Source organism: Ahaetulla prasina, chromosome 4 (genome assembly GCF_028640845.1).
Source record: "Ahaetulla prasina isolate Xishuangbanna chromosome 4, ASM2864084v1, whole genome shotgun sequence".
NCBI classification, from domain to species: Eukaryota; Metazoa; Chordata; class Lepidosauria; order Squamata; family Colubridae; genus Ahaetulla; species Ahaetulla prasina.
In genome coordinates, this window is record NC_080542.1 from 59,255,881 (window position 1) to 59,544,238 (window position 288,358).

The 288,358-nt window shown below is 41.4% G+C and overlaps 3 protein-coding genes and 2 long non-coding RNA genes across 11 annotated transcripts; 3 read left to right on the forward strand and 2 right to left on the reverse strand.

The window, feature by feature from the left end:
• Positions 1-3,109: 3,109 nt before the first annotated feature.
• Positions 3,110-20,067, forward strand: LOC131196848 (uncharacterized). Of its 2 annotated transcripts, XR_009154839.1 has the most exons (4): positions 11,308-11,437; positions 11,546-11,631; positions 12,370-12,460; positions 17,563-20,067. It is a non-coding gene; the product is annotated as an uncharacterized LOC131196848 (long non-coding RNA). The 2 variants fall into 2 exon arrangements; XR_009154840.1 differs by lacking the exons at positions 11,308-11,437; positions 11,546-11,631; positions 12,370-12,460 and adding exons at positions 3,110-3,133; positions 3,889-3,982.
• Positions 20,068-42,993: 22,926 nt separating this feature from the next.
• On the forward strand, positions 42,994-153,264 carry GLIPR2 (GLI pathogenesis related 2). 4 transcript variants are annotated; one of them, XM_058180250.1, is made up of 5 exons: positions 42,994-43,293; positions 57,138-57,246; positions 63,273-63,376; positions 64,959-65,036; positions 88,728-92,290. In XM_058180250.1, the coding sequence occupies exons 1-5, from the start codon at positions 43,281-43,283 to the stop codon at positions 88,886-88,888; spliced, it is 465 nt and encodes a 154-aa protein (XP_058036233.1). In that variant the 5' UTR covers positions 42,994-43,280; the 3' UTR covers positions 88,889-92,290. The 4 variants fall into 4 exon arrangements, with proteins under 4 accessions (XP_058036233.1, XP_058036232.1, XP_058036234.1 ...); XM_058180249.1 differs by lacking the exons at positions 42,994-43,293; positions 88,728-92,290 and adding exons at positions 45,063-45,554; positions 107,147-107,348; XM_058180251.1 differs by lacking the exons at positions 42,994-43,293; positions 88,728-92,290 and adding exons at positions 45,071-45,554; positions 153,221-153,264.
• Positions 120,494-124,812, reverse strand: LOC131196847 (uncharacterized). 3 transcript variants are annotated; one of them, XR_009154837.1, is made up of 5 exons: positions 124,775-124,789; positions 124,275-124,389; positions 123,574-123,740; positions 122,707-122,800; positions 120,494-121,983 (listed from the first exon to the last, which is right to left on the reverse strand). It is a non-coding gene; the product is annotated as an uncharacterized LOC131196847 (long non-coding RNA). The 3 variants fall into 3 exon arrangements; XR_009154838.1 differs by lacking the exon at positions 124,275-124,389 and having other exon boundaries at positions 120,500-121,983; positions 124,425-124,812; XR_009154836.1 differs by lacking the exons at positions 124,275-124,389; positions 124,775-124,789 and having other exon boundaries at positions 120,505-121,983; positions 123,574-123,765.
• An 11,604-nt stretch (positions 153,265-164,868) lies between the features above and the next one.
• On the reverse strand, positions 164,869-167,403 carry ALG2 (ALG2 alpha-1,3/1,6-mannosyltransferase). The gene is made up of 2 exons (XM_058183203.1): positions 167,020-167,403; positions 164,869-165,797 (listed from the first exon to the last, which is right to left on the reverse strand). Exons 1-2 carry the CDS (start codon positions 167,365-167,367, stop codon positions 164,892-164,894), a joined length of 1,254 nt encoding a protein of 417 aa, XP_058039186.1. The 5' UTR covers positions 167,368-167,403; the 3' UTR covers positions 164,869-164,891.
• Positions 167,404-167,617: 214 nt separating this feature from the next.
• Positions 167,618-172,992, forward strand: SEC61B (SEC61 translocon subunit beta). The gene is made up of 4 exons (XM_058183204.1): positions 167,618-167,770; positions 167,852-167,949; positions 168,885-168,986; positions 172,649-172,992. The coding sequence occupies exons 1-4, from the start codon at positions 167,768-167,770 to the stop codon at positions 172,734-172,736; spliced, it is 291 nt and encodes a 96-aa protein (XP_058039187.1). The 5' UTR covers positions 167,618-167,767; the 3' UTR covers positions 172,737-172,992.
• The last annotated feature ends 115,366 nt before the right edge of the window (positions 172,993-288,358 follow it).

The window sequence follows — 288,358 nt, forward strand, 5'->3', positions numbered from 1 at the left end:
TATACATTAATGATCTTGACCATATCTCAAGTAATTGTGTTCTCTTTGCTGACGATGTCAAACTATTTAACACCACAGACAACATATCCAAAAGACCTTGACCATCTAACATTGGTCTAAAAATTGGCAGCTCCAAATTTCAACCAGCAAATGCTCAGTCTTACATATGGAAAGAAAAACTAAGTACATACTGATGGACATTAATTACAGATACATCTTAAAGACCTTGAGTTTTCATGTCAAATGATCTAAGTGCCAAAGCCCACTGCAACTACATAGCAAAGCTCTAAGAGTTGTAAACCTAATTTTCATGTAGCTTCTTTCCAAAACACCACACTACTAACCAGAGCATATAAAACATTTGCTAGACCAATTCTAGAATACAGCTCACCTGTTGGAACCTCACCATCTCTGACATCAATACAATTGAACGTGTCCAGAAATATTTTACAAGAAGAGTTCTCCATTCCTCTGACAAAATACCTTATCCCAGTAGGCTTAGAAAACTTGAACTAGTGACAAGACCTAAGTTTAACTCACAGAATCATCTATTGGTCCTTCCTGTCAAAGACTACTTCAGCTTTAATTGCAATAATACAAGCAACCAATAGATTTAAACTTAATGTTAAAATCTAGATTGCAGAAAATATGACTTCTGCAACAGAATCATCAGTGCTTGGAATACTTTACCTGACTCTGTGGTCTCTTCCCATAATCCTAAAGCTTTAACAAAAACTCTACTATTGACCTCACCCATTCCTAAGAGGACCATAAGGCGTGCATAGCACAAACCTACCGTTCCTGTCCTATTGTTTTCTTCCTCCTATATATGTTTATATGTGTATATTTTTAATCTTTTTATGATGTTGTGACAAATAAATAAATAAATAAATTTAGTATCCATCTTCTTTTCCTTCTTTCTTTCTTTCACCTCTGGCGCACAATGCTCCTCATGCCCCATTTTGGGCCTGGAAGGCTCCCTGCACCAACCTGGATGCCAAAATGGGCCACGGTTCACCACGTGACACCCTTGTGCTCCATTTTGGGCTTGGAAGGCCTGTACCACCCTGGAAGCCAAAACAGATTGGAGCTGAAGAGGCGGGCGGTTAGCCAGAGGTGGGATAGCTGTTCTCCAAACTGGGCAAAAGTTAACAACCAGTTTTCTGGTATGTTCCTTCTTTTAACTCACATAAACTATAAATTCTGCATAATGTTTCTCTCAGATACATAGAACAGAAATAACAGAGTTGGAAGGGATAGGGTCTTTGTCCAACCTCCACTTGAAAAGATCCTAATGCAGAGGTGTTGCACATGAAGCTAATGCTACACTCATTTGTTACCAGTAGTGAAGGTAAAAGTCACCTAAACTGAATGCCTTCTGATCATTGAATATTAAGTCACATATATAGATTAGACAGATAGTAAAGACAACAAGTCATCCAGAAAGAATGCAGTAGTATTTATTCATAAGACAGTGCCGGAAAGATGAATGAACAGGATTCAGAAGAAGAAGAAGAAAATGATTGATCTCCTTTCTTTAATATCACAAATATTCATTTCTAGACACCTGGTCCTAATTCTTCTCCTCTTGTCAAGTGAATCAAAATGTATGGGAAGTTAAAATAAAGGGATGATCAATAATTGAGTTTTCTACCTGTGTTAATATATGCCACCTCAAGATAGATAAAAGCTCCTTTGAATATTATGGAAGTTTTGTGACTAAGGCACCATGGATGACTTCTCCCTTTTACCTGTGTGACTGCCTCCCACTTGCAAGCATTTCAGAAAAGGTGAAAGAAATGAGAGAACATAGCATGAATGCTGACATTCCTGACTTGGAATGTAAACTGAGAAAAGTAGGGCTTGGAATAGAGGGAGGAAAGAAGATTGTTAGTTTTAAAATAAAACTGTTGCTGCTGAAATGTGGAAGGAAGGAAGGAAGAGGCAGAAAAGAAGAATCAAGAAATTAGAGTAACAATGTAGGAAAATGTTAATATTATGATAAAAGTCAGCAACAACATAATATTAATGGATGACTTTGAGGAAGTGTCACTTCTCTCCCACACACAAACCGTGTGTTAGATTTTAGTTATTCTTACTTTAAATGCAAATCTAAAATATATTTCTGTAAATGTACATTAATTCAGTTAATTTCTGGATGACTGCAAAAAAATCTACCCCGGTTTCTGCTGCACCATTTGCTGCCTATGTTGTGCTGTAGCCACTTTTCTTTAAGGGAGCTTTTTCTTCAGTGCAAAAAAGCTGCAGAAAGCTTTTCTTTTCTTTTTTCTACCACTCAGCCTGGCAGGCACTTAGCAAAGTAAGTAACCTACAGATTCTGTCCCTTTTTTCTAGGCATGCAGTAAATTTAGGAAATGCAGGGGTTAAAAGGGATGGAGATTGGCGGTCAGAGGTTAAGAGAGTTTTAACTCCAGCAACTAATTGGGGGCTGGAGCTCAAGATGGCGATGGGTGAGTAGCTCTGAGTTTATGCTCTCCAATTTTAACTTTTTCTTTGGTATGTTTATTCTCCATTTCTAATTTTTAAACTATCTCCCCCAGCTATACTTTCAAATCAATCACCTTTATTATAATCATTAACTAGCAAAAAGAAACAAAGAGGAGAAAATAGGGTTTGAATATCCCGAACTTTCAATAACTAATAAAGAGGAGTGATACATAAAAGAGAAATGCTAAAACACATCGTTCTTATTAGTTAAAACTAACCTAGAATTACAGAGCCCTTCTCAAATTTGAAGAAGATACCATACAATAGCTGACATAAAAAAAAAAAGCAACCAGACATAATGTAATAATCCTAACTCTGGGATTTAAGAATAAGGAAAAGGAAGAAGACACAGCATATCCACTCTGCAATACAGATTTCAATCAAGTCTCTGAAGCCACAGAAAATGGATGAATACACAATAAATAAGTGGACAACTTTAGTAAGTAACTTAGAATCTACTCTCTCATTAGGAGATATAATTCCGTGAGTGGCGTCTCCAGGTGGAAATAAGAAGCCAAGAGTTTACAGAATTTTCTTCTTCCTGATGAAGCCTGCCTCCACTGTCTGTGCAGCAGCTGTTATGATTAAGCAGCATTGGCTTCTCCTTTTGGTGCAGTAGAATAAGGTATCGAGATAAAACTTCAACTTTTTACTTTTATATCATATATGCTGGCCGTTTCAATAACCACAAACTTATCTGTTCAGCAAAACCCCAAATCTATCTCCAGCGCAAAGTTCAAAAGCGGTTTCCCAGCAGAAACAAATCACTGAGATCTCCAGAGTGAATTGAGGGTGATGGGCCTTTAAAATACAGTTGTTGACTTTGAGCCAGCTGCTTCACTGCAAACGCTCTGGTAGAGATTACTACTTGCGGAATGGCTGCCAAATAGAAGGAAGCATGTGAGTTTTGCTAACCTTTAGGCAATCTAATGTCCTAGCGTCCTTCTTAAAATGAAGCCTTTTTTTGAGCTTCTTCTCAATATTCCCAGTACATGTCTTCTGTTTGGAAAACTAGCCTACTTTTGAATCAATTTTCCGAAGAGGGTATTACCATTTTAAAACCTAAATATGGTGTTGTAAGACGGAAAACCCTGGGGTTGCTTTAGAAAACACATTGCTGATAAAGCACAATTGCATCACACGGGAAAATGAATGAAGGAAAGATAAGATTTGGAGAGATGAGAGAACTTGGATATCAAACATTTATTTGGATGTAAAGTTTATTCTGGTGAGTTCTGCTTTGTAGTGTGGGCTGTCTGCAGCTTCCTTTGTTAACTTTTGTTATGATGGAGAGACGGGCATGGCACAGCACCTCAGCATTTTTCTCTTTTTCCCTCTTCATATTTATAACTTTTGTAAACTGTTCTTTTGTCTTCACAGCTATCCTATTGCTTCCTTGCTGTGCTGCCCCAAGAGGGATTTGTACATCATCTGCCTGACACAGAAGCATTCCAGGATTGTTAGCATAATGCTGGTCAGTGAAACCTATATGTTTTACTACTAAAATCTTAGTGTGGGTTGTGATAACAAGTTTACTGGGTGTCATCTCTGTCCCTTAAAATGGCATCTAATAGGGTGAAATAGGGGAGGAAGAGTAAACTTTGCAATATTTGATAGAGCGTCCATGGACAAGTATAGTCTATCTGTCACAGGGGGGAAAAAATCAACCTTTCTTCTGGAACCAATCCAGGAAATAATAAATACATATATTCTCGGATAGCATCCCAGCTTTCCAAGATCTGTGAATTATTAGGAAAATGGAAAGTATTTACATTTCAAGCAATGGCCAAGTCTTACCTTAGATTATAGGTGGATGCAAATAGTCCTATGAGAATGTGAGGGCCTGCTTTGCAGTTATACTGTCATGCTAATCTCTCTTGATTTATCTTCCCTAGAGGAGGAAAGTGGGGGAAAAACTGCCTAAGCGCTTTATCTTACATTGCCTGATTACGTAATTAAGCCTAACAAGATTTGAAGGCCAACAATGGCCAATTAGGTTCAACTAAACTTGGAATCTTTTCCATACTTTGCTTGGTAAATTCACCTGTTTTTTATAGAATGTGTTTGGACTTTGGAATTGAATCATTTACAGGTATTTTACCAACACGGAAAAATATGTGGAATTATGGCAAAAAGAAAGTGTGCAGTTTGGGTTCTGGTGAACTGTGGCACATACTTTCTTCACTTTCTGTGATTTTTTTTTTTAGGGACCTATAAGAGGTTGATATCCAGGTGACTTACCAGATTCGGAAACTGGGAACAACCCAACTCAACAGCCATTTTGCTCCTTTTAAAAGCTGGTTTATCTCCTTTCTGGCTATGGAAGCAGCTCATCTCATCTAATCTATGCAATGGAAATGCCTAGAGAGGAGGTTCCTTACATACCCCATGTGTGGAAAGAAAACCAGCTTTCCTGCTGATAGGCACAACTAAGTTTATAGCAACAGACCTGGAAAATGCCCAAAGAAGCCTGAATGGGCACTCCATAACAATAGATATAGGTTAGCCCCACAATGATTATCTTTTAATGCAGTAGACTTCAATAGGAACCTAGAAGGAGAAACTTCCACTTTGGGAATTGTTGGCCATAAAACTAGATGGAAATGGACTTGGGTAGCCTTCATCAACCATGATGCCTGCTTTTTTTTTCTCATGCCTTCGTGGACTACTGCAGATGCTGACAAGACCAATCAGCATTTCAACTACAAGCGCACCATATATTGTATTCCACCTCCAGTGAATACAGTCAACTTATCTATGCAGTGGACTGGGCGTAGCACTTGTGAGGTTTGGATAATGGGGATGAATGTAATCCTTATTTACATTTACATTTTTTCTGAAAAGTTTCGCTCCATAGAACAGAGGACCAGACATAGAACATGGTAACCGTGACATAGACCATGTTAAACTAAATAGTCGGTGTTACACCACGATCACCTATTGAGTTAGAAGGATACACAACCAATGGAGTGAATCCCTTTGTTGAGAGTTCCTGAATATATCACGACCCTGTCTTGCTTGATGCATCTTATTGCTCACTCACAAGAATGATTCATGAAGATGTAAATGTCTGGATGTTTACTCTTTTTTTTTTCCTGATATGGTGACACTTATTATGTGTCAAGTCTCCCACATCACAAGCAATTGGGTTGATTTTAAAGTCTGCTCTGATACAAGGCAGACAAACTCTGAAGGATAGTTCATCTTAGATGTGTGGGCCTGCAGTTTATAAAGTGTTACTTCATACATGGTATGGTGTGTGTACTCTGGGGACTTTTATTTCCAGGAACGGATATGCATATACATATGCATATGCTCAGCTTTAGGATGACATCCCAACTTCCATTATTGCATTAAGGGAAACCTCTTCCATTCTGTGTTGTGTTGGTAGCCTAGTTTAGGGTTGCTGAATTAGCACTTGTCCTTCTCCATATTTCTGCATCATTTCAAATCTATCACCATGTTATAGCCAGTGCCACTAGATTCAATTGCATTCAATGCATTAGGATTTAATGCACTAGGATTTAATGCATTTAATTGCATTAAATGGAAATACCCTTCATTCTGTGTTGTGTTGGTATTTGCCTAGTTTAGGGTTGCTGAATTAGCACTTGTCCTTCTTATATTTCTGCATCATTTCAAATCTATCCCATGTTATAGCCAGTGCCACTAGAGACTACAAACTGGTTGGTTCCATGCATGTGTGGAAAGAAAACCCAGTTGTGTGGATACACAACTAAGTGTTATAAAACAGACCTGGAAAATGTCCAAAGAATGGGACTCCATAACAATAGATATATGGTTAGCCCCACAATGATTATCTTTTAATCCAGTAAACTTCAATGGGAACCTATATGGAGAAATTTCCCCTTTGGGAATAGTTGGCCATAACACTGAAAAGTATATGGAAATGGACTAGTAGCCTTCATCAACGCCTACTTTTTTTTTCTCATGCCTTTCTTGTGGATCACCACGGATGCTGAAAAGACCGATCAGCATTTTAACTACATGTTTACCATCGCCGCACTGCCATGTATGTATTCAACCTCCAGTGAATACTTGCAGAAAACTGAGGGTGAGTTGCATGGCCAGAAAAATGGCTGTGTGCCACAGAACACATGCCATAGGTTCGCATCACGGACCTATTGAGTTAGAAGGATACACATCCTATGGAGTGCCTCCCTTTTTTGAGAGTTCCTTAATATTTAACGACCCTGCCTTTCTTCATGCATCTTATTGCTCACTCACTGGAATGACTTACGAAGATGTAAATGTCTGGATGTTTACTCTTTTTTTCTTGATATGGGTGACACTTACTATGTGTACTGCAAGTCTCCCCAGATCACAAGCAATTGGGTTGATTTTTAAAGTCTGCTACGCTGCAAGGCAGACAAACTCTGAAGGATAGTTCATCTTAGATGTGTGGGCCTGCTATTTATAAAGTGTTACTTCATACATGGTATGGTATCTGTACTCTCGAGTTTTTCCCCTTGTATTTTCATTGATGTGTTAACTGTAAGAGGGACTGAAAGTCGATGATCTGGGTTCCGACTTTGAATAAGAGAAATTCTTTTTAGTCAGGATATTCTAAATAAATCATAATTAAATGATGTTACTGTCTCAGTCTGTTTCATTGCAAAGATTGAGGTATAAGTCTAGGAATCCATCTTTGGCAATTACTCTCTTATCTGTTTTTCTTTTCTTTAATTTTTAAAGTTTACTTAACTTTATTGTATCCATCTTCTTTTCCTTCTCTTTTTCTTTCACCTCTGGCGCACATGCCCCTCATGCCCCATTTTGGGCCTGGAAGGCTCCTGCACCAACCTGGATGCCAAATGGGCCACGGTTACCATTGACCTTGTGCTCCATTTTGGGCTTGAAGGCCTCCTGTACCACCCTGGAAGCCAAAACAGACTGGGATTCTGGTAGGGCTATCCAGCCAGAGGTGGGATTAGCTTCTCAAACTGGGCAAAAGTTAACAACCAGTTCGCCTTCTGGTATGTTCCTTCTTTAGACCTCACATAAACTATAAATTCTGCATAATGTTTCTCTCAGATAGAGCATAGAACATAGAATAACAGAGTTGGAAGGGACCTCAGAGGTCTTCAGTCCAACCTCCCACTTGAAAAGATCCTGCACATGAGAGGTGTTGCACCACGAATGAGCGGCATGGCGTGCACTCATTTGTATACCAGTAGTGAAGGTAAGTGGAGCTCACCTAAACTGAATGCCTTACTGATCATTGAATATTAAAGTCACATATATAGATTAGACAGATAGTAAGACAACAAGTCATCCAGAAAGATTGCAGTAGTATTTATAAAGACAGTGCCAGGAAAGATCGGAATGAACAGAGATTCAGAAGAAAAGAAGAAAATGATTGATCTCCTTTCTGTAATATCACAAATATTTCTAGACACCTGGTCCTAGATTCTTCTCCTCTTGTCAAGTAAATTTTATTATTATTATTATTATTATTATTATTAGATTTTATACCGCCCTTCTCCCGAAGGACTCAGGCGTTATTACATAAATAAAACAAACAGTGCAATATACAATTAAAATCTGATTAAAAAACTTATTACATAATTGGCCTAAAACTTTGGAACATATAAAACTAAAACCATTAAAATTCATTATAAAATTAAAAATAAAATTTAACCCAGGGCGAATAAATAAAGTGTGTTTTCAATTCAGGAAGGTCCAGGTCAGGTATTTGGTAAACCGGGAAGTTGTTCCAGATAGAGCAGAAGGATCTTTGGCAGCCGACATTGCAGCACCCTGAAGTCCTCTCTGGCGTATGGGTGTGGGAGACATGAGGTAAGCAGGCGGTCCCGTGTACCCAGGCCCTAAGCCATGGAGCGCTTTAAAGGTAACCAACACCTTAAGTGCAAGACCACAGGTAGCCAGTGCAGTCTGCGTGGGAGTGTTCGTGGGGCAGAGCTCCTCTCTTCACCAGCAGCTGCTCTGACTAACTGAGCCTCTGCACCTCAAGGGAGCCCCATGTGAGAGTACAATAATCCAGCGAGGTAACGCATGGAGTGCACAAGGCATCCCAATCAAGGAAAGGCGCAACTGGCAATCAGGCGAACCTGGTGGAAGGTCCTGGAGCCATCAAATGATCTTCAAACGACAGCCGTTCATCCAGGAGAACAAGTGCGCACCCTATCCTTTGGGGCCAATAACTGCCTCAACAGTCAGCTGCAGCTGACTGTATGCCGCATCCAACCATCCGTCTTGAGGATTGAGCTTGAGCCTGTTCCTCCACATCCAGACCCTGCGGCTTCCAAACACCGGACAGCAAACAGCTTTTGGGGTGGCATGGGGTGAAAAGCAGCTGAGTATCATCAGCGTGAGCTGGTATCACCCAAAGCCACTGATGATCTCTCAGATGTTGAACAGAAGGCGAAGAATCCCTATGGCACCCCACAGTGAGGCACCTGTCGACCTCTGCCCTGTCAACACCGTCTGCAGTTGGAGAATGAGAACCAGATACGGTGCCTCCACTCCCAATAAGGCGGTATACCATGGTGATGGTATCAAAAGCGCTGAGAGGTCTAATAGGACCAGGGCAGAGGAATAATGTCCCTGGCCTCAGAGATCATCCTGCTGCGACCAAAGCTGTCTCGTTCTGTATCCGGTCAGCGGACTGGAATGGGTCTAGATGACAGCATCCAGGTATTAGCTGCTGTTAGCATCTCTACAACGCAACAAAGCGAAGGTTGGAGACTGACGATAATTACCCAAAATAGCTGGGTCCAGGAGGCTTCTTGAGTCTCACCACCGCCTCTTTCAGGTGTAAAACTTCAACAAGTGTTGATAATCCCTGGAGCCAGCCTCGTGTCTCCTGGTGGCCAGCACCAGCCAGGAAGGACGGGTCCAGTAAACATGTATGGCGTAGCCTCCCCAACAACCTGTCACGTGAAGGATGTCACCCAAACAGGCGGTTTCTCCGCAATGATCGAAGAACCTGCCTCCCTCATTCTGGTTCCTATGACCTAACTAATGTGATCAGCTTGAGCGACTGGACCTCAATACTCTCTAATCTTCTCTTTCATCACCCTCAGCCCCACAGAGAAAAAAGATCTGTCAAGCAAAGGCACGACAGTCCAGGCCCCAGCCATCTGTTAGGCCACAACTGGTTCTCAGCTCAGATCCTCAGAAATGGCCCAAGCTGTCAGAACTCTCAGTCCATCAGGCGCTGGGAAAATATATTCCGTCTCCCTGCGATGGTGGGTGGCAGTTCAGAAACTAAGAAAATGATCTGACCAAGACATGGTTCTGTTACTAAATCATCTAATTCAGATCATTTAGCCACTACAAGATATAAATTAGATCCAGCCTCTCCCATAATGAGCCATCATTTACTAATCAGGTCCAGTCATGGAAGCCTGGAACTAGCTGGATTACAGTCGATGGCAGGTTGAAATCCCCATGACTAGTCTGGGGTTCCCGCCATGCAAACCTCCACAGCTCCAGGGCTGTGGTCAAAGCAAGGAGCCAGGCGATCAACAAACCCAAGATTCCTACACCTCACATAGAATTCACAGCCCAATCTGAGCAGTGGCCTTCTCTAGATGATAATGACAAGATCAATCAAAATGTATGAAGTTAAAATAAAGGATGATCGAATAATTGAGTTTTCTACCTGTGTTAATATATACCTCATGATAGATAAAAGCTCCTTTAAATATTATGGAAGTTTTGTGACTAAGGCACCATGGTGACGACTTCTCCCTTTTACCTGTGTGCCTCCCACTTGCAAGCATTTCAGAAAAGGTGAAAGAAATGAGAGAAACATAGGCATGAATGCTGACATTCTGACTTGGAATGTAAACTGAGAAAAGTAGTGGGCTTGGAATAGAGGAGGAAAGAAGTTGTTAGTTTTAAAATAAAACTGTTGCTGCTGAAATGTGAAGGAAGGAAGGAAGAGGCAGAAAAGAAGAATCAAGAAATTAGAGTAACCCAATGTAGGAAAATGTTAATATTACGATAAAAGTTAGCAACAACATAATATTAATGGATGACTTTGAGTGTCTTCTCTCTCCCACACAAAAACCGTGTGTTAGATTTTAGTTATTCTTACTTTAAATGCAAATCTAAAATATATTTCTGTAAATGTACATTAATTCAGTTAATTTCTGGATGACTGCAAAAAATCTACCGGTTTCTGCTGCACCATTTGCTGCCTATGTTGTGCTGTAGCCACTTTTCTTTAAGGAGCTTTTCTTCAGTGCAAAAAGCTGCAGAAAGCTTTTCTTTCTTTTTCTACCACTCAGCCTGGCAGGCACTTAGCAAAATAAGTAACCTACAGATTCTGTCCCTTTTTCTAGGCATGCAGTAAATTTAGGAAATGCAGGGGTTAAAAGGGATGGAGATTATCAGAGGTTGAGAGTTTAACTCCAGCAACTAATTGGGGCTGGAGCTCAAGATCGATTGAGTAGCTCTGAGTTTATGCTCCATTTTAACTTTTTCTTTGGTATGTTTATTCTCCATTTCTAATTTTTAAACTATTTAAATTGTATCACCTAGAGGCCCCTATCTCCCCAGCTATACTTTCAAATCAATCACCTTTATTATAATCATTAACTAGCAAAAGAAACAAAGAGGAGAAAATAGGGTTTGAATATCCGAACTTTCAATAACTAATAAAGAGGTGATACATAAAAGAGAAATGCTAAAACACATCGTTCTTATTAGTTAAAACTAACCTAAATTACAGAGCCCTTCTCAAATTTGAAGAAGATACCATACAATAGCTGACATAAAAAAAAAAGCAACCAGACATAATGTAATAATCTAACTCTGGGATTTAAGAATAAGGAAAAGGAAGAAGACACAGCATATCCACTCTGCAATACAGATTTCAATCAAGCCTCTGAAGCCACAGAAAATGGATGAATACACAATAATTAAGTGGACAACTTTAGTAAGTAACTTAGAATCTACTCTCTCATTAGAGATATAATTCCGTGGGTGGCGTCTCCAGGTGGAAATAAGAAGCCAAGAGTTTACAGAATTTTCTTCTTCCTGATAGAGAACGCCTGCCTCCCACTGTCTGTGCAGCAGCTGTTATGATTAAGCAGCATTGGCTTCCGACTCCTTTTGGTGCAGTAGAATAAGGTATCGAGATAAAACTTCAACTTTTACTTTTATCATATATGCTGGCCGTTTCAATAACCACAAACTTATCTGTTCAGCAAAACCCCAAATCTATCTCCAGCGCAAAGTTCAAAAGCAGTTTCCCAGCAGAAACAAATCACTGAGATCTCAGAGTGAATTGAGGGTGATGGGCCTTTAAATAGTTGTGCTGACTTTGAACCCTTCTTCACTGCAAACGCTCTGGTGAGATTACTACTTGAATGGCTGCCAAATAGAAGGAACATGTGAGTTTTGCTAACCTTTAGGCAATCTAATGTCCCTAGTGTCCTTCTTAAAATGAAGCCTTTTTTTTGAGCTTCTTCTCAATATTCCCAGTACATGTCTTCTGTTTGGAGAAAGCTAGCCTACTTTTGAATCAATTTTTAAGAGGGTATTACCATTTTAAAACCTAAATATGGTGTTGGTAAGACGGAAAACCCTGGGGTTGCTTTAGAAAACACACATTGCTGATAAAGCAGGAATTGCATCCACGAAAAAAATGAATGGAGGAAAGATAATTTGGAGAGATGAGAGAACTTGGATATCAAACATTTATTTGGATGTAAAGTTTATTCTGGTGAGTTCTGCTTTGTATGTGGGCTGTCTGCAGCTTCCTGTTAACTTTTGTTATGATGGAGAGACGGCATGGCACAGCATCTCAGCATTTTCTCTTTTCCTCTTCATATTTATAACTTTTGTAAACTTCTTTTGTCTTCACAGCTATCCTATTGCTTCCTTGCTGTGCTGCCCCAAGAGGTTGTACATCATCTGCCTGACACAGAAGCATTCCAGGATTGTTAGCATAATGCTGGTCAGTGAAACCTATATGTTTTACTACTAAAATCTTAGTGTGGGTTGTGATAACAAGTTTACTGGGTGTCATCTCTGTCCCTTAAAATGGCATCTAATAGGGTGAAAGAGGGGAGGAAGAGTAAACTTTGCAATATTTGATAGGCGTCCATGGACAAGTATAGTCTATCTGACACAGGGGAAAAATCAACCTTTCTTCTGGAACCAATCCAGGAAATAAAAAATACATATATTCTCGGATAGCATCCCAGCTTTCCAAGATCTTATTCTGTGAATTATTAGGAAAATGGAAAGTATTTACATTTCAAGCAATGGCCAAGTCTTGCGTTAGATTATAGGTGGATGCAAATAGTCCTATGAGGATGTGAGGGCCTGCTTTGCAGTTATACTGTCATGCTAATCTCTCTTGATTTATCTTCCCTAGAGGAGGAAAGTGGTTGAAAAACTGCCTAAGCGCTTTATCTTACATTGCCTGATTATGTAATTAAGCCTAATAAGATTTGAGGGCCACTTCCGCTTTGGCTCCGCTTCGTGAAGAAGCAGCCTTTACTGCTAACTCCTGTCTGTAACTGCCAGACATGTCTTTCTGATTTCCTTGGGTAAGGAAGTTACAGTGGGTTTGGTACCAGATGAATAAGCTTTTAAAGCTTGTGGGAAGTTCTCCTTCTATAACCTGATAAGCTCCTGGCTAGGAGAGGCATTGCCTTTATGGCGAACAAACGAAGTGTCCAATTTCCACGACAGGAATTGTTTTAATGCTGGATTGGAACGTGGATGGAGCAAAAACTGGCGTTCTAGCATTTGTGTGCCCCTGAGGATTTATTTGCTGCGAAGATAGGAGAGAAGAAAGCAAATGGCGGTTTTGTGGAATGTGTGTTCTGAAAACGAAAGTAGGAATGCTTACTAACGTCTAGTGTTGAAATAGAAGAAAGAAGATACACAGAAACATACTGACTAAACAGAAGATATGAGAATTTTATGATTTATATTTTTTCTTTTTCTTTGGGATTATACTGATTTAGAAGAAAGATTTTTTGAAATTTTTTCTTTTCTAAATATTTTTTCTTTTCTATTGACCTGTTATTAAGTTATATTTAAAAAAAAAAAGGCTTTTAAGCAAATAGTGCTAAAAGTGTGTTGAAAAAGAAGATATATAGGAAGATACTGACTAATTGGAAGAAATGAGAATCTTATGATTTATATTTTTTCTTCTTCCTTGGGATTATAGTGATTTAGAAGATAAGTTTTTTGAAACCTTCTTTTATAATTTTTTTTTTTGCTTTCTTTTTCTTGGTCTATTATAAAGTTATCCTTTTTTTTTTAAATGGCTTTTAAGCAAATAGTGCCAAAAGTTATTAAAAACTTTGAAATTTCTTCAGCTCAGATTCAAAAATTAAAAGAAATCAAAAGGAAGTAAGAAATTTTTACAGGAGTTTTGGAGAGTCACTTTTTAGAAATAGATCAAAATTTGTGAAATAGAGAAGGAGATGTTGGATTTCAAGGAAGTGGTGGAAGAGCAGAAGAGGGAAATGAAAATGGTAAAGGATGCAATTGCGCAAATATTAAGTTGTTGTATTCAGATGCAGGATGATCTTGCAGAATTTAATAAAGCTAATTTAGAGCTGCAAAGGAAAATAGAAGAAATTCGAAAATATCAAAATAATTGGAACTTAGATAATAAGATGGAAGATATAAAGGCAAAGGTAGATAGGGCAGATGAAGAAAGAGTAATATTACAATATAGATTAATGGAATATGCTATAAGGGTGAGGGGGTTGTAACAAAATAGGAAGGAAAATTTAAAGGAGATTTTACATGCAAGCCTTTGCACAGATAAGGGGTGTGGAGCCAGAAGATTTTGAGATTAATATTGAAAGAATTTATCGTGTTAATTCTTGGTGGGCAAGACAAAATAGAGTACCTAGGGATGTGGTTATTTATTTTACAACTAAAAAGGTTAGGTATGAAATTTTGCAAGCCTTTTTTTTTTTTTTTTTTATTCAAAAAGTTTTTATTAGTCAAAAAAGGTTTATACAAATACATATCAGGTATGGTAAATTTTCAGTTTTCTTATCTAAAATAAGAATTTTACTCAAATTTTTTAACACATACAACAGTCATATGGCAAAGGTGAAAGTAGCTAAATTTACAAATTTTAAAAAACGTAATAAAGAAGAGTCAAGAATAAACAGAATATCGTACAAAGAGAATAAGGAAACCAACACAATCCCAAATATCTTTATCACTTCCTAGTTTTGGATCTCAGAACTCTGGGTTCAGCCTGACCCAACTCCAGGGCCACAACAGCGGCAGCCGCTTCCCCATGATCTATAACCTCCTTCTTCAATTCCTGGATCATCTGATTCCAGGAGGCTGTGTTCCTCCACATAGGCCGTAGCCTCCAATTGTACTGATTTTTCGTAATGCCTCCCGAAAATCATCAATCCTCTGGCATCAGCCATCTGAAGCCCACTCCCTTCTGGTACAATTTGCTTGACAAAAGTAATATTTTCTTTCTTTTTCACGTACCTGTCTGGGAATCTGCCTCAGAATGGCTATCTCCCTGCCCCTGTAAATCAGTGCACTCCTATGTTTTCTAAGAATTTCATCTCTCGTCTCTCTTCTCACAAATTTGACATGAACCTCTCTGGGAACTGCATGCGTGCGTGCATATTGAATTAACTCTATAAACTCGATCCACATCCCAATTCATGAAATCAACACCTCTCCCAAGAAATTCTCCCAACAATTTAGTCACAACATCTCTCAAGTCTTCTTGGTCCACTTCTTCCAAATTTTGAAACCTAAGGAAATAAGACATTTTATCCATCTGTAGTCCAAGCACAGCATTGCCTGTCGTCTCCTCTCTTTCTGCACTGCCGCATCTCACCCTCCAAACCATCCACTTTCTGCTTGTTTTCTGCTGAAACTTGCTGAGTATCCTTTAAATCCTTTTGGATAGTCACAATTTCTGCTCTTATTTCATCAATTTCTTGTCCATATTAGATATCTTTTCCAAAATTCTCTCCATCTCTCCAGCAGTTGGTCTCTGACCTTTTGCCATTAAGGAAAAAAAAATACAAAATCCTCAGGCAGGCACAGTATCCTTGTAATTTCCTCCGGATCCACCAGGGGGCACTCACAGGAGCAACGAGTCCAGAGTACAGTTAGTCAACCAGGAAGCCGAAGGGAAGGGATGTCATCAAAATTCTCATAGTGAAGGCGGGCTGGCGCCACCACTGTTCCCCAGAAGGAGGGGGCCTCAAACCTTCCTCCTAAATTTCTCCATCACCTCTTCTCTCCAGAGCTCCACAAAACCGGTAATCTTCTTATTTTAAGTTCTCCTCTCCAGAATAACTCGTGCTCCTTCCAACCGCAGGGGAGAAACCCCCACTCGGGCACTCCACTCACGTTTACGATATTCCTTCCCTTCTCCTCCTCAATTCTTCTCCGTTCCTGCTCACCACCAGGCTGCTGCAGTTATAAATCCAATGCCCGGTGTCACGGGCACAGCGCGACCAAAATAATGGCGCGGCCTGTGGCCTCGAACCCCGCCAAGCCTACCAGCATCGGTCCCCACAGTCCTGTATATGGCTGGGAGACCCCTGGCACGTCCGTCGGCAGGTGTCCTTGAACACCTGGCCCCTGAGGCCTCGCGGCGGCGGATTCGGGCGCTGGAGGCAGGAGAAGCCTTCCAGGCGTCGTTGCCGCTGGACACGGAAGTCGCTCCATTTTGCAAGCCTTTATAACAATAAATTTCAGATATTGGGACAAGATATAAAATGATGAAGGAAATTCCTAAAATGTTAGAAACAGAAATGAAGCTTTTTTGAGCTTAAGAAATATCAGATACATTTTAGATGGAAGTCCCAATGGGTTTGTCAGTGAATTTTAGAGGTAAAAAGTATTTTCTTAATTCTGTTATGAAAGCGAGGCATTTTTATATTAATGTTTTAAAGAGTGGGAATCCTTTGTTGTTAGATGCTAAGTTAACTGGTTTGGAAATAGAATGGGAGAGGGGAGGAATGTTTAAGATGTGAATAGGTTGATTATGGTTAATTTTTGGAATTGATCTGTTTAGGATATAAATTATAGGATTTGTGTTATTTGCTATTTGTATGGTATAAATCTATAGGATGATATTACTCAATTGTGAAGGTTGAAAAGTGAAATTTATGAATTTAGATAATATGATTTTAATTGTTTACTGTTATATTGTGGATGTAGTCTAAATGATTATTTGTTTGATATTTGATTGATGGAGTAGTATTGGAAGATTGAATAATAAATCTTATGACAATTGAAGAAATATATAAGTGATAAAAACTTGAATTTGAGAAGCTGGATTGTAATTTAAGAAATGGATTTATGAAATCTGAAGGAATATACAAGTGGGCGGGGAAAAAAAATTGAACTTTAGAAGATGGACTAATTTTTAAAATGGACTATAAGACTATAAGAAGAATGGATATTAAATGTTATGGCAATTGAAGAAATATATAAGTATTTGAGTTCGAGAAGATGGACTGTAATTTGAGAAATGGACTTATGAAATTTGAAGGAATATATAAGTGGGAAAAGAAAAAAATTGAATCTGAGAAGATGGATTAATTTTAAAAAATGGACTGTAAGAAGAATATGCTTGGTATTGTTTCTTTATTATTCTTTCCTATCTTTTATTTTATTGTGAGGATTTATAGTTTTAACATTTTAAGGTGGGAGGTTATGTATTGTATACTTTGCTTGTGATTAGGTTATAATACCTATTTGCTCCAAGTCACAGATAAAAAAAAATGAATCAACAACTGATACATGGACTGATTATTAATGTACAGTAATTTTTGAAGACATGTTCTATAAAAGATTTGAGGGCCAACAATAGCCAATTAGGTTCAACTAAACTTGGAATCTTTTCCATACTTTGCTTGGTAAATTCACCTGTTTTTTATAGAATGTGTTAGGACTTCGGAAATGAATCATTTACAGGTTTTTTACCAACACGGAAAAATATGTGGAATTATGGCAAAAAGAAAGTGTGCAGTTTGGGTTCTGGTGAACTGTGGCACATACTTTCATCACTTTCTGTGATTTTTTTTTTTTTAGGGACCTATCGCAAGAGGTTGATATCCAGGTGACTTACCAGATTCGGAAACTGGGAACAACCCAAGTCAACAGCCATTTTTAACTCTCCTTTTAAAAGCTGGTTTATCTCCTTTCTGGCTATGGGAAGCAGCTCATCTCATCTAATCTATGCAATGGAAATGCATAGGAGAGGAGGTTCCATACATACCCCATGTGTGGAAAGAAAAACCAGCTTTCCTGCTGATAGGCACAACTAAGTGTTATAGCAACAGACCTGGAAAATGCCCAAAGAAGCCTGAATGGGCACTCCATAACAATAGATATATGGTTAGCCCCACAATGATTATCTTTTAATGCAGTAGACTTCAATAGGAACCTAGAAGGAGAAACTTCCACTTTGGGAATTGTTGGCCATAAAACTAGATGGAAATGGACTTGGGTAGCCTTCATCAACCAGGATGCCTGCTTTTTTTTTCCTCGTGCCTTTCGTGTAGACCACTGCAGATGGTGATAAGACCAATCGGCGTTTCAACTACAAGCGCACCATCACTGCCCTGCCATGTATTGTATTCCACCTCCAGTGAATACAGTCAACTTATCTATGCAGTGGACTGGGCATAGCACTTGTGAGGTTTGGATAATGGGGATAAATGTAATCCTTATTTACATTTACATTTTTTTCTGAAAGAGTTTCCCGCTCCATAGAACAGAGGGACTAGACATAGAACATGTTAAACATGACATAGAACATGTTAAACTAAATAGTCGATGTTACACCACGATCACCTATTGAGTTAGAAGGATACACAACCAATGGAGTGCATCCCTTTGTTGAGAGTTCCTCAATATATCACGACCCTGTCTTGCTTGATGCATCTTATTGCTCACTCACAAGAATGATTCATGAAGATGTAAATGTCTGGATGTTTACTCTTTTTTTTCCTGATATGGGTGACACTTATTATGTGTATCGCAAGTCTCCCCACATCACAAGCAATTGGGTTGATTTTTAAAGTCTGCTCTGATTCAAGGCAGACAAACTCTGAAGGATAGTTCATCTTAGATGTGTGGGCCTGCAGTTTATAAAGTGTTACTTCATACCTGGTATGGTGTGTGTACTCTGGGGACTTTTATTTCCAGGAGTACGGGTATATGCATATACATATGCATATTCTCAGCTTTTAGGATGACATCCCAACTTCCATTATTGCATTAAGGGAAATACCTCTTCCATTCTAGTATTTGCCTAGTTTAGGGTTGGTATTTGGTATTTGCCTAGTTTAGGGTTGCTGAATTAGCACTTGTCCTTCTCCATATTTCTGCATCATTTCAAATCTATCCCCATGTTGTAGCCAGTGCCACTAGGATTTAATTGCATTCAATGCATTAGGATTTAATGCACTAGGATTTAAATGCATTCAATTGCATTAAATGGAAATACCCCTTCCATTCTGTGTTGTGTTGGTATTTGCCTAGTTTAGGGTTGCTGAATTAGCACTTGTCCTTCTCCATATTTCTGCATCATTTCAAATCTATCCCCATGTTATAGCCAGTGCCACTAGAAGACTACAAACTGAAGTTTAGTTCCATACCCCATGTGTGGAAAGAAAACCCAGTTGGGCGGATAGGCACAACTAAGTGTTATAGGAACAGACCTGGAAAATGTCCAAAGAATGGGCACTCCATACGAATAGATATATGGTTAGCCCCACAATGATTATCTTTTAATCCAGTAAACTTCAATGGGAACCTATATGGAGAAACTTCCACTTTGGGAATAGTTGGCCATAACACTGAAAACTATATGGAAATGGACTTGGGTAGCCTTCATCAACCACAACGCCTACTTTTTTTTTCTCATGCCTTTCTTGTGGATCACCACGGATGCTGAAAAGACCGATCAGCATTTTAACTACATGTTTACCATCACTGCACTGCCATATATGTATTCAACCTCCAGTGAATACTTGCAGAAAACTGAGGGTGAATTGCATGGCCAGAAAAATGGCTGTGGGTGCCACTTCTGGAACACATGCCATAGCTTCGCATCGCGGACCTATTGAGTTAGAAGGATACACATCCTATGGAGTGCCTCCCTTTTTTGCGAGTTCCTTAATATTTAACGACCCTGCCTTTCTTCATGTATCTTATTGCTCACTCACTGGAATGACTCATGAAGATGTAAATGTCTGGATGTTTACTCTTTTTTTCTTGATATGGGTAACACTTACTGTCTGTACTGCAAGTCTCCCCAGATCACAAGCAATTGGGTTGATTTTTAAAGTCTGCTACGCTGCAAGGCAGACAAACTCTGAAGGATAGTTCATCTTAGATGTGTGGGCCTGCTGTTTATAAAGTGTTACTTCATACATGGTATGGTATCTGTACTCTCGAGTTTTTCCCCTTGTATTTTCATTGATGTGTTAACTGTAAGAGGGACTGAAAGTCGATGATCTGGGTTCCGACTTTGAATAAGAGAAATTCTTTTTAGCCAGGATATTCTAAATAAATCATAATTAAATGATGTTACTGTCTCAGTCTGTTTCATTGCAAAGATTGAGGTACAAGTCTAGGAAGCCATCTTTGGCAATTACTCTCTTATCTGTTTTTCTTTTCTTTAATTTTTAAAGTTTACTTAACTTTATTGTATCCATCTTCTTTTTCCTTCTGCTCTTTTCCTTCACCTCTGGCGCACAATGCCCCTCATGCTCTATTTTGGGCCTGGAAGGCTCCCTACACCAACCTGGATGCCAAAATGGGCCACGGTTCACCACGTGACACCCTTGTTCTCTATTTTGGGCTTGGAAGGCCTCCTGTACCACCCTGGAAGCCAAAACAGACTGCGGGGGGGGGGGGAATTCCTGGTAGGGGCGGGGCGGGTGGGGCCAGCCACAGGTGGGATTAGCTGGTTCTCCAAACTGGGCAAAAAGTTAACAACCAGTTCGCCTTCTGGTATGTTCCTTCTTTTAGACCTCACATAAACTATAAATTCTGCATAATGTTTCTCTCAGATAGAGCATAGAACATAGAATGACAGAGTTGGAAGGGACCTCAGCGGTCTTCTAGTCCAACCTCCCACTTGAAAAGGTCCTGCACATGCGCAGAGGTGTTGCACACGAATGAAGCGAGCACCCAAGCGTGCACGCTCCCATTTGTGAATCAGTAGCGAAGGTAAGTGGATCTCATCCCTAAACTGAATGCCTTACTGATCATTGAATATTAAAGTCACATATATAGATTAGACAGATAGTAAAGACAACAAGTCATCCAGAAAGAATGCACAGTAGTGTTTATTTATAAAGACAGTGCCATGAAAGATTGGAATGAACAGAGATTCAGAAGAAGAAGAAAATGATTGGATCTCCTTTCTGTAATATCACAAAGTATTCATTTCTAGACACCTGGTCCTAGATTCTTCTCTTGTCAAGTGAATTATTATTATTATTATTATTTATTCGATTTTTATACCGCCCTTCTCCCGAAGGACTCAGGGCGGTGTACAGCCAAGGTAAAACAAACAGTGCAATATACAATTAAAATACGAATTAAAAAACTTATTACATAATTGGCCTAAAACTTTGGAACATATAAAACTAAAACCCATTAAAAATTCATTATAAAATTTAAAACCAATAAAATTTAACCCAGCGCGAATAAATAAATGTGTTTTCAATTCTCGGCGGAAGGTCCGAAGGTCAGGTATTTGGCGTAAACCTGGGGGAAGTTCGTTCCAGAGGGTAGGAGCCCCCACAGAGAAGGTCCGACATTGCTTGGCGGACGGCACCCTGAGAAGTCCCTCTCTGTGTGAGCGTATGGGTCGGTGGGAGACATGAGGTAAAAGCAGGCGGTCCCGTAAGTACCCAGGCCCTAAGCCATGGAGCGCTTTAAAGGTAGTAACCAACACCTTAAAATGCACCTGAAAGACCACAGGTAGCCAGTGCAGTCTGCGCAGGAGTGGTGTTACGTAGGAGCTACGTGAAGCTCCCTCTATCATTCTGGACTAACTGAAGCCTCCGGGTGCACCTCAAGGGGAGCCCCATGTAGAGAGCATTACAATAATCCAAGCGGGAGGTAACGAGCGCATGAGTGACTGTGCACAAGGCATCCCAATCAAGGAAGGGGCGCAACTGACGAACCAGGCGAACCTGGTGGAAGGCCCTCCTGGAGACAGCCGTCAAATGATCTTCAAATGACAGCCGTTCATCCAGGACAACACCCAAGTTGCGCACCCTATCCTTTGGGGCCAATAACTCGCCTCCAACAGTCAGCTGCAGTTGACTGAATCGGGGTGCCGGCATCCACAGCCATCCGTCTTGGAGGGATTGAGCTTGAGCCTGTTCCTCCCCATCCCGTACGGCTTCCAAACACTGGGACAGCACTTCAACAGCTTCGTTGGGGTGGCATGGGGTGGAAAAGTACAGCTGAGTATCATCAGCGTACAGTTGGTATCTCACCCCAAAGTCACTGATGATCTCACCTAGCAGCTTCATATAGATGTTGAACAGAAGGGGCGAGAGAATCGACCCCTGTGGCACCCCACAAGTGAGGCACCTTGCGGCCGACCTCTGCCCCCCTGTCAACACCGTCTGCAACCCGTCGGAGAGATAGGAAGAGAACCACCGATAAATGGTGCCTCCCACTCCCAATCCCCCCAACCGGCGCAGCAAGATACCATGGTCGATGGTATCAAAAACCGCTGAGAGGTCTAATAGGACCAGGGCAGAGGAATAACCCCTGTCCCTGGCCCTCCAGAGATCATCCACCAACGCGACCAAAGCTGTATCTGGGTCGGAAGCCGGACTGGAACGGGTCTAGATAGACAGCTTAATCCAGGTATTGGGGTAGCTGCCGCTCCACAGCACTCTCTACAACCTTCGCAACAAAGCGAAGGTTGGAGACCGGACGATAATTACCCAAAATAGGTGGGTCCAGGGAGGGCTTCTTGAGGAGGGGTCTCACCACCGCCTCTTTCAAGGTAGCAGGGAAAACCCCTTTCAACAAAGAAGCGTTGATAATCCCCTGGAGCCAGCCTCGTGTCACCTCCTGAGTGGCCAGCACCAGTCAGGAAGGACACGGGTCCAGTAAACGTGTGGTAGCGTGGAGCCTCCCCAACAACCTGTCCACGTCCTCGGGAGTCACAAGATCAAACTCATCCCAAACAGACTCAACAAGACGTGACTCCTCCCTCTCGCTTGGATCATCCCAATTTTGGTCCAGACCATCCCGGAGCTGAGCGATTTTATCGTATAGATAACCACTAAACTCCTCGGCACGTCCCTGCAAAGGGTCATCCCGCACCTCCTGATGAAGGAGAGAGCGGGTCACCTGAAACAGGGCGGCCGGGTGGTTATCTGCCGACGCAATGAGGGTGGAAGCGTAGGAACGCCTCGCCTCCCTCATTGCCACTAGGTAGGTCCTAGAATAGGACCTAACTAGTGTCCGATCAGCTTCGGAACGACTGGACCTTCAAGTACTCTCTAGGCGTCTTCTCTGGCGTTTCATCTCCCTCAGCCCCTCGGAGAACCAAGGGGCCGGAGGAGATCTGCGCCGGGTCAGAGGCCGCAAAGGCACGACACGGTCCAAGGCCCCAGCCGCGGCCTGTTCCCAGGCCACAACTAGTTCCTCAGCTGAGCCGTGGGCCAGATCCTCAGGAAATGGCCCAAGCTCCGTCAGGAACCTCTCAGGGTCCATCAGGCGACTGGGACGGAACCAACATATAGGTTCCGTCTCCCTGCGATGGTGGGTGGTGGTTCGGAAGTCTAGGCGAAGGAGAAAATGATCTGACCATGACATCGGTTCTGTTACTAAATCATCTAATTCCAGATCATTTAGCCACTGTCCAGAGATATAAATTAGATCCAGCGTGCCTCCTCCCATGTGCGTAGGGCCATCATTTACTCAAATCAGGTCCAAGGCCGTCATGGAAGCCTGGAACTCCCGAGCTGCAGTCGATGACAAGCCAGTCGATGGCAGGTTGAAATCCCCCATGACTATAAGTCTGGGGGTCTCAACCGCCACCCCTGCAAGTACCTCCAACAGCTCGGGCAGGGCTGTGGTCACGCAGCAAGGAGCCAGGTACGCGATCAACAAACCCAACTGATTCCTATGGCCCCACCTCACATAGAGGGATTCACAGCCGGCAATCTGAGCAACAGTGGCCTCCCTCGGCTCTAGATCGTCCTTAATGACAACCGCCACCCCCCCACCCCTCAATCAAAATGTATAGGAAGTTAAAATAAAGAGGATGATCGAATAATTGAGTTTTCTACCTGTGTTAATATATGCCACCTCATGATAGATAAAAGCTCCATTTAAATATTATGGAGAAGTTTTGTGACTAAGGCACCATGGGCGACGACTTCTCCCTTTTACCTGTGTGATTGCCTCCCACTTGCAAGCATTTCAGAAAAGGTGAAAGAAATGAGAGAAGCATAGGCATGAATGCTGACATTCCTGACTTGGAATATAAAAAGAGAAAAGTAGGCGGGGCTTGGAATAGAGGGAGGGAAAGAAGGGGATTGTTAGTTTTTAAAATAAAACTGTTGCTGCTGAAATGTGGAAGGAAGGAAGGAAGAGGCAGAAAAAGAAGAATCAAGAAATTAGAGTAACCCAATGTAGGAAAATGTTAATATTACGATAAAAGTTAGCAACAACATAATATTAATGGATGACTTTGAGAGAAGTGTCACTTCTCTCTCCCACACACACAAAAACCGTGTGTTAGATTTTAGTTATTCTTACTTTAAATGCAAATCTAAAATATATTTCTGTAAATGTACATTAATTCAGTTAATTTATTAATGATAAGAGCTCTGCGCATGCGCAAGATGGCGGCGTAACAGGGGATCAGAGCCGACGACGGGCGATTGAGGAGGGGATGGCGGCGCCCAGGTGGCCTGCCGAGCGGTCTGCGCCCCCCGGTCAGGCGTATCATTTCTCGGGCAGCCGTGGGAGAGGTCTGTGGACCTCCTTGGACTCACGGCTGCCGAGAACGAGACCGGGGAGGGCGAGCTGTGGATGGCGGTCATCTTACCATCTTCCCGGGCGCAAGGCGTGGCCGCAGCTGGTATTTGGCTGCTAGAAGGCCGCGGTTTGTTTCTTCTCCCCGTTTGGACATCTGGCGTTTTTGAATTATTTGTGGACTGTTCCGGCTCTTCCTGGTCTTCCTGGTCTTTCCAGGTCTTCTCCCAGGTTTGGCTTGGGGTGAAGGGCTATGAAGGGTCCTCCTTGTGGCCCCTGCCTGAGACTTTCTGAGACTTTCTATGGAAAGACGTGGGGAGGGGGCTGAGGTATCCTGGCCTAGTTCGGCCTGGTTTGGCCTAGCTGGGCCTGCTTCTTCCCGGGACTATAATGTTACACTGTCAACAGTAACATTTGTCATCTGCATTTTGTCATCATGCACTTTACATGGCCGGTTGAGACTCTTGGGTCATGATTATTCCTGGAATTTTTGGGGAAGATGATTGGAGCCTGATTGGTGATCTACTGGGGGCCCTATTTTTGAAACATCTATTTTTGAAACATCTATTCTGAAAGATCTATTGGGAAACGTCTGTGATACCACTGACGGGGAGAGAAGTACCATGTCTTTCAGGTTATGGATTTTAGGACTGTGCGTTGGGCAGAGTAGTAATAATTTTATCATCAGACTATATCTGCCTACTATTCCATCTTTTACCAGCTCTAAGCCAGCCACCATTTGAAGATTTATCGGAGGATGGGTATCCATTTGGACTTGGCATTACACTCTGCCATCCTAGACATTATTACCTCTCGTCGGCCTCTATCTTCTATTTATGCCTTTAGTTATTATTTATGCGATATTCTGCATTGGAACTCTTGCGCCTGCGAGGTGCCCCCGCCTCGCAGGAATGGCCCGCTTCATTATCAAGGGCCGGCCTCAATGACGGGTCTTGGGATCCACAGAGGTGGCATGCGAAGAAAAAGAGCCTTTGGGTTTTTTTAGATAGGGCGTTTTTAAGGGGTGAGAGGGCTAGGGCGGGTGTTGGGGGTAGCCCGTCGGGTGGGGAGCCAGTTCCTGCGTGTGCTCGCAGCGGCCATTTATTAGGTTCGGAGGTTATGGGGGGGGAGTGTGTTCCTTCTAGTGAGGGTGGTCCTATTTGTACGGTAAGTGGGAGGGGCAGATATGGCGGAAGTGGGGGATCATATCATTTTGTGGGGGCGCGCGCTCGATGTTTACAGGCGATTGCACGCCCCGATCCCTCTGACTTGTCCCGTTCCCCGGATGGTCAAGACCCTCAGAGCCTGGGCCTTCGGCTTATGTTATGCAACGCATAGTCCGTGGTCAATAAGGCCCCCCTAATACATGATCTTATTCAGGGGGGCGCCGCGAATCTTATAGGCATTACGGAAACCTGGTTGGGCACTGAAGGGGACGTGCCCCTTGTTGAAATGTGCCCACCGGGCTTCCGCGCATTCCATCAGCCGAGGGCTCAGGGTAGGGGTGGGGGGGTGGCGGTTGTGATTAGAGAGAGCCTGGAGCCGAGGGAGACCACTGTACCTCAGATTGCCAGGTGTGAATCCCTCTTTGTGAGATGGGGTCATAGGTGTCAGATGAGCTTGCTGATCGCGTACCTGGCTCCTTGCTGCGTGACAGCTGCCCTGCCCGAGCTCCTGGAGGTGCTTGCTGGGGTGGCAGTAGAGACCCCCAGACTTTTAGTCATGGGGGACTTTAACTTGCCATCTTCCGGCTCGTCATCGACAGCAGCTCGGGAGTTCACGGCTTCCATGACGGCCTTGGACCTGACTCAAGTAGTTGATGGCCCTACTCACATTGGGGGTGGCACACTGGACTTGATTTTTATCTCTGGTCAATGGTTGAAGGATCTGGACTTGAAGGAAATAGTCACTGAAACTTTGTCATGGTCAGATCACTCTCTCCTTCGCCTGGACTTTCTGACCACCATTCAACACCGCAGGGAGACGGAGCCAATACGTTGGTTCCGTCCCAGGCGCCTGATGGACCCGGAGAGGTTCCGGACGGAGCTTGGGCCATTTCCTGAGGGTCTGGCTCACAGCACGGCTGCGGAACTTGTCGCGGCTTGGGAACGGGCCGCGGCGTGGGCCTTAGACCGTGTCGTGCCTTTGCGGCCTCTGACCCGGCGCAGGTCCCAACCGGCTCCTTGGTTCTCCGAGGAGCTGAGGGGGATGAAACGCCGGAGAAGACGCCTAGAGAGTTCCTGGAGGTCTAGCCGTTCAGAGGCTGATCGGACACTAGTGAGGTCCTATAATAGGACCTACCTAGTGGCACTGAAGGAAGCGAGGCGTTGCTACGCCTCCTCCCTCATTGCATCGGCAGATAACCGCCCAGCCCCCCTGTTTCGGGTGACTCGTTCCCTCCTTCACCAGGGGGAGCGGGATGACCCGTTACAGGGACGTGCTGAGGAGTTTAACGGTTATCTATACGATAAAATCGTTCAGCTTCGGGACGGTCTGGACCAAAATTGCGGTGATTCAGGTGGGATGTCTGAGGGTGGTCTTGGTGACATTGTTTGGGATGAGTTTGACCCTGTGGCTCCCGAGGACATGGACAGGTTGTTGGGTAGGTTGAATGCCACCACGTGTTTACTGGACCCGTGCCCCTCCTGGTTGGTGCTGGCCACTCAGGAGGTGACACGAGGCTGGCTCCAGGCGATTACGAGCGCTTCTTTGTTGGAGGGAGTCTTTCCGGCCGCCTTGAAAGAGGCGGTGGTGAGGCCCCTCCTCAAGAAGCCTTCCCTGGACCCGGCTGTTTTAGGTAATTATCATCCGGTCTCCAACCTTCGCTTCGCAGCGAAGGTTGTAGAGAGTATGGTGGCATATCAGTTTCCCCTACACCTGGATGAAATTGTCTATCTAGACCCGTTCCAGTCCGGCTTCCGGCCCGGTTACAGCACTGAGACGGCTTTGGTCACGTTGGTGGATGATCTCTGGAGGGCCAGGGATAGGGGTTATTCCTCTGCCCTGGTTCTATTAGACCTCTCAGCGGCTTTTGATACCATCGACCATGGTATCCTGCTGCGCCGGTTGGAGGGATTGGGAGTGGGAGGCACCGTTTATCGGTGGTTCTCCTCCTATCTCTCCGATCGGTCACAGACGGTGTTGACAGGGGGGCAGAGGTCGGCCCCGAGGAGCCTCACTTGTGGGGTGCCGCAGGGGTCGATTCTCTCGACCCTTCTGTTCAACATCTATATGAAGCCGTTGGGTGAGATCATCAGTGGCTTCGGTGTGAGGTACCAGCTGTACGCTGATGACACCCAGCTGTACATTTCCACATCGGGCCACCCCAACGAAGCTATCGAAGTGCTGTCCCGGTGTTTGGAAGCCGTACGGGTCTGGAGGGGAGAAACAGGCTCAAGCTCAATCCCTCCAAGACAGAGTGGCTGTGGATGCCGGCATTCCGGTACAGTCAGCTGAGTCCACGGCTGACTGTTGGGGGCGAGTCATTGGCCCCGATGGAGAGGGTGCGCAACTTGGGCGTCCTCCTGGATGAATGGCTGTCTTTTGAAGATCATTTGACGGCCGTCTCCAGGAGAGCTTTCTACCAGGTTCGCCTGGTGCGCCAGTTGCGCCCCTTTCTAGACCGGGATGCCTTATCCACGGTCACTCACGCCCTCGTGACGTCTCGTCTGGATTACTGCAATGCTCTCTACATGGGGCTCCCCTTGAGGGGCATCCGGAGGCTTCAGTTAGTTCAGAATGCGGCTGCGCGGGTGATAGAGGGAGCCCCTCGTGGCTCCCGTGTGACACCTATCCTGCGCAGACTGCACTGGCTACCTGTGGCCTTCCGGTGCGCTTCAAGGTTTTGTAACCATCTTTAAAGCGCTCCATGGCATAGGGCGGGTTACTTACGGGACCGCCTACTGCTACGAATACCTCTCACCGACCCGTGCGCTCTCAGAGAGGGACTCCTCAGGGTGCCGTCGGCTGGGCAGTGCCATCTGGCGACACCCAGGAAGGGCCTTCTCTGTGGGGCTCCCACCTCTGGAACGAACTCCCCAGGACTTCGTCAACTTCCGGACCCCCGAACCTTCCGTCGCGAGCTTAAAACACATTTATTCATCTGCGCAGGACTGGATTAGATTTTAAATTTATACTGGTTTTAAATGGGTTTTATTATTTATATTGCTTTTAATAATTCGGCCATGTAGAATAAGTTTTTTAACTGTTATTTTAGTCTGTATTTATATGTGCTTTTTACTTGCCTGTGAACCGCCCTGAGTCTCCTGGGAGATAGGGCGGTATATAAATGTGATAAAATAAATAAATAAATAAATAAATTTCTGGATGACTGCAAAAAAATCTACCCCAGTTTCTGCTGCACCATTTGCTGCCTATGTTGTGCTGTAGCCACTTTTTCTTTAAGGGAGCTTTTTCTTCAGTGCAAAAAAGCTGCAGAAAGCTTTTCTTTTCTTTTTTCTACCACTCAGCCTGGCAGGCACTTAGCAAAGTAAGTAACCTACAGATTCTGTCCCTTTTTTCTAAGCATGCAGTAAATTTAGGAAATGCAGGGGTTAAAAGGGATGGAGATTGGCGGTCAGAGGTTAAGAGAGTTTAACTCCAGCAACTAATTGGGGGCTGGAGCTCAAGATGGCGATGGGTGAGTAGCTCTGAGTTTATGTTCTCCATTTTTAACTTTTTATTTGGTATGTTTATTTTCCATTTCTAATTTTTAAACTATTTAAATTGTATCACCTAAGAGGCCCTCTATCTCCCCCAGCTATACTTTCAAATCAATCACCTTTATTATAGTCATTAACTAGCCAAAAGAAAAAAGAGGAGAAAATAGGGTTTGGGCCTGGAAGACCTCCTTCACCAACCTGGATGCCAAAACAGACTGCGGGGGGGGGGATTCCTGGTAGGGGAGGGGTGGGTGGGGCCAGCCAGTGGTGGGATTAGCTGGTTCTCCAAACCGGACAAAAAGTTAACAACCGGTTCGCCCTCTGGTATGTTCCTTCTTTTAGACCTCACATAAACTATAAATAATTCATACTGTTTCTCTCAGATAGAACATAGAACATAGAACATAGAATAACAGAGTTGGAAGGGACCTTGGTGGTCTTCTAGTCCAACTTGCTTGAGTAGGAGATCCTATACCAGGATCTCCTACTCAAAGGTTAATGGCTAACCTTTTCAGCACCTAGTGCTGAAAGTGGAGCGTGCCATTCCTTGGTTAATTGTTCTCACTGTTAGGAAATTTCTCTTAGTTTTGGTTTCCTCTCTCCTTGTTTAGTTTCCATCCATTGTTTCTCATTTTGCCTTCTGATGCTTTGAAAAATAGGTCTTCTTTGTGGCAACCCATGAAATATTGAAACACTGCTATTATGTCTTCCCTAGCCCTTCTTTTCACTAGATTAGACATAACTAATTCCTGAAAAATCTTCCAAATCTTCCAAAACAACAATTTGGAAGGAAGAATAATCAGGAAGTCTAGCCAGGAACAAGAAAATAGAAAACTCAAAGAAAATGTAAATGCTGATAGAAAAGGAATAGAAAACAGGAATGAAAAAAAAGATCGAAGTTCAATATTTAATCAATAGGAAAAATTTAATAAGTAAATGGAAATAGTTTGAAATAGCAGTCTTCAAATTAATAAATTAAAATCAATACAAAACATATATTGTGGACATCAGTTCTTAATAAACTCAGAGAAATAGAGTTTTTTGAATTTTAAAGTTTACTTACCCTTATTGCATCCATCTTCTTTTTCCTTCTGCTCTTTTCCTTTCTCTCTTCACCATTGGTCATTTGCACCTACCCGTGTTTCTCTGAAAATACAACCTACCCCCCAAAATAAGCCCTAGCCTGATTTTCACCCTATGCATAATATAAGTCCTACCCCCAAAATAAGCCCTAGCCAACCCTCGCACACCATCTGGTTATAAGAGGTGGGGCGAGGTGCAGGTATAAAAATCAAGCTGCCCCGCACGCTCCATACCAGCTTAGGATCACCACAGCTAGGCTTCACACACCCTAACCTGTCACACTGCTGACTTTTTCTGCAGCCGCTGGCAGCCACTTGCGGCCGGACACGTAGCGCATCGTGCCAGTACTGCCGGTTGTGGCAGAATGCTGCAAGGTTGATCATGCTGGTGCTGCTGTTCGTGGCAAAATGCCACAAGGCTTGTCACACTGATGCCATGACATGCGGCATCTGTCTGTGAGTGGCCGCGAGCAGCCACAGAATAAGTTGGGCAGAGGCGCAACAGGTGTTGGGACACGGGAGATATGACTGTGATGGTCCTAAAGTAAGCATGTAAGACAACCCCCGAAAATAAGACCTGTTCCTTATTTTGGGTCCAAAAAGAAAATAAGACCAGATCTTATTTTTGTGAAAACACGGGTAGTTGCTGGCTACACTACATGGTCGCATGGTACAACCACTCTCTCTTGCTCAGCTATATCTTAGATAACCAAAATGTAGATTTTAATAAACTCAAAGCAATTATACATAGCAGTGATAGCTAACCTTTTCCGGACCGAGTGCCCAAAGCATGCACAAACCCCCCCAAATGCAATGTATGTTCGACCCCACATGTGCCCTGCCTCCTGCACATATGTGCCCCCCATGCATGTGCAGCCCCCTGCATATGCACATGGCTCCCCCTGCACTCCGCCCCATGCATGTATGCTCCCACGCATTCACGTGCGCACCGTACATGTGCCACACCCATATACATGCACAACAGAAACCCGAAGATCAGTTGGCTGGTGGGAGGAGCAAGCGGATTTGCGCCAGAGCTGAGCTGGGGCAACGGTTCACATGTTCATAGAGAGGGTACCATAGGTTCGCCATCACTGATATATATGAAAAGTATATTGAAAAACAGTAGAAGATATATGAATAAATGATGGAGAAGAGAATGTGACAAATGTAATGTGACAAATATTGTAAATGAATAAAACTAGATATAAAGGGTTTGTTGATCACGTACCTGGCTCCTTGCTGCATGACTACAGCCCTACCTGAGCTGCTGGAGGTGCTTGCTGGAGTGGCGGTTGAGATTCCCAGACTTTTGGTCATGGGGGATTTCAACTTGCCATCGGCTGGCTTGTCATTAACGGCGGTCCAGGAGTTCCAGGCTTCCATGATGGCCTTGGACCTGATTCAAGTAACTGATGGCCCTACACACATTGGGGGAGGCACACTGGACTTGATTTATATCTCTGGACAGTGGTTTAATGATCTGGAATTAGGAGATTTAGTGACGGAACCTGTGTCATGGTCAGATCATTTTCTCCTTCGCCTGGACTTTCGGACCGCCGCTCACCACCATAGGGAGACGGAACCAATGCATTGGTTCTGTCCCAGGCGCCTGATGGACCCTGAGAGGTTCCTGACGGAGCTTGGGCCGTTCCCTGAGGATCTTGCCCGCGGCACGGCTGAAGAACTAGTTGCGGCCTGGGAACAGGCCGCGGTTGGGGCCTTGGACCATGTCGTGCCTTTGCGGCCTCTGACCCAGCATAGATCTCAATTGGCTCCTTGGTTCTCTGAGGAGCTGAGAGAGATGAAACGCCGGAGAAGACGCCTAGAGAGTACCTGGAGGTCTAGCCATTCCGAGGTTGATCAGACACTAGTTAGGTCTTTTTCTAAGACCTACCTAGTGGCACTGAGGGAGGCGAAACATTCTTAGGTTTCCACCCTCATTGCATCGGCAGATAACCGCCCGGCCGCCCTGTTTCGGGTGACCCGCTCCCTCCTTCATCAGGAGGGGCGGGATGACCCCTTGCAGGGACGTGCTGAGGAGTTTAACGGTTATCTATACGATAAAATCGTTCAGCTTCGGGATAGTTTAGACCAAAATTGCAATGATCCAAGTGAGATGACGGAGGTTGTTGAGGTTGTTTGGGATGAGTTTGATTCTGTGGCTCTCGAGGACGTGGACAGGTTACTGGGGAGGTTACATGCAACTACATGTTTACTGGACCCGTGTCCCTCCTGGTTGGTGCTGGCCACACAGGAGGTGACACGAGACTGGCTCCAGGGAATTATAAATGTTTCATTGTTGGAAGGGGTTTTCCCCGCCGCCTTGAAAGAGGCGGTGGTGAGACCCCTCCTCAAGAAGCCTTCCCTGGACCCAGCTATTTTAGGAAATTATCGTCCGGTCTTCAACCTTCGCTTTGTGGCGAAGGTTGTGAGAGTGTGGTGGCATGGCAGCTTCCCCGGTACCTGGATGAAGCTGTCTATCTAGACCCATTGCAGTCCGGCTTCCGGTCCGGGCATAGTACGGAGACAGCTTTGGTCGCGTTGGTGGATGACCTCTAGAGGGCCAGGGATAGGGGTTGTTCCTCTGCCCTGGTCCTATTAGATCTCTCAGCGGCTTTTGATACCATCGACCATGGTATCTTGCTGCACTGGTTGGAGAGTTTGGGAGTGGGAGACACCGTTTATCGGTGGTTCTCCTCCTATCTCTCTGACCGATTGCAGACAGTGTTGACAGGGGGGCAGAGATGACCGCGAGGCGCCTTACTTGTGGGGTGCCTCAGGGGTCGATTCTCTCACCTCTCCTGTTCAACATCTATATTAAGCCGCTGGGCGAGGTCATCAGTGGCTTTGGGGTGAGTTACCATCTGTACGCTGATGACACGCAGCTGTACTTTTCCACCCCGGGCCACCCCAACGAAGCTGTCGAAGTGCTGTCCCGGTGCCTGGAAGCCATATGGGTCTGGATGGGGAGAAACAGGCTCAAGCTCAATCCCTCCAAGACGGAGTGTCTGTGGATGCCGGCACCCCGGTACAGTCAGCTGCAACCGCTGTTGGGGGCGAGTCATTGGCCCCAATGGAAAGGGTGCGCAACTTGGGGGTTCTCCTGGATGGACAGCTGTCGTTTGAAGATCATTTGGCAGCCGTCTCCAGGAGAGCTTTTTACCAGGTGCGCTTGGTCCGCCAGTTGCGCCCCTTCCTTGACCGGGATGCCTTATGCACGGTCACTCACGCTCTTGTCACTTCTCGTTTGGATTATTGCAACGCTCTCTACATGGGGCTCCCCTTGAAGTGCACCTGGAGGCTTCAGCTAGTTCAGAATGCAGCTGCGCGGGTAATTGAGAGAGCCACACGTTGCTCCCACGTAACACCGCTCCTGCACAGTCTGCACTGGCTTCCTGTGGTCTTTCGGGTGCGCTTTAAGGTTTTGGTTACCACCTTTAAAGCGCTCCATGGCTTAGGGCCCGGGTACTTATGGGACCGCCTGCTGTTACCTCACGCCTCCCACCGACCCGTACGCTCACACAGAGAGGGTCTTCTCAGGGTGCCGTCCGCCAAGCAATGTCGGCTGGCGGCCCCCAGGGGAAGGGCCTTCTCTGTCGGAGCTCCTACTCTTTGGAACGAACTTCCCTCTGGTTTGCGCCAATTACCTGACCTTCGGACCTTTCGCCGTGAGCTGAAAACGCATTTCTTTATTCAAGCGGGACTGGCTTAAATTTTTAATCTTAAATAATTTTAACTGCGGTTACTATTTATGAATTTTAAGGGTTTTAAATTTTATTGTTTTAAATTTCGGCCATTTATGGAATATGCTTGTTTTAAGTCTTTGTTTTAATTGTATATTGTATTGTTTTATAATTTGGCTGTACACCGCCCTGAGTCTTTCGGGAGAAGGGTGGTATAAAAATCTAAATAAATAAATAAATAAATAAATAAATAAATAAATAAATAAATATAATAAAAGAGGGGAAAAATGGGGAATATATAAAGTAGAAAGTGTTGAGTTCAGCTGGCAACCCTGATGACACGGACTGCGGTTTCCTGATTGGCTGGCTCAAGGAGCAGGAGTTTCCAGGGTTCCCATTGGTTGGACTGTTCTGACAGCTGGTCAGCTGTGTTATGTTGCTGATTATTGTTCTGAGTTGTTATAGTTAGCACACAGGTTCCTTAATATGCAACTTGGGCGTTCTCCTGGATGGACGGATGGATGGATGGAGGGACGTAACTTGGGCGTTCTCCTGGATGGACGGCTGTTGTTTGAAGACCACTTGGCGGCCGTCTCCAGGAGAGCCTTTTACCAGGTTCGCCTGGTTCGCCAGTTGCGCCCCTTTCTGGACCGGGATGCCTTATGCACGGTCACTCATGCTCTCGTCACTTCTCGTCTGGATTATTGCAATGCTCTCTACATGGGGCTACCCCTGAAGTGCACTCGGAGACTCCAGTTAGTCCAGAATGCAGCTGCGCGGGTGATTGAGGGAGCCTCACGTTGCTCCCGGGTAACACCACTCCTGCGCAGTCTGCACTGGCTACCTGTGGTCTTTCGGTGCGCTTCAAGGTTCTGGTTACCACCTTTAAAGCGCTCCATGGCTTAGGGCCCGGGTACTTACGGGACCGCCTGCTGTTACCTTATGCCTCCCACCGACCCGTACACTCTCACAGAGAGGGTCTTCTCAGGGTGCCGTCCGCCAAGCAAAGTTGGCTGGCGGCCCCCAGGGGAAGGGCCTTCTCTGTTGGAGCACCTACCCTCTGGAACGAACTTCTCCCCGGTTTGCGCCAACTACCTGACCTTCGGACCTTTCGCCGTGAATTGAAAACTTATTTGCTTATCCAAGTGGGAATGGCTTGATTTTTTAAATTTTCAAATTTTTAATTTTTAATAATTTTATATGGGGTATTTTAGTTTGGGTCAATTTGACGGTTTTAATTTGGCCATTATTGAATATGTATTTTAACTGATATTTTAATTTTGTATATTTAATTGTTTTAATCCTGGCTGTACACCGCCCTGAGTCCTTCGGGAGAAGGGCGTTATAAAAATTTAAATAAATAAATAAATAAATAATAAATTGTCAGTGTTCTGAAGCCTCTGGTCACCTCAGTCATTACCCCCCTTCTTTCATGGACAGAGCACTGTCGATGAGAGGTGGGTAACTGAGGCGATCATCGAGCTGAATCCAGAGCGGCTGCGTTGAGAAAGTGCTGCCTGAAGCAAACGAGGCAGTTTCAGAAGCACTATACCAGCTGTCATTAATGGCACCGCCAACATTCACACCTTTTGATGCTGCTGAAGAGACTTGGGAGGCTTACATGGAGCGATTCGAATGCTACTTAGAGGCAAACTGAGCTCTCTAGCAGCTGGAAGCGGGCGCATTTTTAAAATCCTTCTGGCCCTAATGTTTTTGCGACTGCAAGGGCGTTACTTTCCCCGCAGCAAGTCCACACAGCACCCTGGGAGACATTCAGAGAGAAGCTGAGGGGGCATTATTCGCCAGGCCCATCCCGGATTGCCCGCTGTTTTAAGTTCCGGCAGACACTCCAAGAGGAGGAGGACTCAGTAAATCACTACCTGGCTACCCTCAGAACTGTAACACTTGATTGTGAGTTTCCAGATCTGGAAGACTCCTTGTTAGAACAGCTGGTTTGTGGGGTCCATGATATGAGGCTGCAAAGCCAAGAAAGAATTGACACTCCAAGCAGCCCTAGAAGAAGCTCAGGCATCAGAGATTTCCAGCAAGTCAACTACTGACATTCTTCGGTTCCACACCTCCACTGGCCAAACTGCAGCTGTTCATTACGAGGAGGCTCTCTCGGCTGAGGGGGACACAGATGAGGAGGCAGAGATTAGCCATCTGCAGGTTTCAGGCGCCAGGAGAAGAGGTGGCAAGAAAGCACCAATTGCTTCCTGCCTCAGCTGTGGTGATCCACATCCCCGCTCGATGTGCAGTTTCCGGTCTGCTACTTGCTGTCGATGTGGAAAATCAGGCCACATTGCTAGAGTTTGCCGCTCAAACAAGCAAACTCCCCCAGAAGCACATACAAGGCGTTTTTCGGCCAAGCCTCCAACTGTGGGTGAGAATTGTTTTGCCATCTTCAGAGGCCATAGGGTCGCTGAGGTGACAGCCCGACCATTTGGTCATGATACTGAAAGCAAATTGACTTTAACTGTCAAGATTGATGGAGGTTGACACAGGCTCCACTAAAACAATAGTTTCCTGGGCCACCATAAAAAAACTGGTGCCATCCTTGCAGAAAAGTCAGTTGCAACCCTGTCCAGTGAGGCTGCATCATTATCAGGGGAATTCTATTCCAATCAGTGACCATGGCCGTTTTCTAGTTGAAAAAGATGGGTTCGTTGGCCGGCTTCCTTTAATTGTGGTAGGCGGCTCCCTTCCTAGTCTCCTGGGGTTGGATTGGTTCAGATGTCTGGGTCCTGGCATTTCTGGAATTCATTCCACTGAGGCTACAAACATGGAATATCTGTATCAGGAATTTGCTGATGTATTCAGCGACTCCCTGGGCAAATATGTTGGTTCCCCTATATCTCTAAATCTGGACCCTCAGGTTGCACCTATTAGGCTGAAGCCCTGCAGGGTTCCTTTTGCCCTCTGCCCCAAGTGGATCTGAGTTGGACAAACTTATTAGCCAGGGGGTTCTGTAGCCCACTGACCACTCACGCTGGGAGACCCCAATTGTTATTCCCATCAAACCGAACGGCTCTATTCGCATCTGTGTGGATTTTAAATGCACCCTCAACAAAACCTTGCAAGCCAATCCATATCCTGTTCCAGTTGTTCAACATTTACTTCATTCTCTTGGTCCAGGATCCATTTTTGCAAAACTGGATTTGGCTCAGGCATACCAACAGCTCCCGGTGGATGATGCTTCAGCTAAAGCTCAGACCATTGTCACCCACCGGGGAGCTTTCCGGTGTCGCCGCCTCCAGTTTGGAATTAGTATTGCCCCGGGTTTGTTTCAGAACCTGATGGAATGCCTCCTACATGGGTTACCCGGTGTCATGCCATACTTCGATGATGTTCTCATCTCGGCTTCTTGTTGTAGTGAGCTCATTGAACGTGTGAAGGCCGTCCTTACCCATTTCCGGGAGGCGGGGCTTAGGTTAAAGAAGTCCAAGTATGGACTTGGAGTGCCCAATGTGGAATTTTTAGGGTACCTAATTGATGCTTCTGGCAATCACCCTACCCCTTCTAAAGTGGCTGCCATTCAGCATGCCCCAGTTCCATCTTGCAAAGCTGAGCTTCAGGCTTTCTTGGGGCTTTTAAACTTTTACAGTATATTCCTGCCCCATAAGGCCTTGGTCACTGAGCCTCTTCATAGGCTCCTTGACAAAAATACCCCCTGGTCATGGGGATCCTTGCAATCCAAAGCGTTTCAAGCGGTTAAGGGATTGCTGGTATCCTCTTCAGTACTAGTGCAATACAGTCCCCATCTTCCACTGGTTTTGACCACGGATGCCTCCCTGTATGGGATTGGGGCTGTTTTGAGCCATAAGCTTCCAAATGGCTCAGAGGCCCCTATTGTGTTTTACTTGAGCACTCTGTCCTCAACTGAACGCAATTACAGTCAAATTGATAGAGAGGCCCTGGCTGCCATGGCTGCTGTCAAGTGGTTCCACAATTATGTTTATGGCCGCAGTTTTCAGTTAGTAACTGATCATCAGCTCTGTTGGGTTTGTTGGCTGGAGATTGACAAACCCCTCTTATTCTTTCCCCCAGGATGTCCCAGCTGGACAGTTTTTTTAACTGCCTGTAACTATATCCTGGTTTACTGCCCGGGTAAGCTGATTGCACATGCTGATGTGCTTAGTCACTGTCCCTTACCTGTGTCCATTATTGACCCTGCCCCGGCCCTTTCTGTTCTCCTGATTGAAGAACTGTGTGCCCCCATCTCTGCAGCCGATATTGCGACATACACAGCCAAGGATCCCATCATGTCTCAAGTTCTAGATTGGGTGGGCAGAGCTGGCCATTGGGTCCGGTGTCTGACCTGTTGTTGCCTTTTCAGGCCCGGCAGCATGAACTGTCTGCATTGCGCAGATGCCTCCTATGGGGAAATAGGGTGGTGGTTCCCCCCAAGCTACAGCTCCCTGTGTTGGAATGTTTACATGACAGCCATCCAGGTATTGTAAGGATGAAGGGTCTGGCTAGAACTTATGTCTGGTGGCCCAATATAGATAAGGATGTCACAGAGTGGGTCTCTAAATGTCAGAAATGCCAGCAGTCCAGACCAGCTGCCCCTGCCACCCCACCCAGGGAGTGGGAAAGTCCTTAGGCCCCATGGTCGCAAATTAATTTAGACTTCGTGGGCCCCTTTTTAAGTCGCACCTTCCTCATTGTGGTTGATGCATATTCTAAGTGGGTAGAACTAGCACTCATGACTTCCACCACTTTGGAGGCCGTGATACAGATGCTTACTCATCTTTTTGCCATGCATGGCATTCCTGAGATTGTAGTGTTGGACAATGGGCCGCAACTGACTTTTTTATTTATTTATTTATTTATCAAACTTCTATACCGCCCTTCTCCCGAAGGACTCAGGGCGGTGTACAGCCTTCATTTAAAACAATTAATATATATATTAAAATAACAATTAAAAAACTTATTCAATAAAAGGCCAAATTAAAACCGTCGATTAACCATAAAAATACCTAATAAAATTACCATTAAAAGTTTAAAATTTAAATTTAAAATTTAAAAATCAGGCCAGTCCCGCTTGTATAAATAAATAAGTTTTCAGTTCCCGGCGGAAGGTCCGAAGGTCAGGCAATTGGCGTAAACCGGGGGGAAGTTTGTTCCAGAGAGTAGGTGCTCCCACAGAGAAGGACCTTCCCCTGGGGGCCGCCAGCCGACACTGCTTGGCGGACGGCACCCTGAGAAGACCCTCTCTGTGAGAGCGTACGGGTCGGTGGGAGGCATGTGGAAACAGCAGGCGGTCCCGTAAGTACCCGGGCCCTAAGCCATGGAGCGCTTTGAAGGTGGTAACCAAAACCTTGAAGCGCACCCAGAAGACCACAGGTAGCCAGTGCAGACTGCGCAGGAATGGTGTTACCCGGGAGCAACGCAGTGCTCCCTCAATCACCCGTGCAGCTGCATTCTGGACTAACTGCAATCTCTGGGTACACTTCAGGGGTAGCCCCATGTAGAGAGCATTGCAATAATCCAGTCGAGAAGTGACGAGAGCGTGAGTGACCGTGCATAAGGCAGCCCGGTCAAGAAACTTCTGCTGCATTCCAGATGTTCCTGGCTGCCCAGGGGATCCGTCAGGCCCTGGGGCTCCTTTTCATCCGGCCAGAAATGGATTGGCCAAGAGGGCAGTACGGTCTGCCAAAGAGGCTCTATCCAGGCTAGGGCCAAGGGGGTGGCAGGAATGAGTCTCCACTTACCTATTGGCCCAATGCACAACACCCTACCCATCTACCAACCAAAGCCCTGCAGAAATGCTCATGGGCCGCCGACTTCATACCACCCTTGATCGTCTTCACCCCAATTATGTGGCAGAAACTCCTCCGGATGTTATTCACACCCCCAGGACATTTAATGAAGGGGACCTAGTATATGCACGTAACTTTGGGGGTGAGCCACGGTGGGTGCCAGGTACCATTATTCATGTTACAGGCCCCTTCTTACAGGATCAACTAGAGGATGGCCGAATCTGGCGACGTCATCGGGACCAAATAAGGGGTTGTTTTTTAACACGCCTCCCAGCTGCACGACTGAACCTCCGTTGACCACACCTGATACTACTACATACAGCCCGGAAGCCGAAACACAAACAACGCACGCCCCTGGAGCAAAACCCCCGACACCAGGGTTAGCAGAAGAAGCTGATCCTTTGGAAGCCGCCGTGTTGTTGAATGAACTCCCTGCAGAGTTGGCCGCAGATCCACAAACTCGGCACGCTCCTCCCCATCCGACTGTCATACCTGAGGTTCGTCGTTTGGGGCGGGTCCGCCGGCGCCCGGTGTACTTGAAGGACTATGTATACTCCATCCATGGAGGAAGGGGTGTTGAGTTCGGCTGGCAACTGACCACATGGACTGTGGCGCTCCTGATTGGCTGGCTCACGGAGTGGAAGTTTCCAGGGTTCCCATTGGTTGGACTGTTTTGACAGCTGGTATAAAGAGCTGTCAGCTGTTTTATGTTGCCAATTATTGTTCTGTGAGTTGTAATAGTTAGCACACAAGTTCCTTAATAAATTGTCAGTGTTTTGAAGCCTCTGGTCGCCTCAGTCATTACCCCCTTCTGTCACGGACAGAGCAGAAAGTATGTGGAACGAAACTGACATGTAAAAAGAAAACACATATTATGTGTTTGTGTTATGTATGTTTGTGTTGTGTTGTGTTGTAAAATCAATAAAAAACTTTAAAAAAAAAAAAAGAAAAACAGAAGAAAACGAGAAGGGAAGAAGTAGCTAATACTGCTGTACAAAAAGTGACTATGCTCTGTAAAAAAGGACAAATGTACTTCTCCACCCCAGGCCACCCCAACGAAGCGATTGAAGTACTGTCCCGGTGCCTGGAAGCTGTACGGGTCTGGATGGGGAGAAACAGGCTCAGGCTCAATCCCTCCAAGACGGAGTGGCTGTGGATGCCGGCACCCCGGTACAGTCAGCTGCAGCCACGGCTGATTGTTGGAGGCGAGTCATTGGCCCCGATGGAAAGGGTGCGCAACTTGGGCGTCCTCCTGGATGGGCGGTTGTCTTTTGAAGATCACTTGACGACCGTCTCCAGGAGAGCATTTTATCAGGTTCACCTGATTCGCCAGTTGCGCCCCTTCCTGGACCGGGATGCATTATGCACGGTCACTCACGCTCTGGTTACCTCTCGCTTGGATTACTGCAATGCTCTCTACATGGTGCTCCCCTTGAAGAGCACCCGGAGGCTCCAGTTGGTCCAGAATGCAGCTGCGTGGGTGATAGAGGAAGCTGTTCGTGGCTCCCATGTAACACCGCTCCTGCGCAGACTGCACTGGCTACCTGTGGTCTTTCAGGTGCACTTCAAGGTTTTGGTTACTACCTTCAAAGCGCTCCATGGCTTAGGACCGGGTTACTTACGGGACCGCCTACTGCTACCGATTACCTCCCACCGACCCGTCTGCTCTCACAGAGAGGGACTCCTCAAGGTGCCGTCCGCCAAACAATGTCAGCTGGCGGCCCCCAGGGGAAGGGCCTTCTCTGTGGGGGCTCCCACCCTCTGGAATGAACTTCCCCCAGGACTACGACAACTACCTGACCTTCGGACCTTTCGCCGCGAGTTGAAGACCTACCTATTTATTTGCGCAGGACTGGCATAGAAATTTTTAAATAAATTTTTAGCAGTTTTAATATTTTGATTTAATTTGGGGTTTTTATGTTCTTAATAGTTTTAATCTGGCCTGATGTTTAATAAGATTTTTATAATTGTTTTTACTATGTACATTGTATTATTTTTTATTATGGCTGTGAACCGCCCTGAGTCCTTCGGGAGAAGGGCGGTATAAAAATCTAAATAAACTAAACTAAATTAAACTAAATTATTAAGAAAGATCCAGTATCAACAGTTTTGAACTGCAGGGATGGTGCTCAGAACTGTAAAGCTCTCAAGAGATCTCAGATTTGGCTAATCCTCTGCAAATGAGAGAAAACTGTATTTTGTTTAGCAATTTGTTTAGCAATTTACAAGCACTTTAACAGTTAAAAGAGTTGCAGTTAGGTTGAGTTTCAAACAAGCTAGAAGTGTTCTTGGAGTGTTACTTTGTACCTGACTATGGGCACTTCCTCATGGCTATTTTAATATTTGTAATACTTTCCTTGAGTTGGCAGAAAATTATGTTCATATGATTTGAGCTGCTGTCTTAGTTAAGCAAGCCCTCTACATTTATTTTGGCTTGACTTGCAAGAGAGACAGCAAATAAGGTGCTGTGTTTGGTAAAATGTGAAGAGTAGCTTTAAATCCAGGGGTGAAATGCTACCGGTTCACTCCGGTTCAGGCAAATTAGTAGAAGCAGCGGCACATGATTCAGCTAACAGGTAGCAGCAGCAGCATGAGGCTCTGCCAAGCCAACTAGACATTTTAACCAGGAAGTAACCTGCTTTTGACCCTCTGCACATGCACAGAAGGCTTTGCGCATGTGCAGAGGGTCTACAATCGGACCTGACGATGGCACGCTCACTTCCGAACCGGTAGGGAAGGTAAGTAGATTTCACCCCTACTTAAATCTATTTACTTTGTTACATTATCAGGCAGCAACAATGATCACCTATATAAGCATGACAAAACCCTTTGAGTTCTTTGGTTATGTTTTGCTCTATTAATTCTTGAATGCATATGCACAAAAATGCATATAATAAAAGTTTATATTGTTAAAAATGCAACATGCAACAACTTCCTAGATCAGTAGTGCACCCACAGTAACATTTCAGGATTATAGCATGGAGGAGACTCAGCTCATTTGGAGAATCCTGTTCTTGCTAAAATGTGCATCACTGAATGCCCTTAGCCTATTTTGCTTAAATATTCTTTCTTTCCAGTTTCCTCTTGCTTTCACTAATACAAGAAATCATTCAGTATTTTCTTGCGTTGCTATGTTACTTGCAGGATGAAGAATCTTTGATTACAAGGGAGCTTCAAGTTTAGAAGAAGAAAAAAAATCTTTATGCCTTATATGGCATCATTAGACTATTGAGCACTGTGAATGGGTGATTGCACTTTATTATGCATGGTTGTTTCATGCAGTCAAGGAGCCTGGAACACTACCAGGAAATTACAGCCAGTTTCTAGCAAAAGGGAGCATTTAAAGGAGAAGCAGATTCTTTAAATCCACTATCTGGAAATTGCAGCCAGTTTCTAGCAAAAGGGAGCATTTAAAGGAGAAGCACATTCTTTAAATCCACTACCAGGAAATTGCAGCCAGTTTCTAGAAAAGGGGAGCATTTAAAGGAGAGGCAGATTCTTTAAATCCACTACCAGGAAATTGCAGCCAGTTTCTAGAAAAAGGGAGCATTTAAAGGAGAAGCAGCTTTTTAAATCAAGAGCATAAATATGGGGAAATCAGGTAGGTAAATGATTATATTTTAAATTGTTCATAAATTTATTTATTTTGCCCCATATCTTCATATGTACTTTACATTGTTAAAGATTATGCATTCAAATTTATCTATACCCTTAGACTGGAAGGAATTTCTAGCAAAAATCATAGTTACATGTAAAATATTTCAAGAGTGGGTGGTAGTTAAAAGCTGATTTGCAGAACCCTACCAACCAACCAATCCCCATTTTTCTTAGAGACACATGATTAGTTTTGTATTAATTATTGTTGTGGAAAGATTTTATTAATGCTGTAAGAGAAATAGAGAGTAGTAAGAATATCCCTCAGTTCAGATGCTTGTATTGTTTGTAGAAGTAGCAGCTGTTCTGGATGGTGTAAGATGAAGCAAAACATTCTTATCTCTGATTATGTTGTTTAAACAAATGGTAGCCTATTTCATTTTTTTTGTATTTTATGACCTATTTTGCAGTTTTCATAGCCCTACTCAGATAACTTTAAAAATTCTGAGCAAGTTTCACTGTGAATAAAATAAACACTATAAAAGTAATAGAAAAAAAATTATGAAACTCAATAGTAATAATAAATTAACCCCTACCTTCATCAAGATGAATTACCAAAAATTTTAATTATTTATTTTATTTATTTATTTATTTTGTCACAACAATATATATATAAGTATTATACAAAAAGATTATATAGTATATAAACATAAATATAATTAGGGTTGAAGTTCTAATGAAATAAAATTGTATTTTAAGGATCCTCTAAAATCAGGAAAGAAGGAACTTTACAGAACTTTCAGAATCTGGAAACAATGTTATTATGATCTAAATTTAATATATTTTGTTTTTGTGATTAATGTTATCTTGGATTAGACATGCAATGCAAAAGATATTTAATTCCCTGAAAATAGTTAGTATTCTTGACTGCTAATTTTGGGCTGTGTCTGATTATCATATTAAATTTCTGACAGGGCTTTTAAATATTTTTAGTGGCAATATATTGCAGCTGGCTTCTTCGTAAGAAATTTAATAATAACGCATTTAATTAGATTAGATTTGGTATGCTGGCCATTCCAGAAACATTGGTTGATAACCCCCGCAAAACAATTAAAAAAGTTAAAACTGACATAGACAGCCTTCTTGACCAAAGACCAAAATCTGGTTGCCTGTAGAGACCAAAACTGCTAGAACAATAAACAGTTCAATAATGCCTCCACAAAACCAAACAAATGCATTAACTCCATTAATTATGATGCTTTCACAATCTTTCAGTAATAAAGATTATGGTCCCTAATGATCCATGGCCAAATAAGGTCATTTCAGTTCAACATCATCTAATGTTATTTGGCCGTACAGAAGTTTTTTGTAAGAATTACAGTTACTGAAGTTTGATAGGCATAAGAGGAGGATGTATGTATCAATGCCATCTTGAAGCCTACATTGGTGGAAAATACAGTTTTTTTCTGATAAAGTGCTAAATGGGTAGTACATGTAGTTCCCTTTTTTGGTGAAGGAAAATATGTATTATGAGTTCAGCAGCGAAATCCAGTCCATACTGCCTGATAATTTTCCTTCAGTTTCTTTTATTACTCATTCCCATAACCAATTATTTCATGCAACGTAATACAGTAATAGCAGTATATGTTTAACTATATTCTATGCATCTGATACATCTTTTCAGTTGTAATATTTTTCAATTGAGGATAGTAACTTAGAAATCAAAATGGTTTACAAGTAGTCCTTGATTTACAACAGTTCATTTAGTGACCATTTAAAGTTATAATATTGTCGTGTCCCACTCCTCCGCTGACGGCCGGGTCAGGGAAATCCGAATCAGGCTTGCCTCTGCAGCTCTGCCCAAAGTCCTAGCAAAGTCCTCAGAGCAGGCAGGAGACCAGTAAGTGACTTCAGCAAGATAAGTTCGACTTTTGCCTGACTCAGAGACTGCCAGAAAGTAGATCCTTTATATAGGCCATGGGGTGTGGCTCCATGACTCAGCACTCATTAAGGCCTGCCCCTCCCTTCCTTCTGTTGCCTCCGCCTATCCAGTCTTCTGATGCGAGGGTCACTCCAATCAGCTGTTGTTGGGAGTAAACCCTCCTCAGGCTCACCTGCTGTGGAGGAGGGGGAGGGGTCTAGCTGCTCCGTTTGCCTGGGCATGGAGTCAGGGCTGGGGCAGGGAGATGCTCCTTCTTCTGCAGTTTGTGTGGGCATGGAGCCAGGACTTGGGCCGGGAAGCATACATTCCTCAGTGTTCGGGAGCAGGTAAGAAGGCCCCGGCTGCTCTGAGGGCGGGCAAGACACAACACATATCACTAAAAAAATGACTGATGATCATTTTTCACACAACCATTACAGCATCTCCATGATCATGTAATCAAAATTCAGATGCTTGGCAACTGACTCATATTTATGACGGTGGCAGTATCTTGGGATCATGTGATCACCTTTTGCAAACCTCTGACAAGCAAAGTCAATAAGGAATTCAGATTCACTTAACCATGTTACTATTTTAACAACTGCAATAATTCACTTAACAACTATAGCAAGAAAGGTCGTGAAACTCACTTAACAAATGTCTCACTTAGTAATAGAAATTTTGGGCAAAAGTTGAGGAGTACCTGATTTTGCCTATCCTAGAAATATGGGGCTGGGTGTCCCTGAATTGATGGACTTACATGTTGAACCGCCAAATATCTTTATTCTTTTAGTTTGGATAATGTCTCCTACTGTTTTGTATTCTAGGAGTGTTCTTAGTTTAGCAAAAGCAAAATGCCACAATTTACCTTCAAAAGAACAGAAGTACAACTCTTTTTTTAAAATTAAAAGCCATTAAAAATAAATGAAATAAAGTATTACATTTATATTTTAAGTGCTACTTCCTTAAATAAAATACAGATTTAGAGTACAAATTTAGAGTATCCTTTAAGAATATTATATATACTTTCTGGAAACCTCAAACCTATGCAGAAGTGCAAAGTTTAGGAGAAAATGTATACAACAATTTTATGTCATTTTTTTGCTTAACAAATAAAAACAGGATAGAACATATAATTAAACTCATGAAAACTAAATAGCTAATCTTGTAAAAATTAATATTCTTAACTAGAAATGGGAACAGGAACCTCATTCTCATGTTTTTGGCTGTTGGTTTTGATGTTGCAATCTTAAACCATTCTTTCTTCAGATAAAAAAAAGTAACCCTTTTTCTTTCCCAGCTGTACTGGGTTGTTTTTCCAGAACCCACAGGAAGCATTGAAAAATAAGTTAATTTAATTTGCAAGTGGGTAGCTAATAAATAAGCTAGCAAAATGAAAGTGGCACCAGGACTACTACTAAAGAAACACATCTGCCTTTCTGACCTGATAGTGGCTGAGAGGAGAAAGCGAGCAGCCTCTGAGTCAGCAGAGAGGAAAATGTATCTTATGACTGCAGTGCAGGGTGGGGCAACTTGTGCCTCCATGTCCAACAAATACACTTTGTTTGTTTAGCAATATAATGTTTGGCTGAATGAAAAGAAACAAATCCTGTATTTTGTTATCAAGCTTGTTATTTCAAGCACAATTGAAATATTGGGAATGAAAACTGGATTCTGCTTTCTATAACTGAAGAAATGTGTTTCAGAGAGGGAGAATAAGAGGATCCCTTTAGGAGCAAAAGGTCTCCAGCTAGAGCAGAAAATTGAAAAAAGAAATTTAAAAAGTGGGTCTCTAGCAGGGGTGAAATGCTCCCTGTTCGGACCGGATCACCCGATCTGGTAGCGATGGGGCGGATGGTTCGGAGAACCAGTAGCAAAAATCCTTGCCCCCCCCCATGCCCAGCTGAGCCACGTGATCATCAGAGGTTTTTTTTATTTATTTTTAAAAGCATTTTTTCTTCGGCTGAAAAAAGGTTTTTAAAAGTAAAAAAAAATAGTCTCTGATGATCGTATGGCTCAGCTGGGATCATCAGAGCCTTTTAAAAGCATTTTTTTCTACAACTTCTTTGGCCGAAGAGGTTGTAGAAAAAATGCTTTTAAAAGGCTTCTCTGATGATTCCCGCTGAGTTGCCTGATCGTCAGAGGCTTTTCTTTTATTTTAAAGGCAAAAAAATGCTTTTAAAAGAAAAGAAAAGCTTCTGATAATCAGGTAACTCAGCTGGGATCATCAGAGGAGCCTTTTAAAAGCATTTTTTCTACAACCTCCTCGGCCGAAGAGGTTGTAGAAAAAATGCTTTTAAAAGTTAAAAAAAAAAGTTGGCCACCCCCCCCACCACACAAGCCACATACACCTCCCCCCCACAAGCCACGTCCACAGAACCAGTAGTAACACATTTTACATTTCACCACTGGTCTGTAGTGAAATTGGAATGGAAGTGGAAAAATTTCCATTGGGAAATTTTGGGGAAACCATTGTGAGAAGCTGTTGTTTAATTTTACTTACGTTGTCCCCCATTATTTTCTGACAGGATTCAGCATGTTATTAATTAATGAACAGATTTTTGCAGGGGATAATATGCTTCAGTTAGGTCTATGAACATTGCCATGGTTTTGAGGCTTCATTAGAATCCTGCATTAATAATACCTGTTAAGCTTAACACCTGGTCTACAGAGCTCATGTCTTATTGGAAGCTGACTTTTTACATGGGCAGATATTCAAATCACTAGGACCTGATAGATTACATCCTAAAGTACTGAAGGAGCTAGCAGAAGAGATATTGGAACCACTGAACCATATCTTTCAAAGATTTTGGAGAACTGGATAATTATCAGAAGACTAAAAAAGATCTGATATGGTTCCCATCTTCAAGAAAGGGGGGAAAAAACCAGACACTAATCAGCCTGACATCAATACTTGGGAAGATCCTAGAAAAGATAATCAAGCACCAAATCTGCAAGCAACAACAAGCAAGCAAAATTATAACCAGTAGCCAACATGGCCAAACAAATCTTATTTCATTCTTTGACAAAGTGACTGAATTAGTGGGCCAACAAAATGCAGTGGACATAGTATACTTGGACATAGTACACTTAGAGATAATATACTTGGATCTGACAAAGTTGATCACAACTTATTTCTTTTTAAGCTAGAAAAAGGTGAGATAGCATCATCAGCAGATAGGTTTGTAACTGGCTGACAAATGCACTCAACGTATAGTCCTTAATGGAATTACATCCACATGGAGGGAAGTAAGTAATGGGGCACCCCAGGATTCCGTGTTACGGCGATTACTTTTCAATATCTTCATAAATGACTTAGATGAGGGAATAAAAGGGGAACTCATCAAACTTGCAGAGACACAGAGCTGGCAGGAATAACCAACACCCCAGAAGATAGATTCAAGATCCAGATGGATCTTGATAGACCTGTTTACTTCGCCCTATCCAACAAAATGAAATTTAACATAGAGAAAAGCAAGGTCTTGCACGTAGGCAAGAAAAACCAAAAGACTAAAGGTAGACTAGGTGAAACATGACTCAATCATTATAATTGCAAGAATGATCTTGGAGTCCTAGTAGACAACCATCTAAACATGAGCCAACAGCATGTGGCAGTAGCCAAAAAAGCTAATACAATACTAGGTTGAATTAACAAAGGGATAGACTCAATATCATGCAAAGCAATAGTATCACTTTATAAAGTAAGACAACACTTAGAATACTGCATCCAGTTTTGGTCACCCCAATACAAAAACAGCTTCTATCCCAGGGCAATAACCATATTGAATTCTACGGTATTGTGCAATATCAGATTTTCAATTTCAGTTATATAGAATGTAAAGGATATATGTTTATGTTTTTATTTTTATAGTTATAATGTACACTGATGATGGCATTTAATTTCATCGTACCATGTACAATGACAATAAAGTAAACTAAATAAGATGTTGAGATTTTGGAAAGAGTTCAAAGAAGACCAGAAAGATGATTAGAAGCCTAGAACCTATAATATATGAAGAACAGGATTTCTTTATTTATTTTTAATCCTGCAACATCACCATAGTCTTCTATTTTCTTTATTGATTTGAGTCCCATTTCTTGCGGTTCCTCTATAATGAATACCAAATCATCTGCAAAAACTTGTAATTTGTATTTTTCCTTTTTTATCTCCATGTCTTTTATTTCTATATCTTGGCGGATACTTCTATTTAACACTTCCAGCGTCAGAATAAATAGTAAGGGGGACAATTCAAATCCTTGTCTTGTGCCTCTTTTAATATTAATATTCTCTGTTGTGTCCCCATTTACAAAAACTTTTGCAGTCTGCTTAGTGTATATTGCCTTGATCGTATTAATAATCCCCCCCCCCAATTCCATATCTTTTAGCTACAGTATCATGACTCTCCAGTTTACATTATCAAATGCTTTCTGTGTGTCCAGAAATATCAGAGCCATTTGTTTTTCCAGGTGTGCCTCATAATATTCCAATGTGTTCAAAATTATTCTCATGTTGTTTTTAATTTGTCTATTCAGCAAGAAACCATCCTGGTATAAATGTATACATTCATTCAGTAATCTCTTCAATCTTTCAGCTATTATTGATGTGTAAATTTTGCAGTCCACATTTAAAAGCGAGATAGGTCTATAGTTTTTAATCTACGATAAGTCTGCATCTTTTTTTGGTATGAGGGTGGTATTTGCTTCCATCCAGGATTTTTCTTCTAACAAGACTTCATTGTAAATTTCCAACAATAATAGTCCCAGGGAATCCTGTAGTTGTTTATGCTGGTAGGCCATCTAGTCCTGGTATTTTATTATTCTTCTGTTTCTCAGTTGCTTCTGTTAATTCAAACATTGTTATCTTTTCATTTAATGTAGATCTTATTTCTTCAGGGATTTTAGGCAACTTGGCCTCTTCTAGGTATTGTTTTATTTTATCCTCTGATAGTTCCTCTTGGTCGTACAGATTTTCATAGTAGTTCTGAATTATTATTTTTTTTCTATCATTTTGATGCTGTCATCAAACTTTGTATCTGTTTTTTTTCTTTTTCCTTTTTGTATGTCAACCATCTTCCCAGTTTATTGGTGTTTTTGAAGAAATTTTGTTTTATACTCTTAATTTTTCATGCCAGTTCTTTTTTGAGTAAGCTCAGTTTGTGTTTTATTATTTCCATTTGATTTTTGAGCTTCTTTTCTTGTGGATTTTTCTGTAGTTCCATTCTAGTCTGTTGTACTCTCCCTCCAGTGTTTTTTAACTTTGCTTCTTTTCCCTATTTTTCCTTCCTATAATCCTCAAAAGTATGCCTTCTCTGTGTCCCATACGTTTTGCAATGAAGTCTTTTCCTTTTTATTTTCTTTAAAGAATGACATTTCTTTTTCTGTTATTTGTATGAATTCTTTATCTTTTAATATAGATTGATTCAAAATCCATTTCACTTTTTTCTTATATCCTTTCCACTTAATCCTAACTGAGTTGTAGTCTGTCCATATATTTGGTTCTGTTTCTAATTCTTGTACATTAGTACTTAGTTCTGATGACATCCATGCCATATCTATCCTTGACCAGGATTGATGACTATTTGAGTAGTATGAATATTGGTTTTTCTTCAGATTAACTTTATAATTAGTTTATAAAATGATACACCATTGGTATTTAACATCTGATAAATTGTCAACGATGTATAAAGTATTTCAAATGTATGTTGGAAATGTAAATGTAAAGAAGGAACTTTTTAGGATCTTTGGTGAACATATGATAAAGCAAATAAAATAAAAAATTACCAGGTTTATAATTCACATTTTAATATAGAAGATTCTCAAAATGAAGATAAAAATCAAACCCGAAACTTTCCTTTTCGACTTAATGACAAAGAACTGGGAAAAAAGCTCCTGTTGTTGTTATACAAGTTGACAGCAACAAAAATACTTTATGCAGAAAAATGGAAAGATATTCTAACTCACACAATGGAAGAATGACTGGAAAAACTGATAGAGCTAGCAGAAATGGCAAATTAACTGCTTTAATCAAAGAAAAGAGTATATCTAACTTTGTTTCTATTTGGGAACTGCTTCTGGATGTTGTATTTGAAATAGGAAAAAATGAGTTTCCTCCTCCTCATGGCTTGTTGAACAGACAAGAGATTTTATTTTATTTATTTATTTATTTATTTATTTATTTGTCACAACAGTATATATAAGCATAAGCATGAAAATAACTATATTATATATAAGCATATATATAAGCATAAGTATGGAATAATTATATTAATTGGATATAATGAAAGGAAACAATAGGACAGGAATGGTAGGCACATTTGTGCTCTTATGCACGCCCCTTACAGACCTCTTAGGAATGGGGTGAGGTCAATACTAGACAGTTTTTGGTTAAAGCTTTGGGGATTTTGGGAAGAGACCACAGAGTCAGGTAGTGTGTTCGAAACATTAACAACTCTGTTACAGAAGTCATATTTTCTGCAATCAAGATTGAGGCGGTTAACATTAAGTTTAAATCTATTGTTAGCCCTTGTATTGTTGTGATTGAAGCTGAAGTAGTCTTCAACAGGAAGGACATTGTAATAGATGATTCTATGAGTTAAACTCAGGTCATGTCGAAGGTGGCGGAGTTCTAAGTTTTCTAAATCCAGGATTTCAAGTCTGGTGGCATAAGGTATTTTGTTGTATTCAGAGGAGTAGAGAACCCTTCTTGTAAAATATTTCTGGACACGCTCAATTGTATTGACGTCTGAAATGTGGTATGGGTTCCAGACAGGCGAACTGTATTCAAGAATTGGTCTAGCAAATGCTTTATAAGCTCTGGTTATTTTTCTCTTGCCAATAAACAACTGATTTTGCCACAAAAGCTGGTTATTTGGTGGCTTTCCTCCCCTTTTCTGAAGAGGAAGACAACGTTCAGACAAACATGGACAGATGGAGAAGGAGGGGTATGTGTGGAGGTTTGCAATTCTCACTAAAGAGCAATAGAAAGATCTGATTTCTTGCTACCTTATCCCTTCAGGTGCTTGTCTTTCTTAAAACAGCTGGGTTTTAATTGCATTTTTTGAAGTTTTACATTTTTAAATTTATGACTAGTTGACTTCTGACCTATTTTATAATCCCTTGCTGAACTTTTACACTTTCCCCCCTGCTCTTTCATTGTTTATAGTTAAATTCAAAATTATTTAAGGAGGAAGGAAGTAAAGAAGTTGTGGTGGATTTTATATATACACAAGATTATGCTATAACTCTTGTTCTTTCTTTTTTCTAAAAAAAGTCCCTTGATATTCATCTCTTAATTTTTGATGGGAAAATTCCTCTTTTTTTAAAAAAAGAGAGCTTTTTCCCATATGGAAGCTGTTACTTGTCTATTTCTCTTATTCCTGAAGAGAAAACCAAAATTGTTTATCATGCGTTTGAAAGGAGATAAATCATTTTGGGAAACAATTGAAAAAAACCCCTATAATTTATGGAATTTGAAAATATGAACAAAAATTTGATGGGTCACTAATGATTCTACAAATTCAAAGGCAGGAAATTACAGTTGATTTGCAATTTGAGCAATTGGAATTTGATTTGTTGCTGTCAGATGTGAAAAAGAAAGTGTTTGGTTTGCCAGAAAAGATTGGAAAGAAAACAAGTATAAGAAATTCTGAGATAATGGATGTAACGGAGGATGGACTGAAAAGACGAATGCTCTGTTGTCAAGGAAAATTATTCAACAGTGGTTGTTGTTGCATACATATTTACAACAGAGACTAATGAATTTGGAAATGAGATGCAATTGTTGGTAAAGTTTCCAACGAAAAACCTAAAGAAAGGTTTCACTACTATGAACCAAACAAGAGTATTTGACCTTGGTCTCAGAATGATCTGGGTGACAAATAAGAAACCATGTAGATTTTCTACAGTAAATTACAACAGCAGACTGTTAACAGAGTGCTTGAAACTTTAAATTTCCCTTATTTAGCTTTTTAATTTCTTTTCATTTCACATATGTAATGTATGACAGGTTAATTGAGTTGCAATTAGATGTAGAAGTTTATAAATTTTGGACCTACTTTGCAAGTGGGGAACCTTTGGGTTTTTTAATTCATATTTTTTCAGTGTTTTTTATTTAGTTTTGTTCCGTCTGTGTTCAGTTTTTGGGCGGAGTATTTGAAGTTTTAATCTTTTGAATAAAATAAAATGATTACAAAATAAAGAAAAAAAAGATATAGGAAAAAAAGAAATTTCAACTTTGGGCTTTGCTGATTACATATATTTATTAGTATAGAAATGGCTAATATATATTACATATGTAAAAATAAAAAGTTGAGACTGTAATATTTTATTCTGCTGTGCTGAAAAATCTCAGTCAATGCTTTTCTTTCTTTTTTCCCTTTTATCCTATACTTTTCTCTCCCCTTTTCCCTTCCCCCTTTCCCCATTCTTTTTATTTTCATTTGTATTTTATATTCTAATAAGTTTGATAAAAACTCCCTTGCTGTACAAATTTCAATGGAAATGATTCTAAATGTATTAGTCATATTTAATCTAGTAATTTCCCTTACTTGTAACATACCTCTTCAATTTGAAATCAGTTGGTAGTTTTCATAAAACTTTCTAAGTCAGTATAGCTTTTTTTTCCAGGTAGCCCTTTTCTCTTTCAGTTTGTCTGAGAGCTGTTTGTGCAACCATGCTGGGTTTTTTCCTTGGTTTTATTAGTTTTTAATGAATTTTTCTAAGAATCCATTAACTATCTGTGCTTCTTTTATTTGGTTTATTGCTTTCTATATCGCTTTTTTATTGAATTCATTGTACTGTACTAATAAGTATGTGAAACTCCAGCAGAGTGCACTTTTTTTATGATCGGGCAGCCTAAGACTTAACTCAGCATGCAGAAAAGTATTTATCCAAGAAGACCACAACCCCATCCAAAATGACTTGTATTCTGCATGTATATATTTGATATATTTTTCTCAAAAGAAAAGTTTTGTTTTTTATTACATTTCCTGCATTATTTCTGATTTGTTTCAGTTAATTTCATCTTAAATTTTGTCCCTTTTCCGGAATATTAGCTATCTTTCCTAGTTTTCTAAAATCTGCTCAGTTCATGAGTATTTCTTTCATCTCTTTCTCCATTAATGAAATTGACAAGTAACAGTAACAGTCCCAGAGCTTTAATTGATTTAATTCATTCCAGTTTAAGGAGGAATGTCTAATAAACAATTGTTAAGTACAATTTTCAAGTCACTTGTAGACATGCCTCATAGTATGATTAGCATATTGTTCAGCTCATACCTAACTAGCATGCCAATCAGAGTATAATGAATAATTTTTCAACTGCTTTATGAAATTAATTTCTGTTATGATAGCACAGTGATGGCTAACTTTTTCGGACTGAGTGTCCAAAGTGTGTGCATGTGTGTGTGAATGCGCACATGTGGCCAAACCCCCAAAATGCAATGCGCGCACGGCCCTGTGAATGCATGTGCATTGCCCCACCAGAGGTGTGCATGCATGCATGCCCCCGATGCACCCTGCCCCTACACATGCTCAGCAGAGACCCGAAAACCAGCTGGCTGGCAGGTGGCGGGAGGAGCTGAACTGGGTGACGGCTCATGTGCCCACAGAGAGGGCACTGGATGCCACCTCTGGCATGCGTGCCATAGGTTTGCCATCACGGTGCTAGCAGCATTTCCATCATTTAGAAACATAATACATTCCATTATACATATGGAAAAAATAACAAATTCTTCCAAAATCTCCAATCTGGAGATTAGAAATCATTCAAAACCAGTGGTTATTTTTTGTAAGCTCAGATAGAATCCTGTTGAAAAAAAAATGTTTTTTTCAAAGAAGACCGACCCAAACTTGGAGATGAGTAGTTTTTTCTTTTTGATATGACTTTTACCGAGAAGCTTGCAAAATGTTTAATTTTTTTGTCTCTTATCATCAGCACATATGGTACAATATTATTATTATTTGCATCATTGCCAACTTCAGTTTATTCTGAAATGTCTTTCTCTTAGTTTATTTTTTATAATGTTCATCTTTTTAATATCGTATTTTTCGGAGTATAAGACGCTCCCTGTTGCTGGTTGTCAGTTCCACAATTGATAGGGCATTTGGTGAGGACAGGTAGAGGAAAAAAGATGCCGTGCTACGGGGAGACTCTATGGTGGGGGAACTGGACTTCCAGTCAGCAGAGGAAAGAGGATGCTGCGCTAGGAGGAGACTGATGGGGTACCTGGACTTCTGGTCAGCTCCAGAATTGAACAGGGGCTTCTGGGTCTGGAACAAAGGTCTGGTTAGGACCTTTGCGGCTCTTTGAGTGTTTAAGGTTGCTGACCCATGGGATAGCCATTTCACAGAATGTTATAGGACAGTGTTGGCAAACCTTTAGCATTCTCGCGTGCCGGAAGTGGCATGCAAAACTCTCCTGTGCTGAATGCGTGGCCTCACTGGCTCCTGTCACATTCCTGCACGCAAACACACGCCGGTCAGCTGGTCATCGCACGCGCAATGCCATCGATCCTGGAAGTGCGGTGGTCCATCACACGTGCGTGACGCCAACCCAGAAGGCTGGGGGCCAGCTTGTGCATGCACAATGGACTGCCACACTTCTGGGGTCCGCCGACACCACGCACGTGACAGCCTGAGTGCAGGAACACGGTGAGCTGGCAAGGCCGCGCATTCAGCACGGGATGGTATTGCGTGCCACTTCCGGCATGCGTGCCATAGGTTCACCAACACTGTTATAGGATCTCCTGCCATGGGTAGGAGGTTGAACTACAAGACCTTGAAGGTCTCTGCCAACCCCATTCTACATTCTATATTCTTTTTTTAAAATCTAAATTTTAAAAATGTATACATTTGGTCTAGGTTATATTTCAGCAAAATTGAAAATCTGTTTATTCATATTATATATGTTAGCCATGGAATTTTAACAGAATAACACACAGGTGTCAAACTCGTGGCATCATGTTGCTGTCATGTGATGTATGACGGTGTTTTTTCCCTTCGCAGAACTAGGGTGGGCATGGCCTGCACATGATGCATCCAGCCCACAGGCCACCAGTTTGACACCCCTGGAATAACAGATTTGGAATGGATCTTGAAACATCCTCCTCCTCCTCCACCTCCTCCTCCCCCCCCCCCACTTTCCTACTTCCTCCCCTCTCATGCTCCCCTCTCTTCCTCTTCCTCCTCCTTGTCCCATCTAGGGGCTTCTTGGTGCTTTGTGGCTGCTTTTGTCTTTTTTTTTTTTCACAGTTCAAATCCCAGCCAACTATGCACAGGAGCAACAGGAGCAACAGGAGCAAGTAAACAGTAAAAGTTAGAAGGGCAGCAGAATGCAGGGGAATGAAAATCATAGGTGAAGGGTAGATAGGCAGATGGGTGGGAGTTAAATTGCCCCTACAGTTATAAGTGCAGATGGGCTGCCAACAATCCAAATTTTGGTCATGTGACCACAGGTGCAGTGCAATGGTCATGGATCACATGTCCTTTGTTCAGTGCTGTTGTAACTTTGAATGGTTGTTGAACAAATGGTAATAAGTCAAGGACTACCTGTACATATTTTGAGACAGAGATTGGGGATGAATAAAGGAGAGTGCAGCCACCCTCAAACTATCAGCAGAATTCCCATAGGAATATTAGAAGATATTATCTTGGGGTTAATCAGTTTAATCTGTGTCTAAATTTATTAACTATTTAATTGTTGAACAGAATAATGAATGGATGGATGGATCAGGTGGATTTGAAATTTTAATTCCAAAATGTATCTCTGTAGTGTTCCTATATCCAAGATGCAAATATTGTAGAATAAGTTTTCTATAAATTGGTAAAACTGATTTTGTTCTTTAAAGCTTAAAATATAAGTTATTATAGAATTTTTACCTTTTGATGTGCTGTTATTTAGTAATATTTCTATTATTTTTTTATTCCATTAGCTTCCAAGCAATTTTCAGAAGAAGTTTTAAGAGCCCACAATGACTACAGGAAGAAGCATGGCGTTCCTTCACTAAAACTCTGTAAAAAATTAAACAGAGAAGCACAGCAGTAAGTACAATTAGATCTTCTTGATTGAATGACAGTATTATACTTGAGTTTCAGACTATCTTTTTGAGACATGTAGCCCTTGACTGTAATGGAGCCTGCTGTCCATTATGGCTGAAAGTGGTGACAAATATTGAGATAATATCACTTAATGACCCCCACTCCCTGCTATGCCTTATGCCACTGCTAAATGAATGGGCAAGTTGTTGAGCAAGCACGGGGTACCTGATGGGTGATGGAGGAGGCCCTAGGAGACCCACTACCGAGCTGAGGACAGAAAAGCACCAAAAAGCTTTGCAAAGCCAAAAGCAGCCCAGAAGAGTGGAAGAGCTCTGGTAGATTAAGGCACAGCACTACATTCTAATGCCAGAGAGACTCCATGCTTGGTGGATGAAGCCACATTGGTGGGATGGGCCTCTATTGTGATCAGCTGCCTATCGGCAGAATGAGACAATTCATCAGGGCCGCAGGGCCGCAGGAAAAACCCCAGCTTTTCCAGCATGGCTGACCCACCAAGGCACTTGGTCCAGGGCTGGTCCTCAACCACTGATATACTGCCGCCACAACTTCTCCATTGCTTCTCCGAGACTGGCTAATTATAGCCAATGCATTGCAACCCAAATCTTCACAGCCAATTCGCCCGATGGACAATTAAATGCACATCTAGTGCTTCTCCCTTCTGGTGTGCTTTTGGCATTCGCCGACTTGCCTTACACACTGTAAGCCGCCCTGAGTCTTCGGAGAAGGGCGGGATATAAATTTTAAAAAAAAATGGCAAGAAACTCAGGGGGCTTTGGCAGCAGCAGTGTTGGAAAGCAGCGGTGGTATGGGGGTGCAGTGGCGCCTGCGATATCACATTCATCAGCAGTGTTTGGATGGTGAGGGGTGGGGATGACAAGAGAGACTTTGCCAGCAAAGTCTTTGCATAGCGCAGGGTGGGAGATGAGAGTGGCTGAAATTGGCTATCCATATTTCCCGGATCTGTTACATACTTTTCCAACGAGAGACATGCACCAACAACCACACCCTTTCCTTGGGTTTAAATTAAATCTTAATGTTTAATCATGTTTTATTCATTCGTTCAGCTGTGATGAACTTTGTGCTTGTCCATGGAAGAGTGTATGTGTGTGTTTCGTTGGAAAGATAGGTTTCAGGTTGCTCCTGGCTAACTATAAAATGATTTCCAACTTCCCTTTTTTTTTCTTTCTAACTTCCTTTTTGTCAAAGTTCAGCAGCTGTGACAATGTCAATCTATCTGATTCTGGTAGCCAAGCAACTGGGATAAACGCTGTGGAAATGTTCAGCACTTCTTCCCAAGTTCTGTGGATCTCTTGTCATTTGGCATTTTTGCTTTGTTTTTACATAATGAAGTTTAGTTTTGTATGCTTGATTGTCTTGGGAAGTTTTACTGGGTTAGGGCAACCCTTTGGCTGGGGGGCAAGGAGGAAAAAATTTGCTGGGATAATCCAACATCTCAACCTTCATCTCCTCTTTTCAAGGCAGCTGTCAAGATCTTCCCCCAGTACAAAGAACTTCACAGTGCAAGGAAAAACAAGTGCAAGAGATTGTGGTTGTGGAAAATAAAAAGAGGAGCAGTTTCTGTATGGGGAGATGTATTGGGTCAGGGAGAAGAGGCATATGGCTCAAGACGACCAAGCATGCAAAACTAAATGTACTTTTAGGTAAAAATACAGCAAAGGTGCCATATGATAGAGATCCACAAAACTCGGGAAGCGTTTCCATGATCCTTTGATAGTGCCTGTGTGGAAAATAAGAAAGGAAAAATGCTTTTGAGACGTGGCAGGGGAGGGGAGAAGAAAAAAAAGGGGGGGGCGCCCTTGTGCTAAATCAAGAACAGTTTAAAAACAGGTGATGAAGGAAATAACCATCTAGTTCAGTTCCAAGGCAGGAGAAAGGCACTGGAGACAAAATGGAGGCTGAAAGCTGATTGGAAAGATGGTTTAATGATGAAGCAGAACCACATGGATTTGTGATTCTGGGCAGTTGACCACATGGAATTGAGTGAGGGGTTTTTATACCTTCTCTTGGGCTTTGCACTTAAGCTTCCTGTTCCTGTGCAAGAGCATTATTGTACGGGTTATGTAGGGGTCATAGCTGGCTCTATAGATTGTTTGAGCTAAGTTTGGTTGAAGTTTGGAGGGTGATGCAATGTCATTAAGAGATTGTGCAATGTAGTCAGCTGCTAAATGGCAGTGGGTTAATCCTATTATATCCTGAAGGTTCATGTCTTAATCCCACCATTCTGAAGCTGAGTTTCTTTTGTTTTGTAGATAGGCTGGCCCAATCTTTCTTAATGGGGACAAAATATCTGCTGGGGGAGGGAGCTGGGACTCTTAAGTTTCTGTCTCCCTTAAGATTTTTTATTTCTCTTTCAGACGGAAATATTTTATCCTGACTTTTTAAATATTTCTCAAAATATTTCATTCTTCTAGGAGGGGGGGTGGCTTCCCACTTGGGTGGGGAAAATCGGCCGGAAAACAGCCACAGCTCCAAAACGGGGTATGTTTGTATGTGTGTGTACATGCTTTCTTAGCTGCCAGAATCCAATAGATTCATATTGTCACAGCTGCTAAAGTTTGATAAAAAGGAAGCCAGAAAGGAAAAAAGAAAAAAAAGGAAGTTGGGAATCATATTAAAGTCAGCCTGAAACATACCTTTCTAGTGAGAGACACACACCAACACAAACACACACCCATGGCCAACTGCAAAGTTAATCACAGCTGAACCAACAAATGAAATGCGATTAAACATTAATATTTAATTTAAACCCATGGGGTGTGCATGTTTGTGTATCTCTCACTGGAAAAGTAGGTAATAGATCCGGAAATAAGAATAGTACACTCCCTGTACCACCCCTGCTTTCCAGCACTGCTGCTGTCAATGCAAAAGTGCACCAGAAGCTATAAGTGTCAGGGGTCTGTTTAATCATCCGCGGGGGAATTGGCTGTGAGATTTGGATAATGTTGCGTCAGCTACGATTAGGCAGCCTCAGAGAAGCAGCAGAGAAGTTGTGCTGGCAGTATATCAGTAGTGGAAGACCAGCCATGGACAAAGGATGTGGTGGGTCAGCCATGCTGGAAAATCCAGGGTGAAATGGGCAGGGTCATGTGACTGTGAAGAATTGCCTCAGACCCACCTGTCCAGATAGTGCAGCAGAAAATTTCCAAAAGTTTCCAAGCGTTTTTCTGTCTGATTCTCTTTAGGACCCAGGTTTTGTTGCAGCCATTTCCTGCATATTTGTGCCCTAGCTGCATTTTTTTTCAGCTGAATTTTTTCTTCAGCTCTTTAACACAAACAAGCTGCAAAAAGATTTTCTTTTCTTTCTTCTGCGCCTAGCAATAAAGTAAGCAATTTACAGAATAACTTTGCAGGCATGCAGTAAATCTAGCATTGAATTGGTTAAAAGGGATTGAGGTTGGAGGGCAGCGTGTTCAGTTTTAGTATAGTTTAAATACTAAAACTATACTAAATTGAGGGGAAGGAAGAAAGATCAATAAGTCTGTATCCCCTTCCAGCTTTTTTATTCTATTGTTTTCTTTATTGAAGAAATGTGAGTTTCTACAGCAGGGATAGGATTAAGCAAAGGAAAGATTTTGGGAAGCTCTTCCTGAAGCTGCCATCTTTGCATACTGCTGGCTTCCCCAAATCCTAGCAAGGGCCAAGAGAAGTTTGCAGTCTCTCAATGACCAGCTGATTGGGGCAGAAAGCTCCAAAAGCAGTTGCCATTTCGATAATAAATTGTTAAGAGTATTGAAAATGGTGCTGCTTCCAGGAGCCTTGGAAAGCAGGCCCAAGCCTGGCAAGGTCTTTGTCGTGTCCCGCCCCCCACTCCGATGAACGAGTCCAGGAAGTCCGTGGCAAACTTGGCAACGAAGCCTCTGCAGCTTGCCAAGTCCCTTCGAGGTTTATCAGGGCAGGCAGGCAGTCCAAGTTGTGACTTCAGCGATAGGGTCCGGTATCAGGAAACTCGATAAGACTTTGCTTGACTCAAGGATGGAATGCCAAAAGCAGGTTCTTTATATTGGCTGTGGGCTGTGGCTCCATGACTCAGCATTTATCCAGGCCTGCCCCACCCCTCCTTCTGCTGGCGTCGCCTCTCAGATCTCCAGAAGTGAGGGTCCTCCCACTTGGCAACGAAGCCTCTGCTGTCACTAATTCCAGCACCTGGCTGGCTTCCTCTGACGGCTGAGCCAAAGGAACACACGCTGTATGAGTGAGGTTTATCGGGCTTGTTTGTTCACTCTTGGCATCCTCTCTGGGCATGGGGCCAGGGCCGGGGGCTGGAGGCATGACAGCCGTTCATCTTCATTATCAGACTCGGAGTCTGATAACAGGCCCGGTTGGAGACGGGAGGGGCCCGACTGAGGAGAGGAGGGAGGACGAGTCACAACAGTTGTCCTGTCCCACTCCTCCTCTGACGGCCGGGTCGGGGAAGTCCGTATCAAGAGTGTCTCTGCAGCTCTGCCAAAGTCCTATCAGAGTCCTCAGGGCAGGCAGGAATCCAAGGTGTGACTTCAGCAATCCAGATTAGACTTTGCCTGACTCAGAGAATGCCAGAAAGCAGATCCTTTATATAGGCCATGGGGTGTGGCTCCATGACTCAGCACTTATCCAGGCCTGCCCCTCCCTTCCTTTTGCTGACGTCGCCTCTCCATTCTCCGGAAGCGAGGATCTGTCCACTGCATCATTTCGTCCCCAGCTGCTGGTAATCCCAGCTTGTGGCTGGCTTCAGGCGCACATGCTATCGGAGGGAGGTTTGTTTGCTCAGTTTCTCCGGGCATGGTGCCAGGACTGGGGGCTGGAGGCATGCCAGGACATTCTCCTGTACTATCAGTGTCTGGCAGGAGATGAGAAGGGCCCGGCTGCGGCGAGGGGGGCGAGCGAGGCACAACAACATTCTTGTCTGGGTGGGATAGAGGGAAAGAGATAGCAGAGTTCTAATTTAGAATGTTCCTGTGGTCAGTTATACGGACCAATGATCATAGGCAGGCATCCTAAATTTGAAACAGTGTTGTATCAGTGGTGGATTGCTCCCGGTTCGGTCTGGTTCTGTAGAGCCGGTAGTAAAATGCTGGCATTCGGAGAACCGGTAGTAATGGCTGGTTGGCCACGCCCCCGAACCGGTTCCATGATCATCAGAGGTTTTTTTTTGTTTTTTGTTTACTTTTAAAAGCATCTTTTCTTCAGCCAAAAAAAGGCTTTTAAAAGTAAAAAACAAACAAACCTCTGATGATCGCATGACTGAGCAGGGATCATCAGAACCCTTTAAAAGTTTTTTTTTTTTAACAACCTCTTCAGCCAAATTGTTGGGGGCAATTTGCTGACATTCTAATCTACCCAGAGACTTAAGTGCAATTGCCAAAATATACTTGTGTGAACCTGTTCCAAGCAACTTCTGTCACCAGAAAAACAAATAAATTTGTTGGCTCAGATAAAACTAAACCTAATTTACATTAACAGTTATTGGCTTCTTCAGGGTGGAGAATTAAATAGCAGTTACAACTATTGCAAATCCAGGAGCAGAAGCATTGAAATAAATAGAGACATATCTATTTCAAAGGGAATAATGTTTGTACCAACAGAAGACAGTATTCATTGTCCAAATCAAATTGTGACAAGAATTAGATACAGCAAGAAATACAAACTAGAACATGGTTGAAAAGTAGAAGACATTCTAGATAGAGGCTGTCACAGAAATTCAATACTGAAGAGGGAAAATGTTAAATGCAAGAAATTCAATCTTATTAAATACAAGAAGCACCATATTAGGGCTGGGACTCTGTAGGCCCAGTCAGACAGTCATATTAAAAAGCAATCCACTTGTCCGTAAACCAGGATAGCAAAGGCTGTGCAATAAAACAGGAAAGGTTAGGAAAAGTGGAGATAGATGGCTTTTTCCCACCAGTGTAAAATTTCTTCTCAAATTAAATCATGTATACTTCTGACTAAATCCTTTAGGCTATGTGCTCTCTATATTTAGCAAATACTTGCTTATTGTATTAAACAAGGTATTCAGAAGCACTTGCTAGCACAAGAATCCTCAAACACAGTCCTGAATCTAGCAGTGGAAAATGTGGAGAAAATCTAGCATGGGCTTCATACGATCAATCAGGTAAAATAAATCTTTGTTCCTATATACGAAAAGCATGTATTAAACCTTTTAGTGTAAAAATATATATCTTGCTATATAGTGTAATGTGTAGCACATAGAAACAGAACCCCAATTAATAAATGCATTTAAAATATCTGCTCAATAGCCTGTTAAATCTTTCATAGATATTGCACCCTATCTAGGGTTCTAAAAAAGGCCAATGTTTGGTGCAAGTTGGCGTGGGCCACGACAGGGCAGCACCCGGAACAGTCCTCGTCCTGTCCAGTGCATCTTATGTGACCATGGTGATACCAGTGCACCTTATCCTCCCCAAGCAGCTGGTGCCCCTCTACTGCCTCCCCTGGCTGCCCCCACCATCCTCGGTCTTTTCTGTCTGGAGCCCAGTGCAGAATTTAATTCCTGGGATTAAATTCAGGCAACTCAGCCAGCCATTGGACCTTTTTTTAAAAAGATAATATGCACATATCCCCCCACCCAAAAATAACACTGAGCTTCCTATGCCTCAGATTCATTTTCAGTTATCCCAGCCTGCACCAAGCTCCAATTGGGTGACGGGTGGCTGCTTCTGCATGGTGGGACATGCTCTGCACTTTCAGCTCTGGCTGCTACTGCTGCTACTGCCGCTGGTGGTGTGGGCCAACCTCTCACTGCACCCCGCATGCTCTATCCACCCACTTTCTTGACAACAAGCAACAAGCAATGTTTTTGGCTTATATGTTCTGCCCACCACTTGCTCACCCACCTGGCTCTCCCTCTGGTTGCTGGGGCAATCCATCTTCTTACCGCACCCTAGACACTGGCCACTCACTCACTCGCCAGTTGCTACCAATGCATTCTAGCCACCATCTCACTCTCCCACTGCACTGCTTACCACTCGGTCGCCCATTCGGCTCTTCCTCCAGCTGCCTGGGCAATCCATCCTCTTGCCACACCCCGCCCACTTTGCCCTCCCACTTGTTTGACCACTGTACCCCATGCATTCTGTCTACCCACTTGTTGCCTACCTGCCCACCTGGCTCTTCCTCTAACTGATCCCAACGAGTTATCCCCGTGGTGAATTGGCCATATGGAATTGTCCTGCAGCAATTTGGTAATGGCAAGTTGGCAGTAGCAAGCTGGCCACAGTGAGTTGTTCCATTCTGATATGGCAATGTGCACAAAACTGTCCCCAGTCTCATGCACTTCTTAATATGATGGGGTTCCTATATGTATGTCTTTAAATAGCCCCAATATAGGTTAATACTTTAATATCAACATTCTTTTATCTTTTAGAAAATCACAGGCAAATACTTTAATAATTACGGATTATTTCTCATAAACAAAGAATATTTCATAGCTACTCAGGCCTTTAAAAATTCTTTCAATAGTATTATGTGCTTATGTTTTTCTTTAACTTATTTTAATAATTTTATAAGAAATCAAACTATCGTGGCCAATGGTTAATATCTTAATCAAACTGGAATTAATAAAAAGAATTTGATAACCTGTAACTGTCTAGAAGAGAGAGAAGGAAAGGGAAGGGAAGGGAAGGGAAGAGTTCACTTCATTCCAGTTCCATTGCACAGTTTTCTTTGTCTTGCAGGAAGTGAAGTAGCTGACAGATGGTATAGTGAAATCAAGAATTATAATTTCCAAAGCCCTGGTTTTTCCTCTGGGACCGGTAGGTATACTGGGCACTATTTTGTAACATGGCATAGAATGAAACATTTGGTTTCCTCCCAGATTGTAAAAGCTCATGCTGACAGAGATACAAGAATATAATGTCCAAATATTGACAGAAATATTTTTGACTCATAGGAATGTATGGAGGGTGAAAACATTTTAAAATATTTCTCTAATGTTTTTATTCAAAGCAGCATTGATTTCAATAGAGGTATAGTTTAAGTTCTCAGAAAAAAAAGGGATTACTTAGAAATTTTATTAATATATGTTTGTGTACTGCACTTGCATTTTAATGAATTTGCCTTATTTGCAAAATATATAGCAATAGGAATAGCACTTAGACTTATATAGCACTTCACAGTGTTTTATAGCTCTATCTAAGCAGAGTCAGGATATTGCCCCCAACAATCTGGGTCCTCATTTTACCCACCTCGGAAGGATGGAAGGCTGAGTCAACCTTGAACGGTGAGAATCAAACTGCCGAACTGCTGGCAGTCAGTAGTCAGCAGAATTAGCTCCCAGTACTGCATGCTACCATGGCTCTTAATATAATATGCACATTTTATATTTACAATATGCAAAATACAATATATATATTTACGCACATACACACAAGTATATTTATATTTTTTTCTTCCGTTCAGTTATGTCTGCCTGGAGAACTCCCTGCAGTTTTCTTACATACATACATATATATGTTTTCATAGATTTTCACGGGTATAGGTATGTAGGTCTTGGTGTATTCGAGTCTTTTCCCGTGTAAGGTTGAGAGTATCCTGGTGATGTTTCGACAAGGTCTCACTCGTAAACTTCAGGCTGGTGCTTACGGCTTCGTGCTTGTGCGAGCAAAGCGTGGTCGGAGTTGCTGTCCCTCTATAAATACTGGTGGGGAGGTGTATATACACATATCTGCCGGGACTTGTCCAGGCAGACATAACTGAGCAGAATTATTATTATTATTATTATTATTATTATTATTATTATTATTATTATTATTATTATTATTATTATTATTGTTATTATTGTTATTATTATTATTATTATTTATTGGATTTCTAGACCACCCTTCTCCCGAAGGACTCAGGGCGGTGTACAGCCAGGATAAAACATAAACAATGTACAATTAAAAACTAAATTAAGAAACTTATTATACAATTGGCCGAAAAATTAAAATATTTAAAATCTAAAAACCCCAATTTAAAACATAAATAGAATTTAGAATTCAAAAAATGTAAACAGTTTAAGAAAAACTTAAGCCAACCCCGTGCGAATAAACAAATGTGTTTTCAATTCGCGGCGAAAGGTCCGAAGGTCAGGTATTTGGCGTAAACCAGGGGGAAGTTTATTCCAGAGAGTAGGAGCCCCCACAGAGAAGGATCTTCCCCTGGGGGCCGCCAGCCAACATTGTTTGGCGGACGGCACCCTGAGAAGTCCCTCTCTGTGTGAGCGTATGGGTCGGTGGGAGGCATGAGGTAACAGCAGGCGGTCCCGTAAGTACCCAGGCCCCAAGCCATGGAGCGCTTTAAAGGTAGTAACCAACACCTTAAAGTGCACCCGAAAGACCACAGGTAGCCAGTGCAGTCTGCGCAGGAGTGTTGTTACGTGGGAGCTACGTGAAGCTCCCTCTATCACCCGCGCAGCTGCGTTCTGGACTAACTGAAGCCTCCGGGTGCACCTCAAGGGGAGCCCCATGTAGAGAGCATTGCAATAATCCAGGCGAGAGGTAACGAGAGCATGAGTGACTGTGCATAAGGCATCCTGATCGAGGAAGGGGCGCAACTGGCGAACCAGGCGAACCTGGTGAAAGGCTCTCCTGGAGACGGCCGTCAAATGATCTTCAAATGACAGCCGTGCATCCAGGAGAACACCCAAGTTGCGCACCCTTTCCCTTGGGGCCAATAACTCGCCCCCGACAGTCAGCTGCGGCTGCAGCTGACTGTATCGGGGTGCCGGCATCCACAGCCACTCTGTCTTGGAAGGATTGAGCTTGAGCCTGTTCCTCCCCATCCAGACCCGTACGGCTTCCAAACACCGGGACAGCACTTCGACAGCTTCGTTGGGGTGGCCCGGGGTGGAAAAGTACAGCTGAGTGTCGTCAGCGTACAGCTGATATCTCACCCCGAAGCCACTGATGATCTCACCCAACGGCTTCATATAGATGTTGAACAGGAGGGGCGAGAGAATTGACCCCTGCGGCACCCCACAAGTAAGGTGCCTCGCGGTCGACCTCTGCCCCCCTGTCAACACCATCTGCGACCGGTCAGAGAGATAGGAGGAGAACCACCGATAAACGGTGCCTCCCACTCCCAAACCCCCCAACTGGCGCAGCAGGATACCATGGTCGATGGTATCAAAAGCCGCTGAGAGATCTAACAGGACCAGAGCAGAGGAATAACCCCTGTCTCTGGCCCTCCAGAGATCATCCACCAACGTGACCAAAGCTGTCTCTGTGCTATATCCGGGTCGGAAGCCAGACTGGAACGGGTCTAGATAGACAGCTTCATCCTGGTATTGGGGTAGCTGCCGTGCCACAGCACTCTCTACAACCTTCGCGATAAAGCGAAGGTTGGAGACCGGACGGTAATTACCTAAAATAGCTGGGTCCAGGGAAGGCTTCTTGAGGAGGGGTCTCACCACCGCCTCCTTCAAGGCGGCAGGGAAAACCCCCTCCAACAAAGAAGCATTGATAATCCCCTGGACCCAGCCTCGTGTCACTTCCTGTGAGGCTAGCACCAACCAGGAAGGGCACGGGTCCAGTAAACATGTAGTGGCGTGCAGCCTCCCCAACAACCTGTCCACGTCCTCGAGAGCCACAGGGTCAAACTCATCCCAAACAATCTCAACAAGACGTGACTTCGCCCTCTCACCTGGATCATCCCAATTTCGGTCCAAGCCATCCCAGAGCTGAACGATTTTATCGTATAGATAACCACTAGAAGAAAAAAATATAAATATACTTGTGTGTGTAAATATATATATTGTATTTTGCATATTATATATATATATATATATGTATGTATGTATATGTTTGGGGGAGAAAACTACCCCCCTCCGCCTTCCCAAAATTAAAACAGTTCAGTTTTTTGGCACATTGTTAAATATCTATTACATGGAATACTGATCAGCTTTTTCCTTTATGCTGGTGAAGAGAGACAGGTCATATATAGAAAATTAATAACATCTATACTTGCCTATCACACAGAAGTCAACACACATTTTTTTTATTTTGTCGAATACATACTAAATAATATATATAAGTATAAGCATGGATTGAATACATAAAATGAATACAATTAAAGGGACGGTAGACATGCTGGTGCTCTTATGCACAACCCTTATTTATAACCAGATTACTATGGAAAATGTTCCAGCTGACTCTAGAAATGGCCATATGTTTTAATTTCCACAATTGGCTTATCCATGGATAAATTACCCATTTGTCCTGGTATTTTGGTTAAAAGTTTGAGAGCTATCTTTTTCAAAAATGGGATTATATACAAGAATATATGTGATACATGAGTACTTTAAAAGTGTTATCGTATATATTTGCAGATAAATCTATACATATAAAAAGCCAATTTTAGGTATAGCTTTAGCTTTCTCATCTTAGCCATAAATGTATATGTCATCCCCAAGATTATAATCGTGGCTACTACTGTTATTCCAATATGAAAGAGTAATAGAAAAAAGTATACAATCATCCCACAAGTTTTTTTCACTGATTCTAGACTAAGGCATAGGGAAAGAGGTAAGTTTTAAGGGATCACTGAAATAGGTCATTGTGGGAGTGATAACAATTTTTTAGTATTTAGGCACTGAGATAGGGAACATATGCTTCTTGAGTCCCATCAGTTAACACAATTTAATTATATAGGGTAAGCAAGTAAGTAGGTAGATAAACTTTATTGTGGTCTTTGACCAACAATTGTACATAAATATACTGTATACACATATATTTAGATAAACACACACAGATATATAGACACATACACATTATAGATATATAAATGTGTGTATATGTATGTACCGTGTTTCCCTAAAAATAAGACCTGGTCTTATTTTCTTGTGGGCCCCAAAATAAGCACCAGCTCTTATTCTCGGGGGATGTCTTACCTGCTTACCTTAGGACCACTGCAAACAGGCCTCCCATGCCCTGATACCTGATGCACTGCTGCCTGACTTCTGCAACTGCTTGCAGCTGCTCGCGGCCAGATGATGGCTTGTTGGGCCGGTGCCACGTCTCACAGCAGGAAATTGCATGGTGTGTTGTGTTGTGTGTGTTAGCGGCAGCATCGGTGTGATGTGCTATGTGGTATCCTGCCATGAGTGGTGGCACTGACGCAGTGAGACACATAGCGTCTGGCCGTAAGCGGCAGCACCAGCACAACAAGACACCTGGCATCAATCCGCAAGGAGCCACAAAGAAGGCAGGTAGCAGCCAACAAGTGTCCAGGCAGGAGTAAAATGCTCCCAGTTCGGACCAGATCGGCTGATCCAGTAGTAATGGGGGCAGGTAGTTCGAAGAACTGGTAGTAAAAATCCCTGCCCCCCCTTGCCCACCAGAGGTGGGTTTCAGCAGGTTCTGACTAGTTCTGCAAAACCGGTAGCGGAAATTTTGAGTAGTTCAGAGAACCGGTAGTAAAAATTCTGACTGGCCCCACCCACTCTATTCTCTGCCTCCCAAGTCCCAGCTGATTGGGAGGAAATGGGGATTTTGCAGTTACATTTCCCTGGAGTGGGGTGGGAATGGAAATTTTACAGTATCCTTCCTTCCACACCCACCAAGCCACGCCCACCAAGCAATGCCACACGTATCAAACCACACCCACAGAACCGGTAGTAAAAAAATTTGAAACCCACCACTGATGCCCACCCAATTGCCCGGTCCCCACTTGCCTACTTGCTGCTCCTTTCGGGCTCGCTAAGCCTTACTTTGGCTCCTGCAAACAATTGCATCAGCTAGCAACTGAATCTGCCTGCCAGAAATCCATCTCATTGGTGAGCAACTCAATCTGCTTGCCTTCAATTGGGTAAGTAACTGGGGGGAGAGGCTTTAAAAAAATAGTTAATTGAGGTTTTTTTTAAGGAGTTGGGTTTTTTTTAGACAGCAATTTAAAGTTAAGGAAGTTTTAAATTTAGCTGCTTTTAACTAAAAATATAAATAAAATAAAATAATAAAAATTTTATTTGTACACCTTTCTGAGATTTGGTGTGTTTCAGTAGCGTTTCACTCTAACTACACAAACCTACAAAATCTCACAAATGTGGCATTTTGTGTGTGTATGTGTCTGTTGTGTTGTGTTGTGTGTTTGTAAAGTGTGAAAGTTGGCTTTTGAACTTTTTGTGGCTGTGTGAGGTTCCTGCTTGTTTCAGAGGCCATTTTGGGTGAAGTGTAGCCACTTTACATTGTGGGTGAGTCAGTTGTGTTGTGTGTGTGTGTGTAAAGTGTGAGTTGTTTTTTGGTACCTCTTTTTGTTTTGTGTACTTTGTTTATTATTTGTATTATTTATTGTTATTGGCCACGCCCACCTGATCACCTGACCACCAAGCCACATCCACCAATTAAGCCACGCCCACAGAACCAGTAAGGAAAATTTTTAGATTTCACCCCTGTGTCCAGGTGTGGGAGGCCTGCCTGTGGCTATCCTAAGGTAAGCAGTTTTGGGATGTGTTGGGCAGCTCTACCCTCCCACCCCTGCCCTAGCTTGACTTTTACACATCTGCCTCGCCCTACCTCATACAACCAGATGGGGCTTAACTAGGGCTTATTTTTGGGGTAGGGCTTAATTATACATTAGGCATATGTGTGAAAATTGGGCTAGGAATTGTTTTCGGGATAGGTTATATTTTGGGGGAAACACAGTATATGTACAGTATATGTATATACTGTATATATATATATATATATATATATATATATATATATATATATATATATATATATATATATATATATATATATATATATATATATATATATATATATATAGGTCTTTGGTTATTCGGGTTTTCTCCCGTGTAAAATTGGAAGTGTCTTGGCGACGTTTCGACGAAGTCTCATTCGTCATCTTCAGGCTTCAGCTTCGTGCTTCTGGGAGCAATGTGTGATTGCAGCTGTTTCTTCCTTTTAACTGCTAGTGGGGGTTTGAACTGATTGGGTGGGAGCTTGGCTGTGCTCTGATTGGATGTGGGTTTTTTTGTGCTCTGATTGGCTGGGGGTGTGTCCTGTTTGGGTGGGGGCTTGGTTGTGCTCAAATTAGTCTGAGTTGCAGGGGGATCTGAGCTAGTGAGCTGCACTGCTGCTGTTTGGCTTCGTGTTCGTGGTCGTGCTACATCTTCGTAGTGGGTGTCAGTCTGCTGCATGTATGGATTGGAGGGTTTGAAATGGCTAATGTTGCAGCTGCGGTCTGGCTTCTGGTCCTTGGTCGTGCTTCCTGATCAGTGTGGGTTTGGGTGTGCTTTCTGGGTGGATGTGTGGTGGTGACATCCTGTGTGGACCTCGTGAGTGTGGGTCTGGTGTCATTCCTCGTGTTAGGGACACGTTTGTCAATAAGGGCAGGTTTCCAAATGGCTGGTAGGCGGAGGTATCATCTCGTTTGTTCATGCTGTGTGGGCGTTTTCTATCTCGATGGCTTCTCTGATTATTCTGTTGTTAAAGTGTTCAGTTTTGGCGATAGTTCTGGTCTTTTAAAGTCAATATCGTGTCCTGTGACTTTAAAGTGTTGGACCAGGGAAGAAGTTGGTTCCTCTTTTGAATGAGTTCTTGTGTTCTTCAATGCGTGCACTTATTCTTCTGTTGGTTTGTCCAATGTATGTGGTGGGGCAGGCGGTGCATGGGATTTCATATACTCCTTGATTTTCTAACTCAATTTTGTCTTTGGGGTTTCTTAGGATGGTGGATATTTTTGGTTTGTGCAGAATGCTGTCTTGATGTTATGTTTGTGGAGGATCTTGCTGATTCTGTCTGTGGTGCCTTTTATATATGGGAGGAGGGCTGTGCCATTTTCTTGCTCTCTGTCTTGGGTTTTAGTGGGGGTTCTTTTGGATTAGTTTGGTAATCTTATTTCTCTGGAATCCATTGGATGTTAGTACGTTTGTGAGAGTGTGTAGTTCGGTTTTAGGTGTTGTTCGTCAGCTAAGCATTTTGTTCTAGAGATGAGTGTCTTGGCTACGGAGTTGATCTGTGCTGGGTGGTGGTGTGAGAGTGCATGCAGATAGCGGTTTGTGTGTGTTTTCTTCTGGTAGATGGTGTGTCCTAGGGAGCCATTGGGTTTCTTGTAGACTAAGACATCTAGGAAGGAAGTTGGTTGTTAACTTCTGTTTCCATGGTGAACTGTATTTTGGGGTGTAGGCTATTGAGGTGTGTGAGGAAGTTTTCAAGTTTTTCTTTCCCGTGTGGCCAGATTATGAAGGTGTCGTCTACGTATCTGAGCCAGAGTTTGGGTTTGTGATCAGATTTTTCTAGTGCTTGGGTTTCAAAGTGTTCCATGTAGAGGTTGGCAATGACAGGTGAGAGGGTGATCCCATGGGTGCCCCTTCTTTTTGTTTGTATTTTTTTCCGTTATAGATGAAGTATGTGTTGGATAGGCAGTGGTTGGCCAGATCTAGGATGTGCGTGGGGGGGTTATATTTGTTCTGGATAGCTGTCAAGGCTTCTTTGATTGGCTCTTGGGTGAAGAGGATATGACATCAAAGCTCACGAGTAGGTCGCTGGGCTGTAAGTTTTGTTTCTTTATGATCTCTATGAACTGGAATGAGTTTTTACGTGTGAGGCGATGGATTCTGCATAGGGCTGTAGTTGTTTGGCGAGAAATTTGGCTAGGTTTTGTAGAGGTGAGCCTATGGAGCTGACTATGGGTCTGAGTGGGGGTTCCTTCTTTGTGTATCTTGGGAGGCCGTAGAGCTTAGGGCATCTGGATGATTTCTCTCTGGGAATGATTCTTTGTTGGATTTCTTCGCTGATGGGGAGGCTTTTATTTTGGATCTAGTGGTTTTCTAGGTAGGTGGTGGGGTCTGTTTTAGGGCTTGTATGCAGGATCTTGGAGTAGGTTGGTTAATTTGGTTTGGTAGTCAGATGTGTTCATAACCACCGTGGCGTTCCCCTTGTCTGCTGGTAGGATAATTATGCTGGTGTCATTTTTCAGGTTAAGTAGTGCTGTCTGTTCCTCCTGGAGTAAGTAGCTTTTGGGTGGCTTGCTGCTGCAGAGGATGTTGGTGATTTCGAGTCTGATTTTGTTAGCGTCATCGGGGTTGATTTTGGTCAGGCTGGTTTCAACTCCGCATATAATGGTCTCAGTGGGGATGTATTTGGGAGTGACTGCAAAGTTGAATCCTTTGGAAAGGACATCGGTTTCAGCTTTGGTGAGGATCCTATCTGAGATGTTATGCACTGTTTGTTTCATGTGTGGCTGTGAGGGTGGAGGGGTTTGTTTCTGGCGTTCTTGTAGTCTTCGGAGTTTGTTGGTGTGTGTGTCCGTCTTGAGGGTGGTCTGTGTTTCGGCTCTCCAGACGGCGAGTTGTTTGGATTTGTCCCAAAGTGCAGGGTGGATCTTGTTGCTGAGTTTGAGGTGAAGTGTGAGGAGATCTTTGTTGATTTGAAACCCAAGCACTAGAAAAATCTGATCACAAACCCAAACTCTGGCTCAGATACGTAGACGACACCTTCATAATCTGGCCACACGGGAAAGAAAAACTTGAAAACTTCCTCACACACCTCAATAGCCTACACCCCAAAATACAGTTCACCATGGAAACAGAAGTTAACAACCAACTTCCCTTCCTAGATGTCTTAGTCTACAAGAAACCCAATGGCTCCCTAGGACACACCATCTACCAGAAGAAAACACACACAAACCGCTATCTGCATGCACTCTCACACCACCACCCAGCACAGATCAACTCCGTAGCCAAGACACTCATCTCTAGAACAAAATGCTTAGCTGATGAACAACACCTAAAAACCGAACTACACACTCTCACAAACGTACTAACATCCAATGGATTCCAGAGAAATAAGATTACCAAACTAATCCAAAAAGAACCCCCCACTAAAACCCAAGACAGAGAGCAAGAAAATGGCACAGCCCTCCTCCCATATATAAAAGGCACCACAGACAGAATCAGCAAGATCCTCCACAAACATAACATCAAGACAGCATTCTGCACAAACCAAAAATATCCACCATCCTAAGAAACCCCAAAGACAAAATTGAGTTAGAAAATCAAGGAGTATATGAAATCATGCACCGCCTGCCCCACCACATACATCGGACAAACCAACAGAAGAATAAGTGCACGATTGAAGAACACAAGAACTCATTCAAAAGAGGAACCAACTTCTTCCTGGTCCAACACTTTAAAGTCACAGGACACGATATTGACTTTAAAAGACCAGAACTATCGCCAAAACTGAACACTTTAACAACAGAATAATCAGAGAAGCCATCGAGATAGAAAACGCCCACACAGCATGAACAAACGAGATGATACCTCCCGCCTACCAGCCATTTGAAACCTGCCCTTATTGACAAACGTGTCCCTAACACGAGGAATGACACCAGACCCACACTCACGAGGTCCACACAGGATGTCACCACCACATCCACCCAGAAGCACACCCAAACCCACACTGATCAGGAAGCACGACCAAGGACCAGAAGCCAGACCGCAGCTGCAACATTAGCCATTTCAAACCCTCCAATCCATACATGCAGCAGACTGACACCCACTACGAAGATGTAGCACGACCACAACACGAAGCCAAACAGCAGCAGTGCAGCTCACCAGCTCAGATCCCCTGCAACTCAGACTAATTTGAGCACAACCAAGCCCCCACCCAAACAGGACACACCCCCAGCCAATCAGAGCACAAAAAAACCCACATCCAATCAGAGCACAGCCAAGCTCCCACCCAATCAGTTCAAACCCCCACTAGCAGTTTAAAAGGAAGAAACAGCTGCAATCACACATTGCTCCCAGAAGCACGGTTGAAGCCTGAAGATGACGAATGAGACTTCGTCGAAACGCCGCCAAGACACTTCCAATTTTACGGGAGAAAACCCGAACAACCAAAGACCTATATACAAACACCCGTGAAAACCTCAGAAAACAAATATTGCACCTCTACGGGGAGGAAATCCACCATCTGACCAGGACCTATGAAAAACTAGAAGTCCAAAGAGCTTCCATTTTATGTGACCTTGCATTCTCTGAAACTGCCGAGATCAAAATTTAATCCCCAAATGCTTCCAATTGAAATTCCACTCCAACTCTGCAGCCACCAAACGCATCCTAAAAAGAACAGAATTGGCCTAATCAGAAATGAACTTCACACAAAAGATTCCTCCTAGATCAAATCAACAAAGATCTCCTCACACTTCACCTCAAACTCAGCAACAAGATCCACCCTGCACTTTGGGACAAATCCAAACAACTTGCCGCCTGGAGAGTCAAACACAGACCACCCTCAAGACGGACACACACACCAACAAACTCAAGACTACAAGAACGCCAGAAACAAACCCTCCACCCTCACAGCCACACATGAAACAAACAGTGCATAACATCTCAGATAGGATCCTCACCAAAGCTGAAACCGATGTCCTTTCCAAAGGATTCAACTTTGCAGTCACTCCCAAATACATCCCCACTGAGACCATTATATGCGGAGTTGAAACCAGCCTGACCAAAATCAACCCCGATGACGCTAACAAAATCAGACTCGAAATCACCAACATCCTCTGCAGCAGCAAGCCACCCAAAAGCAACTTACCCAAAGAGGAACAGACAGCACTACTTAACCTGAAAAAAGACACCAGCATAATAATCCTACCAGCAGACAAGGGGAACGCCACGGTGGTTATGAACACATCTGACTACCAAACCAAATTAACCAACCTACTCCAAGACCCTGCATACAAGCCCCTAAAACAGACCCCACCACCTACCTAGAAAACCACTAGATCCAAAATAAAAGCCTCCCCATCAGCGAAGAAATCCAACAAAGAATCATTCCCAGAGAGAAATCATCCAGATGCCCTAAGCTCACGGCCTCCCAAGATACACAAAGAAGGAACCCCACTCAGACCCATAGTCAGCTCCATAGGCTCACCTCTACAAAACCTAGCCAAATTTCTCGCCAAACAACTACAGCCCTATGCAGAATCCATCGCCTCACACGTAAAAACTCATTCCAGTTCATAGAGATCATAAAGAAACAAAACTTACAGCCCAGCGACCTACTCGTGAGCTTTGATGTCATATCCTCTTCACCCAAGTGCCAATCAAAGAAGCCTTGACAGCTATCCAAAACAAATATAACCCCCAAGCACATCCTAGATCTGACCAACCACTGCCTATCCAACACATACTTCATCTATAACGGACAAAAATACAAACAAATAGAAGGCGCACCCATGGGATCACCCTCTCACCTGTCATTGCCAACCTCTACATGGAACACTTTGAAACCCAAGCACTAGAAAATCTGATCACAAACCCAAACTCTGGCTCAGATACGAGACGACACCTTCATAATCTGGCCACACGGAAAGAAAACTTGAAAACTTCCTCACACACCTCAATAGCCTACACCCCAAAATACAGTTCACCATGGAAACAGAAGTTAACAACCAACTTCCCTTCCTAGATGTCTTAGTCTACAAGAAACCCAATGGCTCCCTAGGACACACCATCTACCAGAAGAAAACACACACAAACCGCTATCTGCATGCACTCTCACACCACCACCCAGCACAGATCAACTCAGAGCCAAGACACTCATCTCTAGAACAAAATGCTTAGCTGACGAACAACACCTAAAAACCGAACTACACACTCTCACAAACGTACTAACATCCAATGGATTCCAGAGAAATAAGATTACCAAACTAATCCAAAAAGAACCCCCCACTAAAACCCAAGACAGAGAGCAAGAAAATGGCACAGCCCTCCTCCCATATATAAAAGGCACCACAGACAGAATCAGCAAGATCCTCCACAAACATAACATCAAGACAGCATTCTGCACAAACCAAAAAATATCCACCATCCTAAGAAACCCCAAAGACAAAATTGAGTTAGAAAATCAAGGAGTATATGAAATCCCATGCACCGCCTGCCCCACCACATACATTGGACAAACCAACAGAAGAATAAGTGCACGCATTGAAGAACACAAGAACTCATTCAAAAAGAGGAACTAACTTCTTCCTGGTCCAACACTTTAAAGTCACAGGACACGATATTGACTTTAAAAGACCAGAACTATCGCCAAAACTGAACACTTTAACAACAGAATAATCAGAGAAGCCATCGAGATAGAAAAACGCCCACCCAGCATGAACAAACGAGATGATACCTCGCGCCTACCAGCCATTTGGAAACCTGCCCTTATTGACAAACGTGTCCCTAACACGAGGAATGACACCAGACCCACACTCACGAGGTCCACACAGGATGTCACCACCACACATCCACCCAGAAGCACACCCAAACCCACACTGATCAGGAAGCACGACCAAGGACCAGAAGCCAGACCGCAGCTGCAACATTAGCCATTTCAAACCCTCCAATCCATACATGCAGCAGACTGACACCCACTACGAAGATGTAGCACCACCACGAACACGAAGCCAAACAGCAGCAGTGCAGCTCACCAGCTCAGATCCCCTGCAACTCAGACTAATTTGAGCACAACCAAGCCCCCACCCAAACAGGACACACCCCAGCCAATCAGAGCACAAAAACCCCATCCAATCAGAGCACAGCCAAGCTCCCACCCAATCAGTTCAAACCCCACTAGCAGTTAAAAGGAAGAAACAGCTGCAATCACACATTGCTCCCAGAAACTGAGCTGAAGCCTGAAGATGACGTATGAGACTTCGTCGAAACGTCGCCAAGTCACTTCCAATTTTACGCGGGAGAAAACCCGTATAACCAAAGACCTACATACAAACACCCGCGAAAACCTCAGAAAACAAATATATATATATATATATATATATATGTATATATACATATATATATATATATATGTATATTATATACATATATATATATATATATGTATATAATATATATATATTGCCTGTGCCTGAAGAGCTTTATCCTGATAGACAGTACTTTGAATTGCAGCCAAAAGTAACCAGCTGAACTCATGGATTAGAGATGTTACGTGGACATGCCATGTCATTTTTACAACTCCCCCTATTAGACCAGCATATCAGGAGAAGTGGGTAATATGGTTGGAGTGCTGTACATTCATACAATTCTATAGTGCCCTTCTTCTTCAACCATAACAATTTTGGATTACTTTGTATTACAAATTAAAAATAATTCTTTAAATTTAATATGCAAACTTTTCCTGTTGAGAGAAATATAGAATTGCTTCTGTAAAACAACTTGTTTCATACTAGTTAAAAAGAGAAATAAATTAAAATAAGTTGTAATATTTCAATCTTACCACAAGATGGTGATAGATCACTACAATGTATTCATTTATTGCTGGATCAGGCTCTTTTATTGTAAAAATGGCTTAAAATTAGTTTAATGAAGACAATGCAAAATATATAGCAACTGTGAGTATTATATATAATCCAACTCTGGCTCAGGCAGGAAACCTTATACCATTTGAGACAAATGGTTGTCCAATCTTTTCCTAAAAACTTTCAGTATTGGAGCATTCACAACTTCTAGAGACAAGTCATTGCACTGATTAATTGTTCCAACTGTCAGGGAATTTTTACTTGATTCTAGGTTGCTTCTCTCCTTGACTTCTCTCTTACTTTTTTCACCATTGAATTTCATTTTGTCAACAGGCCAGTGTTCAAATCTGTAACTATCTTTCTGTATTTTAAGTTTATCTTCTGGAATATTGGCTATTCCAGCTTAGTGTTATCTGTAAATTTGATGAATTCCCCATCCATCTCCTCATCTAAGTCATTGATGAAGACATTGAAGAATACAGGGCCTTAGACAGAGCCTTGGGGTATCCCACTGCATATGTCCATCCAGGTAGATGCAGTTCCATTAGGACTACACATCAAGTGCGGTTGTCAGCCAGACCATCTGGTGGTGATGCTGTCTAACCCACATTTTTCTATCTTATAAAATAATAGGTTGTGATCTATCAAATGTCTTACTAAAATCAAAGTAAATGATATCCACAGTTTTTCTCTGGTCCACTAATTTTGTCATTTTGTCAAAGAATGCAATAAAATTTGTCTGTCATGATTTGTTTTTGACAAATCCATGTTGGCTTTTGGTTGTAACTTTGTTTGCCTCTAGATATTTACAGATTTATTTTTTGATTATCTTTTCCAGAATCTTCCCAAGTATTGATGTCAGGCTGATACTCAAAATGGCATTTAATTTCATTATATGAGATGCAATGACACTAAACTAAACTAAACTAAACTAAACTAAACTAAACTAAACTAAACTAAACTAAACTAAACTAAACTAAACTAAACTAAACTGATAGGTTGCTACTTTCCTAAATTTATTCTCCCCCTTTTTTGAAGATGAGGCTTCACATCAGACCTTTTCCAGTCCTCTGATAGTTTCCCAGTGATCCAGGATCTTTGAAAGTTATGGTTCAGTGCAGTAGTGGGTTTCAAATCCCGGTGCTACAGGTTCGCTATTGGTAGCGCGGGGGCGCGTGTCCTTGCCTTGTGAGTGCACAGCATTTCTGTGCATGCGCAGCATGTTTTTGATGACATTTGGGCGGGTGGGCAGAGTCTCCTGCCGCCAACACTTACCGGTTCGCCTGAACCGGGGCTAACCGGCAACAACCCACCACTGGTTCAGTGGTACTGAGATCACGTCAGCCATTCCTTCAGAACCTTCAGAGGTAATCCCTCTGGTCCTGGTAATTTGAACATTTCTAGGGTTGATAGGTGCTCTCTTACCACTTCCTGGCCTTTTTAAATCTGAATTTCTAATCAGTTTTTTACTGATTAGAAATTCAGGTAATGTTTTTGATAAATTTGGAGTTTTGGACTGGTTTTTTTTCCTTTTGTGTAAAGACAGATTCAGAAAACAAGCAGTTCTGCTTTTTGTCTGTTACTCATAAAATAAATAAAAATGAATAAATAAAATATCTATAGTGATGCAGTGGTTGAAATGTAGTTTTGCAGGCTACTTCTGCCGATTGTCGGCTGCCTGCAGTTTGGCAGTTGAAACCTCACCAGGCTCAAGATTGACTTAGCCTTCCATCCTTCTGAGGTGAGTAAAATGAGGACCCAGATTGTTGGGGGCAATAGGCTGACTCTGTAAACCGCTTAGAGAGGGCTGTAAAGCACTGTAAAACAATAAATAAATCTAAGTGCTATTATTATTATCATTATTATTATGTAAATAAATAATAAAATAAAGCAAAATAAATCTATTTTTAGGGTTATGGATTTTAAAATAAATACATCTATATAAAATAAATCTATATTTAGGGTTAACCCTAAACCCTAACACTGATTCGAGGCTAAAACGTTTCTTATAGAAGAAACATTTATAGAATTAAGCAAGATTTTATTCTTGCTTAATACTAGGATTTCCTTCTTTCCTGGAATTCTAGTGAATCAATTCTGAAATTTAGTGAGTCAATTCTGACGCGATGGAAGGATATTAAATTGCATATGTTTATTGACCCAGTTAATTCTGCTTCTAGTTAATATATTTTTATTCAAGAAAAGAAGAAATTGGAACATCTAAATTATGTCTAAAGGCCAAAGATATCTCTATGTGACAGCAGACACATTTTCTTCTTGAAATGTGCTGAAACGCAGGTGCTAGTTGTTTCCAGTGAATTTGGGTTAAAGTTTACAATCTGCACATTTACTACATAGATAGTATGTGCCTTTTTATATGTCCTCTCAGGCTGGAGAGAGCAAGTTGCTATTCTATTTTAATCCCAGGTTTTCTTCAAAAACAGTTCTCTTCTCCTTTTGATAAATTTGTAATCCCCAAAGGCCAGCCAAACTCCATGGTTCAACCACAAAAGTCTCATAAAAAGGAGATCTCAAAAGGTGTTCCACTTGATCTAAAAATAAATCCCTGCTATTTCCCAGCTTCAATTTATTTTATCTGTTTAGCTTCCATGTGAGTTTAGAGAGCTACACTGTTTGAAAAAGTTACAATGTTTCACTCTCTGTTTCTGCTATCCGGTATAAACAGTTTGCAGGTGCAGGTAACTTGCTTATTACTTATAGCAGACAGGCTAATCAACACCAGACATTCAAGGACAGTGTATTTCACTCACTTTCACTTCTAAATGTCTTTTTCCGCCTGCAGATGTCGCTGTTGCTCTTTTTCTCTCCTTTTTCTCTCTTTTTAATTTATATTATATTATACAATCCAAACTTTTTAGGGGTTCCAGGATCATAATTTCATATTCCAAAAAGTTTTCAATTCATTTAATATTGTTGTTGAAATGACCAGCCCAGTTTTCCCACTTCAAACTTATTTCTCTCTCTCAGACAGTTCTCTTTCCCTTTTCTGGATCTGTAAACAGCTCTTAATCTTGCTCACCGCTACTCTTGGGATGTGTGTGGAAAACAAACAATTCCACCTCCTCCTTTTTGAGTCCTACTTTCACCCAGGCTAATTATTAAGGGGGAAAGTTCCTCAACAGAAGTTGGAAAAGTCTCACCCAGATCAACCACACTGTTCCTCAGTCTTGCTTCATCGGTTGTCTGTCATCACCTCAGTCAGGCTCGTAATGGCCGTCTTCTTCCCACCGGATTGAGAGCTTCCTCTGGATCAAACAAGGACTTTGCGATCTCCTTGTGATCAACAAGAGTGTCATCTACATCTTCATCACCCCTTCCAGGGTGACTTGGGTCCCAAAGGACCTTCTGGAAGATAGATTTCAGCGAGTTTCTACGGAGCCCCCTGAAAACACACCATGTCACCATGACATCATCTCTGCTGCTGCAAGTTGCTATTCTGTTATGCCTTCATACCATAGGTTTCATGATTCTGCCCTTCAGAGTGGTTGAGAGATTGCTGTGGGTTTACGTATTACTTGATTCCCTAATGTCAAGTAACTTAGATTCCCAGGGCAATTATAGTTCATAAGACTTGGTACATTGAACAAAGGAGAGTGTTTTGTGAGTTAGTTCCTAGTAGAGGAATTATTATGCTACTTGCAATGGCTATATGTACCTGAAGGATCTCACAATGAATGAAAGAGGTCACATATTACATCCTAGTGGTTAAATAATGTGTAAAAGCACATTCACTAGAAATGGTTATATTTATTTAATCTCAGCGTCATCCTTAAAACAGTTCCTAATGAGGTGTTTAGAGTTGGGTTTAGTCCAAAGAGAAGGAATCAATTCCTGATGTAATCTAAATAAATTAATTATAGTGGTACCTTGGTACTCAACTGCTTTGAAATTCATTGAATTTAGTATTCATCATATTCTGACGTGAAAATTTTATTCTGGCTCTCATCATTTGTTTGGTACTCAACACACAAGCTAGAATCTGTTGGTGTCGATTGCCTTGTGACTCACTACATTATTCCTTATGGGAAAAATTTGTTTGGTGCTCACTGTGTTTGGTACTCATTGCACCTTCTGGAACCAATTAATGATGAGTATTGAGATACCACTGTAGTTCCCCAAAACTAGTAATAATTTAACAGGGAATGGATAGCAAAAATGAAAGAAAGCGCAGATAAAATTCAATGCAATGAATGCAAGAATAATAAAGGGACATAAGCAGTAAATTTCCTCAGGAATCTGTATTGGAATTGCTATATTTTTAATATATTCATAATGATCTGGAAATGAGGGAGCATGAGGTAATCCTATTTGATGATTGGATTAAATAATTTAGGATGGGAATAGAACAGAACAGAGCAGAGCTGGAAGGGACCTATAGTTGGTTTTTCTATGCCTGTGTAAAACCATATTTTTCTCTACAATGAATTCATTTTGTTAGATAGGGCCCATTATTCAAGTCTGTCAAGATCTTTTTTATTTATTTATTTATTTATTGTTTATATTTATATACCGCCCTATCTCCCAAAGGACTCAGGGCGGTTTACAGGCATTTAAAAGCAAGAAATACAATAAATACAATTCTAAAAACAATTAAAAAACTTATTCAAAAGCCTTAATTAAAAATATAAAAATTAAAACCCAAGATAAAACCCATAAACTAAAATCTAACTCAGTCCTGCGCAATTAAATAGATATGTTTTAAGCTCAGCGGAAGGTCCAAGGTCCGGAAGCTGACGAAGTCCTGGGGCAGTTCATTCCAGAGGGTGGGAGCCCCACAGAGAAGGCCCTTCCTGGGCGCCGCCAGACGACATTGCCTCGCTGACGGCACCCTGAGGAGTCCCTCTCTGTGAGAGCGCACGGTCGGTGAGAGGTATTCGTAGCAGCAGGCGGTCCCAGATAACCCGGCCCTATGCCATGGAGCGCTTTAAAGGTGGTCACCAAAACCTTGAAGCGCACCCGAAGGCCACAGGCAGCCAGTGCAGTCTGCGAGGATGGTGTTATACGGAGCCACGAGGCTCCTCTATCACCCGCAGCCGCATTCTGACTAACTGCAGCCTCCGGATGCCCTTCAAGGAGCCCCATGTAGAGAGCATTGCAGTAATCCAGGCGAGACGTCACGAGTGCGTGGGTGACTGTGCACAGGGCATCCCGGTCCAGAAAGGCGAACTGGCGCACCAGGCGAACCTGGTAAACGCTCTCCTGGAGACGGCCGTCAAATGATCTTCCAAAGACAGCCGCTCATCCAGGAGGACGCTGTTGCGCACCCTCCATCGGGGCCAATGACTCGCCACCGATGGTCAGCCGCGGATTTAGCTGACTGTACCGGGATGCCGCATCCACAGCCACTCTGTCTTGGAGGGATTGAGCTTGAGCCTGTTTCTCCCCATCCAGACCCGACAGCCTCCAGACACCGGGACAGCACTTCGATAGCTTCGCTGGGGTGGTCCGCGTGGAAAGGTACAGCTGGGTGTCATCCGCATACAGCTGATACCTCACGCGAAACCACTGATGATCTCACCCAGCGGCTTCATGTAGATGTTAAACAGAAGGCGAGAGGATCGACCCCGCGGCACCCCACAAGTGAGGCGCCTGGGCCCACCTCTGCCCCCCTGTCAACACCGACTGCGACCGGTCGGAGAGATAGGAGGAGAACCACCGATAAACGGTGCCTCCCACTCCCAATCCCTCCAGCCGGCGCAGCAGGATACCATGGTCGATGGTATCAAAAGCCGCTGAGAGGTCTAATAGGACCAGGGCAGAGGAACAACCCCTATCCCTGGCCCTCCAGAGATCATCCACCAACGCGACCAAAGCCGTCTCTGTGCTGTAACCGGGCCGGAAACCGACTGGAACGGGTCTAGATAGACGGTTTCATCCAGGTGCAGGGGAAACTGATATGCCACCATACTCTCTACAACCTTCGCCGGAAGGTTGGAGACCGGACGATAATTACCTAAAACAGCCGGGTCCAGGAAGGCTTAAGGAGGGTCTCACCACCGCCTCTTTCAAGGCGGCCGGAAAGACACCTCCACCAAAGAAGCGATCGTAATCGCCTGGAGCCAGCCTCGTGTCACCTCCTGAGTGGCCAGCACCAGCCAGGAGGGCACGGGTCCAGTAAACACGTGGTGGCATTCAGTCTACTCAACAACCTGTCCATGTCCTCGGAGCCACAGGGTCAAACTCATCCCAGACAATGTCACCAAGACCACCTCGGACGCCTCACCTGAGTCACTGCAATCTTGGTCCAACCCGTCCCGAGCTGAACGATTTTATCGTATAGATAACCGTTAAACTCCTCAGCACGCCCCTGCAGCGGGTCATCCCGCCCCCTGGTGAAGAAGGGAACGAGTCACCCGGAACAGGGCGGCTGGGCGGTTATCTGCCGACGCAATGAGGGAGGAGGCGAGCAACGCCGCTTCCTCAATGCCACTAGGTAAGTCCTTGTATAGGACTTCACTAGTGTCCGATCAGCCTCTGAACGGCTAGACCTCCAGGAACTCTCTAGGCGCCTTCTCCGCGCTCATCCCCTCAGCTCCTCGGAGAACCAGGAGCCGGTTGGGACCCGCGCCGGTCAGAGGCCGCAAAGGCACGACACGATCTAAGGCCCCCGCCGCCCGCTCCCAGGCCGCAACAAGTTCCTCAGACGTGCCGTGAGCCAGACCCTCAGGAATGGCCCAAGCTCCGTCCGAACCTCTCCGGGTCCATCAGGCGCCTGGGACGGAACCAACGATCGGCTCCGCCTCCCTGCGGTGTTGGGTGGCGGTCAGAAAGTCTAGGCGAAGGAGAGTGATCTGACCATGACAAAGGTTCGTGACTATTTCCTTTAAGTCCAGATCTCGACCACTGACCAGAGACAAAATCAAATCGAGTGTACCACCCCGTGTGGGTAGGGCCATCAACTACTTGCGTCAGGTCTAAGGCCGTCATGGAAGCCATGAACTCCCGAGCTGCTGTCGATGACGAGCCGGAAGAAGGCAGTTAAAGTCCCCATGACTAAAAGTCTGGGGTTTCAACTGCCACCCCAGCAAGCACCTCCAGGAGCTCGGGCAGGGCAGCTGTCACGTAGCAAGGAGCCAGGTACGCCACCAGCAAGCCCATCTGACATCTATGGCCCCACTTCACAAGGAGGATTCACACCGACAATCTGAGGTACAGTGGTCTCCTCGGCTCCAGACTCTCTCTAATCACAACCGCCACCCCCCACCCCTACCCTGGGCTCTCGGCTGATGAATGCACGGAAACCTGGTGGGCACATCTGCACCAGGGCACGCCTTCTGCGCCCAACCAGGTTTCCGTAATGCCTATAAAGTCCGCGGCACCCCTGAATAAGGTCGAAATTAGGGGCCTTATTGGCCACGGACCGTGCATTACATAACATCAGCCAAGGCCCAGGCTCTGAGGGTCTTGGCTATCCGGGAACGGAGAAGTCTGGGGCTCGCGCGATCGCCTGCAAATATCGAGCGTGCCCCTTAACACGATCCGAGCCCCGCTTCCGCCAAATCTGCCCTCCCCAAACCGTGCAAATAACGCCACCTCCACCAATGGAACCTGAACTCCCCATAACCTTCGGACCTATTAGCTCACCGCCACGAGCATGCGAGGAACTGATACCCCACCCGCGGGTTTCCCCAACACCCGCCCTACCCTCCCACCCCTTAAAATGCCCTATCTAAAACCCCAAAGGCTCTTCCTCTTCGCATGCCACCTCTGTGGATCCCAAGATCCGTCATTGAGGCCGGCCCTTGGTAATAAAGCAGGCCATTCCTGCGAGGCCGGGGCACCTCGCAGGCGCAAGAGTTCCTGTACCGAATAACATAGGCGAATCGTGAAATAATACTACTTCGCTAGGGGAAAACAGTCGCCGGGAGATGATCATTGTCCAGGATGGCAGAATATTAGTCCATAGTGCTTCACACGGATACCCATCGTCCGATGGTGGCTAATAATGATAATAAATAGGCTAAAGATGGAAAGATGGAAAAAATAGCCCAGTCCAAAAATCCATGGGGGAAAACGAGGTGGGTGGGCAGATCTTCTACCACCCTCGGCATTGTCTACAGCTGTTCCTGGGTATATCCACTGCTAGATCTCAAATCGGTCTCCAAGTCTCTTCCACAATAATTCCAAAGAGCAATCCTGGCCAAAGGTCCCAAAAGGCCAGATAAGTGCAGATGACAGTGCACAAATAATAGTGAGAGAAACAGGTCTCAAATGGTCGAGACACCTCCCATAATCACCACGCCAATTCCCTTCATTAAGATGGTTCCCTTCGTTAAGATGGTTAAGATGGTTAAGATGGTTCAAAGATAAAAATCCTCAGGCAAGCCCCAGGCGAGCCCCACATTCCAAAGGCCTGGCCACTCCTCAGATCCAGGGCCTTTCCCAGAAACCGGGCCAGGCCCCTCTGAGGAAGGCCGGCCAGATGTAATAGGCCGTAAATCCCGGATACGGCATAAGTGGGGTAAAAACGTCCTCAGAGCCCCTCCCTGCAGGGAAGGCAGTGGGAAAGCCGGCAACGGAAAAGCCGGTAGTGGAGAAGCCGGTGAAGTCATAACCCCCTTCGTCCCGAAATAACCAGGCTGGGGGGAGAAAACGTACCCAAAGTAGCCAGCGCTCAGCAATCGCAGTCCACAGGCCATGATGGACTGACAGGCCTACGATCCGCGACTGCGGCCTCGCCCCGCACCACGGCCCAGGAAATGGCCGCCGTTCGCCGCTCCCTCACCCGGCCTCGCTCTCGGCAGCCGTGTCACCGAAAAGGCCCGCAGACCTCTCCCACGGCTGCCGAGAAGCTGGCAAAGCGGGCCGGGGGGTATAGACTGCGGCGTCGCCCCGCACCACGGCCCAGGAAATGGCCGCCGTTCGCCGCTCCCTCACCCGGCCTCGCTCTCGGCAGCCGTGTCACCGAAAAGGCCCGCAGACCTCTCCCACGGCTGCCGAGAAGCTGGCAAAGCGGGCCGGGGGGTACAGGCGGCTCGGCTAGCCGTCTGGGTAATGCCATCCCGCGTCGATCATCCCGTCGGCGGCTCCGTTCACCTAGCGAGCCGCCATCTTGCGCATGCGCAGAGCCGTGTTTTGGATTCTGAGCTTGTCTTCTAAGGTGTTGGCTATTCTTCCAGATTAGTGTCATATGCAAATCTGATGAGTTCCCCTTTTATTCTCTCATCTAAATCATTTATGAAGATATTGAAGAGTACTGGGCTTAGGTCAAAACCTTGTGGTACCCCGCTACTTACTTTCCTCCATGTAGATATAGTACCATTAAAGATTACTCATTGAGTATGTTTTGTTAGCCAGTTACTGATCCAATAGAGAATGTTGAAGTGTTCCAATGAGTCTCTCCAATTGGGAACTATGTATTAAAATATGAATGAAACTAAATGGTGGGTGGAAATGGGAACCTTTTTTTCTCAGAATGCATAACAAATTTTGGAAATGGAAACTACCTCTAATTGACGTTATATTCAATAACAGAGGAATAGGTTTCTTGAAACCAGTTTGCAGAGAAAATTGAGTGCAAGGCTAGGTACAAGAGAACAAACAATAGAATTTCAGTTCAGTATTTCAATATTATTCACACATACATACACCGGAATCCAAATAAATATAATAGTAATAACAGCATTCCCAAACACAATGATACAGTAAAACAAACAATACAGTGAAATAAATGTTTCCTTCAGTGTCAGTGTCAGTGTCAGAAAAGCAATTCAGCTTATCAACAATGATTCTGTAGTGAGATTGAATCAAGAACTCTTCATTTCAAGCCACTGTCAATAGAATATATATAGTCAAAACCATATCTCTCTCTGATCAATAATTCATTTTGCATTTGCTGTAGGAAAACAATTTATGCATGTGGAAATGTGTATTACAGTTAGCCAAGAATAGTTGGTTTGTATTCATTGTTATAATTTACTATAATTTATGACTTATGCTAAAACAGAAAAATAACCAAGCATTCTTTGCACGTATAAGTTAGTCCATAAGATTTTTATTTTTCAAAAGTTACAAAAGCTTTTTCATGAACATGTAATATCCTATAATTAGTTGAAACAATTTTTCATAACCTACAAAATTGGTATTCCTTTCTCTTTGCTTAGTATGGTCTGATACTTATGACCAAAATACTTCTTTTTTTTTAGAGTTAATGCATTACTTTTACAATACACTTGATTTTTCAGGTCATTTCACAGCAATGGTTTGGAAGAACACAAAAAAGATGGGAGTTGGAAAAGCAGCTGCAAGTGATGGCTCCACATTTGTAGTGGCTAGATATGAACCTGCTGGCAACATTGTAAACGCTGGGCAATATGAACAAAACGTTTTTCCACCAAAAAAATAATAAATTGTATGGAAAGGAGGCTGTTTTTAACAGGTTATACAAAGAAAACTGGGAATTCACCTGATTACATAGGACAAATCACTGTTGAATGGTACTTTAGTCTTTTAATGATTATTTCAAGAAATGTTTAATGGAGAAGCAGTTCTGCCTACAAAATTAATTCTTGTACAGAACCATGTCTGAAACGCAATGAAAACATTGAAAGACAATGATACAAGCCAACATAAGGAACATACATATCAAGAAATGTAAGAGCAAAATATATTGAAATAACAGTATTCAGATTGTAATATTTTGATATTAAAGTTTGCAAATATATTTTTAGAGCGTTTACATAATTTCATATTTGTACAGAATTCCTTCTCTAGAATATATTTGCAAACTTTAATATCAAAATATTATAATTTTAATACTGTTATTTCAATACATTATATTTTCAAGGATTTATAAAAAGAAGAAAGACTGGTTTTAATTGTTTACAATTAAATGCCCATAGGGATTGATTGTGTTGCAACAGTTTTAAATACATTAGACTGAATGCATATGAAAAATAGCAAATGTCCTAACATAAATTGCATGAAACTATTTATCTGGTGCATCAAGTGTTTGTAGATCAGCATGGACTGGTGTAGTAGGGTTGTAGGCATTCTGAAAATACAACTATTTCCACAGAGCACAAAACTTAGGTATCCATTAGACTCTCATCTGACTTCTTTTTGTGTAAATTGCAAGGTCAGGTTAAATTAATAGTTTTATTTCTCAGTCTGGAAGTTTGCTGAAGCTTACAGAATTATTGTTTAGTAAGCATCTCACCCTCTTTTTATATTGCAAAGACTTTGTGTCAGTGCAGTAAATGGAGAGTGAGGGGCTCCTATTAGGGACAGCTGACAAGACTGGGGAATCGGTTAGTAGTAAATGACGCAGTTGTTGGGGAAGTGCTCCATTGCCACAATAGTCATGGCTTTTGCTTAGAAGTCACACTTGAAAGAAATATTTTAAAAGTCTTTAAAAGGTCGAAAAATTTAAACTCTTCTGATTAGGATAAACAGAGACTGTTAAAATGAATATATTACCCAAGACATTTTTTAAAATTTGAAATGGTGCCAGTTTTATTCCCATGTAAAACTTGGCAAGATTGGCAAAAAACATTCAATAGATTTATATGGAATTGGAGAAAACCTGAAATAAATTTTAAGTTTTTACAGGATGAACCCAATTAGCAAAAGAAAGCTCAGGACAATATTGGTTGGAAACATGAAAAAGGACCTCATGCTAGTAGCTAGGCAATTGACTAATATTGATGATGATGATGATGATATTCCATTCAATCCTGCCTTTGGTTCTTGGAGACTACCTGAACAAGCCCTGCAATTTTCTTGGCAAGGTTTATCAGAAGTAGTTTGCCATTGCCTCCTGAAAAAGTGACTGGTCCAGAGCCCTAAATGGCATGGGTCTAGGCTATTTGAGGAGCTATCTTACTCCAATAAGAATAGCCTGCCCCACCTATTCCAGTAAAAGGAGCCTGATGTGGACCAAGAAATTCTAGCCAGCAATGTCAAAAAAGAGCCTTTTCTACTGTGGCCTCATCCCTGTGAATCATTCTACGATGATCAGAAGCAAGAACTATTCCAACTCTTCAAGCATTCCAGAAGGGTATCAAAACCTGATTTTTTCAGTTGCCTTATAAAGTGTTTACTGCTGGAAGGGTTAACAGAGTAAGAAGAACTATCATCCCAATGTTGTTTGTCTCCTTGGTTCTAGTTTTTTTTAGCGTTTAAATTTTTAAATTATTTTTATACTTTTTAAAAATTTTCTGTAAGCCACCCAAAGTCACTTTATAATTGACAGGGGAAAGGTATAAATATAGCAAACAAACAAACAGTCACCCAGCTGACTTTATGCCCAAATCTGAACTGAAACTCATTTCCTGGTTTCTAGCCTGATGCCTTAACCAACTATATATTATAGTCTAGACCAGAGGCCACCAACCTTTCGGACCTCAGGGACCACTAAATTCATAATTGTAAATCCCACGGACCACTAATATTATCTGCCTAAATGACCGGCTAGGTGGGTGTGGCAAGGTGGTCATGTGACTGGGTGGGCATGGCCAACTCAACATCACAAACGTCGAGGGGCACCTTGCCAGCTTCTACTTGCCACTCCTCACCTGCCCGCCTGGGCTCCTTAGGGCCCCAACAGGAAGTAGTTGCTGGAGCTAAGCAGCCACCATGAGAAAGAATTGGCAAAACAGCTCAGTTCAAATTGGATCTGACTGAGAAGGGAGTTCATCAGAAGCACCTCACTGAGGACTACAAGCATAGGGTTTCCAAGCAGAGGGAAGACCTGCGGGAATGCAAGGCCAGGTACTGGCACCTGGAGGCTCAGCGGACTCAGATGGTCAGCCAGTTCCAGGCCATGATGCTGTCCCACTGGAAAAAGGCCCTTCAGCTCTTTGCCACCAGTGGCACTCCCCTCCAGCCTTCGTCCAAAGCCCCACACCAGGAGGCTGAAGCAGACCCTGAGTCGGAATTTCTGCCCCTCTCCAACCCATACAAAAAGACCCTGAAGGGGGAGACTCTCTGCAGCAACACAAACGTTCATTGCACGTATCCAGCCCAGAGGCCTTAGTTTCAGGACTTTAGTGCAATATAAAAAAATGCAAATAATTTTTCTGGGGACTATCAAAATTTTCTCACGGACCACCGGTGGTCCACGGACCCCCAGTTGGTGACCACTGGTCTAAACTATAAAGATAAAGGTAAAGGTTCCCCTCGCACATACGTGCTAGTCATTGCCGACTCTAGGGGGCAGTGCTCATTCCGTTTCAAAGCCGAAGAGCCAGTGCTGTCCGAAGACGTCTCCATAGTAATGTGGCTGGCATGACTCAATGCCAAAGGTGCAATGAACGGTCTTACCTTCCCACCAAAGGTGGTCCCTATTTTTTTCTACTTGCATTTTTTACATGCTTTTGAAACTGCTAGGTTGGCAGAAGCTGGGACAAGTCATGGGACCTTACCCGTTACACGGCAGTGCTAGGGATTCGAACCGCCGAGCTGCCGACCTTTTGATCGACAAGCTCAATGTCCTAGCCCCTGAGTCACCACATCCCTATGGTCTAAACCAGCGGTTCTCAACCTGTGGTTCGTGACCCCGTTGGGAGTCGAATGACGATTTACCAGGGGTCGTCTAAGACCATCGGAAATATGGGAAGTATACTTACGAGTCGAAAAATTGCGCTCCAATGGTTGACGCCACAAGCCAGCTGCAGACTCTTCAAATCACTAGCCGAATTTGGCTTCAGGCGCGATGAATTAAAAAAGAGAGAAATCTTTGCTCTGATGTCTCCCTCTCAAACCAGCTGCAATCACTCCCAATTGCTAGCCTAATCTGGCTTCAGGCGCAATAAACTTAATAGGGGAGGAGTCTCCGCTTTAATGCCTCCGTCCTCAAGGCAATCGCAAGCAGTTCAGATCACTAGCCAATATGGCTTCAGGCGCGATAAATTCAAAAAAACAGTTTGCCGCTTTTCCCCCCCTTCTGTGGTTCGGGTCGCCACATCGTGGGGAATTGTATTAAAGAGGTTGCAGCACTATAAAGGTTGAGAACCACTGGTCTAAACTATATTACTGTATAATATAGTATGCATATTACTCATCACAGATAACAGAGAAAATGACAAAATAATAGAATGTCAGTTTCTCTCAGATCTAAGCCCAAAGACAACACAGTGAAATCCAATCAAGTTGACACCCCCACCCCACATTTCAAGGTTTAGAGATTGGAGGGTCTAGCCTCAATTTTATAACCTCAAGTGATTTCCTAAGCACCAACTCATAAGGGAGAGCTCCATATCTTTCGTAGGTCTAATCCTCAAGGGGAACAAGGCTACAGACTGGATTTGGAGCTACGGGCTGGATTTGGAGCCTTGATAAGTGCTTCTCCTGTCATAGTTTATCTTCTAGGGTTTTTAGCATCCTGTTAGCTCACTGTACTCTCCCTAATGACTGCAGGTTGTAAGGGGCGTGTAAGCTTTCGGTATCACATAAGGAATGTGTTAAATGATCTGTAAAACAAAATGTTTTCCTCAATCCATGTCCAATGTGCTAGATATCCTTTAGGACGGGACTCAAACTCCTGGCCCATGGGCTGGATGTGTCACACCCTGGCCATGCCCCTGCCCAGTTTAGCGAAGGTGAAAAAAGTCCCTATATTTCATGTGATGCCACCGTGACAATGTGAGTTTGACACCTCTGCTTTAGGAGGTAGTGAGAAGTTTCATATCAGCAAAGAAAGAGTGCTATCTAGTAACTCAGCGGTTCTCAACCTGTGGGTCAGGACCCCATTGGGGTCGAATGACAATTTGCCAGGGGTCACCTAAGACCATTGGAAATATGGGAAGTATACTTGCGAGTGGAAGAATCGCGCTCCAATGGTTGACTCCACAAACCAGCTGCAGGCTCTTCAAATCGCTAGCCGAATTTGGCTTCAGGCGCGATGAATTAAAAAAGAGAAATCTTTGCTCTGATGTCTCCCTCTCAAGCCAGCTGCAATCACTCCCAATCACTAGCCTAATCTGGCTTCAGGGGCGATAAACTTAATAGGGGTGGAGTCTCCACTTTAATGCCTCCGTCCTCAAGGCAATCGCAAGCAGTTCAGATTGCTAGCCAATATGGCTTCAGGCACGATAAATTCAAAACGAAAATAATTTTACGGTTGGGGTCGCCACGTTGTGGGGAATTGTAATAAAGGGGTCGCCACATCATGGGGAATTGTATTAAAGGGGTCGCAGCACTATAAAGGTTGAGAACCACTGTAGTAAGTTGATCTAGTAAGTTGACAGAAGCATGTGCTGGAAGCCCCAAATTTTTCCAAATCTTGAGAGAGGTGTAATATCCTCTCTCCTTACCAATGAGCAAAAAAAAGAAAAGAAAAAAGAAATATTACAAAAATCCTGAAACAGGCACAAAATTGCACCCACAGGAAAATGTATGGATGGAGAAGAAACTGTACTTGAAAAGAAGAGAAGAATTTTACTTAGATGCAAAATTTAATTCTGGTGAACTCAAGTGAATGATACGATTGTCAGCACTATCTTGGGGAGAGAGGAGCGCTTCCCTTTATTAGGTCAAAGAGAAAGGTGACAAATTACACCAACTCGGTATTTAGTCTGTCTTCTTTTGCTTTATATCAACTGCAAATTTATGTTTATAAATGTTTTTTTTAATTTTTCAATATAACTGCAAAGTTTTTTTTAATATTAAGAGCTGCATACTTTTAAAACGATACTTTATGAAATCAGTTGAATGCAATCTGTGTACAAAGGTTTTTTCCTCCAGCCACAAGTTTTTGCATATTTTTAAGGATTATAATCACTCTGAACTGAATTTATATGAATGAATTGAATATGAATTTCTATGTACTGAATAGTCTGAATAAACTGAATGATCATTTATAGACTCTGGCTGCTGCAAGGCAAAGCTTTGTTTATGTTATAGAACCTCTGTTTGTTGCAAGGCAAGGCTTTGTTTCTACTAACCACAAAGCAAAACTGCACATTTAAGTAAGCCTGCAAATGTATTAGAATAGTAAAATTGTGATTTATGAGAATTGTAGAACTGCTCTAAGCTGCCCATAAGATACCGTAGTTTCTATTTCTCTGCAATTATTACTCTAACCTAGCAATAAGACACCCAGTTTCTATTTCTTTACAGTTATGATTCTACCCTGTGGATAATAAAACTATAAAGGCTGCAACATTTTAAAAGGAAAGAATCTCTTCAGTATTATTATAAGCTACTATTTTTTTTAAAAAAAGTTTACATTACTACAAGTTTAAATTACTACAAGCTGATATTTGCTTTTTTTTTCCTTTTTAGCTGAGATTTCCCCCCCCCTTCTCATTGTTTATTCATCTGACAGTCTTTTATACATCTGTGGATTACAAACTATATCTAGAGGATTAAAATTGATGTATAGGAGATTCACTTCACAGAGGAACAGAATCGTCGTTTGTAGAATGGACAATCAATCTAGGGAGGTATTTTGTCTCCCAGGAGCAAAAATCAAAGATGTGACTGAAAGCCTCCCACAGATTTTTATCCCTTTCTTCTCTTCCATGTGGGGACAAATGATATGATAATGAACCTAAAAATAATATAAAGGGACTATACATAAAAACCAAAATGTTAGGAGCACAGGTAGTGTTTTCATCAATAATTCCAAAAAAAGGTCAACACCAATAAGGGAATGGAGATTTTTAGAAATAAAACACTGGTTTAAGAGATGGTGCCATTGAGAGAACTTCAGATTCACGTCTACATAACTTACATGAAGTGCTTCTGGCAGCTGACGGGTTGCACCTCACAAGAACCAGGGAGAATGTATTTGGAAAACTGGGTCAGCTGATTCAAAACTGAGGGGGAGGGTCATCTAATCCCAAGCATAAACCCCAAGACAACTAAACAAGGAGGCAGATAGTGGTGGGAAGGAGGGAAGGAAAAGTCAGATATAATACAAGAAATGTAGTGTTAGAAGAAATAGCCATCTGGGTTCAGTTCCAAGTGGGGATAAAGACACTGAAAACACGGAGGCTGCTTGGAAAGATGGTTTAATGATGGTCAGGATCACATGGCTTGAGATCCTGAACAGAAAAAGTGAGGTGCTGTGCGCACCTGGCTTTATGCTCTCTCTAACTTTGAACTTCCCGGGGCACAGGAAGAGTCCTGATTGGTTGTCAGACTCCCAGGGGGTGGGGGTCTTAGCTAGCCTTGCTGGCTGATATAATCTTCCCAGGTGGTGAGTTTCTCTTGCTAGATGGGTCCTATTGTGCTGCAGATGATGGCCCATTGACAAAGGTGGGGGAGAATGAGTTTCTGCCTCTGGCCTGTTGACAAAGGTGGGAGGAGGCAGGAAGTTACAGGGAGCTGCTTTGTCCTTAAAACATGTTTCTCTTTTTTTTTGGAAAAAGTTTTACAACAACAATTACATTTATTTTTCCCCTCCTTTCCCCCTCCCTCCAAAACCCCCTCTCCCTCCCTCGATTTCCCGGAGCAAACACAAGGTATAGTTCAATGAACAAACAGTCATACATTAAATTTTTAAAATCTAACACAATTATAATCCTCCTCTTTCACATAACCTGACTTCTTCCATTAAGATCAAAAACAACATCCTTCATTCAAAGGCAATCTGAAATTTCTTAATCTGATATCTATTTTGAATATAATCAATCCAATTCTTCCATTCATTTAAATATTTTTCTTGAGTACTGTCTTTCAAGAAGGCTAAGATTTTAGCCATCTCAGCCAAATTAGAAACTTTCAATATCCATTCTTGTATTGTGGGTACTTCTTTTTTCTTCCAATATTGTCCAGTTAACAGTCTTGCTGCTGTTATTAGGTTCAAAATCAATTTCGTCTCAATCACTGTACAGTCTGTTATTATTCCCAAAAGGAAAAATTGCGGCAGGAACTTTATCTTCTTCTTCTTCAAAACATTTTGTATAATCCACCAGATTCTTATCCAGAAAGACTTAATTTTCTTACAAGTCCACCATACATGAAAGTATGTAGCATCATCACAATTACATCTCCAACATTTCGCTTGCATATCTGGATACATACATGATAATTTCTTAGGATCTAAATGCCATCTATAAAACATCTTATAAAAATTTTCCCTTAAATTCTGCACTTGCGTAAATTTAACATTTCTAACCCAAATTTTCTCCCATGTGTCTAACATTATTGGTTCCTGAATATTCTGTGCCCATTTTATCATACAATCCTTTATTAAATCTCTTTAAGAGTCTATTTCTATCAAGACATTATACAATCTCTTTATATGCCCCTGGGTTTGATTTCTAATTTGTTTAACCAAATTTTCTTCATTTTGAATAATACCGATGTTCTGATCTTCTTTCCATTTAGCCTTTAACTGTCCATATTGAAACCAAGTATAATTCCTCCCTTCTTCTTTTAATGTATATAAGGATTTTAGCTGTAAATTTCCCCTCTCATTATATAAACGATCTTTATAAGTAATCAATTCTTGTTCCTGTTCTATATTTATATTCTCTACTGCATGCCGAGGATTTGCCCATATAGGAATTTTATAGTTTAACTTATAATAATATTTTTTCCAGACACGCAAAAGAAATTCTCAACACATGATTCTTAAAAGCTTTATCTATTTTCTTATCATACAATTAATATGCATGCCAACCATATAATAAATCATAACCTTCTATATTCAAAATCCTTTCCTCCGTCAAATTAAACCAATCACTTATTACCGAAAGAACAACTGCTTCATAATACAATTTTAAATTAGGCATTTTTAATCATCCTCTTTTCCGTGTATCTTGCATTATTTTCATTTTAACTCTCGCTTTTTTCCCTTCCCATATAAACTTATTAATTACAATCTGCCATTCTTCCAAATTTTTATCTTTCTTAATTATTGGTATCATCTGAAACAAGAACAAGAATTTAGGCGAAACATTCATTTTTATAGCTGCTATTCTCCCCAACAAAGATAATTGTAATTTTTTCCAAGTATTCATTTCCTTCTGAATTTTTTGTCATAACACATCATAATTATTCTTATACAATTTTACATTTGATGAAGTAAGAAAAACTCCTAAATATTTAACCTTTTTTACAATTTCAAATCCTGTTATTTCCACTAATTTTTCTCTCTGGTTCTTAGTCATATTTTTGGTTATCACTTTTGTTTTATTTTTATTCACTTTAAACCCTGAGACCTTTCCATATTGATTAATTACTTCCAACAAATATACACTTGAATTTATAGGCTGAGTCAACATAACAACCAAATTGTCTGCAAATGCTCTGACTTTGTATTCATGTCTTCTAATTCTAATACCCTCTATCTCCCTTAACTCTCTTGTCTTAAAACATGTTTCTCCATTTCTCATCCAGGGAAATATATTCTGCCTTTTAAATATTTTCTAAAATATTTCATTCTTCTAGGAGGTGGGTGGGTGCTAACTTCCTACAATAGGAAGCATTTCGGGGTCAGCCATAAAGGACTCAGATGCCTGTACACTAATGCTCAAAGTTTGAGGAACAAACAAGATGAAGTATTAATACATGAGGATAGATATGATATAATGGTAATTACCAAACTTGGTGGGATGAAACTTATAACTGGAATGTAATGCTGAAAGGATACAAACTGTTCAAAAGACACATCTAACAAATAGGTTGTGGAATGCATTACATGTAAGAAATCCCTAAACTTCTACAGAAATGCATAAAACTAAGGATGAAAGATTCCTTGAATGTATGTGGTTTAATATAAAAGGGAAAAAAACCAAACCCAGAATGACATTGCCATAGGTGTATTCTACAAGCTACCCAAGCAAGCAGGGGGGAAAAAGAGAACATTTTGCTAATCAGTTAATTAATCTTTGCAGGAAACATACCACAATAGTAATAGAGGATATCAACTACCCTGTCGTTAACAGGGAGACAAACTCTGCATCAAGTGGGAGATCAAATATGTTCCTGACAACCTAATTGACAACTCTGGAAAGAGTGCAGAGAAGAGCAACAAAAATGATTAGGGGGCTGGAGGCTAAAGCATATGAAGAACAGTTACAGGAATTGGGTATGTCAAGTCTAATGAAATTAAGGATTACAGATGACATGATAACAGTGATCCAATATTTGAAGGGTTCCTACAAAGTGGAGGCGATCAAACTATTTTTCAAAGCACCAAAAGGCAAGACAAGAAACAATGGTTAGAAACTAACCAAGGAGAGAAGCAACCTAGAACTAAGAAGAAATTTTCTAATGATAAGACCAATCAATCAATGGAATAGCTTGCCTCTAGGAGTTGTGGGTGCTCCATTACTGGAGGCTTTCAAAAAGAGACTGGATAACCATTTGTCTGAAATGGTATGGGATCTCCTGCTTGAGCAGTGGGTTGGCTAGAAGACTTTTGAAGTCCATTCCAACTCTCCTATGTTCTATACCTGTCTCCTTAGAATGTATCACTTTAGTTAAAAGGGCATATAATTTTTTTGGCAAGATTTTTTTTGGTAAAATATTCATTCTTTAGTGAGAGAGCCTCTATGCTTTAGAGCAGTTGAAAATTCTCTCGTTTGTAAATCAAAAACATTACGAATGTTTGTCATGTTGAAAGCGGTTCTTGGCATAGCTGAATCATGTACATGACATGCATTAAAGCCTTAATAAAAAGTTCTTGAAAAGACATTACGGAAGCATAGTCAAGGTCTCATGGGATTGCAAAGTGTTGTGAAAAGCTAGCAGCTGCCTCAGAAGGAAGTTTCCTTATTATCATCAGGAAGAAGAAAATAATGGCTGATAGAAAGCAGCAGGTGTAGACAATGGTGGCCGAGTGCAGGGTGATCAAAAAGAAAGAGATGGAGGGAGTTATAGGTGAGTGGTGGCAGTTGAAATGCCTACTGCAATTGTAAAAGAGAAAAGCGAATGCAATCTGCCATAAAATGGGTATTTTTTTCTTTTCTTCAAGCCTCCTGTCTTTCTTTAATGTTGTTTTTAATATTCCTAAAAACCTCAGTAATGCAAATCATAGGGGTATGGGAAATCTATTCTGCACAGTATAGTACAGTATAATAAAATTATCCTCATTAAGACTAGAATTTACAATTCTCCAATAGATGGCAGTGTTGCTCTTCAGCCGGAAAGAGATGAGCAGCAACTGTTAACACAGTTTGGTGCCCTCTTTGCTATTTTTTTTTTTTTTAAATCAAAGTTACAAAACAAATACTTTATTATATTTAGATGTCAGTGCTTTCTAGCCGTGGTATTGAAGTCGTCAGAATGCAGTATTGCAAATTAATTCTGCATTCCCACTACCAAGAATCTGATCCCGACTGGCTCAAGGTTGATTCATCTTTTCAAGATTGGTAAAATGAGGACCCAGATTGTTGGGGGCAATATGCTGACTCTGTAACTGTTTAGAGACAGCTGTAAAGCACTATGAAGTGATATATAAGTCTAAGTCTTATTGCCATTCTATTTTTATAAAGCAATATTTTTAAAATTAAGTCATTCCAGTTATAATGTAAAAGTCTGTCATTTCTTATGGACTAGGGGGTATCAAGGTTTCTAGTATATTTATTCTATGGTCACTTCTAACTGAAGATAAAACCCAAGGGTAGGGTTTGTTGAACTATTACAATAGCTTTTTATTCAAGAAGGGCTTGAGCGAAACAAATGTGCTTTTCAAAAATAAGACATATCATTATTTTACATAGTGGGATCATTTCCAAATAAACACACATAAGGTGGTGCCCTTACAAGTTATTTATAAAAACATAGAACCCTAGGAGGTATTTTATGGAGGTATTCCAATCTTTTTTGTTGTTGTTGAAAACTTCCAGCAATGGAGCACCCACAAATCTGGGAGACAAGCTATTCCATTGGTTAATTGCTCTCATTGTCAGGAAATTAATTCTTAGTTCCAGGTAGGTTCACTCATTAACCAGTTCCACCCATTGCTTCTTGTTCTGTCCTCAGGTGCTTTGGAGAATAGGTCGATCCCCCAGCTCTCTGTGGCAGCCCTGTAAATATTGGAAACCTGCTCACTCTTAATACTTCTTTTCATTAGGTTAGACATACCTAATTCCTTTATCCTTCCCCCCCCATGATACAATTTAGCCTTATTACCTGTTATCATCTTTGTTGCTCTTCTTTGCACTTTTTCTAGGGTCTCAGTATCTTTTCTGTATTGTGGTGACCAGAACTAGGCACAATATTTCAAGTGTGGGCTCACTAGTGCAGTATTGACTGGTACTATCACTTCTCGTTATCTTGATTTTATCCCTCAGTTGATCAAGCTTAGGACTACATTAACTTTTTTGGCAGCTGCAGCATATTGCTGGCTCATACTTAAGTGGTGATCCAGGAAGACACCTAGATCTCTCTCACAGTTAATACTGTTTAGCCAGATACCACCTATTCTATATCTATTCATATGTTGTTGTTTTTTTCCTTTCTAGATCATTACTGAACTGCACCTCTTTGGATAGGGCCCAATGCTTTTTGTTTGTTTTGTTTGTTGCTCTTTTTTGAGATTCTGGAAAGAGTGCAGAAAAGAGCAACAAAGTTGATCAGGAGGCCAAAGGCTAAAACTTATGAAGAACAGTTGCAGGAATTGGGTATGTCTAGTGTAGTGAAAAGAAGGACTAAGGATGACATGATAGCAGTATCCCAATATTTTTTTTATAATCTTATTTATAGTTTTTCCTTTAACATCCATAAGTGCTTAGTGAACATTGTATTGTCTGGGTCGATGTACTTTATACGCAATATTAATAATAATATGGTGTTTAGGTATGCATAATCTTTCAACGTCTAACATTTACGTATATATAGTAATTATACTGTATTCTATTATGTATCAGTATACATATTATTTTCCCAATTTCTACTTTCTACATCTATTTTCTAATCCTTAATGAAACAATTACCACATTGGGCCGTGGATAGCTCAGGCTGTTAGGAGCCTGTTATTAGAACACAATAGCCTGCAATTACTGCAGGTTCAAGCCCGGCCCAAGGTTGACTCAGCCTTCCATCCTTTATAAGATAGGTAAAATGAGGACCCAGATTGTTGGGGGGGCAATAAGTTGACTTTGTAAATATACAAATAGAATGAGACTATTGCCTTATACACTGTAAGCTGCCCTGAGACTTCGGAAAAGGGCGGGATATAAATGTAAATAAAAAAAAATAATTAAGAAGTATTCTAGAGGGGTGAAATGCTCCCAGTTCAGACCGGATCGCATACTCAGATAGCAATGGGGGCGGGTAGTTCGGAGAACCAGTAGCAAAAATCCCTGCCTACCCCCCCCCTCAATTCCCACCCAATCGCCCGGTCCCCACTTGCCTACTTGCTGCTTCTTTCGAGTCGCTCCTGCCTTGCTTTGCTTTGGCTGCTGCAATCAATTGCATCAGCTAACAACTGAATCTGCCTGTCTGCAATCCATCTCATCGGTGAGCAACTCAATCTGCCTGCCTTGTCCCTTGAATGTGTAAGTAATTGGAGAGGAGCTTTAAAAAATAGTTAATTGGGGTTTTTATAAAGGGTTTTATTTTTTTTAGACATAGCAATTAACTTTAAACTGCTAAGTCTAAATTTAAAAGGAAGTTTTAAATTTAACTGCTTTTATTTAAAAATATAAATAAAATAAAATAATAAAATATTTGTGCAGCTTTCTGAGATTTGGTGTGTTTCTATAGTGTTTCACTCTAACTACACAAACCCACAAAATATCACAAAGCTGTATGTAGCATTTTGTGTATGTGTGAGTCAGTTGTGTTGCATTGTGTGTATGTAAAGTGTGAAAGTTGATTTTTGAGCTTTTTGTGCCTGTGTGAGGTTCCTGCTTGTTGCAGGGGCCATTTTGGGTGAACTGCAGCTGCTTTTACATTGTGTGTGAGTCAATTGTGTTGTGTTGTGTTATGTGTGTGTAAAGTGTGAAAGTTGGTTTTTGGTACTTCTTATTGTTTTGTATATTTTGCTTATTATTTTTATTATTTAATGTTATTGGCCATGCCCACCCAATCATCTGACCATCAAGCCACACCCACCACTTAAGCCACACCCACAGAACTGGTAGAGAAAATTTTTAGATTTCACCCCTGGTATTCTATATCTATCCATCATCTCTTGCTCTTTTTAGTATTTCAACTCCTATTGACTTTTTGTCAAACCTCCGATTGTATCTCCTTACAGCACTCATATTTAGTCTAAGTATTTCATCTGCCTGAACACCTATCTCTTGCTGCTGAATCTCTTGCTGCTGAATCCCTAGAGCACCTGTCAGTAACTCTTCCATCACTTCTGGGAAATCTTTCTCTTTATTCTCTTCTACATTTTGACCTCTTAAAGAGTAATCTACCTGTTCTATTTTAGGAATTATTACTATCTCTTCTATGTCTTTATCTGCTTGTGTCATTTGTTGATTTATCTCCTCTATTCTTTCCTCAGCTCCTTCTGATTTCTCCTCTACTTTCTAAATTTTTTGTTCATCTTTCATTGTCATTTGCTGAGGGTTTTCTAGTCTCACATCTGTATCTTGCATCAATTTCATCATCTATGATACCTTATCATAGTTTCCTGAATACATTGAAACATCAATAGTATTTCTTTTTGAAATGTATTTTTCACCTGTTGAAACACTTTGCATTAATTTAATAGGCTGAGAGTTATTCAATAATCCACCAAGATCCCAATGTCCCAATTGCCTAGAAACACCAAAAAACCCCAATATTAGTAAAATTTGCTCAATCCTGGAACTGTTCCCCAAAGTCCACAAAATTTATAGTTATCCAAATTTATAAATCTTGTTTAATTTTACTTCTTTCTTCTTTTGCCTTATAGAATGTTCTATCAGATAGTATTAATAATCCAGAACAGCCCACCAAATTTCCCCAAATCTCATTAATCCACAGAGTCAAGTATTCAGTTTCAAGGGTAATTCTTGTTAATTATAGTCCACACTGCCTTAAAAATTTTAAAGGCTCACCAGTTACTTCCAAGAAGCCAGAAAGCAAATAGATATGGAACCAAAATAAAAAGGCCTTCCTTTCTTCTTCTCCTTGTTTTCTTTCTGTTATCAATCCTCATTTTCTGTCAAGGTCTTTACCCACCATGTAATAGTAAAGTATCTTTTCTCACCAGTAGATGGCATCCTCACTTTAAGTTCCAGCATTAAATGAAGCTAAGATAGAACAGCTGGTTGTCAAAAGATCGAGAGACAAAAACAATTTTTCTTTATATGATTTCTCCCAATAATCAGACAGTATTATCTACAAATTAAATCACTTTTCACAATACTACAAGTTCCAATCTGGTATTTCTATATAGCTTTCCATTAAAATTTGTTTCTCTTTTGGGTCTGTTATCTACCTCCATGTGTTAATGCTTTCTCAACAGATTTTTTAAAAAAATCTTATATTTGGGTTTAAGTCTCTAATATAGAAGTTGAAAATCGTCTCACCCACTTCCAATACTCTGTTCATGAACTGCTCCAGCTCATAATTTTCTTGTCCTGGTTATAACAGCTTTGGTCTGGCCATAATGGCCATCATCTCTGCTGCCAGTCAAGAGGGTTTCTTTGGATTAAGCGAGAAAATTGCTGTTTCCTCGCAGTTGACAAAGGGTTCCTCCTATCTTCGCTACCCCGCCAGGGTTGCTTTGATCCCATAGGATCTCCTGGCAACCAGGTATCAGCTGGGTTTCACGGAGCCCGCTGGCCCATGTCCCTCCTGCTGCGACGCCAACCAGTCAATCCGCAGTATCCCAATATTTGAGGGGCTACCATAAAAAGAGAGAGAGAGTCATTCTATCTTCAAAAGTAGCAGAGGGCAAGACAAGAAGCAATGGATGGAAACTAATCAAGGAGAGAAGCAACTGAGACTAAGAATGAATTTTCTAAATTGAGAACAATAAACCAGAGGGTGCTTTAGAAATTATGGGTGCTCCATCACTAGAGGCTTTTAAGAGGAGACTGGACAGCAACTTGCCTGGAATGGTATAGGGTCTCCTGCTTGAGCAGAGGGTTAGATTAGAAGACTTCCAAGATCCAACTCTGTTATTCTGTTCTGTCTGTATCATGTTTTTGTTAGCATCTTTGTCTTTGTTTATTAATTCTGAAAACTGCTAATGCCCCACATTTTTAGTTTACTTGTAAAAAGTTCAATTCCCTTTACAGGGTCTGCAAAATCAGAACTAAGTCATCTGCAAAAATTCTTAACATGTTTTTTAATCTTTATGCATGCAATCGTTTCATCTTGTCTTATGCCTTTATGTAATATTTCAAGAACTGAAAAACAACAACAAGAAGAGGGGTCAGTAGGCAATCTTGTCTTCTTCTTTTTTAAATCTCAATAATTTGGTTATGTATCTATTTACAAATATGTATAGGCAAGCTTTTCTGTGGTTGAAGGATACACAATTTAAAACACCCAAACAATTAATAATGGAGGCTTTTAAGAAGAGACTGGACAGCCACTTGTCTGGAATGGTATAGGATTTCCTGCTTGAGCAGGGGGTTGGACTAGAAAACCTCCAAGATCCCTTCCAACTCTGTTATTCTGTTTATTCTGTTTATTCTGTTCAAGTCTGTCAAGATTCTTCTGAATATGGAGTCTATTGTCCAAAGTGTTAGCAATTTTAATTAATTTTTTTTGTTATACTATGTTTTTTTTAAATTTCATTTTGTCACAACAGTATACACAAACATCGACATAAAAAAACAACACATCATAAAAGAAATATATATATATATAAACAAAAGTATGCAACGGCTATGTTAATTGGATATAATAGGACAGGAACGGTAGGCACTTTTGTGCTCTTATGCACGCCCAACTTGATGTCTTTTGCAAATCTGATGAATTCCCCTTGTATCCCCTCATCTAGATAATTTATGAAAGTGTTGAAGAACACTGGACCCAAAACAGAACCTTTAGATATGCCATTACATTCTTCTTTCCATATAGATGTAGTTCTACTGAGGACTATTAATCCATTTATCAAATCCCCTACTGATGTCCAAGTATAATGTGTCCACAGTATTTCCCTGATGTGTTAATTACTTAAATCAAAAAAGGCAATAAGGCTTATCTAGCATGATATGTTTTTAACAAACCCATGCTGGCTTCTATTAATTTCCTTATTCATTTCTACTTAATTATCTTTCCTAAGATTTTGCAAAATATTAATGTCAAGCCATTTGGTCTGAAATTTCTTGATGTTTATAGTAACAAATTTTTGTTTTCAACTTTTTATTTTCAAGTTTGTATTCATTTACTCATTTAAAATTGCTTCTTTTAAAGTATGTGATATAATCTGAGATAATTACATAGTAATCTTTTTATGTAGGAAACCAACATTTTTATTTTAGTTACGTTTCATAAACAGTTCAATTTTTTTGTAGGATGGTTGCATCCATTTCTATCTTCTTAATTTTATCATTGCAAACTGTTATATAAAGATGATTGTAGCTGTAATTTTTAATTATAATGGGGTTTTAAAATTTATGCCAGGAATCAATGCTAAAAAAAAAAGTTTAATAGGATTAAATCAGATCACATAATTCTTAATTGTATGTCTATATAATTCATAGAACAAATTATTTTTCATAAGTCACAATATAATTAGACAAATGGTTGGAAAATGTGCAGTAGTTACTGAAGAAGCTATGGATAAATTTACAGTGATATTATAATGCATCATGCAGACAATTTTATTTTCCAATTAATTTACTTCTGTAGTCTCTCTCTCTCTCTTGCTTTACATGTTTTTATTTTATTTCAAACAAAGTTAAAATACAAAAGTAAAAAAAAATCCAAAAAGGAAAAGAGAAGAAAAAAATACCACAAAACACAGGACAACCAAAGCATTAAAAAGATGCATCAAAAAAGGACATTATACAGATATTACCCCTCTAGCTGAATACTGATTAATATATTATTACATTAGCTCACACCCCTTGCAAAACTGCCCTCCAAACATTTTTAAATTAGTATGTCTATCTGCAACTTGTTCACCTGCTTTCTATGTTATATTAATGAACAAAACAAGAAAAACTATTACTGAAGCAAAACAATATTAAAATTTCAAAATTCTCTCTTAACAGACTATTATTGTAATCCACATCAGTGTTGGGGTTCAAAATTTTTTAGTACGGGTTCTGTGGGTGTGGCTTGGTGGGCATGGCATGGCTTGATGGACGTGGCTTGGTGGGTGTACCAGGGGACAGATGCTGAAAAATCTCCATTCCCTCCCCACTCCAGGGGAAGGTTACTGCAAAATTCCCATTTCCTCCCAATCAGCTGGGACTCAGGAAGCAGAGCATAGATAGGAGCGGGGCCAGTCAGAGGTGGTATATACTGGTTCTCCGAACTACTCAAAATTTCCGCTACCAGTTCTCCAGAACTGATCAGAACCTGCTGAATACCACCTCTGATCCATATGTAGAAAATTTATCATGGCATCTTATCTATCCCAAATCATCCCAAAAGTTATAAACAAATCATCCTGAGTCAAATATCCAGCCTATTTCTTAATATCATTTCTAGTCAATTGTCATTTAATTAAATATAGTAAATTCAGTCTCCAAAGTAGATCTATCTTCTGATCAAATTGCAAACAAAAGTAATAGACAATTAACTGTAATAAATCTATCCAGTCTCTCTCAGACTTTGCAGAGTCTGTCTCTTTCCCTTGCAGTCAAAGCCATAAGGTTGAAAAAATGTACAGACTTGAACTTTAGAACAGCATGTGAAACTGGAACAGCAGATGAAATCCACTCCAGCTGTGAGATTATCTGTTTGATTTGGAACTGGTTCCAAGTCCTTTTGTGTATCTTCATCCACATCCAAAAATAAAGCTTCAGATGTTAACATTGTTTTAAGAATCATTAAAGTTTGATCAAGTTTTCGAGAGAGGAATCCAGCTAGGAGTTGCACATCTCCCCACCCTCCTTCCTTAGGTTTCAGAGACTGCTAAACCATCTTAATCTGTGAAATTTAACCAGGGAACAAAGAACAAAACAATAAATTTGCCTCTATATTTTAATCCAAGATTATAAGAAAAGTTCAGTGGAAATAAACTCCAGGTTTGCAAATTAAAAAATACAGAATCCAGTAGTGAGAGCCTGAGAACTCTTCACCACCACCCTGAATATGAACTGTGCTTTTCATACAGAAGAGACTATCCAGAATAATATGCATCAAAAGAAAAAAAAAAAGAGAAAAAACAGTTGAGTCCAGCAAGGGGTTGAAATAAATCAGCATCCAACCATTAATCAACTTTTACAATAATAAGCAAAATGAAATAATGAAATCCAAAAGTAAAAGTTAAAATTTCAACTAATTGGCAGGAAGATGGATATGCCCAATGACTTTTTGATCGCTTCCAGACGGAACTGGAATCTTCAACACCCGCCTTGCCACTGGGTCCGCAATCGCTCCAAAAGTCATCTTGGGTCACTCCTAAGTGGTCCCATTCAAAACAAGGGAGCACTACTGCCATTTAGAACTAGCTTTAGCAGTGAAATCAGCAGATAGCAATAGCAATAGCACTTAGACTTACATACTGTTTTACAGGGCTTTACAGTCCTCTCTAAGTCCATCAATTGTGTTGTAAATGTACCTTGATGAACATATCTTTTCTTTTATGTACACTGAGAGCATATGCAACAAGACAAATTCCTTGTATGTCCAATCACACTTGGCCAATAAAATTCTATTCTATTCTATTCTATTCTATTCTAAGTGGTTTACAGAGTCAGCATATTGCCCTCAACAATCTGGATTCTCATTTTACCCACCTCGAGCTTTTTCATTAAAAAAATAAACAGAAGTTCACATATTATATATTTTACAAATCCAGGTGGAAATCTTTTCCCAAAAGGGACTTGTCCTTATGGAAAAATTCCATCTACTCCTCTTTTGTCTACCAAAAAAACTCTGAAAGCTATAAAAATTCCCCCTCCTCAACTAATTCATTATGCTATCAATTTTACCATTATTTTCAGTATAAAACCCAAAAAGAATCAGAAGTATATTGAGATGATGTTGGTGCCAAAACTAAATGTTTTATATGAGAATGGTAGCCCAATCCACTACTTAATCATAAATCATTCTGATTTTCACTGCTCATGAATGATGTATATACATAACAACTTTTTGAATTTCAGAAAGTTGAAGTATAACTAATATGGATTGGTGTTATGTATGGGTGGCCTGTGTGAGAAGCAATAAAATATTGCTCAGATTATTTTAAAGAAATGGCAAGCATGTGTATTATGAAGATTATAGAAACTCTTACCGTTCCTTTGCTTAGTCAATTTATGACATCTTATTTTAAATCATTAATTAAAATATTTTTAACAGTATTCTTATTCCACTTGCACTTTTCAGTATCATAAAATATTTGATAAACAGTTCATTTTTTCTGCAGGACAATGGGAAGAGCATTTTATAAATAATTTTATGGACACAATATTAGGAAAATTGCACAAGACTTGTGACAGAAAGCATCAGTGGAAAATTGTCTACCATAATTTCCTGTGATGACCTAGGTATGCACTCTGTTCTGGTATGCTAGGAAAAAGAGAAACACTTTTACGCTCTTATACAGCAGTTCTACTGAGGAGGGAACAGGAAGTTAATAGGGGCTAAGCTGATTGGCAGGAATAAGTGAAGAGAAGCTGGCTGGCTACGCATGTTGGACCTCCTGATAGTCTGCTTCTTCCAAAGTGTTGAAAGGGAAAAAAAACCCACACAAGACTGTTGAAGTCTTTAGATAATCTCCTACTAGTTTGAGAAATTGGCAGCAAAATGTGGAGAAGATTAGAGACAAAGCTGCACAGTCAGACAAAAGCTTTAGTATCTGTAAAATGAAGGGTTAACCTAAAAAGCTTGGCACAAGAAGTTTATTTTTATTTATTTATTTTATTTTGACACAACAGTATACACAAACAATTGTCATAGATAAAACAACATGTATTGAAGAAAATATATAAGTAAAAAATATGCATCAATAATATTAATTTGATATAATGAAGGGAACAATAGGACAGGAACGGTAGTCACTATTGTGCTCTTATGCACGCCCCTTATAGTCCTCTTAGGAATGGGGTGAGGTCAATACTAGACAGTTTTTGGTTGAAGATTTTGGGATTTTGAGTAGAGACTATGGAGTCAGGTAGTGAGTTCCAAGCATTAACAACTCTGTTACAGAAGTCATATTTTCTGCAATCAAGTTTGAAGCGGTTGACATTTAGAATCTATTTTTTGCCCTTGTAATATTGTGATTGAAGCTGAAGTAGTCTTTTATAGGAAGGATATTGCTATAGATGATTTTGTGTGTTAAACACAGGACATGTCGGAGTCGACCGAGTTGTAAGTTTTCTAATCCCAGGATTTCAAGTCTGTTGGTATAAGGTATTTTGTTGTTTTCGGAGGAGTGAAGAACTCTTCTAGTGAAATATTTCTGGACTCGTTCTATTGTATTTATGTCAGAGATGAGGTATGGGTTCCAGACGGATGAGCTGTATTCAAGAATAGGTCTGGCAAATGTTTTGTATGCTCTGGTTAGTAGTGTAGAGTTTTTAGAAAAGAAGCTGTGTAGAATTAGGTTTACAACTCTTAGGGCCTTTTTTGCTATGTAGTTGCAGTGGGCTTTGGCATTAAGGTCATTTGATATGAGAACTCCAAGATCTTTGACAGGGTGGAGGTCGTCAGTTAGGTAATGTCCATTAAGTTTGTACTTGATGTTAGGGTACTTTTTTCCAATATGTAAGATTGAGCATTTGCTGGTTGAGATTTGGAGTTGCCAAGTTTTAGACCAATCAGAAATTAAGTCAAGATCTTCTTGAAGGGTAGAAGTATTATTAGTGGTATTAAATAGTTTGACATCATCAGCAAAGAGAACACAATAACTTGAGATGAGGTCACAGAGATCATTTATATATAGTATGAAGAGTGTTGGTCCAAGAACACTACCTTGGGGAACGCCACTTTTGACAGGAACAGGATTTGATATAGCGTTGCCAATTTTGACCATTGTTGTCTATTTGACAGGAAGGCATTTATCCAATTGTGAAGACTGCATTCCTATTCTTTTACAACTGAAAAAGGCAAAATTCTTGTTTAACTTAATTGAGTTTAACTGTTAATTGAGTACTGTATAATTAGCTTTACTTACTTTCATCTGAAAATGAACGTAGAAACTTGCAACTACCTCTGTTATGAAGAAATAGAAAAAAAATTCTAAGAAAAAAAGGCTAATACTTTCCCAAGGAACCCTTTGTAACAAGGAACTTCTGCACTCTAAAAAAACTATGACCACAATTGAGCCTAAAATTTATGTTGTTAAATGAGAAGATTGTTCAGTGTTGCCCATTTTATGACTTTTCTCAGTTGTTAAGTGAATCTTATATTAGTAACATTTGTTAAGTGAATCTTATATTAGTAACACGATTATTAAGTGAATCTGGTTTCCCCATTGATTTTACTTATCAGAAGGTTGCAGAAGGGAATCACATGACTCCAAGACACTGCAACTGTTATAAATGGGAGTCAATTGTGAAACATCTGAATGTAAATCATGTAACTATGGGGATGCTGCAACAGTCATAAATAGAAAAATGGTTATAAGACACCTTTTTCAGTGCTGTTGTAACTTCAAACAGTCACTAAATGAATTGTTGTAAGTCAAGGTGTACCTGTACAGTGTTTTTATAGTGCAGCACAATACTTTGGATTTGAAGGCAAAAAGTGCTTCTGAGATATGAATTGCAAATTGTCACATACAACTTTAAAAAAAAAAAAACTCATCTTGTCCAGGATTGCACTGCAGCTATACAGAGCAGACACATAATATTGGGGGGAAAACAAACCCTTATTTTAAGGAATTGCAAGCAGATATCACAAAAATGTGCTATGTGTTCCAAAGCATATTTTTGCCTTTAAATTTGAAGCCCTGAAAAGCTACAATGCTAGATTTAACTTCCATTTCATTGACAAAGACTGATTGCAAGTAAAATTATTAATAAATTATCAGAAAACCAAAATTTTAACATTTGCTTGACATCATAGTAGAATCCATAAATGGCAAATCAATTAACTATTACTGGACTTAAATTTTGTGCTTGTAATGTTGGATAAGAGACAGTAGATTTATGTATTATATAAAATCATTTGGCACCTTTTTCTTAAGAAGACTTGTTGTTTTGCAACATTTGATTTAGGTGGTTATATTGTTAATATTTTGAATGCTATCAAAATAAAAGAACAAAGGAGACCAAAACTTTCACCTTCTTTCCTAGTTTCCTCTGTGCAATCAGATCAACCCGGCAAGTTTGAGTTTCTGCAGACTAAATTAAGAACAATACGTTGTTAAATCTGGAATCTCAGTACCCTACAGCTTATCTAATTTTAATATGGGGTTTCAATGCTAGACCAGTGTCTGATTACAGTACTTTATTTTCTTCTCATCTATAAACTTGAGACTTGCATCAATCATGATAGTTGTTCTAATGATCCTAAATTTAATTTCCCTGGTATTTGTTTAACCCAGAGGGTGACTCATCTTGCTCTTACTATGTTGAATGGCTAAGGGTTATGAAATTAGCATTTTCAACCAACTAGTGAGTTTAGATTGATTTCTAGTTGTAGATCTAGTACCTTTGAGGTCTCTGATATTTTCCTCTTTATTGAGAATTTTTCTGTAAATTATTGAATTAAAACTGACCATTTACTCTTATACTTGAATCCATGTATATTCCAAATATCTGACTGTATTTTTCTTTGTAATACTTTATCAGCACAATGGTTACAATGATTATAGTGCTTAAATTGTATCCCCTCAGACCTTGAAGCTTAAAAGCACAGTGATTGATGTGTGTGATATCTCAAAAGCCAGGGTAACTTATCTTCTTCATGTGTACTGTATATGATAATCTGAGTGCAAATAAATTTATGTTTTGTAAGAGGAACTCTTTCCATGCTTGGTTTAATAAGCAGTGTTTCTGAGATTTAAAAAAAATGAACAAAGATATTATATCCCATATAGGCGTGCAAAATTTCCTCACAGCATCCAGAGAATTATCTGCTCAAAATATATTACATCTGTATCAGATAAGAAAAAGCAACTTGATCTGCAAAAGCAATGGATATTTTTATTCCCAAAATCTTCTTGATTGATGATATTAAAATCCAAGAAAAATATGTCAGGCATCTTGGATATCTTGGATAAGTGGATATCTTGAACATCTTGGATAATTTGTTTTATTCAACATATTGTATTGTACATTCAGAGCAGCAGTGGTGAAGACTCTTGCCTCCCACTCAGAAGGTTGAGAGTTCATTTCTAAGTAACAGTTGTTTCTTTCCTGGGCACAAAGGAAAAAAAAATCTGTGAATTCCAAGGAGGAGCCAGCTGGTGTCATCATGAATGGGTGTGCGAGTGGGATCTCTGTGGAGCACAGTCAGTTTCTGTTTGCCCAGGGGACTCCTTGGAGCCAAAGTTGCCCTGTATGGGCAGCGGGAGAAGAATAGAATAGAATAGAATTTTTTATTTTATTGGCCAAGTGTGATTGGACACACAAGGAATTTATCTTGGTGCATATGCTCTCAGTGTATATAAAAGAAAAGATACGTTCATCAAGGTACAACATTTACAACACAAATGATGGTCAATATATCAATATAAATCATAAGGATTGCCAGCAACAAAGTTACAGTCATACAGTCATAAGTAGAAAGAGATTGGTGATGGGAATGATGAGAAGATTAATAGTAGTGCAGATTTAGTAAATAGTTTGACAGTGTTGAGGGAATTATTTGTTTAGCAGAGTGATGGCCTTCGGGAAAAAACTGTTCTTGTGTCTTGTTGTTCAGGTGTGCAGTGCTCTATAGTGTCGTTTTGAGGGTAGTGTTCTCAAAGAAGTGTTCTCCGTTGTCATAAGCAGCTGGTGGTCTGTTTTGCTGGTGAGGAGTAATCCTTCCTGAAAGAAGGTGAAGAAGAAGATGGCCATTAATGGCCGAACCAAAGTGGTGCCAGCTGTTTGGAGCAAAAGTTGAGAAAGCAGAAGAAAGCATTGGAATGGACTTGGAGAAAGTTTTTTCCAACTTCCACCAAAGGGAGTGGATTTCCCTATGCTGATTTAAGAAGAAAGGGGGACTCCAGAGAGAAGGAGGGAAGGGAACTTCTCCCTCTGCCCCACATTTGAAGCAGCAAGGAAGAAATGCAGAGTAGTTACAGATCCATAATAACAAGGAGTGACGAGAGAGTTGTTGTTTATACATACACACTCTCTCTCTCTCTCTCTCTCTCACACACACACACACATCCCTGGATGTTAAAATAGGGAAAATGAAATGCCTCCCGCCCCTTTGCATTAACTTTTAAAGTACTATGAGAAGTGAAGAAAGGAGCAAGGAGGACATCTACTGGGTATAAAACTGAAGGATTGTGGAAGTGACAAACACCTCCCCTTTTTTCCCTTTCCCTTTCTCTTTTCCAAGATATTTTATAACCTTGGCTCCTGTGGTGGATTACAAATAACGTGGACTAAAGGCTAAGTGCTGCCTGTCTTATCTCTTTGGGATACTGAGGTATTAGAGGTTGACAATTTAACAGGCTCTATGGATTATAAATACTCTTGATGGACTTATACTACTATTGCACCGATAAAGCAGAATGTTAAGGACAAGTATAGTGGTCCTTCTTGGATTACAAATTTCTTATTATTATTCTGGTACTACTACTACTACTACTACTACTTATTTATTTATTAAACATAAAACTCAGTCAACTGAACATTCAAAACTGCATCACAAATACCATTGACTGGTGCTAATGGTTTATACGGGCTGCTGCCAGCATCCTAGGTATCAACCAAGTACCTTCTTAAGATGTACAATGTTCCAAGTAGTGCAGTTTTTTTGCAGTTCTGCTGGTGTTATTGTAGGAAGCTGCAATTTGTTGATGTATCTTATAAAATTCTTGGACATGGTGCCAAGTGCCCCAATGACAATGGGTATCACTGATACATGTTTCATCCATAGCCTTTTAGTTTCAATGACCAGGTCGTGATATTTCATGATTTTTCCAGTTCTTTTTCTTCTACTCTGGCATCTCCTGGTACCGCGATGTCAATAAATTGTAAGTTTCGGTTTCCAACAACCATGATATCTGGCATGTTGTGTCCCAAATAACGATTTTTCTTTATCATTTTTATTAACTTTTATTACTCTTATTACTTTATTATTATTCTATTATTATTTTCTCTTCTAATTGCATATAAAACATTGTGGATTAAAAAAAGAATGGCCTAAAGGGAGGACTGAAGTGGGATTGGATCTGAAAGCCTTTTCCCCCCTATACCTAGGTTAAGTGAGATTTGGGGCGCTGGAGGGTTATATACATGTTAAAAGGTGATTGGAAGTGTTGGATATTTAAAAAAAAATTGAGGTAAAATTGTTGAAGTAAAAAGCACTACAAACCTAATAAAGATAGGGTTAGGAAGGAAACCTTCCTCCACACCATCATCAGCTACCTCAAGTCCATCCAGTCAGAGGTCAATAGAAGATTTGTTCCAATTGGAGAGATCAAATCCATTTAAGGAATTGCAGACTATGCTCCAATCGATGCAGGAGAAAATGACAAAAAATCATGATGAAATGAAGAGGGAAATAGGAGAAGTGAGAAACGATATGAGTAACCCTATGCACGGTCACTCATGCTCTTGTTACATCTCGCCTGGACTACTGCAATGCTCTCTACATGGGGCTCCCCTTGAAGAGCACTCGGAGGCTCCAGTTAGTCCAGAATGCGGCTGCGCGGGCTATTGAGGGAGCAGTATGTAGCTCCCATGTAACACCTATCCTGCACAGACTGCACTGGCTACCTGTGGTCTTCCGGGTGCGCTTCAAGGTTTTGGTGACGACCTTTAAAGCGCTCCATGGCTTAGGACATATTTACGGGACCGTCTTCTGCCGGCTTCAATCTCCCAGCGACCGGTGCGTTCTCACAGAGAGGGACTCCTTAGGGTGCCGTCAGCCACACAATGTCGACTGGCGGCCCCCAGAGGGAGGGCCTTCTCTGTGGGGGCTCCTACCCTGTGGAACGAGCTTTCCCCTGGACTTCGACAATTGTCTGACCTTAGGACCTTTCACCGTGAACTTAAAACCTATTTGTTCCGTCTTGCTGGACTGGCTTGATCTTTTAAAAATTTTAATCTGATTAATTGGGGTTTTAAATTTTTAATAATTTATAGGGGGTAATTGTGTTTTAGTCTTGGCCAATTGAATGAGTTTTTTAAGGGTTGTTTTAATATTGTCTGTTTTTCTGTATTTTAACTGGCTATTCACCGCCCTGAGTCCTTCGGGAGAAAGGCAGTCTATAAATTAAATAATAATAATAATAATAATAATAATAATAATAATAATAATAATAATAATAATAATAATAATAATAATTGTTATTATTATTATTATTATTGGAGAATTAAAAGAAAAGATACAAAAGACAGATGAAAAGTTTGAAAATTTCCAGCAATTAATTGCACAGAATGAACAGAAAATACAGGAAATAGAAAAGAGTATGGAGAAAGAAGAAAAAAGAGTAGATGAAATAAATAATAGACTAATCCAGGCAAATAAAGAGTTAGAAACTACAGTAATATTGTTAGGGACAGAAAAAGCAGCTCATTATCTGAGATTGCAGAATATGGAAGGGGAGAAGGGGGAAGACTTATCAGATGTTATGGCAGAGTTACTAGCAAAGGCATTAGGGACAGAGAAAGAAGAGATGCTGATAGAAATCAATGAAACATATAGAATACATACAAACTATGCAAGGAGACACAAATTACCGAAGGAGGTGTACGTAAGATTTGTGAAGAAATCAATGAGGGACGACATGCTCCACAAGACAAGAGATGACCCAATACAATTCAAAGGGAAACAATTGATAGTTCTGAAATAGGTCTCAAGAAGAGTTAGAAAGTTGCAGAAACATTACCAATTTTTAACTATGTTGTTGATTAAGTACAACGTAAATTTCAGATGGTTGACCCTGGAAGGAATATTGGTCACATGGTGTGAAAAGAGACATAGATTGGACTCACTGGATAAAGCATTGGAGTTCCACAATCAGCATTTCGGTATGGAAGAGGGTTAGGGTTAGGATTAGGGTTAGGGTTAGGGCAGGGGTGAAATCTAAAAATTTTCCCTACCGGTTCTGTGGGCATGGCTTAATTGGTGGGCATGGCTTGGTGGTCAGATGACTGGGTGGGCATGGCCAATAACAATAAATAATAAAAATAAAAAACAAAGTATAAAAAAGCAATAAGAGGTACCAAAAACCAACTTTCACACTTTACACACACGCACACAACACAACACAACACAACTGACTCACACACAATGTAAAAGCAGCTGCACTTCACACTTCACACAGCCACAAAAAGCTCAAAAACCAACTTTCACACTTTACACACTCACAACACAATACAACTGACTCACACACAATGTAAAAGCAGCTGCACTTCAAACTTCACACAGCCACAAAAAGCTCAAAAATCAACTTTCACACTTTACAGACACACAACTCACACACACACACACACACACACACACACACACACACACACACACAATACCACATACAGCTTTCTGAGATTTTGTGTGTTTGTGTAGTTAGAGTGAAACACTACAGAAACACACCAAATCTCAGAAAGCTGCACAAATATTTTATTTTATTATTCCCAGAGTTCCTCAGCCAGACAGCATTAATCACTCAGTGGTGAAATAGATTAGCTAAGTTTAGATTAGTTCAGTCTGGTGCTAAAAGCGAAACTGGGGCTTTCCGGCTGTGAGAAAAGCCATGACGTCGATCAGTAATCAGGTAAGTGTCTTAGACTCTTTTAAAAGGAGTTTTTCTACATGTTTTCTACAGAAAACATGTTTTTTAAGGTTCTGCTGATGAGGAACTCAGGTGAGATCCCCAGAGTAGCCTTTAATTTTTTTTTTTTTAAGTTTAAAGGCTGCCAATGTCAGCTGAGGGGCGGAATCCTCACAGGCTTTTTTTTTACTTTTAAAGGCAGGTTTTGGCTGAAGCAAAACCTTCTTTTAAAAGTTAAAAAAAACCCTCCGCTGATGGTGCAGCTCAGCAGAGGCAGGGGGTGCGGGGCCAGGGATTTTTGCTACCGGTCCTCTGAACCAGCAACCACCATCGCTACCGGATCGCGGGAGCCCGTCCGATCTGGGAGCATTTCACCCCTGGGTTAGGGTTAGGGTTAGGGTTGTGAAAAAGAGAAAAGGGACCGAATAGAGAGCAACGGAGCAAGACCCAAAGAATCGAGAGAAATAAGAACAACCAGGACTATAAGACCCAGATATAGATAGAATAATGCAAGAATAATGTAAGATACTATCATTAAACATCAATGGATTGAATTTACCCATGAAAATGAAGAAAACCTTCAATAAATTACAAGATTGAATCTAGCTATAATACCACTACAAGAAGTTCACATAAAAGAAAAACATAAAGAACTACTGGAGTATTCTAAATTGGGGAACTATATGTGTTGTTGGGGGGACCTGGTGGCTCAGGGGCTAAGACAGCTGAGCTGTTGATTGAAAGGTCAGCAGTTTGGCAGTTTGAATCCCTAGTGCTGCCGTGTAACAGGGTGATCTCCTGTTACTAGTCCCAGCTTCTGCCAACCTAGCAGTTTCGAAAGCATGTAAAAATGCAAGTAGAAAAAATAGGGACCACTTTTGGTGGGAAGGTAACAGCGTTCCATGCGCCTTTGGCATTGAGTCACACCTGACACATGACCACGGAGACGTCTTCGGACAGCACTGGCTCTTCAGCTTTGAAACGGAGATGAGCATCACCCCCTAGAGTCGGCAACGACTAGCACATATGTGTGAGGGGAACCTTTACCTTTACCTATATGTGTTGTTATCACAACAAAAGAAGAGAGGAGTGGTGTTATATGTTAAAGAAACAATTTAGGCTAACCAAATGTATAATGTTGAAGAGGGAAGGATCCTGATTGTGGAAGTAATGTTAAATCAAAAGTGGATACTACTAGTTGCAATCTATGCACCAAATAGTGGACAAGAACAATTTTATTTAAAAAAAACCTACATAATACTATACATGTTACAGAATATGATATTTTTTGTCTCCTAGGAGACTTTAATGCAATAATAGACAAAAAATTGGACTATAAAAATAACAGAATAAGGAAAGGAGTAAGAAGGATTCTATCTAGAACTTTTTTAAAAATGGAGAAGAGTTAAACATACAAGATATGTGGAGAGAAAGGAATTCCCCAGGAACCCTGGGGAAAACCAATACACATTCTATTCTAATAGACACCATTCCTGGTCTATAATAGATATGGCATGGATATCAATGAAATTAATTACTAATGTATATGAGGTAGAAATAGATACAAATCTATGGGCAGATCATAATCCAATGAGAATCAGTGGAAAGGATGAAAGAAAAGTATAAGATGGATTCTGAATTGATTGATATTAAAAGATAGAATTTAGGCAGACATTGGAAAAACAAATGGTATTCTTCTTCAAAGAAAATAGGAAAGAAGACATGTCATTACAAAACATACATGGCCCATTTTGGCATTCAGGTTGGTGCAGGAGGCCTTCCAGGCCCAAAATGGGGCATGGGGGGCATTGTGTGCCAGAGGTGATGAGAGAAGGGAAAAGAGCAGAAGGAAAAAGGATACAATAAAGTTAAGTAAACCTTAAAAATTAAAGGAAAGAAAAACATAAGAGAGTAATTGCCAAAGATGGCTTCCTAGACTTGTACCTCAATCTTTGCAATGAAACAGACTGAGACAGTAACATCATTTAATTATCATTTATTTAGAATATCCTAACTAAAAAGAATTTCTCTCATTCAAAGTGGGAACCCAGAGAATCGACTTTCAGTCCCTCTTACAGTTAACACATCAATGAAAATACAAGGGAAAAATTGATTGGGCAGGACAAAACCTCTCCTTTTCATAGTAAACCAGCTAAATGGAGTTAAACATATTACAGCCGATAACACATATATCCATTTAAACCAGTCTGATGAAAGCAGATCTTGGCATTAAATTTAAAATGTTAATAAAGGGTGTTTAGTGTTCATGGAGAGACAAACTAAATACTAATTAAGTACAACAATATTACAAAGTCTATGTTGTTGGTACTACAAAGTCCATTCTGCGTGGCCTTCATTTCCCGCCTTTGATGTTAAAGGGCGAAACAAAATGAACTCTTTCAGCAGCATCAAAAAAGAAAATGTTGGCAAACAAAAACTTAAGGAATTTGGATCAACAGTAGCAGAGACTGAATGCACATAGATAGATTTCTTGTGGAAAGCAGCTTTCAAACATTGCAGTATATATGAAACCCCTAATATAACAATCAAAATAAAACACCAAAAAATGATTTCAACCATGTCAAGTTGGTAATCACAAAATAATACAATTTTTAAAATGAAAGCAAAATATCAACATATACTACAATATGAAAAACAGCATAAGTTAAAATCCACCAAAACCACCACCCCCAAAACCCAAAATCTTGACTCTGGTAATAGGCAGAACTAAACTTCAGTTTGTAGTCTCCTAGTGGCACTGGCTATAACACGGGGATAGATTTGAAATGATGCAGAAATATCGAGAAGGACAAATGCTAATTCAGAAACCCTAAACTAGGCAAATACCAACACAACACAGAATGGAAAGGGTATTTCCATTTAATGCAATTAAATGCATTTAAATCCTAGTGCATTAAATTCTAATGCATTGAATGCAATTAAATCCTAGTGGCACTGGCTATAACATGGAGATAGATTTGAAATGATGCAGAAATATCGAGAAGGACAAGTGCTAATTCAGCAACCCTAAACTAGGCAAATACCAACATAACACAGAATGGAAGAGGTATTTCCATTTAATGCAACTAAATGGATTTAAATCCTAGTGCATTAAATCCTAATGCATTGAATGCAATTAAATCCTAGTGGCACTGGCTATAACATGGGGATAGATTTGAAATGATGCAGAAATATGGAGAAGGACAAGTGCTAATTCAGCAACCCTAAACTAGGCAAATACCAACACAACACAGAATGAAAGGGGTATTTCCATTTAATGCAATTAAATGCATTTAAATCCTAGTGCATTAAATCCTAATGCATTGAATGCAATTGAATCCTAGTGGCACTGGCTATAACATGGTGATAGATTTGAAATGATGCAGAAATATGGAGAAGGACAAGTGCTAATTCAGCAACCCTAAACTAGGCAAATACCAACACAACACAGAATGGAAGAGGTATTTCCCTTAATGCAATAATGGAAGTTGGGATGTCATCCTAAAAGCTGAGCATATGCATATGTATATGCATATACCCGTAATCCTGGAAATAAAAGTCCCCAGAGTACACACACCATACCATGTATGAAGTAACACTTTATAAACTGCAGGCCCACACATCTAAGATGAACTATCCTTCAGAGTTTGTCTGCCTTGTATCAGAGCAGACTTTAAAAATCAACCCAATTGCTTGTGATGTGGGGAGACTTGCGATACACATAATAAGTGTCACCCATATCAGGAAAAAAAAGAGTAAACATCCAGACATTTACATCTTCATGAATCATTCTTGTGAGTGAGCAATAAGATGCATCAAGCAAGACAGGGTCGTGATATATTCAGGAACTCTCAACAAAGGGATTCACTCCATTGGTTGTGTATCCTTCTAACTCAATAGGTGATCGTGGTGTAACATCGACTATTTAGTTTAACATGTTCTATGTCACGTTTACCATGTTCTATGTCTGGTCCCTCTGTTCTATGGAGCGGGAAACTCTTTCAGAAAAAAATGTAAATGTAAATAAGGATTACATTCATCCCCATTATCCAAACCTCACAAGTGCTACGCCCAGTCCACTGCATAGATAAGTTGACTGTATTCACTGGAGGTGGAATACAATATATGGTGCGCTTGTAGTTGAAATGCTGATTGGTCTTGTCAGCATCTGCAGTGGTCCACACGAAAGGCATGAGAAAAAAAAAGCAGGCATCATGGTTGATGAAGGCTACCCAAGTCCATTTCCATCTAGTTTTATGGCCAACAATTCCCAAAGTGGAAGTTTCTCCTTCTAGGTTCCTATTGAAGTCTACTGCATTAAAAGATAATCATTGTGGGGCTAACCATATATCTATTGTTATGGAGTGCCCATTCAGGCTTCTTTGGGCATTTTCCAGGTCTGTTGCTATAAACTTAGTTGTGCCTATCAGCAGGAAAGCTGGTTTTTCTTTCCACACATGGGGTATGTAAGGAACCTCCTCTCCTAGGCATTTCCATTGCATAGATTAGATGAGATGAGCTGCTTCCCATAGCCAGAAAGGAGATAAACCAGCTTTTAAAAGGAGAGTTAAAAATGGCTGTTCACTTGGGTTGTTCCCAGTTTCCGAATCTGGTAAGTCACCTGAATATCAACCTCTTGCGATAGGTCCCTAAAAAAAAAAATCACAGAAAGTGAAGAAAGTATGTGCCACAGTTCACCAGAACCCAAACTGCACACTTTCTTTTTGCCATAATTCCACATATTTTTCTGTGTTGCTAAAATACCTGTAAATGATTCAATTCTGAAGTCCAAACACATTCTATAAAAAACAGGTGAATTTACCAAGCAAAGTATGGAAAAGATTCCAAGTTTAGTTGAACCTAATTGGCCATTGTTGGCCTTCAAATCTTGTTAGGCTTAATTACGTAATCAGGCAATGTAAGATAAAGCGCTTAGGCAGTTTTCCCCCCACTTTTCTCCTCTAGGGAAGATAAATCAAGAGAGATTAGCATGACAGTATAACTGCAAAGCAGGCCCTCACATCCTGATAGGACTATTTGCATCCACCTGTAATCTAATTGCTAGAAATGTAAATACTTTCCTTTTTCCTAATAATTCACAGAATAAGATCTTGGAAAGCTGGGATGCTATCCGAGAATATATGTATTTATTATTTCCTGGATTGGTTCCAGAAGAAAGGTTGATTTTTTCCCCCTGTGTCAGATAGACTATACTTGTCCATGGACGCTCTATCAAATATTGCAAAGTTTACTCTTCCTCCCCTATTTCACCCTATTAGATGCCATTTTAAGGGACAGAGATGACACCCAGTAAACTTGTTATCACAACCCACACTAAGATTTTAGTAGTAAAACATATAGGTTTCACTGACCAGCATTATGCTAACAATCCTGGAATGCTTCTGTGTCAGGCAGATGATGTACAAATCCCTCTTGGGGCAGCACAGCAAGGAAGCAATAGGATAGCTGTGAAGACAAAAGAACAGTTTACAAAAGTTATAAATATGAAGAGGGAAAAAGAGAAAAATGCTGAGGTGCTGTGCCATGCCCGTCTCTCCATCATAACAAAAGTTAACAAAGGAAGCTGCAGACAGCCCACACTACAAAGCAGAACTCACCAGAATAAACTTTACATCCAAATAAATGTTTGATATCCAAGTTCTCTCATCTCTCCAAATCCTATCTTTCCCTTCATTCATTTTTTCCCCGTGTGGATGCAATTCCGTGCTTTATCAGCAATGTGTGTTTTTCTAAAGCAACCCCAGGGTTTTCCGTCTTACCAACACCATATTTAGGTTTTAAAATGGTAATACCCTCTTCGGAAAATTGATTCAAAAGTAGGCTAGCTTTCTCCAAACAGAAGACATGTACTGGGAATATTGAGAAGAAGCTCAAAAAAAAGGCTTCATTTTAAGAAGGACGCTAGGGACATTAGATTGCCTAAAGGTTAGCAAAACTCACATGCGTTCCTTCTATTTGGCAGCCATTCCGCAAGTAGTAATCTCTACCAGAGCGTTTGCAGTGAAGCAGCTGGCTCAAAGTCAGCACAACTGCATTTTAAAGGCCCATCACCCTCAATTCACTCTGGAGATCTCAGTGATTTGTTTCTGCTGGGAAACTGCTTTTGAACTTTGCGCTGGAGATAGATTTGGGGTTTTGCTGAACAGATAAGTTTGTGGTTATTGAAACGGCCAGCATATATGATATAAAAGTAAAAAGTTGAAGTTTTATCTCGATACCTTATTCTACTGCACCAAAAGGAGTCGGAAGCCAATGCTGCTTAATCATAACAGCTGCTGCACAGACAGTGGGAGGCAGGCGTTCTCTATCAGGGAAGAAGAAAATTCTGTAAACTCTTGGCTTCTTATTTCCACCTGGAGACGCCACTCCACGGAATTATATCTCCCTAATGAGAGAGTAGATTCTAAGTTACTTACTAAAGTTGTCCACTTAATTATTGTGTATTCATCCATTTTCTGTGGCTTCAGAGGCTTGATTGAAATCTGTATTGCAGAGTGGATATGCTGTGTCTTCTTCCTTTTCCTTATTCTTAAATCCCAGAGTTAGGATTATTACATTATGTCTGGTTGCTTTTTTTTTTATGTCAGCTATTGTATGGTATCTTCTTCAAATTTGAGAAGGGCTCTGTAATTCTAGGTTAGTTTTAACTAATAAGAACGATGTGTTTTAGCATTTCTCTTTTATGTATCACTCCTCTTTATTAGTTATTGAAAGTTCGGGATATTCAAACCCTATTTTCTCCTCTTTGTTTCTTTTTGCTAGTTAATGATTATAATAAAGGTGATTGATTTGAAAGTATAGCTGGGGGAGATAGGGGGCCTCTTAGGTGATACAATTTAAATAGATTAAAAATTAGAAATGGAGAATAAACATACCAAAGAAAAGTTAAAATGGAGAGCATAAACTCAGAGCTACTCACCCATCGCCATCTTGAGCTCCAGCCCCCAATTAGTTGCTGGAGTTAAACTCTCTTAACCTCTGACCGCCAATCTCCATCCCTTTTAACCCCTGCATTTCCTAAATTTACTGCATGCCTAGAAAAAAGGGACAGAATCTGTAGGTTACTTACTTTGCTAAGTGCCTGCCAGGCTGAGTGGTAGAAAAAAGAAAAGAAAAGCTTTCTGCAGCTTTTTTGCACTGAAGAAAAAGCTCCCTTAAAGAAAAAGTGGCTACAGCACAACATAGGCAGCAAATGGTGCAGCAGAAACCGGGGTAGATTTTTTTTGCAGTCATCCAGAAATTAACTGAATTAATGTACATTTACAGAAATATATTTTAGATTTGCATTTAAAGTAAGAATAACTAAAATCTAACACACGGTTTTTGTGTGTGTGGGAGAGAGAAGTGACACTTCTCTCAAAGTCATCCATTAATATTATGTTGTTGCTGACTTTTATCATAATATTAACATTTTCCTACATTGGGTTACTCTAATTTCTTGATTCTTCTTTTTCTGCCTCTTCCTTCCTTCCTTCCTTCCACATTTCAGCAGCAACAGTTTTATTTTAAAAACTAACAATCCCCTTCTTTCCCTCCCTCTATTCCAAGCCCCGCCTACTTTTCTCAGTTTACATTCCAAGTCAGGAATGTCAGCATTCATGCCTATGCTTCTCTCATTTCTTTCACCTTTTCTGAAATGCTTGCAAGTGGGAGGCAGTCACACAGGTAAAAGGGAGAAGAAGGAAGTCCATGGTGCCTTAGTCACAAAACTTCTCCACAATATTCAAAGGGAGCTTTTATCTATCTTGAGGTGGCATATAGGGGTGAAATGCTCCCACTTCGGACCAGATTGCCCGATCCAGTAGCGATAGCGGCGGGTTGTTCGGAAAACTGGTAGCAAATCTCCCTGCCCCCCCACCCCAGCTGAGCCACGCGATAATCAGAGTTTTTTTTTACTTTTAAAAGCAATTTTTCTTCAGCCGAAAAAATGCTTTTAAAGGTAAAAAAAAGCCCCTGATAATCGTGCGGCTCATCTGGGATCATCAGAACTCTTTAAAAGCATTTTTTCTATAACCTCTTCCGCTGAAAAGGTTGTAAAAGGAAAAAAGCTTTTAAAAGGCTCTTCTGGCGATCCCAGCTGAGTTGCCTGATCGCCAGAACCTTTTAAAAGCATTTTTTAACAACTTCCTCGGCCGAAGACGTTGTAGAAAAATGCTTTTAAAAGTTAAAAAAAGTTGGTCACGCCCACCCAGTCACATTAACTCCCTCATCAAACCACGCCCACAGAACCAGTAGTAAGAAATTTTACATTTCACCCCTGAGCAAAAGCATACATGAGGAGTTGCTATAACATTCATAGCGAAGAAAAATAAAAGGAATAAGCAACAACAAAGAACTTTAGAAGAAGACTATAAAAGACTCGAAGCAGAGTTACAAAAGGAACCACAAAAAATAAATTTAAAACAATCAATGGAGATAACTAAACATAAATGGAATATTCTTGAAAAAGAAGATTTGGCGCAACATATAAAAAGAACAAGACAAAATTATTTGAGAATGCAAACAAACCAGGGAGATGGCTAGCTTACAAATTGAAAAAGGAGAAAGAGAAAAAATGGATAAGTAAACTGCAAGACAAAGATGGAACTCTATGTTACCAAATTGAGGAAAAAAAGAATATTATCCATGACTTTTCTAGGAAACTATATGAAGGTGATGAAGAATTTCCAGAAGAGAAAATTTTACAGTATCTGGAAAAAGCCAACTTACCTAAGTTTCCAGAAGCAATGAAATTTATGCTGAATGAGAGGATAACACTGACAGAATTATCAGAGGCTATCAAAAAACAAAGCCTTTGATTTCTTTTTTGAATCCTGGAAAAGCTGCAATGGACACAAGATGAAGGTATTTCTTTGATACACAGATGTAAATAATAATAATAATAATCTTAAATGCAATATGTGAATGCCCTAACCATTTCCTTTCTCTAGAAATTCAATGGAACTGTAATTCTGCAGGTGAAATTTGGGTTATAGAGCCATGGTTTGAGCTGGCTGAGTGATGAACTGCTGGCAAAGGATAGGGAACTCATTCAAAATACTAAAAACATCCTGTTTGACCAAAGCATGTGAAAATAAGAGAGAACCTTTAAATCAGGGGTTTTCTAATTTTTTTGCCTTAATAGGGCCTTAATTTAAAAAAATGTAGTTTTAAAATCCTAAAACCAAAATGAACACAAACGAACAATGAAAACAATACAATGAATTTTTAGGATAAGTGGATTTATTGTAAGGTTTTCTGCTCCTCTCCAAGGGAGGTACACCTCAGAGTAGGAAACCTCCTTTAAATGGAACTATATGTAGGTTGGAGTTGAACAGAGACCTTTCACAGTAACTTGTGAACATTGAAAATGGGATTAGTGAATTACTCAGTGAAAAATAAAAAAATAGTTTCTTATGAAGTAATGGCTTTTATGGTCTATATGTTAATAACCAGAGAATGGGAAAGTGGGAAGAGGACAAGTGTAATTTCATAGGCATATCAGATATGTAGTGGGATGATTCCTCAGACTGGAATGTAGTGTTAGATTGATTTCCATTATGCCCCCATACAACTTTAAATTTGGCCTGCTGGTAACACTAGGAAACAATATTGTGAAAACTGTGCAACTACTACAGTGCAAGACTAATCACACTGCAGCTGAAGGGACTGACAGCGCTAGAAGCAATCCAATCAATTCAGATAATAGGACAGGACAGGACAGAACAGAATTCTTTATTGGCCAAGTGTGATTGGATACACAGGGAAGTTGTCTCTGGTGCATAAACTCTCATTGTACATACAAACAGTGTGATAGATCATAGTTAAATCATTAATCATAAGATACTGTAAGGGAAGAGATATACTGAAATAGTAGAATTAGTAGAAACTTGCTAATTGTTTCTTGCAACATATATATGCATAATATATATGTCAGTGTCACAGGAAACAAATGTTTATACAAAGACATCATATATCATACATATATATGTTGCAAGAAACAATTAGCAAGTTTCTACTAATTCTACTATTTCAGTATATCTTTTCCCTTATAATACAAACAACAAGTGATAAATCACATAATACAAATAGGAGAAGATAGTAGGAAAGATGATTAGATGAGGAAAGATTAGAAATGAGAAGATTAAAAAAAATGAGAAGATGAGATGCATAATAGAAATACAGTCTACTATATTGGTAATTATCTTTAGGTCTAAGACAGTGCTGTGGGAATTAGGTGTTCAACAAAATGATGGCACAACACTTTGTGCCTAGTTGTTTTGGCATGCAAAGCCCTATAGTGGCATCTTAAGGGGAGAATTTGAAACAGTTTATGACCAGGATATGAGGGGTCTGTAGATAGTTTCTCAGCCCTCTTTCTGGTTTGTGCAGTATACATATCCTCAAGGAAAGGCAGGCGGGTTGCAACTGCTTTTTTCCCCTCCAGTCCTAATTATCCATTGAAGTCTGTACCTATCCTGTTTGGTTGCTGTGCCAAACCAGACAGTTATTGAAGTACAAATGATAGATTCAATAATTGCTCTGTAGAACTGTTTCAGCAGCATCTTGGGCAATTGGAGTTTTCTGAGTTGATGAAGGAAGAACATTCTCTGTTGTGCCTTTTTAATGATGGCTCTAATATTAGGTGTCCATTTCAAGTCCTGGGAGATAATAGAACCCAGAAATAATGAAGGTCTCTACTGTTAATACTGTGTTGTCTAATATTGTAAGAGGCGATAGAATAGGAAAGCCTCTTGTACAATATATCTCTAAAGTTTTAAGAGTGTTCAACTCCAGATTGTTCTGGTTGCACCATAGGATGATTTGATCTATCTCTCATCTATATGCACACTTATCATTGTTTTCAATGAGACCAATGACTGTTGTATCATCTGTAAACTTCAGTACTTTAACAGAAGGATCCTTTAAGATGCACTTATTGATATATAGAGAGAAGAGTAATGGAGAGAACACATAGCCCCGGGGAGCTCCTGTGCTAATTGAATGTGATTTTCTCTAGCTTTACCTGCTGCTTCCTATTCGTTAGAAAGCTTATCTTTAAGTGTGGTTAGGCACAGTTAGCTGAGTCAGTTTAGAAAGGAGGATTTCTGTTATAATGGTGTTGAGTGCTGAGTGAAGTCAACAGAAACTACCTTGCATAGGTCTTTGGATTTAAGATGTTGTAAGATGTAGTGCAATGCAATATTGACAGTATTATCTGCTGATCTATTTGCACAATAGACAAGTTGCAAGGGGTCTAGCAGCATCAATGATGGTTTTCAAGTGAGCCACCACTAAGCTTTCAAAGGTTTTCGTAACTATGCATGTCAGAGCAACCAGTCTGCAGTCATCCAGGATGGTAGTAGAGGATTTGAAGCAAGAAGGGACATAGCACATCTCCAGAGATTTATTGAAGATGTGGATGAAGATGGGGGCCAGTTGATCAACATAGGCTTTCAAGCAAGAGGAAGTTATCCCTTTTCTATGATCATTCAGAAATCCAGATGAATGAATCTAACAGTGTGGTAGAGAACAAATATGACAGGAAGAATAATAAAAAGCAATTTTCTTATTCATGCCTATAATTGATATGGAAATTAATGGAAATCTTAGGTGTTTGTCTGAGCTCCCAGGTTAGTTTGAAGTTTGGACTGCTTGAGATATTGCAATGATTGAAATACCCTTAGGAGATTGTGCAATGTAGTGAGCTCTGTGTCTTCTTCTAAATGGTAGTGGGTTAATCCTATTATGTCCTGAAGGATCATGTCCTGTTCTTCTTAATCCCATCATCCTGGAGTTGAAGGTCTTTTGTTTTGTAGGTAGGCTGGCCCAGTCTTTCTTAATGGGCACACAATAACTGTTGGGGCTATTAAGAAAGTGGGGGTTGCTTTCTGCCTCTAAAAAAACATGTTTTTCCATTTGTGTTTTTGGGAAATATAATAATCTGCCTTTTTAAATATTCCTCAAAATATTTCATTCTTCTAAGAGGGGTGGTGGCTTCCCACAACTACAGGTTAAGAACAAGAACACTTATTCCCTTCCTAGACCTGGGCGTTATATGGCCCACAGGCCACATCTAGCCCTTTGGCTGTTCCTGTCCAGGTAGATGTGGGTGATGGGAGTGGGGGAGCAATCGTGGCCCTGCACAACTGTCCTCGTTTTGAAAGTGGTCCCTTTGGAAAATTAATTCTCTATCCATGCCCTACCCTGATCAATTTAGTCTCTCGCTAACTTCCATTTTTTATTCATTCATTTTTCTGAAATATCCACATATAATTGTCCACCTATGGCAAACATAAAAGGGGATGAGGCAGAATGATATTCTAGTTATTTATTCTACAACTAATTGCTAGATTCAAAGCTTTTTGAATCTAACAATTTATGAATAGGATGCTTTATGTGGAAAGTAGTTGCATTTCAGATTAAATATTTCATCATAAATGTTACCATTTGGAACTAGGTAAACCTTTTTATCAGCCACAAGTATATATGCATTAGAATTGGAGGAGAGATGTAAAAAAAGATAATTCATATGAAGTTTGAAGAAATTAATCCTTTCTTGAGTTAACTGCTCCAAATATTTTTTCATAGATAAAGTGCCACAGTCTTTGCAGCAAAAATAGGACATCAGGTTTTTAATTATAATTAAATATTATTTTAAAAGTAACTGAGTAGTCAAGCATTAACAGGTACTTTTCACATTTATTGGTGATTTATCCCATCTATATTATCTTCTTTTCATCTATTAGTCTTTTCAACTTATATAAAGCCAAGTTTCCCCTCAATCCCCAAATAGCAGGTCTGTGTACAAATGGAAGGTGCTGATGAAATGTTTACAAAAAAGATTGGCTCGTCAATAAAGCAAAGAATGGATATCGACTTCTTTTTCTGTGTTTGTCAGCTTGTAACCTGTTTAAGAAATGGCCAATAGCAATGAAATTCAATCAAACATCCTATGCAATTCCCCCTTTTCCTGATCATTGGCAGAGGATTCAATCTCAATAAAAGAAAATGAACCACTTATCATATAAATGAGGAGAAGGTAATTAATGGTTTCAAATTTTAACTGGAGATGGCTCTCATTAAGAAACAGGCAACCTAAGGAGTTGTGTTATGCATTTGATCTTATTCAGTGCTTTTCTAGAAAGCTTTGAACTGCATCGTTTCCCACCCTCTATTTCTTTATAGAAACTGATAGAAAGGTTAAAATTGTTTTAAACATATTTAAAAATGTGTATCATAACTTGAGGAAGTATATGAACAATGAAACCTAAAACACTGTTTAAATTCTCTAAAAATACAGCATTAAACTTGGAGAATTCCTTTTGCCAAAGCTGCTTTAGACTACGAGCTGCATAATCACAATCACTTTTTTTGGGTTTACCCAAATATTTTTTCTCTTTAAATTAATGTAAAGAAATAAGATATGTTTAGAACTTATTAATTATTAAATATATTTAAAAAACTGTAGTTGTTACTATCAAAATTCTTAAAGATGTTTAATCATTTCCAGGGGATTCTGCTTATTTGTTTGTTTGTTGTGTCAGTCTTGTCTCCTGGCTATTGCCTGGACAAGTCTGCAATTTTCTTGGCAAGACTTTTAAGGTAGTTTGCCCTTGCCTGCTTCTTAGGTCTTAGAGTTACTGGCCCAAGATCACCCAGCTGGCTTTGTGCCTAAAGACGGACTAGAACTCACAATTTCTTGTTTTCCTGATGTCTTAACCACTACACCAAAGTTTTTAATCAAGTTATTAATCAAATAATAGTACTTCTTTTACAAAACATTGAGCTTCCACAATTAATTAGTGGGTTCGGAGGTTATGGGGGGGGAATGTGTTCCTTTTTGTGAGGGTGGTTCCATTTGCACGGTAAGTGGGAGGGGCAGATATGGCGGAAGGGGGGATCGTATTGGTCTAGGGGGTCACGTGTTCGATGTCTGCAAGCGATCGCGTGCCCCGATTCCTCTGACTTTTCCCGTTCCCCGGATGGTCAAGACCCTCAGAGCCTGGGCCTTCGTCTTATGTTATGCAACGCACAGTCCGTGGCCAATAAGGCCCCCCTAATACACGATCTTATCCAGGGGGGCGCCGCGGATCTTATAGGCGTTACGGAGACCTGGTTGGGCACTGAAGGGGGTGTGCCCCTGGTTGAAATGTGCCCACCAGGTTTCCGTGCATTCCATCAGCCGAGGGCCCAGGGTAGGAGTGGGGGGGTGGCGGTTGCTATTAAAGAGAGTCTAGAGCCGAGGGAGACCACTGTACCTCAGATCGCTGGGTGTGAATCCCTCTTTGTGAGATGGGGTCATAGGTGTCAGATGGGCTTGCTGGTCACGTACCTGGCTCCTTGCTGCGTGACAGCTGCCCTGCCCGAGCTCCTGGAGGTGCTTGCCGGGGTGGCAGTAGAGACCCCCAGACTTTTAGTCATGGGGGACTTTAACTTGCCATCTGCCGGCTCGTCATCGACAGCGGCTCGGGAGTTCATGGCTTCCATGACGGCCTTGGACCTGACTCAAGTAGTTGATGGCCCCACTCACATCGGGGGTGGCACTCTGGATCTTATTTTTATCTCTGGTCAGTGGCTGAAGGATCTGGATTTGAGAGATGTAGTCATAGAACCTTTGTCACGGTCAGATCACTCTCTCCTTCGCCTGGACTTTCTGACTGCCACTCAACACCGCAGGGAGACGGAACCACAACATTGGTTCCGTCCTAGGCGCCTGATGGACCCGGAGAGGTTCCGGACGGAGCTTGGGCCACTTCCTGAGGGTCTGGCTCACGGCATGGCAGAGGAACTAGCCGCAGCCTGGCAACGGGCTGCGGCTGGGGCTTTAGACCGTGTCGTGCCTCTGCGGCCTCTGACCCGGCGCAGATCCCAACCGGCTCCTTGGTTCTCCGAAGAGCTGAGGGGGATGAAACGCCGGAGAAGACGCCTAGAGAGCTCCTGGAGGTCTAGCCGTTTAGAAGCTGATCGGACACTAGTTAGGTCCTATACTAGGACCTACCTAGTGGCACTGAGGGAAGCGAGGCGTTGCTACGCCTCCTCCCTCATTGCGTCGGCAGATAACCGCCCAGCCGCCCTTTTTCGGGTGGCCCGGTCCCTCCTTCACCAGGGGGAGCGGGATGACCCGTTGCAGGGACGTGCTGAGGAGTTTAACGGTTATCTATACGATAAAATCGTTCAGCTTCGAGACGGTCTAGACCAAAATTGCGGCGATTCAGATGAGGCGTCTGAGGGTGGTCTTGGTGACATTTGTTGGGATGAGTTTGACCCTGTGGCTCCCGAGGACATGGACAGGTTGTTGGGTAGGCTGAATGCCACCACGTGTTTACTGGACCCGTGCCCCTCCTGGCTGGTGCTGGCCACTCAGGAGGTGACACGAGGCTGGCTCCAGGCGATTACGAGTGCCTCCTTGTTGGAGGGAGTCTTTCCGGCCGCCTTGAAAGAGGCGGTGGTGAGGCCCCTCCTCAAGAAGCCCTCCCTGGACCCGGCTGTCTTAGGTAATTATCGTCCGGTCTCCAACCCGCTTGGCGAAGGTTGTAGAGAGTATGGTGGCATATCAGTTTCCTCTGCACCTGGATGAAACTGTCTATCTAGACCCGTTCCAGTCCGGTTTCCGGCCCGGTTACAGCACGGAGACGGCTTTGGTCGCATTGGTGGATGATCTCTGGAGGGCCAGGGATAGGGGTTGTTCCTCTGCCCTGGTCCTATTAGATCTCTCAGCGGCTTTCGATACCATTGACCATGGTATCTTGCTGCGCCGGTTGGGGGGATTGGGAGTGGGAGGCACCGTTTATCGGTGGTTCTCCTCCTATCTCTCCGACCGGTCGCAGACGGTGTTGACAGGGGGGCAGAGGTCGGCCCCGAGGCGCCTTACTTGTGGGGTGCCGCAGGGGTCGATTCTCTCGCCCCTTCTGTTCAACATCTATATGAAGCCGCTGGGTGAGATCATCAGTGGCTTCGGTGTGAGGTACCAGCTGTACGCTAATGACACCCAGCTGTACTTTTCCACACCGGGCCACCCCAATGAAGCTATCGAAGTGCTGTCCCGGTGTTTGGAGGCCGTACGGGTCTGGATGGGGAGAAACAGGCTCAAGCTCAATCCCTCCAAGACTGAGTGGCTGTGGATGCCGGCATCCCGGTACAGTCAGCTGGGTCCTCGGCTGACTGGTTGGGCGAGTCATTGGCCCCAATGGAGAGCGTGCGCAATCTGGGCGTTCTCCTGGATGAACGGCTGTCTTTTGAAGACCATTTGACGGCCGTCTCCAGGAGAGCTTTCCACCAGGTTCGCCTGGTGCGCCAGTTGCGCCCCTTTCTAGACCGGGATGCCTTATGCACGGTCACTCACGCCCTCGTGACGTCTCGCCTGGATTACTGCAATGCTCTCTACATGGGGCTCCCTTGAGGGGCATCCGGAGGCTTCAGTTGGTCCAGAACGCGGCTGCGCTGGTGATAGAGGAGCCCTCGGGCTCCCGTGTTACACCTATCCTGCGCAGACTGCACTGGCTGCCTGTGGCCTTCCGGGTGCGCTTCAAGGTGTTGGTGACAATCTTTAAAGCGCTCCATGGCATAGGGCCGGGCTATTTACGGGACCGCCTACTGCTACCAAATACCTCTCACGGACCCGTGCGCTCCCACAGAGAGGGACTCCTCAGGTGCCGTCAGCTAGGCAGTGCCGTCTGGCGACACCCAGGGAAGGGCCTTCTCTGTGGGGCTCCACCTCTGGAACGAACTCCCCCCAGGACTTCGTCAACTTCCGGACCTCCGAACCTTTCGTCGCGAGCTTAAAATGCACTTATTCATCTGCGCGGGACTGGATTAGATTTTAAAGTTATTGGTTTTAAGGGTTTTTTATTATTTATATTGTTTTTTAAATTCGGCAATAGAATAAGTTTTTTAATTGTTGTTTTTTAATTTGTATTTATATGTATTTTAATTGCCTGTGAACCGCCCTGAGTCCTTAGGGAGATAGGGCGGTATATAAATTTGAAAAAATAAATAAATAAATAATAAATTAATTAATTAATACTAGTCCACCTTTAAAGCTGCAAATCCATTTCTAACGATTATGTGAATTATGGAAGGAAATTATAGGATTTGGGCTTGAGGGCCTTGGAGTGGTTCAGCAGTTAAAATGCTGGGCTTGTAGGCTGGTAAACTGGCTGCCCAAGTGTGGGTGGAATTCTGTATTTGTTTAGGATTTTTTTAGACTTTTGGAGAGATTTATTATCAGTAAGGAGAGAGAATATTATATCTCTGCTCTCCATTCTTCTATGTGATATTGTACAGTGCAATACAGTTTGAAAAACTTTATACTATGCGATGTCAATAGATCCATAGTGCCATGGATCCAGGGTCAAATTATGGATTATTACTAGATGGGAGTTAAGGAATTCCATAAGACCAAGATATGTGCTTTACAAAGGTGATATATACTCTGTGCTGCTTGTCCTCTATATGCTACAGTGGTGGGTTGCTACCGGTTCGCCCCAGATCGGGCAAACTGGTAGCGGTGGTGGGAGGCTATGCTCACCCACTCGGATGCTTCTGCGCATGCGCAGAAGCGCTGCTCGTGTATGTGACTGCGTGCATGCCCACGAGCGAACCGGTAGTGGCAGGTTTTGAAACCCACCCCTGATATGCTATTCTCCTCCCCTATTTTCATAATGAATGTTTTTGTAGTTACTGTTTTACTAGTTTTTGTGAATGTCAGTCCAGCAACATCTACCATCAATTAATTAATATAATTTATAAGCCACCTGACTGCCAACAATGGCTTGCAGTTAAAAGAATAAAATACAAAGCACAGTTGGATAGTTTAAAAACTATCCAAATAAATATGTACATAAAAATATGTAAAATTGACAGCATGTCAGTATATTTTATCTCACAGAACATTACCCAGAATTAATTTGACTTTGTCCTGGATCTGTTTCCCTGAGGCAAAAAGAAGTGATTTCAAATTTCACAGTCTTATTTTTATTTTCTTTTAAATCATTTTCAGGTATGCAACTTAAGTAGTAATTAAATCTATATTTTTTTAAAATTTCTTCTTCTGCATTGTTGCACAATTTAAAAAACATATGAAAACAGTAGGTATCTAGGAGTCCTAGTGGACAATTGACTAAAGTATGAACCACAAGTCCAGCAAAAATGCCACTATAGTTCCAGGTTTCATCAACAGAGGAGGAGTTTCAAGATCACGTGAAGTACTAGTACCACTATACTTTGCTTTGGTAAGATCACATTTGGAATACTGCATCCAGTTTTGGTCATTACAATGCAAAAAAAAATATTGAAGCTCTAGAAAGAATGCAAAGAAGTGTAACTAAGATGATTCAGGGGCTAGAGCCTGAAACACATAATGAATGGTTGCAGAAATTGAGTATGTCTAGTATAACAAAGAGAAGGATTTCGGGTGATATAATAACAGTCTTCCAATATTTGAGAGACTGTCATAAAGAAAAGGGGGACTACCAATCTCCAAATAAGGCAAAGTAAGAAGTAACAGATGGAAACTTATCAAAAGGAGATCCAACCTAAAATTAAGGATCAATTTCTTGACAGTGAGAACAGTAAATCAGTAGGAACGACTTGCCTTCAGAAGTTGTAGATCCACCAATATTTGAAAAGTCCAATATTAATGTGTTTAAGCTCATAAATGCCAAACAAGAGACTTAAACAGAGGCTTGAGTAAAATAGCATTTAATCTTGATCAAGCTTAAATGGTTAGTTGTTCCACACACATAGAGGATACATACATGCATGGAAGGACTACAAACCCAAGACAAAGTATCCCCCCTCCCCAGGGTAGAGCCCTTTAATGAGCACCATTTGGCATTATCTCTTTCTCTGATCATCTCCTTTGTTTTCACACTTTTTATTTATTTATTTATATTTATTTATTTTGTCATACAGTATATATAAGCATAAGCATGAAATAACTATACAATATATAAGCATATATATAAGTATGAGTATGTAATAACTATATTAATTGGATATAACGAAAGGAAACAATAGGACAGGAATGGTAGGCACTTTTGTGCTCTTATGCACGTCCCTTACGGACCTCTTAGGAATGGGGTGAGGTCAATAGTACACAGTTTTTGGTTGAAGCTTTTGGGATTTTGGGAAAAGACCACAGAGTCAGGTAGTCTATTCCAAGCATTAACTTAATTAATTAATTAATTAATTAATTAATTAATTGTTGCAATTGAAGCTGAAGAAGTCTTTGACAGGAAGGACAATTGTAATAGATGATTCTATGAGTTAAACTCAGGTCATGTCGAAGGCAGTGTAGTTCTAAATTTTCTAAACTCAGGATTTCAAGTCTGGTGGCATAAGGTATTTTGTTGTATTCAGAGGAGTAGAGAACTCTTCTTGTAAAATATTTCTGGACATGTTCAATTGTATTGATGTCTGAAATGTGGTATGGTTCCAGACAGGCGAGCTGTATTCAAGAATTGGTCTAGCAAATGTTTTATGTGCTCTGGTTAGTAGTGTTTCTGGAGAAGAAGCTATGCAAGATTAGGTTTACAACTCTTAAGGCCTTTTTTGCGATGTAGTTACAATGGGCTTTGGCACTTAGATCATTTGATATGAAAACTCCAAGGTCTTTAACAGGGTGGGGGTCATCTGCAAGGTAATGTCCATCAAGCTTGTACTTAGTGTTTAGGTCCTTTTTTCCAATATGTAAGATTGAGCATTTGCTGATTGAGATTTGGAGTTGCCAAGTTTTAGACCATTCAGATACAAAGTCAAGGTCTTTTTGAAGGGTAGTTGTATTGTTGATGGTGTTAAATAGTTTGACATCGTCAGCAAAGAGAACACAATTGCTTGTAATATGATCACAGAGATCATTAATGTATAATATGAAGAGTGTTGGTCCAAGAACGCTGCCTTGGGGAATGCCACTTTTGACAGGAACAGGATTTGATAAAGCATTGCCAATTTTGACCACTTGTTGTCTGTTTGATAGGAAAGCTGTTATCCAATTGTGGAGGGGTCCTGAGATGCCATAAGATTTTAGTTTTATGAGAAGTTTATCATGTACTACTGAGTCAAAAAGCTTTACAGAAGTCTATGTAGATTGCATCTATTGCTTTGCCCTGATCAAGATTTGTAGTCCATGTTTTTGCAATGAAGAAGTTGTAAATTACATGATAATTATTTTCTGAAACCAAATTATTTATTAGAGAGTAGGTTGCTTGTTTCTAGGTAGAGGGTAATGAATTGGTTCAGTGATTCCCAAAGTGTGAGCCGCGGCTCCCCAGGGAGCCGCGCTATCGTCATAAGGGAGCCGCGAAGAAGCAGCGTCTGCTCCATACGCGGTGTTGCGAGATCCCAGATGCACAAAGCCGGACACGGCCGCAGCGACCGGGACTCGTACACCGCAACTTGGGATAACTCTAAAAGCCAAGGGACCTTTGCGCAGCCGCACTCACACCCTCCGCGGGGCAGGCCACAGCAGGTAGGAAGACGGCAGCCGCCGCCGCCGGACTAAAGGAGAAGCGCGAGCGCCGGCTTCGCCTGCCCGTTTGAATCACAGCGCCTGCCCAGACGACGGACTAAAGGAGAAGCGCGAGCGCCGGCTTCGCCCGCCCGTTTGAATCCAGCGCCTGCCCAGACGACGGACTAAAGGAGAAGCGTGAGCGCCGGCTTCGCCCGCCCGTTTGAATCACAGCGCCTGCCCAGACGACGGACTAAAGGAGAAGCGCGAGCGCCGGCTTCGCCCGCCCGTTTGAATCCAGTGCCTGCCCTGACACGCTGTTCAACATGGCTGCGGCCATCACGCTCGATGGCATCGGGAAAGAGGGGTTGCGCAGAAAATAGTAAAACTATTTTGTTGGTTCCTCCCAGGTGAGTCAGGCTGGAGGCGAGAACAGTCACCTCTTTTACAAGGCGGAGATTTGAGGGAACAAGGGGATCGTGAGAGGTCAAACTCCGAGACCGAAGCAGGGACTTTCATTTCTGGGAAAGTTTTGCAGAGGTTGCTCTTATCAAAGGAGACGGCGCGTCCATCAGCAAATCCAGACGGGCAGACCTTCTTTAAATTGTGAATTTAAAGCTCGTATTTAATTTATTTTTCAATTAACCTAACCTTAACGATCTAAAAAGTAGATTTCCAAATCCTTAAAAAGACAAAAATAAAAAAAAAAATCGGATGTACCTATTAAGGGAGCCGCGGAAAAAATCCGAAGTGTTATGGGAGCCGCAAACCAAAAAAGATTGGGAACCTCTGAATTGGTTGATGATAGATTCCATTACTTTGCAGGTGATACATCAAAGAGAGATAGGTCTGTAATTTTCAGCTAGGCTGGGGTCTCCTTTTTTGAAGACAGGGATGACCATGGCAAGTGACCAAAGTTTGGGAAGGGAACTGGTCGTGAAAGCTTTTTCAAAGATTATGCTTAGGGGTTCTGCTATATTAGTGGAAAGCTTTTTTAAGAAGTATGCACATAGTCCATCAGGTCCAATAGATAGGGATAGTTTTAGTTTGCAAAGGGCTTTTTCAACATTATCTTCTGTGAAATCTATATGTGTTAGGTCGTTGTACTCATTGTTGGTACGATTGGGGAATGTCGGCTATAAGCCATTATTGTTAACAAAGACTGCCAAAGAATGTGTTGAAGAGGTTTGCTTTAACTGTTTCATCATTATATTCTTTGCCGTTAGAGTCTTTTAGTGGTGGGATAGATCTCGAGTCTTTAAGTTTGTTGCTCACAAAATTATAAAAAGCATGATTTGAATTTGTGCGCAGAAGGTCTTCTTCTTGCTTGGTGTGGTAATTGGTGCATTCAGTTTTTATTTGGTTGCGTATGTTTCTGTAGCGGTTTTTAAAATTTGTTACATACTGTAGCCCTTTTTGTTTCTTCTCCAGAGGGATTTTTTTTTGGGATTGAAGCTTTTTTATTGATATGGGTAATTTGTTTTTGTTTTTTTTGTTTTGGTGGTGGTTTGTGGTATGTAAAGATTAATGACTCTATTGACTTCAAGTCACTTGACAATAGTCACTTGGCTATTTCTCAGGCAGAATGGGGAGAGATCAAATGATGGGCTCTGATCAATTGATGGGACATATATAACAATCCAGGAAGTGCCAGATACTTCACCCCAATAACAATCCAGGAAGTTAGTCAATGTGGCATGTTTGTCTTATAGTTTCAAAGACATAATATATGTCAGTGCCACAGGAAACAGATATTTACAGCGTGCAGGTATACAAAGACGTCATATCTCATACATAACAATTAGCAAGTTTCTACTAATTCTAGTATTTCAGTATATCTATTCCTTTACAGAGGTTTTTAAGAAGAGATTGTATAGCCATTTGCCCAGATTGGTACTGGGTATCTTGCTTGGGCAGGGGGTTGGACTAGAAGGCCTCCAAGTTCCCTTCCAACTCTGTTGTTCTGTATTCTATTTCATACTTTGAGAACTGCTGCTCTTGGAAGATTTCATACTTCCTCCCAACTTACACATGCCAGGGAATTTTCTTGCATTCTAACTAGCAAACTATAGAACTGCAAATAAATACAAATGAACTGATGTGAAACATTCTGTGAATCCATTTTTCCTATCTGGTTATTATATAGTCTTTGAATTGCTTTCAGGAAGCACATAAAAGAGCCTCTTTAAAAAAATGTATGAAAACCATGAAGTAATCAAAAAACAGAAGCTGAAATTTTCACCAATTGTCTTGCTCAGATTTGTTTTCTGGCTAAATTTTCCCCACCAAGGATTTAGAAGCAGTTTGGCAATTAGTTACTTGTAGGATTGACAGTGATTTGATCTTGGTGTGTCTGGGAATTCCTTGAATGTGTCTGCAGGTAGAGAAAAACAATTAGTGTGAACATACAAGCAATTGTCAATATGTTGAAGTCTGTCCTATTCACAAACATTACAGATAGACAGCACATGGAGAACTGGAAAAAGAAAACAGAAATTCTGACATTCAACCTAGTTTAATTATTGAAAATTCCTCTGCAATGCAAGGCAGACCACTTTAATTTAAAAAAAATATTCTTTGATTCAGAATGACACTAAGGAAAAGCTAACATTTCTGCATGTCAGATCCACCACCTTCGGCTTGGCATCTTGCTGGCATTTTGCCATCAATCGGGAAAGGGAGAGGGGAACAAATGGGCAATAAAGCTATATACTTTTATAATGGGAAATTGGTAGTCGGGGTTGACAGTTGAGGAAGAACAGAGCAGTGCTGGCATCTTCAAGGCAGTTTACCTTGAGAGAGTGGAATTTCATCAGCAGTTCCCAAAACATCTTGGCAGTGCTGGATTGACTACACATTGGCAGACCATGTGGGAAGGGCTAGGGGAAACCAGATATTTAGTTCTGTATTGGTGTGTGGGAACTTTAGATTCCACTTGATTTTACTGCAATCAGCATCTCTTAGTAAAAGTGCCTTTTTACTTCAGCCTAATGGAGTCGAGAGTTTTACTTCCCATGGAGCACAGACTGGGGCAGATCTGACACTGTGTTTTTACAAGTTATCTGTACTATTTAAGCTTGTATAGGTATCTTCACTTAATGAGCATTTGTTTAGTAACTGTTTAAAATTGTGATGGCACTGAACAAAGGGACTTATAACTGATGTTCAAAGTTATAGCCATTGCTGCACCTCTGCTATGACATGATTGCTATCTGGCCACTTAGCAATCTGTTCACATTTACCCTCTGTGATCATGCAATTGCCATTTATATTTTTTTCTGTCAGCTTTTCTAAAAAGTCAACAGGGAAGCTGACAAGGAAAGTCCCAAACTGCTGTTGCAGGACTCCGTCTTGTACCTCAGTGCTGGTTGAAAAAGATCTACTAAAATTAATTTTTCAGCAAGGCTCTAAAATTCTGCTTAGCTTTTGCTTGGACTTTAACAGCCAATGTTTTTGAGACAGGGCACCCTATGTGGGGCGGAGTCCTTTTGCAAAGCAGAGCTATTGCTCTCAAACATGCTGGCTGGAAAAAGTCTTTATCCCCATTCTGTAAGATTGCATTTGCCAGAAAGCTAGAGAATGTAGTTTTTTTAAGGCTAGAAAGGCTAACACCTAAAGGGGATGGGAACTGGTGCACTGAGCCAGAGAAGGGACCAGAGAGCTCTGTATCCAAGTTTTGATTTCTCCAATCCAGCAAAGGAATTCCATTTCAGCAGGCACTTTTCCCCTCTGTACATTTAATGAACTGCATGGTCACTTAGTGACCACACTTGGGAGAGCCAAGATAGTGGTAATTGAGTGAGGCAATCATGTGGGTGCCTCATTTAACAACTGTCACAAATTATTATCATTATGAGCAGGCTCCATTATGGTTGTAAATCTAGGATTACTTATAGTCCATGATCAATGGTTGCAGAATTTGGGTTTGGCTAGTCCAGACAAAAGAAGGACTAGGGGTGATATAATAGCAGTATTCCAGTATTTAAGAGGCTATTACAAAAAGTAGGGGATCAACTTATTTTCCAAAGCACCACAGGGCAGGAAAAACTAATCAAGGTGAGAAGCAAGCTGGAATTAAGAAGAAACTTCCTAGCAATGAGGACAATTAACCAGTGGAACAGCTTGCCACTAGAAGTTGTGTGTACTTCATCACTGAAGAATTTTAAGAAGAGATTGGACGTGTGAAATAGTACAAGATCTCCTACTTGAGCAGGGGGCTGGACTAAAAGACCTCCAAGATCCCTTCCAGATCTATTCTGATTGATTGACTAGATCAAATGTGTGAGATAACCTTGGAACTTGAAATCATGTTCTACTGATTGCAGAAATCCCTATAAACTGAGTTGGTGGAGAAGGTGAATTATTTACCAGAAGGCAAAACAGTCCCCAGAATGCCCTCTGTTTTTCAAGTGGAATGTTTGAAAGTGGTGGATGGATTCCTTCACACAACTATTATGCTATTGATTTATGTTTTACTTTACAGCCTGACCGATTCCTATTTCCTATATTCCATATTTCAATATAGCATGTCTAATAAAATTATTTTTAAAGTCAGCATTAATCAAATTAGAAGCAGTGAAATAGAGTTTCAAATCTTGGAATACTATATTTAACCTGTGGAGTTTTTTTCTCCTGCAAAATTAATTTAAATACCTTTTTCTGCCCTTTTTAAAATGGTACATCTGCTGTTAAAACAGATATTATCTAAACAAAAATATTCTTGGCAAAATATAAAATTTTTATCATAGAATTTCTCCCCAAAGTGACAATTTTAATTTCTCCCATCTTAATTTTGTTTTAATTCCATTTCACATCTTAACATAATTATTTTGAAATAACTTATCCGTCATATTTATCATAGTGATACCCAAGTATTTTACTTTTTTTATTAATCTTAAAACCAATTTCCTTCATGAGTTCTATTTGATATTCTAATGTTATATTTTTGTTAACATTTTTGACTTCTGATTATTAATCCTGAAACCTGCTTGCAGATTTACTTTTCCCATAGTGAATCTTAAAAATTATCACCAAATCATCCAATAACTTATAAATTTGTTTTTTAATTTTAATTCTTATAATTTTCTGAACTTTTGTCTTTTGTCTCTGTTCAGTATCTCGAGAACCAAAATGAGCAAAAATGGACTTAGTGGACATCCTTGACCTTATCTGTAGGTTGTTCTAACCCACACATCCTTCACTCAGTTTGGCAGCTTTCCCAGTGGCTGGTCTGATAAAGTGAAAGTATAATAATTGCTATGTTAAAAGTAAAATGTCAGCAACCCCTTTATACATATATTTTGCTTCTCTCTATCTGCAAGATTTTAGTCCCAATTAGCTCTCCATAGTCATATTCTCCTAAGTTCTTATTGTGTATTTTCTGGACCTTTATTAAGATTATTCACAAAAATCCCTTTAACATTTTTATTGTTATTTTTACCTCTCCACCAGTTCTTTTTTGTATTATGTCTTGTTTAATCTACATCTTTTTGTTTTATAAAATCTACTAATTATTACAATCAACACTCCTATAAATGTCCAGTCAGGCTAACAGTTTTACTATTTTCAAAGACATTTTATCAGAAAAAATATTTCCTCTATTTTTTAAAACCACTGCCCCCTTTTGTCCATTTAATATTACTTAGATCACAATTTTATTAAAGTTTTTGTTTTAAATTGAAATCATTTAAAATACTGAGGGTGGGGTGGGGAGGAAAAGTTCCTCTTCATAATTCCAAAAAGAAAAAAATCTTTGCTCTTCAGTTCTGTTTTAAATATCTTTGTTAGGTTGTAAATTAAATTTACAATTTAAATTAATTTAGAGTGGTTAAGTGAGGATTTTGTCAATCAAACATCCATAAATATTCTATACCACTATACCATGTCAAGCTAGTCATAACACCTCATTCAGAAACCACCTGATGTTTCTAACTGAAAAAGGCATCAAGGGAACTGAATGGTTTACATTGTCATTCTCTAAATCCATTAATTGCTTTTGGTATTAGACTCTGCTATCAAGTCAAATATCCAGTCAAAAACAGTACAGAATAAAACTCAGTATGCTTGTATCCAAATGTGCAGAATTGGGCTAATGAAATGTGCTGAGAGTTGGATTAATTGAAAGAACTCATTTTTTAACCTTTTGCTTTAGGCCAGGATAACAAAATTGTCAGTGAGAATCAGACCTCAAATATAGTTTACTTAAATATGAAGTTGTAAAACCAAATATTGGTCTTAGTCTTACTGTTCCCATCCTTGTGACAAAGAATAGAGGCAAAGAGACACAGCAGAGAATTCCTGTGAAATTTGGTTTGAATTCTTTCTAGAGGCACAAGAGTTATAACTAGGTACCAACAGCTGTGCTCTAACTTTAGCAGGTTACACTCAGAAAGCAGCTAGGATAAATAAGGTTCCTTTACTGGAGAAATAAGTGTTTTGGACTGCATTTTACCTAGAAATTTTGCGCGAGATCATGGCATGAAAAATTATGCATACTTCTTAAAACGATTTAACCTACTCAATAGGATAATAATTTCAAATTTATCTCCTGGGCAGTTTCACAAAGTTCATCACCTTGGTTTTATTATGGTTAATTTCCAGAGCTTCAGAAACTCAATGGCTGGCAAAGTTTGATTGGCCCTTAGAGGTCAGTCAGAGTCTGAGAAGGTAACAGTGTGCCTTCCATAGCAATAGCAACAAGACTTGACAACCCTCTCTAAGTGGTTTACAGAATCAGCATATTTGCCCATATATGATAGGACTGAGATATGTTTCATTGCTAGTGTCATTGGATGATGGGAAAGGTAATTCATCACAGCAACTAATGTGTTTAATATAACTAATGTATTAAGTTTAGCATTATATAAGACTAAGTGCTATTGCTATTGCTATTGCTAGTTAAATAACAACATAGCAAAAATATAGCTTTCTTTGACTTCTTTATAAACAGGGAACTTGTTAATATAATTTCCTTGGCAGCTTTGCCTAACTTATGATGGTTTTATCATAAAAAAGTTTTGCAATTTGCAACTCAAGCTAGGCCTAGGAATTAGGTCAAAAACTGAAATGATCAAAGCCTGTGATTTGGAGATGTGGTGTTGTAGGATTAAAGCATGGTCAAACATGGAATAGCCTGCTCTAGATCCAGTTTGTTTCTTGGTCATTATGTTTGTTATGTATTAACAGTTGTGCCTTTAAATATTTGAGCGGGAAATCAGCACGTTGCTGATTGGACGAAGCCTCCAGCAGAACTGTATAAAAGGAGAGGTTTTTGCCCCAGCCTGTTGCTGGGTTCACCCTATATTAAAGAGCTGTTGTCACTACCCTGGTCTCCAGCCTCGTTACTTCCGAAACTTAACATTGGCGACGAAGGTGGGATCTCGAGGCTAAGGAGAACCAGAACCGAGCTGAAGCACGCTAGTCCCGAACCCAGCAAACTCAGGGCAGAAACGCGGAAATGGCAAACACGCCACCCGCACCGTACAACCCGGGCAAGGAGAAATGGGGAACATATATGACCCGTTTCGAAAGCTTTCTAGAAGCCAACGAACTACAGGGGATCCTGATAACCGCAAAGGGCTTACTTCCTAAGCCATTGCGGGCCGGAGGTGTCGAGATTGCGGAAGCCCTGGCAGAGCCAACGCCGATACAATCGGTATCGTGGCCGACTCTGCAGACTTTGCTGAAGAACCATTTCACTCGACGCCATCCAAATATGCAGCGGTTTGAATTCGGAGAACGAGACAGATGGAGGGCGAGTCCATCGGTGACTACATGGCCGCTTTAAGAAGAGCGCCCAAGGACTGCGGATACCGAGACTTAGGCAAAGTGCTACTCGAGCAACTCATCCGAGGGGTCAAGGACATCCGCCACGGCGACGACTGCTAGCCAGGAGCAACCTGACACTAGCCACCGCTCTGGACGAGGCCAGAGCACACGAAATGTCTACTAAAGCAGCAGAGACTCTGCAAAAGCCTCTTCAATCCAAGGCGGCGCCAAAGCCAACGCCAGTACACCAGGAGGAGATTCAGTCCGAATCCGAAGGTGAGGCGAGGATGAGGAAGGGTCTGCCGGACCGAGAAACGCGACACTGAGGACCGTGACGAGCGGAAGCTGCGGAGGGCAGCATCAGCGCCAACGCTGCAGGTTTAAAGACGCAACATGCCGGCGGTGTGGGAAGAAAGGACACTTAGCTCAGGTTTGCAGAGCGGCCCAACCTTCCCGCCGAAAATTCAAATCGGCCAATCAAAACGCTGAACCGGAAAGGCGGCCCGCGATTGGTTCAAACAAGAAAGCGCGAAGTCTAACCAAACGACTGTCATTATAGGCCGCCTCAACCAAAGTGGAAAGAAGATTTTCACAAAGCCCAAGATCGAGGGAGTACGGTGCAGGCTTGAAGTGGACACGGGATCAGCGATCACCATCATGTCCTGGGACACCCTGGTGAAGTCGCTGCCGTCCGTCGCGAAGCGCCATCTGCCAGCACAGCGGCCACGAGTGCACGACTACCAGGGGAATCGCATCCCTGTTCGAGGACCACCTCCGTCCGAGTCGAGCACGGCCCTCACAAAAGACCCTGCCCATCACGATCGTCGAAGGAACTCTGCCCAGTCTGTTGGGACTAGACTGGTTTCGTGCCCTGGGCATGGGAGTGACTGGCATCTACAGAAGTGACTGCAATTTGAAAGACATTCTCTTTAACGAGTTCGAAGATGTCTTCAAGGACTGCCTGGGCAAGTACAAGGGACCCCTATTTCCTTCAACTTAGACCCCAGGTAGCCCCCATTAGGCTTAAGGCGAGGAGAGTCCTTTGCCCTAAAACCAAAAATTGATAAGGAGCTGGACAAGCTCATAAATCAGGGGTTTTGGTGCCAGTCGATCACGCAAAGTGGGAGACGCCAATCGTCACCCCATCAAATCGGACGGGTCAATTAGAATTTGCGCTGACTACAAGGCGACGCTTAACAAAGCCTTACAGAAAAGCGCTACCGGTTCCGTGGTGCAACATTTATTGCACTCCTTGGGGCAAGGGCAAGTCTTTGCAAAGTTAGACTTGGCCCAAGCCTACCAACAACTGCCAGTAGACGCCCGCACAGCGAAGCCCAAACGATTGTGACGCACAGGGGGCATTCAAGTGCACCGATTGCAATTTGGGGTTAGTGTGGCACCAGGGCTGTTCCAAAACCTGATGGAACGACTACTGCAAGGGCTCCCAGGGGTAGTTCCCTACTTCGATGATGTCCTAATTTCAGGGGAAAACATGGAGGAATTGGGGGAGCGGTTAAGAAAGGTCTTGAGCATTTTCCGGACAGCCGGATTAAAAGTCAAGACAAACAAATGCCAGATAGGGGTCGAATCGTCGATTTCTTGGGCTACCGGATAGACAAGAAAGGAATTCACCCTACTGAGAGCAAAGTTAAGGCAATTAGGAAGGCTCCAGCGCCCAAAAACAAAGCAGAGCTGCAGGCATTCCTGGATTGGTTAATTTTACGCGGTCTTTTGAAGAACAAAGCAACTGCTATGGAACCGCTGCATAGGCTCTTAGGAAAAATACTGTTTGGTCTTGGGGAAAGTCAGAAAATAGGGCTTTTGAAGCAGTAAAGAACCTGCTCTCAAGTGATAGCCTGCTCATCCAATATCACGACTCACTACCCCTAGTGCTGGTTTATGGCCTCCCTTATGGGGTGGGGCTGTACTCAGCCATAGACTTCCAAACGGCACAGAAGCCCCTATAGCGTTCTACTCTAGAACGATGTCCTCCCCAGAGAGGAACTACAGCCAATTAGACAAAGAAGCATTAGCCATTGTATCAGGGGTCAAAAAATTCCATGAGTATGTCTTTGGGCGGAATTTTGAAATAGTGACTGACCACAGACCGTTACTGGGATTACTGGCTGGCGACCGCCAACGCCTGTGGCACTTTCGCCACGCTTGACTCGATGGACTATATTTTAGCCGCTTACTCATACAAGCTGCAGCATCGACCGGGAAAGAAGTGGGGCATGCAGACGCATTGAGCCGATGCCCACTGCCAGGGCGACCGAAGACCCCACTCCGGGACACCCATCCTCCTTATTGACTCGTTGGACTCTGGCCCAGTCACATCAAAGGAAGTGGCTCGGCATCATACCGACATTGTGTTAAGGACTGTACCGGTTGGGTACAGAGAGGTGGCCAGCGCCGCTTAACGGTTCAAAGAATTTGTTAAGAAACGTGATGAGCTCTCGGCTCAAGGGGTGCCTGTTATGGGGTGATCGTGTAATAATTCCTGTTAAGTTAAGGGCAAGGTATTGGACCTCCTCCACGAGGGTCACCCAGGCATCGAAGGATGAAGGGGTTAGCTAGAAGCTATGTATGGTGGCCACTCATGGACGCAGAGATTGCTGAGAGGGTAGGGAAATGCCAAGCTTGCCAAGAGTCCAGACCGCTACCCCAACAGCCCCAGTCAGAGAATGGGAAAAGCCCCAAGGGCCTTGGTCAAGAATCCACATTGACTTTGCTGGCCCTTTCACGGCCAAACGTTCCTAGTGGTGGTGGGCGCATTTTCTAAATGGTTAGAGATCATACTTATGAAGTCCACCACAGCCGAAGCAGTAATCGCAACCCTCGCCACCTATTCGCAACTCACGGGTTGCGGACACTCTGGTGTCCGACAATGAGCCCCAATTCACGGCAGCCCAGTTTGAAGAGTACCTGGCAGAGGAAGGCATCCGACATGCCCTCTCTGCACCTTTCCACCCTGCGTCGAATGGCCTTGCAGGCGTTCCGTCCGGGCGCTAAGGAGGCATTGTCCAGGCTCAAGCCAGGTGACTGGCAAACAAAATAGACTTTCCTAGCCGTCCAGCACAGAACCCCAAGCACAGCCACTGGAAAAGCCCAGCCGAATTGCTAATGGGACGAAACTCCGGTGCCCACTTGACCGTTTGAACCCCCATTACACACCGAGGGTTACAAGGGGAGCTAGAAAAACAAGGAAATGAGCATAGGCGACCGGGTGTGGGCCCGAAACTATGGGGACGGCCCTAGTTGGTCGCAGGACAAGTAACAAAAAGTAACAGGGCCAAAATCGTGCGTGGTAGAGCTACCAGACAACCGAATGTGGCGGCGCCACATAGATCAGTTAAGGAAACGAATAACTGACCAAACCAAACCAACAGAGACAGGTAATGACCAATACCACTTTGAATCCACAGCTGACAATGACCGGGAGGCGCAAGACTTAGCTGAGGTCCCAGAGTTCCAGCGGCGCCATCAGGTCCCGAGGGAAACAGCAAGGAAAATTCAAAGTAATCCAAGGCGGATGGCCAAGAAAAGAGTCGGCCAATAATCCAGAGCCCGATGGCCCAGAGAAAGAGCTGGGAGGAAAACAGCCCCTCCGACCAGCTCAAAACACCACCAGAACTGAACCGCGCAGGTCAGAAAGAACTAGGAGACGCCCAGGTTATTTGCGTGACTACGTCGAAAAATAACATGTGAATAAATATGTAAATAAGACCAAGTGTTTTCTGGGAGGGGAGGAGTGTTATGTATTAACAGTTGTGCCTTTAAATATTTGAGCGGGAAATCAGCACGTTGCTGATTGGACGAAGCCTCCAGCAGAACTGTATAAAAGGAGAGGTTTTTGCCCCAGCCTGTTGCTGGGTTCACCCTATATTAAAGAGCTGTTGTCACTACCCTGGTCTCCAGCCTCGTTACTTCCGAAACTTAACAATGTTATTTGAGTCCATCCAGCCCAAAAGCTTGACAAGATGCTTAGCATTTATCTTCATGATGGTGAGGAGCAGATTGGTGAGTAATTGCCTGGCAAATTCTGATTATTTTAAAAAAATAAATAAATATAAACTGCTAAGCCTAAGCCCCAGTCTTTGGGAATAATCACTTTGTAGCTTATCACTATGAACAAAAAACCAAGTACTGATTACCCATCCACCGTTCATCTTGATTTACAAATTCTATTGCATTTGAAGGCTAGTACTTTTAGGCTAGCCTTTAGACTAGCAGCTTTTTTAGGCTAGTACTGAACTTTTAATGCTTGAAATAATTTTAGAATAAATAAATAAGAGAGCAGATGTAAGATAGGCTGACAATTCAGAATTCAGTTTCTTAGTTCAACTTCTTCAGGCAAGAACGTACAAAAAAGATCTGAAGGAAGATCTTGGAGAACAATCATTCTATTTTGAGGAGGTGACTGACCACATCCAATATTCGTCTGAAAGCACTAGAACAGTGATGGCTAGCCTTTTTGCCAATGTGTGCCAAAAGTGGGGGGAGCGTGGACGGGTCACCCATGTGCGTGCCCACAACCATAATTCAATACACCCCGCCCACCAACGTATATGAGTGCGACCCTCCTGCGTGACCCTCACTTTTGGCACGCAATGACATGGTAGGCCCGATAAGTCCATTTTTTGCCCTCCCCAGAGCCTTTCTAGGAGTCTGGGGAGGGCAAAAACGGCCTTCCACACCACCCAGAGGCTGGAAACAATCTGTTTCCTGACTTCCGGTGGGCCCAGAAGGCTCAAAAATCAGCTGGCCGGCGCACACATATGCACCGGAGCTGAGCTAGGGCAATGCTCGCATGCCCACCAATATGGCTCCGCATGCCCCCTGTGGCACCTGTGCCATAGGTTTGCCATCACGGCACTAGAACAATGTCCCCATAATGCACTTGACTCATCTAATTTCTTAAAACAAACCAACAAACCCACACAGTATTTATGTGGTTAAAAAGGTCTTTATTTCTTTATATCTCAATTTTAATAATACAATTATAAATTGTAACTTTTGGATATCCTTAAAGCATACACTAAATAAATGTGTGTATTTGGTATTTTAAAAATTCTATTTGATCTAGATTTTATTTTCTTGATAAGATCTGACAGCTCAGCCCAAATATTAGTTGCCTTGTGTCCTAACTTTTATGAACTTGAAAAAGCAACTCTAATAATATTTCTACTGAAATCAATCTTTAATAAATAGCTGCCCCCACCCACAACAAAGCTCTGTTTAAAAAATAGATTATTCAAACTGCTTTTAAACAATTAGTTATTTGAAAATTTTAATTGGAGAAGATAAACCTGTAAAGAATGTAATGGAGGCACAACTCTTCCACATTCAAGATTATCTGTCACCTGATGACCCATATTCTTTACACTACATTTTAATTTTTGTACCAATTATAGTGTATAAGGATAATTCCTATTAGCATATTTATGGTCATTGCTTCATATTTATTGTCTGCACAACTCATTAATCTTTGTCTAGTGTGTAGGGTTGACAGCACAATCTATTTTGCTATCTTTGAGTTCCAGCCATATCCAAAAAGGGCTTTGTTTCCATGTAAATAAACTATGTTTAGGATGAAAGAACAATGGTGCATCATACAGTGATTGACACAAGCCAGGGCTGCTAATCAAAAGTAGATTTTATTACCAGATGAGTCAAATGCATTATGGGGCCTTTGTTCTAGTGCTGTCAGGCTAAGATTGGATGTGGTCAGTCACCTCCTCAAGATAGATTGATTGTTCTCCAAGATTACAAAGAGTCACCTTATTATCCAGACCAGACAACGGGGCAGTTCTTTCCAAACAGACACCTTTTGCAAAAACTGCCTATGCTTTCAGTTGATTTGAATTGCTAATACATAATCTGTCTAGCACAGATGTGCAATGAATATTGGGATGTTTTGCAGGTCATTGGATGAGGTTGAAAGATGAGGTAATGATTATTCAGTGATGGTTACTGGACATTTGCCAGCATTTAAGCACTAACACTTTCTGTCGATACTAATCAGATCATTTTCCAAAGCTTCTTTCCTTTCGTCAGCTCAGGGATAATAAATGTAAGAATATAACATAGCCTTGCTCTTCTACTTAATACAGATGTCAGGAATTTAATGCTTTGATGTAATTTTTTTAAAAAAATGTTATTCCTTCTCAGAAAAAAATCTGAGTAACAACAAGAACAACAATTCATTAAACCTCATCTAGAGTAAACTGATTACTTTGATTTGTCTTAAAACTTGTTTTTATTGGAAACAAAAAAAAAAAAGGACAATCAGTATCCCTGTTTTGCAAAACGATGTAACAAGAACAATATAACAGAGTTGGAAGGGACCTTGGAAGTCTTCTCATCCAAATTCCTGTTCAAGTAGAAGGTCCTATTCCTCCTGGGCAAATGGCTATACAGTCTCTTCTTTAAATACTCCAGTGAAGAAACATTCACAACTTCTGGAGGCAAGCTATTCCTTTGATTAAGTGTTCTCATTGCCAGGATACATACCTACCTTCCTTCCTTCCTTCCTTCCTTCCTTCCTTCCTTCCTTCCTTCCTTCCTTCCTTCCTTCCTTCCTTCCTTCCTTCCTTCCATTTTTTTTTTGAGGATGGGATGCATATCAGTTCCTTTCCAGTACTCTGGTCATTCCTTGGTGATGCAGGATCTTTGAAAGATATGATTCAGTGATTTTGAGATCACCTTTGCCAACTCGGGGATATAATTCATCTAGTCCAGGTGATTTGAACTCACCTAGAGTGGAGATAAATAGATGATAGGTAGATAGATAGATAGATAGATAGATAGATAGATAGATAGATAGATAGATAGGCTACAATGGATACAGTGGATCTCTTCATGGATCACTCTCCTGTTGTGGGCTTGCACAGCACAAAGAGCTATGAACTAAGCCATGCAGGGCCATCCAAGTTATAGTGGAGAGAAGATGGAAACGATTAGAGAGAAGCAATCTAGAACTAAGAAATTTCCTTAATAGTGAGAACAACTAATCAGTGGAAAGCTTACCTTCAGAAGTTGTAGCTCCATCTCTGGCAGCTTTAAGAAGAGACTAGCAGCCACTTGTCTGGAATGGTATAGGGTCTCCTGCTTGAGTAGGGAGTTGGACTAATAGGCTTTCATGGTCCCTTCCAACTCTTGTTGCTTGTGCCTGGATTACAGTGAATTATATGGCATGGTCAATCTCCCCCAAAGCTCCCATAACTTCAACTCCCCTCTATCATTTCACAGTGGTTAGAATGCAGCATTACAGGTTAACTCTACCACTGTCAGAAGTTTGCTTGATTGATTCAGGCTGGTTCAGCCTTCTATCCTTCCGGGGTCAGTAAAATGAGAACCTAGATTGTTTGGGGCAATATGCTGACATTATAAATTGCTCAGATAGTTCTGTAAAGCACTGTGGAGTGATATATAAATCTAAGTACTACTGCTATCTCCATTAGTAAGAGTTAAGTCCAGTATAGCTGACTGATGGAGCCTGAAATACCTAAACCATGACTTCAGATTCCAGAGGTGCAGCAACAACAGATAAGCCAGACATATGCACTCCAACTGATGCCAAGATGGCATGGAAAAAGAGATGAGGAATTTAGTGGCTTATGTTCACCAGATAAGTTAGCAAATATCTGACTTAACAAATGCCTCAACAGTAACATCAACACCTGCACCATCTGCCTAATGAACTGGGATGACTCCACCTCAACCAGGTCAGTATGGATGGATGGACACAGCTGGATATGGCTGGGTCAGCACAGATGACTCAGCGCAGATGACTCAACATATCAGATGGGCGCAACAGTTGGGTGTGACCAGGTGGGCCCAGACAAGTCACTCTTGAACAAGTCACCCCAACCAATATGGGAACAACTCAGTTCCCCACCAGCCCTTTGCCTCCCCGAAGTGCCACTAGCCAAGTGCAGAGCCAGGCACTATTTTGTTTCATCCCAGTGCCACAACCTCAAAAGGAGAGAAATCTGCAAAGCCTCCTGGAGCCCATGGTGGTGTTCATCCACTGCCCCTGAGAATCACATCCCCATTGCTCTCCTCCTCCTCCTCCTCCCAATGTCAGCTTTGGAAGCCATATTGGCTGAAGGCTTCCACACGCTGCCACTTTCTCCGATGTGGGAAAGTAGGAAAGGGGGGTGAAGGTACAAGGTGTTATTAGACATAACAACATTCTTCCTGCCGGTCAAGGTCAGGCTGGGCTCACATCTGGAGAAGGAGTGGCTGGAGTGATGCTTCGACATGGGACGATTGAGGACTGGAGCATGTGACCGGCAGAGGGGTCATGAGAGTGCAGATTTTGGAGTTTGAATTATTGAGGGAGGAACCCGAATCCCAGTTTCGGTTTTCATCCAACTGTGCCAGTTTACCTATGTTAGTAAAAGAACTTTGAAAGATGTTGACTTTGGAGTCTTTTCTGCAGGAGGGGTTTTCTGGATGCTGAATGCTGACATTCAGAGGCTGTGAAGTTCTGGATGGGGAGGAACTGGCTCTACCCCAACTCTAACAAAAGAGAAGCTTTGGCTAACCTGGATCACAAGAGCTGTTATATTTTATATCTTCCCCCAAAGGAGCCAAAACTTTAATTTCTCCAAATTTTGCTGCCTATAATTATGGGAGTGAAGAACTGAGCTCTCTCCATCATCCATGTCAGGCTGCCCTTCCCATGCTGTTGTTGCAACTTGCCACAATCCTAAAAGGGAGGGGGATGGGGGGACTGGGAGAAAGGAGGCCTGTTGTAAAGGGGAAAGGGGGGAGAAACCAGTGCTGACATGAAGCAGAGGTGTGAACCAGTTTCATTCAGACTTTTGGGTGCCCAAGTCCTGGGAATGGAACATTAATTGTTTCTTAAAGTCTCCTGTTCTCAAAATATTCAGCAATCATCCTATTGGACACAGACCATTAGCAGAGGGATTTGAAGATTAGTTTTAATCTTTTGGGGTTAGCTGTTGACTGTTTAAAAAAAATTATATAGTGAACAAATTTTGGGTTGATATGATTACTAGACAAATAGATTTGCATGTCAGAGACACAGTATGATATAGTATTTTTGTTAAACACAGGTAGTCCTTGACTGACAACCATAATTGAGCCCCAAATTTTTGTTGCTAAGTGAAACATTTGTTTAGTGAGTTTTGCCCCATTATATGATCTTTCTTGCCACAGTTGTTAAGTGAATCACTGCAGTTGACTGATTCACTTAACAACTGAGTAATATGATTGTTAAGTGAATCAGGCTTACTGATTGACTTTACTTGTCAGAAGGTCACAGAAGGTGATCACATGTCTCCAGGACATGGCAACTGTCATAAATATGAGTCACTTGCCAAGTATCTGAAGTTTGATCATGTGACCATGGGGAAGTTGCAATGGTGGTAAGTGTGAAAAACAGTCATAAGTCATTTTTTTCAATGCCACTGTAACTTTGAACAGTCTCTAAATAAACTGTTATAAGTTGAGGACTACCTATCTAGATGGGAAAGTTTATGGCTATTCACAGATTTTTTTAAGTAAGGTAAGGAGAATACATTAGATTCACAGATGTATTTGATGTATTTGTCAGCATTCAGCCAAGTAGACTTTTATATTTAATACTTGTTGTCAATGATGTATTCACATTTTTTTTGTTTTTACTGTTGGTATCAGATGTTAGTTTATTGATTAGCCCTTGGGCCATATCAGAGTGCAGAGCTCCAGACATAAATTATTAGTAAAATCTGATAAAAACAATTTAAAATGGAATTGGAATAAAATATGATTTAAAATGAAATTGGAGATGTTTGTTAATTTGTTTTCTTTTTCTTTCTTTTGTATTTTACTTATTTTGTATATTCAAGGTTAATAATTAAATATGACACAAGTGGTTATTGCACCTCAAGACAATTAGCCATTGTTACTGCCCCTTACAAAATTTTCTTATTTATTTTTATTTATTTTATTTTGTCATATCAGTATATATAGGCATTAATATGAAATGAAATAGCTACATAATATATAAGCAAAAATATGAGCTTAAGTATGTAATAACTATATTAATTGGATATAATGAAACGAAACAATAGGACAGGAACGGTAGGCACGTTTGTGCTCTTATGCATGTCCCTTACAGACCTCTTAGGAATGGGGTGAGGTCAATAGTAGATAGTTTTTGGTTAAAGATTTTGGGATTTTGAGAAGAGACCACAGAGTCAGGTAGTGTGTTCCAAGTGTTAATGACTGTTACAGAAATCATATTTTCTGCAATCCAGTTTGAAGCGGTTAACATTAAGTTTAAATCTATTGTTAGCTCTTGTATTGTTGCGATTGAAGGTGAAGTAGTTTTCAACAGGAAGGACATTGCAATAGATGATTCTATGAGTTAAGCACAGGTCCTGTCGGAAGCGGTGGAGTTCTAAGTTTTCTAAATCTAAGATTTCAAGTCTGGTGTCATAAGGTATTTTGTTGTTTTCAGAGGAATGGAGAACTCTTCTTGTAAAATATTTCTGGACACGTTCAATTGTGTTGATGTCAGAAATGTGGTGTGGGTTTCAGACAGGAGAGCTGTATTCAAGAATTGGTCTAGCAAATGTTTTATATGCTCTGGTTAGTAGTGTAGTGTTTTTGGAAAAGAAGCTACGCAAGATTAGGTTTACAACTCTTAGAGCTTTTTTGCGATGTAGTTGCAATGGGGTTTGGCACTTAGATCATTTGATATTAAAACTCCAAGGTCTTTAACAGGGTGAGGGTCATCTGTAAGATAATGTCCATCAAGCTTGTACTTAGTGTTTGGGTTATTTTTTCCAATATGTAAGACTGAGCATTTGCCGGTTGAAATTTGGAGTTGACAAGTTTTAGACCATTCAGATACAAAGTCAAAGTCTTTTTGAAAGGTAGCTGTATTGTTGGTGGTGTTAAATAGTTTGACATCGTCAGCAAAGAGAACACAATTACTTGTGATATGGTCACAGAGATCATTAATGTATAATATGAAGAGTGTTGGTCCAAGAACGCTGCCTTGGGGAATGCCACTCTTGACAGGAACAGGATTTGATAGAGCATTGCCTATTTTGACCACTTGTCTGTTTGATAGGAAAGCAGTTATCCAATTGTGGAGGGGTCCTGAAATGCCATAGGATTTTAGTTTTAGGAGAAGCTTATCATGTACTACTAAGTCGAAAGCTTTACAGAAGTCTATGTAGATTGCATCTATTGCTTTGCCCTGATCAAGATTTGTAGTCCATATGTTTTTGCAGTGAAGAAGTTGTAAATTACATGATAATTTTTTTCTGAAACCAAATTGTTTATTAGAGAGTAGGTTGTTTGCTTCTAGGTGGAGGGTAATGGATAGGTTGATGATAGATTACATTTTATTATTCTTAGAACAATTGTTCTAAGAACAATTCACTGCACTTATTTCAAATCATGTATGGCATACACCCCAGTGTTGCCAGATCATCCTTCACTGGATTTAACTGTCCCAGAGGTAGTTGATTTCTTACAAAAGGAAAATGCTGCCTAAGATTTTTTAAAGCAGCAGCTCATCAAACAAAACAGTCTTACAAGAATGCAGTGGATGCCCATCAGTGGAATGGACTGCCCATAGCAATAGGAGACAAGATCTGGCTTTATTCCAAGTTGTTATCCTCTTCAAGAAGCTAGATGCTAAATTAGAACATAGAATAATAAAGAGTTGGAAGGGACCTTGGAGGTCTTCTAATCCAACCCCCTGCTTGAGCAGGAAATGCTATATCATTTCAGACAAATGGTTGTCCAGACCTTATTGAAACCCTTCAGTGATGGAGCACTCACAACTTCTGAAAGCAAATTATTCCATTGGTTAATTACTGTCACTGTTAGGAAGTTTGTGGGACCATCTGAGGTTCTTTAGCCTTCCACCGTCAATTGCCTGCATCAATGAAGGTGTATCCAGACTTTCACTTTTGTCCCCCCAGCCCCAGTGCACTAAGATCCCAGGGCCTCATGCATCACCAGTCATACTGGAGGGAGAAACAGAATATGAAGTGGAAGAGATACTAGACTCTAGAAAAAGAGGCAAAGGCATTCAGTATGTGATTCATTGGAAAGGTTACCCTGCTGCAGATTGATTCTGGGAAAACACATGATGTGACTCTGATTTAGTTCATCAGTTTCATCAGTGTTTCCCTGACAAGCTATAGCCAACCAAGCTCCTAACCCTCCCAACTCCCCCACCCAGTTTCACCTGACGAATCTGTTGAGATTAATCAGATCCTCTTGGTGGTTCTGGGAGCTTTCAATGGGCCTTCTGCCTCTGGCTTTCAACTTCCAGGCAGGGCAGGGGAGGGTTCCTCTAACAATGTTTTTGCAAACATAGCAACCATCATCAGGCTCACAGTTCCTTTAGATAATGGAGAGGCAATTTCTTTTGAAACTGCTTCCCTTCTGACTTTGCCACATTCCCATGAGAACTTGGATTTCAAAGAATCAATATAGGAGGAGGAAAGAACATTGAAGAACCCATAGAAGAGGATGGAGGGATGGGTAATGTAGGAGATGCCCAGGCTGAGCCTGAGGAAGGTGTTAATATATAATTAGTCTCAAGTGTTTTCGCACTCAAAAGAGAGCTAATGGCAGCTTACTGCAATTAGATCTGCCCTAATCTAGACATTTAGGAAAGAAAGATCCTTGACTCCATTAGTTGAAGTGATAGGTCCTTGTACTAAAGCTAAGTAGCTGCAATGAAAATAAAGCTATAACTGAATATTCCCACGCAGAGTTATACTTTCTCTCCTTTCTCTGGCCTTCTCCTCTTGAGTTAGTATCCAAGAGTCAATTAGTGTCTTAGACTAGACCATTAGTGTCCTAGATGAGTTCAAATCACCAGGACCGGATGGATTACACTCCAAGGTTCTGAAGAAACTAGCAGACAAGATCTCAGAACCACTGAACTATATCTTTCAAAGATCCTGGAGCACCAGGGAACTGCCAGAGGACTGGAAAAGAGCTGATGTAGTTCCCATTTTCAAAAAAGGAAAAAAAAATAGATCCAGGAAACTACAGATCTATCTGCCTGATCTCAATACCAGGGAAGATTCAGTGAACACCTAAAAGCAAACAAAGTAATAACTCAAAGCCAATATGGGTTTATCAAAAACAGATCATGCCAGACTAATCTTATTACATTCTTTGACAGTGACAAAATTAATGGACCAGAGAAAAGCTGTCAATATAATTTACTTGGACTTCAGTAAGGCCTTTGATAAAGTAGACCATAACCTACTTCTAGATAAAGTAGAAAAATGTGGGTTGGTAAACCAGATGGATTCGTAACTGGCTGACCAACAGCACTCAACGTGTAATCCTCAATGGAACGGCATCTACATGGAGGGAAGTATGCAGTGGAGTAGCCCAAGGCCCTGTTTTAGGCCCAGTACTCTTTAACATTTTCATCAAAGACTTGGACAAGGGGATAGATGGGAAACTCATCAAATTTGCAGATGACACCAAGCTGGCAGGAATAGCCAACACTCCAGAAGATAGGCTTAAGATACAGAAGGATCTTGACAGACTTGAACACTGGGTGCTATCTAACAAAATAAAATTCAAGGGTGAAAAAAGTAAGGTTCTACATTTAGGCAAGAAAAAACAAAATGCACAGGTACTGTATATGTGGTACCTTGCTCAATAGTAGTAATTGTGAGAGGGATCTTGGAGTCCTGGTGGACCACCATTTAAATATGAGCCAGCAGTTGCCAAAAAACCCAACACAGTTCTAGGCTGCATAAATAGATGGATAGAATCAAGATCACGTGAAGTGTTAATACCACTTTATAATGCCTTGGTAAGGGCACACTTGGAATACCGCATTCAGTTTTGGTCACCACAATGTAAAAAACATGTCGAGTGTAGAAAGAGTGCAGAGAAGAGCAACAAAGATGATTAGGGGACTGGAGGCTAAAACATATGAAGAACAGTTCCAGGAACTGGGTATGTCTAGTTTAATGAAAAGAAGGATTAGGGAAGACATGATAGCAGTGTTCCAGTATCTCAGGGGCTGCCACAAAGAAGAGGGAGTCAAGCTATTCTCCAAAGCATCCGAGGGCAGGACAAGAAGCAATGTGAATACTTGCTGAATTTTGATCCTGTGACCATGGGGATGCCGTGTGTCCCTGACGTGTGAAAAACGGTTTGTCATTTTTTTCAATGCTGTTGTAACTTTGAACCAGTGGTGGGTTGCTACTAGTTCGCCCTGAATCGGGCGAACTGGTAGCAGTGGCGGTGGGAGACTCTGCCCACCTGCCTGGATGTCTCTGTGCACGCATGAGCACGTGCCCACAAGCAAACTGGTAGCGGCCAAAATTGAAACCACTACTGCTTTGAATGGTCACTAAATGAACTGTTGTAAATGGAGGATTACCTGTATTATGTTCAGAATCTTATTATTTTGGTATGAACAACTTTAAAAAGTGCAGTCTTTTGATACAAGGAACTTAATTTGAGGCTTTCAAACGATTTGATTTGAAGAGAGCGTCCATGGGAAAAAATTAAAAGGATAAAATTTTGCTTCTTTTTATCCAGATACTAAAGCAGTGTTTCCAGCTCAAATTTGTGTAATTCCAGCTCGGTTACATGCAGATTATATAATAATCTTGTCTGTTCCCTAGTGGGAATGAGCCAGGGAATAGTTATCCTTTCAGTCTAGCTCTTTTATGCTGGCACTGGTGGTTGCTAGCCAACAAGATTGTAAGCTGGATGTCTGCCATAGTTCAGGACTATGCTAGTTCTGGCAGAACTTTTAAAATAATTCTTTTTAGCAGTATCTTAAGAAGGTACCGTATATACTCGAGTATAAGCCGACCCGAATATAAGCCGAGGTACCTAATTTTACCACAAAAAACTGGGAAAAACTATTGACTCGAGTATAAGCCTAGGGTGGGAAATGAGGCAGCTACTGGTCAATGTAAAAAATAAAGATAGAGCCAAGTAAAATAACATGAATATTTATTTGAACAAAAAACAATAAAAGTGCAAAAGGGGGTCCCCAAAAAGAATATGGTATCAAAAATACAGTATCTTTAAAAGTAACAGCAACCAAGCTAACGAGAGCTAAAATCCCTCAAAACTGGAGTTCTCCTCCTCCTCATCTGTTTGTCCAAACAGAGCTTCAGCTACTTCAGCTTCTGTGATGTTATCCGCATATACGTTGTCGTCATCACTGAGTTCACAGTCGTCATCATCACTGCTGTCACTCTCATACAATGCGCTGTCTTCACTGCCATCCATAGCATTACTAATGCCACATTTCTTGAAGGCACGTTGCACCATGTCCTCTGGAATATCTTCCCATGCATCACGAACCCACTGTGCTATTAGTTCTATGTCTGGCTTTCTCAGATTTCCAACTTTTGTCAGACGAGCTTGACCAGATGTCATCCATTCATGCCACATCCTTCGCACACGGTCCTTGAAAGGTTTATTTAAACTGACATCTAGGGGCTGCAATACAGATGTAAGCCCACCTGGAATAACGGCCAAAGTGACTTGAGATGACTTTGCCAATTTTTTTATGTCATCAGATGTGTGGGCTCTGAACATATCCCAAACTAACAGTGATCTTCTAGTCCAGTCCCCACTCCTCAAGCAAGAGATCCTATACTGTTTCAGACAAAGGATTGTCCAGTCTGTTCTTTAAAAACCCTCCAGGAATGAAGTGTCCAATAAGGTTCAAATTGCAAGTAGTCCTCAATTTAAGACTGCAATTGAGCCCAAAACGTTGTTTTGTTATTTTTCCCTAACCGTGTATGTATCCCCCTGCCCCCCATTTTACGTCAGGCTGCCATCAAAGCGAAGCACGGCTGAATATTATTATTATTATTATTATTATTATCATTATCATCATTATCATCATCATCATCATCATCATCATCATCATTATTATTATTATTATCATTATCATTATTATCATTATCATCATCATCATTATTATTATTATTATTATCATTATCATTATTATCATTATCATCATCATTATTATTATTATCATTATCATTATCATTATTATTATTATCATTATCATCATTATCATCATCATCATCATCATCATTATTATTATCATTATCATCATCATTATTATTATTATTATTATTATTATTATTATTATTATTATTATTATTATTATTATACCGCCCTTCTCCCGAAGGACTCAGTGCGGTGAAGTAAGATTCAACAGCGGCAGGGAGGAGCTGGCTCTGTGTTTGTGTGTGTGTAGTATGCGCGTTGGCGCCCTGTTTCCTGGTGCTCTGCCCCTGACCCCAGTGGCAGTCCTTACTCTCTCTCTCCTCTTTCTTTTCCTTCTCGTTCCCCAGTTCAGAGCTCGGACTGCTCTTATTTTCACTCCCCTTTCTTTCTTTTCCTTCCTTACACCAGCTGCCCACCCATGCCAAGGTCTCCTGGCTTTTTCGCCTCTGTAAGCAGCGGCTTCTCGGCAGCGTCGCCCCCCCGCCTCCAATTGGTTTGGAGAAGGAAAGCTAATTTGCTGATCTGCGCGAGGGTCGGTTTCTTTTGCCTCCCTTCTTCTTCCTCACTCGGGGGAGTGAAACGCAAAGTATAGTTAGCCTGAAAAAAAACTGAACCGTGTGACTGGCGGGAGAGAAGGACGGCGCCGGGAGGGGCGGGGGGAGAAATCGTTTGTTCTTGCCGTATTTCTCCGCTTTCCAAGAGGCTTTTTCTTTTTCACCTCTTTCTCCCCACCTCCCCAATTTCCATAGGGGGAAAAAAAAACCCTGGGGAAAACTTGGCAAAAAATAAAATAAAATAAAAAGTACTGAGTGCAAATGTTTTTTTTTTATACTGTAGTTGGAGTTTTCCACGTTTCTTTCACATTCCGAGGGCGAGAGGAGGACGAGTAAGAGGAGGGCGAGGGTGACAAACGCCCCCTCCGCCCCCTCTGAGGGCGAGAGGAGGACGAGTGAGAGGGGGGCAAAAATGTCAAACGCCCCCTCCGCCCCCCGCCATCAAAAAGCGGCGGAAGAAAACGCCGGAGGCCAGCCGCTGCCCCAAAACGAGCCGGCCGAGCTGGCAAAGCATGCCGGCAGCATTTGGGCTCGTCCTGCCGGCCCAGCTGCAAGGGTAGACTCGAGTATAAGCCGAGGGGGCGCTTTTCAGCACAAAAAACGTGCTGAAAAACTCGGCTTATACTCGAGTATATACGGTATTTATAAAACTAGATATACATGCTTGGCACAGGTTGACATTAGCAATCCAACAGCCAAATTCAAGGGAAAAGACAAGAAACAATTTCAGGTGGAATATAGTTTTTAGCACAACCCAACATAGTAAACTTGAACAGTCTTGAAAAATTGTTTTAGCTTCTGCTCCCAGGGAAGGTGGCCAGTAAATCAGCAGGCTGAGCCCCCGCCCAATACATAGTTGTGACAGTTTACTCTTCAGTGGGCTCATTTCTTGGCACATCTCCTCTTGGCAAATCTTACAAGTTGTTGAAACTTTCTTACAGACCTCTGCTTAATACTGGGTAGTTGGTTTTCAGAGCTGGAGTGGGTACAGGTAAGGCATTGTGAAGGATTGCTGAAACAGCCAGATTGAAATCACTAGTTATACCACTACTGCAGGGGTGTCCAAACTTGGTCCCTTTAAGACTTGTGGACTTCAACTCCCAGAGTCCCTCAGCCAGCAAAGCTGGCTGAGGAACTCTGGGAATTGAAGTCCACAAGTCTTAAAGGGACCAAGTTTGGACACCCCTGCACTACTGGAATCACCTACACTTTTATCCCTAAATCATCCTGATTCTTCCTCCCTATTTTTATCAGACTCTTAAGTCCAGCAGTGCTGTAACCCTGGTATTCTTCTGTTCTGAAGAATAACTTGTAATTATTACCGGTTCACTTTTGCATGACATTATCATAGGATGCAAAAACGACATATTAATGATAACCTAATAGAGCAGGTATGTACAGAACCTCTTGAGGTGTCGTTCCAGAACTCTTTAGTTCTAGGCCTCTTGAAATGCACATTTGTCATATTAAGAATAAGACCCTCAGCTGTCTTGGGATCAATATATAAAGACCAAGTTTTAACTGGTTGACTGATACAATATTTCCCAATTCCCCAAAAGTCTTAAATCTGCTATCTATCTCAATCTGTTCTTTAACAGTAGAATAGTTATTTTCATGTTGTAAAGAAACAAGAGAAGTGAGAAACAAATGGACTTGCCTCAGCCATTTATGCTGAAGGTATGAAGTAATTATAAAGGACCTTTCTCCCCTTTTGTACTTAACATTAACATTAGAACTTTTGGCAATTCAAATGTCAAGAATGCAGAATATGAAGAGTTAAATTAGCTTCACAAGAGCATAAATTGAAATCATGTGTTGATATAGTATTAATATGATTAAATGGATGCAAAATTTCAATATGCAGTTATAGAGATTGAACACTGAAAATTTCAAGGAAAAAGTGTAATTGCTAAAATGAGGGCTCCTTTACTGGGAAATTAATTCTGATATTTTACAATTCAATAAAAAAATCTCTTGATCAAAAATTGGATATGAATTATCTAATATTCTAGCTCCTTATCATCAAATATTACATAAAACATTAAAAAAGAAAACATTAAAGTTTAAAATATTAATTTTAATTATAAGTTTAAAGGAAGAAAGTATAATTTTAAAAATAAGATAGCCCTTAAGAACTAAATTTTATCTTTACATTTGGGTAAGATAAAATGCAAATGCAGTGGAGGCAGGTTCACTCTACCTTTGTCCTCTGTACTCCCTCTCAGTCTCCCCCACTCACAGGCAGCAACTCCTCCCACCAGCCTCTGGGAACTTAAAATGTAATTTTAAAAAATAAATTTCTTGTCCTTTCAGTTTGAACGTCTCAAATCAGGATAATTTTTTTAAAAAATATTTCATTTAAATTTCTGAATCATGTTAAGGAAAAAAAAGCCAAATTAGCTACAATGTTGTACACACATGTCATAAATAGCCATTAATTTCTGAATATGACATCACTGAAATCCATGAACATGACATGTCTGAAATCCATGAAGTCTTTTTCATATTAGTTTCAAGAGTAGTCTCTAAAAGTACTAGTATGAATAATAACAGTAGCAATAACTTCGTTAGGGCTAAAGGTTTAAGTTTTCAAAACAGTTTCAAATGAATAGCCAAAATGTCTCAGGGCAATTTTAAATACTTTCATTATGTGCCAGCACCCAGTTTTAAAGACAGAAATAGTCAAGACACAGTCACATATAAAGATTTCCAATCAGCAGCAATAGTGTCAATGAATGTATATAAAATTAAGTATTTCCAACCAATAACTATATAACAGCATTTTATTTCACAATATTAACTTAAGGATATATTGATACAGCTTTTCTGTGAATGCTTCTGATGAAAACTTTTCCAAAACTCTGATTCTCCCAGCGACTCCCATTGTTCTCTTTAAATTAGGATCTTTTATAAATTTCTCCATGGCTTCTGAAAACTGGGTTGGAAGAGGATTGCACAGAAAACCTGTTTGATTGTCTACAACTGATTCCACGGGTCCTCCGGAATTTACGGCAACAACTGGGCACTTCATGTACATAGCTTCTAATGGAACTATACCAAAATGTTCATTACTTGGTGTATACAGGACACATATGGAATTGTGTAGAAGAGCTACTTTCTGCTCATCAGAAAATGATCTCAGAAATGTGATATGCTCATCAATCTGAAGTTTGATAGCGAGTGCTTTTAATTCAGCAAAATATTCCACATTTTCATTAACCGCCTCATCATAACCACCAGCTAAAACCAGATGAACTTCACTCCAGCTTTGAGCATCAAGTCTACCACGAAGATCGTGTAACGCTTTCAAAGCCAAAACTAAATTTTTCTTTCTTTCATATCTATTGATGGAAAGAAATAAGAATTTCTTGTTCCCATTAGGAACTAAATTAGCAATATTTGCAGAAATAGCAGTATCAAAGCTATTGACATTCAAAGAGGGATAAAGGACCTCTGGATTCATATGACACAAGGATTTGAAGGTTTGTTTGAAAATATTTGCTGTGAAGTAACTATTGACAAGAATACAATCAGCCATGCCAGTTGTATACTCTTCTAACCAATCTAGTGGAGCTCTGTAGAAGCGTTTAAGCAATGATTTCCTCTTGGTTAAGAGTTGATCAGGAAAGTGACAGTAAAACAAAACCTTCTTATGAGTCCGAGCTAGACGTAGTATTGGAATGCATGCAGACACCTAGAGGAAGAAGAAAAAAAAAGTGGAAAAAAGTGTATCATGAATAAAGTTAATGTGTTAAAAAAAGTGACTAAGATTTTGTATAAAACGAGGCATTCCCTTATATTAAATTTTCAAAGGATTTCCATCTTGATCATCACCTCCATGGATATTTAATTCAAAATTGTTATAATTCATTCATTTATTTTTCTCAAGAATGTCAGCTAATATTAGCAATCCAAAGAATGTATTTTTTTCAGTAATTTGTCATTTGTGAGGTCAGAGAAAATCTGATTTTTATATTAGATATAAATCTCAGCTAGTCTCCTTTGGTTATCTAAATGTTTATCTAAATAAAACCTCCCTCTAAGCGTTTATTGTCTAATGCTGACATATCAATTCTGGAGAAAATTCTGCAAAAGATGCAAGGGGCCAAATATTCTGGCTTGGTGAATGTGGCAATATTTGAGAACCACTCTTTCACCTCAATTGAAAAAGTATGCTTTATGAAATGAAGGAAAGAATGAATCTTCATGGTTATTTTATACTCCATAATTGAGCAATTGTTTTTAAGGACTTATTAAAATACCTAAAAGATCAGAGATGCACTTGAATTATTTTTTAAAGTAATTGTCACATCCTGGATGCCCAATTATAACGCCTTTCCAAAAAGAGAAGAAAGATTTATAGACACATATCACTGATACATCCTGAGTGATAGCTTTAAAAAATTTTTTTAGGACAGTTACAAAGTAGCTAGTTCTTAAATATGTGAAAGTGCCAAACATGGAATAATGTTCTAAATATAGTGTAATAATGCAATGTTTTCTAGATCCTTCAGGAATGAACAGTCTCACACTGCAGGCGAAGCTAAGAAAAAACATTCAAAGTCACACAATTTCCTTAAATAGGTGACTTTGTCCTAACGTGGAATACGAATAGTTCTAAAATAGTAAGCATAAAATTGTTTACAACGCGAGAGAGGAAGGACGGTGTGTCCACGTTTCCTATGACTGGCCTAGAACCTTAATTCTGACTGGATAGCAGAGAGTCAAAATAGAAAGATGAACACCTCTTCCTTGCGCTTTCTTAAGCAGTGACCTTAATTAAAGAGAATTATGGGGAGAAAAAGGCACAGAAGTCATTGCGTGCCAATATATCGTGACCTGGTGCGTATTCAAAGGTTTTATATGTAATGTTAGGGGGGAAATAAGTTCAGGCTATCCGAGCGCTCTCAACACACCTGGTCACAAACAAAGACATCAAACTCCTCTCCACTAAGCAGCAGCACATGCAGAGCCAGCCACATCATGCGTAGCACGGCGCAGAGCGCGTGGCACCTTCCGAAAATGTTCCTGGGCAGCCAGTCGCCCGCTACGCGCACGTCTAGCTGAGCCGTCTCGGAGAAGCAGCGCGAGGAATCGTAGCGCGGGGTCCAAATCTGCACGCGACAGCCTCGCGCGCGGAGAGCCAGAGCCGCGTCTATTATCAGCCTCTCTGCCCCACCGATGCCGAGATCCGGGTGCAGAAAAAAAACGGACGGTCCCTTTCGCGGCTCCTCGCCATTTGCTTTGTGATCCGCTGCGGCCATGATGACGTCCGTTGCCCAAGCTTCCGCAGCACAGGGCACGGCTACGGCAAACCATATCCGGATCACTCAAACAGACACCTCAGCTTTAGTTTGGTTTCCTCTGAAATGAGAGTCTAAGGCACTGCCTGCTCTTTTTCACTTTCGGACGATATAATTAGGAAGGGACCATCGAGAATAAAAACGAAAAATTCAGCCTAACCGTTTTTGCTGAAAGAAAGAAAGGGAGGGTGATCCGGTGGGGTGATTTCCTTGGGTGTGAGAAGAATTCTAGTCGGGCAGTGAAGTAGTCTCCTTGGTTCCAGCGGGGGACCTGTTGCGTGGCAAGAAACCAGGTCCTCCCTTCAGACGGAGACGTGTCCTGTGAGTTCAAGGCGTTCGTGCTTCGTGTGCCGTCTTTGCTATGGTAAGCGAAAGGAGCCACCAAAGGATGGCTGTGCGTGTATACATAAAGGTCCCGATCTAATGGTCTCCCGTTAATTTTCAGCCGGGTCCCAATCCTAGTGCCACCAGTGTGGGTGCCTCCAGTCGCTCCCCTAGCAAAGCAGTAGCCCCGCGTGCGACAGGATCCACGGTGCGACAGAGGTAGGAATATAAAGAAGTTTGTTGGTCGTTGAATTATTAGCGGTGCCGCAATTGACTCAACAAGGGATCGGTGCTTACTTTTCACTCGTTTTAAATTACAGTTGTGCATATGCGTGTGTATAAAGTACAGCCCCACTCTACAGTCCCCAGAACTAAGCTGTGAACATCCGAACGAACAAGAGATAGTAGCAAAGAATTGTACTTTTCAAAAACTCTGATGCCATTAATGATTGAGTGGTGCCAGAAGATTATCATGGAATGTGGAGGAATTGTATTCATTGCTTCATTTATTATATGTATCAATGGGATATAGTTATATCTCTAATAATTTAAGTTGGAGAGATTTAGAAGCTAGTCTTCGTTTATAAGCATCTTTAACACTAAACTTTCTGTTGTGCATGTCATAGTTTTGGTGTACACCACTTTGGTTTAATGGTTGAAGTATTGACCTAGAAACCAGGAGACTATGAGTTGTAGTCCCATCTTAGGCAGAAAGACAATTGGGTGACTTTGGGCCAGTCTCTTTCTCTCGGCCCCACTCATTTCACAGGGTTATTTTGGGGAAGGAATGCCAGCTATATTCGCTGCCTTGAATTACTTATAAAGTAATAAACATGGAATAAAAGAAAAAATTAAGTAAATCATAAGTAACTGGAAGATAGAAATGGTAGCTCTGAGGATCTCTTAAAGTTGCTGAAGTATAATTCCCATTAATTACTAGCATGATCAGTGAGGAACTATGCTGCGAATTGTAGTTCAATACGGTACAGTTTTCCCATCTAGGTTTTATACAAGACAGTGTGCTTTGTAAAATGTAATTAGTTTGTTTGTTTTTTCAGTCAAAATTGAATGATACAAAAGCAAAGTGTGTAGCGGATATAAGAGTTCCATGCTTGTTTACTCTTGATATATTTTAATTTCTGGTTTTATTATAGGAAAAATGCAAGCTGTGGAACAAGGAATGCAGGTCGTTCAACTTCTGCTGGTACTGGAGGAATGTGGAGATTTTACACAGAAGATTCACCTGGTCTCAAAGTGTAAGTGAAAATATAAAGGCAATATAAAGAGCTGAAAAAGTGTCTTGGATGAGAAACAAAACATCTTCAAAGAAAAATCAAAAAGTCCAATTGCCTCTTGAAAAAGCATCTTTGGGACAACCATGACCTGGATGACAGAATCTCCATAGACATAAAAGCAATAATGAATAATTTATTAGTGAGTGTTTCTTCCTTGCAAATCTGCTTCTTCTTCAAGAGTAATTAGATTTGTAACCAATTTTTTTGTAGTGTGGTTTTATGGGCTTTGATTTTTCTCACAATCATCAAATTTCACTTTAGTCCATAAGGTATTGGAGTAGTGGTTGTTGTGCTTGCTCCCAGAAGCCTAAATTGTGCACATTATTCTGCTTTTGCCTTTGTGGTAGAAACATTTGCAATTAATGTAGTGAATGGGGAAGTATTGGCAAGGGAGATTAACATGTAATTTTTCTTGACCTTTTGGTATCATAATTCATAGTATTCTTCTGGCTCATTTCTTCAGGATAAGATGGGAAGATACAGTATTATGATAGTTCCATAACTTTCTGAGGTTTACCTTTGCATAATTGTATCTGATATTGACCCTTGTCTTTAAGATCAGATAAACCATTTGAGAATTTTTTTTCATGCAATGCATAACTACTGTGAAGTACTACTAAGTATTACTTATGCAGTTGTTTTAAAAGATGCCTAGTAGTTTATAACATGAGCAATTGGTAAATTCTAGGTCTGACAGCCATTTTGGTGTGGTACTTAAAAACACCAGAGTAGACACTGTGTATTCTAAATCTGCCTTAGGCAGAAAGCCAATTTGTAACTAGTCTCTTTCAGTCTTAGGAAGAAAGCAGTGGCAACCCCACTTCCCAAAATGTTGCCAAAAAACCTGTATGGACTTTTCCAGACAAGTGCCAGAATCAAGATTGACTGAAATGTGTATGAATGCAGGCATTTTATATACACTGTATATATAACACTATATTTGTCTATTTGATAAAGACAGTTGTGGGCATTAAAGCACTCATATCTAGGGATATACAGTATTTAGATTCAAAGGACCATTTGCTGCTTGAGATCCAACTACACACCACTACTCATATTGAAGTATGTGGTAATTTTGTAATAATTGCAGGAAACTGAATAAAGTATTTTTTTTCTTTTATTTTTTATGAATTGCTAGATAATTTGTATTTCTTATTTTAACTATTTTCTCCATTATTAAATAAGGGAATAGATGCATTAGTTGTAACTCTTTAATAATAAATAAACAAGCAAACAAACACAACAATTTGGCTTGGTACAGTTTATGATATTTATCTAACACTAGTTCTAAGTACTGTTTATGTTAAATAGTAAGGCTTCTCTGTAAACTTGCATTGTGTTTTTTTATTTTTTATATAGAGGAAAAAAAGATCTCTCTTTTCCAAGGCTTCAGACTTCCACAAATCGAATTCCCCTAGATGGAATGCAGCTACCTCTCTCTTCCACTAACTAATCTCAAGAATTAGTCAAGTATATATATATTTGTATATAAATATACAAATAGGATGAAGACTATTGCTAACATAGTGTAAGCCGCCCTGAGTCTTCAGAGAAGGGCGGGATATAAATGCAAATTAAAAAAAAGTATTCCAACAAATGTTTATAGATAGTCAGGATAGGTCAGGGATTTATTAATTTTATTTAGATTACTTTACAAAACATATGTATTTAAAAGGAGGTACAGAATGAAAATATAATGATTAAAATATATATAAATAAAATATAATGATTAAAAAATGATTAGTAACAAGGAATAGTATGCTAAAACATAAGTCAAGTAATAGTTAAAGCAGAAGTTTGGTAAACATTTTCTCACATTTTATGCTTGGTAAATATTTTCTCACATTTTGTTTGGTGTTTGCTTACTATTTTTGATGCTTACATTAATTCTCACTTTACTCTTAAAATCATTTCTTTTGCATGAAACTAAATCCTGAGATTTCTTAAACTCTTGAAACTAGCACTTGAGATTTATTTGTGAGGTCTTCTTACAGCAAGATACCTTTATGCAGTGAATAGAATCTTGAATAAGGAGTCAAACTAAATAAAATACAGAGTATTTCTTATGTAAAAAGTACATTTATGTCTGTGTAAATAGATATATATTTATCCTTAATGATAAATGGAAAATTGCTTTAAGCCTCATTGTAATAGTCCCCAAACTTACCCTTGCAGTGTGAATTACGGGTAATCCTTGATTTACAATTTATTTAGTGACCATTTGAAGTTACAATGGCACTGAAAAATGTGACTTATGATCATTTTTCACACATTGTGGCATCCCCATAATGATCAAAATTCAGATGCTTGGCATCTGATTCATTTATGATCATTGCAGTATCCTGGAGTCATGTGATTACTTTGGTGACCTTTTGACAAAGTCAATGGGGAACACAGATTCACTTAACAATCATGTTACTAACTTAACAAATGCAATGATTCACTTAACAACTATGGCAAGAAAGGTCATAAAATGGAGCAAAGCTCACTGTATAAATGTCTCACTTAAGAACAGAAATTTTGGGGTCAATTGTGGTTGTAAGTTGAGGACCACCTGTGGACATTCCTAGGGTTGTACTCTAGAATAGTCAAAACAAGCCATCAGGGATTGGATTTTTTCCAAACCATTGTGGATTAACTAAAGTTTGGTAGAAAGAAGTCCAGGATGTTTTAATTGTTCCTGGTTTTGGCTGAAACAAAATCCCAGAAGAACTATGGTAATGATCGCAAATCTTTTGACTCAATATATCAATTTTTAAAAAATCCTAATTTGACATATCAATCCCCCAAAGCTTCTGAAAATCGTGTGAGAATGGGACATGTTTTTAGGAATAGTGTATGGGTATTAATGATTGCTGGTGTATTACCCAAAATGTTATGATGTGTCACATTTGACACATGTGTCATAAGTTTTTGCCATGACTTAACCATGGTCTGATTTTTCAGAATAGCGAGGTTGATAATGCCATACCCCTCGACCCCCATACTCTTTATAGCTTGTGTGCCTATTCCTTACTGCAATGGACTCGGCAGCAACAGTGAGGAATAAACAGCCCACCATCCCTACTCTAACTTTCCCAGCATTTTTATCTCCCGGCTGTTGTTGCTACCAGTGTCCACACATCATCAGTATTGAATCCTTCCTGGTATACACGAATGCCACAAAGACTTTTCAAGGAGCTAACTTCCTCCTTTTGACCATTCACTGTTTCTCATATTATCATTATAGACCCAAGCTTTGTCAAGCAAACATTTCAGTTTTAGCTTTTTCCCATTCTTCTTTCCATATCCAGCACAAAACAGCTTCCTTTTATTTATGTTTTCTTTTGGGTACACTACTTGAAACTAGATGCTCCATGGATAGAATTGTTCGTACATAAGAATGTTTTGCAGTTATCTAATTATTTTGTAATTTATAATATATTGTCCCAAAGGACAATATAAATATTTTTTCAAGAGGCAACTGGATTTTTGTTGGGGTTCTCTTTTTTTTTGACAACATTTTGCTTCTTATCACAGAAGCTTCTTCAGTCAGAACTGATATATTTAATTATATATATTAAATTAAAACTTGATTTGCCTATTCCTATAATTAACACCCTCTTGTTTCCTTTTATTTTCAGAGGCCCTGTTCCAGTTCTTGTTATGAGTCTTCTTTTTATTGCATCTGTTTTTATGTTGCACATCTGGGGGAAATATACTCGCTCGTAATGTTGTATAACCCAAATTTAAAATCACATTTTGGACCAAATGAACATAGCTATCAGATTTTACTTAAAGAAAAATGAATTGAATATTCTAGATTGAATTGTTGCAAGACAGTTATTTCTCTGCTTTTAAACTCTTTGTTTAATAAGAGTTTTGATTCTTTTCTGTTGAAGATGCTGTTTGTATCTACAAAATTTAATTACACAATTAAATTGCATTAAATGTCATTAAAATAAAATATGACCAAATGAAACTGTTATTTCTTTGTTATAAATGTCATAGTTTGATGGTAATAAGGACAATTTCATTACAGGAAATTTTATTTAATTCTCAAGGGAACAGTACCAGCTCTCTGTAGACCAGACAGTTAATCTAAAAAAGTATGTTGTCTCCCTGGAGCAAAAAAATCAAAGATGTGGCTAAGAACCTATAATAATAAAAATCACAGATTACTACCCTTTTTTACAACTACACATAGGGACAAAAGACACCGAAATGAACCTTAAAATAATATTGAGTAATTATAAGCAGCTGGGCAAGAAAGTTAAGGAGTTAGGTGCACAAGTAGTATTTTTATCTGTACTTCCAATGAAAAGTCAATATCCAGGAAGAGAACAAAGGATTCTAGAAATGAACCATTGGCTAAAGGGTTGCTGTCAACAAAGAACTTTAGATTCCTGGACCATGGTCTGCATTAGCTCCGTGATGGGCTTTTGGCAAAGGATGACCTCAAAAACTGGGAAGAATGTTTTCAGAAAACAACTGGTTCAACTTATCAGGAGGGCTTTAAAGTAAAATTGAGGGGGGAGGGTGATCAATTTTTAGGATTTCCAGGATCTAATTCCAAGAAAAAAATCCTAGAAAGCAAATCAAAGAATGTGATAAGGAGTGATGGAAAGGAAGACAGACTCAAAAATACCAGATAGGAGATATAGGAAGCATACCTAGAATCAGACATAGAGATCTCAAATGCTTATATATAAATGATCAAAGTCTGTGGAACAAACGGTGAACTTGAGGGTAGATATGACGTAGTTGCAATTACTGGAACTTAGTTGATGAAACCCATGTGTGGAACATACTGATAGAAGAATACAAACTTCAAAAAAGTCAGACCCCATAAAAGAAGAGGTGGAGTTGGAAAAGACCACTATATTGCTACAGAAATGCACAAAACCAAATATGAAAACCTAGAATGCATAGGGTCAATATGAAAGAAAAAAATAACACTGCCATGAAAGACAAAAAGGACAAGTACAAAAAATGGAAAGAAGGACACAAAACAAGGCAGAATATCAGCAGATAGCTAGAATCTGCAAAGATCAGGAAAGCAAAGGCTCAGAATGAGCAAAGACTTGCAACAAAAGTCAAAGATAATAAAGTTTCTTTCAACATATCAATAACAAGAAGAAAAAATTCAAGAAAAAATCCTAGAAAGCAAATCAAAGAATGTGATAAGGAGTGATGGAAAGGAAGACAGACTCAAAAATACCAGATAGGAGATATAGGAAGCATACCTAGAATCAGACATAGAGATCTCAAATGCTTATATATAAATGATCAAAGTCTGTGGAACAAACGGTGAACTTGAGGGTAGATATGACGTAGTTGCAATTACTGGAACTTAGTTGATGAAACCCATGTGTGGAACATACTGATAGAAGAATACAAACTTCAAAAAAGTCAGACCCCATAAAAGAAGAGGTGGAGTTGGAAAAGACCACTATATTGCTACAGAAATGCACAAAACCAAATATGAAAACCTAGAATGCATAGGGTCAATATGAAAGAAAAAAATAACACTGCCATGAAAGACAAAAAGGACAAGTACAAAAAATGGAAAGAAGGACACAAAACAAGGCAGAATATCAGCAGATAGCTAGAATCTGCAAAGATCAGGAAAGCAAAGGCTCAGAATGAGCAAAGACTTGCAACAAAAGTCAAAGATAATAAAGTTTCTTTCAACATATCAATAACAAGAAGAAAAAATTCAAGAAAAAATCCTAGAAAGCAAATCAAAGAATGTGATAAGGAGTGATGGAAAGGAAGACAGACTCAAAAATACCAGATAGGAGATATAGGAAGCATACCTAGAATCAGACATAGAGATCTCAAATGCTTATATATAAATGATCAAAGTCTGTGGAACAAACGGTGAACTTGAATTATTAATACATGAGGGTAGATATGACGTAGTTGCAATTACTGGAACTTAGTTGATGAAACCCATGTGTGGAACATACTGATAGAAGAATACAAACTTCAAAAAAGTCAGACCCCATAAAAGAAGAGGTGGAGTTGGAAAAGACCACTATATTGCTACAGAAATGCACAAAACCAAATATGAAAACCTAGAATGCATAGGGTCAATATGAAAGAAAAAAATAACACTGCCATGAAAGACAAAAAGGACAAGTACAAAAAATGGAAAGAAGGACACAAAACAAGGCAGAATATCAGCAGATAGCTAGAATCTGCAAAGATCAGGAAAGCAAAGGCTCAGAATGAGCAAAGACTTGCAACAAAAGTCAAAGATAATAAAGTTTCTTTCAACATATCAATAACAAGAAAAAAAAAATTCAAGGAAACAGTCCACTAAAGAGAGAAGGCAAAAAAGTAACAGGCAGTAGGGAGAAAGCAGAGCTGCTTAACTCACTCTGCATCAATCTTCATGCAAAAATAAACTAGCCCAATCTACTAAAAACATAACCATAAAAGATTACAGATTACTGTAAAAGACTTAAAATTAAAATTAAAATAAGAAAAAAAAAGACAGAAAAGAAAAAGGTAAGAGAACACCTGTCTGATCTTGAATATAAATCATCGAGACCTGATGGATTACATCCCAAAATCCTAAAGGAGCTGGCAGATGTCATCTTAGATTCACTGTATTATTTCTTTCACAAATCCTGGAGCAGGGAATTGCCAGAGACTGGAAAAGAGCTGATGTAGTTCCCATCTTTAAAAAAGGAATAGGGGGAAAAAAACCACACCCACAAACACCCAGGAAACTACTGATCAATCAATACTCAGGAAGAAACTGGAAAAGATAATCAAAAAACAAATCTCTGAACATCTAGAAACAAATAAAGTAATTGCTAGAAATCAGCACAAATTTGTTAAAGACAGATGATGGTAAACCTATGGCATGCGTGCCCAAAGTGGCAGGCAGAGCCATGTTGCTTGGCACACTCAGCATCGCCCGTTTCTCTTCCGGGTCTCTGGCATGCATATGCGCACAACGATCAGCTGGCCTTTTTGCATGTGGCAGTATCGAAAACTAGAAGAGGTGGTCTTCCGTTTTCCTGCATGAGCATGCGTGCCGGCCAGCTGATCGTCGCAGGTGTATGCGCACCAGAAACCTGGAAGAGTAGCTGGCTGAAACCAGAAGTTCAATAGCTGAAATTAGAAGTTCATTTTTGGGTGTGTGCATGCGCCCTGGGCAGCTCCTCTTCTGAGTTGCGGCCCAGGCATGCGCATGCTCCCCTTTCAGCACTCAGTGCCAAAATCGTTCGCTATCACTGTGCTAAACCAATTTCATTTTATTCTTTGACAAACTAACTAAATTAGACCAGTGAAATGCTGTGGACATAGACTTCAGCAAAGCATTTGACAAAGTAGACCAGAACCTACTTCTTTGTAAGCTAGAAAAAAGATAGATAGCATCACCACCAGATGGATTTGTAACTGGCTGACAAATCATACTCATGGTCTGTATAATCTACATCAGTGGTTCTCAACCTTTATAGTGCTGCGACCCCTTTAATACAATTCCCCACGATGTGACCCCAACCGTAAAATTATTTTCATTTTGAATTTATCGCGCCTAAAGCTGTATTGGCTAGCGATCTGAACTGCTTGTGATTGCCTTGAGGACGGAGGCATTAAAGCGGAGACTCCTCCCCTATTAAGTTTTTCGCGCCTGAAGCCAGATTAGGCTAGTGATTGGGAGTGATTGCAGCTTGCTTGAGAGGGAGACATCAGAGCAAAGTTTTCTCTCTTTTTTAATTCATCGCGCCTGAAGCCGAATTTGGCTAGCGATTTGAAGAGCCTGCAGCTGGCTTGTGGGGTCAACCATTGGAGCGTGATTCTTCGACTCGCAAGTATACTTCCCATATTTCCGATGGTCTTAGGCGACCCCTGGCAAATTGTCATTCGACCCCAACAGGGTCCCGACCCACAGGTTGAGAACCGCTGATCTACATGAAGGGCTACTGGAAGAGATGCAGTGAATCTCACAAGAACTGGAAAGAATAAAAGATAACAACAACAACAATAAGTAGTAATAGTAGTAGTCCACTGGAAATTGTGTCACAATTATCATCACAATTATATGGCAAAGAACTGGTGGGACCATAAGCCTGAAAAAAGTGATCGAAAATGAGCATGTAAAACTACTGTGGGACTTCCGAATACAGACTGACAAAGTTTTGGAACACAATACTCCAGATATTACGATTGTGGAGAAGAAAAAAGTGTGGATTGTCGACATTGCCATACATTCTTCTAACTAAGCTAAACCAGCTACAGGTACCGGAACAGACTTGTAAGTGGATCACAAGCTTCCTAACAAACAGGAAGCAGCAGGTGAAGCTAAGCAAGATCACATCAAATACCTGTACAATTAGCACAGGGGCCCCCCAAGGCTGTGTGCTTTCCCCACTTCTCTTCTCTCTGTATACCAATGACTGCATCTCCAATGATCCATCTGTTAAGCTACTGAAGTTCGCAGATGACACAACAGTGATTGGTCTCATTCGAGACAATGACGAATCCGCATATAGACGAGAGGTCGAACGACTAGCCTTGTGGTGCAACCAAAACAATCTGGAACTGAACACACTCAAAACCGTAGAAATGGTGGTAGACTTTAGGAGAAACCCTTCCATACTTCCACCTCTCACAATACTTGACAACACAGTATCAACAGTAGAAACCTTCAAATTTCTGGGTTCTATCATATCGCAAGATCTCAAATGGACAGCTAACATCAAAAACATCATTAAAAAAGGACAACAAAGAATGTTCTTTCTGCCAACTCAGTAAGCTCAAACTGCCCAAGGAGCTGCTGATCCAGTTCTACAGAGGAATTATTGAGTCTGTCATTTGCACCTCTATAACTGTCTGGTTCGGTTCTGCAACCCAACAAGAAAAACACAGACTTCAGAGGATAATTAGAACTGCAGAAAAAATAATTGCTACCAACCTGCCTTCCATTGAGGACCTGTATACTACACGAATCAAGAAGAGGGCCGTGAAAATATTTACAGACCCCTCGCATCCTGGACATAAACTGTTTCAACTCCTACCCTCAAAACGACGCTATAGAGCACTGCACACCAGAACAACTAGACACAAGAACAGTTTTTTCCCGAAGGCCATCACTCTGCTAAACAAATAATTCCATCAACACTGTCAAACTATTTACTGAATCTGCACTACTATTAATCTTCTCATAGTTCCCATCACCAATCTCTTTCCATTTATGACTGTATGACTATAACTTGTTGCTGGCAATCCTTATGATTTATATTGATATATTGACCATCAATTGTGTTGTAAATGTTGTACCTTGATGAACGTATCTTTTCTTTTATGTACACTGAGAGCATATGCACCAAGACAAATTCCTTGTGTGTCCAATCACACTTGGCCAATAAAAATTCTGTTCTGTTCTGTTCTGTTCTGTTGACAGCAAAATTGACAAGAAACAACTTAAAAAACTCACCAGATATCAGGACTTGAGAATCGAACTGCAGAGTATCTGGCATAAACCAGTGCAGGTGGTTCCAGTGGTACTTGGCACACTGGGCATTGTGCCTAAAAACCTAGGCAAGCATTTAAAAATAATTTGCGTTGACAAGATCACCATTGGTCAGCTGCAGAAGGCCACCTTACTGGGATCTGCTTGCATAATTCGCTGATACATCACACAGTCTTAAACGCTGGGAAGTGTTCGACTAGTGATTAGTGATACGAAATCTAGCATAGTTATCTCGTTTGCTGTGTAGACTGTCATTTTGTGTATAATCATCATCATCATCATCATCATCATCATCAGTGATACGAAATCCAGCATAATTATCTCATTTGCTATGTATACTGTCATTTTGTGCAAATAATAATGCTACAGATCCATCAAACTGTAGAAGAAGAAAAATGAAGTTTGAATGATTATGTAAACCAAAGTACATAAAAATTGCTGCTGGCTATGAAAACGGAGAACATTATAAAAACAACAGAAACAACGGCAGAATATAAGGAAAAACAGCTGGATGACAGATTAAATAGATGGAAAACCAAAGTGTTGCATGGACAGCACTTGAAAAACATTGAAGGAAAATGTGATGACAACTTAACATGAGCATGGCTTAAGATGGGAACCATCAAGAAAGAAACAGAAGGTTTAATACTCGCTGCTCAAGAACAGGCATTGCAAACTAATGCCATTAAAGCAAAGATACAAAAATCCACCGACAATCCAAACTGCCAACTTTTCAACAACAAAGTCTAAACTGTTTCACATTTAATATGTGAATGCAGCAAACTAATTACAAAGCTAGACATGACAGAGTTGCTAAATTAATCCACTGGTCATTATGTAAAAAATATGACTTGCATGCATCCAAAAAGTCATGGGAACATAAAGTGGAAAAAGTTATAGAAAATGAGAAGATGAAGATCTTGTGGGACTTTAGAATACAGACGGATAGTCACTTGGAACACAACATACTAGATATCACAGTTGTGGAAAACCGAAACGTACAATTTATTGACATTGCAGTACCAGGAGATGCCAGAGTCGAAGAAAAAGAACTGGAAAAAATCATGAAGTATCATGACCTGGCCATCAAAACTAATTTTAAGAAGATACTTGGTTGATACCTAGGATGCTGGCAGCAACCCATATCAACCATTAGCACTACTCAATCGTGTTGTGACACATTTTTAAATGTTCAGTTGACTGAGTTTCATGTTTAATGAATAAAAGAGATAATACTAATAAAAATATTAAATATTTATTTATAAATATAAATCAATTATATTGAAATAGATATGAAATAGATATGAATAAAAGGGGATTTTAGGACAGGGATAGTAGATACATTGGTGTGCTTATGCATGCCCCTTACAGACCTCTTAGGAATGGGTTGAGGTCAACAGTATATAGTCTAAGGTTAAAGTTTTGGGGGTTTGGGAAAGAAACCACAGAGTCAGGTAGTGTATTCCAGGCATTGACTACTCTGTTGCTAAAGTCATATTTCCTGCAATCAAGTTTGGTGCAGTTTACCTTAAGTTTGTATCTATTGTGTGCTTGTATATTATTGTGGTTGAAGCTGAAGTAGTCATTGATAGGTAGGACGTTGTAGTGGATAATTTTATGTACTACACTTAGGTCAATCTGAAGGCACCATAGTTCTAAATTGTCTAAACCCAAAATTTCAAGTGTGGTGGCATAAGGTATTCTGTTGCCAGTGGAGGAGTGGAGGGCTCTTCTTGTGAAATATCTCTTGACTCTCTCAATTGTATTAATGTCTGATATGCAGTGTGGGTTCCAGACGGATGAGCTGTATTCGAGAATTGGTCTAGCAAATGTTTTGTATGCTCTAGTTAGCAGTGCAACATTACCATAGATTAGGTTAACAACTCTTAATGCCTTTTTGGCAATGTTGTTACAGTGGGCTCTGGTAGATTGAGGTCATCAAGAGGCTGCCCACATTAGTTGTGAGGTTAACTTGTTCGCATGTACAATGTCATAATCATAATGTCATAATAATTATATACTCTCTCTCTCTCTCTCTCTCTCTCTGTGTGTGTGTGTGTGTGTGTGTGTGTGTGTGTGTAATATTTATATTATAAAAATATTAAAATCAAAACTGAATTCTGGAAACATAATCAAAACCATTAATACATGGCCAGTTCCAGTAATATGCTACCCAGCTGGAATCATCAACTGGACTGTGGCTGAACTGGAAAACCTGGACCAGAAAATGAATAAATTTTTGAATATGTACCACAGTTTACATACACGAAGTGACACCGACAGGTTGTACCTGCCAAGAAGAATAGGGGCAGAAGGCTATTGCAAATCCATCAAACTGTAGAAGAAGAAAAACGAAGTTTAAATGATTATGTGAATCAAAGCATAGAAAAGTTGTTGCAGGCTGTGAAAATGGAGAACATTATAAAAACAACAGAAACAACGGCAGAATATAAGGAAAAACCGTTGGCTGGCAGATTAAGTGGATGGAAAACCAAAGCTCTGCATGGACAGCACTTGAAAAACATTGAAGGAAAATGTAATAACAACTTTACATGGGCATGGTTTAAGATGGGAACCATCAAGAAAGAAATGAAAGGTTTAATACTCGCTGCTCAAGAACAAGCACTTCAAACTAATACCATGAAAGCGAAGATACAAAAATCCACTGACAATCTAAACTGCCAACTTTGCAACAACAAAGTTATTTCACACTTAATATATGAGTGCAGCAAAATTGCACAAACTGATTACAAAGCTAGACATGATTGAGTTGCTAAATTAGTCCACTGGTCATTATGTAAAAAGTATGACATACCCGTATCCGAAAAGTCATGGAAGCACAAAGTGGAAAAAGTTATCAAAAATGAGACAGTGAAGATCTTGTGGGACTTTTGAGACAGATTGTCATTTGGAACATAACATACCAGATATCACAGTTGTCGAGGGCTGAAGTGTACAGTTTATTGATATCGCTGTACCAGGAGATGCTAGAGTAGAAGAAAAAGAACTGGAAAAAATCATGAAATATTGTTACCTGGCCATCGAAACTACAAAGCTATGGATGAAACATATAACAGTGATACCCATTGTCATCAGGGCACTTGGTACCATATCCAAGAATTTTACAAAACACATCAAGAAATTGCAGCTTCCTGTAATAACACCAGTGGACCTGAAAAAACTGCGCTACTCAGAACATCATATATTTTAAGAAGATACTTGGTTGATACCTAGGATGCTGGCAGCAACCCATATCAACCATTAGCACCACTCAATCGTATTTGTGACACATTTTTAAATGTTCAGTTGACGGAGTTTCATGTTTAATGAATAGAAGAGATAACAACAACAACTAGTAGCTAGCACGGGTGTGTTAAAAACAGATTATGCCAAACCAATCTTATTTCATATTTTGATAAAATGACTAAATTGGTAGATCAGTGAAATGCTGTGGATATACTACACTTAGATTTCAGTAAGTCATTTGACAACAGTATACTAAACCTACTTGGTAAGCTAGAAAAATGTGGAATAGACAACCTCATAGCCACCACTGTGACTGCATATATCGAAAGTGCATTGGGGATATCTGCATCCTTAAAAACATTGTCATGAGAGCTAATATAAAACCGTGGTTTACATATGAGGTTTGCAAGATGTTGAAAGCACAGAATGAGGTTTTTAAATCTCGTGATATGCTGGAACTTAGAACAACTAGAGAAGATTTGAAAAACACCATAAAAAGAGCAAAGCAAGTCCATTATCAGAAAGTTGAGAAATTTTTTCAGGACCCGATTAACTCCAGGCATATATGGCAGGGAAGCCATGCCATTACAGATTATAAGGTGGCTCCATCAAGACGCAAGGGCAAAAACAGACTTTTTAAATGAGCTGAACACAGTTTTTGGAAGATTCGAAACATCAAATAATTCCCCTGCAAGGAAAGCTGTGCCCCCTCCTGATGAGCAAGTGCTTAGCTTTGAAGTTACCTCAGTCTGGAGGACATTACGGAAAGTTAATATTCAGAAGGTGGCAGGCTCAGATAATATTCCTGGGTGTGTTCTTAGGGAATGTACAGGTGAGTTGGCTTGTGTTCTTACAGATATTTTTAATCTGTCATTGCAGCAGTCAGTGGTCCCATTGTGTTTTAAGACAGCCATTATTTTTGCCAGTGCCAAAAAGTCTTCAATTACAGGTCTCAATGATTACCATCCAGTTGCACTTATATCCATCATTATGAAATGTTTTGAAAGGCTGATAAAGGACATTATTATATCCAGCCTCCCTCCAGCACTTGACTCGCTTCAGTTTGCTTACCGTACAAATCGCTTCACAGAGGATGCTATTTTTATCTGTTCTCCATCTGAGCGTGGTGCTTTTAGGGGAAAGAAACACTCATGTGCGAATGCTGTTCTTTGACTTCAGTTCAGCATTTAATATAATTGTTCCCAAGCATTTAGCAGACAAACGGGGCCTCTTAGACTTTAATACTCCTTTGTGCAACTGGATTCTTGATTTTCTTATTGACAGGCCCTAGTATGTGTGAGTTGGGACTAATATTTCTTCCATCATTTTATTGAGCACAGGTTCTCCTCATGGCTACATCCTAAGTCCACTGTTATTCACCCTGCTGTTCAAGGTTTGCCACCAATCATATTGTAAAGTATGCTGATTATACAACAGTAGTGAGCCTTATTCAAGATGATAATGAGGGTGTTTGACTCTGTCCTAGTTTATTTCAATGAAACCCTACCAGTAACAGTAGCCTGTGATGTTTCACATGAGGCATTGGAGCAGTACTAAGCCACAGGATGCCAGATGGTAGAGAGACCCCCATCACATACTATTCTAGAATGTTATCACCGGCTGAAAGGAACTATGCCCAAATAGACAAGGAAGCTCTTGCCATAGTGGCTGACCTTAAGAAGTTTCATGACTTCTTATATGGACGAACCTTCACTATCTTTACAGACCACAAACCTCTGCTTGGTCTCTTCACAGCTGACAAACCGACATTGCAGATTCTGTCGCCGGGAATGCTACAATGGTCCATTTTCATGGCTGCATACTTGTACCGGCTAGTCTACAAGCTAATCTACAAGGAAAAGGGCCACACTGACTGTCTCAGTCAACTGCCTTTACTACAGACTGAGCCAGATCCAGCCCCAGCTTGTCATATTCTGGCGATCCAGGACCTGCTTGACTCACCCCTACATGCAGGGGACGTTGCAGCTGAAACCACCATGGACAGAATGCTTAGCCGCGTTCTCAACTGGGTGTTAAGGAGATGGGCAGAGGCCTGGCCAGGCTCTGAGTTCAAACTCTACGCTTCTTGAAAAAATGAACTGTAAGCCCACAAGGGATGTGTGCTGTGGGGCAGCAGGATCATCATTCCCCCCAGTCTTCATTCCAAGGTGCTGGATTCCCTACATGAGGGGCACCCTGGAATTGTTAGGATGAAGGCTCTAGCCAGGAGCTACTTATGGTGGCCAGGCCTGGACAAAGACATAGAGAAGCAAGTAAGGAGTTGCCAGGTCTGCCAAGAAACGTGATCAGAAATGCCACAAGCACCAGTGCACCACTGGGACACCACACATGCCCCATGGTCTCGTGTGCACATTGACTTTGCGGGCCCCTTCCAGGGGCAGGTGTTCCTGATAGTAGTGGACAGTTATTCCAAGTGGTTGGAAGTGGTGCCGGTCTCATAAATGACTAGGGTCATCCGAGAGTTGCGCTGGCTGTTTGCCACACATGGTCTGCCAGATGTAACCGTGTCTGACAATGGGGCACAATTAAGGGCAGCTGAGTTTTAATCATTCCTCAATGCCAACATGATTCGGCATGTAACATCCACTCCATTCCACCTCACAACCAACAATCAGACCGAATGAATGGTCAGTACCACAAAGGAGATGCACAAGCAGATGATGAATGGGGACTGGAATCACTGCCTGGCAAACTTCCTCCCGTGTCAACACACAATGCCCAGTAGAGCAACAGGTCACAGTCCTGTGGAGCCCAGTGGACCTTTGGCTCACAACAAAGCTCGACCGACTTCACCCAGACAGAGTAGCATTGGAGATTGCTCAGCAACCCCCCCCCGAACTTACAGCCAGGTCAATTGGTCTGGGCGAGAAACTATGGGAGTGGGGCAACTTGGGTGGCAGCCAGGTTAACTAAGGTAATGAGCCCATTGTCATACGAGGTTACTTTGAAGGATGATTGTGCAATCAGACACCACATTGATCAGTTATGGCGTTGGCAGGCTGGGCCAGTGCCAGTTGAGGATCCCAAGGCTTTATCAGACCCACTAGAGAACTGTTTTCCTCAGAGTTTGCCTATACCACCCATAGCCGCCTCCAGAGAAATGGAGTTATCAAGGGCCGTAGAGCTGCCGCCATTCACGGGTGATCAAAGCAGCCATCAAGACTCTGTCCAATTGAAGATGGACAATACTCCACTTAAACAGGACTCTCCAGTAACATTACAGCTGTCCACCAGCATCTGTGGGCACCCAGCCTATCTTAAAGACTATGAATATTGAACAGACTGAGAGTAAAACTATCACAGGGGGGTAGGGGTGTTATTTATTGAATACATATAGTTGTGTTAAACCCTGCTAAAGTGAAACTAACCTTTAGATGGCCCTAACTGTTAACTTCAACTGTTTTGGAGGGAAACTTAGTGCATTTATATTTGGACGGGCTTTTTCAAGTATTATGATTTGTTGAAGCCCTGTGGACCCAGAATATAAATTACAGGAATTTGCCTGTTGTTCACCAGTTCCAGTTGAGTCAATAAATGTTATATCTATGCTAGTGATGGCGAACCTTTTCGGCATCAAGTGCCCAAACTGGAACATATGCGCTGGAGCACCAGAAACACAAAGACCAGCTGGCTGGTGTGCACATGCATGCTGACCAGCTGGTCTTTTGGTTTCCGATGCGCGCATGCATGCCGGCCAGCTGATCTTCGGGTTTCTAGTATTCTGGTGCAGGTGAAGACCACCTGGCTGGCGTGCAAGCGCTCATCAGAAACCAGAAGAGCAGTTGGTCATGGCACAGATGCCCACAGAGAGGGCTCTGCATGCCACCTCTGGCATGTGTGCCATAGGTTCGCCATCAAGGATCTATGCTGTCTCTTCTTGCCTACTGCACCCCACAATCTAATACCATCTATTTCCTGTTTACAATACAGTCCTTTCAGCAGTTCCAAGATGATTTCACATCCATTTGCATTATTCAGATAACTCTGAGGGCATAGATCAACCTCCAAGTGGCCTCAGAGAAAGTGCTAACAACCAAGTATAGAGTAGGATTTATAAGGAATATAAATTCTTCCATTCTCCATCATTCAATCAGAACTAAAGGTGCTTCTTGGACGAGAAGTTAAATGTCTTCAAGGAAAAAATAAAGGAAGTCCACCTTTGGGACAACCTAGATGACTGAGAATCTCCATAGACTTCTGGATCCCACCAGGATCCAGTTTTTTGGTTCTAAGCATGACTAAGTCCATGTATTTAAATCATCATTATCATCACAGTTGGAAAGGACCTTGAGGAGGACCTTGTCCAATCTCCTACTGCTCAAGCAGGAGATCGTATACCATTTCAGACAAATGGTAAAAATGGAGCAATGCTGGAGATTTGCTACAAATGGAAGACTGCACCTATTCGGCTTTAGCAGTATGATGTCATCTCTTTGCTGACAAAATGCATTGGTGATAGAGTCTACATGTGGTTTTGCTAGTTGTACAAACACAGTCAGCAATTGTTTACCACAGTATGGCTAAACAAATGGTTGCTAAGAGGAATATGTGATGCCAATCAGAGCCACATTTGGCTGGATTATTGTATTGTGTTTACCCTAAAGCTACACAAACATAGCATAATGTTTAATACTAAACTGTCTAGTTTTACTAGAATATTTCAAGTTTTGTATTTTCCACAGCAGGTTCGGTGCTCCATGTAGTCTTCTACTTTTACCACTAGATGGAGGCCTGTGAAGGTGAGAAAAGGCCTTGATATGTATCTGGTTATAGTATCTTAGGTTTTAGCTAAGTGTTATTAAGAATTTAATTTGGATTCCTACACTGAGCTTAAGTAGCCTCATATAGGATTATGATTCTGACTATATTACATTTTAAAACTCTATATTTGCATGTAAGCTGCACTTTTGAAGTAAAACTTGACATTCACTGTAATTAAGGAGTACATATATTAATGTATAAATGTAAAAATGACTAGATCCTTTTCCCCCTTACAAATTCACTTTCTAAGTTTAGGATATATTTTAAAATTCTAACTTACTGACTGTAAATGGGTTTGGCAGCTCTGTTACTAAACAGCCTGGTCAAAACCTATGACATCAGGGAGAGAATCATCCATGGTTATTAAGAGTGATGTGACTTGATGAGAAATGCCTCCAGAATTAGGAATGGACACAACTGAGAGCAATAAGATTTGCACACATTTGTGCCAGAGCCTTCCACCAAGTTCATCAAGTAGAATTGTAAATCCAGGTGGGACCCCTAGATTGTACACGGAATTTATCTGAGGAATTTGTTACCCCATCTAGAATAAGAAAAATTCTTTATTCATTTTATTTTATTTACAAAGTGAATAAAATAGTGAATATATACTTACATATTAAATATATAACTTAATACAAGGAAAACAATATATACAAAACCTTTAGGCCAGAATCTTTTGGGTTTGGAGTGTCAAAAATTCAGAAAATGCCCACTTTGACTTTGCTGACATGTCACACAGAGATTCACACACTTCCCAGACAAAAAAGAAACAATTCATAACAAATAGTAGTACATTAAATAAATTATTTGAATGTATCATTTAATTATTAAATATTATATAATTGTAAATATTTTTTGAAATGCCTATCCAAGGCAGCTCTGGGTCACACAAAGCCTGAAAACTTTGTAGAATGCTCTTATATGGCCTTGCATTTTCTGAAAAGAGTGGGAAAGTATACCATGTTCTTGCCTATTTTTCAGAAGTGTCAGAACCCCGTGAGAGCAAGGCCTTCTCACATGATTTTCATACCTCAAAGACCTACAAAGCAGTAGGGTGATAACCTAGTTCTGTCTGCAATAGTATTTGTATAATCTGAAAAATTTTCATGCCAATTGTGAGTGGTAATTCTCATTTTCTTAAATTAATAATAATTTTCCTAAACATTTTATCATTTAAAAAGATATAAGAAAATTCTCATTTTCTTAAATTAATAATAATTTTCCTAAACATTTTATCATTTAAAAAGATATAAGTTGAAAACGTGCTAACCAAGATACTTGATGGCCTATATTAGAATCTGTCTCTTCCTCACTGCATAACAAATTGTTATTATTAAAATATCTTTGTATAACGCACATTGTTTCCAAATCTTGAATGATCGTCCTAGATGTATTATAAAAGTCATAATGGAAGACCACCAAGGACTTTAATGGAAATATACCATTCATAAACTTCTTTTTCTCTAAATGTGAAATCATTTCATAAATATATCATTCATTTTGTTTAATTTTATATAAAAAAGAACATTTGACTTATATATAACTCTTGTATTCTGAAACTATTATTACAGTGTGCCTTCCTATATGAATGGAACTATAGGTCCAAATGAGCTGGTTGTTCTGATTTAAAAAGTTAATATGTAAAAGAACATGAACAAATTTCTCCTGATTCAAATTTTCTTCTAATCAAATAATAATAACATAACAATAGGAAAATAATTCATGGCAAAGATTATCAGTCTTGCCAGAAGTAGCTTAGAATGTAGAGGTAAATTAGGAGGAGCTGCCAGTAGAAGAAGCCAGCAAACTTAATTATTTTTTTCATTTCAAAACTAGCTCCCCCTCCTCTGCCTCAGAAAAATCAAAACCCTCTAACTAAAGAAATAGAAGAACTGAAACAAAGAATAACAGAGCATCTAGAATAGCATTAAAGACATAGTAACTTTGCCTGCATGAAGCTTATTCCAAAGAAACAGCTAGCACAAGTATTAAAAAATACCAATACTATCAAATATAAGCACCAGTTCACTGCAAGAAACAAATCAATTAATGCATAGCACAACTGCAGTTATAGTTGAATTTCTGGGATGCAAAGTCATCAAAGAGATATGTCCCAGAAAATGCTGAATGATGGAGCATTCCCCCCCTGCTGACAAACAGCTCTCTCTCTCTCTCTTTTTTTTTTAACCAAAGACGGTCTTTGGTTTTCCCCACATTTGAATAGGAGTCACTAGGAATGAATATTATACAGAAGCTACCCCAAACATGGGAGGCAGAATTATTGTCACTGAAATATATTTATCAATGTTCAAGGGGCATATTTTATGTGTATGTTTGATATTTTGTTCTATACAGCACTTTTTCTAAGTCTCTGTTTTGTATTTTTTTCTTTTTAATTTTACAATTTAACTTTGAAAATAAATAAATAAAATATTATAAAAAAAGAAAAAAATGCACCACAAAAATGAAAGATCACATTGGAAAACAAGATCAACAAACTGAAATCAGATGCAAATCACTTCAACCAGATGAAAGAAAACAAACTGAAGAACAAGAAGACTGAGAAATATCAATTACAAATAAGGAAGATTAAGAAAGAATTGGCAATAATTAAAAATATCAGCAGATACAACACTCAAATTGCAAATTATAGGCACAATCTAGATTTCAATCTAAACAAAAATGTTTTTACCAATCTATTAATGGAGAGGCTGCAGTGAGTCAATCAATGTTTGGCAAGAAAGAAACAGTGAAGTTCTGGGCACAGATATGGGATAACACAAAGAAATATAACAAGAATGCAGTTTGGTTAAAAAGGGTGGATAAGAATAAAAAAAAATGGGGACCCTTCCTCTTCCACGCCCTCTACTGCTTCGAATTGCCTGAACTCCCCTTCCTCGTCATCCTCTTCCAGATTGTAGTCCCCTTCTTTCTCCCTTTTCCTGCCTAAGGGCATCTGCTAGGAAGATAGCATTTGGGTGAGCCTGCTGGGTTTCTTTCTTATTTTCTTTTTGTCTCTGTAATTTATAAAGTAAAAACTTTATAAGTTATCTCAACCAATTCTGAAATGCCTTTTCCTGGACCTCCTTCTACTTTCTGCTGACTGGCCTATAAAAATCATGTTTATCGTTATCTGATTGTCTGGACCTTCAGGATGTAAATCAGTATTTTGCCTGAAAACTATTCTTTTGAGAAAATTCCCAGGACTCACCTCCTCCTTTTACTTTATTTCATAAACTTGTGCAAGATTCTTAATTTTGGAAACTCCATTTTGGATTCCATACAAGACTAATAGTAGCCTCATATTGTCCCCATTATCATCCAGGTCCTATCCTTGCTCTGTGGGGGGGCATTCCCCATGATTATCATTCTCATGTCCCCTTTTAATTTCCACTCCATTGCCCCCCTCACCAGTCTCCATTCCTCTGGTTTTAGAAGGATATCTATCAATGTTTGCGTAGGTGAGGTTATGTGTCCTTATAATAGATAAGAACAGAGAATGCATTTTCTATGAATCTTCTCTATAGCTGGGATTTTGTTGCTTCCAGTTATAAAAGTCTGAAGTAGAAAATGATGTATAAACTAATACTCAATGCTCCTGACCATAAGATACACCTAGGTTTAGAGGAGGAAAACAAGGAGAAAAAAAGTCTGCCTCTGCCTCCCAGCTTCCATCCATCATCTGGCTAGCAAACAGCTAACAGCCTGCCTCCTCAGTGTCTGCTGCCTCTGCCGGGGAATGCTGGAGCCTTCGTCGCCAAGCAGCTGATTGGCATTTGGATCAGCCTCCTGGAATACCACTGTACAGCTGTTTCAGCCGGTGGGGATCGCTGCTGCCATTCGCTGCTGCTACCTGTTGCCCTTATTTGCTCCATAAGGTACACAGATATTTCCACCCACTTTTGGAAGGAAAAAAAGTGCGTCTTATGGAGCGAAAAATGTGGTAAATGAATCAACCTTCTTTCCTAAGTAGCTCATTTCTCATCTTATTTGCCCCAAGTCTAACATGACCAATGGACCTGGCCTGGGTAAACCTTCACCTTGCCAGCAGCAGAGCATTTTCTTTGTGGGTGGGTTTTCCGGACCTTGATCTACATTGAATTTCATTTTGTTGGATAGGGCCCAGTTTTCAAGTCTGTTGAGATCCATCTGGATCTTGTGGCTATCTTCTGGGGTTTGGGCTATTCTTGCCAGTTTACTGTCATCTGCAAATTTGGTAAGTTCCCCTTCTATTCCCTCATCTAAATAATTTATGAAGATATTGAAGAACAATGGGCCTAAAACAGAACCTCTGTTGTATTAATCCCACTGCTTATTTCCCTTCATATTGATGTAGTTACAAACTGCACATTAAGTGCAGTTTCACAAATTGATCTCATGGTTCACATTTTTCTATCTATGAAGAAGTAGATTGTGGTCTACTTTATCAAATGTGTTATTGAAATTCAAGTATACTTTGTCTCCCAGTTGATGTCAGGGTATTTAAAGTTCCCCATTACTACTGTGATGTGCTTACTACGTACATTGGTTAACCAATAAGCAAAAAGTTCATCTATTTCTTTTGCTTGGTTGAGTGATCTGTAGTATTCACTTATGGCAATGTCATTCATTTTTCATTTTATATTAACTCATATGTATTCTAGGAGGCTTTCATCCTTGTTTTTATGCATTTTTGTAGAGTAGTAATGATCTTTTACATATAATGCAACTTCATCTCTTCTTTTATCAAGTCTTTTCTTTTGAACAGTTTGTATCAGGGCTATCAAACTCCCAGATCCCGGGCCAGAAGTGTCACATGCTGGCCACGCCCATACGCAGTTTAGTGAAGGGGAAAAAAGTCCCAATACATCACATGACACCACCGTGATGACATGAGTTTGACACCCCTGGTTTATATCCTTTCATGAGTAGATTCCAGCTGTGAATTTCATCCCACCAACTTTCAGTAATGACAACTAGATCATACCTGTCCTCAACTACTAGTATTTCAAGTTCACCCTGTTATTCCCCAAACTTTGAACATTAGTGTATTGGCCTTCTGAGTACTTTATGGCTGACCCCGGATATGCTTCCTGTATAACCTAGTTCAGTGATCACCAACCAGTGGTCCATGGACCTCTGGTGGTCCGTGAGAAAATTTTGGTGGTCCGCAGAAAAATTATTTGCATTTTTTATATTACACTAAATACTATTTATCTTTTTAAAAAATTCATATTAGTGGTCCACGGGATTTAAAATTAGGAATTTAGTGGTCCCTGAGGTCCAAAAGGTTGGTGACCCCTGACCTAGTTTGTATCTCAACTTCTTCCCTTCCTATCACTTTCTACCATCTTCTTTGATTAGTTGTCTTTGGGTTTATGCTTGGGTTAGGATTTCCTTCACATAAAACTCTCCTTAGGATGGTTCCTGCTTCGTGGAGCCCAAGTGTACTCATATGTTCCAACCAACTCTACAGGGGAACCATGCACCTTCATGCCTTTCCTCAAGAAGAGAAAGAGAATGGACCTTTAACTGCTAACATTAAACCAGTGGTGGGATTCAAGTAATTTAACAACGGGTTCTTTGCAGTAATGATTTTTTCCAACAACCAGTTTGCCAAACTGTTCAGAAAGTTAACAACCGGTTCTCCCGAAGTGGTGCGAACTGGCTGAATCCCACCACTGCACTAAACTGTGATTTATGCATAGGCTTGCTTAATAAAGTAGAGTATGTTATGCTAGCCATCTGTCTAGTAGGAGTCCCAGGGCTAGCTATCTGCAACTCAAGAAACATTAACAGTCTTCCTTGCACATTGGCTAAAAGCCTCAATGCAACATCCCAAGACCTAGATGTACTGAATCAGGAGCTTAGACAATTACTTCTGAAGTGACTTTTGAGAATAGAGCAGCCATTGATTATTTACTCTTGAGGCACAACCACAGTTGTGAGGAATTCAAGAGATGTGCTACTTTAACTTGTCAGAAATCTGCCAACTCACAAAGTGAAACATTAAGGAATTGGTACAAAACACTGAGTATGAAAAATTCCTGTTTGACCTAGCAGGGTTCCTATCTTGGCTATTATACCTTCATTGGCTAAAAGCCGCCTTCTGGGAGCCATCAGCATAATTGATCTTAGTGCTATAGCTCTGTTTATGCAGCATAGGACTACCTTGACTTTTTTGCAACTGCAGCACATTGCTGACCCATACTTAAGTGATGGTCCACTAGGACACCTAGATCGCTGTCATAATTACTACTGCTGAGCCAGATAACACCTACACTATATCTAGACATTTAGTTTTTCCTGCCTAAATACATAACTTTAGTTTTCTCACCATTGAACTGTATGTTGTTTGACAGGACTCAATGCTCAAATCTATCAAGCTCCTTCTTGAGCATATGTTCCTAAATGTTAGCAATTAGATTTTGTTCAGAGTTTCCAAGATCACATTTGCCATCTCATTTAAAATCTTGGGGTGTAAAAGCAAAAGTCATTAAGGAGGCATTTTTAATTGAATACGCATACTACGCATGTCCAAGATGGCGCCGTGCCGCTGAACGGGAGATGCGGTGACGGGCCTCTTCTGGACCTGACCGGGCTTGGGGGGGTCTTTTTGGGAACTTGGACCCCCCGCCCGGGTAGGGGGCAGTGTGCTCAGTCAGGGGAGGGGTAGATTGGGGCTGGGCGGCTCCGGGTCACTTCAGGAGGAGCCCCGGAGCGCTCTCCCCCAACGGCGATGGCCCGGCGTTTTCCAGCGGTGGCTGCCGCGGCCGGGCTTTTCTGGATTCTCCGGCGGCGGTGGCGGCAGCCGGGCTTCGCATGGCTTCGGGGAGAGCCTCCCAACGGCGATGGCCCAGCCTTCTCCAGCGGCGGCGGCGGCGGCCGGGCTTTTGCTGGATTCCGGACTTTTTGGCGGCGGTGGCGGCGGCCGGGCTTTGCATGGCCTTGGGGAGGGCCCCGGAGCTCTCTCCCATCAGCGACAGACCATCGTCGGTGATGGCGGCCTGGCCTGGTCTTCCCCGCTAGCGGTGGCGGCCGGGCGGCGGCCGGGCCTTCAGTAGCGACGGCGGCGGCGGCCGGCTCAGCGTTTCCTTGGGAGGAGCCTGGAGCTCTCTTCCCCCCAGCAGTATGGTCTTCAGCGGCGGCAACGGCGGTAGAGGCGGCCTGGCCTGGCCCGGCCTGACCGGTCTGGAGACGGCCTGGCCCGACGGTGGGCCGCTGGGCCCGGCGGACTGGCCTGGGGGTCGGAGCCGGTGGTGTGGCCCAGCGGGCCCAGCGGGCGAGTGGCCTATTCCAGCGGCCTATTCCAGCGGCCTATTCCAGCGGCCTGGCGGCCGGGCCGGCTGGGCGGCCTAACTTGGAGAGTGCAGGTGGGCCCGATGGACGCCTTGCTGGTGTCATCTGGAGACTGTCCTCGGGCCTAGTGGACGTCCCCTCTATCATCTTTACCACCTAAAGGACGTCTAGGGACCGCCTGCAGGGGGGGGACCTTTTTAAGATCCTGCTCCCCCCCCTGGACCTTGGGAGAGACATGGCTTAGCGGCTGAGCGGCCTTGCCTAGTGGATGCCCCTGGCCTAACAGTGTAACAGCTTCCCCCTTCCTCCTTTTACCACCCCTCGGGACTGTAGAATGAGGGGTTGGTGAAACTGACTGAATTATGGCGGTGTTATTCATCTACCGCCCAAGAACTATTCCTCAACTGTGCTTACCCGGAATTGCCGGAATCATCAATTATCATCTTGATTGGTCCAGGATGGGCTTGTTTGCCGGACTCTTATTATGCGGACATTCACAGCGGCTGACCTTCTTGCCCTGTGAGATTCCCCTCTCTCGCGGGTTTGGCCCCCTACACTATCGAGGGCCCATCTTGAGGACGGGTTTTGGAACCCCGAGAGGTGGCATGCCAAAAATAGGAGACTTAGAGGATTTTTAATTAATTGTTTTAACCGTTTTTTTAAGGGGAGTTTTAATGGGAATTTTAATGGGGGGGGTGGATGGGTGGGGGGGAAAACCAGTCAGGGAGGGGGCTAGGTCCACCATGTGTTCGCGGCAGTAACTAAATAGGTCCTGGGGTTGTGGCGAGGGGTGTCATTCCAGTTTGTCAGGGTCGAGCAATTACTACGGTAAGTGGGAGAGGCAGATATGACGGAAGGGGGGGGCACATCAGGTTTCGGGGGCTCGCCCTCGCTGTTTACGAGCGATTGCGTGCTCCGGCCCCCCAGAAATTTCCCGTGACCCGAGTGGCCAGAGTAATCGGGACCTGGGCCTTCGGCTGATGTTATGTAATGCCAGGTCCGCGGTTAATAAAGCCCCCCTGATTTCAGATCTTATTCAGGAAGGGACCGCGGACGTTATGGGCATTACGGAGACCTGGTTGGGCACCGAAGGGGGGGTTCCCCTAGTGGAGATGTGCCCACCAGGTTTCCGAGCATTCCATCAGCCGAGGGCCCAGGGTAGGGGTGGAGGGGTGGCGGTTATTATTAAGGAGAGTCTCGAGCCGAGGGAAACCACTGTGCCTCAGATAGCTGGGTGTGAATCCCTCTACGTGAAGTGGGGTCGTAGGACTCAGGTGGGCTTGTTGATCACGTACCTGGCTCCTTGCTGCGTGACTACAGCCCTGCCTGAGCTGTTGGAGTTGCTGGCCGGGTTGGCAGTTGAAACCCCCAGACTGTTGGTCATGGGGGATTTCAATTTGCCATCAGCCGGCGTAGCATCTTCGGCAGCTCAGGAGTTCATGGCTTCCATGACGGCCATGGACCTGATTCAGTTAATTGACGGCCCTACCCACGTCGGGGGAGGCACCCTAGACCTGATTTTTATCTCTGGCCAGTGGTCTAATGATCTGGTTTTAAATGATTTAGTTGTTGAACCTTTGTCATGGTCAGATCATTTTCTCCTTCGTCTAGACTTTCTGACCGCTACCCACCACCGCAGGGAGACGGAACCAATGCGCTGGTTCCGTCCCAGGCGCCTGATGGACCCGGAGAGGTTCCTGACGGAGCTTGGGACGTTTCCCGAGCACCTGGCCCACGACTCGACTGAAGAACTAGTTGCAGCCTGGGAACGGGCCGCGACTGGAGCTTTGGACCGTGTCATGCCTTTGCGGCCTCTGACCCGGCGTCGGTCTCAACCAGCTCCTTGGTTCTCCGAGGAGCTGAGGGAGATGAAGCGCCGGAGAAGACGCCTAGAGAGTGCCTGGAGATCCAGCCGCTCTGAGGCTGACCGGACACTAGTTAGGTCCTATAGTAGGACCTACCTAGTGGCAATGAGGGTTGCGAAGCGTTCCTACGTTTCCTCCCTCATTGCGTCGGCAGATAACCGCCCGGCCGCCCTGTTTCGGGTGACCCGCTCGCTCCTTCAACAGGAGGGGCGGGAGGACCCCCTACAAGGGCGTGCCGAGGAGTTTAACGGTTATCTATACGACAAAATCGTTCAGCTTCGGGACGGATTGGATCAAAATTGGGTAGATCCAGGCGAGGGTTCTGAGGCCCGTCTTGTTGAGGTGGTTTGGGATGACTTTGATCCTGTGACTCCCGAGGACATGGACAGGTTGCTGGGTAGGCTGAACGCCACCACATGTTTACTGGATCCGTGCCCCTCCTGGTTAGTACTGGCTACTCAGGAGGTGACACGAGGCTGGCTCCAGGGGATTACAAATGCTTCTCTGTGGGAGGGGGTCTTTCCCGCGGCCTTGAAAGAGGCGGTGGTGAGACCCCTCCTCAAGAAGCCTTCCCTGGACCCAGCTGTTTTAGGGAACTACCGGCCAGTCTCCAATCTTCGCTTTACGGCGAAGGTTGTAGAGAGTGTGGTGGCATGTCAGCTACCCCAGTACCTGGATGAAGCTGTCTATCTAGACCCGTTCCAGTCCGGCTTCCGGCCCGGATACAGTATGGAGACAGCTTTGGTCGCACTGGTGGATGATCTCTGGAGGGCCAGGGATAGGGGTTACTCCTCTGCCCTGGTCCTATTAGACCTCTCAGCGGCTTTTGATACCATCGACCATGGTATCCTGCTGCGCCGGTTGGAGGGGTTGGGAGTGGGAGGCACCGTTTATCGGTGGTTCTCCTCCTACCTCTCTGACCGGACGCAGACGGTGTTAACAGGGGGGCAGAGATCGACTCCAAGGTGCCTCATGTGTGGGGTGCCGCAGGGGTCGATTCTCTCACCCCTCCTGTTCAACATCTATATGAAGCCGCTGGGTGAGATCATCAGTGGCTTTGGGGTGAGATAGCAACTGTACGCTGATGATACCCAGCTGTACTTTTCCACCCCGGGCCATCCCAGTGAAGCTGTCGAAGTGCTGTCCCGGTGTCTGGAAGCCATACGGGTCTGGATGGGGAGGAACAGGCTCAAACTTAATCCCTCCAAGACAGAGTGGCTGTGGATGCCGGCACCTCGGTACAGTCAGCTGCAGATGCGGCTGTCTGTCGGGGGTGAATCATTGGCCCCGATGGAGAAGGTACGCAACTTGGGTGTGCTCCTGGATGGTCGGTTGTCCTTTGAAGACCATTTGGCGACCGTCTCCAGGAGAGCATTTTATCAGGTTCGCCTGATCCGCCAGTTGCGTCCCTTCCTGGACCGGGATGCCTTATGCACAGTCACTCATGCTCTCGTTACCTCTCGCCTGGACTACTGCAATGCTCTCTACATGGGGCTCCCCTTGAAGAGCACCCGGAGACTTCAGCTAGTTCAGAACGCGGCTGCGCGGGTTATTGAGGGAGCGGCTCGGAGCTCCCACATAACACCTATCCTGCGCAGACTGCACTGGCTACCTGTTGTTTTCCGGGTGCGCTTCAAGGTATTGGTTACCACCTTTAAAGCGCTCCATGGCTTAGGACCGGGCTATCTACGGGACCGTCTACTGCCGGCCTCTATCTCCCATCGTCCGGTACGTTCCCACAGAGAGGGACTCCTCAGGGTGCCGTCAGCCAAACAGTGTCGACTGGCGGCCCCCAGGGGGAGGGCCTTCTCTGTGGGGGCTCCGACCCTGTGGAACGAACTTCCCCTCGGACTTCGACAATTACCTGACCTTAGGACCTTTCGCCGCGAACTTAAAACTTATTTATTTCGTATGGCTGGACTAGCCTGATTTTTATCTTTATTGGATGGGTTTTTAAAATTTTGTGATTTTATGGGGGAGTATGTTTTTTAACATTTGGGCATTTAAATTAGTTTTTTAAGGGATGTTTTTAATTATTGTGTGTATTTGTATTTTATCTGCCTGTTCACCGCCCTGAGTCCTTCGGGAGAAGGGCGGTATACAAATTAAAATATTATTATTATTATTATTATTATTATTATTATTATTATTATTATTATTATTATTATTATTATTATTATTATTATTAAATCATCTGGTTCTGGTGATTTTGAACTAGTTCAGATTGAATAGATGTTTTCTTACCAATTTCTTGCCTATTTTGATCTGCTTTCCTGTTCTATTTCCCATGATGCTGCTTTTAGTATATTTGACTATTTTTTCCTTTTGCATGAAAACAGAATGCAAAAAATGAATTAAACAGTTCAGCTTTCTCCTTGCTGTCTTTCAACTTTCTTACCATCTTCTTCCATTAGTGTACTGATGATTTCCTTGGCTTTGTTCTTGTTTCTTACAATTGAAACTTTTGTTATTATTTTTGGCATTTGTGACAAGTCTTAATTCATGTTTGCAGCAATATGGTCTGTCTATGAAGACAGAACTATGCATCAATTACAATAATATTATAAAAGCACATTTATAGCACACTATTTCTTAGGCAGTTAAATTATGATCACAAAGAATTTGTGATTTCTACCCATATGATACCAGATATAAATGGATAATGTTCTACTCTGGAGATATTTTGTTCATGTTTCTAACATGATTTTTCTAGAATGTTCTGTTTTTTCATCCCCCTTCTAAATTCCTTATTTTGTATCCTTGTTATAATTACATTTTTATGGGATTACTGAGGTGTGCTTTTTTGCTAGATTTCTGCAACAGGTCTTGGGAAACTATGTGGAAAGAATTGTTCAGCTATGAAATCTTCCTTACAACATCTAGGAATCCAAATTCAGGCATCTGTTGACAAATGTTGTTCATTTCTTTTTGATAGCAAGTGGCACAAGTTGAGCAGAGGCTGAGGAATATTATTATCAGAAGGGAATGGCTGTTTTCTGAGGATCACATAATCATTTGCCTTAGGAAGATATTTCTAAAGTTTGAAGGCCATTACTGAAAATATTGGGTGTGCGATAGAGCGATGTATTCATATCTCAGCAGGTACCATATCTTTATAAGATGATGGAATGCATACCCACATATGCACTGTATATGTTTAGATAGGTAAAATCTTACCTCAAACACTATGTATATATTCTGTTCCATATATGTTTCACATTTTAAGGTCTAGCCTATGGCTTGGAAAAGAAATTCACATTATATAGAGAAATTAACATGCCTTGGTAGATCACAACATGAATGTGATAACCATAATATTTTTCTTAAGTCATATCAATAGCATAGATTTGGTTTCTGGGATTCTTCATACATTACTTTTACTTATAACTGCTGTCAAGAATGAGAATCAGGTGATGAATGTAGAATAACCCCTTAGGAACTGTAGGCATGCCTTGCACCTAGACAACTGCTCAAGAATAAACAGTGGGAATTGGCTGAAAGGTCAGATGGGAAAGCACTAAAATTATGGGCAGGGAATCTAACAGTAAGAACGACGCAAAACATTCTTGTTTGCTAATCCCAAGTCTCCTATGTGATTGCAGTTTAATATGTAAAATTCAGGTCACTTGCCAGGTTTTTGTTGCTACATTAAACAGCATTAAGAAAAAAACAACATTACACAATACAGGTTTCTTTATAGAAAGGACTAAAACTGACATAGAAGCAGGAGCCAAGAAAGGACCACCAAAGTACTAAAAGCAAAATTTGCGCTTAAACAATTAAATTGTAAATAATATTGATTTGTTTATTTGTTATTTGCCTTATAACTCTGCTGTTAACTTACTATTTTTAAAGATCTTTGTTCCTCTTTTAACAGGGAATTCACTAAAGGAGAGAGAAAGGTCCGTATTTCAGCTGTAAATGGATTTGCACATTTTAAGGAAGAGAAAGACTTTGCATTCATGCCATTCCTAAATCCAAATATTCTTTCCCTAAATCCTGTCCAAATTCCATAATCTTTTATTCCAGAACTAGCAATCCTATTTTAGGTATAGTTTAGCAACTAAAGCTTTCCCATTATTTCCCCTTTAGCAGAAAAAAAGGTGGCTTACTTTATTTAGATTCAAATAGAGTGTATATACTGGCTGATTAGCACAGATCCATGTTAACTCAGTCAACAATTATGTGAATTTTTGTAATTAAGTGCCTACAAAATAACATGGTTGTAACAAGTACTTTTTCTGATAGAAAAACCATATCAGAAAAGCTGCTACAGCTTGGAAATGCATCCTCCCATTATCTTGTTTTACGGTGAATGGGGTTAAGCAAGTCTCTTTCCCTGCTTGAGGATCAAGGAAAGAATATCAGACTTCTTGTTCTTTCTTCCCCACTCCAAACAAGAACATTTTCAAAAAAGCAAGCCAGAAATTTTCTGGAATTTTCTGAAAAGCATTTCTATATCTTTGTGTTACTTTGGCAGGCAATATTGGATCCAAATTACAGTACTGCTTTTCTTCATCCCACCATTTGTTTTAACCCAGATGCTCTCTACAGTATTGCCAAATTTATTCACTAAGATTTCTGAGCAATGGTGAATGCAATGCAACTTCTTTTCACTTTCTATTTTTTCAGTGTCTTTTGATCAAATGTTGTTCTTTGCTTTATTCTATTTATAAGAGTTCATATTAACTAAGCTATAACTGTTAAGTTATATATTTTTTCCTGTATGAAAAGTTCAAGCACACCTAGTTTGTTTCTCTCTGAACTTTCATGTATAAAAGAGTTGTGCGGAACATTTGAAAGAAGGGCTTCTGATTGTGCAAGGGTTCATGCAAAGCACTTTTAAAAAACGGTTAAATTAGCCACATCGTCAGGAAGGCTTGCATGGCTGTTGCAGACTCCATTCTGGTTCATCTCCATGTGTGTAGCAGCCATTGTAGAAGTTTTTCAATGACTCAAATGCTTGAATTATTTAAAAAGAAATGCTGCTGGGTGTTAGTATATTGATAAGGGAAACCATGAATTTTATAAGCCAACATTCTTATAGGTTTTCTCAATGAATTAATAGGCCCATTGTAGTAATCCCTTCAATTCTTTTTACAGAACATTCTTCTTTAACGAAGGTTTCCGTTTCAAATTTTCATCTTCCTTTCCAAAGAATTAACGTAGGTTTCAAATGTGTCTCTAATGACTTGGTCACACCACAATAGTGTGCTCCTGGATTGGCATCCATCTATATTTTAGTATAAGAACCATCCAGGTTTCTGAAGATAAAACTGGACAGGGAATATAAGAGGCATTTGCTTAAATATTGTAGGATTAATATAGAAATATTTCTATAGATATTCATTTATAAGGGCATTCCCACTATTACAATGTAATAATGAAATATATTGCTGATGTGAAATAAAATTGTGTATTGAGTACTAACTGTAGAGAATCAGGAAAGTGGCTCTGAGCAAATATTCAGAAACATTTGTGTAAACAAAAAGGACAAAAATATTCTCCTTCTTGACTTACTCCTATATAAGAGAAGGAGAAGCATGTCACAGAGAACAGGGTTTGAATATTCTCCAAAGCACCTGAGGGCAGGACAAGAAATAACTATGGAAAATCAACAAGGAGAGCTCCAACTTAAAACCAAGCAGAAATTTCCAGACAGTGAGAACAATAAATCAGTTGAATAACTGTTGAATAAATTATCTCTGGAATTTGTGGGTATTCCATCATTGAAGGTTTTAAAGAACAGGCTGGGCAGCCATTTGTCCAGAATGATGGACTGTTTGAGCAAGGGGTTGAATTAGAAGACCTCCAAAATCGCTTCCCCTATTATTCTGTTTTCATGATTATGCTTGCAAGATTCTGTTACTATAGTCCATCCAATATAGTTTTGGTCTTTCCTTGGAATGTGCTTCCTGATCTGGTTTACCTTGAAGGATTGACTCTAAACAAGGTTTTGGGGTTGTTGCCAAGGGATTTATATAAATTATCACAGAACTACTGAAACAAAGCTATTTTTACTCAAATCTGAGTATTGCAGAAGCCAATTTGAACTTCCATAGACAACATCACTATCTGCAACGACAAAACTGCTCTATAAGAATTTCTCAAGCTAGGAATGCGATCCTGTCAGAACTGCCATTATATGCTTGAGCTTTGCATTTGCTAGCTGCTAGACTTTTGGGTGGGTGTGGAGAGCTGGTCAGGAATGGGGAAGGCTAACTACATATTTTGTCTTCCAGAAATACATCTAAAGATCAAAGCACTGGGAATGGAATGCAAAGGCTTACCAACCAGGCCACTTGTTGTGACTTGTCTTCCCTCCTCTCCTCAGCCGGGCCCCTTCCGTCTCCAACTGGGTCTTTTACCAGACTCCGAGTCTGATAATGAAGATGAATGGCCTGTCATGCCTCCAGCCCCCGGCCCTGGCCTCATGCCCGGAGAGGATTCCAGGAGTGAAAGGACAAGCCCGATAAACCTCACTCATACAGCATGTGTTCCTTTGGCTCAGCCTTCAGAGCAGGAAGCCAGCCAGGTGCTGGAATTACTCAGCCCTACTCCCTCTGACCCCTCTCTTTCCCAGAAGCTGACAGCAGATCCAGCTGAAGACAATTCAGAGAAGGAGGATTCTCGCTTCTGAAGATCTGAGAGGCGACGCCAGCAGAAGGAGGGGTGGGGCAGGCCTGGATAAATGCTGAGTCATGGAGCTACACTCCACAGCCTATATAAAGGACCTGCTTTTGGCATTTCAACCTTGAGTCAAGCAAAGTCTTATCTAGTTTGCTGATATCGGACTCTATTGCTGAAGTCACAACTTGGACTCCTGCCTGCCCTGATAAATCTCGAAGGAACTTGGCAAGCTGCAACGGCTTCGTTGCCAAGTTTGTTACGGACTTCCTTAACTCATTCGTCGGAGTGGGAGTGGGACACGGCACCACTATTGAAGGAGACAATTCCCAAAACAATCTATTCAAATATAATTGGACAATAATGGACCAGCAAGGGGAAGCAACTGGGAAGGAATTGGATGGGGAAAGTTAACTGAGAAAGTTTGACATGTGAACTTCAGCCCTGGCTTAGTTGTACTGTAATCTACTTGGCCTTTAGTAAAGTAAACCATTTATACCAAATGGAGTTGAGGGTCATTCTTGCTTAAGGGATCAAGTTAGGGCAGGACTGATAGATTCTTTCAATTAAATGCAAGCCTTTCCAAACTAAGGGAATGCAACTACCCAGATTGATTAAGCACCTGCTAATAGAGCTTTTGCCTTACCAGGACTGAGCTTCAGTTTACTGGTCCTTATCCACTCTCTCATTGCAGTCAAACATTAATTAAGCATTCTCATTTATCTTTTTCCTGGTAAATGTCATCCTGCAGGACAATCAAGGCAATTTCAATGCTAAAACAAAATTTATCTATAAGACGTATTTTATTGGAAAAAGTTTCACAGTAAATTCTTTCAAGAAAAGTATTCTGGCATTCTATTTTTGTTTTTTATGTTGCTCAGAGTCTGACAAAACAAATGGTCTTTGAAGCACATTCCCACAACTACAAATGATTTCATTTTTCTCTTCTTCAGGACCATTTCATAAACCTTTCTGTGCATGCAGACAGAGGGTGGAAAACAGGTTACTTTGAATAAATTATCTCTGGAATTTGTGGGTATTCCATCATTGAAGGTTTTAAAGAACAGGCTGGGCAGCCATTTATCTATAAGACGTATTTTATTGGAAAAGTTTCACAGTAAATTCTTTCAAGAAAAGTATTCTGGCATTCTATTTTTGTTTTTACAATGATTATCTAGGATTTTTAATTTACATATGAAAATTAACCATTTCATTCAACCATGAAATGTTCCATGTAGTTTATAAAGGTTAAATAATTAAATATAATATAAAAGATTAAGAATTGCAAACCAGCTGAAGCAGACAGTATTTAAATACAGATAAATATAAATAAGTTTACTTAGGACTCAGGCATAGTATAATCAATAGCAACTACTCTCAAGTGAGAATGAATAGGATTGCAGACTTTTTTTTTCATTTAAAACATGTAGAAGAATAAAATGTGACTCAAATGGATAATTGGGATGCTAGGAATGGTTCCCTAGCAAGGAAATGAGAGATATTATTAACAATTTTTTTCTTGTTTAACAGCAAATTGATAACCTATAAGTTCTTTATGAAATAGATCAAGTGCTATTTTGCCAAGGTTGAATTTATCTATCTTATCAGAATATGATGAGAAGGCTTTTTAGATCCTCCCATTGTATAAGATGACTGAGGGGGAAGTCAAATGCATCATCAATCTTGAGTGCTTTCATCTAAATCCAACCCACCTTGAATTTCATTGACTCTTCTTTGATTGATTCTTGAATCAGAACACTGTTTGGCAGAGCGGAATCCCATTGTAACAACATAGAGCCCAGATCAGCAGAACAAAAACACCTATGTTTATACTTATTACCTAATATGTTCTTGATAAATAAATAAATAAATAAATATTCTGGGGTCTAAATTAAAATGTAAATAAATTCTTTAAAAGGTTTCAGTACAGCCTATATAAAGGACCTGCTTTTGGCATTTCAACCTTGAGTCAAGCAAAGTCTTATCTAGTTTGCTGATATCGGACTCTATTGCTGAAGTCACAACTTGGACTCCTGCCTGCCCTGATAAACCTCGAAGGAACTTGGCAAGCTGCAACGTTGCCAAGTTTGTTACAGACTTCCTTAACTCATTCGTCGGAGTGGGAGTGGGACACGGCACCACTATTGAAGGAGACAATTCCCAAAACAATCTATTCAAATATAATTGGACAATAATGGACCAGCAAGGGAAGCAACTGGGAAGGAATTGGATGGGGTGGGCGCCACCTGCTGACCATGCAAGGCCGCGCAGGGGAAGGAAAAGCCAAAATTCCCCATATCAGAGAAATTTGATGGAAATGCGAAGGAGTTGGGACTGTTCCTGGCGAAAGTGAATGACCACATGATAGACTGGGGAAGATTATTGGTCACAGGCAGCACAAGTGAGAGCTGTGACCCATAATTTGACGGAAGAGCAGCTGCGTGGTATGTGTCGTTATATACAAACCACTCCCCTTACTGCAAAACTACGAGCATTTTATGACTGCACTGAGGAGGTTTGAGGACCCCTGGCAGAGCAGAAGGCCAAAGGTCGATGAAAACCATCAGGCAAGGGAGGAGACCGGTGGCTGATTATAACCAGGAGTTCAGTGATTTAGTTCCCTTGATGAGAGGGTGGTCGGAGGTGAGCCTTGTAGACATTTTCAAAGGTGGTCTGAATGGAGATATCAATGAAATGTGTCGAGCACGAGCCTCTCCAACTACGCTGTATGGCTGGTTCACCCTGGCAGCAGACATGGAAATTGAGCTAGTGAAGGACTGTGGCAGTAGACAGCGCACTGGAGGCCATCCTTGGCCGTTTTCCAGAAGGAACTTATAGGGACGTCCCTAGATTGGAGGGAGGAAGACCACGTTCGTCTGCGTGCTACAGATGTGGAAAAGAAGGCCACCGAGCAGCCGACTGTAGGGTTAAATTGATACCAAGCGCGACCTCTGGTGGTGAAAAGGAACCAGTGAAACCAGCGGCTAAGGCGCAAAAACCGGCAAAAGTGGGGGAGGGCGTTGCCAAGAAGGGCACGCCCATCAAGGAGGATGGCGAAGCGTCGACCGATACCGACGACAGCAAAACCACGTCAGAGTCCGATGAAGACCTTCTGGTGAGTTGGGCACGGGGGCCCTTGGACATTCCAGTCAATCTACAGGTACCCTCTTCGGGTAATAAGGGGGAACTGCTAGCACTACTCGATTCTGGATGCACTAGATGTATGGTCAGTCCCGAACTAGTAGAAAAAATGGAACTAAGGTTGAGAACCCTAAGTAGGCCCATAGCGTTTGCCCAGTTAGATGGCTCTGTGGCTGGGGGAGGGCCCGCCCATTTCGTAACGGAACCCATAGAAATGATAATAGGAGACCACCGCGAAATTCTGAACTTCATAGTAGCCCCAGGAATGGACCAACCCCTGTTGGTAGGCTTGTCATGGTTGCGAAATGGAACCCCATATTAACTGGAGAACGGAGTCCCACGTTTCCGCTCCAAAACCTTAAAAGGAAAAAAGGGGAAACCCAAGAAGGACCTACCGTGACCTTGCACCAGGATAAGTTAGGGGCAATGATTGAACGGATAGACGGGAAGAGAGAATACCAAGGAATACTGGGACTTGAGAAGTCTTTAGTGAGAAAGCATCAGACGTACTTCCTCCCATAGGCCTATTGACTGTGCCATAGACATCCTTCCGGGGTAAACTTCCAAAGCCAAAAGCTTATCCCATGACCCAAAAGGAATTGGGAGAGCTACGTAAATTCATAGACAAAAACCTAGAGCGGGCTTTATCCAACCGGCTAGGCCTCGCGTGGCGGCGCCAGCAGAAGGAGGGGTGGGGCAGGCCTGGATAAATGCTGAGTCATGGAGCTACACTCACAGCCTATATAAAGGACCTGCTTTTGGCATTTCAACCTTGAGTCAAGCAAAGTCTTATCTAGTTTGCTGATATCGGACTCTATTGCTGAAGTCACAACTTGGACTCCTGCCTGCCCTGATAAACTCGAAGGAACTTGGCAAGCTGCAACAGCTTGCCAAGTTTGTTACAGACTTCCTTAACTCATTCGTCGGAGTGGGAGTGGGACACGGCACCACTATTGAAGGAGACAATTCCCAAAACAATCTATTCAAATATAATTGGACAATAATGGACCAGCAAGGGGAAGCAACTGGGAAGGAATTGGATGGGGAAAGTTAACTGAGAAAGTTTGACATGTGAACTTCAGTCCTGGCTTAGTTGTACTGTAATCTACTTGGCCTTTAGTAAAGTAAACCATTTATACCAAATGGAGTTGAGGGTCATTCTTGCTTAAGGGATCAAGTTAGGGCAGGACTGATAGATTCTTTCAATTAAATGCAAGCCTTTCCAAACTAAGGGAATGCAACTACCCAGATTGATTAAGCACCTGCTAATAGAGCTTTTGCCTTACCAGGACTGAGCTTCAGTTTACTGGTCCTTATCCACTCTCTCATTGCAGTCAAACATTAATTAAGCATTCTCATTTATCTTTTTCCTGGTAAATGTCATTGTCAGCCTCCACTCCACTCTTCATTTACTTTTAAATGATTATATCAGTAGATAGAATGTAAAATGTTTATTTCTGTATTATAAACTCTTAAGATCATGAGATGTATCATACCACCGTCCGGGGTAAGGGAAAGGAGCTTATTAAGTGTGTCGGCTGACATAACAGGGAGGAGGGATGATTAATGATTGAGTGTTATCAGCGCGCGCTTTTCTAACCGACACTGCGTTCCTGAGTTGACTGACATCCAGAGACCTGTGGAAGAAGATTACCACGAGGGGCCGTGAAGGAGTTGGCATTGGACCAGACCAGCCTGACCTCCTGAAGGAGGAGGGACAATTGGGGGGATATGATATGTTTGCCATATTTTGTCTCAGTTCCAGCTTTGCTTGGCTGCTATCAAGACTGTAAAAGTAAAAGTACTTGTTTTCATTCCAAATGGAGTCAAGGTGAATTCTTTCCTATTTACCGTCGGAGGTAGCCTGACATTAAGCTGGAACTCATCATGTCTACCAACCAGGATTGCAATCGCAATACCGGGGAAGAAACCCAAATGTGATGGAAGGACTGCTGCCGCTGAGCTGGGGAGGCGTCCGGAGGAATTTTGCTGACACTTTTAACCCTGAGCTGGAAGTTTGCAGAGCTCGGTGGATTGAGCAATTAAAGCTGGAAGAGGAAAGGTGGAAACCAAGTGCCAAGAGTTTCAGCCTGGAGTAACAAAAGGAAAAAAAAGGACGGTGAGACTTTCGGATTGGCAGAGAGAGAGAGATAACAGACAGCGCCAGCTGGAGGAAGCCTTCGCCTTTTCCGTGAGGTGAAAGTAAGGCAAGCAGCTCGCCAAAGGTATGAATCCTATTCAGTCCTCCAAGGGGAGGAGAAGAGGAAGAAGAATACAAAGGGCCCAGTTAGAGGTGATTTCAGGGTGGTGAGATTTCTGAAGAGCCAGGGCTGGAAACTCTCTCCCAGAGGAAGCTGAATTGGATGGGGTGGGCGCCACCTGCTGACCATGCAAGGCCGCGAGGGGAAGGAAAAGCCAAAATTCCCCATATCAGAGAAATTTGATGGAAATGCAAGGAGTTGGGACTGTTCCTGGCAAAGTGAATGACCACATGATAGACTGGGAGATTATTGGTCACAGGCAGCACAAGTGAGAGCTGTAACCCATAATTTGACCGGAAGAGCAGCTGCGTGGTATGTGTCGTTATATACAAACCACTCCCCCTTACTGCAAAACTACGAGCATTTTATGACTGCACTGAGGAGGAGGTTTGAGGACCCCCTGGCAGAGCAGAAGGCCAAAGGTCGATGAAACCCATCAGGCAAGGGAGGAGACCGGTGGCTGATTATAACCAGGAGTTCAGTGATTTAGTTCCCTTGATGAGAGGGTGGTCGGAGGTGACCCTTGTAGACATTTTCAAAGATGGTCTGAATGGAGATCTCTATGAACTGTGTCGAGCACGAGCCTCTCCAACTACGCTGTATGGCTGGTACACCCTGGCAGCAGAGATGGAAATCGAGCTAGTGAAGGACCGTGGCAGAAGACAGCGCACTGGAGGGCCATCCCTTGGCCGTTTTCCAGAAGGCACCTATAGGGACGTCCCTAGATTGGAGGGAGGAAGACCACGTTCGTCTGTGTGCTACAGATGTGGAAAAGAAGGCCACCGAGCAGCCGACTGTAGGGTTAAGTTGATACCAAGCGCGACCTCTGGTGGTGAAAAGGAACCAGTGAAGCCAGCGGCTAAGGCGCGTAAACCAGCAAAAGTGGGGGAGGGCGTTGCCAAGAAGGGCACGCCCATCAAGGAGGATGGCGAAGTGTCGACCGATACTGACGACAGCAAAACCACGTCAGAGTCCGATGAAGACCTTCTGGTGAGTTGGGCACGGGGGCCCTTGGACATTCCAGTTAATCTACATGTACCCTCTTCGGGTAATAAGGGGGAACTACTAGCACTACTCGATTCTGGATGCACTAGATGTATGGTCAGTCCCGAACTAGTAGAAAAAATGGAACTAAGACTGAGAACTCTAAGTAGGCCCATAGCGTTTGCCCAGTTAGATGGCTCTGTGGCAGGGGGAGGGCCCGCCCATTTCGTAACGGAACCCATAGAAATGATAATAGGAGACCACCGCGAAATTCTGAACTTCATAGTAGCCCCAGGAATGGACCAACCCCTGTTGTTAGGCTTGTCATGGTTGGAAATGGAACCCCATATTAACTGGAGAACGGAGTCCTACGTTTCCGTTCCAAAACCTTAAAAGGGAAAAGGGAACCCAAGAAGGGACCTACCGTGGCCATGCACCAGGATAAGTTAGGGGCAATGATTGAACGGATAGACGGGAAGAGAGAATACCAAGGAATACTGGGACTTGAGAAGTCTTTAGTGAGAAAGCATCAGACGTACTTCCTCCCATAGGCCTATTGACTGTGCCATAGACATCCTTCCGGGGGTAAAACTTCCAAAGCCAAAAGCTTATCCCATGACCCAAAAGGAATTGGGAGAGCTACGTAAATTCATAGACAAAAACCTAGAACGGGGCTTTATCCAACCGGCTAGGCCTCGCGTGGCGGCGCCAGTGATGTTCCGAGAAAAGAAAGATGGCTCCTTTCGTCTTATAGTTGACTATAGGAACCTAAACGCAGTGTGCGCCGAAAACATATACCCCATGCCACTCATGAAAGACATGTTAGCACATTTAGCGAAGGGAAAATTCTTCACCAAACTGGACCTGCGAGAAGCCTACTACAGAGTTCGTATAAAAGAGGGGGATGAATGGAAAACCGCTTTCAACTGTCCACTAGGATGTTTCCAGTTTCGAGTACTGCCATTTGGACTGCAGGGGGCACCCGCAGTTTTTATGCAACTAATAAATGAAATACTCCATCAACATTTGTTCAAAGGAGTTCTTGTCTACCTTGACGACATACTTATCTATACAGAAACAATGGAAGAACATATTAAACTAGTAAGAGCTGTACTCAAAAAGTTATTATCTGCAGAACTATATTGCAAGCTATCCAAATGTGATTTCCATCAAACCAAAATAGACTACCTAGGATATCGCATCTCGGCTGATGGGTTAGAAATGGATCCAGGAAAAGTGAAAGCTGTTTTGGAATGGGGCCCCCCACGCACACGCAAACAGCTCCAAAGTTTTTTGGGATTTGCAAATTTCTATCATCAATTCATCCCCTCCTTTGCTCAAATTGCTTTACCAATCACTAACCTTTTAAAAACTAAAGGAGACACGAAACCCAAACCATCATTACCCCTCGAATGGACAATGGAATGTCAAGCAGCATTTGAAAAATTGAAACGACTCTTTGCCGCCGAACCTATTTTAAAGCACCCTGACATGGATGTTCCTTTTGTAATACAAGCTGATGCAAGTGATGTAGCAGTCGGAGCCGTCTTGCTCCAAAACAATACTGATGGTAATTTACAACCCTGTGCTTTCACTTCTCGAAAATTGACTGAAACCGAAAGACGATGGGCTATTTGGGAAAAAGAAGCGTTTGCAGTTCATTGGGCTCTACGGACATGGAGACAATTCTTAGAAGGTTCAAATCATCCTTTTGAAGTTTGGACTGATCACAAAAATCTAGAAGCTCTAAAGACTCCTAGAAAACTTTCGCCTAAACAAGCCCGTTGGGCTCAATATTTTAACCGCTTTAATTTTACTTTACATTATATTCCTGGAGGGAAAAACTTCTTAGCAGATGCTCTTTCACGCTTGCCCCAATACAATTGCACTCGCCCGAGGTGGTTCAACCAATACTTCCCGTGCAACAGTTGGCAGCCCCAGCAATCACTAGAAGCCACTCCAAAGCTGACCCCTCACTCCCAGATGAACTAACCAAATCGTTTAAAGAAGCTTTAAACACCGATGACTGGTACTTAACGCATTCCCATGAATGCACACTCCGAAATGGACTAGCTTGGATTGGAACAAAACTATATGTTCCTCTATCACTCAGAGAAACCATCCTACAACGATGCCATGATGCTAAAATGGCAGGGCATTTTGGATTTGTGAAAACTTTGCATCTTCTTAAAAGACAATTTTGGTGGCCAAGTCTTAAAAAAGACATTCAAGCATATGTAGCAAGTTGCCCGGTCTGTGCATCATCCAAAAGGCCTCCGGAAACCCTCCTGGACTATTACAATCGGTAGCCAGACCAGGAACCCCATGGAAAGAAATATCCATGGATTTCATAGTGGAATTACCTGAAAGTTCAGGCAATATTGTTATATGGGTAGTAACTGACCTTTTCTCCAAACAAGTCCATTTTATTCCATGTTCAAAATACCCTCCTCAAAGACTCTAGCAAAGTTGTTTGTACAACACATTTATAGACTTCACGGAGTGCCTGATCGCATCATTTCAGATCGAGGAGTTCAATTCACTTCTAAATTTTGGAAAGAATTTTACGACTCATTGGTTCCGCCAAGGATTAAGCTCCTCCCATCATCCTCAAACTAATGGAAGCTGTGAACGTCAACTCTGTACTAGAACAATATCTCCGATGTTATGTTAACTACCAGCAAGATAATTGGGCTGATCTCTTACCTTTTGCTGAAGTTGCCTACAACAACTCAATTCATAGTAGCACGGATTTACTCCCTTTAAAATAGCTTCAGGCCAAGATTTTGTTCCTATCTCGAACTCCCACAGGAAGAAACTACTGTTTCCTCTTTATCAGAATGGATAGATCAAATACAAAGCACATGGAAAATGACTCGCAAGGCGATCGACGACGCTCACCGTGCGCATAAAAAACAAGCAGATAAAAAAAGGTCCCCTGAGAACAAATATCAAGTGGGCGATAAAGTTTATCTTTCCACCAAATATCTTCAAACCACTCAGAAATCTAAGAAACTTGGACCCAAATATGTGGGACCTTTCCCCATAGTAAAAATCATCAACCCCGTGACGGTACAACTAGATTTACCAAAAACACTTAGGAGAATCCACCCCGTTTTCCATGTGAGTTTGCTGAAACCTGAACACACGTCTACTTTCCGTCCTAACCATACACCCCCTCCTATACCAATTCTCATAGAGGGAGAACAACACTTTGAAATAAAAGAAATTTTAGACTCAAGAAAACATAGAAATAAAATTCAATATCTTATTTCCTGGAAACACTTCCCATTATCCCAAGCTGAATGGGTGAACAAAGAAGATGTTCATGCATCGGAAAAAATAGCACAATTCTATAAAAAATATCCTGACAAACCCTAACTTCTCTTTTTTCTTTCTAGGACTGACGTCCTTGTTGCAGGAGGGCCGAATGTCAGCCTCCACTCCACTCTTCATTTACTTTTAAATGATTATATCAGTAGATAGAATGTAAAATGTTTATTTCTGTATTATAAACTCTTAAGATCATGAGATGTATCATACCACCGTCCGGGGTAAGGGAAAGGAGCTTATTAAGAGTGTCGGCTGACATAACAGGGAGGAGGGATGATTAATGATTGAGTGTTATCAGCGCGCGCTTTTCTAACCGACACTGCATTCCTGAGTTGACTGACATCCAGAGACCTGTGGAAGAAGATTACCACGAGGGGCCGTGAAGGAGTTGGCATTGGACCAGACCAGCCTGACCTCCTGGAGGAGGAGGGACAATTGGGGGGATATGATATGTTTGCCATATTTTGTCTCAGTTCCAGCTTTGCTTGGCTGCTATCAAGACTGTAAAAGTATAAGTACTTGTTTTCATTCCAAATGGAGTCAAGGTGAATTCTTTCCTATTTACCGTCGGAGGTAGCCTGACAGTCATCCTGCAGGACAATCAAGGCAATTTCAATGCTAAAACAAAATTTATCTATAAGACGTATTTTATTGGAAAAAGTTTCACAGTAAATTCTTTCAAGAAAAGTATTCTGGCATTCTATTTTTGCTTTTTATGTTGCTCAGAGTCTGACAAAACAAATGGTCTTTGAAGCACATTCCCACAACTACAAATGATTTCATTTTTCTCTTCTAGATTATTGTTTCTATATTACACATTCTTTTGCTCTAATAGTATCAAGTTGTCTACGGAGGAGGAGGGCAGAGAGTCTTCTGCAACAACAACTTCTTTGACATCATAGGTTCCCTGTAGATGCTTCCTTAATTATTCAATTAAAAATGCTTCTTTTCATGGCAGCTGCTGCTTTGCACAGTACATATGCTGACTCTTAGATATAGAACAGCTTTCAAGAAACAACTGCCAACGTCTTTTCATAACTTTCATATCCAACATTATAAAATCATCTGCTTGGTTGTAGTAATTTGATGCCATAAAAGTGAAGAAGATGGTTTATAATTGAGCTGGAAAGTAACCTAAAAATCATGATAGGCAGTCCTCTATTACCCCACATTGAAGTCTGTGAAAATCTCCCCCACTCCAGATCAACCAATATTGACTTGGGTGCTTCCATTTGCTGAGACATATCATTATTAGAACGAACAAATTTTTGTTTTTACCATGATTATCTAGGATTTTTAATTTACATATGAAAATTAACCATTTCATTCAACCATGAAATGTTCCATGTAGTTTATAAAGGTTAAATAATTAAATATAATATAAAAGATTAAGAATTGCAAACCAGCTGAAGCAGACAGTATTTAAATACAGATAAATATAAATAAGTTTACTTAGGACTCAGGCATAGTATAATCAATAGCAACTACTCTCAAGTGAGAATGAATAGGATTGCAGACTTTTTTTTTCATTTAAAACATGTAGAAGAATAAAATGTGACTCAAATGGATAATTGGGATGCTAGGAATGGTTCCCTAGCAAGGAAATGAGAGATATTATTAACAATTTTTTTCTTGTTTAACAGCAAATTGATAACCTATACGTTCTTTATGAAATAGATCAAGTGCTATTTTGCCAAGGTTGAATTTATCTATCTTATCAGAATATGATGAGAAGGCTTTTTAGATCCTCCCATTGTATAAGATGACTGAGTGGGAAGTCAAATGCATCATCAATCTTGAGTGCTTTCATCTAAATCCAACCCACCTTGAATTTCATTGACTCTTCTTTGATTGATTCTTGAATCAGAACACTGTTTGGCAGAGCGGAATCCCATTGTAACAACATAGAGCCCAGATCAGCAGAACAAAAACACCTATGTTTATACTTATTACCTAATATGTTCTTGATAAATAAATAAATGAATGAATGAATGAATGAATGAATGAATGAATGAATGAATGAATGAATGGATACTCACAGAACTTCTTTTGGAGATGCTTACATATAAAACATACAAACACTCAAAGCAATAAAACAACTACAACAGGAACAACAATGACCAGAGGAATCACGATCCCTACATATAGAATGTCTCCGAAATGACAGCAAGACAGCTATGCCAACATGACCTTGTAGTAGCCCACAAACCAACCTAAACTCTCAAATGGACCCTGTCAAAACCGAAAGGGCAGAGAGAAACAAACCAAAGATCAGGCGTCATACACCAAATCCAGTGCAGTAACTGCACAAAGAAGTATGTTGGACAAACAGAAAGAAAGCTATCAACCAGACTGCACAAACGCTTCCTGGCTATTAAAAGACATGACACACTTTCCCTCATGAAGTTCACGAAGATTCAGAAGGCCACAAATTTGATCTAACCAGCACTACAGTTGTAACCCAGGCAAAATCAAGGAGAGAAAGAGAATTCCTTGAAGCCTGGTTTTCCCCAATAAATCAATAAACAGACACATTGACATCAACCCAACCTACCAATCGCTGAGAGTAAAAGAACTGCATCAACTGCATGACTGAAACATTTAAAAAGAACAAACAGGCACCCCACTACACAGCATCAAAATTCTAAGCCTCCCAGAAGAAGAGATAGATGGTCCAGCAATGTTTCCACTATTCACTGCCCAGATGGCAAACTTCGGGACCAGGGAAATGACAAATGTCTCTCCTGCATGAGCTCATAAGAGGCCTCCCAAACACTGAATTGGGCTGACTTGCATATCCATCAAGGTATATTATTAAAATTTCATTCTACCCTAACCCTCCCCAGCAGTCAGAAGCAACCTTAACCATTTTGATAGATTCAGGGACAACAGCCAACTTTATAAGACTTGCCACAGTTTAGAAGCTCAAGATACTCACTATTCCATTGGTTTCCATTGCAAGTAAAAACTATTGATGACCAAATCTTAAACTCAGGCCCTGTCATTCATGCCACAGTGCCAATGCAATTAACTTTACACTAACATCCCAAAAAATTAACTTTTTCATGGCCAATTACTTTGATCTCCCACTGCTGTTGGGAACTAGTTGATTGCAGCATCGTGACCCCACTATTAGATGGAAGAAATGGTCTATTATCTGACAGCCCTTATTGCCTTTCTCATTACAATTGGCCATCCAAAACCTCCCACCTCCCACCCTGAAATTTACCAGAGAGATTCCCAATCTCTCAAGCAAGTAGACTACAGATGTCTTTGGAGAGGGAGAAGTATCGATCCTTCCCTGCACAGAGACTGTGAGGAGGTGGGGCACTTGCTTACAAGGGGCCTTCCACTTCTGACTTTCAACTCCTGGGCAGGGACCTAATGCTGTTTCTGTGTTTCAGCAACCACCACCTTGCTCACCTGCTCCTTCAGATGAAGGGAAGGCAAATTCCTTAGAAACTGTTTCCTTTCCACCTGTGCTCAGTTCACATGAGAACTCAGACTTCAAAGAAATAATGCAAGGGGGAGAGTAGCGTCAAAGGAGACAGACATGGAGACATGGAGGAGACAGACCAAGTTGGAGGGGTGGATGATGTCCTATTGTTTCCTTTCATTATATCCAATTAATATAGTTATTACATACTTGTGCTTATATATATGCTTATATATTATATAGTTATTTTCATGCTTATGCTTATATATACTGTTGTGACAAAATAAATAAATAAATAAAATAAAATCAATGATATAGGAGATGTAGGAGATGACCAGGCTGAGCCTGAGGAAGGGGTCAATGTGGAGTCTTTTTGTGCCCCCATGAGATCTAAGTCGAGCTCACCTTGTATTTGCTTTGACTATTAGTAGTTCAGATTTTTTACTGAGAGCATTAGCATTCAATAAATTTGTAATCATTCGAACTGCCTTGCTTCCTGATTTCTTGTGCTTGACATCCACTCTCTATAAAAAGGCCTTTTCTATTGCAGCCCCCATGCTTAAGAACTCCTCTCCTCCAGAGAATTGAGCTGCCCATTCCCTCCTGGCATTTTGTCAAAATGTTAAAGCAACACTATTCCACTGTGATTTTAATAGGACTGAATGTTTCTGGTGGAAGATTTCTATTAAATGTAGATAAAGTAGATGAAGATGGAAACAGGAATCAGATGCATTCTGCACAACATTTAAGCGCAGCTGTTGGGGGTGATTTACCTGGTTGCTCATCAGTCATTACTGTAGGGGGGGGGCAGGATTCTTTAACTCCCAATGGAGTGATTGGTTGATTGGCTGGTTACTGATTTCTGCTGATAAACTGTCAAGCTCCAATAAAACACCAAAGGATATTTCAATGCCCCCTGCTGTTCATACCCAAAAGCTGTTCCTCACTTGCTACTTTTATTTCTGAGGAACCTGCTCTTCTAAGGAAGGAAACAGAGAAAGAGAAGGAGAAGAAGGCGAAAGAGAAACAGAAGGAGAAAGAAAAGGAGGAGATGGATTAAAGGATGACAGCATGCCTCATGGGTGCTCCAATTTTTCCTCCCATGGAGAGTGCTAAAATAGGAGAAGGACGAGGAGTAGAAGAAAAAGAGAAGGAAAATCTCCTTTTGTTGGCTGTAAACCAGGAACTCAGACTTACGTTTACTTAGCTTTTATTGCAAGCTGAGTGATTATAAACTGAATCATAAGAGAAGGACCACCATTTGTTATAAACAGTGCCACAAGACAAAAACCTCATTGCCTTTCATTCACTGGAAAAATTGTATGAAGAATAACAAAATCATGGGAAAAACTAACAATAGTCACATGCAACAGGTGTGCCATATTTATTTTCCTGCCCAAGTAGGACTCAATTTTTTCTTGCACAAAATGTAAATTAACTGAATTATTAGGTTTGAACAGTCAAAAGATGTTAGTAGTCACTCTGAGACCAACTGCTTCAAGATTTATTGGTGAACCTGGCAAACTCCTAGTAAAGAAAGAAGTCAGTATCCAAAATGAACATAACAAAGAAGAAACAACTACCAGGAAAGAAAAGAACAACAACCAGGAAACAGGAAGGACAATGGAAATAATAGCACATCACTCAAGGATTAAAAAGTTCTAAAAAGGCTGTGTCCCCACCTCTGGAGCTGAACAACCAATTTCATAGCCTGTCCCTGGAAGAAAACATGCAGACACCTGAAGACGAGTTTTTGTCAAGTGTCCCAGTAACAAAAAATAAAATAGCTCAGACTTTCCCCACAAAAAAAGACCTGTCAGTGAGGCAAAATCAGGCATTTTTTTTAAGGGAGGTATGTTGTCTCCCAGACACAAAAATTTAAGATGTGACAAGAGGCTTACTAAAATAATCAAGCACACTGATTATTATCCCCTTCTCCTTTTTCACGTTGGGATAAATGATACAGTTCAGAAATAGTCTAAACAGGAATATTGCCAAAGAACTGATTAGGCAAGGAATCCCCTGTACACTAGGGGACATCTACCTGGCCTCTATAACAGCTGAATCATGCCTCACAGAAATCTGAACTCTCTCCAGCAGTTCCTACCAGTTGCCTTCACACCTGCCTTCCCTCATCACCGCCCCAAACTTCCCAATTATTCCAGACTTGGAGGGTGAAGAGCTTATTAAAATCAGGGCAGCCAGACAAGCCCCAGCCACAGGAGATCAGATCAACAATAGAATTAGTCTGTTTATATTGTTGAGAACCTGGACACATGGTCAATCACTGTCCTTCTAAGCCTCCCAGAAGAAGAGATAGATGGTCCAGCAATGTTTCCACTATTCACTGCCCAGATGGCAAACTTCGGGACCAGGGAAATGACAAATGTCTCTCCTGCATGAGCTCATAAGAGGCCTCCCAAACACTGAATTGGGCTGACTTGCATATCCATCAAGGTATATTATTAAAATTTCATTCTACCCTAACCCTCCCCAGCAGTCAGAAGCAACCTTAACCATTTTGATAGATTCAGGGACAACAGCCAACTTTATAAGACTTGCCACAGTTTAGAAGCTCAAGATACTCACTATCCCATTGGTTTCCATTGCAAGTAAAAACTATTGATGACCAAATCTTAAACTCAGGCCCTGTCATTCATGCCACAGTGCCAATGCAATTAACTTTACACTAACATCCCAAAATTAACTGATCTCCCACTGCTGTTGGGAACTAGTTGATTGCAGCATCGTGACCCCACTATTAGATGCAAGAAATTGTCTATTATCTGACAGCCCTTATTGCCTTTCTCATTACAATTGGCCATCCAAAACCTCCCACCTCCCACCCTGAAATTTACCAGAGAGATTCCCAATCTCTCAAGCAAGTACTCAGACTACAGATGTCTTTGGAGAGGGAGAAGTATCGATCCTTCCCTGCACAGAGACTGTGAGGAGGTGGGGCACTTGCTTACAAGGGGCCTTCCACTTCTGACTTTCAACTCCTGGGCAGGGACCTAATGCTGCTTCTGTGTTTCAGCAACCACCACCTTGCTCACCTGCTCCTTCAGATGAAGGGAAGGCAAATTCCTTAGAAACTGTTTCCTTTCCACCTGTGCTCAGTTCACATGAATAGAATAGAATAGAATAGAATAGAATAGAATAGAATAGAATAGAATATTTTTATTTATAGACCGCCCTTCTCCCGAAGGACTCAGGGCAGTGTACAGCCAGGAATAAAATACAGAAAGAAAACAACAATCCAAAACTAAAAACAACCCTTAAAAAACCTATTCGATATGGCTAGATAAAATATTACCCTCTAAAATTTACAGAAAATTTAAAACCCATAAAATCAATTCGATAATTTAAAATTTAAGCGAGTCCAGCAAGACGAAATAAGTTGGGGCCGCCAGCAGGCATTCACCCTGAGGCCCTCTCTGTGAGAGCGCACCGGTCGTTGGGAGATAGACGTTGGCAGTAGACGGTCCCGTAGGTATCCCGGTCCTAAGCCATGAAGCGCTTTAAAGGTAGTAACTAACACCTTGAAGCGCACTCGGAAGACAACAGGCAGCCAGTGCAGTCTGCGCAGGATAGGTGTTACATGGAAGCTCCGAACTGCTCCCTCAATTAGCCGCGCAGTCGCATTCTGGACTAACTGGAGTCTCCGGGTGCTCCTCAAGGGGAGTCCCATGTAGAGAGCATTGAGAACTCAGACTTCAAAGAAATAATGTAAGGGGGAGAGTAGCGTCAAAGATACCATGGAGGAGACAGACCAAGTTGGAGAGGTGGATGATGTCCTATTGTTTCCTTTCATTATATCCAATTAATATAGTTATTACATACTTGTGCTTATATATATGCTTATATATTATTAGTTATTTTCATGCTTATGCTTATATATACTGTTGTGACTAAATAAATAAATAAATAAAATAAAATAAATGATATAGGAGATGTAGGAGATGACCAGGCTGAGCCTGAGGAAGGGGTCAATGTGGAGTCTTTTTGTGCCCCCATGAGATCTAAGTCCAGCTCACCTTGTATTTGCTTTGACTATTAGTAGTTCAGATTTTTTACTGAGAGCATTAGCATTCAATAAATTTGTAATCTGCTTCCTGATTTCTTGTGCTTGACATCCACTCTCTATAAAAAGGCCTTTTCTATTGCAGCCTCCATACTTAAGAACTCCTCTCCTCCAGAGAATTGAGCTGCCCATTCCCTCCTGGCATTTTGTCAAAATGTTAAAGCAACACTATTCCACTGTGATTTTAATAGGACTGAATGTTTCTGGTGGCCATCTGGAAGATTTCTATTAAATGTAGATAAAGCAGATGAAGATGGAAACAGGAATCAGATGCAGCTGTTGGGGGTGATTTACCTGCTTGCTCATCAGTCATTACTGTGGGGGGGGCAGGATTCTTTAACTCCCAATGGAGTGATTGGTTGATTGGCTGGTTATTGATTTCTGCTGATAAACTGTCAAGCTCCAATAAAACACCAAAGGATATTTCAATGCCCCCTGCTGTTCGTACCCAAAAGCTGTTCCTCACTTGCTACTTTTATTTCTGAGGAACCTGCTCTTCTAAGGAAGGAACCAGAGAAAGAGAAGGAGAAGAAGGCGAAAGAGAAACAGAAGGAGAAGGAGAAAGAAAAGGAGGAGATGGATTAAAGGATGACAGCATACCTCATGGGTGCTCCAATTTTTCCTCCCATGGAGAGTGCTAAAATAGAAGGACGAGGAGTAGAAGAAAAAGAGAAGGAAAATCTCCTTTTGTTGGCTGAGAAAAAAGCCAACATAGCAGGAGGGACAGCAACACATGGGCATCTAACTGGAAACAAGTCCAAGCAAGTCCTGTTCTCCAGCTCAGAGTTTGGGAAATGAAAAGGGAAACCTTGAAGTACTGGTATGTGAAAGCAAGTATAATAGCAATAGCAATAGCACTTAGGCTTATATACCACTTCATAGTACTTTCACAACCCTCTCTAAGAAGTTTATAAAGTCAGCATATCGTCCCCAATAATCTGGGTCCTCATTTTACCCACCTCGGAAGGATGGAAGGCTGAGTCAACTCTGAGGCAGCGAGATTTGAACTGCCGAACTGCAGCTAGCAGTCAGCTGGAGTAGCCTGCAGTACTGCACTCTAAGCACTGCACCACCTGGGCTCTTCATGATATTGTTGATATTATTGAAAATTGTTTAGATGAAACCCATGACTGAAATATAACTGCTAGAAGGATAACTCTCGTTTTACAGTCCTTAATCCCTTAATTTGGGGTAGTGTTAGGATGACTGGATTGACTTGAGTGTTTATTGGCTGGACGCCCTTCCTGATGCCATGAAGAGTTCACAGCAGATTTTTTTTTTGTCTTCGCATCCTAGGAGAGAAACATTTGCCACTGCCAAGGATTGAACTCTTAACCTTCCAAGTGGAAGGTGAGTGCTTTCACCACTAGGCCATCATGCCTCTCAGAAGGGTATAAATTGTTCAAAAGAAACATAACAAAACAAAAGCAAAGGAGCTGGGGAGGAATAGCATATGTGAAGTATTATAACAATTGTATACAATTTATATAAACACACAATAGTAGGGATGAATTTCTTGAAAGCATTTAGGTGAATATCAGAGAAAAAATAAATGACATTGGCATAGGTGTGTACTTCTTCACTTCTACAACAAATGCCAAAAATAATTTTAAGTTTCTTTTAATATGTAAAGAGCAAGAAAAAAGTGAAAGAAATGATGGGTCGTTAATGGGAAAAGATGGCAACAAAGTGACAGGCAACAGGAAAACTGCTTAATACCTTCTTTGCATCTGCAAAAGGAAAAAATAGCCAACCCATCAAAAGCAGCACAGTGGGAGACAGAACAAAGATGCAAACCAAAACAGGTAAGAAATTGTTTAAAAACACCTCAACATTTTAGAAGAGTTCAAATCACCAGGAGCTGGCAGATATAATCTCAGAACCACTGAATGAAGTCTTTCTGGAGCATGGGGAAATTGTCAAAGGAGTGGAAAAGAGTTGATGTTATTGCATTCTTCAATGGGAAAAATACGGCTCTAATAAATTACAGACCAATCAGCTTAATATCAATACCAGGAAAAATCTGGAACAGGTTTTAAACCCATAATATTTGCTTTTGGTTAACTAATTAACCTATATATGAAAATATCAAAAACTATCATTCAAGTTACACTAATTGTTTTGAAGAATATATTGATGTATATGATGAGCATTCATAATATTATAAATGATAAACCTATATGTGTGTTCAAAATACAGCAAGATGCCTAAAATAGCACTCTTTTAAATCTGGATTGGATTGCTAGAAATTTTAAATTATTAAATGGACATGAACATTCATGTGAGCTGTATAACATCTGGGACTTAAACCTAGTTTTAAAGTTTTTTATGGCAGCAGAATAGAGTTAGCATTAGAATGAACTCAGAAAAAAGTAGTGTTACTCTATATTGAAGCAGGGATTAATGGATCTATATTCCAAAATTATTAAGGCATTAAGAAAATATATAACAGGTACAAGAGACTGATGCAATTTAAATTTAATAAGAAATTAGAGAATAAGGAAAGTGCTTGAAATTGAAAATAAATTGATCAGCAATCTCTGTATTTAAATTATAATAATTAAATTTATATTGATTTATATTGATATATTGACCATCATTTGTGTTGTAAATGTTGTACCTTGATGAACGTATCTTTTCTTTTATGTACACTGAGAGCATATGCACCAAGGCAAATTCCTTGTGTGTCCAATCACACTTGGCCAATAAAAAATTATATTCTAAAAAAAATTCTATCTATTCTAAAATGACATAAGAAGAACACAATACATCGATAAGTTTTTATTAACATCAGCAACACCAATCATTTCGTTTGAAATTGTATGAAAGAATTATATGTATTTTTGAATCATGTAGTTTACTAAACTTGTTCTTGGATTCAAAGAAACATTAAGAGAATAAATCATTCTCCTCGATTTGCACCTTTATTATTCACCTTCAAACCCATCTGAGTGGACATTTCTGTAGCTGCGTGTAGTAGTATATTAAAAAAGCACCATTTTCTTTCTCTTTCTCTCTCTCTCTCTCTCTCTCCCTCCCTCCCCCTCTCTCTTTCTTTCCTTTCTTTTCCTTCCTTCCTTCCTTCCTTCCTTCCTTCCTTCCTTCCTTCCTTCCTTCCTTCCTTTCTTCCTTTCTGTCTTGCTTTTGTCTTTCTGCCTCGCTGTCTTTCTGTCTTCCTGTCTGTTTCTAGTGTTAGGTAGCCACTCTTTTTCCCCCCACTCTTTGCTCACACCAGAGGGAATGAATTCTAAAAAGAAGAATGGAAATGTAAGTAAAACATTCAGTATAAGTGCCCATTCTCTAAAACACACATACACACATGCAAACACAAAAACACAAACAGAAGTTGAATGTTTTGGAACACATCCTAATCTTCAGACTGTAGGCATTATATAACAGAGTAAAATATAAATTAAAAGCAAAAAGAAAGATAAGCATTGAATCACGGGGCTGGAAGGATATTTGAGGTCTTTCAGTCCAACCCCATGCCCAGGGCAGGAGATTACACCATCACAAATGGTTGTCAAATCTTTTCTTGAAGACCTCCAGCAGTGGAGCATCTATAACTCTGGGAAGCGAGATGTTCCATTGATTAATTGTTCTTACTGGCAGGAAATTTCTCCCTAATTCCATATTGGTTTTCTCTTTAATGAGCTTCTATCCATTACTTCTTGTTCTGTCCTCAGATGCCTTGGAGAAAAAGTTTATCCACTCATCTCAGTGATTGTCCCTATAGTACCAGAAGATAGCTAACATGTGACCACTAATCCTTTTCTTCATTAGGCTACCTAAAGGATACCAAGTTCCTTTAACTGTTCCTCATAAACTTTAGCCTACAGACTCTTATCATCTTTTTTGTATCATGGTGATCAGAATTGCTTCCAATATTCCAAATGTATCCTCACTAGGGCAATATAGAACAGTATTATCACTTCCTCTGATCTTGATGCTATCTTTCTGTTGATGTGGTCTGGGACTCCTTTGGCCTTTTTGGCAGCTGCAGCACTGTTGGCTCATACATAAGTGCTAGTCCACTAGGATACCAAGTTCACTCTTGCAGTTAGTACTGTTGAGCCACATGCCATCACCTTTGCTGTACCTATGCATTTGATATTTTTCTGCCTAGGTGCAAAATCATGCTTTCCCCACCACTGTACTGCATTAGTTAGATAGGGACAATGCTCAAATCTGTCAAGATCCTTCTGAATACTGAGTATATCTTCCAATATATTAACAATTCTCCCCATTTTGGTGGGACTAGGACAATTAACTATGGACACATGGTTGCCCCCACTTCACCTTGGGCCCCCACCACAGCTGACCCATTGCAGGTGTTTATCCTCAGGTGGCTTTCTGCTGGCACTCCTCCCTTGCCAATGGTCCAGCGGTGCCCCTCCCCTGCACCCTCATCCTGGGCAATTTGCGGAGGGACACTTGTCCTGGCCAATCCACAGTCCCAACTCTGGCTTCCCATTGGACACAGTCAAACTGGCTCAGCTTCCTAAAGTGGAAACTGGAAAGGTATGTGTGAGGGAAATGTGTTCTTCCCCTGACAAGAAGCAGAATAATACCCACTGCACTTTGCCTTGCAGGCAAGAGGGTGGGATGGCAAAGTTGCTGCCTTCCAGAGGCTGTTGCAGGGAGCCCCTTGACTGACGTTTAAAGAGTGACTGGATTTGGTTCAGTTATCTATATCTGCATCATGTTGAATTCTAGTTTGATAAGGCCATTCTCCCCCCTCCCCCCAAGTTCCTATTTATTGTATAATTTCATTCCTATTAATAAAAATTAAGTCCAGTGGAGCTGATCCTCTAGGTCTGCCCTCTATATCAGAAGTCTCCAACCTTGGCAACTTTAAGACTGGTTGAAGAATTCTGGGAGTTGAAGTCCACAAGTCTTAAAGTTGTCAAGGTTGGAGACCCCTGCTCTATATTTTGGGTGACAAAGTTGTTAGCTAGGCATGTCAGGAACTTGTTTGAGCTACTCAGTCATGCCATGTACAGAACAACAGAAAACCCATTTTCCCCAGAAGATTTAATTCCAGAAAACTGCCATAACCTCTTCTGGAATAGGTAGATCAGTGTGACCTGGAGGAAGGACATATTCTGTATATATTTAATGCCAGCTAAATAATATGTGATACTAATGAAATCTGAAATAAAGTGCTATGGCTCTTCAGTTCACAAAATAAAAATAAAAATTTCTTCATATATTTAGGTTTTATAATACAGTAAGACAACTTTGAAAACAAAGTACTATGTTTCCAACATTATTGTATCAGTAATAATACGAAAGACTGTTAAAGCAGTAAGAGGTGAAAGAAATGCCATATTTCCCATTTATTGTTTTCAGTTTGTTTACTATGTGAATCTGACAGTACTTCGTGTCTCATCTGTCTTTTTTTCTCCCTTGTGTAGTCAATCAGTTTCCCTTGCTACTTGCAAGAGCCTTTGACAAAACAACTGGGGGGAGAAAAACATTACTTAAAGTTGGGAATATATGACTGTAAAAAATTACAAAATGTGGAGATTCAAGGGTGAAAAATACTTTAAGAGCTGTTACTTTTTTATTTTTAAGGCTGGGTAATATTTGTTTCTTTAAAGTTAAAAGTCCAGGATAGCTTGATTTGATTATGGATGAGGAATCTGACCTGACCCTTCCTGAATCTCCAGCTGAAAATTGGATGAAGTTAACTTCTAATTTCTTTCCTGAAGGTGGATAATATAGTAGAATAGATACAAGAGCAGGAAGAATAATTACTCTTGACTGTTAAAATTCTCTCTCTTGGCTTTCCATTTAACTGAATTGTTGGAAGAAATATCCATCTGGGTTCAGTTCCAAGTGGGGACAAAGACACTGGAAACATGGAGGCTGCTTGGAAAGATGGTTTAATGGTGGCCAGGATCACATGGCTTGAGATCCTGAACAGAAAAAGGGCTGAGATCCTGTGTGGTCCCTGGTTTATGCTTTTTCTGAGCTTTGAATTTCCTGGGGCACAAGAAGAGTACCCTGATTGGCTGTCAGACTCCCAGAGGGTGGGGGGTCTTAGCTAGCCTTGTAGGTTGTCTCTCAAGCTTGCCTGAGCCTTGCCATGTGATGAGTTCCTGTTCTATTGTGTTGCAAATGATGGTCCATTAACAAAGGTGGGGGGATTGAATTTCTACCTCTGACCCATTGACAAAGGTGGGGGGTGGCAGGAAGTTGCAGGGAGCTGCTTTGTCTTTAAAACATGTTTCTCCATTTCTCATCCAGGGAAATATATTCTGCCTTTTAAGTATTTTCTAAAATATTCCATTCTTCTAGGAGGGGGGTGGGTGCTAAATTCCTACAGAATAATAACTAAAATGATCCTTTTTTCTGATTAATTCCTGCCTATTGGCAATGGTGGCTGAGGATAATGGAAATATTCAAAACAATATCAGGTTGTGGAGGGCTGTTTTTGCCTTCAAACTAGATTGAGAAAGGCTGATTGGAAGTTTTGTAACAGGAACAGACTGATTGAATCATGATTCATTCAACATATTTAAATTATATATCAGGAAACACAATGTTAAGTATTTACCTCACTACCAAAAAGTTGCACTTAACTATCTTCTTAATTGAAGAAAGACAATTCTTTTCATTTCATAAAAGTTTCTTCCAAGTCAATGCAAAAAAAAATAATAGAGTGGGTAATAATGGTCAGTCTTTTTTTCATCTTATCTTACCTTTTGTAATCTGAAAAAAACCACAACAGTTGAATACCCTGCGGATGGGGCCTGCAGCATGCCTCCTTTATCAGCATGGGTGGAGCATGCCAATTCCAGTGGGATGAGATGTATAGCCTGGATCTGTGCCATGAAGTATTTTAAAGGTGATTACCAACACTCTGAATTTACCTAGAAGCAAACTGGCAGCCAGTGCAGCCTATGGAGCAGTGGTGTTACATGAACTGTTCTTGGGGCCCTAAGAACTGCCTGTGCCAGCACATTTTGCACCAGCCAATACTTCTGAATGCTCTTCAATAGTAGCCCCATGTAAAGAGTGTTGCTTTTTCCAACAGTGAGATGGCTAGGGTTTGATTGACTAAGTGCAGGGACTCCTGATCTAGGAGAGGCATCAACTTGTGCATAACCTGAAGTTGCACAAAGGCTCTCCTAGTCAGAATGCCACCTGCTCTTTAAACAGATGTCACAGGGGAACCCCACCCCCACAAGTTGCAGATAGATCTATCTGGCCACCCTATCCACTACTAAATGTAGGAGATGATCAGACTGAGCCTGAAGAAGGGGTCAAACACATCACCAGTCATGAGTCCCTTCATGCTTACAAGAGATCAAAGTCCAGCCCACTGTAAATTCCTTATTTACTGCCAAATTGTTTTGATCATTATTAGTTCAGATTCTTGTAGAGATCTTAAGCTTACAATAAACCTTTATACCTATTGGAACTGCCTGGATATCCTGATTTCCCTGGTGCTTAGCATTAATATGGACTATTTATTTATTTATTTATTTATTTATTATATTTGTATACCGCCCTTCTCCCGAAGGACTCAGGGTGGTTCACAGCCAATAAAAAACACAATACATAGAATACAAATTAAAAACTATATAAAAAACTGATTCAATAACGGCCTAAAAATTTAGATACAATTTAAAACCCCATTTAAAACCCCCAATTAAAACCCATAAATTTAAAAAACTAACCCAGTCCTACGCAGATGAATAAATGCATTTTAAGCATGACGAAAGGTTGAGGAGGTCCGGAAGTTGACGGAGTCGGGGAGTTCGTTCCAGAGGCGGAGCCCCCACAGAGAAGGCCCTTCCCTGGGCGTCGCCAGACACTGTCGCGCCGACGGCACCCTGAGAGTCCCTCTCTGTGAGGCGCACGGTCGGTGGGAGGTATTCGGTAGCAGTAGGCGGTCCCGTAAATAGCCCGGCCCTATGCCATGGGCGCTTTGAAGGCGTTCACCAGAACCTTGGCGCCCGGAAGGCCACAGGTAGCCAGTGCAGTCTGCGCAGGATAGGTGTCACGCGGGAGCCACGAGGGGCTCCCTCTATCACCCGCGCAGCTGCGTTCTGGACTAACTGAAGCCTCCGGATGCCCCTCAAGGGGAGCCCCATGTAGAGAGCATTGCAGTACTACTACTCCCCTTTATCAAACATTTTCATTGACTATGGAACACCCAAGCCACACTTAATGTCAGACTTGCCTCAACTTGGACTTCTAAATAAAAACGATCTTTAACTCCATTTGTTGAGAAAGGTATAGTTTACTAGAAGTCAAGTGTTTTACCAGAACAGAGAGTTCGCCCCAGACTTTTACTTTTAACTTTCCTCTCTTGATCCCTTCCATTGTTTATCCCTCATTGTCCAATCAAATTTAAATGAGATGTTTTAGAAACAGTCACTCATTCTTCTTCCAGGGAAACCACCTTGAAAACTTCAAAAGTAAAGCTTTTGACTCAGTAGTACATTATAAACTTCTCATTAAACTAAAATCCTACGGCATCTCAGGACCCCTCCACAATTGGATAACAGCTTTCCTATCAAATAGATAACAAGTGGTCAAAATTGGCAATGCTCTATCAAATCCAGTTCCTGTCAAAAGTGGCATTCCCCAAGGCAGCATTCTTGGACCAAAACTCTTCATATTATACATTAATGACCTTGCCTTTGTTTCTGAGTGGTCTAAAATTTGGCAACTCCAAATCTCAACCATCAAATGCTCAGTCTTACATATTGGAAAAAAGAACCTAAACACTAAGTACAAGCTTGATGGACATTATCTTACAGATGACCCCCCACCCTGTTAAAGACCTTGGAGTTTTCATATCAAATGATCTAAGTGCCAAAGCCCACTGTAACTACATCTCAAAAAAGGCCTTAAGAGTTGTAAACTTAATCTTGCATAGCTTCTTCTCCAGAAACACTACATTACTAACCAGAGCATATAAAACATTTGCTAGACCAATTCTTGAATACAGCTCACCTGACTGGAACCCATACCACATTTCTGACATCAATACAATTGAATGTGTCCAGAAATATTTTACAAGAAGAGTTCTCCACTCCTCTGAATACAACAAAATACCTTATGCCACCAGACTTGAAATCCTGGGTTTAGAAAATTTAGAACTATGCCGCCTTCGACATGAACTGAGTTTAACTCATAGAATCATCTATTACAATGTCCTTCCTGTCGAAGACTCCTTCAGCTTCAATTGCAACAATAAATGTGCACAAAATAGATTTAAGCTTAATGTAAACCGCTCCAATCTTGATTGCAGAAAATATGACTTAAGTAACAGAATTGTTAATGCCTGGAATAAACTACCTGACTCTGTGGTCTCTTCCCCAAATCCCAAAAGCTTCAACCAAAAACTGACTACTACTGACCTCACCCCATTTCTAAGGGGTCTGTAAGGGGCGTGCAAAAGAGCACAAACGTGCCTACCGTTCCTGTCCTATTGTTTCCTTTTGTTATATCCAATTAATATAGTTATTACATACTCATATATATACTTATGTATTGTATAGTTATTTCATGCTTATGCTTATATATACTGTGTGACAAAATAAATGAATGAATGAATGAATGAATGAATAAATAAATAAATAAACTTCATCAGTTCTCACAGTTCAGTTTCACTTTCCCCCAGGCCCTCATCCTCCCTTTCAGCTTGCCCCCCCAGGATTCATGGCAGACTAGCAGTGAGGTGGCAGTTCTAACAACTTCAGATCCCAGAGCTTCAGCAATAGCAGGCGAGCCAGACCTTCATTCTATCAGCAGATGCCAAGACAATATTGAAAACAAAAATCAGAAATCTTGCAGCCAGTTTTCAAAAATAATGCAACAAATGTCGATCTTGACTCAACAACGGATCCCTCTGCAACCACAACCACCTGCTCTACCATTTACTGTATTTTTTGGAGTATAAGACACACCTTAGTTTTTGGGGAGGAAAATAAGAAAAAAGCTGATTGATGGGTGAATCGGCCTCCCAGAATACTCCCAATCAGCTGTTCCCTGAGGTGAATTTTAGCAACAGGTTTATTAATTGTGAGCTCTGTGCCTGTTTTTTTTCAGCCTCTGAAACCTCTGTTTCAGAGGCTTTTTTTTCTGTCTCTGAAACTTCTGAAACTCTGAAACTTTCCTGCCTCTGAAAGCCTCAGAAACAGAGTTTAAAGAAAAAAAAAGTCTCTGAAACTTTGTTTCAGAGGCTTTTTTTCTGAAGCTCTGTTTAGGAGGCTTTTTTTCTGAGCTTGGTTTCTGAGGCTTTTTTTCTGAATCTCTGTATGGAGGCTTTTTTCCTGAAGCTTCATTTCTGAGGATTTTTTCAGCCTCTGAAACCTTTGCTTAAGAGGCTGGGCAGGGCTACATTCGTAGTATAAGATACACCCAGATTTTCACCCTCTTTTTTTGGGGAAAAAGATGCATCTTATACTCCGAAAAATATGGTAGGCACAACTGCCAGTTTCTGCCACTCTCATCCCTAAGACTCCCAGGTGCCTACTGCACAGATTCACTGGTTAGTCTGATAAGATGATAACATTTGTAGCCCTAATGTTCCTAGTGTTCATTGGCACTCGACCTAGTGAGTTTCCAAAAGACAGATCAAGAGTCTCCTTCATCCTCAGTCTTTTAATCAACTCTGCTGCCAAATGGGTGCTTCCAATCATCAAAACAAATGACCCTGTCTTGGATAGTTTCCCAAACTGCCTCACTAGATTTAGAGAACACTTTGGAGATCCTATTCACATAAACTGCTGAACAACACACCCACCAGCTTCTCCAGGACAACAACTCTGTGAGAACATATTTTGAAGATTTCAAGCTCACTGCAGCAGATAAAATGGGCTCAACAAGGCCATAATCAAACAAGTAATACAACAAGGTATTATTCCCTGCAATCTACAAGACCTCTACTTAGCTGCTACAACAGCTGAGTCTCAACTTGCAGAACTTAGAGCATTTTTTGGCAGCCCCATTCAACCACTTCCAAAGCTGCCTCCTCTTGTCACTACGCCAAATCTCCCTGCCCCCTTGAATTTTGATGCTAAATAGGCAATGTTTGTCTGGTGTGGCCAGACAAGCCCTGGGAGTGGAAGAATGGCAACAACACAGAGAGCTTGCTCTTTGTTTCATTGCAGACAGCCTGGCCACATGGTCAAGAATTTGTCCAAGCAGCCCAGCAATATTTCTACTAGTCATCTCACAAGCTCCAAGGCCAGGGAAATGAGAAATGCTCTCACCCCCAAGAGTTCATAGGAAGGGGGGCACCCAAACACTGAACAGGACTCAATTACCTCCACACTCAGGTACATTAATAAAATGTGATTCTATCCTCATACTTCCCAGTGGTCAGGAAACCTTCATCCGTGTTTGATAGATTCTGGGGCAACTCTGACTGCATAAGCCTAGCCACAGTGCAGAAAATTAAGATCCCTACAGTTCCCCTGAAGTTTCTACTCCCAGTGATAACTATTGATTGCTGAATTTTAAAAGCAGGCCCCATTACTCACACCACAGTGCCTTTGAAATTAACTATAAATCAGCATCCTGAATAGTTAACCTTTTCGTAGCTGAACACATTGATCTTCCACTAGTGCTATAACACCATGACCCCACTATTAAGTGGAAAAAACAGTCTATTGTCTTTGATAGTCCTGAATGTCTTTCTTACTATGATCAGCCCTCCAAACCCCCCCACCAGCCCCTTGAAGGTTTCCTGAGGACCTGGCCCACGGCACGGCTGGAGAGCTAGTTGCGGCCTGGGAACGGGCCGCGGCTGGAGCTTTGGACCGTGTCGTGCCCTTGCGGCCTCTGACCCGGCGTAGGTCTCGCCCGGCCCCTTCTCCGAGGGGCTGAGGGAGATGAAACACCGGAGAAGACGCCTAGAGAGTGTCTGGAGGGCCAGCCGGTCAGAAGCTGAACGAACACTAGTTAGATCCTATTCTAGGACCTACCTAGTGGCAATGAGGGAGGCGCCCACGCCCACCCTCATTGCGCCGGCAGATAACCGCCCGGCCGCCCTGTTTGGGTGGCCCGCCCTCCTGCATCAGGAGGTGCGGGATGACCCGTTGCAGGGCCGTGCCGAGGAGTTTAGTGGTTATCTATACGACAAAATCGCTCAGCCCGGGACGGCTTGGACCGAAATTGGGATGATCCAGGTGGGAGGCGGAGTCGCGTCTTGTGGAGGTTATTTGGGATGAGTTTGATCCTGTGACTCGAGGACGTGGACAGGTTGCTGGGAGGCTGCATACTACGACATGTTTACTGGACCCGTGCCCTTCCTGGTTGGTGCTGGCCTCCCGGAAGTGACACGAGGCTGGCTCCAGGGGATTACTAACGCTTCTTTGTTGGAGGGAGTTTTCCCTGCTGCCTTGAAGGAGGCAGTGGTGAGACCCCTCCTCAAGAAGCCTTCCCTGGACCCAGCTATTTTAGGTAACTACCGTCCGGTCTCCAACCTTCGCTTCACTGCGAAGGTTGTAGAGAGTGCTGTGGCACGCCAGCTACTCCAGTACCTGGATGAAGCCGTCTATCTAGACCCGTGCCAGTCCGGTTTCCGACCCGGAGACAGCACAGAGACAGCTTTGGTCACGTTGGTGGATGATCTCTGGAGGGCCAGAGACAGGGGTTATTCCTCTGCCCTGGTCCTATTAGACCTCTCAGCGGCTTTCGATACCATCGACCATGGTATCCTGCTGCGCCGGTTGGAGGGGTTGGGAGTGGGAGGCACCGTTTATCGGTGGTTCTCCTCCTATCTCTCCGACCGGCCGCAGACGGTGTTGACAGGGGGGCAGAGGTCGACCGCAAGACACCTCACTTGTGGGTGCCGCGGGGTCGATTCTCTCACCCTCCTGTTCAACATCTATATGAAGCCGCTGGGTGAGATCATCAGTGGCTTTGGGGTGAGATATCAACTGTACGCTGATGATACTCAGCTGTATTTTTCCACCCCGGCCACCCCAACAAAGCTGTCAAGTGTTGTCCCGGTGTTTGGAAGCCGTACGGGTCTGGATGGGGAGGAACAGGCTCAAGCTCAATCCCTCCAAGACGGAGTGGCTGTGGATGCCGGCACCCCGATACAGTCAGCTGCAGCCGCAGCTGACTGTTGGGGGCGAGTTATTGGCCCCAAAGGAGGGGGTGCGCAACTTGGGTGTTCTCCTGGATGCACGGCTGTCGTTTGAAGATCATTTGGCGGCCGTCTCCAGGAGAGCCTTTCACCAGGTTCGCCTGGTTCGCCAGTTGCGCCCCTTCCTTGATCGGGATGCCCTATGCACAGTCACTCACGCTCTTGTCACCTCCCGCCTGGATTATTGCAATGCTCTCTACATGGGGCTCCCCTTGAGATGCACTCGGAGGCTTCAGTTGGTCCAGAATGCAGCTGCGCGGGTGATAGAGGGAGTCACACGTAGCTCCCATGTGACACCTCTCCTGCGCAGACTGCACTGGCTTCCTGTTGCCTTTCGGGTGCATTTCAAGGTTCTGGTAACCACCTTTAAAGCGCTCCATGGCTTGGGACCTGGGTACTTACGGGACCGCCTTCTGTTACCTCATGCCTCCCACCGTCCCATACGCTCGCACAGAGAGGGCCTTCTCAGGGTGCCGTCCACCAGACAATGTCGGCTGGCGGCCCCCAAAGGAAGATCCTTCTCTGTGGGGGCCCCCACTCTTTGGAATGAACTCCCCCCTGGTTTACGCCAAATACCTGACCTTCGGACTTTTCGCCGTGAACTGAAAACATATCTGTTTGTTCATGCGGGGCTTTCTTAAATTGTAGTTTTAAATTCTAAATTTCTCTCTGGTTTTAATTGGGGTTTTTTAGATTCTTAATTATTTTAATTTCGGCCACACTGTATAATAAGCTTTTTAATTGTATTTTAACTGTATATTGTTTCTTTTTACTTTGGCTGTACACCGCCCTGAGTCCTTCGGGAGAAGGGCGGTTTATAAATCTAATAAAATAAATAAAATAATAAATAAATAAATAAATAAATAAACAAAGAGATTCCCAATCTCAGCAGTAAATAAAACAGATTTCCCTGATATTTTTGACAAGGAGGAAGCCTCAGCTTCCCCTCCATCCCACAGAGATTGAGATTACATCTTAAACCTGGTCCCTGATACCAAACTTCCTGCCAAAAGACAATATCAAATGTCTATAAAGAATGAGAAACTCTAAAACAATATTTGGACTCTTAATTTGCAAAGTGGATTCATTACACCCTCCCAGTCCCCTGCCTCGGCTCCCACCTTCTTTGTATTCCAAAAGCCAGACCCTAGCAGGCCTAACAATAGTGAGAACCCCTCGATGAGAGTGGCCCATAATTACAAGGCCTTGAACTCAGTCACAGTAAGAAATCATTATCCATTGCCATTAATTCCAGGTCTATTGGATAGACTGCAGAAAGCAAACGTTTTTACGAGACTGAATCTCTGCAATACTTACAACCTCATTAGGGTCAAAGAAAGCCATGAATACTTAACCGCCTTTGACACCAGATATGGCAAATTTGAATACACAGTCCTATCTTTTGGCCTTCTCTTTGCAAAGCCAGAAAAATGTGTCTTTGACCTGCAACAACTAGACTTCTTGGATTACTGAATTTCCACAAAAAGCATCCAGATGGATCTCCCAAAACGTCCAAGCTGTCCTAGACTGGCAAGCCCTGCAGAGCCAAAGATGTCCAACAGTTCCTAGGTTTTGTTAACTTCTACAGGAAATTCATACCAGATTTTTGCTTATAAAGCCAAGCCACTGACTCAACTGACTAAAAAAGGAGTTAAATTTGCTTGAACTTCTATACACCAATAAGCATTTCAAAAGTTAAAGCAGCTTTTTGTTTGCCGGCCCTCCTGCAGCACCCAGATGCATCAAAGGAATTCATTGCCCACACAGTTGCCTTGGATGTAGCCATTGGAGCTATTCTTTTACAAAGGGGAGGGCAAAAATGGCCTTCTGTGGTGCATCTTTCCCACCCCCAGGGGTTACTTTCTGACCACTTTCTACATATTACTCTTTCTGATCACCTTCTACATATTTCCTGCTACATACTAAATCATATATCACATGTACATTTAAATTAAAAGATAATAAATGCAAGGTGTGTCAAATAATATTCAATAGGGTTTTGAGCATGATCCCTTAGTTTGAGTTCTGGGATATTTTATGGCTCCTTGGAACAATTCTTTTCTGTTATTCAGTTTTAGCTTTGCCTTTCCTGTTATCCAATTCTTTTTGCTTTGCCTTTCCTGTTATTTAATTCAGCTAGTTTTTCTGTTAAGCTCGGTATTTCCTCTTACAGCTGTTTTGCAGCTCATATTCTTCCACTTCCCATTCTGAAGAAGCCGCTAATTTTGTCTATGTGCCTATCTTACATCCTCCTTTATGCTACCATTTCCATTGTAGTTTCTTTGGCAGGCTTGTTTTTCTACTCAGTAAGTTTTCACTGCACAGCAGATTCCTCTCTGATTGTGCCTAAAGATTCATCATATTGATATATACTTATAAGACAGGCTCAATTATAGTCATACTAAAGGACTAACTGAATAAAATGCTGTCAATAAATAAATAAATAAATAAATAAATAAATAAATAAATAAATAAATAAATAAATAAATAAATAAATAAATAAATAAATATTCTGGGGTCTAAATTAAAACATATTCTGGTGTTGTAGCATTTTCAACATATATACGCATTATAAAACACCATAGAATAGTAAGACTAATTGTTCTATTTCTTGTATTGTAAATACAAAACAACAACTTACTATTTAAAAAACTTCAGAAATACTGAAATGCAAAGTCACAGCAATGTAGATATATAGATTCTAAGTAAACATATTCAAAAATAAAAATAAAAATAAAATGGGGGCTAGGTTTTCTAGGCAAAATAATGAAGCACAGAGTTGGAGGTCCAACTTATGCATTTTAAACAATTTTCATTGTTTTAGCAAAAACTATATTATCTCCAGAATGTATTATGAGTTTCCTAATAATAAAAGACAAAGATAAATGTACATAAAAAACTAAAGAGAAATCATATTTTTGGTTCAGTTCCTTAATACATCATACAATAATTTTTAAAAAATATATCATGACTCAATATGGTAGAAAAAAACTGAAATATATTCCATTTCCCCCTCAGAATATATAGAATTATTACTGCCTTATATTTTAACTACATTAGAACCTCTGGTCACAATCATAATTCATTCCATAATTTCAGTTGCAACCCAATTTGGTCATGACCTGAACCTTATTTTGGAAATTTGGCGATTACAAAAAAAATATATAAAAAAAATGGCACGGAAAGGAAAATTGGCCGCGGGGAAAAAAATGTGAATTTTTTGGTCAGAACCTGATTTGGTTGTGGTCAGAAATGTTCATGACCAGAGGTTCTACTGTAATTTAATTGATCAGCATGTAGATTCCATTCTCTTCCCATTTGGTGAAAAATCATTTGGAAATTATAATCCCACCTCTAAACCAACTTTATGGGATAACAAATATTTCATGATATCCTACTAAAAACATTAAATAAGTTTGAGTTTCTCCTGGACTCATGAGGAAAGAAGTAATGAAAAATATATAAAAGTAAAATTAATAAATTATAAATCTGCTTGTTAAGATGTGAACCTCTGAAGAATTTTGCTATTCTTTTCTTTCTCTGATTAGAATTTTAATAAATATATAAACCTTCTGCATTTCTAGAAATTAGTGTTGCTTCTTAATGCATACCATGAAATAAACAAAATATGGCCATGTTATGGTATATTTGCTTTCATTCCTACATTAAAACTGCTTGGAGGGACAATAATAAGATGGATGGATGGATGGATGGATGTGAGGGCATTAAAAATTCACAACAGTCAAAATATTTCATTAACATGACACTGTTGCACCTTAACATCTGCTGAATATAATAATTTCAGAAATTGTAATTTAGTTTACATGCATTTAATTAAACTCTGTATGACTTTTTAACCATAACTATAGACTATATATTACAACACCATTCCTGATTTGTTAAATTGTTTTAAAGTTTCCCACTGTTGATTTATTATTGATTTGGCATTAATATTGTTTAAGGTGTTGTTGATTCTCTGTATATATTCTTGAAGGAAAAGTATGGAATAGCAAAATGGTATGACCAGTTCATGCATGCTAATAGGAATTTATTTTGACATATATCTATATAGATTTAGAACTACAATTAATTTCAGAAACAAACTGAAGGATTTAGCCAATTGCAGAAGAGATGAAGTTCAAAATGTAAAGAAGTTCATAATATGTCAACTTGCAAAGCATTCTTAACTTGCTCTCAAGTTCCCTTAGGCTGGGGGATGGGGAATAGAGCCTCACAGCTGCATCAAGGAACTTGCATTTCAGTCAAAACAAAGCACATTCCAGCCAGCTATATCAAGGTCATCTCCATGGGGACCTACAGTGGCTGGAGAGAATGACTTCTACAACCTGCGAAATTGTTTCATTGGGGAATGTGACTGATGACACACCTTGGGGGGAGGGGGAAACAGGGTCAGGGCCAAGGCATGAATTAAGTGAGGTCAGAATTGGCTTCACTTGGTCCGTGTTGACATGAAGTTCCTAATAAATAACTGGATTTCTTTTGAAGCTTGGCTTGAGGCTCATGATTTAACTAGGGCATCGGTTGGAGCCAGCAAGTCAACTCTTCCAAAACTAATCAAAATGACCAGGATTCCTGAGTCCCAGGCTCTCCATTCGCTCCCCAACACCTGGGGTGTATGGAGAGAAGTTCAAACTACCATGGCAGAGGGAGGACTATCTAAAGAGAACCTGCTTCAAGCAACCCAAAGCAGGGCAAAACTTGCTCTCACCCAGGGAACTCCAGGAACCAGCAGCCCAATCGGAACAAATTGCAGCCCTCTCTGGACACCAAAGCCAAGACAGCCAAGACGCCTGCCTCAGCGACCAAAATGAAAAGGGATGAGTATTGGTGGAAAAAAGTCCCTAAAACAGTTGAGGTTGAGCTCCCCCACCCTAGCTCTTAGAACTGGGAGAAACCACTGAGCAAGTTAGAAAGACTGGAATGGATGAGGGAATGGGAACAGGCCAGACTCCCAAAAATGCTGATGGAACCCTTGGGGGGATCCTTAGAACAGCTGAGGGAGAAAATTGACCAAACCATCCTTTGTGATGAGGGGCCATCGTGCCATCCAAAAGAGAGGGGTGAGGGTTGCAACCTTTGAAGTGAGGAGAAGCAGATGGGAATGCTCTTCTCCACCCACCAGAAGGAGAATGAGCCCAAGGCTGCTGCAGCCTTCTCTACGAACTAGAGCACCACCAAACATACCAAGCACAGACATACCAAACATACCAAGGGAGACCACCAAACATACCAAGCACAGACATACGGGGCCCAACATGATGAGGGAGGAGCAATGCTGAACTAATTGCGCTGATTCAGGGGGAAATTCGATGGGGATTCAGAGCAACTGGCGCTATTTCTTAACTCTGAATCTTAACTAGAATCCACCTAGAGCGCTATGGACACCTTTACCCATTGCACAGAACCATGGTAAATACTATTGCTGGAGGGCTAGAGGGAGAACAAAGGAATGGTTAGCAGTCCTTCATAAGAGGAGAGCCCCCAAGCTGCAAGACTTTGACGACTTCCTACAAGAGCTAAAAGCCAGATTTAGGAGATGGAGGAGGATCATTACACAGAGGATGAGCTTTGAAACCTAAAGCAGAGAAGGCAGCCCATTAAGGAAAACATCTGTGAATTCAGGAGAGTTGTGGGGAAGTTGCCAAAAAGCCAATGCAAGTCTAGGCTGCATTAACAGAGGGATAGAATCAAGATCACATGAAGTATTAATACCATTTTATAAGTATCTTGGTAAGACTACACTTGGATCCAGTTGCATCCAGTTTTGTTCACCACAATATAAAAAAGACTCTGGAAAGAGTGCAAAGAAAAGCAACAAAGATAATTGGAGGGGGGAGAAGCTAAAACATATGAAGAACAGTTGCAGGAATTGGGTATGTCTAGTCCAGAGAAAATAAGGCCTAGAGGTGACATGATAGCAGTATTCCAATATTGGAGGGGCTGCTACAAAGAAGGAGGGTGGTCAACCTAATATTCCAAAGTTCCAGAAGACAAGAAACAATGGATGGAAACTAATCAAGGAGAGAAGCAGCCTAGAACTAAGGAGAAATAATAAGCCAATGCAGGGGTGAAATGCTCCCGGTTCAGACCGGCTTGCCCGATCCAGTAGCGATGGTGGCTGGTGGTTCCAAGGACCGGTAGCAAAAATCTATGGCTCCGCCCCCTGCCTCTGCTGAGCCGCACCATCATCAGAGATTTTTTTTAACTTTTGAAAGGAGTTTTTCTTCAGGCGAAAACATGCCTTTAAAAGCTAAAAAAAAGCCTTTGAGGATCCCGTGGCTCAGCTGAGATCGGCAGAACCCTTTAAAAGTTTTTTTTTTCTAAACAACTTCTTCGACTGAAGAGGTTGGGAAAAAATGTTTTAAAAGGCTCCTCTGGCGATCCCAGATGAGTTCCTCATCACCAGAACCTTTAAAAGCTTAACTTTTAAAAACTTTTAAACGGTTTTATTGGGGTTTTTAAATTTTAGTGATTTTATAGGGTGCAATTGTATTTTAGCTTTGCCAATTGAATAAGTTTTTTAGGGGTAGTTTTTAATTATTGTATAGGTTTGTTTTGTATTTTAACTGGCTGTTCACCGCCCTGAGTCCTTCGGGAGAAGGGCGGTCTATAAATTAAAATATTATTATTATTATTATTATTATTATTATTATTATTATTATTATTATTATTATTATTATTATTATTATTATTATTATTATTATTATTATTAAAAACATGTTTTCTACAAGCTCCCTGCTTTGAGGGAACTTCAGCTGAGAGAACTTCAGCTGAGATTTTAAAATCAGCGCAGGAGCTTTTAAAATCTTTTTTTCCCCTGGCAATCCCAGATGAGTTTCCTGATCCTCACAGGAAAATCATTTTTTTTTTTTTTTTTATTCAAAAAGTTTTTATTAGTCAAAAAAGGTTTATACAAATACATATCAGGTATGGTAAATTTTCATTTTTCTTATCTAAAATAAGAATTTTACTCAAATTTTTTAACACATACAACAGCCATATGGCAAGCAGGTGACACGAAGTAGCTAAGTTTACAAATTTTAAATACGTAATAAAGAAGGGTCAAGAATAAACAGAATATCGTATAAAAGAGAATAAGGAAAACCAACACAATCCCAAATATCTTTATCACTTCCTAGTTTTGGATCTCAGAACTCTGGGTTCAGCCTGACCCAACTCCAGGGCCGCAACAGCGGCAGCCGCTTCCGCCCCATGATCTATAACCTCCCCTTCTTCAATTCCTGGGTCATCTGATTCCAGGAGGCTTTGTGTTCCTCCACATAGGCCGTAGCCTCCATAATTGTACTAATTTTTTTTTCGTAATGCCCTCCCGGAAAATCATCAATCCCTCTGGCATCAGCCATCTGAAGCCCACTCCTTCTGGTACAATTTGCTTGACAAAAATAATATTTCTTTCTCTTTCACGCACCTGTCTGGGAATCTGCCTCAGAATGGCTATCTCCTGCCCCTGTAAATCAGTGCCCCACTCCTATGTTTTCTAAGAATTTCATCTCGCCTCTTCTCACAAATTTGACATGAACCTCTAGAACTGCATGCGTGCGTGCATATTGAATTAACTCTATAAACTCGATCCACATCCCAATTCATGAAATCAACACCTCTCCCAAGAAATTCTCCCAACAATTTAGTCACAACATCTCTCAAGTCTTCTTGGTCCACTTCTTCCAAATTTTGAAACCTAAGGAAATAAGACATTTTATCCATCTGTAGTCCAAGCACAGCATTGCCTGTCGTCTCCTCTCTTTTCTGCACTGCCCGCATCTCACCCTCCAAACCTTCCACTTTCTGCTTGTTTTCTGCTGAGACTTGTTGAGTATCCTTTAAATCCTTTTGGATAGTCACAATTTCTACTCTTATTTCATCCAATTTCTTGTCCATATTAGATAACTTTTCCAAAATTCTCTCCATCTCTCCAGCAGTTGGTCTCTGACCTTTTGCCATTAAGGAAAAAAAAAAATACAAAATCCTCAGGCAGGCACAGTATCCTTGTAATTTCCTCCGGATCCACCAGGGGGCACTCACAGGAGCAACGAGTCCAGAGTACAGTTAGTCAACCAGGAAGCCGAAGGGAAGTGATGTCATCAAAATTCTCATAGTGAAGGCGGAAGCTGGACGCCACCACTGTTCCCCAGAAGGAGGGGGGGCCTCAAACCTTCCCTCCTAAATTTCTCCATCACCTCTTCTCTCCAGAGCTCCACAAAACCGGTAATCTTCTTATTTTAAGTTCTCCTCTCCAGAATAACTCGTGCTCCTTCCAACCGCAGGGGAGAAAACCCCGCACCGGAGCAGTCCACCACGCCACCGATATTCCCTTCCTTCTCCTCCTCAATTCTTCTCCGCTCCCTGTTCACCACCAGGCTGCTGCAGTTATAAATCCAATGCCGTGTCACACAGCGCCCAGGCGACGACCAAAATAATGGCCGCGCCTGTGGCCTCCAAACCCCGCCAAGCCTAGGACGCGCCAGCATCGGGTCCCCACAGTCCTGTATGTCGGCTGGGAGACCCTGGCGGCAGGTGTCCTTTCGAACACCTGGCCCCTGAGGGCCTCGGCGGCCGGATTCGGGCGCTGGAGGCAGGAGAAGCCTTCCAGACGTCCGTTGCCGCTGGATACCGGAAGTCGTCTCCGAAAATCATTTTTAACAGCCCCCACTTACAAGAGCCCCCACCTATGCCCACCCAATGCCCCCTCCTCACTTACCTATAATTACTGCTCCTTTCGGGCTGGCAAGCCATGCTTTACTTCAGCTACTGTAATCAGTTGCATCAGCTTGCAACTGACTCTGCCTGCCTAAAATCCATCTTCTCGTGAGCAACTGAATCTTCCTGCTTTGCTGGCTGAGGAACTCTGGGAACTGAAGTCCACAAACCTTGAAGTTACTAAGGTTGGAGACCCCTGATCTAAATAAATAAATAAATAATAAAATAAAATATTTGTTCAGCTTTCTGAGATTTGGTGTGTTTCTGTAGTGTTTCACTCTAACTACACAAACACACAAAATCTCACAAAGCTGTATGTAGCATAGTATGTGTGTGTGTGTGTGTCAGTTGTGTTGTGTGTATGTAAAGTGTGAAAGTGTGAGGTTCCTGCTTTTTGCAGGGGCCATTTTGGGTGAAGTGCAGCTGCTTTTACATTGTGTGTGAGTCAGTTGTGTTGTGTTGTGTATGTGTAAAATGTGAAAGTTGGTTTTTGGTACCTCTTATTTTGTATTCTTTGTTTATTATTTTTATTATTTATTGTTATTGGCCACGCCCACCAATTAAGCCACGCCCACAGAACCGGTAAGGAAAATTTTTAGATTCCACCCCTGAGCCAATGGAATGGCTTGCCTTCAGAAGTTGTGGATGCTCCATCATTGGAAACTTTTAAAAAGAGACTGGAAAGCCATTTGTCTGAAATTGTATAGGCTCTCCTGGTTGAGCCAGGTGATCAGTCTAGAAGACCTCCATGGCCCCTTACAACTCTGGTATTCTGAAAAAGTCTGTGGTCTTTTTCTCTCTCTTCCTCAGCTGCATGTTCTATATTTAATTTAATTTAATTTATTTATTTTGTCATAACAATATACATAAGCATCACACAAAAAGATTATATAGTATATAAACATATATATGAAGAAAAACAATAGGACAGGAACGGTAGGCACGTTTGTGTTCTTATGCACGCCCCTTATGGTCCTCTTAGGAATGGGGTGAGGTCAATAGTAGAAAGTTTTTGGTTAAAGCTTTTGGGATTATGGGAAGAAACCACAGAGTCAGGTAAAGTGTTCCAAGCACTGATGATTCTGTTACAGAAGTCATGTTTTCTGCAATCTAGATTAAAGCGGTTAACATTAAGTTTAAATCTATTGGTTATTATTATTTATTTTTGTCACAACATCATACAAAAAGATTATATAGTATATACACATATAAACATATATAGGAAGAAGAAAAGAAAAACAATAGGACAGGAACGGTAGGCACGTTTGTGCGCTTATGCACGCCCCTTATGGTCCTCTTAGGAATGGGGTGAGGTCAATAGTAGAAAGTTTTTGGTTAAAGCTTTTAGGATTATGGGAAGAGACCACAGAGTCAGGTAAAGTATTCCAAGCACTGATGATTCTGTTGCAGAAGTCATATTTTCTGCAATCTAGATTAAAGTGGTTTACATTAAGTTTAAATCTATTGGTTGCCCTTGTATTATTGCAATTAAAGCTGAAGTAGTCTTTGACAGGAAGGACATTACAATAGATGATTCTGTGAGTTAAACTTAGGTCTTGTCGAAGGCGACGGAGTTCCAAGTTTTCTAAGCCTAGGATTTCAAGTCTGGTGGGATAAGGTATTTTGTTGTTTTCAGAGGAATGGAGAACTCTTCTTGTAAAATATTTCTGGACACGTTCAATTGTATTGATGTCAGAGATGTGGTGAGGGTTCCAAACAGGTGAGCTCTATTCTAGAATTGGTCTAGCAAATGTTTTATATGCTCTGTTAGTAGTGTGGTGTTTTGGAAAAGAAGCTACGAAAATTAGGTTTACAACTCTTAGAGCTTTTTGCTATGTAGTTGCAGTGGGCTTTGGCACTTAGATCATTTGACATGAAAACTCCAAGGTCTTTAACGGGATGGGGTCGCCTGTAAGGTAATGTCCATCTAGTAAGTACTTAGTTTTAGGGTTCTTTTTTCCTATATGTAAGACTGAGCATTTGCTGGTTGAAATTTGGAGCTGCCAATTTTTAGACCAAGCGGTTAGATGGTCAAGGTCGTTTTGAATGATAGAAGTGTTGTCTGTGGTGTTAAATAGTTTGACATCGTCAGCAAAGAGAACACAATTACTTGAGATATGGTCACAAAGATCATTAATGTATAGAATAAAGAGTGTTGGTCCAAGGACGCTGCCTTGAGGAACGCCACTCTTGACAGGAACAGGATTTGATAGAGCATTGCCAATTTTGAGCACTTGTTGTCTGTTAGACAGAAAAGCAGATATCCATTTGTGGAGGGGTCCTGAGATGCCATAGGATGTTAGTTTAAGGAGAAGCTCTTGTATTATTGCAATTAAAGCTGAAGTAGTCTCTAGTAAAGTAGTAGTCTCTAGTAAAGTAGTCTCTAGTAAAGCTGAAGTAATCTCTAGTACTAGAAAATGAATTTAGATTAGCAGTCCAATTATTACCAAATCAGAAAGCTACAGGAACTGATGGAAATTTATAGAAATATGACAAGAAACAAAAGATGAATGAATAAAGGTTTCAAGCAATCAATGCCAGCAAATCTGGAGAATGATACAGAGGCCAACTGGTTGGAAGAGATCACAGTGAAATCTATGAATTCCAGTATCTCTGCCTATACTCCCAAGTCCTCTCTCATCTGCAGCCCTCTCCTTGTCTTCATTTGGCTCAGACATTCAGTTTCCGTGTCTGCCATATTACAATAACCTAGCTATGATACTGACAGTAATGATCCAAATTGATCTTATCATTTCATATTATGGCTCGGTTAGCTTACCCACTTGGCTTGCATCACCTCATGTTTGATGGCCATTTCAGGTAGATACAACCAGTAATCATCAGTGTTGGGGGATATTTGCAAATATTTTTGTGTATACTTAGCCAGGTAGTTTTAGTAATGCGACTTTACACACAAACTATTATAAAAGTTTCCTGAGCGAGACCATGTATTTTAAGCAGTGGTGGGATTCAGCCAGTTCGCACCACTTTGGGAGAACCAGTTGTTAACTTTCTGAGCAGTTTGGTGAACTGGTTGTTGGAAGAAATCTTTAGGGCAGAGAACCGGTTGTTAAATCATTTGAATTCCACTACTGATTTTAAGGATAGGTGAGGGAAATTAAACGGTTCCTGCATTCATAATTGTTTGATACCATTAATAGGCCAGATAGATAGATAGATAGATAGATAGATAGATAGATAGATAGATAGATAGATAGATAGATAGATAGATAGATAGATAGATAGATAGACAGACAGACAGACAGACAGACAGACAGACAGACAGACAGACAGACAGACAGACAGACAGACAAATGGATACTGTATCCCAAGGTTTTTTTAAAAAAAAAATTATGCCATTTCCCTTTTTGTCTTTGCAAAACACAGAGGGTATCAACTAGGTTCATAACTGTTCTTTGAAACAAGTCTGATTGGGGAAAGAGAGGGTTATTTTTCTCTTCTTCAGGACCATTTGAAGGAGATCACTGCTTTTAAGCTTGAAAAGCAGATTCTCTTATAGTGCCTCAAAATTGTGTTTAGAAATAGCTTAAATATATTTTGCAAGTCAATTATGGAAGAAGGTTCCTAATGTTTGGAATCGTAGCATTTTAGTAATTTACTATTTAATATAATTTTAGTATCTATTGAATTTATATTATTTGTGTTAGTTAAGAAGATTTAACATATTTTGGCAATGTTATGGCTTCATTTAAAAATATAGCAGCATCAAAAAAGAATAAAAGACAGAGAAAAATCAAAATGTGATAGGTTATGCATTCAGGTTCAAGGGATCTGATTTAAAAAGGCATAGTGATTCATTTTGAAATACAATTTCATTTCTTTCAGTTAAAAGACACTAACGAACAATGCCAGTTAAGCATTATCAGAACACTTAATAATGTCACTTTCTGTGCTCTAAATCTTATGGATTATGCTTTTTTAAAAAAAATGAACAATCCTCCTCGCTCTCCCCCTGATAATTTGACATAGCAGTTGCAAAAGTAAAAAGTGATTGTGTTCCACTGAGTTTTAAACTTAAATCACTTTGCAAATTATAATATGAATTTTAGATATATTTGTATATAAACCTGTTAGGTTCGGGAAGTAACGAGGCTGGAGACCAGGGTAGTGACAACAGCTCTTTAATATAGGGTGAACCCAGCAACCTGGCTGGGGAAAAACCTCTCCTTATATACTGTTTAACCGGCGGCTTCAACCAATCAGCAACGTGCTTGTTTCCCGCCAAAACATTTAAAGATACATAACACTCCTCCCCTCCCAGAAAACACTTTACCTCTATTTACATATTATTTACATGTTATTTCTCGACGTAGTCACGCAAATAACCTGGGCGTCTCCTGATTCTTTCAGACCTGCGCGGTTCAGTCCTTGGGAGTGGGTTGAGCTGGTCGGAGGGGCTGTTTGCTCCTCCCAGCTCTTTCGCTAGGCCATCCGGCCCTGGATTACTTGCAGACTCTTTTTGTTGGCCATCCGGCCTTGGATTACTTGCAGAGTCGTCCCTGCTGTTTCCAAGGGAAACCTGATGGCGTCGCTGGACCTCCTGGGACTCAGCTAAGTCTTGCGCCTCTCCCGGGTTAAGGTCAGCTGTGAATTCAAATAATGTTTGGTCATGGTCTGTTTCATTTAGCTCGGATTGTTCGGCTATTCGTTTTCTTATTTGATCTATGTGGCGCCTCCATACTCGGTTGTCTTGTAACTCAACTAAGTATGACTTTGGACCGGTTGCTTTTATGATTTGCCCTGCCAGCCAACTTGGGCCGTCCCCATAGTTGCGGGCCCACACTCGGTCGCCTATGCCCATTTCTCTAGTTTTTTCCAGTTCCCCTTTGTAACCCTCTGGTGTGTAGTGGGGATTTAAACGGTCGAGTGGGCACCGGAGCTTCCGTCCCATCAATAATTCGGCTGGGCTTCTGCCTGTTGCAGTGCTGGGGGTTCTATGCTGAACGGCCAAAAAGAAATCTATTTTTGTTTGCCAGTCGCCTGGCTTGAGTCTGGACAATGCCTCTTTAGCGCTCCGGACGGAACGCTCTGCAAGGCCATTCGACGCAGGGTGGAAGGGCGCAGAGAGGGCATGTCGGATGCCCTCATCTGCCAAGTATTCCTCGAACTGGGTTGCCGTGAATTGTGGGCCGTTATCGGATACTAGCGTGTCGGGCAACCCGTGGGTGGCAAATAGGTGCCGCAGGGCTGCGATTACCGCCTCAGCTGTCATGGATCTCATGAGAATGATTTCCAACCATTTAGAGAAAGCGTCGACTACCACTAAAAAGGTTTGGCCGTGGAAAGGGCCAGCAAAATCAATGTGGATTCTCGACCAGGGCCCTTGGGGCTTTTCCCATTCCCTGACCGGGGCCGTTGGGGGTAGTGGTCTGGATTCCTGACAGGCCAGGCATTTCCCTACCCTCTCAGCAATTTCTGAGTCCATTAATGGCCACCAAACATAGCTTCTCGCTAGCCCCTTCATCCTTACGATCCCTGGGTGACCCTCGTGGAGAAGGTCCAATACCTTTTCCCTCAATTTCTCCGGGATCACCACTCGATCGCCCCATAGCAGGCACCCCCCTTGAGCCGAGAGTTCCTCTCGCTTTTTTACAAATTCCTTAAAACGCTCGCCCGGCGCAGCGGGCCACCCCCTTTGCACCCAACCCAGTACAGTTCTTAAGGTAACGTCCCGGTACGACGCCCTAGCCACCTCCTTAGATGTGACTGGGCCAGAGTCCAGAGAGTCAATCAATAGTACCGGTGCCCCCGGAGTGGGGTCCTCGATTGCCCCTGGTAGTGGGCATCTGCTTAATGCGTCCGCATGCCCCAGGTCTTTTCCTGGTCGATGCTGTAACTTGTAGGAATAAGCAGCCAAAAAGATAGTCCATCTGGTCAATCGGGGTGAAAGAGCCACCGGCGTTGGGCGGTCGCCAGCCAATAACCCTAGCAGTGGTCTATGGTCTGTGACAATTTCAAAGTCTCTGCCAAACACGTATTCGTGAAATTTCTTGACCCCTGACACTATAGCTAGGGCTTCTTTGTCTAACTGGCTATAGTTCCTCTCGGTTGAGGACATCGTTCTTGAATAGAATGCTATTGGGGCTTCTGTGCCATTTGGAAGTCTGTGGCTGAGCACTGCCCCCACTCCGTAAGGGGAAGCGTCACAAACTAGAACCAATGGCAAATTGTTGTGATACTGGATTAGCAAGCTATTGCTCGAGAGTAGGTTTTTTACTGCTTCGAAAGCCTTTGCTTCCGCCTTCCCCCAAGACCATGCAGTATTCTTTCCCAACAATTTATGTAGCGGCTCGGCAATCGTTATTTTTTTAAAACCGCTAAAGTTCACTAAGCCCAGGAAAGCCTGTAGCTCTGTTTTGTTTTTGGGCGCTGGAGCCTTTCTTATTGCCTTGACCTTGCTCTCAGTGGGTGAATTCTCTTGTCAATTCTGTAGCCCAAGAATTCTACGGATTCTACCCTTTTGGCATTTGTTCACTTTAAGCTTTAGACCGCTGACCGAAAATGCCCAAAACTTTTCTCAATCGCTCCCCAATTCCTCTAAATTTTCTGCCGATACAAAACATCATCAAGTAGGGACTACTCCGGGAGCCCTTGCAACAGTCGCCCATTAAGTTCTGAATAGACCTGGTGCCACACTCACCCCAAACTGTAACCGGGTGCACTTGAAAGCCCCTATGAGTCACGATCGCTTGGGCTTCGCTGTGGTTGCATCTACGGTAGTTGTTGATAGGCTTGTGCTAAATCTAATTTAGCAAAAATTGCCCTTGTCCCAGTGAGTGCAGCAAGTGTTGCACCACGGAACTGGGTGGCGCTTTTGCAAGGCTTTGTTTAATGTCGCCTTGTAATCAGCGCAGATTCTAACTGACCCATCTGGTTTCACCGGGTGACGATTGGCGTCTCCCATTTGGCATGGTCGACTGGTACCAGTATCCCTTGCCTTATTAACTTGTCTATCTCCCTACCAATCTTGGCCTTAAGGGCAAAGGGACCCTTCCTTGCTTTTATCGGAATAGGGGCTACCTGGGGGTCTAGATTAAAGGAAATACGGGTCCCCTTGTACTTGCCCAGGCAGTCCTTGAACACATCTTCGAACTCCCTCATGAGTGCATCTTTAAGGTTAACAGTCACTTGTAGATGCCAGTCACTCCCATGCCCAATGCACGAACCAGTCTAGTCCCAACAAACTTGGCAGGGTCCCTTCGACGATCGTGATGGGCAGGGTCTTTTGTGTGGTCCGATTCGACTCGGACGGAGGTGGTCCCTCGAACAGGGATGCGATTCCTTGATAGTCGTGGACTCGAGCCGTTGTGTTTGCAGGTGTCGTTTTGCTACCTTCTGGCAACGCTTGCAAAGAGTGTCCCAGGACATGATTGTGATCGCTGACCCGGTGTCCACTTCTAGTCGGCACGGCACTCCTTCTATTTTGGGTTTGGTGAAGATTTTCTTCTCCATTTGGTTTCGCGCGCCTATGATCACGGTCGCTCGATTCTAAGTTCGCGCTTTTTGTTTGAGCCAATCACGGGTCGCCTGGCCGATCCCGCGCTCTGATTGGTCGGTTTGAATTTTGGCGGAAGGTTGGGGTGCTCGACAGACTTGAGCCAGGTGCCCTTCTTCTCGCACCGACATGTAGCGCCCTTGAATTTGCATTGTTGACGCGGTGTTGTCCTCCGCAACTTCCGATTCTCCCGGTCTTTTGCCACGCTTCGGTACGACAAACCCTTCCTCATCCTCGCCGCCTGATTCGGGCTGGATCTCTTGGTGCACCGGGTTGATTTTGTGCTCGCCGTGTGAGTGGCTTTGCAGGGTCTCCGCCGCTTGGGTGGACATTTCATGCGCCTGGCTTCATCCAGAGCGCTTGCCAGCGTAGATTGCTTTTTGATAGCAGCCGCCCGCAAACGCATGTCCCTGACCCCGGATGAGTTGCTCAGCAGCGCCTCGTCCAGGTCTCGTACCCACAGTCTTTGGAGGCTTTCCGCAGGGCGGCCATGTAGTCGCTGATGGATTCGCCTTCAGCTGTCGGCGCTCTCCAAATTCAAAACGCCGCACGATTTGGACGGCGTTGGCGAAATGGTTTTTTAGCAGGGTTTGCAGAGTTTGCCACGATACCGATTGTACCGGCGTTGGCTCTGCCAGGGCTTCCGCGATGTCGATGACCTCGGACCGCAATGGCTCAAGAAGTATGCCCTTTGTTGTCTGAACTCCTTGCAGTTCGCTTGCTTTAGGAAGCCAAACGGGTCATGTACGTTCCCCATTTCTCTCTGGCTGGGTCGAACGGCGCAGGCGGAGTGTAACTGGCCATCTCCGCGTTTCTGCCCTGGGTTTGCTGGGTTCGGTTCTTCCGTGCTTCAGCTCGATTCTGGTGCTCCTTAGCCTCGAGATCCCATCCTCGTCGCCAGTGTTAGGTTCGGGAAGTAACGAGGCTGGAGACCAGGGTAGTGACAACAGCTCTTTAATATAGGGTGAACCCAGCAACCTGGCTGGGGAAAAACCTCTCCTTATATACTGTTTAACCGGCGGCTTCAACCAATCAGCAACGTGCTTGTTTCCCGCCAAAACATTTAAAGATACATAACAAAACCATATGCATTTCTCTGCACTGCCCAGCCGCCCTGTTTCGGGTGACCCGTTCCCTCCTTCACCAGGGGGAGCGGGATGACCCGTTCCAGGGACGTGCTAAGGAGTTTAACGGTTATCTATATGATAAAATCATTCAGCTTCGGGACTGTCTGGACCAAAATTGCGGTGATTCAGATGGGGCGTCTGAGGGTGGTCTTGGTGATATTGTCTGGGATGAGTTTGACCCTGTGACTCCCGAGGACATGGACAGGTTGTTGGGTAGGTTGAATGCCACCACGTGTTTATTGGACCCGTGCCCTCCTGGCTGGTGCTGGCCACCAGGAGGTGACACGAGGCTGGCTCCAGGCGATTACGAGCGCTTCCTTGTTGGAGGAGTCTTTCCGCCGCCTTGAAAGAGGCGGTGGTGAGGCCCTCCTCAAGAAGCCTTCCTGACCCGCTGTTTTAGGTAATTATCGTCTGTCTCCAACCTTCGCTGCGCGGCGAAGGTTGTAGAGAGTATGGTGGCATATCAGTTTCTGCACCTGGATGAAACTGTCTATCTAGACCTGCTCCAGTCCGGTTTCCGCCCGGTTACAGCACTGAGACGGCTTTGGTCGCGTTGGTGGATGATCTCTGAGGGCCAGGGATAGGGGTTGTTCCTCTGCCCTGGTCCTATTAGACCTCTCAGCGGCTTTTGATACCATCGACTATGGTATCCTGCTGCGCCGGTTGGAGGGATTGGGAGTGGAGGCACCGTTTATCGGTGGTTCTCCTCCCATCTCTCCGACCGGTCGCAGACGGTGTTGACAGGGGGCAGAGGTCGCCCCGAGGCGCCTCACTTGTGGGGTGCCGCAGGGCCGATTCTTTGCCCTTCTGTTCAACATCTATATGAAGCCGCTGGGTGAGATCATCAGTGGCTTCGTGTGAGGTACCAGCTGTACTACTGATTTTAAGGATAGGTGAGGGAAATTAAACGTTCCTGCATTCATAATTGTTTGATACCATTAATAGGCCAGATAGATAGACAGACAGACAAATGGATACTGTATCCCAAGGTTTTTTAAACAAAATTATGCCATTTCCTTTTGTCTTTGCAAAACACAGAGGTATCAACTAGGTTCATAACTGTTCTTTGAAACAAGTCTGATTGGGGAAAGAGAGGTTATTTTCTCTTCTTCAGGACCATTTGAAGGAGATCACTGCTTTTAAGCTTGAAAAGCAGATTCTCTTATAGTGCCTCAAAATTGTGTTTAGAAATAGCTTAAATATATTTTGGCAATGTTATGGCTTCATTTAAAAATATAGCAGCATCAAAAAAGAATAAAAGACAGAGAAAAATCAAAATGTGATAGGTTATGCATTCAGGTTCAAGGGATCTGATTTAAAAAGGCATAGTGATTCATTTTGAAATACAATTTCATTTCTTTCAGTTAAAAGACACTAACGAACAATGCCAGTTAAGCATTATCAGAACACTTAATAATGTCACTTTCTGTGCTCTAAATCTTATGGATTATGCTTTTTTTAAAAAAATGAACAATCCTCCTCGCTCTCCCCCTGATAATTTGACATAGCAGTTGCAAAAGTAAAAAGTGATTGTGTTCCACTGAGTTTTAAACTTAAATCACTTTGCAAATTATAATATGAATTTTAGATATATTTGTATATAAACCATATGCATTTCTCTGCACTGCTAAATACCAGAATCATTCCTACCTAGAATTAAGAAAAGGCATAAGGCATATTTTCATCAAAGTAATGGGATCTGGTATGCTGACATTTCTCTGGCAATAAACCTTTATACCTATTGGAGCTGCCTGGATATCCTGATTTCCTGGTGCTTAGCATTAATATGGACAACTCCTTTATCAGCATGGGTGGAGCATGCCAATTCCAGTGGGATGAGATGTATAGCCTGGATCTGTGCCATGAAGTATTAATACCATTTTATAAGTATCTTGGTAAGACTACACTTGGAATATTGCATCCAGTTTTGTTCACCACAATATAAAAAAGACTCTGGAAAGAGTGCAAAGAAGGCTTGCCTTCAGAAGTTGTGGATGCTCCATCATTGGAAACTTTTAAAAAGAGACTGGAAAGCCATTTGTCTGAAATTGTATAGGCTCTCCTGGTTGAGCCAGGTGATCGGTCTAGAAGACCTCCATGGCCCCTTACAACTCTGGTATTCTGAAAAAGTCTGTGGTCTTTTTCTCTCTCTTCCTCAGCTGCATGTTCTATATTTAATTTAATTTAATTTATTTATTTTGTCATAACAATATACATAAGCATCACACAAAAAGATTATATAGTATATAAACATATATATGAAGAAAAACAATAGGACAGGAACGGTAGGCACGTTTGTGTTCTTATGCACGCCCCTTATGGTCCTCTTAGGAATGGGGTGAGGTCAATAGTAGAAAGTTTTTGGTTAAAGCTTTTGGGATTATGGGAAGAAACCACAGAGTCAGGTAAAGTGTTCCAAGCACTGATGATTCTGTTACAGAAGTCATGTTTGATGGCCATTTCAGGTAGATACAACCAGTAATCATCAGTGTTGGGGATATTTTGCAAATATTTTTGTGTATACTTAGCCAGGTAGTTTTAGTAATGCGACTTTACACACAAACTATTATAAAAGTTTCCTAAGCGAGACCATGTATTTTAATTGTTATTTTAATTTTGTATATTATTGTTTTAATCTGGCTGTACACGCCCTGAGTCCTTCGGGAGAAGGCGGTATAAAAATCTAAATAATAAAATAAATAAAAATATAAGAAAACCTCAGCATCATTTTAGCCAGTGTCTATCCATTGCAGGATAAGGCTTCTTCTGCATATTTACCAACCAATACTGTCCTGAGTTTTCTTTTGCCAATTGAGTCTGCAATACTTGCTAATCCCCAAAGCTTTAACCAAAACTATCTACTATTGACCTCACCCCATTCCTAAGAGGTCTGTAAGGAGCGTGCATAAGAGCACCAGCGTGCCTACCGTTCCTGTCCTAATATTCCCTTTGATTATATAGTTTCCAATTTCGTATAGTTATTTCATGCTTATGCTTATATATACTGTATGACAAATAAATAAAAATATAAGAAAACCTCAGCATCATTTTAGCCAGTGTCTATCCATTGCAGGATAAGGCTTCTTCTGCATATTTACCAACCAATCCTGTCCTGAGTTTTCTTTTGCCAATTGAGTCTGCAATACTTGCTAATCCCCAAAGCTTTAACCAAAAATTATCTACTATTGACCTCACTCCATTCCTAAGAGGTCTGTAAGGAGCGTGCATAAGAGCACCAGCGTGCCTACCGTTCCTGTCCTAATATTCCCTTTGATTATATAGTTTCCAATTTCGTATAGTTATTTCATGCTTATGCTTATATATACTGTATGACAAATAAATAAATAATATCATTTATTATTCGGACCTTTCACGTGAATTGAAAACATATCTGTTTATCCAAGCGGACTGGCTTGATTTTTAAATTTTCAAATCTCTGGATTTTTAATAATTTTAAATTGGGGTATTTTAGTATCGGTCAATTTGACGGTTTTAATTTTCGCCATCTTTTGAATATGTATTTTAATTGTTATTTTAATTTTGTATATTATTGTTTTAATCTGGCTGTACACGCCCTGAGTCCTTCGGGAGAAGGCGGTATAAAAATCTAAATAATAAAATAAATAATAAAATAAATAATAATAATAAATAAAAATAAATACCAGAATCATTCCTACCTAGAGTTAAGAAAAGGCATAAGGCATATTTTCATCAAAGTAATGGGATCTGGTATGCTGACATTTCTCTGGCAATAAACCTTTGATCTACTCTTGTAACTGGATCAGCTCTGCTAAGGCCTTTCTGCATTAAGCATCAGTCTTTTCTGTGGCACTGCATCTCTTCAGCATGCTACTTTGGGCAATGCTTAAAGAATTCCTTTCAGCAATCTTCCTGGTCACTCACAAACTCATCCAACTCATCCAGCTTAGGTTACTAGCCCATACTGTGCTTTAATAAAACAGCCAGACCAATAGTTTCTGTCTTTTACAAGCACCAGCTATCAGGTCCATTCCAACTTTCTCCTTTCAAGATGAGTTCTCCTTCTCCTTCTCCCTCTCCCCTCCCCACTCTTTCTATTAGAAGATAAAAGCTAATACAATCTGATATGCAGTAAGGAAGAAAAAAGGTATCAAAGAAAAACAAAAAGTGCAATAAATAAAAATATAAGAAAACCTCAGCATCATTTTAGCCAGTGTCTATCCATTGCAGGATAAGGCTTCTTCTGCATATTTACCAACCAATACTGTCCTGAGTTTTCTTTTGCCAATTGAGTCTGCAATACTTGCTAATCCCCAAAGCTTTAACCCAAAACTATCTACTATTGACCTCACCCCATTCCTAAGAGGTCTGTAAGGAGCGTGCATAAGAGCACCAGCGTGCCTACCGTTCCTGTCCTAATATTCCCTTTGATTATATAGTTTCCAATTTCGTATAGTTATTACATACTTATGCTTATATATATGCTTATATATCGTATAGTTATTTCATGCTTATGCTTATATATACTGTATGACAAATAAATAAAATAAAAAAATAAATACTATCATTTATTATTCGGACCTTTCGCCGTGAATTGAAAACATATCTGTTTATCCAAGCGGGACTGGCTTGATTTTTAAATTTTCAAATCTCTGGATTTTTAATAATTTTAAATTGGGGTATTTTAGTATCGGTCAATTTGACGGTTTTAATTTTCGGCCATCTTTTGAATATGTATTTTAATTGTTATTTTAATTTTGTATATTATTGTTTTAATCTGGCTGTACACCGCCCTGAGTCCTTCGGGAGAAGGGCGGTATAAAAATCTAAATAATAAATAAATAAATAATAAATAAATTAATTCATCTTGGTTTCAGTTTCTTTCGTGAACACTTTTTATCAAGTGGGATTCATTCTATGGCTGCCTTGGTCCACCTATCATCAGTTCTTCTTCCTATGTGACCAGCCCATTTCCATTTCAGTTCTTTTACTCTTTTGATGGTAGGTCTTTCTATCTTGTCTTGTAATGCCGAACATGTATCTTTCCATGGCTCTTTGCACCATTCGTAGCTTTTGTATCGACTGTGAGGTTAGTGTTCATGTTTCACTGGCATATCTTAAAGCAGGTAACACACACTGATAAAAAAACCTTTTCTCTTTAGGCATAGGGGGAGGTTGCTCTTGAAAATTATGCTTAGCTTGCTGAATCCCTGCCAACCATATTTAACATGCCGTTTAATTGAAATGGAAATGGGTTGGTCACCTAGCAAGAAGAACTGATGGCAGGTGGATCAAGGCAGTCATAGAATGGATCCCATTTGATTAAAAGTGTTCATAAAAGAGCCTAAAACAAGATGGATCAATGACATCAGCAAGTATTGTGAACCCAATTGGCAAAAGAAAGCTCAGGATCATATTGGCTTTAGCAGTAATATGTTCACTATTGTTCACAATCCAAGATTGGACTGGTTTCCTGGTTTTGGAATATGAGTGAGAACCAGTTTGGTGTGACTAAAAATGCTGCCCAGAAACCAGGAGATGTGAATTCCAGGCCCCCCCTTAACCATAAAAGCCAGTTGGATAACTTTATTTTATTTTATTTATTTTATTTATTTTGTCATAACAGTATATATAAGCATAAGCATGAAGTAACTATATAATATATAAGCATATATATGAGTATAAGCAGTAGTGGGATTCAGCCAGTTCGCACCACTTCAGGAGAACCGGTTGTTAACTTTTTGAGAAGTTTGGCAAACTTGTTGTTGGAAGAAATCATCAGGGCAGAGAACCAGTTGTTAAATTACTTGAATCCCACCACTGAGTATAAGTATGTAATAACTATATAAATTGGATTTAATGAAAGGAAACAATAGGTCAGAAATGTTAGGCACGTTTGTGCTCTTATGCACGCCCCTTAAAGACCTCTTGGGAATGGGGTGAGGTCAATAGTAGACAGTTTTTGGTTAAAGCTTTGGGGATTTTGAGTAGATACTACAGAGTCTGGTAGTGTGTTCCAACTCTGTTACTGATGTCATATTTTCTGCAATCAAGATTGAAGCGGTTAACATTAAGTCTAAATCTATTGTTTGCTCTTGTATTGTTGTAATTGAAGCTGAAGTAATTCTCAACAGGAAGGACATTGCAATAGATGATTCTATGAGTTAAACATAGGTCCTGTCGAAGGCGGCGGAGTTCTAAGTTTTCTAAACCCATGATTTCAAGTCTGGTGGCATAAGGTATTTTGTTATATTCAGAGGAGTGGAGATCTCTTCTTGTAAAATATTTCTGGACACGCTCAATTGTGTTGATATCAGAAATGTGGTATGGGTTCCAGACAGTTGAGCTGTATTCAAGAATTGGTCTAGCAAATGTTTTATAAGCTCTGGTTAGTAGTGTAGTTTTTCTGGAGAAGAAGCTACATAAGATTAGGTTAACAACTCTTAATGCCTTTTTTGCGATGTAGATGCAGTGGGCTTTGGCACTTTTGATCAGTTACCTACCCCCTCTCGGCCTAACCCATCTCACCGGGTTGTTGTTGTGGGGAAAACGGGAGGCAAGAATACTAGGAGTCCTTGTTTAATCCTTACCTAGTTTAGCAACTATTCAGAATTACAACAATTAAAAATAAATTGTGACTGATTCTGATCCTTGCATTTACAATCCGGGTAGGTCTGAAGAGGAAAGCTGAAATCAGTCAGTCAGTCAGTTAGTCAGTCAGTCAGTCAGTCAGTCAATCAGTGAGTACTCCATTTTAACATAACATAATAACAGAAGGGAGGGAAGGGACCTTGGAGGTCTTCTAGTCCAACCCCCTGCCCAGGCAGGAAACTCTACACCATTTCAGACAAATGGCTATCCAACATTTTCTTAAAAATTTCCAGTGTGGGAGCATTCACAACTTCTGCAGGCAAGTTGTTCCACTTATTGATTGTTCTAACTGCCAGGAAATTTCTCCTTAGTTCTAAGTTGCTTCTCTCCTTGATTAGTTTCTACCCATTGCTTCTTGTTCTACCATTTAATGACCAAATTACTGGTTCCATTTTTAGAAGGTGTTCTGAACTGTGCAGCCTTCCTGTTTGACTGATCTACTTTCCCTTCCTTCCTTCTTCCCCATAGCAATTTGTCTAAACTGCTTTCTGGAGAGTTTGAATGCCCAAATCAAGTAGCAGGCAGGTTGGCTCTGATTTTCCAAAAGAAGCAAATAAAAAATAATAAAATAAAATAAAATAAGATAACAGAAAATAGATTTTTCAGCATGTAGCTCCTTAGACAGAACATCGTAGTTTGAAACAGCTAAGAAAGACCACTTTGGATGCAGTTATCCGACCTGCCCCAGTCTCGTTCGTTAGGGAAGCAAAACTCTCGACTTTTTTACTAAGAGATGCTGATTGCAGGAGAGTCAAGCAGAATCTAAATTTCCCACATGCTAATACAGAACTAAAACCCCTAGTTTCCCTAAGCCTTCCCCTGGTCCATACATAGCCAAACCAACACCACCAAGATGTTATGAGAAACTCTGAGGTGTTTGGGCTGGTGAATTTCCACACTCGGAGCAAACAGCCTTGAAGATATCAGTGCCAGCACAAACCAGATTCCAACCACCTCTGTTCTTCCTCAACTGTCAATTCCCTCTCCTAATTTCCCGTCATGTTCCCCCCTCCCTTTTCCTTTGACGACAAAACACCGGCTAGGTGCCAAGCTGAAGCTGGTGGTTCTGACATGCTACCCCCATTGAGAGGGAATTAATCCTGCAAAACAAGCATAAAGACATAACACAAAAGAGAAACAAGGTAGAAACACAGTTAAAGTAAGATACTATTTTGGTTTATCTGGATATTGGTTGTGGAACTGTTTGAGAAATTTGGCCGCTTTTATGCGTTTAAGGTCCACCCATTCAGTTTCTGAAGGAGGGAAGTCCTTCCACGCTATCAAATACTGGAAAATTTCCTTGGTATTTATGTGAGCTTAAAATGTTCTTAATTTCAAAATGTTGTTTCCCCTCAATCATGTGTGGTTCACATGGAAGTGGTAGAATTGGGCGCAGTGGGGATTGAATTTCTGATTTCAGTAATCTACAATGAAAAGCTGGATGAATGCGTCTAAGGAATTTTGGCAGTTCAAGCTCAACTGTGACTGGATTGATGATTCTCTTGATGGGGAAAGGACCAACATACTTGGATCCCAGCTTTTTAGAAAGCTGCCTGGGTTTTAGGTATTTGGTTGACAGGTAACCATGGTCTCCAATTTTAAAATCTTTGGGTTTGGTTCATTTTTTGTCTGCGTGTTTCTTATAAGTTTCTCTTGCTTCCTCTAATGATTTTCAGGTATGTTGCAGTTGGGTAACCCAGTCTTTGCTTTTGGGGTTTCCTTCTTCTCCAGGAAGGATTTTCACCAACTGCTCCTTGGGTGATGCTTGTTATGGGCAAGGTTGATCTTGTTGTGGACTGCCAGCAGCCTGTGGACCTGGCAGCGGAGTCAGATAGTGAGGAGGCTGAGGAGGACAATGGGCCAGTCCTGGAGTTAGGAGAAGGCCCGGACGAGGGCTCTGCGCCAGAGGCAGAGATGGGGCCAGGGCCATCTGGGAGCGATATGCGGACTCCAGAGCCTCCAGAGGCAGATAGCAGAGAGGCAGAGGAACAGAAGGAGCCTGTTCCTAGTGCACGCATGCGAAGAGCTGCCAGAAGGCAAGAGCAGCTGAAGAAAAAAGGACAACTCCTTTTTTCCAAAAAAGGCCAGAAGATGATTGGCCACTCCCATAGGCTTAAAAGAGCAGCAATGAGCCATTGGGTTCTCTGTAGAAAAGCAATGTTGATTTCTGTGCTTCTTGTCAGCATCTCTTGAACTTTGTGGGGATTTTGCCAAGAAAAGCCTTTGCCAGGTTGCCAAAGACATCAAAGTTTGTTGATAAGGCTGACGGACTGGTTATTAAGAATTTTGTTTTGGACTAAGCTGAGAATGAATTAATTCTCAGCTGTTTTAATAAAATAAGTTTGTTGAGGACTGATCTGTGTTTAGTAATCACTACTTGGGCCTTGGTCACAACAGATCTCTGCTTCCTCAGGCAGGAGGTACCAGTCATTGAGAGCGAGAGGGATCCCCCTGGAGATACAAATATGCTGTAGACCTTGTCAGTTAGTCCATCTTTGAAGCAGCCAATCAGGATGTATTGTTGCCAATTGATCAGCCAGCCAACCAGGTTCTGGAATGCTCCTTCAACCCTGACTGATGTTTTTGATGTTTTAGCCTTTCGGTCATTGAGAGGGTCCTCGAAGCACTTGTGGAGTGCCGCTATGAAGTGGTTGAAGTTTATCTTGAACTCTGTCGCATTGTCATTGTGGAGCACAACTATCCATTCACTGTTGCTCCTTCCAGGGCCATGGTGATACACCTCACCTTGCCATTCTTTGTAGCTATTTCAGGACCATATTACTGCATGTAGGTCCAGACTTGGTCCAGGAAGAAATCCAATTGCTGGGGATATTTCTCAAATTTCACACCCAGATGCAGGGTATTTTGGCTCCTTCTTCTTGCTGGTGTGATCCCACAGGGGCCCTTCCAGGTGTTTAGACTGCCGCAGATCTGCTCCACTACAGCCAGAGGTCCACCCCTGGTATTGCCTGCTGTGGTGGATTTGGTCACCCCATCAGTTGCTGAGGCTGGATTTGGTTGCTCATCTGTCTGAGAGGCAAGGGCAAGGGCTTTGGCTTCATGCATCTTGAGGTTATCAAAGGCTCCCTGCATAATTTTGATAGCTTGCTCCATCATTGCCATGCTGTCTGCCATTTCTTCTTCTTCTTCTTCTTCTTCTTCTTCTTCTTCTTCTTCTTCTTCTTCTTCTTCTTCTTCTTCTTCTTCTTCTTCTTCTTCTTCTTCTTCTTCTTCTTCTCCTCCTCCTCCTCCTCCTCCTCCTCCTCCTCCTCCTCCTCCTCCTCCTCCTCCTCCTCCTTATTGTTGTTATTATTATTCCTCCACTTCCACCAGTTCTTCCAGCTCCATCTCTTGTTCCTGCCTGCAGCTGCCATGTCTTTCACACATGAACATCACCCTCAAGGGCATCTCTTCACAGTCTTCCTTTCTACAAGTGCCCAGGGACTGCTTCTCCCCAGCATTCAATCTCATTCTGCTCGGTCCCTTGAGCCAACATTGCATGGACAGTCCCCACAGCAGAGATGATGCCCTTTCCAGGTTGACCAAGATTGCAGATTCCACTTAATGTCAAATCCAGTGTGATCCCTTAGGGAAGCAAAACTCTCGATTCCATTTGAAATGAAAAGACACTTTTATTAAGAGATACTGATTGTAGGAGAGTCAAGGGGAATCTAAAATTCCCGTGCACTAATGCAGAAGTAAAACCTCCATTTTCCCCAAGTTCTCCTCCTGTAGTCCATCCATGCATAGCCAATCCAGCACCCCAAGATGTTATGAGAAACTCTGAGGTGTTTGGACTGGTGAATTTCCACACTCAGGGCAAACAACCTTGAAGATACCAGTGCAGCACAAACCAGATTCCAAACTCCTCTGTTCTTCCTCAATGGTCAACTCCTCCCTCCTAATTTCCTGCCATAAATGTATAAAGCAAACTGCCCATTTGTTCCCCCCTCCCTTTCCCTTTGATGACAGGATGCTGGTAAGGCGCCAAGTTTGTAATAAAGCTTAAAACTACCTGATTTACTTCTTAAAAAGCTGGATCTTCTCTTTTGCTAGTCTAATAATTATATATTGACAATAAGATACGATATGAACAAAAAACTTCAACTTCAACATACTGTATCTTTCAAGATTACAACAAATACATATTTACAGCTTCAAAGGAAGATTAATCATAGATCAGAATGATATCAGTCACAGTGAAACATGGATTTTCATAATTGTGGATTTTAAATTATGTCATTTGCTTCTCTACAGTTAGGATTCTATGTAATAAGATTAATAGATGCAAACTGTATCATGTCCTATATCAGGAAATCTAATTCTGTCCTCAAAAACCATTCTTGCTCAAGTGGACCTTTAATTGATTTTTTTTTGTTTTAAACAAAAATAAAAACGGATGGTATACAGAATCAGGCGTTAAGGCACATGTCTATGGTCACATTATTTACCATAGATATAATGATGAAGATACAGGAGTTTTCCTATGGGAAATATAAACATTTAAACAAAGCAATCTACTTAATGGGACATTTTAGGAAATGCATATTTATATGCCCACCTACATTTATTTATTTATTTTTATTTATTTGTCACAACAGTATATATAAGCATAAGCATGAAATAACTATACGATATATAAGCATATATATAAGCATAAGTATAAAATAACTATACGAATTGGATACAATCAAAGGGGACATTGGGACAGGAACGGTAGGCACGCTGGTGCTCTTATGCACGCCCCTTACAGACCTCTTAGAATACATATATTCTCAAACACATTTCCAAAATATATTGGCAGGATTTGGAGATTTGGCTATAATTTTCCAACTGTAAACTATAAATGGCTAATGATTTTGAACAAGTCTCATGACTATTTTTAATAAAAATTAAAAGCCATGTTATTTGGTACAATATAGTACCATATTGTATTAGTACAATATAGCACCAATACTAATATTTACATATTAGTATTAGAGCTGTGCAAAGCTTTGATGTTATATAATTGAAAAAAGCAGATTTATTTGAAATATTATATCATTGAAGATTCAGAAAGCACTTTTATGTCAGATTTGAACAGTTGAGCAGTTCCACTTTGGTGGCATGTCTAGCTCATCCGTGTTTTTCTGGACATGTGTACGTTATTTTCCTCATAGCAAAGCAGCCTGATGAGCTGGATTAATCTTGCTTCCATGCTTGGTGAGATGGGATGCATTGCCTCCAATGCTATGTTGTTATCAAGGCTCTTCTTTGACAAATGTTCTAAGCTGATGAATAGTTGCTGTTATTATATTGTTGCAGTTGAACTTTCCATTTATTTATTTATTTATTTATAAAATTTATTCATTTACTTTTCATCTGGGCAAACTCCAGATTTAATACCATAAAAAATTTCACTGAATAGCTCTATGAGATGTGCTTATTTTTAATTACTTGGATATTAAAATTATTTTTTAATTCAGTGATTTAGATATTGTTACTTGAAATTCTCTCATCTCTGCCCCATCACCCCAGTTATTTATTTATTTATTTATTTATTTATTTATTTATTTATTTATTTATTTATTTATGGCTTTGCCTAATAGAAAACTTTGGGAGCATCTTTAAGTAATGAACATTTTAATAATAGTGGAAACATACTCAAGTAGCAATCATGAGCCCTTGACAGTTTAAAAGTGATCAGGGGAACATAAGATTGACTCCAATCAACCGCACCTGGTTTGATAATTGCTCAACTGATTATAATTCAATAATATAAAACCAATTCAGGAATCTTAATTTAGACTGCATTAGCCTCCCATTTGCAACACAAGAGGAAAATTGCATTATTTTTTCATTAAAACAATTCTAACTTCTATGCTATTATTTTCTATTAGTACAACAACTGTGTTCTGTTGCTTTTAAATATATTGTTCCTTGATTAAAATGGATTTTAATCTTTGGAAATATATACATGAATAACATGTTTATTTTAAGCTTTCCAAAGTTCCTTGTTTTTTTCCTCCTTCCTTTATATGAATTGTAAAAAGCCTGATGTTCTGAAGGGAACAAATAACTCATTTGGTAAATTGTACTTCTCATTCTGCAATACTGACTAGCCGGATGCAGAAATACAAATTAAAATAACAAGGACATTAGCTCCAGCTGTGCAAGATGGATTGGTAACTTGATCCCCAACGTCCAATGACGGATATGGCACAAGAAGAAGTGCAACATGGCTAAGTAAGTGAATATGCCACAGCTTTGGACAATTATGAAAGAAGCAGACTTATCTTGAGCAATTTTAAAACAGATTTATGGACAGATTACCTGATCAGTGTTGGTCAGTCTTTTGGATACTTATTTGGAAACTGACAAGAGATTCGCATACCACTGAACTTGGCAATATTCAGGTATTATTAGTCATTAAGGATTTGTTTCTAAGGCCATTGGGTCACTTTATAACAATATTGTTGTCTAATCTGGCTCAATTGCATGATGTTTGATCCAATAAAATCTCATTGAAACTTTCATAAAAGGCCATCACTGAAGGTAGATTGATAAAGTACAAAGCAACATTCTTTTCCTATTTGGCTCATAAGAATATTTGAAGGTGATAGATCAGTTCTTGTCATAATAAATTATATAATTTGCCAATGTATATTCTTTGATGACTATGAAAATATTTGGCATTAAAGGCGTAATTTTTATATCCATAAAGTCATACCCAAAATATATTAACAGACCAGAGCTATCATTACTTCAACTGCTTCACATGAAATATTTGCATACTTTATTATTGCCAGCATGATTTGTTTGTGAATGTTAATTAAATGCTGAAAATAATGCTAATTTTTCCAGTGTTACTATTGAACACAAATCTGATATCCTAACTGTAACATATCCTTTGACTGAAGCCTGGTGAACCAGAGAGTCTCCAGCCCAGCCAATTGTCTCTACAATAGTACAGGTAGTCCTTGCTTAATGGTTGGTCACTTTACAGCTGTTTGATGTTACAACAGTCTCTCCTACTTATGATCCCATTTTGAAGTTTCAACTGCCGAAATGCTTCATGGTCATTTGCCCTTATGACCAACTGTAGGGATGCTCCAACCCTACATCTCTATCCCCACCCTGCCCCACTGAGTCTCAAAAGGCTTTGGGCTGCTACCCCCAATCACCTATCATATACTTATCATCTGAATATCTCTGGACACTATATTTGGAAATGAGAGCAGGCCATTTATCCCTGGGCCACATGGCTGCCTTCTGAAAATGGCTGCCTTCTGGAAATGGCTGCCTTCTGGAAGTGGCTGCCATTTTCAGTGTGCTCACAATTCCTTATTGCCCTAAAATGGCAGCCACTTCCAGAGGGCCAGTGTGCCACCCAGGGACCAATCACTCCATTCTGCTTACCTCTGGAGTTTCCGCAGTGCTGTACATACTGCTTTAGGAAAGCAAAATGAAGAAACCGGGGCGTTGGCTTATCTGAACGCCCCTTCTTAGAGAGGGGGAAATGGCCATCAGGTGTGGGTTTGTTCTCCTCGATTTCAATTGGACCGGGTCTGCTGAGTTCTTTTTCTTGTTGTCCCCGCCTCCTTTCTGGTCTCCAGCTTTTTGGTGAGGTACTAATCGCAGACTGACGTGTCGGACTGAAACGAAAAAGAGTTAATATCCTCCCACCCCCCAAAAGCCACAGTTGCCAAGGGTGGGACTGATGGCCATTTCCCCCTCTCTAAGAAGGGGCGTTCAAGTAAGCCAACGGCCCGTTCTCTCTGCCGGGGGAAACGGCCATCAGGTGTGGGACATACCAAAGCTAGATGTCCTCACGGGAGGGATATTGGCGACTAGTCATTGCTGATCCAGATGAACTGCCTGTAGAACTCGTCTCCTGAATGAACCATCAGCCGATGCAAAAGCATCCACTCGATAGTGACGAATAAATGATGATGGATTGGACCATGTTGCAGCCCTACAGATTTCATTGATGGACGCTTGAGTACTCCACGCCACCGATAAAGCGGCACTCCTAGTGGAATGGGCCGTGATATTCCGTGGGATTGGCAGAGCTTGCTTCTCATACGCTGTAGCAATAGCAGCTCTAATCCATCTGGCTAAGACAGACTTGGATACCTTAAATCCCAGGGACACCAGTTGCAATGATACGAAAAGAGCTTCCGTTTTTCTGAAGGTTGATGTCCGGCTGATGTAGATCTTCAATGCTCTCCTCACGTCCAATGTGTGCCACACTCGCTCCAGGTGATGGGAAGGATTTGGACAGAAATCTGAGAGCACGACCTCCTGAGATCTGTGGAACCTAGAGTTGACTTTTGGAGTGAAAACCGGATCTATCCGGAGCACCACTCTATCAGCCAAAAATACGCAAAGGTCCTGACGAACTAGCAGCGCTGACAGCTCTGAGATCCTCCTGGCCGAAGTGATGGCAATCAGGAACGCAAGCTTTAGGGACAGGAAACGAAGTGATGCTTCTCTGAGAGGTTCGAATGGAGCTTTAGTCAATCCTGTTAGGACTGCATTCAGTCGTCAAGTCGGAAAACGGTATACCACCGGTGGCTTGATATTAGTTGCTCCGTGCAGAAACTGCTGAATCAGAGGGTCCCTGGCCAGGGAGGATGACAAGCCGCACCTTATGACTGACGAGAGTGCCGCCACCTGCCTCCTGAGCGTATTAGGGACCAGACCTATGTCAAGTCCATGTTGTAGAAAGGCCAAAATGTCCAAGATAGTAGCGGAAGTAGCCTCCCGTTTATGATTATCACACCAGGAAACAAACGTACGCCATGTGGCGTCATAGATCTGGTTGGTGGAATCTCAGTGAGCTGCAAGAATGGTAGGAATGGCTTGTTGCGGGACCCTGGCAGCCGCTAATATACGCCACTCAGTCTCCACACAGTTAGCTTTAGCCATTGTGGGTTCGGATGTCTGAGTGGTCCCTGGCACAACTCCACCTGATCGTCTGGAATCTTCCATGGTTCGCGTGTTGAGAGAGTTATCAGATCTGCAAACCAAGGCTTCTGGGCCAATACGGAGCGACTAAAATCAGCTCTGCCCGTTCTGTGAGCAGCTCGTGTATCACCCTGGGTATGAGCGGGAGAAGTGGAAAGGCATATAGCAGGGCCTGGAAACCATCTGCTGTGGAGGGCATCCACTGCAGATGCAGGGCCTTGATCATCAAGGCCCGAGAGTGAGTGCCCCCCAACTTGTTCACATGAGCCTTTGCCATCATGTTGTCGGTGAGTACCAATACATTCTTGTTCAGAATTAGAGACTTGAAGGCTTGAAGAGCCAGAAAGATTGCCCATAGTTCCAAAAGGTTGATACCCAGGTGAATTTCATCCGGAGACCACTTGCCTTGGGCCAGGTGTTGGTCTAGATGAGCAACCCAGCCCGACAGACTGGTGTTGGTCATGATCACACTCCATACTGTTTCCCTGAAAAACGAGCCCCTGGTCACTGCCGCTGTAGTCCACCACTCTAAGGATTCTGCCACTTCCCTTGGTAGAGTCACGTGGCAATTGGTCGCACTGATGCAATTCCTCTGGTGGGGCAAGAGGAACTATTGCAGAGGCCGACTGTGTAGGCGAAACCATGGGACAATGTCATAGGATGAGACCATCTTCCCTAATAACTGAGATAGCTTCACTAAGGGAATTGATCTGGACCTACTACAGTTGGCGGCCAAATCGGAAAGACTATTCTGCCAATCCTCTGACAAGAAAACCATGGATTCATGGGAGTCTATTATCGCTCCCAGGTGTACTATAGATGTGGACGGGATTAGGTGACTCTTGTCCCAATTAATTGAGAACCCATGTGACTGCAGAATCTGTATAGTGAGAGATATATCCCGCTCTGCCCCTTCTTTAGAGGTGGACATTATCAGGATATTGTCAAGATAGGCATTTAGGCTGGCGTCTGCCGAAAATTCCATTGCAGCGATAATTTTATTTATGTCTTGGTGCGCTCTTACATCAGTTTGCGGAATCCTACCCTGAAGTTGTTTTATCCACATAAGAGTGGCCTGGTTGAAAAATGACGAGGCTGTAGAGGCTCTAATGGCCCAGGCAGATGCTTGATGTGATTTCACCATGGACCGATCTGCCCATTTATCTTCTGGTCTCAGGGCGTCCTCCATGGAACCTGTTACATGCGATGTCGAAGACAGAGCCACCACTGGGGCATCCATCGTGGGAACCTGTAAAATCTCAACCTCCGGGGAGTCATCTCTTCTTGCTGATGTTCTAGGACCTGCAGCTGTAGTCTGTAAGCTTCTGCACTCCTGTTCACGATGAGTAGGTCTCTCCTTCTGAAGGCACTGAGCCACCCCTTGGCGAATGGCCTCTGATAGCATTAGGCCAAAGGAATCTGGGAGTTGAAGAATTGGTTGATTAGGCAACGTAGGTTGGACCGGTAAATTTGGAACCTGACTGTCTGATGTGACAGGAGCCAACCCCTGTCCTGATGACAAATCAGCCTGTGATAATGTCCTGAATAGAGGACCCATGTCTGGCAGATGATGAAGTGATGTAGACAAGGCCCTGTCAGGAGACCAGGACCCCGACTTCTGGGCTGTGGGGGCCTGAACTGGGCTCGTATACATGGGTGGAATAGTTGACTGATGAGAAGTCTGATGGTTAGGTGAAACAGAGACGGTGTCTCTCTTAGAAGCCCTATTAAAAACTCTCTCTAATGCCCTGTGCCATCTTTCCTCCGCCCGTGAGCCTTTCTTGAACTTGGGTTGTGTTGATGAACGGCCCCGAGGCTTACTAGATTCTTGTATATTAGATGGGCCCTCACCAGGGTTGTTAAGGTCTATAGATGGGCCAGGCATTGCCTTTCCGGCCATCACCTCAGAAGCTCTGTCAGCCATTTTGACAACTTCCCTCCAAAAAACAAATGACTGCTCTAGGCCTGACAATTAAAATGGCCGAAGCACACTACTCACTGTGAGGGAAGTTGATTCTGTCGGTGCTGCCTGCTGGCTGAATAAAAAGGTCTCTCCTTGCCTAAACAGCATATGCTTCACTGTGGTTAAAGGCTGCTTGAGTCACCCTGGGAATGCCTCTCTCTCACTATTGGCTGTCAGAAAAAAAGCGGCCAATTCAAAACGCCGCGTGAGGAAAAGGCATTTTCCTCCAGACGCAGGCTCCACAAGCGGTGGTTCTCCAAGTATCGCTCACCTGCTGGGCTACAAACACGATTTTTTTAGCGCAAATTATGTCTCTAATGAGACCAGGTAGAAAACTGGCGCGGCTTCTGTGCTCGCTTTGACCACCAGGCAGCTCTCTCCACCGGCTTTGAAGATCACTCGCTCGCTGGGTTGCTAGCGTGATCGTAAACAGTTGCCTCCAACAAGGCAAGCAATCTCAGGCTCAGCTCTTAAATCAGCCGTGGGCACCAAAAATCGCTAGCCGCAAGTGGCGTCAAGTGCGAAAAATATCAGGCCAGTCTCACTCTCCCTTTCTTTGAGACAGTCGAGGAGAGCTGACAGCTTCTGCCTCCCCCACAGCTAATGTGGATTAGAGGCTCTTCTGGTGTGCTTCAGGGCAAGCCCGTGAGCACAGCCAGGGAAATTTCGCACGTTAGCAGCAATTAGCCTCCAACGGCCTTCAGCGGGCTCGGGAGCAAGTTCCTTCTCGCTGGAATGTTAAAGTAAAAACTTCCTAAACTCCTAGGAATTATCCAAATAGAAGACAAATAATCTGACACGACCGATACTACAGGACCGAGTCAAAAAGCTGGAGATCAGAAAGGAGGCGGGGACAACAAGAAAAAGAACTCAGCAGACCCGGTCCAATTGGAATCGAGGAAAACAAACCCACACCTGATGGCCGTTTCCCCCGACAGAGAGAATGAGTCACATGGTGACTTCCTGGAAGCGGTCACCACTTTTAACATGCCCAAAATTTCTTGCTTGCAGTTATGTTGAAATGGTGACTGCTTCTTGGATGCCACCACACAGCCCAGGAAGGGACTTCTCCATTCTACTTTTGTAATGTGGTCAGTTCATTATAGAAAAGCTTTGGAGATTTTCAAAAGAAAATTGATGATGGAGGCTAGGGAGGAGACCCAAGCCTTACAGAGAGAGACTTGATGAGGGGAAAAACTCTGCAGGACCTGGTCTTATAGAAATTTCTGGTACCCACTTCAAACTTAGAACAGGTAATACATTCATAGTCCCAGGACTCCGTCAACTTCCTGACCTTCGAACCTTCCGCCGCAAGCTTAAAACACATCTATTTATTTGTGCAGGACTGTGCAGAATTTTAATTTTAAATTTAATTTTAATGGGGTTTTATCATTTTAATTGTAATTTTAAATTTTGGCCTATTTAAATAAGTTTTTTAATTAGTGTTTTATCTTGTATTTTTATCGGGCTGTAAACCGCCCTGAGTCCTTCGGGAGATAGGGCGGTATAAAAATTTGATTAAATAAATAAATAAATAAATAGTCAATTTGTGCCACAATATGCATCCTGTTCTGTGGATTTGAAAGGGGTTCTAGATTGGTCTGAGGCCTTGGAAGTTTGTGCAGTGGTCAAACTTCTAACCAAGCTTCCTGTTTGAAAAGGCCAGATATCACAAAGCTATTACATTAGCCAATGATGCTTTGGCTACTAGGAGCAGTTCTGCCTCATTATCACTATGATGTAGAACAATCTTAGTATATGTCAGTATATCAAAAGAAAACACATTTATCTACTGTAGAGAGACATGTTTTAGTCATGACTAGAGCCCTTTGTTTTGTTTACAACAAAATCCTTTTTATTTATTTATAGACAATACAGCTTTATAGTGGGAGCATGAATCAAACAAGGCCAGGTTGCAGACATGGATGCTTGATTAGAAACCATATCAGTTTTATGCAATACACTAAGTAGGGCATTTCCATAGCGATGCAGATGTTTTGTTTATTTTAATGTAGGTGGTAATTTAAGAACCAGAAAGAAAAGAAAGGTACAAACTTTTCTAAAGTAGTTATTATTAAATATTAAGAGGACTTACAGACCGCCAGTTCAAACAGACCTCTCCTTTATTCACGAACAACAGGAAGGAAAAAATACACGGCTCTAACGGAGCTATAATACACAGAACTGAACTGAATAACCGCTGACAGACTTCAGCACCCTGGCTAGCTAGCTGTCAAAACGCCAGCCAATAGGAACTCCCTCGGTTTCCCGCTCTTTCGGTTGCCGGCGCTTCAAACACTCTGATTGGTCGTGAGTCATCCTGGCTCCAACCGTCGAGGTGCGAGGACACAACACCCTCACCCCTCGGATCGCGCAGTCATAGTCAGCTAAGTAAGCTGGCTGACGACGGCTACGATTGGAACGTCTGAGTACAACCTGCGGCGGAGGAGAGGAAGGCACTTGACTGTCCTTGTCTTGAACGGACGTCTCCGCCAATGGACAGCGCCCATTTGCAGCCGGCCCGGAAGTATCGTCAGGTAGGACTTCCGATATTGTGTCTTTCTGGATTGCTGGGAGCTCCGGTGAAGTGCTTTGAGATGCATATTCTGCTTGTGGTGCCAAATTGGGCGTCGGGTCATCACTATTGGCTGGGATACCCCTGGGAACAAAAGGGTCAGTTGCGAGGTCTGCAGGTGTCTGTCTCAAAAACTCTGTCGGCCGGGGGAAAACGTCTTGTTGGGGGCTCACTGGTGAGTGGTTTTCCCATCGGTGGCCAGGCGACGCCTTAGTTGATTAATGTGGCGTCTCCAGATGCGGCCGTCTGCCAGTTGGACCCTATAAGAATACGGCCCAGATAAGTGAACCACGTTCCCAGGTAGCCACTTCTCCGTTCCCCCAAAACACTGTGCATATACTGGATCCCCCAGGGTAAACTGCCTAGTCTGGCCCCCCAGTCCTGGAACCCGTTCAGGCGTATAAGAGGGGTGTAGCCTATCCAGTATGGTTCTAAGACGGCGGCCCATCAGCAATTCTGCGGAGTCTGGTTTGTCAGTTGGCATGGGGTAGTGTGTTGGGCCAGCAAATACTGATTGACTTTCTGCTGCCAATCAGAAGTGCCCAATCGTCCCAACGCTTCCTTTGCTGACCGTGACGGCTCGTTCTGCAAGGCCGTTTCCGGCCGGGTGGAGCAGCGCCACGGAGCATGTCTGATGCCCAAACTCGCTAAATACACTTGAAATGCTGCCGCAGAAAATTGGGGCCCATTATCCGTTACCATAACATCTGGCAGCCCATGGGTAGTGAACAGTTTGTCTAATATTCTAATAACGGACTCAGCCGTGGTGGAGGTCATTAGGAACAACTCCACCCACTTAGAGTAAGTATCCACTATAATGATAAACGTCCGTCCTTGGAAGGGGCCAGCGAGATCTCGTGGATCCTTGCCCATGGCCCTCTGGGTGTCTCCCAGTCTTGGACCGGTGCCCCAGGGGCGCCACCGGGACAACTGACAAGTGTGACATCGACCTACCCATGTCTCTATTTCCGGTCTAATTTTGGCCACCACACGTAGCTTCCCAGGGCCTTCATGCGTCCTATCCCCGGGTGAGCTGCATGTAGGCACGTTAGTATTTGTGGCCTTAGGGACACTGGAACTACGACCCGGCTACCCCATAATAAACAACCGGCTTGGGTAGACAGCTCGTTCCGCCTGCGACTGTATGGTAGGTATTCTGGTTGCACCTCTCGATCCGGCCAACCCCTGCGAACCCAATCCAAGACTTGCGCCACCACGGAGTCCTTCCTCGACTCCCTGCAGATATCTCGTGCAGAGAGCGGGCAGGCGGACTCTTCTATCAGGAGAACGGGCCAGGACGGGGCCGGGTCAGAAATTGAGATGGGCAAGGGACAACGACTCAGTGCGTCAGCATGGCTAATATCCCTTCCTGGTCTATGTAATAGCCGATACGAATAGGCTGCCAGGAACTCAATCCAGCGTGACATTCGGGGGGACAAAATTTGGGGAGATGGCCTGTCACCGGCCAGCAACCCCAAAAGGGGCTTATGGTCTGTGATCAGCAAAAAAAAACGACCATACAGGTAATCATGGAAACGCTTGATACCCGCTACTATTGCAAGCGCCTCTCTATCCAGCTGACTGTAGTTGCGTTCAGCTGAGGAAAGGGTGCGTGAGTAAAATGCCAAAGGAGCTTCTCTTCCGTTTGGAAGAATATGACTAAGGACAGCCCCAACGCCGCAGGGCGAGGCGTCACAGGTTAACGACAAAGGTAGGCGCTCATCGTATTGTACTAACACGGCGGATGAAGTGAGGAGCTGTTTGACAGCAGCAAAAGATGCTGCTGCATTCCGGTCCCAGACCCAAGGTGCCTCAGCGTCTAACAGGCGGTGGAGTGGCTCTGCGATGGTGGCCTTATGGGGCAAAAATATCGTAGAAATTTAGAAGCCCCAAGAATGATTGGAGTTCTGCCTTATTAGATGGCGTAGGGGCATTCTGGATTGCTGCTATTTTGGTGGCCGTGGGGTGGATGCCCTGAGCATCCACTAAAAACCCCAGGAATTCTACTTGGGGTACTCCTATTTTGCACTTGCCCTTTTTTAGTTTTAATCCGGCTCTTGAACGGACTAATACTTCCCTTACTTTGGTGACCAATTCGGGCATGTCAATAGCGAAATCAATACGTCATCAAAGTAAGGGACGACCTGAATCCCCTGGAGCAAGCGTTCCATGAGACTCTGGAAGATTCCTGGGCGACACTAACTCGAATTGGAGTCGTGTGCATTTGAAAGCACCCGGTGCGTGGCGATAGTCTGCGCTAATGCAGTCTCATCATCCACGGAAGCTGTTGATACGCTTGGGCCATATCTAATTTGGCAAACACACGGCCCCGCCCAGGAGTGTAAGAGGTGTTGGACCACCGGCAGTGGATAAGGATTATGCTGAAGAGCTTTGTTGATCGTTCCTTATAGTCCGCACAGATCCTCACGGATCCGCCGGGCTTAAGGGGAATTACGATAGGTGTTTCCCATTTTGAGTGGTCTATTGGAACCAATACCCTTGCTCTATCAATTTATCCAGCTGTTCATCCACCTTGGGCCTCAAGGCCAAAGGAACTCGCCTCGGTTTGAAGCGAATGGGTGTAACCTGTGGGTCTAAACTTAGGGAAATAGGAGATCCTTTGTATTTACCCAGATGTTCGTCAAAACATCAGCGAACTCTATAGCCAATTGGGAAGACCCTCCCGGCTGGTGTAGTGGATCCCGGTAACATTCAGATCTAGGGCAGCAAACCAATCTAACCCCAAAAGGCAGGGTAGGTCACTCTTAACAACAATAAGGGGCAGTCGGCCATCAAAGTTACGATATGATACCCTGAAGGTACCAACTCCCATCGTTGGAATTGCCCCCCCTTGATAGTCACGTAAGATGACAGAGCAGGGTTGCAACCCGGTCTTGGAGACATTTGGCAAAATGCGTTTCAACGTGGTCCAGGAGATAAGCGAACGGGATGACCCTGTATCCACTTCCATGGTGCACGGTGCTCCCTCTAGACGAACGGAGATGTACAATTTATTAGCTGGACCTACGGAAAAGCGTAGTTAACGAAGACTTCCTCCTCACAATGGGCCACAGCGGAAGAATTCCTCGGCGTGGAGTTTGTGGCGGAATCCTCCCCGCGGCTTGGCCGGTTGGCGGGCAGGTCCTTGGGTTGGCATGGTGGCCCTGCAGACCCTGGCCAGGTGACCGCGTCTCCCGCAGCGACGGCAAACGGCCGTCCTGAACCTACAGTCATCCCTGGCATGGTCGCCGCCGCAACCTAGGCATTGGGAGGTCGGGTAATAAGTCATGGGGCCGCTCTGCCGTCTAGGTGTCATGTTAAGGCGACGGACGTCCTCGTCATCCTCTGGGAACCCGTCTGGAACGGAGTCCCCATAATTCACAAACAGTGGCTGTCCACTGCTTGCCGGTCTCATTTGGGCACGCTGGAGCTCAGCGGAAGACCTCTCTGCCATCTCAGCTGCTTCTGCCTCTTCTACAGCAGACTTGAGGGTTAAATCCCACCTTCGTCGCCAGTATTAAATATTAAGAGGACTTACAGACCGCCAGTTCAAACAGACCTCTCCTTTATTCACGAACAACAGGAAGGAAAAAATACATGGCTCTAACGGAGCTATAATACACAGAACTGAACTGAATAACCGCTGACAGACTTCAGCACCCTGGCTAGCTAGCTGTCAAAACGCCAGCCAATAGGAACTCCCTCGGTTTCCCGCTCTTTCGGTTGCCGGCGCTTCAAACACTCTGATTGGTCGTGAGTCATCCTGGCTGCAACCGGTCGTAGGTGCGAGGACACAACAGTTATGTGAAGTATTGAATGGAGTTGCTGACTCATTTTCACAGCTGGAACAATTTAGGCTAAAAGCTTAAGAATTAAGTCAGTGGACAGATTGATGGTGATGGACGCTGTGTTGAATGGCAGACATTTAATCCTGAGACAATTATGGAGAAGAGATGAGGAGAAGGCGGTGGAAGAGGAGGCAAAAGAATCTCAATGGAAAGGAACTACATCTGCATGGAGGAAGATAAGCAGTAGGGTACCCCAAGGTTCTGCTTTAGGCCCAGTATTCTTCAATATCTTCATAAATAATTTAGATGAAGATATAGAAGGCAAACTCATCAAATCTATAGATAACACTAAGCTGGCAGGAATCACCAATATCCCAGAAGATAGACTCAAGATCCTGATGGACCTCAACAGATTGAACACTGGGCCTTATCTAACAAAATGAAATTTAATGTAGAGAAAAGTTAGATTTTACACAGCCAAAAGAAATTAAAATCAAATATACAGATATAGATTAGGTAAAACCTGGCTCAATAGCAGTAACTATGAGAGGGATATTGGAGTCTTAATCAGTGGTGGGCTGCTGCCGGTTCAGAATGCCGGTTCGCCCGAACCAGTCATTCTGACAATCAGCTGGCCCCGCCCACCTGCCCCTACTCTATCCTGTCATTAAATATGAGCAAGCAGTGAGTGGCAGAAGCCAAAAAACACAATTCTAGGCTGCATTAACAGAGCAATAGAGTTAATAGATATTAATAATAATAATAATAATAATAATAATAATAATAATAATAATAATAATAATAATAATAATAATAATAATAATAATTTTTTAATAATTAATAATAATAGAGTTAATAGAGTGAAGTATTGGTACTGCTTTATAAAGCCTTAGTAAGTTGGAATACTGCATCCAGTCTGGGGCACCATATTATAAAAAAGATATAGAAACTCTGGAAAGAATGTAGAAAAAAGCAACAAATATGATTAGGGAGCTGAAGACTACAGCATATGAAGAATGGTTGCAGGAATTAGGTTGTCTAATCTAGTGAAAAGAAGGACTAGAGGTAACATAATAATAATAATAATAATAATAATAATAATAATAATAATAATAATAATAATAATAATAATAATAATAATAATAATAATAATAATATAATTTGTATACCGCCCTTCTCCCGGAGGACTCAGGGCGGTGAACAGGCAGATAAAATAAAAACAATACATTTCAATAAAAACAATATTTAAAAAACTTATTCCAATAGCCTAAATTTAAAATACAATACGAAATATAAAATAAACCCCAATAAAATCCATATTTAAAACCCTATTAAGCCAGTCCTGCTCGAAAGAATAGATATGTTTTAAGCTTGCGGCGAAAGGTCCGGAGGTCTGAAAGTTGTCGAAGTCCTGGGGGAAGCTCATTCCAGAGGGTAGGTGCCCCCACAGAGAAGGCTCTCCCCCTGGGGGTCGCCAGCCTGCACTGTCTGGCTGACGACACCCTGAGGAGGCCCTCTCTATGAGAGCGTACCGGTCGGTGGGAGGCATGTGGTAACAGAAGGCGGTCCCGAAGATATCCCGGTCCTATGCCATGGAGCGCTTTAAAGGTGGTGACCAACACCTTGAAGTGCACTCGGAAAACCACAGGTAGCCAGTGCAGCCTGCGCAGGATCGGTGTTATATGGGAGCCACGAGTGGCTCCCTCTATCACCCGCGCGGCTGCATTCTGAACTAACTGAAGTCTCCGGGTGCACCTCAAGGGGAGCCCCATGTAGAGAGTGTTACAGTAGTCCAGGCGAGACATGATAGTAGTGTCCCAATATTTCAAAGGCTGCCACAAAGAAGAGGGGGTCAACCTATTTTCTAAAGCACCAGAAGGTGACAAGAAACAATGGATGGAAACTAATCAAAGAGAGAACCAACCTAGAACTAAGGATAATTTTCCTTACAGTGAGCACAATTAACCAGTGAAATAGGTTGCCTTCAGTAGTTGTGAGTGCTCCATCACCGGAGGCTTTTAAGAAGAGACTGGACAGCCATTTGCCTGAGCAGGAGGCTGACCTACTCCCTAGAAGACCTCCAATGTCCCTTCCAACTCTGTTATTCTGTTGTTCAATCCCATTTCACAGAGGAGGAATAACACAGATTGCGGTAAAATGGAAATGAGGGAGAATAAACATTAAATATCCCGTAATAGCAAAGCTTTCCCACTGAAAACTAAAGCAGGGAATAGGCTGCTTCCCTTCTAGAATATGAAAGGGATACAGTTTCTAATTTGAAATACAAGAGGGAGAATTTCCTTTTGTGTCACTATAGGCCAGGAGCTCTATTTACATTTTTCATAATCGGATGACTCCTGCAGTCATTTCTAATGCAGTAGCCATTAAGCAGGCTATTTATTTATTTATTTATTTATTTATTTATTTATTTATTTATTTATTTACATATTTCTTGCAAATTGGACAAATGCTGCTAAATAGATATTCATATACATGGGTTGTATGGAATGGGTATGGAAAATATTAACATCTTTTCTTTTCTGCCAATTAATTCAAGGTTTGTAGAGGGCTAAGATGCATTGTGGTACAGAACCTGTGGTGAGTGCAAAGAACATTCATCTACATTTGGAAGCAACAAGGACATTATTGTTGTACTTAGAAATACATATATATCCATGATAACTACGCTGTGAATCTTAGCATTATTCCAACAAATGCATATTGGATATTGTATTGTAAAGGGTTTGAAACAAATGGACAGATCATCTGAAAAGCTTCAAAAATATTCTTTCCTTGCAAATATATTGTTTGTCTAAAACATATTTTTGATGCTTTGTTTCTTTTTCAACCTTAGATTTTAAATTCATCATTGTAGCATGCTAATATCTATGTTATAATATGATTTTATACCTGTCTACTTTCTAAACATTACTCGCAATACAGAGGAGATAATTATTTAACTTTTCATCTAAGTTACTAATTGCAGAGTACATTGTCTTTGCTCCCCCCATTCTCTTCTGACGCACAAATTCTATAATAAGTGTTGTACTGAGGAACTTGTGTAGTAAATTGAAACCTGCTACTATATTTATACATTTTCCGCATGTAGAAATATGCTATTTTTATCTAGGATTCTATTTGTGGGAGATGCCAGCGTCATGAATCTCAAGTATCATGTGCTATTTATTTTTATTTACTGGAACTTTTTCAGATCTGTATTTGGTTTTTAGAGAAATATAATTCTTTAAAATACAAAATACAATGAATTTGAGCAAGCCAAATTTAGCAAGAATTTTATAAATATAATTCAAAGGTTAATAAGGAAACAAATGCAACTTCATCATAACCTTCAGAATACTTATTTGTAGACTGTCTGTTTTTATTTTTTTCTTTTAATTTTAATCATGTGTTTGATTCTGAAAACATGTTTGTCTTACATAAAGCTATCACGTATCTATTGCTCTTGATCTTATTTCATCATTCCTGCGATATGACACCAAAGCAGTAATGGGTTTCAAATCCTGTCGCTACCGGTTTGCTCGTGGCTGCACGTGCTGTTTCTATATTATATAATATAATATAACAACAGAGTTGGAAGGGACCTTGGAGGCCTTCTAGTCCAACCCCCTGCCCAGGCAGGAAACCCTACACCATCTCAGTCAGATGGTTATCCAACATTTTCTTAAAAATTTCCAGTGTTGGAGCATTCACAACTTCTGCAGGCAAGTCGTTCCACTTATTAATTGTTCTAACTGTCAGGAAATTTCTCCTTAGTTCTAAGTTGCTTCTTTCCTTGATCAGTTTCCACCCATTGCTTCTTGTTCTACCCTCAGGTGCTTTGGAGAACAGCCCGACTCCCTCTTCTTTGTGGCAACCCCTGAGATATTGGAACACTGCTATCATGTCTCCCCTAGTCCTTCTTTTTATTAAACTAGACATACCGAGTTCCTGCAATCGTTCTTCATATGTTTTAGCCTCCAGTCCCCTAATCATCTTTGTTGCTCTTCTCTGCACCCTTTCTAGAGTCTCAACATCTTTTTTACATCATGGCGACCAAAACTGGATGCAATATTCCAAGTGTGGCCTTACCAAGGCATTATAAAGTGGCACTAACACTTCACGTGATCTTGATTCTATCCCTCTGTTTATGCAGCCCAGAACTGTGTTGGCTTTTTTAGCAGCTGCTGCACACTGCTGCTCATATCTAAATGGTTATCCACTAGGACTCCAAGATCCCTCTCACAGGTACTACTATTGAGCAAGGTACCACATATACGGTATCTGTGCATTTTGGTTTTTTTGCCTAAATGTAGAACCTTACTTTTTTCACTGTTGAATTTCATTTTGTTAGATAGCGCCCAATGTTCAAGTCTGTCAAGATCCTTCTGTAACTTGAGCCTATCTTCTGGAGTGTTGGCTATTCCTGCCAGCTTGGTGTCATCTGCAAATTTGATGAGTTCCCCATCTATCCCCTCGTCCAAGTCATTGATGAAGATGTTGAAGAGTACTGGGCCTAAAACAGAGCCTTGGGGTACTCCACTGCACAGGGTGAAATTGAAATATTACTACATGAAGGAAGAAGACAATGATGTCATTGTCATTACTGAAACTTGGTGGGATGAAACTCATGACTAGAATGTACTGATGGAAGGATAAAAACTATTCAAAAGAAACAGATCTAACGAAAAGGGAAATGGAGTTGCATTATATGTAAAAGATCACTACATCTCTACAGAAATATTGTGATGGTTGGACATGGAAACAACACAGCCAGAATGAAGGCTTAACACCCCTTTATTGTTCCAACTTTCCCCCCAAAGTCCCACCATTCACTGCAAGTCCAGGAGCCAACCTCTAAACACGCAATAGGTCCTGGCTATTATTAGTTGGGAGGAGCAGCACAGTTCTGAGAGTAGGTGCAGTTCAAGGAATTTGGCTTCAAAGAGTCCTTGTCACAGGAAGAGTTCCCTGGGACTGCAGCACCACCTGGAGTATAACTATGTCACTGTGACCTTGCACATAGCCAGGCCAGGCAAGTCAGGCCAGCACAGCAAATAAGGTAAGCAAGGCAAGCACAGCAAAGTACCCAGATGTTGGTAACAGCATGTGATACTGGAAAAAAGCAATGCTTGTTCCCAACAAATGCCCTTCCCAGAGGTGTCTCTCTAAATCTTATTCCCCAGGTGATCCCTGTGAAGAGGAGCGGAGTGCCCTCCTCCGAGATTGTTGGGTTGCCCTGTGCTGTCCCACCTTCTCTCCAGTCTCTGTGCTCAGGGATCAGGTGGAGGTAACTGTTCATTGCCAGAGCTCTGGAGCTCCTCTGTCCACTGCCTGCCTTGTCCTCCCCCCTTGCCTGGTCATCCTGCACCCCCTCTCCCCCACTGGCAACCCTTTCCAGGATTGAGGGATGCAAGACTGCCTTGTCCTGCTCGTCCGGTCATTCCTCAATCAGCTCTAACTGCATCTCATCCTCCTCCTTGGACTCAGACTCCGACGAGGCCATGACAAATACACAAATTAAGGATAAAAATCTCCTAGAATCCCTATGTGTCAATATAAAAGAGAAAAAATAATATTGCTATAGGCGTATACTACAGGCCACTCAACCAAGCAGAATAAATAGATGAATTGTTTGCTAATCAATTAACAAATGTATGTAGGAAACATTCCACAGTAGTAATGGGAGACTTTAACTATGCTGATATCAACTGGGAGACAAACTCTTGCAGCAAGTGGGAGATCAAACAGATTCCTAGCCAATTTAGCTGGCAACTTTGTTATCCAAAAGGTAGAGGAGGAAAATAGAGGAAAAGCTATATTGAACCTAATTTTTACTAAGAGAGAAAGAAGTGATAGAGGGAGTTAAAGTGGAACCTTGGGTGAGAGGGACCATCTCCTATTGGAATTCAATATAATGCAAACACAATCAATAGAATGTAATCCAATTAGTGTCTTAAATTTTAAAAGAGCTGATTTTAACAAACTCAGAGGGAGCCTTAGAAAAAGTCTATGAATGAAAATCCCGGAAGGAAAAACAATTCAAGAAACCTGGGAAACTCTGAAAAATACGATCATAAAAGCTCAGTCCACTACAATACAACTGAAAAAGAAAAGCATGAAATCCAAGAAGAAACCAGCATAGTTTCACAACAATCTCTCTGATAAACTGATAGTACAAAAAGTGGAAAGAGGGACACATAACTATGGCAGAATATCAGCAGATAATCTGAATCTGCAAAGATGAAGTCAGGAAAGCAAAGGCTCAAGTGAACAAAGACTTGCAACAAAAGTCAAAGATAATTTAAAAAGTTTCTTTTAACATATAAATAACAAGAAAAAAGTCAAGGAAACTAAAGAGAGTTAAACAATCCACTAAAGAGAGAAGATGGCAAAGAAGTAACTTTAGAAAGAAAGCAAAGGTGCTTAACTCATTCTTTTCATCAGTCTTCGTGCAAAAAGAAATTATAACCCAATCTGGCAAAAACATAACTGTAAAAAAGACTAGAAATAAAAATTAAAATAAGCAAGAAAAGGGTAAGAGAACACCCATCTGACCTTGATGAATATAAATCATCAGGACCTGATGGATTACATCCCAGGGTTCTGAAGGAGCTGGCAGATGTTATCTCAGAACCATTGTATCATATTTTTCAAAAATCTTGGAACACCGGGGAACTACCAGAGGATTGGAAAAGAGCTGATGTAGTTCCCATCTTCAAAAAAGAGGATCCCATTTTCCTCTAAAATATTTCTTCCTTTCAGACAAACCATATGTTTATAAAATCCAACCAAATATTTGTCCACTGGAGAGTTTAACAGAATAACAGCACTGGAATTGACCTTGGAGCCCAACCCCCGCTCAAGCAGGATACCCTATATACCCTTTTAGACAAATGGTTGTCCAGTTTTTTTTTTAAAGCCTCCAATGTTGGAGCATTTACAACTTTTGAAGGCCAGCTGTTCCACTCATTAATTGATCTCCAGCTCAACTGGATACAGCCCCTTTGAAATCCTATTAGCCCAAGTAACATTAAGACAGGAGACCAAGTTATCGTGAAGAAAGCTACCTACCAAGAGGAGCCTTTGTATTAATTTCCTCAATCTTTCAATGTATTAGAATAGAATAGAATTTTTATTGACCAAGTGTGATTGGACACACAAGGAATTTGTCTTGGTGCATATGCTCTCAGTGTACATAAAAGAAAAGATACGTTCATCAAGGTACAACATTTACAACACAATTGATGGTCAATATATCAATATAAATCATAAGGTTTGCCAGCTACAAGTTATAATCATACAGTCATAAGTGGAAAGAGATTGGTGATGGGAACTATGAAACGATTAATAGTAGTGCAGATTCAGTAAATAGTCTGACAGTGTTGAGGGAATTATTTGTTTAGCAGAGTGATGGCCTTCGGGGAAAAACTGTTCTTGTGTCTAGTTGTTCTGGTGTGCAGTGCTCTATAGTGTCGTTTTGAGGGTAGGAGTTGAAACAGTTTATGTCCAGGATGCGAGGGATCTGTAAATATTTTCACGGCCCTCTTCTTGATTCGTGCAGTATACAGGTCCTCAATGGAAGGCAGGTTGGTAGCAATTATTTTTTCTGCAGTTCTAATTATCCTCTGAAGTCTGTGTTTTTCTTGTTGGGTTGCAGAACCGAACCAGACAGTTATAGAGGTGCAAATGACAGACTCAATAATTCCTCTGTAGAACTGGATCAGCAGCTCCTTGGGCAGTTTGAGCTTACTGAGTTGGCGCAGAAAGAACAGTCTTTGTTGTCCTTTTTTAATGATGTTTTTGATGTTAGCTGCCCATTTGAGATCTTGCGATATGATAGAACCTAGAAATTTGAAGGTTTCTACTGTTGATACTGTGTTGTCAAGTATTGTGAGAGGTGGAAGTATGGAAGGGTTTCTCCTAAAGTCTACCACCATTTCTACGGTTTTGAGTGTGTTCAGTTCCAGATTGTTTTGGTTGCACCACAAGGCTAGTCGTTTGACCTCTCGTCTATATGCGGATTCGTCATTGTCTCGAATGAGACCAATCACTGTTGTGTCATCTGCGAACTTCAGTAGCTTAACAGATGGATCATTGGAGATGCAGTCATTGGTATACAGAGAGAAGAGAAGTGGGGAGAGCACACAGCCTTGGGGGGGGGGGCTGTGCTAATTGTACAGGTATTTGATGTGATCTTGCTTAGCTTCACCTGCTGCTTCCTGTTTGTTAGGAAGCTTGTGATCCACTTACAAGTCTGTTCCGGTACCTGTAGCTGGTTTAGCTTAGTTAGAAGAATGTCTGGAATGATGGTATTGAATGCTGAACTAAAGTCTACAAAAAGGACCCTTGCATAGGTCTTTGGAGACTCAAGATGTTGTAGGATGTAGTGCAGAGCCATATTAACAGCATCATCTGTTGATCTGTTTGCTCGGTATGCAAATTGCAAGGGGTCTAACAGCGGATCCGTGATGGTTTTCAGGTAGGAAAGCACTAGCCTTTCAAAGGTTTTCATGACTACAGATGTTAGAGCAACTGGTCTGTAGTCATTCAGTTCCTTGATGGTGGGCTTCTTTGGCACTGGGATGATGGTAGAGCGTTTGAAGCAAGAAGGAACATAGCACATCTCTAGTGATTTATTGAAAATATGGGTGAAGATGGGGCCAATTGGTCAGCACAGACTTTTAAGCAAGAAGGAGTTATCTTGTCTGGGCCTGGAGCTTTTCCTGGCTTTTGTCTGTGAAATAGGTCCTGCACTTCCTTTTCTGTGATCACTAGGGGTTGTGAACCCAATGAAATGGGGTCAGTTGTAGGAGGCTTGGCTGTTGTTGGTGTGTCTGAGATGGGGGTTGTGGAGATAGGTGGCTGTAGTTTCCTTTCAAACCTGCAGTAAAACTCATTCAGGTCATCTGCCAGTTGTTGATTACCTTCAGCCTGGGAAGGAGGTTTGCCATAGCCGGTGATATTTTTAAGAGTTTTCCACATGTTTGCTGGTTCATTTGCTGAAAACTGATTCTTTAGCTTTTCAGAGTAGCTTCTTTTTGCTGCTCTGATCTTGTTAGTGCATTTCTGGCCTGATTGTACAGCATTTTATCACCTTTTCTGTAGGCCTCCTCTTTGGAATGTTGTAGCTGCTTAAGTTTAGGTGTGAACCAAGGTTTGTTGTTACTGTATATTCACAAGTTCCTTGTAGGTACACATAGGTCTTCACAGAACCTGACATATGATGTTACGGTATCTGTGAGTTCATCCAGGTCTGCAGAGGTATCTTTAAAAATATTCCAATCAGTGCAGTCAAAACATGCCTGTAGCTTTAATTTTGATTCCTCCGTCCAGGTCTTCACTGATTTAATTATTGGTTTTGTGGCTTTAAGTCTTTGCCTGTAAGCAGGTACAAGGTGAATCATGCAATGATCAGAGTGTCCTACAGCTGCACGTGGTAGGACTGATAAGCATCTTTTAGTGTTGTGTAGCAATGGTCTAGAGTATTCTTGCCTCTGGTTGGACAATTGATATGCTGAAAGTATTTTGGTAGCTCTTTCCTTAAGTTTGCCTTGTTTAGATCTCCCAAAACAATGGCCAGTGAATCAGGGTCTTTGGCTTCAGCCTCCATGATTTGGTCAGCTAGAGTTCGTAATGCCTTGTTTACACAGGCTTGTGGTGGGACATAAACAGCAATTAGAAGAAATGAGGAAAATTCACAAGGCGAATAGTAAGGTTTGCAGTTGATAATTAGAGTCTCTAAATTATTGTCACAGAATTTGTAAATTATTTTAAAATCTTGACACCAGTTTCTGCTAATATATAGGCATAAGCCTCCTCCTTTCTTTTTACCAGATGTTTCTGGAATCCTGACTGATCGTTCAATCTGAAACCCTGGAATGTTCAGGCTGCTATTTTCAATTGATTCATTTAACCAGGTTTCAGAGAAGCATAGGACTGCTGAATTGCGAAAATCAGAATAGTATTTGTTTAAGAGGAGTATTTCATCCATCTTATTTGCAAGTGAGTGTATATTTGTTAGGAAAATTGAAGGCAGAGGAGTTTTAATGCGACTTCTTAATCTGTTTAAGATCCCAGCTCGTTTACCTCTCTTCCGTTGCTTTCGTCGTTTGTTTTTTTTGGTAATCCATGGCTCCGTGGGAATTGCCTCCTCCTGTATTAGAATCTCCTCCATGTTCGTAAAGACAGGTGGGGGTGAGATCAAAGAAAGTTGCTCCTTAAAGAAATGTTCCTTAATTTTTAGCAGATGGTCTCGTGAGTAGGAAATCCGTAGTGAGTCACAGAGAACAATTAGAAATAAAGAAATAATTAGAGAGCATTTCACCGAGGCAGCCTTCGTCGGCGCCATCTTGGAAAAAGGAACCTCGACTCAAGGAGGCTTGACGGCCCTCAGCGGCTCCTGCAGGAGCGGCACCTCCGCAGTGAGCATCCGCTGCTGCCGGCCCCGCCAGCTCCTAAGCGCCCCAAAGAGCTGCCCGCTCTTGCCTGGGCCGAGCGCCCGGCTGCTGCTCTCTCGGGGGCCGTGGGGCCCCTCCAGACGCAAAAGAGGCAGGAGTGCCACTCGGCGCAGCCAATGAGGCTCCGCACGTATATAACCTTATAGGTTATATTGAATATGGAGGGGGATGTGAAAGCCTCCTTGAAGATTGCATTATTTTTAGCAATCTGCTGTCCTTTAGGCAAGGGTACTATCACCAGTAAATCCTTTCAACCCGAAGCACACTTCAGTTAGCTCTGTAGGTGCTTCTGACATGAATATGGATGGATTAAATATGGAAAAAAAATCTAAAGTGATTTACCTTGGTCTGATTTTTTTACATCTTAAAAACCTGGCATTTTAAGGGGGTGTTACACTTTTTATATTCACTGTATTTCTAATGATGCTGTCGGTTCATGTTCAGTTTATGACCCAGCAAACTTTGTTGTTCAACATCAACTCCCATACACACTTTTGATTTTCTATACCAAAATGATAGACTTTGCTTTTGCCCTTACTGAAATTCATCATGCTAATTTCTCCACCTTTCTAAAAAAGGTGATATAAAAGCTTGTAAAATATGACCAAAACTATAGATTTGAATGGCACATTGATTTATTAAAATCAAAATGCCAGTTCTACCATCTAGTTATAAGGTCACAATAGGTATAACTGTTGGTGTTTATAACAACTACTGTGTTTCTCCAAAAAGAAGGCCATGTCTTATTTTCTTTTTATCCCTGAAAAAATGGCCAGGCCTTCTTTTTGAAGGGTTCTAATTATTCACTCACCTCATGGCGGTGGTACCAACAGCCCTGCTCAGCAGGAGCCCACTGCTGGCCCACTTCTTCTGTAGCTTGCCACCACTCGCATGCATTGCCCTCCATTTTGTCTTCAGATGCCAGTCGGAAGGCACCTGCAGCCGATAACAGAGCTCCAGATCGATCCAAAGCTCGGTTATTAGCTGCAGATGCACGCATCACCCTGTGAGGCCAGGGTGATGCGTGCGAGTGGTGGCAAGCGGCCCCAGAAGAAGGCGATGCAGGTGTCGGGGTGTGCAAGGCCTGGTAAGTAGGGTAACTCTAACCCCCATCCCCACCTTAGCTGATTTTTTGACCTGTGTGCCTTGCCCCACCCCCTGCACCCCGTGGTAGGCGGGACTTTAATTAGGGCTAATTTTGTAGGTGGGGGTTAATTTGATTGTATGCACTCAAAAACGTGATAGGCCTTCTTTTCAAGGTGGGTCATCTTTTCAGAGAAAGTGTAGATCTGAGGGAATTATGACGTGCTTCACTTCTGAGCAAAACTTCCCTCTAGATATTCCCTGTTAAAACAACATCTATGCAAAGAGAACTGTATGCAACAAAATTTCATTTTAATGTATGCTGAGTAGTGAACATTCAAAGTGGCAATAAAGTTATTCTAAGTTTTAAGTTCATCTAGGCAGATAGTTATCTGAGACCAAGGTTTCTTCTAGTTCTTTTAAGAAGCTGATTTTGAGTGAATTTTCATTCACCTCATTAAAAAGATTTGAATAGTCTTGGTATCTTATTAATAGGAAAAACTTTTTTCAAGTAACAGTGGTACTGTTTTTGCTTTGTCTGTATTCCTACTGGAGGAGATTGTTGACTTCCTATCACCTGGAACTCCATTGGAGTATTGTGTTGTCATAATTAAAAAGCTACAGTCTGTATTCAGTTTTGTTTTGTTTAGGTTTGAATGTACATTCACAAAAATGTATTTCTTCTTATAATTGTTTGAGAAGAAATGAAAGAGAAGGATCTGAGCAGACAGAATAAGAACTCAATTCATGACTAGGTGACTTACTTTATTTTCATCTCATAAATGTCTATATTCATTTCTTTAGCAGAATATTTATGCATGGGTGAAAGTAGCAAATGTTACTTGGGGTTAATTGCACCCTCCAAGCATATCTTTAAAGGTCTCAGATGCAAGATCTCCTTCTGATGTTATGCAATTTTATGTAAAACATTATTTCACAAATTTGGGGACTATTTAACTCAAGCATTTTCAAAATTTGTCATAGTGAAGAAGAGAAAAAGCCCAACACAAAGCTCATAGTAAAACAAAATAAAGACAGTCCAGATGGCAGCATTTATGATCATCAAAGATAAGCAAATGAAACAGGAATATGCAAGATTCTAGAGTTGTCATTCAAATGGTATTTCATTGATCCAACCAAGAATAGTGTTGGAATCTGCCAAATTGAACATTAAAAACGAAGTAAAAAGAGGAGCTCCGACAATTGTAAATGTGTCTTTCTTGAGAATGTGATACTAGAAGATATGGGAACAACCTGATTCCCTGTGTCATTTTACCATCTGATATTCCCAGTGGCTGCAACTAACATCTATTATATTAAATATGGAATATATTTAGTTTTCTGTTCCTAGGTTTTTCTTTTTCATTTTTTTAAAAGAGGGAACATTAAAAATGATGCTAGACAATTGTGCTCTGAAGTGGCCTGACCCAAAATGTACCTTGATGCACAATTGTTACATGATTAAATACGGTCTTTTGTTACAGCAGAACTCAAAACTGTTCTTCTAAATAAGGATCCACATTAATCTGATTACTAAAATCATTAGCTATGATTTAACTAGAAATTTAAACTCTTTTTCCCCCCTTGTCCCACTGCTTCAAATAAACAAAATCACTATAACAGATAATTTTGTGAGTATTAATTCATCACCCTTTTCATTTAAAATAAGTGATAAATATTTTTAAAGCATGTTGTATACTTCTATTATTTGTAAATTCTTCTTCTGGGGAACAGACCAGATTGTCTGGATCTTTTAGTTGTTGTTCTGGCTTTGATTTCAGAACTGAATGCACCCCTTCTGCTCCGTCTGTTTGAATTTTGACAATGTAATAGATAAAGCTGGAAGAAATCCCATGGTCTAACCTTTTGCTTCTTCTCAATTTAAAGAATAATTCTCTTTACTAGTTAGGCATATAGGCATATTGGAGATTGCTCTGAAGCCAATGGATTCAAAGTGTCTTTATTTCGTAGAATCATCAACATTATTCTTAATCTTTCCAATGGGGGGAAATTAATAAAATTTACAACAACTTGTAGCGAGGGGGAGAGATTTGGATATGCAAAACCAAAGTGGAGATTGCAACCACTAGTAAGGTTATCACATTTTACAAATGTGTATGAATATGAAAATCAAAAATGAAAAATTCAAATACAGTGAGAGAGAGAGAGAGGGAGGAAGGAGAGCACGGGCGAGGGGGGAGAGAGGCAGACAGAGGGAGGGAGGGAGAGGGAGAGAGAGAGAGAAAGAGAGAGAGAGAGAGAGAGAGAGAGAGAGAGAGAGAGAGACTACCATTGCAAAATATAACAATAACTGAAGCAAGACAAGATACTTTTCTTCCACTAAAATGGAGGAAATGGAGATATGAACAGAGACAGTACATCAGTTCAGAATGGCAAATCTTAAAAGGAATTCTTCACTTTGTCAGTATTTGAACAAGTGCTTCTGAATGTATAGGAACCCACCCACTTCTAATCAAAAGATCATATCTTTGCTTTGGCAACCACATATTCTGTGCATGTGTTGCCAGCCTTGACTTTTTATTAATGTGGGGTGACATTTATTTGCAAGACAAAGTTTCTTGTGCTAGTAGACTGGCCTCAGTTCTGCTGTAATTATAGTTTGGAGATGCAGAGCTAGAAACTCATTCCTGAAATTGTGGGGTAGATGAGTTTGCTTTGCAGTCAAGAGCTGCAAGGTAGCATATGTCAAAGGGTCTTTTGCCAATGGGAAAACAGACTACCTGGAAGTTCTGCAAAACCACAACATAGCAAAGAGAACATTAGATTTTCTCTAATTTCTACTGATTCAGAATTAGGAAAAAAAAAAACAAGAAAGAAGCTCATGTCAATATATCAAGTAGGTTCTGAGCAATC

Bases quoted from the DNA above. Each gene is read 5' to 3' on its own strand.
- GLIPR2 (XM_058180248.1), top strand. From the start codon at position 45,473: ATGCTCCTTCTTCTGCAGTTTGTGTGGGCATGGAGCCAGGACTTGGGC. The intron at 57,247-63,272 runs GTAAGTACAATT...GTATTAAACAAG, and splicing joins TTAAACAGAGAAGCACAGCA to GTATTCAGAAGCACTTGCTA. The intron at 65,037-88,727 runs GTAGGTATACTG...TTGATTTTTCAG, and splicing joins TGGTTTTTCCTCTGGGACCG to GTCATTTCACAGCAATGGTT.
- ALG2 (XM_058183203.1), bottom strand. From the start codon at position 167,367: ATGGCCGCAGCGGATCACAAAGCAAATGGCGAGGAGCCGCGAAAGGGA. The intron at 165,798-167,019 runs GTGTGTTGAGAG...TTCTTCCTCTAG, and splicing joins ATGTCTTTGTTTGTGACCAG to GTGTCTGCATGCATTCCAAT.
- SEC61B (XM_058183204.1), top strand. The intron at 167,950-168,884 runs GTAGGAATATAA...GTTTTATTATAG, and splicing joins GGATCCACGGTGCGACAGAG to GAAAAATGCAAGCTGTGGAA. The intron at 168,987-172,648 runs GTAAGTGAAAAT...TTTTATTTTCAG, and splicing joins GATTCACCTGGTCTCAAAGT to AGGCCCTGTTCCAGTTCTTG.